Raw genomic sequence first — 268,786 nt, 5'->3', positions numbered from 1 at the left:
AACCCACCGATCAAGGCACAGACATCCGACTTTTTAGGTTAAGCAATAATTTCCCTAAAATGCCATTCTTTACTGAGACTCAGCCATACAAATTGTTAATATTTTTTTTCTAAAAAATTATTTACTTTACTGAAAAGACAGATGCACAGACAGGAGGAGAGACAGAGAGGAAGATATTCCGTCCGATGATTCACTCCCCAAGTGGCCGCAATGGCCGGTGTGCGCCGATCCGAAGCCAGGAGCCAGGAACTTCTTTCCGGGTCTCCCATGTGGGTGCAGGATCCCAAGGCTTTGGGCCATCCTCAACTGCGTTCCTAGGCCATAAGCAAGAAGCTGGATGGGAAGAGGGCTGCTGAGATTAGAGCCAGCGCCCATAAGGGATCCCAGTGCGTTCAAGACAAGGACCTTAACCATTATGCTATCGTGCCGGGCCATGTTAATATGTTTAATGTTGGGGATTTTGAACAAAGAACCGATTGATTAACATAATGTATCAAAAATAGTTGATCCATATTCTGAATTCATAGACTGTAATCAAACAGTTTTGGCTGTGTTGCTCAATGTCTTTATTGATGAGTCACCCGTGAGCTAGTTTTTTGAAAGGCATTTTTGAAGTTGAGAAGTATCATGAGAAGTGTTAGAGTTTACGTTTCATTCAAAGTTATGACTTCAAGCTAGTGTATGTATTAAGCAGTTTTATTTCCTAGTTGTTTAGGTGCATTTGTATTAAGTGAACATCAGAAAATTTCATCCTTAGATGTATGTAATTATTTGCTTTTCTTTAAACATCTTAAAGTTATTTAGATAAGGGATAAAAATGAGTTGGAACAGTAACCCAAGTCGTTAGGTCAGCACATCTAAATTACAGTGTCTGTAATGTGTGGTGGATGTATGGAAAGCTCAGGTACCTTGACTTTTTTTAAATCACAGAAGACTAACATGTTTATCCTGTTGATCATGAAGAGTAACATTTTGTAAAGGCTTTTCTGTGGGACTGTTGGAAATGATTTCACTGTATTCCTGTTGTAAAATAGTATTCCATAACAGCTCTTTTACATTTACTTCTGTGAATGTAATACTCCTTTTTTATGATTATGTTACTTAGTAAACAAACTTGCAATAAAAAATTCCAAGCAATTAAAGAATTCTGGTTTTTTCATTTTGCCTCAAAAATAGTCTACCTTTTGAATATCATGGTTTGAGTAAAAATGTGCGTATTTGTAAGATTCATCAATTTTGTTTGCATTTAAACTTTACAAAATGTCAGATATGACTCAACTGCATTGAAGATTTCCATTATTAAATTTGGTTTTAACTAATTTTATTACAGAAAAACATTAATTTTGGGGTTATATGGAATGTGGCACTTTAGCTTCATGGAATAGCTAACAGGTTCATGTCTTTTAAAGGTATTTGGGTTTGGGCTCGGCAGCGTGTCCTAGTGGCTAAGGTCCTCGCCTTGATCCCATATGGCCGCTGGTTCTAATCCTGGCAGCTCCACTTCCTCTCTGTCTCTCCTCCTCTCAGTATATCTGACTTTGTAATAAAAATAAAATAAATCTTTTTAAAAAAAAGGTATTTGGGTTACAAATTTTAAAAATAGTTGCTTTTCCTTTTGCAAAAGTAAGTGGCATTATTGTTAGAGGAAGTAAGAATCATAAAAAATTGCTGCCCATCTGGAATGCTTACAGTATCAGGCATTGTGCTAAGTGATTTGCAGATATCAACTAACTTGAACACTCAATGAAACATACCTATTTGTCCCTGGCTTAATTGAACAAAATTTAGAACCATCCCAGAGTCACACATTAAATATCAGAGTTTAGAATTAAACCAAATTTTGGACCTGGCACGATTGCCTAGTGGCTAAATTTTTGCCTTGCATGCACCAGAATCCCATATGAGCATCAGTTCATGTGCTAGCTACTCCACTTCCCATCCAGCTTCCTGCTTGTGGTCTGAGAAAGCAGTAGAGGATGGCCCAAAGTCTTGGGACCCTGTACCTGCCTGGGAGACCCAGAAGAAACTCTTGGCTCCTAGCTTTGGATTGGCTCAGCTCGGGCCATTGCAGCCACTTGGGGAGTGAACCAATGGACGGAAGATGTTTTTCTCTGTCTCTCTGCTGTAAATCTGACTTCTCAATATAAATAAGTGAATGTTTCAAAAAAATTAAGCCAAATTTCATATAACTCCAAAACTCATGTTTTTAACCACTAACATAAAGAAACTGCCATGTATTTCCCTATGTGTGGGTTCCAGATATCACATTTTTAACTTGAGAGAGAGTTCTGAGTGGTATTGAGATGGGGGAAAAGATTGGGTAACCACAGTCCAGAAAAGGCAGCACTCCTGAGCCCTGCTCCTGGTGGCCCGGGGTAGATTGGCTGAAGATGTCAAAATTCCCCTGTGATTAATCCAAAGAGTCTGAAAAACAAAAGTAAGATGAACTTTCAGATCCTTTCTTTCTTTCTTTCTTTCTTTTTTCTTTCTTTTTTTTTTTTTGTGGGCAGTGATGAAAAATGAATTCTGTCCTTCTTAGTGGCTCCTGCGCTGTGGTGGCCTTTAAGTCCCCTCTCCAGTCTCAGATGAGTATACCAGTGTGTTCAAGAAAGGGAACTTCGAAGGAACTGAGGACCAAGTCAGAACTGAAATACCCAGCATCATCCTTCAGGCTTCTATGGAATGACGTACTTGCTATTCTCCCTGCTTGCACGTTTCCCTTCCTGTTAATACCCAGCCTCGAAGGAAGCACGGTGATCAATCACAAAGCAGGCATTACTTCTCCAAGGGAGCTCTCTCAGAGTCCGCCCACTGGATTTGGATCAAATCAAAACTATTCAAGACAGCCTACAAAGTGTGTCTTGGCCTAGCTTCTACCCAGAGTCTGGATCTGGACCATAGGCAGCACCCCCTCCTGACCCTATCCCGACCTCAGGAAACTCCCAGCATCACAGCAGCTCTTTCCCTCACACCTACACTGGAACCCTTGCCAGCCTCTCGTCTTTGCACTGCCTTCTCCAGGCCAGAATAGTCTTCCCCAAGGATTTTCACTTGATTTTCTTCATTCAGTCTTTAAAAAACAAAACAAAAAAACAGCTTCATTGAGGTAGAATTCACATACATGCAATTCACCCACTTAAAGTGTGCTGTTCAGCAGTTTTTCATGGATTCACAGAGTTGGGTAACCAACACCACAATCTAATTCCAGAATATTCTCATCTCCATTCAGTTTTTTAAATCAAAGGTCACATCCCCATAGCCAAGTAGAGAGTCTCACTGTTTCTACAGATATCCTCAGTGCTTTAGCACTTAACTTCACCTGTAATTATTTATTGCTGCTACATTTATTGTCTGTAACCCCAGCACCAACTGAGAACTGGGTAGTTGATAAATGAATGAATTATGGTAACAAGGTGTTTTGCTTGTTGTACCTTTTCCAGTGTGTTAAGACTCAAGATAATCTTCTTAGCAAATTTCAAAATCTGGAATTACAATCTCTGAAACTCATCTCCACATTTAGGCTCAGAGGGTTTTATGTGTTATCGCTTGTGCAGCGTTACATAACTGGTGAGCACCAGGGCAGGAATTCAAACCCAAGGCTTTCTGGCTCTGAACGAGGATGCTTTCATTAGGCCAGTGTAACTTGAACCCATAAAATAACCAGAGAATTACGTGACAGGCTTTAAAATGCAGAGTCATGGAAACCAGATAATCTGAGAACCGGTTGGCCACAAAACCCCTCGCATGCTGAATATGGTAACAGAAACACATTTTGAAAATCTTAGATGAACCTGCAAGATACTCGGGGAAATCCCCCATGGCCACACATGAAAAGGGAACCACCAACCAGATATGAGCACAGCAAAGTTACCTTTGTCCTGTGGACGTTTTTCAACCTCGCTGACAAAGAAGCTTAGTATTTTGCAGCTAGAAGACAGAAGACAGGGTTTTCATAAGAAGTGGGATTTTAAATCAAGATTCCAGAGGGAAAAAAATGGACCTTAAAATGGCTACACTCTCAGAATGAACTGAAAAAAAAAAGTCTGTCTTTTGACTAAGAAAGACAATGAGGAAAATTTTCTGTCCTTGGATTTTAGGTTGGGTGGAAGCATTCCCAATAGTTGCTTTTTTTTTTCCCCCAATTATTTAAAATGTCTTGGAATTTCTTTTGCGGCCTAGCCAGAGTTCGTCTTGGTGGATGTGTGTACTTGGAAAGAATGTGGAAGGTTCTATTAATGTGAATTAGATCCGAATAGCAGTGCTAGGTGAGTGCTACATCCTTCCCTCTTGTCTTTTTGGGGTGGACCCGTCCATGATTGTTGAAAGGAAGTTATGACATCTGCAGCAAGAGTTGTGGTTTTACCAGCCGTGGGTTTTCTAATGCTCTGACATGGATACTCCCATCATCTCTGCTTTTTATATTCTCATGACAAATGGCCATTTAGTCATTTAAATGTCCCTCTTTCATCCTAGCACTGTATCTTACCCCATTATTAACAAGCTATTTTCTTATGACTCTTTCTGGATCCTTTTCATTTCAATCTCTACATCTTCATTTTTGATATATATCTGTAAAACAAATATTTTTATAGCCCATTTGCATCTTGCTTTTTAAAATCCCATGTGAAAAATCTATTTAATGCCTATTCCAATTAAATTTGGTGTAATGACCAATAGATTTGGTTGGGTTTGAGCCTAATGTCTTGTGTTTTGCTTTCTGTTTTTTCCATGCCTGAACTTCTTTTTGGATTTTTTGATAGATTAATTTCTAAAAAAAATGCTATTTATAATTTTCTTTTGCCGTATTTTTTTATTAGCAGCTATGATTATTTAGCTATTTTAATGACTTCTCTAGAACTTAGCATGTTTAACTTAACACAACTGACCTTCCAGTAATAGTGTACTTTTTCACTTATGACATGTGAATCTTACAATATGGTTCGGCTTTATCCCAACCCATCATTTTTGTTATTGTCATAATTGTTTTGAAACCTCGCAAGACATTACATCAATTTAACTTTAAGCAGTCATTTACCCTTAAGCGAAAGTAAGAGCTTTTGTGTCAGCTGCCATTGGAAAGCGGCAGCCACGGCTCTGCGCCACCCCGTGGCTGTGGGCCTCAACAGGGACCCACGTGGTGGGCTAGCCGAGAACGTGGGCTAGCCGAGGTCCACCTACCGCCGCAAGTGCTTGACCAAGCACACCAGGTTCATGCTGGGCATGATCCGGGAGGTGTGCAGGTTCGGCCCCGTGAGTGCCGCGCCATGGAGCTGCTCAAAGTCTCAAAGGACAAGTGGGCTTTCAGGTTCACCAGGAAGAGGGTGGGCAGGCTCACCTGGGTCCAGGGGAGGCAGGAGGAGCTAAGAGCATCCGCGTGCGAAAGGCAGCTGCCGAGAAGGACTGAGCGTCCTTGTTGTGCCCCCTTTGCAACAAACCTCTCTAGACCCTCAACAACAACAACAACAAAAGAAGAAGAAAAGAAATAAAAACTAAGAACTTAAGAAAGAAAAAGTCTTTTACATTTATCTACGTATTTACTGTTCCTAATACTCTCCTTGCATAATTCTTTTCCATTACTTTTCTTCCATTTAAAGAACTTAACAACTTTTATAGCACAAGTCCCCTGACAATACAGTCTCTCAACTTCTGCCTAAATATGACTTTCATTTTGTCTCCATTTTTGAAGAAAATTATTGCTGGATAAGAATCCTAGGTTACTTTTTTTTTTCTTTCTAGTGCTCTAAGCATTCCATTTTTTATTTTTTCTGATGAGAAGTCAGCAACAATTGTCTTCTGAAATATCTTATATATGTCACAAACTTTATCATTTATATTTTAACCGTTTTGCCTTTATTGTTCATTTTGAGAAACTGTTACAGTTTTCCTGGGTGTGATTTTTTTGTTTGTTTTTATCTTTTCAGGTTTTATGCAACTTTTCTTTTTTTAAGATAACTCTTTTTATTATTTATTTGTTTTTATCAGAAAGGCAGACACACAGAGAGAAGGAGACACACAGAGAAAGAGCTTCTGTCCACTAGTTCACTCCCCAAGTGGCTGCAATGGCCAGAGCTAAGCCAATCCAAAACCAGGAGTCAGGAGCCTCCTCTGGGTCTCCCATGTGCAGGGTCCTTCCCCGGTGCAGGGTCCCAAGGCTTCAGGCCATTTTCATCTGTCTAAAAAAAAGAACCTGAAGTACTTACTTTGAATAAAAAGAAAATGAACCAGGAGGATCACATTTCAAGAAAGAATAGTAAACTAATGAGAAGATTTCTTTTTAAACACTTGTTTTAAAAGATTTATTTATTTTTATTGGAAAGACAGATCTACAAAGAGGAGATACAGAAAGAAAGATCTTCCATCCACTGGTTCACTCTGCAGATGTCCACAGTGGCCAGAGATAAGCTGATCCTAAGCCAGGAGCCCTAGGCTTTGGGCCATCCTCGACTACTTTCCCAGGCCACAAGCAGGGAGCTAGACGAGAAGTAGAGCAGCCAGGACACAAACTAGCACCCATAAGGGATCCCAGTGCATGCAAAGCAAGGGCTTTAGCCACTAAGCGATTGTGCTGGGCCCTGAACATTAATTTTAAAGGAGGCAGAAGAAGTGAAGACAGTGACTGGACATTGGGAAAAAAATATAATTGAGATACTAAACAACCATGTCACAAAAGAGTGTAAGATCTCTAACTGTCTTTCAAAAATATATAAGTAACTGTTTATAACAGAGTAGAAGGATTTGGTCAGAAATAGAGTTGAGATATGGGTTTAGAATTTATTTATTGCTTTTCTTAAACATGTAAATGAAGCATCAAAAGAATAGAAATGGCTATGGAGATTTCTCTGCCCATAAGGAAAATAATAAGAAAGAAATCTTGAAACATGAAAATGGAAAGACAGTAAAAATAGGAGTGATTGTGGTAGATTTTTCTTTTCCTTTAGAGTTTTATAATTATGTTTTTCTGGTTGAACCAGAAATTGTAACAGAGTTCTATGTTGAGGAAGTATTTAAGACTCCCACAAATGCGAGAGGATAAAATATCACCCACAAAAGGAGACAAGCGTGTGTTAGCCCTGTCCCTAGCCACCAGTGCAGTGGAGGTCTTAGCAAGCTCAAGAAGGTAAGAATCCAGTGGTGACATGATGAAAGTAAGATGTCTAAAAAAATAACTTACAAGAACCTGCAGATAAATTATTGGAATTAGAGAATTCGCAAAAGTGCTATTTATAAATTGCATTCACACAATGTTATTGAGAAAGCCATGAAACATTAAAATGTGTTCCGTAAAGGCAAAGGAAGAATAGGAAGAAGTAATTAAATGCATATGATAAACATGTAAGTTTCCAGGCAATTATAATACCTCCTGTGATATAGGGTGGGGGTTTGGGTTTGTAGGGGTGAGGCAGGGACAGAACTGAGGTTCAGATTCTAAGAAACTGATCATCAGGGCTGTTGCTGTGACATAGCCCACCAAGTTAGGTCCAAGTGTTGTTTGTGACCCGAGAGTTCTGGCTCAAGGCTTGGCTCCTCTGTGTCCAATCCTCCTTCCTCCTAATGTGCCTGTGAGGGCAGCAGAAGAGGGCCCAAGAACTTGGGCCCTGCACACATGTGGAGGGCTAGGAAGGAGTTCCTGGCTACGGGTTTCAGCCTGGCCTCGCCTGGACTTCAGTGGCCATGCAGGAGGTGAGCCAGTGGATGGAAGATCTCTGTAGTTTCCTCTCTCTCTCTCTCTCTTTCTCTCTGTTGTTCTGCCTTTTAAATAAATAAATAAATCTTTCTTTTTTAAATTCAGAGGTTGGGGATATGAAAAGGAAATCAGACCTTGGGTGGAGTGAGGAAGTACCTCGTTGTAAAGAAACTGACCAGAAGACAAAAAAGGAGTCGAGGAAGGAGTATTCTTGAGGTGGAACAAAACATTCAAGAAAAATCAGCATGGAACTAGCAGGCTAATAGTTTGGTAAAATAATGAAGAGATGGGGAGATTCTTTAAAAATTCACCTGCCACGATTTCTCAATTCATGCTTCCTGTACTTTACAGGAGAAAGCACATTTCTTGGCTATTCTGAGTCTTGAGATCACGTCTGTGAGAAGTGACTAGAACGTTGGCCCTGGAGATTGATAAGACTTGGTGGATTGATGCACTTGGTGCCATCTTAAATATCTGCTTCCCTAAGGTCTTAAAGTTTACATCCTTCAGGTTCAAAATGTTGTGTGCCAATCTGCTGTAACCTCACAACCCTGTTCTCCACCAATCTGCTGTAACTTTGTAATCCTGCTTCCACCAATCCACTGTAACCTAATGGCACCACACCTGACGGCCTTATCCACCAATCCCCTGGAGCCCCTCCCCTTAGTACTCACCTACCACTTCATCTACCAATCCCTCTCGGCCCACCCACTGCCCTGTCCACCAATCCCTCAAGGCCCGTGATACCAGCCCTTGGCCATAAATGCACACTCCTGCATGCATGTCCCAACCCTTTTTGTTCTCTCTCTTCCTCCCTTGGGGCCCCTTCCTGACACTCTGGCAGGAGATCTTGCTCCCCCTCTCTTGCTGTCTTTTTCTGACTTTGTTCCCATCCCTGTGGCCATCTTCCCTGCTGAATTAAAACCTCCTACGTAAACAGCAAGAATCCAGGTTGGGCATGGGCCAGTTGGGCAAGGGCACTGTTCTTGCCAGAACAGGAGGTGAATTAAGTCAGCCCAGGCCCAGGAACCACTGGTGTGCACAAGATTTGCCGTTGAGGGGAGACAAAATAGAAGAGCTTGGGTAACTCCTTTGTCTGGGCAAAGTCCCTCCAGGTGAACGCAAAAACCAAAGCAAGGAGCAGCTCAGAGCAGACCAGGTTACAGTACCTGCTGGCATACATGTGGCTCAGCTATGGGGCAATCCAGGCTGGGCCAGTTCACAACACCCACAAGCAGATCTGAGAACCTGGATAGGGTATAGGACAGGCTGGGTCTGACCATGTCACCAGCCAGTTCACATTAGGTTTGGGACTGGGTGGTTGACTGCACCGGGTTGGGCGGCAGCCAGCCAGGGTGAGCTGGAAACGGGGCAGACTGGGCCAGGCCAGGCCACAGCACCTGCTAGCAAAAGCTGAAGTGAGATGGGCCACGCTAGACTGGACCGCTGTACCCACAAGCAGAGGGTGAGGTTGGTAGGGGAATAGTAGGGACTCCACTGCTGGGACCCTGCTCAGGGTGGCAAGCGTGAGAGCTAGAATTGGGGGCAGACCAGGCTGGGCAGGGCTACAACATCTGTTGACTACATGAGAACTGGGTTAGGGAGAGAGCCCAGCTAGGGTATTGGATTGTATCCACTGGTACAGGCATGAGCCACAATAAGGGCAGGCAGGTTGGGCTTTGCTGCGGCATCAGCTGGCAAGTGCTGGGACTAGTGGCAAGCCCTGTCGGGCTAGACTGAGGAACTACCTGAAGAGTGAGATCCGAGGTGAGGAGTGGGTCCATGGGAAGACTGTGGGATTCTCTCTGATGAGCTGCAACTCTCACTGGTGAGCATGAGAACCAGGGCTGGGAGTGGGCCTGGCTGGACGGGTGATGGCACCTGCTGGCATGAGTGTGGGCTGGAGGCTGGAGTCAGTTGGGTTGAGTTAAGATTCAATGCCCAATGATACATACAAGATCCCAATGGGATATGGGGTAGACTGCACCAGTCCACTGCACATGCTGGCACAAGAAACAGCTGGTTGGGTGCAGTCCTGTAGGGGTTATTGGGGGTCGCTCTGACTGGGCTGCAGCTCTCTCTGTGGTAATGAGGGCTGAGTGTGTGGTGGGCAGGGCTAGGCTGGGCTGTAGCACCCATTGGATTGCTGAGGATGGAAGGCAGGATAAATTGACCAACTATCCCAGTGAAGCTTGACAGTAAATATCTGGACCAATGGAGACTCAGAGGTGGACTATAACAGCCAATCGACCTTGGAAGGATTTTTTCATCTGTGGAGCAGTGATATCAGCAGCATCTCAGAACTATCGAAACCACATGAGTAGAACCCTCAGAAAATGTTCCACAATGGGGACCCTGGGATGACACCTGGTGGCAGTTCCCCCGGATAATGCAGCAGTTGGGAGGCTGGGCGTGGTTTCTCCTCTCGTACCCCCTCTCTCCCATAGACAGAAAGATGAAAAGGGAAACTTGTAAACGGTAAACTTGTAAATGGTCTCATCCATTATCCCCTGATCCTCAACCCTTCCCACCTGATCAACTATGTAAACATCATCAAGACACACACACACACACACACACACACACACACACTCTCCTGTGTGACTCACTGCGTCTGGTATTTCATGTTTGTGGCAACAAACTGAAAAGAACTAACACTGAAAAGAGCTAACAATGTCTTACCCCAGGGTGGAAGAATTTCCTGGGCATGGGGCAAAGGAACAATAGGAAATGCTGACATGTGTTAAGGAAATGTGTGGAGAAGTAATTGGGTCACGGATCCTTTAGCAAGTCAGATGGTTCAAATTATTCTCAACAAAACTGAAGGAAGAACAACCAACTTGTTAGATGGCAGATCATGACAATGGATCTTTAATAACAGATCACTGGTTGATTTTTTTTTTTTGGCAAACAATTTCAAAATAACTGAAATGATTTTCTGTAATAAATCCTTCCCTTTACATCTTTCAGATATGTAAATAATTTTGTCATGGCTTATATCTATAAAAATAAAAATAGGAATAGCCCTGGATGATAAATTCTAAATTATTTCAGCAATAAGAAATACTTATGAGCAGATACAGAACCAATTTTTAAAAATCCTATCTCACTAGGCCTGGTGCAGTAGCCTAGTGGCTAAAGTCCTTGCCTTGCATGTGCATTTGGGTGCCAGTTCTAATCCCAGCAGCCCCGCTTCCCATCTAGCTCCCTGCTTCTGGCCTGGGAAAGCAGTTGAGGATGGTCCAAAGCCTTGGGACCCTGAATCCACATGAGAGATCCAGAAGAGGCTCTGGGCTCCTAGCTTCAGATCAGCTCAGCTCCAGCCACTGTGACCCCTTGAGAAGTGAATCAGTGGATAGAAAACCTTCCTCTCTGTCTCTCCTCCTCTCTGTGTGTCTCACTTTCCAATAAAAAATAAATCTTTAAAAAAATCCTATCTCACTAAAAGATAAATTTCCATTGAAAGTTTGACATTACTGAAAATATATTATACTCCATTTAGCACATTCAATGTAGAAAACATTATGACATCTATAGCTTTGTCACACATATCAAAGCAAGGGTGATCAATAAAACAATTAGAGGTATAAACTTGTTCAATAGAATTAAAAAAGAACCAGAAAATTTCTGATTCCTCAAGAAAACTTTGTTCATACATTTTTCTCATTTTAATAATATTTAGCTTAATTATTCATTATTTAACACAGTGGATATGCACAAATGTGACTGGATACACGCATGCAAACCACGCTCCATCCAGAAAGTTCCCACAGATCCCTTTACAATCCTCCCCTACCACAGCTGTAATCAGAAGTTAGCTTTGCCTGTTTTAAAAACCCATATAGATGAAATTATATAGCATATGCTCTAAGTATATAAAGTTGGTGTTCTTCAGTGTTTGAGTTTTCTTCTGTGTATGATGGGCGTGGGATTCATTAGGTTGAGGCATACTGTGGCAGAGTAAGGATCCACTGAATATGCACCTCAGCTTGTTAACTCATTCTTCTGGTGAGAGATATTTGAGTTTTCCTGGTCTGGACAAAGATACTCTGCTCAAGGGCTGGCATTGTGATGTGCCAGATTAGGCCGGCACTTGTGATGCCAGCCTCCCATAGCCAAGCACCAGCTCAAGTCCCTGGTGCGTTGTGGCAGCAGATCACCAAGTGGTGGGTAAAGAGAGGCAGAAGGGGAAGATGCCTGACTCTCCCCTGTGGCTGAAAGTGGGCGTGGGAAGCAAACGGAAGATTCCCTGGGTCACGAAGATGGCTGGACCAAAGCACACAGGCAGTGCTGTCTCCTGTCTCTTAAAACCATGTGTTCCTCACATGCATGTCCCCAGATGCCAGCTTTGTTCATTGTTGTCTCCGCTTCTGCCATGTAGAAAGACACGGTGTATGTGTCTGATAGAGACGCATTGAGTGAGTGAATTGAATAAATTCACACCTTACCTCCCCACTCCTGCCAGGGAATTTCTGGAGAAATCACTAACTCAGGACTGTCAACGCCAAAGCTTCATGGTGAACAATCGAAATGCAGGAGATGTTGGAAGAGAATTGTTATCACTTTTCCCAAAGGCAACTTGCCTCTTTATTTTATCAGAAACCCAAGCTGTGGGGAAACTGCCTTCAGAAGTGCCAAGACTGCCCCTCCCCACCATCACCTGCCATGCATGGGCATCAGGGTCATTGCTAGCAAGGTCAGCAAGTGGACTTTCAACACAGCCCAGACATGTCTCCAAAGAGCAGGCACCAGACAGCTGGCCCTGCTGGATGGCTCCTTAGGCCTTGCAGGATATTCAGGAGAATGTTTTGTCTCTGTTTTCATTTATTTAAGAGAGAAGATAAAGCCCAGCATGGTAGCCTAGTGGCTTAAAGTCCTTGCCTTGCGTATGCCAGGATTCCATATGGGCACTGATTCTAATCCCGGCAGCTCCACTTCCCAACCAGCTCCCTGCTTGTGGCCTGGGAGAGCAGTAGAGGATGGTCCAAAGCCTTGGGACCCTGCACCCATGTGGGAGACCCAGAAGAGGCTCCTGGCTCCTGGCTTCAGATTAAAGCAGCTCCAGCCATCGTGGCTGCTTGGGGAATGAGTTAACGGATGGAAAATCTTCCTCTCTGTATCTCCTCATCTCTGTATATCTGGTTTTCCAATAAAAAGAAATCTTTTCAAAAAGAGAGAGAAGACATTCACTGGCTCACTCTGACCCGGACCTGACATGGCTGTCTAAGCCAGGCAGAAGCCAGAAGCTGGGAACTCAATGCAGGTCTTGTAAGTGGATGGCAGAGACCCAACTACCTCAGCCTTCTTCTTCCCAGGGTGTGCACTAGCAAAAGGCTGGAATCAGGAGCTGAGCTGAGACTCGAACCCAGATACTTACTCCCATGTAGAAGTTGGACATTGGGAGTGGGATCTTAAGTGCCATCCCTAGTTTTGTTTTTGTTTTTGTTTTGTTTTTTCAATAGTTCCCAAAGTGCCATCAAAAACAAGCTGCCTTTTTGGGCCTTGAAGTGTCTCCAAGTTCCAAAAACCATGTTTTGCTAATGAGAAAGGCCCTGGAAGGGCTTGTGAGACCCAGGGGCCACTGGGTTCCTGCTGCGGGGCAGAACTGGCTCAGGAGTCTAAGTGCCCTAGGGCCTGGGTCAGCGCTTATCCCCACATGTGTTCTCTAGGCTCAGCATTTCCATCTCTAAAGGAAATAGACCCCGAAGCTTTGTGGACTACCCTGGGGCTTGCAGAGATGAGAGGAGTCAGGAGAGAGTGCTGGAGTCACAGTGAGAGTGCAGGTTGGAAGGGACACTAGAACATTGGGTGGAACCTCCCACCCATGAGCCACATCAAAGACCAACACTTCCTGTGCCATTGTCTATGCATTTATGGATGAGTTCCTGGAGAGGTTACCCAGTCCCAGCACACTGGCAGCTCTGACGCAGAGCGCCCTGGGGTGGGGCTGGCACCAAGAGATGGAGACGGAACATGAAGTGTTCTAGGGATGGGAGGAAAAGCCTTGTTTATTTGCAGAGCGCTTCATCACCAGGTTTGGTGCCAGGAGGTCTGAATACTCTTTGCGGGGGCGGGAGGTGGGCGGCGGTTACACCCAGAAGAGGCTGCTGAGGACAGGAGCACCGGGAAGAATACAAGTGGCAGGGCCCCAGCTCAGTCATTTCCCCTCCCATGCCCTGTTTTGTCTTTGCTCACTCCATCCACCAAATGGGCCTGCAAAGCAGAGGAAAGAGTGGGATCTGGGATACTGTGAGTCCTATTCCAGTGGTTATTCAATATTGCTCCATTTCTTACCATTCCTGGACTCAATTTCCTCACCTCATCTAATAGATGGGAAAAAATACCTCCTCAACCTCTGCCACTGAAATTTTGTGAGGGTCACTTCAGACCTAAGTCTGTGTAAGTGTGTGTGCCAAGAGTGCACAAGACACAGAGATTGAGAGAATATAAATAAAAGAAAACCCTGGGAAGTGTCATGTTCTATACAAACACAGGCACTGGTAGCTGAGATTTAGCAATCCAGAGTTGTCAATAGAAGACCTTCTTCTCCCAAGCATCTCTGAGCTCAGTAGAGCTGTTGCCTGGATATGCTGGGATGATCGTTTTAGAGATGCGTAAAGACCAAGATAGGAGATGAAGAGAGACGTGTGCTCATCCACCTCCAAATAACTGCTTAGCAAATGGCTGATGCAGGGCACAGGTAGATGTGCAGTGTGAATGAGTGGCAGGTGAGGTGGAGCGAGGGACGTATGGAGTGCTTCCTGTGTGTGCTGGGTGCTGAGCATCCTATTGACAACACCTGCTGTGTATTCATGACCTGCTTCAGTGTGTCACATGGGATTTTTCAATGAAGTTTGTAAGAACTCCAAACTGGTGAGGTAGGAGTGGGGATGGGGTGTGGGAATTAAGCCTGTTTTCTAGAGCTGGAATCAAATTGGTTATTTTTATTTCCCCTTGAGTTATAAAGCAAAGTTAATCTGCAGCTTCTCACTTGTCCCCGGCATCTGCTCCTAAGTTCATTTCAATAAAAATTTACTATTTTCTTTTTTCTGTAATTAGCACACTAGAAAAAAAAATGGAATGTTACTCTGTTATCTGAACTGAGTGAACTGGGTCTTGGACTGGGGTTGGATCCCAGTAGAAATTATTACATTCAATTGTGGCACCACTATGGACTGGAAATCCTTCCTCAGAGCCAAGCAAGTCACCAGGAAACTTTGTGACCAAATCTGGAAAAGTTTATCACAGTTGCTCTTCTTTAGAGAATAAAGTAAACAGGACAGCTCTCTGGTCTGGGACTGATAAATACCCACTCGCCTGCGGATAGAATTGGAGTGTCTGGGGGCACTGGGCTTGCTAGTACAGCATTAGACAGGCCAGCAACCTGTTTCCTTCACATTTGTCTCTTATTGGGCCTCTGGGTGGAGCAGAGCAAGCCAAGGAGTCCTGTTTGACTTGGGCTATCCGTGATGGCATCTCCATGCATTTGGTCGCTGAGATCATTCCTCAGCCATCAGTGAGTAAACAGCAAGGGCTGGAAGTGGAAGAGATATTGGTACCTGTGGGTTGGGTTGAACTGTGTCTTCCTGCCTGATAAAAAAACATTGAATTCCTCACCCCCGGGACCTCAGAATGTGGCTCAATTTGGAAATAAGGTCCCTGTAATGACGTAATGAGTTAGTGTAAGACTAGATGGGCTTTCATACCACCTGACTGGTGTCCTTCTAAGAAGACAAGAATTAGGACGTACACATGCATAGGGAGAGGATGTGGTAAGGGAGGCAGAGAATAGAGCAAGGCCACAAGAAGCCACATAATTCCGGGGACTGAATCCAAACTAGAGATGGGAGAGGCGAGTAAGGACTCCCCAGCAGCTTTCAGAAGGGGCAGGGTCCTGCTGACATCTTGACCTCAAACTCCCGGCCTTGAGTACTGTGACAGAATATGTTCCAAGAGCTTTAAGCTACTGGTTTGTGGTCCTTTGTCACGCAGCCTCAGAAAGTAAGCACAGAGCTTTTTGCAAATGCACTGTTTCCTAAGTCAAAGATGAGCCAGTTTCAGCAACATCTCTGCAGAATCCCAGATCCTCACCACAGAAGTGGGTGTCATCACCCTCTCAGAGCACCTGGGTCAAGTACAGGGGATTCAAGGTAATACCAGGGATCTTCTCTGACTCCCTCCTGCCTATTGAGCTCATCCTCTGGTCAAATTCTAAAGGTCCAGACATAAAACAAGAGGCAGTGGTACTTGTGTTGTGTCAGGAGCTGGGGTTCAAGGACTGCCCCAGAACAACAGCAGCTTAGAGGCTAGTGGCAGGGAGCACAGGGACGCATGTATGATGTGTGGGATGGCCCGGGGACTAGAGTTCTTGCATGTACCAGGAATTCCTGCTAGGTCTGGAAGCTTAGCAATGTCAGGATTGAGACCTGAGCAAGCAAGATTCTCCAAGCAAAGAGGAAAAGAAAGAGCTTTGCGGGTAGAGGCCCTGCCCACGCATGAGAGGAATCAGGAGAAGCTGTGTGGCTGCAGCCTGGCCAGTGAGCAGATCATTGTTCAGGCAGGGTGACACCAGGGCCTTGAGCAGAAGGATCCCTGTGGGCCAGGCAGAGTATTCAAGACTTTCTCTTAGGAATGAGTAGCTGGTGAGACTTCCAATGTCAAGAACGCAGACCGCTTGTGAGTTTTGATCGTCAGCTAAGGTTTTGATCCAGAAGAACAAGGTGCATATTTCTGCCTCACTTTTCTTTGTCTAAAAAAATATTCATTTAGCTATTTGAAACTCTCAGAGAGAAGAACACACACAGAAAGAAACTTCATTGCTCGTCTCTTCCTGATTCACAAAGCTCAGGGTGGGCACAATACAGCACAATGGGGGAGAGGAGCCTCTATGGTCCCAAAGGTGCTGGTTGGTGGCATCCACAAGGCACCCTGCACTTCTGGCTGTGCAATGCCCCAGCTGCTCTAGTGACCCTCCGAATGTCACTAGTGAGAAAGAGAGTTCTCCTGGGTGCTGAAGGTTGAAAACATTGGTGTTTCTCAGGGATGTAATCAATACAAACCAGATCAAGAAAAAACTAAGAAAGTCAGAGCTGGGGCGGGGATGAAATGTGTCCCTGTGGCCTCTAAATCAATTGTTTTGATGTCCCAGGCATCTGTTGAATTCCAAAGGCAGTCACAGGAACTATGGTTTGGAGCCAGTGTCTTAAAGATACCCAGGACAAGGAAAGGCAAGATAGAGGGCAGTGGCTGGGTATGGAGATTAGGAGGAACTGTTAAACCTGTTTTCCAGTACCTGTAGAGTTGTTGTATAGAAGGGAGGGTGTCAAGTTCCTCTGTGTGGACCCAAGTGATAGTATCAGGGTGAGCAGGTGGAAGCTATAGGGATACAGAGAAAGAAGCGCCTGATTATTGGGGTTGTATAAAGCTGGAATCAGTGGCCTTTGGAAGTGGTGAATATTCTGATGTGAGGAATGTACAAGAACATGTTAAAGGTCACTGTGTAGTGAAGAGAAACGCTGCTTTGGATAAACTCTGAAGTTCTTTCCATCCTAGACGTTTTGTGACTCATCTTACTTGCAACAGCTTGAGATGTTCAACTGACCTGCTTTATTTCGAGTTCTATTTTTAAGCATAACTTTAATTTTTTAATAAAAGACTTATTTCACTTATTTGAAAGGAAGAATTACACAGACACAGAGAGAGTGACAGAGACACAGAGAGATCTTCCATTGCTATACCACTCTCCAAATGGCAGCAATGGCCAGGGTTAGACCAGGTTGAAGTCAGGAGCTTCTTCTGGGTCTCCTACTTGGGTGGAAGGGGCTCAAGTACTTGGGCCATCTTCTTCTGCTTTCCCAGGTGTGTTAGTAGAGAGCTGAATTGAAAGTGGAGCAAAAAAAAAAGTGGAGCAGATGGGACTTGAACTGGCACCATATGGGATTCTGGTATTATAGGTGGCAGGCCAGTTGTGCCACAATGCTGGCCACTCTATCTGGAGTTGTAAACTTGAAAGAAAATGCGTAGAGGCTGGTATTGTGACGCAGCCGGTTACTCTGCCACCTGTGATGATGGTGTCCCATCTTAGTACCTGCTTCATTCCCAGCTGCTCTGCTTCTGGTCCAGCTCTCTACTAATGCTTTTGGGAAAGCAGAGGAAGATGACCCAAGTGTCTGGGCTCCTGGACTCACATGGGAGAGCGGAAGGGAGTCTGTGGCAGCTATTTGAGCAGAGGACCATTGATAGAACAACATGTTCTCTGTTTCTCCCTCTCCCTAGTTCTCTTGTCACGTAAAAACATCTTTTAAAATGTGCAGAAACTTTAAAAGTTCTGCTCCCCTAGAGATGATACAGGGACACAACCAGCACAGGAGGTGATGGGAAGTAGCCATGCCCTTCAGGAGCACAGGTAACAGGCAGTGATAACCCAGGCCCTGCCTGGAAGGGCTCCAGGGTGAGCCAGGCTTCTGTGATGCAGGAAGGGAAATAGGCAGACATGCCATGAGGGCCTGGGATTAGCATGAAGTCAAGTGGTTGAGTCAAAGACTGAAGGTGCCAGAACAATTTTTTACTTTTTTTTTTTTTTTGCTTTTGCTTTTTTGTAAATTAGACAATTGGAAAGTAAGGAAGACTGTAAAGATCCCATGTGATGAAAACAGCAGAATGGGAAATGTATTCACACTTGTCTACATGAGTGCCATGTGGCCTCCAGACCACACTACCCTGGCACAACTCTTTCACTGGTTCTTGTTTGGGCACTAATGCCCCTCCCTTGTAAGACTCAGAATGACAGGGGTGCTGTCTCTGTTGCCCCAAGTTGTGGTGCCTATGTGCCTAGATTTTCCATCATTCTCTCTTGGTAAGAACACGATTTCAGAACAGAAGTGAAGTGCTGGAAGCCCTTTCACCTATTATGCAGATGGGAACACTGAGATCCAAAGAGCAGACCCCATGCAAGGTGCCAAGAAGAAGCCTGAGGATGGCAAGAGCCCATTCATGCTTTCTCCTGACTGTGTGGACGGTGAGCTGCTGATTGGAAGCCCGTGCTCTGCCTTCTGCTTCTGATCCAGCTCCAAGCTAATGAGCTTGGGAACACAGTGGACAACCATGTGAATACTTGGGCTCCTGACTTCTTGTGGGAGACCAGGTTGGAGTTCTTGGCTTCAGCCTGACCAAGACACAGCTGTTAAAACTATTGGGGAAGTGAAGCAGAGGATGAAAAACCTCTGTCACTATTTCAACTCAATAAATAAATCTTAAAAAAAAAAAAAGAATTAGGAAGAACGTGCTCATTTAGTCTTTGTGTATTTCTTTATATATATTTTTTCAAAATTGGAAAACGCCTGCAGTCTGTCCTGAGGCATGCTTTATGCTGGCCATTGCAAACCACCTCCTGCTTCCCCAGAGACTCCTAACCAGGCACCTGCTTCATCTCTGCCCTCACATATTATACACACAACCACTAGGCAGACCCTTGAAATGAAAACATTGAACTAACAGCCTGAGACGCTTACATCCCGCATCCAGGATCGGAGTCCTGGCTCCATTGCTGATTCTTTCTCTTGCCAGTGTGCTTCCTGGGAGGCAGGAGATATTGTTCCCCAGGTGCTGGCTTCCTGCTGGCTCAGGCCCGGCCTTTGAAGGCACTTGCAAAGTGAATTAGTAAAATGGCAATACTTGCCACTTGCGTGCTCTCTCTCTCTCTCTGCCTCTCAAATACATAAACACATTTTAAAATTAATACAAGCTTAATCATCTCAGAAGCTCTCAATGGCTCTCCCTGTGGTGAGAGGAACACCCATCTTGTTAAAGTGACTCAAGGACACTCCAAGATCAGACCACTGCCCACCTCTCCACCTCACATCCACTTCCCCTTGTCCACACCTGGGATGCCACCTCCCTCTTGCCATTACACCTCCTTCCAGCCCTCTCGGTGCCTCCAACTGTGCTTTTCCAGCCACAGTCACTCCATCCTGGCTCTTTGCAGCCCAGGTCCTCCCCATCATTGAGGGTTTCAGCTTAGAGTTTATGGAGGCAATGCCCTGAGCACGCAACTGACAGCCCTGCCAGGTGTTCTATGCCAAGTCCACTGATCTGGGGCTTCCTTCAGAACATTTATCACTGTTATCTCTATCTCACTTACTTGCATGCTTATTTGTTTCTAGACTCTTCTCCCTGCTTGAACCTAGGTAGTGACCTCATCTATCTAGTTTACCATTGCAGTGCTGGCTTAGAGAATTGTTCCAGCACATGGCAGTGAGTCTGGAACACAGAGAAGAAATGGAATGAGGGGGGAAGAGAAAGAAGTCTCTTACACACTCATATTCTAGTTGCTTGTAATTGGACATGGTAACATTTTATAAAAGTGTTGACCATGGGATTTAAGGTATTAAAACAACAATATTTAAGGTCCCTATAAGCATGGTTGTGGAGCCCTCAAGTCTCACCTTGCAGGCAGTCAGGTGTGGAACAGTCAGAGGTTGGGGGAGATTGAGGGAGCTGAAAATGGGGTAGAATGAGGTACATGGAGGAACTGAGAAGCACTTGCCATTTCTTGAGTGACATCAGGACTGATACTGTCCTCAGATGACCTAGAGTTAAGGAGAGAGTCGATGGAGTGCCAATGTTTGGGTTGGAGAAAGGCAGCTCCTCAGAGACAGGGCTCAGCCCTCCTGCAGCTGTGCAGATGTGGCGTCTTACTCAGTGCCTGGCCCGAGGCCCACAGTGTACACGCAGTTATGGGATGATAAACTTGTGTGTGTGTGTGTGTGTGTGATGATTAATGGAAGCAGTGATAAATGATGATGGGAGTTGGGGGAAGCCTTGCTCTGGGGAGGAGAGAATTGTCCTGAACTTGGGTGTCCCAGAGGCTAAGACTCTTTGAGGATACACAATTTGTACAAATCTGGGGGGTCTACCGCCAGTTGGGAGATCTCTCCCAACCCAAAGATCTGTGTGGACACTGAAGGGCTAGCCTCAGGGACCATGAGCCAACTGCAGCACTGGTACTGGGAGAAGAGGGTATGAAGATGGTTGTCAAATCTCAGACACTCTAACTCAGACCAGATCTCTTTCCTGCTGATGGCCAACTGGAGTCTTGGAAGCTGACCACTGGGACAGTGGTCAGCTCATCATGGAAAAAAGTTCCCTAGGGCTTGTCCTTATAACTTTGTTTGCAGAAGCAAGCCTTTTCTGTCCGCCTCTTTATCCCAAGCCTTTCTGCCTATAACAATCACATTATTTAATTTAGACAAGTGAAGTTACCTTGGATCAATTATACTTATTTTTCCTGTGTAATTTCCAAAGCTTAATATCTCCATTCAGGCCCAGCCCGGGGGACAGGTTGTCTAGCAGAGTCCCAAACGATTTTAGCCTTTAATTCAATTGGACTTTTACCATAGCCTGGGCAGCGAGCATAATTCTTTTATCCCTAAGATGTCTCATTAGCAATAATCTAATAGCACACATTAAAATATAGGTCATGGAGGTGGGCTGCCAAGTAGAAGACTTGTCACAACTTTGAAGGTTAGACAGCTGCCTTGGTGGGCCTGGGTCCTCCCAACACTGTGCCACCCCAACTCCAGGCTTAATTCTGAAACAATTGATTTAGCAAAAACAGTTTACTTTCTGCAGATCAAGGCCAAGAACTAACCCAGGCTAGGACATGGAATTGATATCTGTGGCTGCGGGTTGGGGTGAGGTGGAGATGTTCCTTGTTAACAGGACATTGCAGGAAACATTTCTGGCCTCAGGCATTTGCGGTCAGAGCCTGTCCCAGCTGTGCCAGGAGCATACGCTGTGACTTACAGTGCTGCCCTGACTCTTGTTGGTTTCCCCTTGCACACCTGCAAAAGGGAAAGGAGTGGGGCTTGGTCCCAGGTTTCCTGAACTCTGGCACACACCCTGCATGCCTGTCCTAGTGTGGACCTGATTGTTTTTCCATTAAATCAAGTCACTCTTCTTAATCCAATACATTTGTTTTAGAAAGGAAGCCCAAGTGTCAACATGGAAAAATCTCAAGAACATTTGTAGAAGGATTCATGCAGGATGGTAGCGTTTGTATAAACACAGCCAAATGGCACTCTCCATTGTTTGGACAGGCAAAAGGAATCTGTGAAACTAGGCGCCCATTGAGTGATCACCTTTGGGGAGGAGGAAGGAGATGTGGCCTTGGTGGGGACATGGGGGCAAACCTGGGGTGTTGCTCATTTTTATTGAATAATCTGGATGTGTGAATTGTATAGAGAAGCCCACTTATGATTAATTCAGTTTTCTGTGCATCTTAAACCTCATACACATAGGTACATCCATATAGATACACATGTAAAACACAGTTTTAATGCTGTGCATGCAACTTTAGGGATATTTATTAATATCTAAGTCTATATATCTAATTTGTGTATATATGCATGTATATAAGCATATTAAATATAAACTATATGTCTACATATATGCCATACTATATATTCATATGCTAAATACATATTATATTTTAATACAGAATATGTCAGAAGATTTGTGGGAAGAGTAAGACCAAAAGATGAGTTTGGGTGCACATTTTTTAAATCCACACATAGTGTTTTCCATAATACATATTTTACTTGAGTTTTTTGAAATCTCCTCATATATCCAAGTGTCTATATGTTTTCTTTAGCTTTCCCATGCTGTAACAAAAGATCTGAGCAGGTTGTTTATGAAGAAAAAGACATTTATAAAACTCAGCATTCTTGGAGCTCCAAGATCAAAAGGCAGGTAGAGGGGGTGGCTCACTGAACTGGCTTCTGGTGAGGGCCTAATGGAGGTTGGCCTCACGTCACAATGTGAAGTCTCCCAGGAGGAAGCAGCTTGATACCAGGAGCCAGAAAGCAGGATGGGACCAGCCAAGCCTCTAATAGCAACCTTCTTCGGAGAACCAATCAGGGTCCCACAAGAAATGCTTTTGTGTATTTTGATTAAGTTATTTCCAAGCCCCCTTTAATTTTTAAAACTTTTTTTATCTTCCTCTTAATTGAAAGACAGGGAGACAAATAGAGAGGGAGAAGATTGCCTGTTTCGTGGCTTACGCCCTAAATTCTTGCAACAGCTAGACTGGGGCAGGTCAAAGCCAAGAGCCTGGAATTCATCTGGGTCTCTCTTGTGGCAGGGACTTAAGTGCTTGTGCCACTATTCACTACTTCCCGAGAGGTGCACTAGTATGGATTGGATTATAAGTGAGGTAGCTGGGACTCAGACCAGGCATTTTGATGTATGATGCATTTGTCTCAAGGGATAACTTGGGCCACTGTGCCCAATGCCCACTGCCCAAAATCCTTTTTGATTAAGCTGTTTTTCATTAACCTGAGTCCTCCCAACCAGGCCCCACCTCTTCAAGGGCACACAGAACCTTTCAATATTACCACCTTGAAGACCAAGTTCCCAAAACAAAGCCTTAGTAGACAACCGTATACATGAGTACACATGCCTATTATTTATTTGTAAATGCTATTAGATACATGCTGCATATGCATATCATGTTGACTATTCCTGAGACTATTTAAGAGTATGGTTTTAGACACCTGTTTGGGAATAATTAAAACCCTACAAGGATAGTGGTTGATGAGGGGAGTGCAGAGAGAAGTTCCACTGGGGAAGGGTGAGCCAGATCTTCCATCAAATATCTTACATATTTGCTTTTTAACTGGTGGGTTGTCAGCTATATAACTTCCGTGGTTTTATATGTCAGTAATATTTCATGATTAAATTTTTATAGTAAAAGCAATAAGTCATGAAAGAAAGTTTATCTTGCCATCATAGATTAAAAACTACTAACACATGTCATGGTAAAATGGTAACTAAAAGTGACTGTATGAAAGTACCATTAAGAAATTTTGATTTGAATCTGATTCAGCCAGAAGATTCTGACTTGAAGTGTGGTTTGCCTCTGTTGGAAGAAGAATCCAGTAAAGGAGAGAGGATTGTCACAGAATGGCACGCTCCTTCCACAATCAGGTTTAACAGAGCACAGCTTGGCAGAGTGGCCAGGGTGCTTCTCGGAATGCCCACATCTCAGAGTGCGTGAGCTGGATTCCCAGCTTCATTCCCAACCCTAGGAACTAGCTTCTAGGTCCCACTAATCTCTGACTGTTTTGGCTTCTAAGTGGATGGAGACAAAGGAAAAAAATCTTTTAGGGATTGCAGGGTGGGGAATAGGAAGAAAAATGAGATGGAAATTACTGGAAAAACTTTGAAACCTTGGAAACAACGCCTGCTTCTTCCCTGAGGCCCCTTCTCCTGCTCCCTTCTCAGGGTGCTTGGGCTTAGCTCTTGGCCTACTATGGAAGCAGCTCCCCTACCGGGAAGCAATTCCTTTGGTACTTGTGTTCACCCTTGAGGACGAGTCTGGAAACAAGTGGAGGCTGAGGAAGGCAGGGCTTGCCATCGCAGACACAGCCTCTGGACTCCCTCCTCGGCAGAGAGCTCTAATGAGTGTGTTTGGGGGATGTGGTCATACCTTTGGACCTACTCCTGAGGATAGCAGCTCTATGTCTTTGTCTCTAAGACCCAAGTCCATTGCCCATACATGCATGTATAGAGACATGTGTTATATCCATAGTGATTGTGAGGCAGTGCACCAAACTTGACTTTGTCTCAGGGCCCACATTCACACACGGGCAATGCAGAACTGTATCTATACAGGGAAGTATGTGACGATCTGTGAGAGAGAGTGTGTATGTGTGTGTTTCAGAATAGGCAGGATGGCCTAATGATAATCTTTCCCAACAATGTCATGTCCAAGAAACTTGCCCAGCGTGGACATTCCTCTAACTACTGTCAGAGTCTCCACCTGGACCTGGGCCTCCAAAACAAACTCATATTTTAGTTACATTTTCTACAACTTTAAAAATGACTTTATTTGAAATCCAGAGAGACAGAGTAAAAGAAAGACACACACACACACACACACACACACACACACGATCTCTCACCCATTGGATCACATTTTAAATGCCTGTGAAAGCCAGCCCAGGCATAGGCCAAAGCCAGAAGCCAGAAGCCAGGTATTCAATCTGAGTATCTAATGTTAGGGACAAAGAGGGACCCAATTACTTGAGCTGTCACCTACTTTCTCCCATGGTGTGCCTTAGCTGGAAGCTAGTATCTGTGGCAGAGCTGGGACTTGAACAAAAGCGCTGATACAGGTTGTGGGCATCCCAAGCAGTGGCTTAAACTCAATACCACCATGTCTGCCATGTCTAGAAGGTTTTTGAAATCTCTTTCTATATACTACTGTGTATCTGAGCTATGCCAAACATGGCTGATGCACTTGGCAGTTAATGATGCTTTGAAGCCTTAGAACTACCCTCTGTGGTAGTTACTAGTGTGAACCCTTTTCAGAAATGAGAAAACAGAGGCATGCATCAGCTTGGCATGTCAGCAGGTAACTGAATGCCAGAATGTGAACCTCCAAGCATTAGTGGCAATGGGCCTCGTTGTCGCATTAAGGCTGGGGGTAAGTGACCTCTGAATAAACTAGGAGGAGAGGGTAATAGTGTTTACCCTAAGAGGGCCTGCATTTCAGTACCCCGAGTTCCCCTGTTGCTCCCTAAGAGCATCTGGCTTTCACCTCGGGGACTGAACATTCAAGAGGAGGGGGAGGCAGACTGTCATGAACATGCCCCAGGCAGGAGATGTTCTGGGTGTAATCCCCAGAGGGTGACCTGTTGGCCTGCACTACCATCACCAATTGAGACCTTAGGTTCAGGATCCTGGGCACAAGCAGAGAGCAAGAGCATCCCGGACTGGAAGCAGCATCCTTCAGTTCTTGGTCTCATTGTGAATCACTGTTCTGAGAGATCTCACAATCATCACATTCAAGAGGGTGCAGCTCATGCCTCCATCCTCCCTGTTCTGAGAGTTCCTTCTATGGATGCTTTGTACCTCCAGGATAGTTCCGAAGACACTGAACACATAGTAGCTTTTGTCTTAATTCCTGTCCCAAAGGGCACCTGTTCTGGGTTTCACTGGGAAAAGATAGCAAAACAAAGGGGTGTGTGTGTGTGTGTGTGTGTGTGTGTGTGTTTGTCAAATGTAGTCAGATCAAAAAGAGGACATACCAGTGCTAGGGAAAGAAAGCATTCAGGTTTGGCAAAGCAAATCAAATTGGATGGTAGTTATGAACCGTCTGTAACTGACACTGGAATTATTTCTTTTAAAAATAGGAATAGAGATTCCACAATGTACAGATTCCTGCCCACCTCACTACCCTGAAAACTCAATGAATTCACAAATCTGAGGCAAGGTCTAAGAACCGGCTCTTCAAACTGTCAGGTTCTCTAGAAAAACTGGCTGGCTGGATCTCATATTCAGGTACATGAAAGGAAAATTTATTAGGTAATTGGTTTATTACAATGACAGTCTGAGAAGTCCCATGACAGGTCATCTACAGACCCAGACCCTGGATGCCAGTAGCATTGTGTCCAAGTCTGAAGGGCTCAAAACCAGGGCAGCCAATGATGGAGTCATCTTCTTGAGGTCCAAAGCCCAAGTACCAGTTGGTGTTGGTCCTGGAGTCCAGGGATCAGTAACTGATTCCCAAGCCAACAGTCAAGTGAACCCCACTTTCCAAAGCCTGAGTCTAGTTTGCCTTCTGTATGAGTTCTTTCTTAGCCCCTAGCCAGTTGATGATACCTGCCCACGTCAAGGCCAAGTCTTCCCACCTAGTCCATTCTCACTCACATGTTGATCTGATTTGGAAACACCTGCCTACAGACACTCGAAAGAATGTTGTTCCAGGTTTCTAGGTATTCCCTAATCCAGTCAAGTAGACGCCATAAAATTAACCTTCAGACCTGGAAAAGTACCCAAGAGAAAGAATCTCTAGGAGGAAACAATGACCATGACTGTCGCTGACACCACAGAATCTTGATGAACATGACCCATGCTACTGTCACTGATTGTAAGAGCAGGTACTGTTGTCTCCATTTTATAGGCAGGGAAACTGAGACTCAGAAGCCTAATGTCTCTCAGCAGGCAAGTAATGAAGTCAGGCTTTGACTCAGCTTTGGTTTAAACTCCAAGGACTACATTCATCCTTGTGAGATCAAACCATGCTTCATTTCATCCCAGTCTTGTGCTTTGAAGTCAGCTCAATCTAACTGCAAGTCTTGGAGAAGAACCTTGTCTGCCACAGGCATGGAAAAATCAACTGTGTTGATAACACCAGCATCACCAAATAACACAAGTCCTACACAGCGTTCGAAAGGCTTTGCATGCCTTTCATCACTGAATCCCCTCAAGGATTCTAGAAGGTAAATGCTTCCCTTCTCATCGTTGTCATCATCATCATCATCATCATCATCATCATCATCATCATCATGCTAATGTCATAGATGAAGGGACTGAGACACAAAGAGGCCAGGGCACTTGACCAAGATTTTGCTGATGGTCAGTGAAGGGTCTGTAATGGAAATTTGGTCACTGGGCTTGCCAAAGCTGTGTTTTCAACTCTGCCCCATGCTGCCACTCCAGGCTGCAGCAAAAGCATAGTCTGGTAAATTTCTCAAGAACAGACATGGGTGGGCAAGTGAGACAAGTAAGGAGAGAATGGGAAAGTCACTTGGTCATTCCACGGGGTAGTGTTTCTTGGGGGAAAAAAGAGAGACCACTGACACAAATAGGTGGTCTTTTTAACAAATGTCAAGGGGGATTCAGGCAAGAGTCAGCCTATCCACCCCCCCAAATGAACTGTATTTTCAAAATACTGTTGATGGTGAAGAAGGCAAACATGTGGGGATATACTGTATCTTGGGATGAGAGGACTACATACTATCATGATGTCGCCTCACCCCACACTGATATGTAGATTCAAGGCAATCACAGATGACATCCCAGTTGGATTTTGCATGGAAAGCTATGAGCTGATTCTGACATTTGTAGAAAAAAAAAAACCACCATGGCACTTCCAAAGGAAAAGAACTGGGCAGTCCTGCTCCCCTAGACAGGAGAGCATATTGCAAATCAGAGGTCTTTAAGATAATGTAGGATTCCTGAGGCACAACAGACCATGAAGAGAAGAGACTTCAGAAAGTGCTCAGTTATATAAAGGAACATGGTTTAAGATAGAGAATTATCTGCTCATCTGCCGGAGTCCAGCTCCAGCCGAGAGTTCGGAGCTCGGGAAGGGTGCGTGGAGTCGGCGATAAAGAAAGACACAGACACTGACACTTGGTGCGTTCTCACAACAGCCCAAGAAAAAGCTGTCCTTTTTTTTTACTCAAAACCTCACAAGCTTCTGCACAAGCAACTAATTATTCTATTTTTACTTCAAGACTAAGGGGGCATGTACAGACATTCGGTCATTCCGTCTGCACTTCAGGGCTAAGCAGGTGTCCCCAGAGATAATTCTTTAAAACACTGTATTCATATTCTTCAAAGCAAGCCATTATTCATTCTTCAACAGTAGCCATGGAGCGGCAGCCAGGACTCCAAGGCCAAGGCACATGCGATTACCTGCTGCTAATCAGTAGTACATTCCTACCACATTTCTATTTCTACAACTTGCCCATTATTCAATGGGAAAATAATTTACAAGGGAAAAAATATAATTCTAAAAACAAAAATTACAAATATTAAATCCCTCTACAACTATAGACCCTGCAACCCCATAAATAAAACAATAATCAAAAACATTTTTCTTTAATAAAAGCATCCTTAATTCCTCTAGCTAAAAATTATAAAAGCGGCTAAAACAGCTATATTTTCTATGCTCCAAAAAATTGCAAAAACAGGCTAGCCTATAAAATAACAATAACTATACTTATTGCCATAGCAATTTCAGCTCTCACTCCCATCACTACATTCCCGTGGGTCCACTGGGTGCTACCTGACTGGCCAGGCCCTGGAAAGGAGGCAGATCCGCCTCACCTGTGACCTTCTGTCTTCCTGCTGCCTCCTGGCCTTGAACCAGTCATTATTTTAGAGCAGGGCACTCGTGCAGTGCTCCCAACACTCATCAAAGCAGAGAGAAAGTAATCACTTAATAAATGGGTCAGGACAATTAGGTACCTGTTATTAGTATGAAAAATAATGAAATGGAATCTGTATCTCACACGCTGCATAAAAATAAACTCCAGATGCATTCAAGACAAAAAATGTGAAGTGCAAAATTGTCATATGCCAAAATACAATTTGGGAAAATTTCCACCAGGAAAGAGTTGACAACACACAAAGGACTATTACACTGAATCACATTAGAACCTATAAGCTCTCTTTATCAAAATCAGTATAAATAAGACAAAAAGCTTCATAACCCAATCAAAGGAATATGTTCATGACACCACAACTAAAGGATCTGTACTCAGCAAATAGTTTGAATGAATCAATAAGGAAAAGGCAACTAAACCCAAGAAAAATGCATAAAAGGCATGCGTCATCACTTCACAGAAAAGAAATAACATGTGAGCTATGGGGACTATGAGAAGATATTCAATGTCATTAGGGAGTCAGGGAAACACAAATTAAAACCACATTGGGACAGCATTTCACACCCAAAAAACTGGTATAACTTAAAAGTCCAGATGATACAAAGGATTAGTAAGGAAGTGAAGAGTTGAGAAGTGAGAACTTGCCACTCTACTACAGGGAGTTCACTTGATGCAACCACTCTAGAAAATAATTAGAATGACTTAAAAAACATGAAAATGCCCTTCAAGCCAGAAATAAGAATGAGCCCCAGAGAAGCTCTGGCACGTGTGTGTCAGAAACATCTGAAAACTTTATGGACGGCATTGCCGTACATGAGAAATACAGCTGGAAGCAATCCAAAAGCCCTTCTCAGTAAACTGTGATTATTAACCCAGTAGAGTGAGTGAATCTGTATAGCAACAGCGATGAGTGAATTACAGCCAGTCTCTTCATCATGCATGGATGCATGGATGCAGCTCAGAAATATTATACTGAGCCAGAGAAGTCATAGAATAAGTGAAATTTTTACATGAAGTTCAACGAGGAATGAAAGTAAATATAGACTGTTTCAGAGTATATTCACATATGGTCATACTATATAAAAAGAAGGAAATAAAAGAAGGAAGGAAGAGAAGGAGAGAAAAAAGAAGGAAGGAAATAAAGGAGGAGGGAATAAAGAACAACAAAAAAGAGAGGAATTCTCACTGCTAAATTCAAGATAATAATTTTTTGAAAGGAGATGACAGGATATGGTGGGGAGGGGCCCATGGGGGGTTGGAGGGTAGAGAGACATTCTATTTCCTTAATCCAGAGTGAATTATTACATATTGTGATATTTGTTATTTAAAGTATGAATTGTGCATGCCTTTATATACCTTCTCCTATGTATGACAAATCTCGCACTGCATATGAATGCTGTGTGCATGTACACATTTCTAGAACAGAGGCCATACCTCCTCAGACTGGGGTGTTTGGGAGCCTGGTCTTCTGAGAGGGTGAAATTGAATGTGCAGTTCCAGAGTATCATGCTCTGGCGTTACCTGTGGACAGAGCCCTTGTACCAGGTTGGCTGTTCACTGCCCACAAGCCCTCTGCCATAGAGAGGAGCATGGTCCACCTGAGGGTCCTCTGTCCATGTGGCTCACCTGACCATCTTAAGGCCAAAGTATGGATGCATGGAATCACCTTGACTGCGAGAAGTCCCACTGTCTTCCCAGGAGACTAAGTTCTGTTTCCTGGAACACCTCCCTCTGTTCCCATTTCCCCTTCCCTTATTCTAATGTGTACTTTGCCTGTCTTTCCCCAGCTATTATCACAGAGCCCAAAAGCAGCAGATGCAAGTCATGACGCAACTCCCAGCCTGGGGCCCTACCTGCCACTTTGCTGGCCACTCCTGTTCTCTCCCTGCCAGCAACACCTCTATCCCTGACTGAGCTGACTTTCTAGAGGGGCTGCAGAGCTCATCAGACCTTGAGTTGCCGAAAGAATGTGTTTGCCCACCAATCCACAGAAGGACTGCACGGTTGATTGTGAATAAGAGGGGAGCTGTTAGAGAGTGGGGAGAGAAGGCGAGAGACAGAGGATTAAGACTCCTTTGTGAAAGGTGTTTCTGACAGCTGCATAGAGCTGAAGCTGCTGAAGGGTGAGGGGAGAAGCCTGAAAGCCATCTGGAGGCCCTCACAGTAATCCAGGACAGAGGGGAGGTGACCAAGAGCCAACAGTTACAGCAGGAGCGGATGTAGGAGAATGGAATCAGGGCTGCCTGCAGGTTTGTCTGAAGGACCTAGAAGGAAGAAGCTGTCATCATGTGGAATGCAGGGAAGAGCAGACAGACATGCAGGCCAGGCTGGGGAAGCCAAGGACTCTGTCAGACATGGTGAGTTTCAGGTGTTCAGATCACCCATGCACAAGTGTCCAGTCTATATGAAATTTAGGGGAGGGGTCCAGGCAGAGGATGTCAGTGTGAAGGTCACCACTGGGTAGACGCTCTGTGATGCCAATGCTTGGAGCAGGCAGTTGTGCTCAGCAGAGAAGGGTCCAAGCACAGGCTGTAGCTGGGTGGGAGGAAAGAGCTGTGACCCCATGGGGCTTTAGTGGGATATGTCCTGAGGGAGATTGCTGCTCCTGGGGGCGGGGGTCATCCCTGGAGGGGACTTTCATGTTGTTCACAAACGCAACACAACTTATGCCAACAGCTAAATGCTGCAGAGCTGGTGAGCTGCAATGAAACACAGATTAAAAAAAAGTAAGAGAAGAAGAAAGAGAGAGGAAAGGAGGGAGGGACGGAATGGGGAGAAAAAGAGGGAAGGGGCAAATATCCAAACAAACTTTTCTTCTTTTCTGAGTTTCCTTATGAATGCAATGGAAGGGAGTCCTCTGAGTGCATCTTCAAGAGCCAGCCCCTGGATTCCAAATGCTACCCCCTCCCAGCCTTTGTGCCTGTAAGGAGATGGCCAGAGCTGAGCTGACAGCCCTAGCTGTCAACCTGCATCCCATGGCCTGTGTCATCAAGGGGCATGGTAAGTGGAAGTGATGCCTTCCCAGAGATCACATTAGCCCTGATAATGCTCCAGCCTCCTGCCCACTGCTTGCCCTCAGGCTGGCTAGAGGGGCAGGATCAGGACACCGAGACAAGACACATGGCCCCATGGTTCTTGGAGCTATGAGCAAAGAGTCTGGGCTGGAAATGGTGGGAGACGCCTGCCCTTTTAGCCCAGCCCCAGACCGGTGTCCTCACTGCTGGCCCCTAGAGATGGAATGTACCCACAGGGCCTGCTGACTAGCTGGTTGCAATGGATGAAATGCCCACCTCTGCACCTGGAACCAGCACTTCCTGCTGGCCTTGCTCACATCCCTGATCACTCCTGCTCCTGCCAGTGCAGAGGTGCCATCCGACAGTCTGGTGAGGCTAGCACCTGGGACTCAGCTGGAAGGCTCGCTCTGGCTGTAGGGGCAGGCTCAGCCGGCTCATCAGGCTGGTGGGAAGTTCAGGGAAGTTAATGCACTGAGTGCCGGCTCCAAGGATGATCATGCCAACTTCTCGAGACAGCACAGTGGTGTGCCCTTTTCAGTCATCCCCAAGGTCCCAGTGGAATTGCATGCCAGTGGTCCACCCCAGCACCTGAGCCTAATCTCCTCTCTGCTGTTTCTTTCCCTTTCCTCTCTCTCTCCCCTACTCCCTGTCTGGGACTGCCTCCTGGACAAACTCTTGGCATCTGAGTTTTGTTTCAGGTTTGGCTCCTGGAGGAATCCAGTAACATATCCCCAACCGAAGACACCAAACCAACCAAAGCCCAAGATTTCCCCTAATGCTGTTCTATAACCTTTCTGGAGCAGCAGCCATGTAGAAGAATGTGCAGTCTTCTCCTAGTTTCAGGAAGTCTCACCCAGACACTGAACTAGACAAACATGCAAAGCACAGTAAGAGAGAGAAATTTTACTGCATTATGGGAGGAGGTTATCAGGGAGAGCTTCCCAGTGGAGGTGTTCTTGGAGCTTTTGGAAGGTGAACAGAAGTTGTTTAGGTAGACAAGCAAAGAGGGAATCAAAGTGTGTGAAAAAGCACAAAATGTTCAGGGAGCTACTAGCAGTTCCCACGCTGCTTACAAAGTAAGGGCTATGTGAGAGGTGGTAGGTTTGTAAGGAAGGTGAAGAGAGTGGTAATAGTGTGGTTAGACAGGCAGAATCTTGCTTGTACTGCTGAAGGTGTTTTGATATTATCTTGGAAAGCCTGGAGGATTTCTAAAGTATGGGTTATCTTTTTCAGATTGCGTAAGCATCTGATGCTCATTGCAGAAAAGCTGGCATATACTGAGAAGTACAAAGAAGAAAAGAAAATGACCTCCAAACCAGAGTTAACTAAACAGCATCCACATGTTGGTGTGTCTCAGTGGTCTAGGCAGAAAAGTGGGCTGGTCTGACTTGAGTTCTGCTTTCATGTAAGCACTTTTAACACTATTGCTTGGAGATGCAGGGAAACACAAAAGAGATGGCCAGAGAGGACTCCCCCTCACTGGCTGATTCTCCCAATGACTGCAGCCGTTGGGACCGGGTCAGGTGGAAGCTTATAGCTTGTTTTTTTTCAAGCAAGTGGCAGGCACACAATTATTTGCAGTCTGTGCTGGTGGAAGGCTAATCAAAAGCTGGAGCCCAGAGTGGACCGCAGGCCTTCTGATGCAGGATGCAGGCCTCTTACTGCCGGGCCAAAAGATTGCCCAGACCTGAGTGTTAGAAAGAACTCCAGCGGGGCTGACTGTGAGGTTGGGAGCATGCTGGATATGCGTGGCCAGTTAAGGAGTGTGACAAGGAGATGTGAGTGGGCTGCATTGGGAACGCAGAGGCTTCACTGGATGTTCAGGAGATGGGATCCTCAGGACCTGGTGGCCAGCCAGAGGGAATGTGAGTAGAGGGAAAGAGGTCCTGACTGCCATACAGAATCTGAGCGGCTTCTTATTTCTGCAGAAGGGAAGAGGCTGACAGCCAGGTTACCTGAGTTTTCATTTCAGCTCTGTGACTCCCAACCTGTCTTCCTTGAATCCTTGGAGTCATGTTTGCTGATCTGAAAGGCAGAAAAAGAGTAGGATCCCTTCTTTCTCACAGGCATGTCCTTAGGGTGCGTAGCTCAAAGGGATATGCACTCTGGATGGGTGGGAGCTTGCGGCTTCATGCTCAGGTCCTGGAACCTCTGCCCCTTGCTTTTCTGACCTTCGTCCTCCTGTCATGAACTGAGAGAGCACCAGGACAGACTCCAGGCTCTCCAAGCTTCCTTAGTTCCTCTCTGCCTCCTGCCCAGGGGACATTTGTCAGACAAGCCCCCTGCCCCATGCAACTACTCTCAGCACCCCATGTTCCCTCTTCTTTCACTCCTCCATTCCCACACTTACACCAGCAGGTGTCCAGGGCTGTGAACTCCAGGAGAGATATAGGTAGACAGGGTCTCTGGCTTTGTGAAACTCAGCTGTCTCTCAAAGGGAGGCAGAAAATCAAATACATTAATGAGAGAAAGGCACTGATGAACAAACAGGCAAGAATGAAGGGATTCCATCACAATGATGTGCCAGAGGGGGGATGTGCAGCTTAGATCCAAGTCGTTTAGAAAAGATCTGAGACTTAAGCCTGAACCACTCAAGCAGAGGCTCCAGGGAGTGCAAATGTCCTGGAATAGATTGGGATTGGGAAGGCTGAAAGAAAGGAAACCTGCTGGTGATTGGGCTTGCCTGATTCCTTCCCACCTCACCCAGAGACCTGCTGCATCCTTACCCTTATTTGGGGATTCTGCTTCATCCAATCCCCACACTGCTGCTGTCATGGTTGGACTCTACACATACAGGGCTGGGAGCAGGTGCAATGCAGAATGACTCCCGCCTCCCCTCTAGTCAATACTGCTCAACATCTGATGGCTGAATGAGTGAATTCATCAGTAAGTGCACCAGGGAATGACTACGATCCCCAGGGGGCTTTCTCAAATTCTCAACTTTCCCAAGCTGTAGCGCCCTTCCTCCCATTCCCCTATGGTGCTTTGCTTTTCTGCCATAGCATCACATTGTCACCCATGACCTCATTTGTTTATTTGCTGTATTTCCTGTTTTCTTCAAATCTCACCTGAGTATAATGTCCCCTAATGTCACCCAAGTGTCTACCCTGGCAAACAGCAACATATGGAAGAATGAAGCCATGAAGAAATGAATGCATGAGTAGATGAATGAAAGAAGGATCCTTCTCAGAATTACAGTCCAGAGGTCACAGCCTGGGAGGAGACTTTGGCATAAGTAGTCAGCAAACCAAACTGCTCAGTGGCCTTGGGCACTAAGTAGGACGCACTGGGCTGATGGAGAAGCTCTGATCAGGTAGTTTCAGGTACCACAGCACAGCGTGTCAGCAGGCACTACCCTCTCCTCTCCAGTGCTTTCCCGGACTCCTCTTTGCCTCCTCTTCGGACCCCGGTGTTAGGAGTGTGACATTCTCCCTGCTGCAGAAGCTCGAAGCCCCCGCAACTGCTAGTGGAACTCAGGCCAGGCGAGGTAACAAGGGAGTGCGTGCCGGGCTCCCGCCAGCCACCCCTGAGTGGCTCCCCCGCCCTTGACAGTCCCCACCGACCGTGCTGTCAGTCTCCATTAGCGCTAACAGCCTCCAGACTGGGCCGCCCGGGCGTTGGGTTAATGCAATCGGCGCGTTACCTGGGACGCAGGCTACATTACCAGCCTGGCCCTTGCCCTGCGCGGCCACAGCCAGCCAGCCAGCCTGAGCCCCGCCAAACGGCCCGCGCCTGCAGTGCTCCCCCGGCAGCGCCCGAGCGCCACGCGGCAGTACCCTGTCCGCTCCCGGGAGCCTGCCCAGTAGCGGCCCATCTGGGATTGGCAGGGCGTACACACCCGGGATCCCCTAGCTGCCGGACACGTGAGTGCGCTCTGTGCGCGGGACTGGGGAGGGTGTGCCGGGGTGGCCCCAGTCGAGCTGTGCGAACTTCAGAGTCCCAGAGTTTAAAATGTAGAAGTGTTTTGTGTCCGCCGAGGCTCCCTCCCGGGGCTACTGGAGGTGACAGAGTCCTGATCTGGAGAAGGGGGCAATTGGGGCGGTATGGAAACCCGTTGTGATTCTGGGAAAACTTCACCCAAGGTGGGACCGAAGACTGGGATTTGAAGGCGGGAGAGCGAGCCAGAGAAAGCTCTGCAGGGGTGGTGGAGGGGAAAAAAGCAGGGAGGGTTCCATCTTTGAGTCCCACGCGGGTCCGGTGCGCAACAGCCGCTTGTTTCCAAAAATTTCCAACAGACGCGCGCGTCTTTCCAGTAACCCTAAGTACACCCAGCTGAGCGCTTCCCGACCCTGGCGTCCTTGGCACTCCGGGAGGTCTGGGAACGCTCCTGCAGGCAAGAACGGCCCAGGTGACCACATCTGTTCCTTTTGCCCAAGCAGAGTATCAGCGCCACCCCAGTACCATTGAAGTCCCTTCCGCCAGCCGCACCCATGCTTCTGGCGCGAATGAACTCTCAGGTGCAGCCAGAGAACAGCGGGGCGGACCCGGGACCCCAGCATCCCCTGAAGGGGTGCAGAGCTGCGGATGTGGTAGTTGTGAAGGACAGTAACGGCGTTCAGTGCCTCCTGGCGCCCAGCGGCAGCGACTCGCAGCCCAGGGAGACGTGGGGCAAGAAGATGGACTTCCTGCTGTCAGTGGTGGGCTTCGCAGTGGACCTGGCCAACGTCTGGCGCTTCCCCTACCTCTGCTATAAGAACGGCGGTGGTGAGCACGAGCTTGCTGGGGGGCTGGCCTTGGGAACCTACCTGCAGGTCGTGGTGACCAGTCAAGGAGCTGGGACAGACACGGAAGGGGAATTAGGAGATTTTCAGGCAAGGCTAGGGGACAGAGAGGGACGGGAAAGGGTTTCAGGAAAAAGGATAGGCGTCTGCAAGTGGAAGAGGGAAATTAAGGTATGATGGCATGACCTTGGACAGCGACAGGTGCTGGTTACAGAACATAATCTGGGGTTCTCTGTTGGGCGAGGAATCTTTTCCTTTAGCTGGAAATTCAGGAGACTCAGGGAGCTCTTGAAGATTCCAGAAGTGTACCAAATGTGACAACCACAAGCAAGGTGACCCTAAACCCAGCATGCTGAGCCTTGGGGACAGGAAGCCCTGGGCAAGAGAGAAGAAAGGATTAAGATTCTCTGGGGGAAGATCTTGCACTCTTGGGGTGGGGACTCTGTGACAGAAGCCAAGGTCAGAGATGACACAGTTCCTAGATTGGCAATTGTTTTCACTCACAGTTTCCATGTGCCCAGACGAGGTGGGGTATGGCCAGCTGGGATGTGGCACCAGGTGCCCTGCACTGGCTTGGTCCTTGAGGTAGGCAACCTGGGTTATTGGGGCGATGCCACTTCCTCCTTAGGTCCCACTTACATCGTAGGGAGGAGTGGGAGAGGGCCTGGAGGGCTTAGCAGTGGAGTAGCCATACCCTCTCATTTTTTTTTACTCCTGGGTGGTCAGATTATCACCTGCCCTGGAAGGAGAGCCTAGAGCTCACCTACAATCCAAATCAGGAAGGGATAGGTGGGAACCTGGGGGAAGCAGTCTGGGATCAGGGTGGTACATCCTAAGACCCCCACCTAATTACCGAGGTCCTTTGCTCTTGGGTTGCTCAGGTCAACTCCAGTCCTGCTCCTGTCATTTGCTGCCTTGATCTCAGGTAAAAACAAACAAACAAAAAACCTCTCAATGGAGAAATGTCTCTGTTCTGGAGACCTCTATCTACCAGGCGCCCTGCCTGAGAGGGGTTCCAGCTCAGGCCTTGAGGGCAGGTCAGAGGAAAGAAGGGTACAGTTCACATTTGGGTGAGGGGAAAGTGCACGACCCTGTTCTGCGAATCTTGGACTCACAGCTCGCTGCTCCTATATGCATTCTAGACACTTGCTGAGGCATAGGCCATGCTCAGTGTTTGCCAAGAGAGAGTGGTCATCTCAGGGAGCAGGTGGCTCTGAGCAGAGAATACTCTGTCAGGAAGTGTGAAGTTCCCTCTCTCTCGCTCTGTCTCTGTCTCTCTGAAACCGAACCCGACGTTGGAGCCAATACAGGAAAGTTTGTGTCCATGATATCCTTGGGGGCATCTTGAGATAATACCCTCAAAGTGAGATCCTCTGAGATGAGGCATCCAGGACAGCAGTCCTGAGCATCAGGAATGTCTGAGTTGCCAGCCCTAACCCCAGATCCCTGATTTCAGGAGGTACTCACCGGTCTGCAGGCTCAACACTTGAGCCTAGTCCTAGGATGGCCATGGGCAGAGAGAGGGAGGAAGATAGGAAACATAATCCAGAGGTGAAATTTCTCTGCCTTTGACCACCATGGCATCGCAAGGGTTTGTACTCAGCATCGAATCTTCTGACCTTTTGAACCCAAGCAGGGAGAAGAGGCAGATTTTTCTGTATTTTTAGCAGGCAGATGATAAATGAATGACAGACTGAGACTTCAGGACAATGCCATCCTTGCTTGTCCTCGCTGACCATCCAAAACGGCTTATCCCTAGACAGTGGAAGACTCTGTCATCAATCAGTAATATTTGTCTGGGTCCTCTTGGTGTGAGGCCCAGTGCTCAGCCCCGCAGGGCTCACCTGGATGTATGAACCAACACCTGTGCCTGCTGGGAGCTTTAATCACCCAAGGTCTTCATTGTAATGCTGAAGCAAGTCCTTTCCATTATTGTCTGTGTTTGTTAAACTAGAAGCATGTGGAGGGCCAGTCTGGCAACCTCTTAACTGGATATTCCAGGGCCATCATCCACAAGGTGCTCGCTTGCCCACTATGCCACCCCAAACCCATGCAGATAACACCTGCTGTAAGCCTTGCGGTAAACCTGAAGTCACTCTATCTGACTTCTGACTTCTAAGGGAAGTTGACCAGGAGATGGCTTTTCTAGGCTTACTTCCCCTGAGCACAACATATCTTGGGTTTTCTGTGAATTATACCTTTACAGGTCCATTTCTTCCAAACAGGTTGGGGACACACTAAGGGTAGACACTGTGATGTTTTTATTCCCATTGTTCTAATGCCCAAGATAAGACCTAGATCCTTGTAATGTGGTAGAAGGTGCCCCAAAGTCCATTGAAGGAATAAATTAATGACATGGGCCAAGTTCCCATTATCCACTACTGAAACCAGAACCTTTCCAATAATATCGAACAAAGCTAAGCAAGTGAGCTGGGAGGGACTGGTGGCCTAGCTCTTAGCATCTCCAGAATCCTGGGTTCTTTTCCAGTTGCATGACATTGGGTGACCCTCCCAACCTCAGTTTCCTTACCTGCCAAATGAAAATAATGATGTTTAGCTGAGAGCCTGGTTGTGGGCACCGAATGCAGGGATAGAGAGCCATGAAGAGCCTAGCATGGAGGCGGGATGGCTACTGTTTTTATTAGCATTGCTGTGATGATGATGGGATGGATGGGAGACAGGATGGGCACTCTGAAGGTCTGATAAGGGGATGATTAGGGAAGACTCAGAGGATATGGGCTGGTATTGACGCTCATTGCTCTGGACACTGACAGAGAGTGCCCAGAAAGAATGCTGCCAAACTGCAGGAAAAGAGGAGATGTCACAGCTGTGACCTGGTCTGTGCATGGAGTCATCTCAGATAACGAGAGTGAGGCTGGCTCCAGGGCAAGCTGGGGAAGATAAGGATGTAGACACAACGCTGAGCTGGACTGCAGGGGCCTTGAATGCCAGGCTACGCTGGGGTGGGGGTGGAGGGTGTACGTTGGGCTGAATTTCCACTTCTGGTGAAGATTCACAGTTGAGGTTGGGGAGCAAGGATGCTCCTCATTTTTACAGCTCCTTTTGCTAAAGTCCCCTTCAACTCTTAAGGGGACTGTCTCCCCTGGGCTTTGTTTCTGCTGAGACTTCCTGCCTGCTCCTATGAATCCATTCTCACTTAGTGATTCTGAAGCCAGCCCTAATGAGGGTAAGCAGGCAGGCAAGTGGTATTCAAGTTTAACTCACAGCTCTGCCATTCACTGTGTGACCTTAGGCATTGCACAACCCTCTCTGAGTCTCAAGTTCTGCATGACAAGCTGGACATGAACTCAGATGAGACCAAGATCCATCCCTGACCAGTGCCTTGGTTCAACTTGCCCCCAAACCAGGACTCATTTTATTTAATAGCTGCAGGTTTGTGTACTCTTTTGGAGCCAGGATTCACATTGTCACATCTCCCAGTCCGGCTTTTCTTTCTGGCCCAGACTGGAGGACGTTTTGAAATGATCAAGATGCCAACAGTTTAGGTCCCTGGCCTGTGTGAGTGACTTACCAGGAGAGACCAACCTGTCTGAACAACATCCCAAAGGCCAGCTACTGGGAGGTGGTGAGAAAGGAAATCACTCTTGCAAATCCCAGGCCTTCACAAACAACTGGTGTCAGTAGGGAGGAAGTTTCAGGCAATGGGGCTGTGTCTAGGGTGCTACATGTCCCTTCCACACTGTGATCTTGGGCTGTGCTGGACCCCAGGGAGACATGGGCTGGGCTGACTGGCAACCCACATCTGCCACCCTACCATGGAGAGAGGACACTGTAGACTCTATTTTGCATGTGGTTGCTTCTGTTTGAGCTCCATCCCCCTGCCTGCTCTGCCCTCTGTCTCATGGGCACTTTGGGACTTTGAGTCACTGCAGACTTGAGCTTGCACTTGACATGCAGCCTTGGACAAGTCGTGCACCATCTTTGGTCTGAGCCTCAGCTACTCTTTCACCTTGCTGTAGGGTGAGATGACACCAGAAATTCACACATATGGTACTGCATAGAGGGGTTCACTAAGTGTAGCTGCCACCATTAACAGTGTTGCTCAGTGGTACCGACTCAGGGCCAGGTCCTGGAGTGGGGTAGGGTTTGATCTTGGAGGGAACAGAATTTGTCCTAAGAGGATGAGGGTGATGGAAGTCTGGCTGGAAGCAGTCCTGTTTGTGTCTGGTTTCCTAGCATGGTGCAGAGCTGCATGAGTCCTCAGTTGGGCTTTACTCCAAGCCTAGCCTAACCTCATCTCACTGTAAATCCCTCACCTAGGCAATGGGAATTAGCCTTCCTGCATGGAGTTCCATGAACTCCTGTGGTTCTGAAGTGCCCCTTCCTTTTCCATACAAGCTCAGAAAAGCCACAGGCCACTAGGATTCTCCTTGGCCAAATTATCTAGGGTTCCTGAAACCAGGGTTGAGACTGAAGGCTGGTGATAAGGTTGGGAGCTTCCAGACACAGTCCTTTCACACCACACCTGCCTGCAGGGGCCCTCATGGACTTGAGCTTACTGAGCTTGCTTCAAATCAGCCAGCTCAGTTATACAGTGAGCCAGTCTGCTACAGGGCATCCGGCTGAAAATCCTGGAGACACCTTTGGAGCAGTGGAGTGTTTTTCTGCACCCTGACTATGGGATCAAGGCAGTATTTGACCCACTACTCTGAGCTGGCCTAACTGATCTGCAGGGTCTCTTCCCAACAAGGTGGAATTTAACAAGGATCAATCTTTCATCTTGCCTTACAGTCTTAAAATCAACTGCCTAAGCTGGGATTAGGCCACAGCACAAGTAGAGAAAGGGCCTGGGACTTTCATTAGCTGTAGCTTCCGTGTGAGTCATTGCTGAGACCATTTATTTAACCTCAAAAATCCAGTTGCTAAATGACTATCATGTGGCAAGAACACAGAGATGAACAAAAGGCAATTGCTGCCTGTGGGGAGCCTGTGGTTGACTGTGGATAGCCGACAAGTCAATGTCAAATTTGGTTGCATCAGTGAACATGTTATATCCCCGGTGAGGGAGGTGAGGCCCTGTTCTGACTGTTCTGAACCTTATTTTTCTCTAGGATGTGGTCATAAACATCCCAACATGCTAGAATTTATGCCTCTCAGAGAGCCCAGGAAGGAGGAGATGGGAAGCCAGGATATTCCCGGAGTTTCTACTGAAGTCACAGTTTTTTAAGTCGAGACCAGATCCTCCAAAGTAGAGGGAGAACTTTTGGCTGCAGAGAGAAGGCCCTGGGATTGATTTTCCCCAGTTTCAACCCTTCCTTGCTCTCCTTGCAGGACCTGGGCTCAGCCTCTCAGGGTGTTTGGGGGAGTCTCCTCTGGGACTGTTTCCCAGGTCTTTGACTTCGAGTAAGGGGACAGCTGGAGGGATTTGAGGGGGAGAGGGAACCACTTCTTCTGCAGCCAAGAAAGGTGCTTTCATCTTGTGTACAATTCTCAGGAGAAGGGTTAGGGAGAGGCTCCTGGCTGGCTGAAGTGCAGAACTGGAGGGGAGCGGGACTCCTCTTAGGATGAGGTTTCAGGAGCTCCAAGGCCAGTGGCCAGGGCCCACTGGCCCTGAGTGGTCAGTGAGTCCCTGAGGCAAAGACAGGGCTTGGGGAGGAAGAGAAATGAGTTGGCACCTCGTGCGTCAAGCACTCCACCCCAGCAAGGGAGCCTGTTATCAACCTGTGTTATCAACCTGGAAGGATCTAGGGTTGGTTTACTATGGAAACAGAGTATTTGCCTACAGATATGGCCACAGGAAGCAGCTGTTTGGAGGCCTCCTCTGTCAGATAACAAATGCGTAAAGAATTGCCTTAGAAAAGTCTTCTTTGAACATAATATTTTCTGCTACATTTCCATAAGGTATCCCCTTGAGTACAATTCATAGGTGGAAACAGAAAGAAATAAGTCCTCATGCATACACTACAAGGATGGACTCACAACGAAATGCCTCATAATCTCCTACGGTGTTGGGAGACACCTCAGTGGCAGCATGATGGACTGTGAAAATTTACAAAAGACATCTATTGTCAGATTGAAGGGGAGGGAACTTGGAAGGAGGAAGAGAGACTCCAGGGCCTATTCAACTGAATCATAAAACAGTAAGAGGAAAAAACAAAAGAAACTCTGAAATATGACAAGGACATTTTAAGAAAGAATATTCTACACTCCTATTTAACCATTTTTATTTTCCTAGAAAAAAAAAGTAAGGTCTGCTTTGCTTTGAATAGAAGGATAGAATGAGGACTAGTGAGAGGGTGATGGTAGAGGCTACAGAGGGAAGAGTTCAGGGCAGGGCAGCAAGATACATTGGCCAGAGGCAGTAGCTGAGCAGCCAGATGGTCCTGGCCAGATCTCCATCAGACCTATCCAGTACTCTGGAGCTGGGATGGCATAGAACATGTTGTGATGATTTCCTGGGTGGCAGCTGCTGCGGAGAAGGAAGTGACCATGGACTGGGTGACTGTCTTCCCTGGAGATAATTCCCAAAGGACAGGCAGCCAAGAGCTGAGTGATTGTGGGAACACATCCTTCCCTCCTGCAGGAAAGGTGCAGCGGGGGCCGGGGTGGATTGTTTTGGCTATAGGGCTGACTTTGGCCTGAGAGCATCCTTATTCCCATCCTTGCACACAGGCTCCATGCTTGTTGGGATACAAAGAAGTGTCACTTCTCTGGGGTTGGGGTTCTGAGGAATCCCAGAGGCGAACTCTAGCCTGGGTCTGGTGTGGGAGAGGCTCCAGCAGATCCTCTATGAAGTGCCCTTGTCCCTCAGCCACTTGGTAAACTCTGCTGGCTATTGCCATTTGGCACAGGTGCTTTTACAGCTGTTCTTGTGTGATTGACAGAGAACCCACAAAGGGCCTGGAGCTGTACTCTGATACCTCAAAATCATCGTGGCAAACCATTGAATATGTGCTCTTATCCCATTGCAAAGGGGAAACTAAGGCTTTGGGGAGGCACATTTACCCAAGGTCTTGGAGCCGTGGACAGCAGGGGTAGGGTGCCAGGGTCACCTTTGGATTGGGCCTTGTGCTTTGGACATCCCAGCTCTGCCATTTTCATCCTCCCACAAGAAACAAGACCTGCCCAGCCAGAACATTGCCTGCCACCTGCTGCCACCATGCATCAGGTACCCAGGCTCTGAAATTTCCTGCCTAATTAGCCCTAACTCCTGTAAGTCTGTAAGTCTGCATGGGGTTCACACTCCGTCCTTCTTTTAGAGTGCATATGTGTGTCCAGTTTGTGTATCCCGAGGCCTGAGGGGATGCCAGGGATACATAGTCTGCAGGCAGCATGGACAGAGCTCAGACATGGGTACAATAGGCCTCTCATGTAATGGGATTGAGCTAGAGTATGAAAGAAGGGGAGGCAGGCAACAGAGTTCCTCACGGGTTGCCCACATACCCGCTTTGAGCTCTGAGAGCAAAGGATTCCAAACTTGAATTTCACCATAGAGCCCTTAGGAAGAAAGGCCCCATGTCAAAGTAGGGAGATAAGGACACGGTTGATGCAATAGTTGCGGCTCAATTTGTCATCTTTGATATGTCGGCACAAGGAAGCTGACCCTGTGTGCATTCTCGCACTCATCCTGCCAGTGGTCACTCTCCCTAGCACTTCATTTTCTGTACCCTTGGGCTATTGGGACAGGACAGAGACAAATCTAGCCACCCCAGACATTGCGGTTTTCCTGGGTCTCTGTGAAAGTCACAGGCAATAACAGCCTGTAGTAGAACTGCAGGCACCAAAGGAATACTTCTGTGGGTTTCACTTCTTGCATATAATTCTCCCTTTGCTGCAGCTCCCAGCCAGCGAAAATGGAGATAGATCCCAAAGTAGGCAACTTGCCAGCCCAGGCTTAGAGTTGAGGAAACCAGCCAGTGTGGGAAGCCTGGGCACCTGACTGCTCTTGCTCTTTCACATCCTTGGCTACTCCAAGTCACTACTGGCAAACCCCAGGGCCAAGATCTTAGCTGTGACTTTTCCTTTCACTGTGTTCCCGTGGGCCACTGAATCCAGTCTGCGGGCCTGTTAGGCTGTTGTGCTCATCTCCCACTTCCTCCCTTGGGCACCAGGTAGTATGAGACAAGGAAGGTGTTCAGAGATTCAGGTTTGTATAGGTCCTGGCTTGGACAAGCCGGTAACTTTTTTAATCCTCAGTCTCCTTGTAGAGATGGCATTAGTATCTGTTCTCTGTCTCACAGGGTGGTTTTGAATGGTTGTATAGAAACTTGTTCGTGGCCTGGCATATAGCAGGTCCTCAAGCATTACTTCTTGTTTTCAGCAGTTCTGTAGCCTGCTTTCCTCAGCAACAGTACACCGGCACTCTAGCCTAATGCCTCTCCCTGCTGATGCCAGCAGTGGAAGTGGGCATGGATTTCTATGAGAGAACAAGAGTGCTAGAGACTGAAAGGAAGAAATAAGAAAGGCAAGAGACAGGTTGGCATGCAATATTTCAGAGGTCCGGGGAGGGATGTTGCACTGGCCTGTGATCAACAGACCAGGAGACTCAGCTGAGCTCAGATCCCCACTTTCAGAACAAGCCTGCTTCCAAGGCCCATTCCCAAGTCCAGTCTTATTCAGATGTCTTCCTCGGCTAAGCTATAGTGTTCTGGAATCATAAAGTATGCTGAGAATGGCTCTGGGGTTCTGAAGCCAGGTAGGATTGCACCCAAATCCCTAACTCAAGAATCACCAGCTACATACACTTGGTCTGGTCACTTGGTTTCCACAAGTCTCAGGCTTCTTCTCTGAAAAATGGGTGTAATAGTTCCATCCCTAGAGGTTTCTGACATAGCAGGTATCCCACTGATCACCTCATAGAATAGGGGTGGCTAGAGCTCAGCACTTGATACATGAGAGGTGCTCATTTCCCAGTTGTTCTTCCTAATACCCACCTGCTGGTCCATCTCCTGCTCTGAGCAGACCCAGAAAGAACTGGGTCTTCAAGCGCTGAGGCCAAAGCTTCCTCTTTAAGAAGTCTAAGCTTCATAGTGAGGAATCTAATAAAAGCAAAGACTGACCCAGGACACCATGCGATTTTGTCACAGTTGTTAGCTAGCTGCAAGACTCATTTCCCAGTTCTGTGAAATGGAAACAGTGAGAACTATCCTTTGCAGATATTGTGAAGATGGGATGAGACTTTGCATAGGAAGTGCCTAGCATGCAGTGAGGAATCTCTGTGTGAGCTGCAGGCATCTGCTTTTAAGACTGCTGGTGTTCTAGTGTCACCATCTTGAAATACTTCCTGGTTTTCCTCTTTCTTGGTGTGGGCAAGTCAGAGAAAATGTTTGGTTACCAGGGTTACAGCATGGAAACCAAAAGTCAATGACAAAAGGAATTTTTGCACTTGACCTGGCCAGCCCCACTGCGTCAGGAGGAGTTGGTGTTTTGCTTTGCTCACGTTTGCAGTCTGGGCTAACCTGGCATGAATCCCAGTGAATCACCTGATAGTGACAGGTCCCGCTCAGCTCACCCTTGGCAGCCAGGTTGTCCCAGGAATGGTCCCCAGGTTTAGGACATTGCTGATTCCACTAGGGATTGTCTCCAGGATTTGCTGCTGCCCATTGCCTGGTCCAAGAATCAACCCCTTGGTTTCTGTGCTGTAACATTTACATTCAGCCAGCTGTAATAGGGTCAGGCTAATGGATCGGAACACTTGAGTGTGACACCTGTGTCTGCCACTCAGCAGCAGTGCCAACACGCCACAGGTCAGGTCTTCCTTCCTGCTCCTCAGCCTCCAGTGCCAAAGGGGACATCATGACCCCAAGTGCTTGTTACGTCTGCAGGCTCTCGTGTGACTCGGAAAAGAATCTAGTGAGTCGTTTTTGGGAAAGCCATGTGTGACCTTCAACTGATATTGATCTGAGCAAAATTAGCAGTGCAGTCATATGTAACTTAAGTGGCAACTGTCCGGCTCTGGTCTCAGCTTTCTTGTCTGTAAAAAGAAAGGTTGGGGTTAGACTGGCCTTCCCGGAGTGATGATTCATGGAAGAAAAGGTTTCTGTATCTACACAAATTTGATAAAGGATATACCTGCAACCCTCCTTGTGGCTTCACAGCATGCACTGTGCATCAAAGATTAGCAGATGTCTGAAGAATCTAGTCGGCTTTCCTCATTCCAGATCTTACTAATTGGACCACTGAACCTCATTACGATGGCTATGGTTACTGCCTCTCCTGTGAATATTTTGATTTGTTGCCTTGTGTAATCTATTCCCATTCCTTGGGAAATGGTCAGGTGAGTGGTTGACAGGGAACACTTGCGGATCATACAGGAATGTGAGCACTCTGAGGGTGGGGTCTTGGGGTCACACTCCGCCTCTGTGTCCTCCAGGTGCCTTCCTGATCCCGTACACCCTTTTCCTCATCATTGCTGGCATGCCCCTATTCTACATGGAGCTGGCTCTGGGACAGTACAACCGGGAAGGGGCAGCCACCGTTTGGAAGATCTGCCCACTCTTCAAAGGTAAAGAAAGACCCTAGAGGAGACCAAAGGTTGTTGCCTAAAGTGTCCATGTGTTTCTGGGGATCCGAAGGAGACCACTGCCAGTGGAGGGTTCACAGGGATCAATAAGGTCAAAAGAATCCACCATTCCAAATTATAGAGAGTGTCTGGTATGCCAAAGAGGGTACTAATACAGGTAGTCTAGATGGCCTAAGTCTATTTTCATGTACAGGAAATAATTATGGAAATCTCGAAAAGTTTTAGAACACACACTACTTTTCTCTCATGACAGACATGATCAGTAAAATATGGATATTTTCAAGCTTCAGCCATAACTAACTGAGAGCAGTTGGGATATGAGGAGCCTACTTGCACTTGGACTTAGAATACATCTGCACAAAGTAGCCATAAAGACATTCCCTGGCCTCTGGAAAGCAGGGAGAAGGGCCTGGAACAAGAACTGGTGTCTCACAAACACCCATTTTAGAACTCATGACAATGAAGGTCCTGCACCACTTCCCAGCTGGCATATGTCTCCAAGTACTTTGGTGCACTACGTCCTGTGCTGCATAAAGGCTGGTGTAAGAGTCTTAGGAAAAAAATGCACTATTCAGGGCCTTGTTTGTTTAATTGCCAGAAATCCAACTCAAATTGGGTTTACTGTAAAAGAGAATCTATTGAATTACATTTCCATAAAGCCAGGTGTCTGGACTAGAGCTAAAGTCCAGACATTTGAATAATGCCCAAAATTAATATCTTTCTCTTTTCCTCTATGTTAGCACCAGTCTCGGGTGCATTCTGCTGAAGCACAGCAAAGTGGCCATCAGCAGCTGCAGGCTCAAATCCTAACAACTTATGCAGTGACTCAAAGCAAAAAGAGAAACAGTAGTCCCTTATAAACATACAGTTCCAGTCAAGGACCTGGAGAAGACTCTCAGTGGTTTACCTTGAGTCCTGGGCCCATCTGTTAACCAATCATTGTGGCTATGTGGAAATAGGACTCTGATTGGCCATGCCTGCATCACATGACCTGAGTTGATTAAGAAAGCAGAGGATTAGCCTAAGCCAAACTGCACAGACTAATAATCACTTAGGGCTGATGGACTGGCAAAAATATTGTCTACTCTTAGGCCAAGAAAAAGCCAAAGAACTAGCGCCAAAAGACACAATCAGGAAGGTGAGGTTGGTGCTTGAACCAAGAAGTAGCAAGTTTGACCCAGAGAACACAATGGGCTGAAGTAGGTGTTGAGAGAGTTACCTGGGGGAAGATCCTAGGAAGCACCAACTGTGGTCAGAGAAGGAGAGGCATGCTATAGAGGGATTGCCATGAGGTCAGAGGCGAGGGACTCAGTTCCCTGGCAGTGAGGGTGAGACCTGGTTCTGTTTTACCCTGCCAAAGGGACAAGGGAGACTCGTGCTCTATTTCCTGGCCCAGCTGCTCCTGTCTGATGAGTGGACAGAGGAAACTTGAGTGGCAAGAGAAGCCATCCAATGAAAGGATGGTGGGTGCCTACAGGATAGGGGTGAGACTCTGGCAATCCACTGCAGATAATCAGATAATTAGGAGTTGGCGAGTGCAGTGGTTATAGCTGATTCCCCAAGAGAGGTGACCCTGGGCCTGGATCTGGGAAAGGCACTGCCTGATTCCTCTGTCCCCAACCAGGAGTCGGCTACGCTGTGATCCTCATCGCATTCTACGTTGGCTTCTACTACAATGTCATCATCGCCTGGTCGCTCTACTACCTCTTCTCTTCCTTTGCCTTCAACCTGCCCTGGACTGACTGTGGCCACGCCTGGAACAGCCCCAACTGCACTGACCCTAAGCTCCTCAATGGCTCTGTGCTGGGCAACCACACTAAGTACTCCAAGTACAAGTTCACGCCAGCAGCAGAGTTTTATGAGTAAGTCATGGATAGCTCAACCTGGCAGTGACTGGTGCATCCTGAGGCCTGTGCTAGGCAAGGTGGGAGCCAATCACTATAGGAAATGGTAAGAGAGGAAGGAACACAGCCATTAAGATGGTTATGCAGCTGAAGTAGCTGCAGTGGGAACCCAAGGCAGTCTGATCTTGATGCTTTTGGCAGATTCACCCTGTTCTGCCGTCTTCCTGGGATGTCCCTGGGGCAATGAAACTTGTGAGCAAAATTCAAGACAAGCTAAGCAAGCCAGATACATGCTTCTCAGGGAAATTATTTGGACCCTGTGAGCCCGAGGGACACTGACCTGTGGTGGAAGACAGAGCACCATTAAACTAGGCACTATGGTATGATGCAATGATTCTATACAAAGAGGAATTCTAAAAATAGTACGCAGACCCTGCCCTCCCTTCCCTGCAGGCTGGCCCCTTCTGTAACCAAGGTACCACATCTGAAACCAGAAAATGAACATGTAGTCACCATGAATGGCTACACTGTGCACTTTATTCAAATTCCACTTGTTTTCCTATCAATGTCATTATCTGGTTGTTGGTTGCTATGGCTCCTTAGTGTATGCTTTTTTTTTTTTTTTTTTTTTTTTTTTTTGGTGTTCCCTTGAGTTTCAGGACCTTGATCATTTTTGCGAAGTACTCGCTGGTCTTTCTGAGCACTAAGCCTCCAATGGATTTGCTTGTAGTGTCTTCAAAGTGAGATCAAAGGTACAGGTACATCTTTTTTGGAAAGATGACCAGGGAGATGATGCTATGTCTATCTCAATGCATATGCTCAGACGGATCTTGATGTCTTCAGTCTTACCACTGCGATATTAAGCTTGAATACTTGGCAAATGTGGGACCTCATGTACAGAGAAAATGTTTTTCTCTTGCAATTAATAAGTGTCCTTTGGGAAGATATTCTGAGATTGTGTAAAGATCTTGCTTCTCAACATACGTTTACCCATATTTCTTGGAGCCCGTTGACGATTCTGGTAAGCCAGGATGATTGTTGCAGTGTTTGTCTAATTGTGGTTTTCTAGTCCCACTGTTCCTTCTGGATGAATTACTTGGGATTCTTTGTCAAGAGTTATCCCTTCTTCCCTAATTCCATACTTACTCAATTATTGATTTACATCAGTGTGAGCCCACAGATGTTTATTTTGTTCTATGGTTGTAATCCATCCCTAACCTCTGCTATTTAATTTCTCACTCCCGTGGGTCCCCTTAGCTGCCACAGTATCTTTTTGATCTGGAGGAAAGTGATGGACAACTTGTTTTCAGTTGCTCATTTAAAGTGTTTGCATAATGCAATCTGCCTATATTATTCCAATATGAGTGAGTCTCATTTTAGCCATCCTTACATAACTGTTAGCATTTACACAGAAAGTGCATGTCTGTAACTATAGGATGGAAGAGATAAATCTCATAGGAACTCCATCCTTAGGGTACATAAAGTCTGAAGTAGAGAGCCACTCCCCATCCCCACTTTTTTGGTGGAAGTCCAGACAGTAGTGTGTTGGCCGCATATGGCTCTGTTTCATATTCTTTTAAAAAAATTTTTATTTTATTTTTTATTGAAAAGGCAGATATACAGAGAGGAGATACAGAGAGAAAGATCTTCCGTCCTCTGGTTCACTCCCTAAGTGGCCACAATGGTTGGAGCTGAGCCGATCCAAAGCCAGGATCCAGGAGTTTCTTCCAGGTCTCCCACAAAGGTGCAGGGTCCCAAGGTCTTGGGCCATCCTGTACTGCTTTCCTAGGCCACAGGTAGGGAGCTGGATGGGAAGTGCAGCAGCCAGGGTATGAACTAGTGCTCACATGGAATCCTGGCAATTGTAAGGCAGGGATTTAGCCACTAGGCTATTGTGCCGGGCTCTGTTTCATATTCTTCTTTGAAGCAGGTCAAATCTAGATGGACCACAGTCCAGATTTGGTCCAGGTATATTGATTTGATAATTGCAATTCTACAGCAAGATGTCTCATTAAAACTTTCCACAGTTTTGTGTCTGCATGCTTCAATGCAGTAGCCACTCATTATGTGTAGGAATAATTGAAATGTGGCATGGGATTTTAACACGCTTTAAGTTAATTCATTAATCAGTAGCTACATTAGATGGCACAGGTTTAGAACACCAGAGTCAATGTCGTTCAGGTCTATGGATTCCCTAAGTCAAGAACCTAAGAAGGAATTCTGCATAGGTACTGGGTTTAACCCAGAGTCAGTCCAGTTGGGCTATCTTGGTGCAATGGGACCAAGAAAATTCATTTTGGTTAAAAGTGACTTCTGGAAAATTCACCACCTGCTAGGAGCAGAGGAGGGAATGTTCCCAGGACCCAAGAGCATCCCCTGAATCGTTATGCATTGTAGAAGTTTTGCTAGGGGGCCTGTGCCTGCACGCTCACCTGTGTTCCAAGTATGACTGTTTTGGATTTCCAGAAGGCCTTGTCCTGTGCAAAATTATCTGCTGGGGATTTTTCTGGGGGAGGATCACAGCAGTCATCAAATTCTAGAAACCTCCACAGCCACTAAAGAGAGCATCTGCTGGAAGTAATAGCATCATTCAGTCTCCCTCACTGTTACCCGCTTATCTTGAATCCCTGATTTTCTGCTGCCTTCTCATATATACATGCACATACATAGAGATGCCTCGTCCTGACATGAGGAGTTTTCTGTAACCTTATTCTAATCACACACATGAGGAGGTGAGGATTAAAAGATGAGACAGCAAAGTTCACAGCCACATGCAGAGTCAAGGCTTAGACCCAGGAGACTTGCACTCCTAAGATTTTCTTGGAGTGAGCATTTCCTCACAGTGTGTACCCTTCGAGCCTGCCTCCTGTTTACTGTATCCCAGCCTTGCTAGGCAGAGAAGTTCCAGCACCTACCCCCAAAACCTCTGTACTATGTTGGTCAGAAAAGCATTCTAAGTGACTTCCTACTCAGAGATAAATTGTTAAACTCACAGCTCGACTTGATCTTGTTTAAATGGCATCCCAGTCATTGTGCAATATACTCTTTAGTCCTAGACACTGTGAGCTAAAATTATCCTTTTGCGTGAGGCAATAGACACAAAGGAGTCAGAGACTTGTGCAAGACTGAGGAGTCTAAAAGTGGGTTTGGACCCAGGTAACCTGTCTACAAAGGCCCAAGCTCTCAGAACAGTGGTTCTAGCCCTCGGTTGCACAAGGGCTGATATCATTCAGAGAGTTTAAACAGCACAGATGCCTGGGTCCTGCACCCAGAAGCTCAGGGTACAGTCAGCTTCTCCCTCAGTCCTAGTGTCCAGCGCAGGCTGGGGGCCCATCTTAACCCCTGAACTTGCCTGTCACAGAGTAAAGTCTCTACAGGCACAAGGCTGACACCTTCGTAACCTCTTGTCATGAGAACTCTAGATCCTGTCCACTTTTCTTCTGATAATCATGGCCTCAGGAAACCCCAGAACTTCTGGAGAGCTTGTGGGTGGAGGTTTTAAGTCTTTGTTTTTGTTGTTGTTTTGTGAGTGTGGTTTGGATGGGGAGACAGTGAAGTGGAGCAGGGCAGAGGCAGTGGCTGATCTGTGCTATTAGGTGCATGCTTCCATGTTATCCTCCCACGGAGGTCAAAGCATGATTTTCCGTTTTGCTCTTAGCAATCTTTGTCCTTATAAATTAAAATGGAAAATGATAGAATTATCCTCTCAAGGTGAGGTCATATTTGATTCCTCCTCTGCGTCTTAATGGCCAGCATGTCTGCTGCAGCAGCCATCCAGTGTAAGGTGAGTGGAGTTTGGAAACCTTGGATACTTTTCAGAAATTTATTTATTTATTTATTTGAAAGGCAGGATGACAAAGACAGAAGGATGTGTATAGGTGTGTATGGTGAGACTATGTATGTATACATACATATATCTCTCTATATCTATATCTAATATCTATATATTATATAGTTAAATATATGATTATATATTAGATATATAGATATAATATATCTATATCTATTAATATATCTATATCTATAGATACATAGATATATGATGTCTATATAGATATTAGATCTATTTGAGAGAGAGAGAGTGAAAGAGAGAGGGAGAGAGATCTTCCAACTCCTGACTTACTACCCAGATAGCCACAACAGCAGTGCTGAGCCAAGTTGAAGCTAGAAGGCAGGAGTTTCATCTAGTGTCCCACGTGGATGGCAGGGGCTCAAGCACTTCGGTCATTAGCATAGGGCTGGATATAAAGTAAAACATCCAGGACTCGAGCCAGCATCCATATGGGATGCTGTGCCAGAGATGGCAGCTATACCTGTTGTACCACAACACCATCCCCAAGCATTCACACTTTACAGATAAGAAAATAGAGGCTCAGGTTAGAGCAAATGGCAAGCTAGGATCTGAGACAAGTGGTTTAATTCGGTGTTCTCACTCTATGCATAAGCCCAACTCCCATCTTTCTCCTTTGTCCTGTTAGAGTTTTAGGTGGGATGCATTTGATGTAGGTGTCCCAGCACCTCTGCCGGTCGACAGGAGCCCATCTCATGCTCATCTCTTTGGAGTGTCCCTGTGGATTTTTAAAAATAGCACATGGCTCTTGGCTCCTGATGTTTCAGTTTTGAAACTGCCATCCTGACTCATTCTGGGAACCCATCAAGTGGCACTCCCGGTGCCAACCCTGAGGAAACTGGCTTGTTTTTCCCTCTTTCCCCAGACCTCCTGGCCAATTTGTTGCCATCTTGTACTCATTTAAGCTGATGGATTGAACCCATTGTTCCAGGGAATGACTGGCTCCCCTCCCCAAGCTCTGGCCCACAGCCAAGCAATCCCATGGCTAAACCACACCTTAAGGCCTGGAACTTAGTCTGTGAGGAGGCACCTTGGGTATTCATGTGTCTGGTACCAGAAAACTGCTACTGCACTTCAGTTCACAGTGAGGAACAGAGAGCTCCTCCAAGCCCAACACAAAGCTCCCCTGCCTATTGTCAAAGGGAGAAAATGAGTCTTTTTGGCCTGTAGACTTCAGAAAGCCTGGATGTTCCCTTTCATGATGATTCGTTTTCGTTAAACTTCTGGAAGGCAAAAGCAAACCGATGCATCCTCAGAGTTTGGAGAGAGGAGCTGGATTCGGTTTTATTTTCTTGGGAATTAGCTCTGGGGTCTGGTCTACCTCACTGGCAAGATGCACACGAACCACCTCAGCCCTGCAAGAGGCCCTCTCATGCATGAAGGGCTGTCTGGGCCTAGGGAAGGGGCATATCTGCCAGCAGTTTGTACACTAGACACATTTGAGCGAGTTCTAGGGCAAGCACAGTTGGTTCAGTGCCTTCTTTGCTTCTTTGTAAGATTTCACCAGTAAAATCAACTAAATGGTGATTGATACCATTCACCACTTGGCTCATTAAACCATGGAAGGAAGCAGAATTCAATGTTGGGTGAGGTCAGCACTTGATTATGGTTCTTATTGTTAGGAGATACCCAAACCCTGCCATATTTTATCTCACTTCTCTCTCTCTCTCTCTCTCTCTCTCTCTCTCTCTCTCTCTCTCTCTCTCCGTCTCCCTCTCCCTCTCTCTCTCTCTCTCTCTCTCTCTCCCTCTCTCTCTCTCTTTCCCACTCTCCCCATCCCCCACTCCCGCATGGGAGAGGGTCTAATCCAGAGCCTCACAGGCTCATTTTTGAGCTGAGTTGAGCAAGATGAGGAGCTTTCCAGGCTGAGCGTTCCAGCTGCAAGAACAGAAGGTCACAAGGCCCAGAGCCATGGGGCATCTTCTGATTGGAGAATGACACGTGGCTTCCCACTGCCAGAAGCCAGAGGCAGGGTGTGACAAAGAAAGTGATGGAGTTAGTCGGGGTGGGTTGCGAAAGACCTAGGACTCTGAAAGGCTTGCATTTATATCCTTCAGAATTTCACAACCCTGATGCTCTTGACATTTGGCATTGGTTCATTCCTTGGCAGGCAGGTGGGTTTTGCTCTGTACATTTTGGAGGTTTGACAGCACCCCTGACTCTACCTGTTGTGGGGGGAGGGATACCTCCTACCTTACAGATGTAGTAACCTCAATTATCCAGATCAGAAAGAGGGCAAAATCACCTCCAGTGATTTGGTGATAGGAACCTCTGAGGAGAGGATTTGGGCTCAGGGAAATGACAAGGTGGAGAAGACACTTCATGTAGGACCACAGATAATGCATTTAAGTGTGCCAGCAGGAGACAGAGAGGTAGAGGTTGGAGAAGGCTGAGGAATGGGGGTCTATTCATGGTGGGGGTCGAAGTGGGGGGACATGGATCTTCCTGGGCCTTGGCCACCCATAGCCACACGAGTCTGCTCATTCCTTCCCATGTGTTCACTTCTAAGTCTTCTCAATGCTCCCTCCTCCAGTCCTGTCATTCCTCCTATATTTCTTCTGGCCAGTGGAGAAGGCACCAGCTAACTCCTCAGGGCAGCCCGCCCAGCTGAGCTTTCTGGGTGAATATTCCTTAGCTCCTTTGCTGATGTCTACTGCTCCAGGACCTGGAACTCAGTCAGGATGGTAGTTGGGATAACCATGTGGGGAATGTTTCCTGGATTCAAGGCATTGCTTCATGTTCTGTAGTTTAGTTCTTATCAAAGCTATTTTACGGTAAAGGAAGATGGCTCAGAGGTGAGGGTACATGCATTGGCGAGTATCTCCTTGCCTGTGAACCTCACGTGGACTGCAGCCTGTCCATACTCCTGTGACCAGCCTGTAGCCTGCTGCCCCGCTAAGAGAAGAGGTGCAAGAAGGACCTGTGAAAACAGTGAAAGGATGCATATTACACAGCAGCTGGGTTGCAGAGTTGGACCTGTTGGAACCCAGAGTCTGTCTGATTGCTGGCCCACATTCTTCTCTCTCTCTCTCTCTCTCTCTCTCTCTCTCTCTCTCCTTGCAAAGAGTAGACCTCTGATTTGAGTAGGAGTGAGCGGTGACATCCATTCTTTCACATGCTCAGGGAAAAAAAAGTGACCCCTGACCAAGGAGAAGCTAATTCAGTTCCCAGTTTTGGAGGGGGCATTTGCCTTGCAATCCTTCCATCTTTCCTGTTGCTTCCAACAGAGGCATTCATCTGCCTCTTATGCTGTGGGCTCCTCTGACCAACCAAGCTTCAAGATTTCTGCCAGGCTACCTCTTCTGAGCCTCCTGAACTCTCTGTCCTCAGGCACAGAAAGCCAATTCTAGTTTCCTGTGGAGCTAAGCACAGTCTCCAGAATGCCTCCGCTGACCTTAAAGGAGTCATCAGGGCGTTGCTGCTTGCCTGTTCCTGAAAATTACCTAGGGAATGGAAAAGATGCCAGGTGCCCAAGTCCCATTCCCCAAAAGTTCTGACTTAATTGGCTGACAGCAGAGACTGAATATCAGTAATTCTATGCTATGGTACAAAGATTTATTAAAAAGTTAACTTTGAGATTATTTATTTTAAAAAAACTCCCCGGGTGAGTCTCACATACAGGTTGTGAACCCCATTCTTGTTGACAGGCCTCAAACTATCTTCCTTAAACCTTGATCTCCTTGGGATTTGGGGTGGGGCAGGAGATGAGGAAGAGATAAAGGAAAAGAGAGAAGCAAGTACATGTTGGTGTCCTTTTCAGGGGGTGATAATTTTGCTGCTCATGTGTTGCTCTTTCAGATTAAAGCACTACTACAGGGAAGGACAAAATATTAAGCTATGTTTGCCTATAACACTTCCGTATGAATTCATTAATCCACCACTTTCTGGATGGACCCCTCCCTGACTGAGAGTAAACACCTGTGGAGTGAACCACAGGGAAGTTTCTATATGGAGAAATGGGTGGTTTCCCTGGGAAAGTGCTAGAATAAAAGGCCAGGAATTTGCCCCAAGTGGGGGAGGAGCTTCCAAGAGAAGTCAGAGTGTGGGAATTTGGCTTTTCCTTTCTAGTTCCCCTTGAGGTGGTTCTGGGGTCTCCTTTTTCATAGATGTTAGAGTGGTGGGTTACTGAGAAATATTGGGAACAATTTTTACATTTCTAATCCAACAATTGGTTATGAGTTAATGGCTCCAGATGCCAAGCCTCAGCCGGAGCCCTGGGCCCCCAAGAATGGCAAATCCACCTGCTCATCCTCAGTGATGGTCAGCTCTGAGGTCCTTTCAGGAGCAGGTTTTGCTGACCAAAGAGCCTATAGCCACAGGAACCCAAAGGGTGAGACATTTCTTATCAGGGGTTATCAGGGAGCCCTCCCAGACGAAATGATGCAGTGGGTAGGTCTCACAGGGTGTTGACTGCAGCTGCTCACTGTGAGGCCAGAGGACTGGCAGGAGACCTGTTCTAGAGGTCTCTGCTGCAGCTCCTGGCACCTTCCTCATACCAGTTATATTTGTTGTGAGTTCACATTTGGTGTTGCCTGCTGTGTAGGGGTGTAAGTTCATCAGGCATCATGTGCAAGTAGTTCCCCCTGTGTTTAAGGCACCAAAAGACTGGCTCATAGAAAGCCTTCCATGATTTGGGTGCATAGTAAATATCGCACTAGGCTCTTTCCAGCTCTGATTGCTTCATGAGAGAAAGGGAGAGAGAGAGCTCCCATCCACTGATTCACTTTCCTCAGATGGCACAATGGCCAGAAGTGGGCCAGTCCAAAGCTAAGGAGCCCAGAAATTTCTTTCAGGTCTCCCAGGTGGGTGCAGGGTCCTGCTACTTGGGCCATCTTCGGTTTCCTTCCCAGGCCATTAACAGGGAGCCTCCAAAACTTGAAATGGCACATATGAGATGCTGACACTGCACATGAAAACTTAGTGTGTTATGTCATGGCACTGGGCCCCAAGATGTTTACTTTTGTGTCAGTTTTTAGATTAGAAATTCTCAACTTTGATCATATGAACATTTAGACCAGGTCGAGAAGTCAGTGTTTTGAGACTATCCTATGCATTGCAGTGTGTTTAGCAGCACATAGGTTTCTATCCACAGATGCCAGTAACAATACTTCCACCCAAGGTATGACGATAGAAAGCACCTTAGACATTGTCGAACACCCTCTGGTGTGTAAATTGCTCCCGTCTGTTGAGAACTGCTGGTTTAGAACAATGAACTTTGTGAGGGTAGGGACCTTCCCTGTTTGATTTGTCATCTTGTCCCCAGAGCTGTACATGCAGTAGGCATTTAAAATCTTTTTTTGTCCTTGAGCAGCAGCTTTGAGCTTGAACTCTGCTTGGACAGTTTGCTTTGATGGGATATAGCCATCCTGGAGACAGGCCATGGTTGACCAGAGCAGGCCCACATGGTATCTGTAAGAGAGGTCTCTTAAAAGCTCACACAAAAGGCATATTATGAATAAAAATCTATGCAGTTTGTAAAATTTTTTGTACTAAAATTAACAAACTTTTCAAGGTACTCTTGTATGTTGTTGGCCAAGGCCCCAGAGTCAGGGGAGAATGGCCGAGCTCCATGTCCTTCAATGTGCACTTGCCTGGGGTCACAGTCTTGGTTGTCCTCTCTGACACCATCTTCCCTGGTTCCTTCCCTTTCCCCTGGGCAGGCGTGGCGTCCTGCACCTTCATGAGAGCAGCGGGATTCACGATATTGGCTTGCCCCAGTGGCAGCTCTTGCTCTGTCTGATGGTTGTTGTCATCGTCCTGTATTTTAGCCTCTGGAAAGGAGTGAAGACATCAGGAAAGGTAATGTCTCTTTGCTTCTCTTTCAGTCGGGAGGTATAGCCATGCCATTGCTGAAAAGCAAAGGTGGAACTGGGAAATACAAAGCCTGGTTACCAGCCCCAGTTTTTGCCACTGGCTTGAACAAAGTCTGCGCTTTGTTCCTGAAGCCTAAGTATCCTCAGTAGCAGGGTGAGGGGGTTCAAGTAGATCATGACTCCTTGTGCTTTATCACCAGAGAGCTCTTGCACCAGCAGACAGCAGGACCTGGGGGTCTTAGGGCCAAGCCTAAAGCAACTATCCACGTGTCTGCGATAAAGGATTAATTCTTTTGTACAGTGTTGACCCCTGCTCTGGAACATAATCATTTGCTTCACTATGAAGCGAGTTGATCCCTCATTGGAATTTTTGAATCCAAGAGGGTTCTCTAGATGTTTAGATGTATTCTGGGGCTGTGAGCTTCTTCTGATGTGATGCTGAGCAGCCCTTAGGTTCGAGGTGACTTGGAGAGAAGAGTCTGAGATGAGATGGCCGATGAGGACAATCCACAGCTGGCATTCTGGATGTGGGTGACACTGGGTGCAACACCAGTCTCTCAGGGTTCAGAAAATGGCCTTAGTAGGTCATTAGCCTGAAGAGCATCGTAAGAACAAAACAATTCCTCTGGAGTCTTATGGAGAATGCTATCTGGGAAAGCTTATTTCTGGTGCTTTGATTTGCTTATTGGTCTGTAACACATCACCTCACTTAAAGTAATGATTTTTATTAGTTTTCACAGTTCTGTGAGTTGACTGGGATCAGCTGGGTGGTTCTTCTGCTCCATGTGATAAAGCTTAGGCTGCATATCTGGGGGCTTGACAATATTGGAATATCCTACATGGTACACACACATTGTTGATGCTTGACACTGATTAGGAGTTAGGCAAAGCTGTCAGCCATTTGTGTCACTTCCACAAGGCCTGTATATCTGTATTACTCTATGTCTTAATTTTTAAAAGCCTCACTTTACTGGGGAAAGGTGTCATGGCATGGAAGGTTAAGCTGTTGATTGAGATGCCCCCACCTTGTGTTGGAATGCCTGGGATTGAGTCCCATCTCAGTTTCTAATCCAGTTGGCTGCTAATATGCACTCTGGGAGGCAGAAAATGACAGATCATGTACTTGGGTCTCTGCCACTCATTAACAAAACCTGGGCTGAGTTGTTGGTTCTTGTTGGTCTGGACCAACCACAGCTGTTGTGCTGTTTCAACATTTGAGGAGTGGACTGGTGAATGAAAGATCCTCTCTCGTCACTCTTTCAAATAAGTAAACTTTGAAAAAAAATAACTTTACCAGGGGGTTAATTCCACACTTAGGTTATTCCTTCATAGAAATATGAACTGTGAAATTTGAAATTGTCATGAGATTGATTCAATGGGATACCACAATTTTTACAAATGGAATAGACTAGATAAGAGAAGGATGTTGCACATAGTATGTAAGAGCTTAATGTAAGGGCTGTCCTGGGCAGTCTTTATGTGTAAGTATTTGTTTAAATGCAGATGGAATTTCCACAGTGGAAGTTTTCTTGGGTGAGAACCTCCACTTAGGTCATAGAGAAGGTTATAGAGATGGTATTTGAGCTGAATCAGTAAGGACAGGCACAGGTAGAGTCAAGACAGAGAGAAGAGACTGCCAAGGGAAGAAACCACCGAGCGAAGACATGCATAGAGGTGCAGAAGCCCCAGTTTGGCTTTGTTTAGTCCCCTCTGTGGAGCCAGGAGTCAGGCCCTCCTCTCTGAGATCCCCACTAGAGTCACAGTCTATCCCTGGGAACTGCCGAAGATGAATGAGCTACTGGACTAAGTGTGGGTTTCATTTATATTTTTAATCTTAAAAATATTCATTTTCATTTTTATTTGAAAGGCAGAGAGATAGATCTATCTCCTGTTTCACTCTCTAAATACCCACTAGAGCCAAAGAGAGGCAGGCTGAAGCCAGAAACCAGGACCTCGGTCCAGATCTCCAACTTCAGTGGCAGGAATCCAAGTCCTTGAGCCATCACTTGCTGCCTCCCTGCACATCAACAGGAAATGGAACTGAGAGCAGAGACTCTGGGTCTCTGATAAAGAAGGAGAGCACCCGCAACAGCTTCTCAACGTCTGTGTCAAACACCCACCCAGGGCTGTCACCGCCAGATTAAGATCCCCCAGGCAGCATTGCCACAGGGGCCCAGTCTACCCTACCTGGCTTAGTATTTGGTCAGAGCATAGCAGAAGCTGTCTTCAGGCAGACTGGGGATTAAAAGAGACCAGGAGCAGAGCTGAGCAAGCTCAGTTTCTATTTGCAAATGTACCCTGAGAGGTGAGGAGTGCAATGAGGGTTGGAACAGGAGCATTACACTGGGAAAGTCCCTCCATGTGGATACACGAAGACTGAGGAATATGCGTACCCCTTGCCTGCGTCAATAAAGCCACAGCCCACATTTTGCGTCAGTCCCCCCGTTTTCTGGCAGGGAGGTGCTCCAGACAGCCTGTGTGAAGGGAATTTCTAGAATGAGGAGATTCACTTAGGACATGCCTATGCCATGTCTCTAACTGATTTTATAAACTTGCTTATGAGGAAATCCAGAATGTTGCTTATTGATTCCCAGATGGTGTCTGGAACAGGGCACCGTGCTCTCCCTGGCCAGCATCCACAGCCACAGCGTCGGCCTGAAATGCATTGCAAATGTTCACACTTCCCAGCTTGGCAAATTAAGGCAATGCCTGGGAGATGAGTGACGCCACGGCTCTGGGTTGGTGAGGGGCAGGGAATGGGCAGAGCCAGACCACACTCTCTGTGTGGTCTGTATTGGCCCATGGAGCATTTCCAGGACAGTTGACCAGCTCCCAAGGGGTCTGCAACTATAGGTGCATCAGCACTTGCTCTCCTGGAGTTCTGCATGCCTCCCTGCCTCTTCAGCTCTTGCGGGAGCTGGCATTCAGCAGCCACATATAACTGAAGAGCTTGGTGTCAGAACTGGGAGATGATGCCAAGCTCCTCACACAGGGTCTCACACCAGTCCCTGAGCAGAGTGAGTTGCTAAGAACATGAGTTTTTGGTGATACCACCTGGGGCAAAGGGGCTCATGACCCCCCCCCCCCGCATAATTTTAGTTTCCTCACTTAGACACTTAAGGTGATTCATATCAAAGGCTGGCCGCACAGCTGCAGCCAAGGCAGGGTGAAAGAGTCTGTGTGCAGGGCTGACAGGTGGCGACTGCATAATAAATGGTCCCTATATTTGTCCCTTCGTCAGCATCTGTACTCTACCAAGTTTCAAACAGTGCATTTCTGATGCAACCTACTCTGTTTGGTACTGGAATATATACTTTCAGAAATTTTGGACTTCTCTGGCAGAGAGAAGTCACCACTCTCCACCAGTTCCCCAGTTGGTATGGGAGATGGGAGTAGCCAGAACACCTCCTGCTTTTTGCTGAAGTCTGTAAGATTGGAAAGAGAGAGAGTAACCCAGATAAGATCGGACATTTTCAGGGTGGTATAGCCATAGATGAGAAAGAGTAATTCAAAGAAAATTTGAATTCTGGAACATTTAAATAGGTAAATAATTTGTCTTTTTCTATGTACTAGTCAAAATTCTAGCCAAATCCTCCCAGTAATGTGCCAGTATGGGTTAGTTGTGCTTTGTTTAGTGACTTGGATGGGCACAATTGTAATGAATAGCACCATTTGCCAATGAGCAATGCATGTAGTAAAATATTTGCAGATTGGTGTTTTTTTAAGCACTATCAATGCATACCCCACAGCTCACAGTCTTTTTGTTTTTATTTGAAAGCCATTAGAGTTGATGAAAATATCTCCAAAACCCACTTTAGAAGATGACACATCTAGACCAGTGAAGATTGGCTGCATGTAGTTTTACAGTGATGGCATGCAGGCATTCATAACCTGAGTGCTAGAGTATGCTTTAGTCAAGCACTAACCATATTATGACACACATAAGAATCAACTTGTTACAGCAAGTTTTAAACTTGTTAAAGTTTGGACCCATGGGATTCTCCTTGATAGGGTCCGATTTATTGGAAATGGTTGAGAATTTGCGTATCTGACAATCCCTGGCTGATACTATTGTTGCTACACTGGAGGCCTCACCTGGATCTAGGCAATCCTTAGCCTGATGCTTGAATTCCTATGAAGGCTTGAAGACCTTCAGTGACAATTACTGCGTCACCTCCCTGAGCAGCTCATTCCCATTAAAATTTCAGTTCATTCAAAAATTCTTCCTGTTATGAAGCCAACATATTCTTTATTCTGATTTCCTGCCTTTGGCTTGAGCTGGTCCCCTGGGAACTGTGCAAATCATCCACAAAAACATCATGTGAGCAAGAATTTGGGTTCAAGGTGACATTAAGCAGTGATTTGCCATGGAGGCTGAGAACACATGGTCAGGCATCAAGAAAGGGATCTTGATCTGGTAGACGTAAGCTCAGATGTGAGCTGTGAGGTCAGATCTTATGTTGAGAAGGAGGTTCCTGGATCTTTGGCCAACACTGGAGCTCATGTGGGCTGTGTATACACACAGGGCAAAGAGAAGGGGCACATGGGCTCTGTCCTCTCCATCTCGGGCCTCTCTGAGCTCAGAATCTCAACTTGCAGTGCAGCTCTCAACCTGAGAAGATGGACTGGGTGCAACCCTGAGCATGAGGTGAAGAAATCCATGAGCATTCCAATGGTCTTGGCAGCAGCCATCAATTCTGGGAACCTTCGTAAGTCCCAGATGGCTTAGTTTGGAACACATGTGCCTGGACAGAATAAGCACCCTTTGTCAGTGTCTGACTGTAGCCAGAATCAGCCCAGTCATATCCTGATGTGTTCCCTGGGGGAGGGGAGGTGGAAATTGAATCCAGGTTGGAGCCTCAGGCATAGTTAATGCAGAACCACCTCCAGGCCCTGTGGGAGATTGTCTGAAGTCAGAGCACAGGGTGTTGTCTGTCAATGGGAGGAATGGGTCACACCCGTTGTGTTGGACTGGGCAGGGCAGCTGGGCTGCAGTTGTGACATGCATTATAGGGCATCCTGACATTTAGCACCCATCACAGGAGTACGTGAGGGCTCCTTTGTGTGCCTGTTGTTAAGGACTCCGATCCATTTTGTTCCAGTTTAGGAGAATGAATTCAAGAGCGATGTGAGGCCACCCACATGCAATGACTTCACTTTCTAGGGCATGTTTCTGCTCTCATTTATGGGAAATTTGTCTTTCTTGTTCCTGCCCTGCTGAAAGAAAGAAAAAGCCAAAACCCCACATCTATTGGGACCTTCCAGAGAACAAGGGCTGATAGAAGCACAAGTGGATAATGTGAAACTAAGATGCTTTCCCTGACACCCTCAAGTCCAGAAGATGTGCCTTTATTCATTGCACATTCACTCACTTGCTCATGTTTTCATGCATGCCTTGGTTAAATTAGCCATATGTTAACCCTTTGATTTGTCACTCACTCATCCTTTTATCCAACTGTCCACTAAACTTCCCATCTACCTAGTCATCCATCAATTTAATGATCTGAACTACTCACCCAGCTTTCCAATCACCTGTTCATCCATTCATCCACCTAGCTGTCCAACCATTCATTCTTGCAACTGTCCAATCACTTGGCCAAGTAATCTGTTTGTTTTTGAAATTCATTTTTGTTTTGAGACAGCAAGAGGGAGAGGGAGATATCTTCCATCTGTTGGTTCACTCCCCAAATGCTGGTAATATCCAGGGCTTGGTCAGGATGAAGTCAGGAGCCAGGAGTTCCATTCCTATCTCCTGTGTGAGTGGCAAAGACTCAAGACTTCCAGTGTGTACATTACCAACAGATCTGAAACTGGAAGTGGAGTAGCCAGGACTCAAACCAGGTGCATCTCTGTGGGATACAGACCTCCCAAGTGGCAATGTAGGCATTATGCCAATTACCACCCACAGCAAATATGTGTGCAGGCCACTTTATGCCAGGTGCTGGGGATCCAGGTCTGAAAATACAAGATTTTGATTTCAAGTGACTCATGACCAAGTGGGACAGACAAGCAAGTAAACAAGGAGGATACACTCCAGTATTCTAAACACTGATAGGGAACATCCCATTTTATGTTCTGTATTTCAACTTTTGTGTTGAGACTGTATCTTTCTAGGCTGGCAAAGAACTTTGTCCTCAGTCAAGTTTCAAGGTTTTTGTTTTCTTCCTAGGAATGTGCAAAGGTTCTCAGGGGTGGATGCTGCCAGGGTTTGGGGGAGGAACATTCTGGCCCATAAGTTATGTGTCCACTTCTCTTGCAGCTGAGGCTCTGTGGCTCTTACTGCACTTTCTGCATCTGCTTATAGCAGTGACCTCCACCCTTGGCTTCACATTGACGGCATCTTAACAACTTTAAAATATGAAAGTGCAGCATTGCCCTCCTCCCACCCCCAGTCCCTGCACCACACCAGACCAGGGAAATCAGAATGGAGTCCGAGCTTGAACATTGTTGTCTGTAACTCCCCCAGAATATTCTAATGCATAGCCAAGAGTGAGAAGGAACTGCAAGGAAGACCACATCAATCTTCCCTGCACCTACTTTTCTTCCGGGTCTCTCCAGCCTCAACAAGGAAGCAAGGCATCTTTCTAGTGGGGTAGATGACCTCTTCCCCTTGTTTTGGAACAAGACTCCTGGGATGTATCTCAGGAGAAGGCCGTCTATAGATTCAGCTTTCTGCCCAGTTACATGGCTTCTTGGGCAGTGCCCTTAGACAAGGAGAGATGAGAAAAGGAGCAGCAAAGAGAGACGGTATAAGAAAGGCAAGGAGAGAGTGAGATTTTTGAATATCCCACCATCGAACACATGGCAACATTTATTTTTTTCATAATTCTCCAGGGTGTTTCCATGCTTTATTGGAATGCATGATAATCCTGGCAGAAGCAACACAGGATTAGGAGGAAGGCTTTCCCAGGATGCTTTCCTTTGTAGTTACAATGTCCCTTAGTGGAGTGCAACTACCAACACCAGTGAGTGAAGGATACAGGACTGGTGTAGCGTGGGAATGGGAGGAGCGCAAAGGCAGGTGTGCACCTGAGGCAGCCTGTAGGGGTGGAAGGAGGCAACTTTGTAGAAGACAAGACATCAGGTGCTAGGAGCACCTGAGCTCTGCCCTTGGTGCCTCCACTTCCACTGTAGTACTGCCCCAGTGTGACCCACCATCCCCCTGGTTCTGAGCCTCTCTCTGGTGCATCTGTGTCTGTTGACTCTTCCTGGAGTTTGGTCTGGCCTTGGGAGTCAGCTCATGGCATGCTCATGGGGTGAGGGAATGTGGGGGAGGGGGAGGCTGACTCTCTGGTAGAGGACTCTGTGTCCAGAGCTGGGGACAAAACGATACTCTCACACATGTTTGTCTGTTGTCTAGGTCGTGTGGATCACAGCCACGCTGCCTTACCTCGTGCTGTTTGTGCTCCTGATCCATGGCATCACGCTGCCCGGTGCTTCCAATGGCATTAATGCCTACCTGCACATCGATTTCTACCGCCTCAAAGAGGCCACGGTCAGGGCCTGGTGACCACCCAGCTTTGGGTGGGGTTATGGATGGGCTCCTGGGGGCAGGTGGTGGTGGGAAATCTCATCTGTCTCAGCTCTGCCACAAGGTGGCAGTGTAGCCTTGGAAAGGACCCTTGCCCTGAGCTGTAATGTCTCCCTCTCACCAGCTCTGATTTGTGCCCCTCTAGTTCTTCTGGTATGGATTATGCAGCTCCATTTCCTGGTCCCTTTAGACCACTCTGTACATTAGAACCACACTCAGCGAAGAAGATTGGAAACTCTGAGTCTTTACTCCTACTCTGTGTTCAGGTCTCCTATTCATCCCCCAGCCATCTGTGCCCTATTTCTGCTCTCTGGTTCCCAACCCTGGCATCCAGAGTGATCAATACAAGGAACAACCTCAGCCACCAGAGAGGTCTGTTCCTCACCAACGGTCCACTCCAGCTGTCTATCCTGGCCAGAGACCCAAATGACAATAAAGGGAATGGAAGGAAGTTGACAGTGGAATCCAAAGAATAGGGTGAGGAAGATCTGGAGACTTGCAGGTGCCTTGAGCATCTTGAAATAATGGCTGAGATTATACACAACCTCTTTCCCCAGCCCTTTCTGCCAGCAAGAACACCTCAATATTCTCAAGGGCTTTGGGGTGCTCAGTGTGTGATAATCCTGGCAGAAGCTACACAGGATTAGGAAGAAGACATCCAGTATGCTTTCTCATGATTCTGATGTCCCAACAGGCCACAGTACTGCACACCAGTGGCCAAGTGAAAGTTATTTCCTTACTAGCTGTCAAGAATGTAATGTAGCCTATGGGGGGAGTCAGCCTTGTGAATTGTTAAAAAAAAAAAGTCAAATTTCCATTCATTCTGCAATTTTTACTCCCTTCTCTGCCCTCCCATTCCTCTCCCCCCCCCCCACACACAGGAACTGTGACCTTTAGCGTGGTCTTCTGGAGCAGGTCTGCCTTCCCCTACCAGGGTGCTCCTCTGGTATGCCCTCTGTCAGCAAAGTTGGAAGAACTTAGAACAGGATTACACTGAGCCAATGAGTCCTCCCATGGTGAAGTCCCCTAGGACTTCTGTGACCAGGAACTTCTAGACACCCCACTCCTTCTCTGGGGTAGAGTGGTTCAGTCCCTGTTTCCTTAGCTGTAAGAGCATCCCGGGGACACCCCAGCTGCTCTGGGACAGTGAGGTGGAAGCTGAGGGTGGTGGCTTTTGCCTGCTGGTTTCAGGTGTGGATTGATGCTGCAACCCAGATCTTTTTTTCCCTGGGGGCTGGATTTGGTGTCCTGATTGCATTTGCAAGTTACAACAAATTTGACAACAACTGCTACAGGTAAGCTCCATTTCAGAGTCCTGGAAAGTTCTGCTAAGTGCTGGGGATGGGAGTCAGGAAGGGGTCAGTTTTCCTTGAGTGAAACGGGTTTTGTTTGTTTGTTTTTGTTTCTGTTTTTGATGTGCATGCAATATCCTGGGTGTTCTGTGAAACCTGACATGGACCATGGGGTCCTGATGAACACAATTCATTTCTGGATCCCTCTGAAATAGATGTAAAGGATGGAGTGGGGAATGCTGAAGTTGTTGGTGCTGGGAATCATAGTGATAAGTGGCTGGGACAGAGAAGGACTGTGTGGCTTTCAGAGCAGGCAATGCTACCTGGCTCTGTTCTTCACATGTACAGGTAGATAGAGTAGTAAGGACCTGCAGAAGTAAGACAACATGACAGGTTGGAAGTTGGAAGACTCCACGGTGATCTGAATGTGTACACATTCATCCTGACTCCTGATGGCTTAGTGCTATGACAACTGCAGATCTGATATACCTCTATCACTGTCCATCAATGGCTTAAGGCAGAAACTTGGGACATTTAGGACAAGGTAAAATAGTGTGAATGCCTGCTGGTGGGACAGGCTGTATGGAGGCAAGACACCCTAGGAGGAGACCAACATAAGCATGGTAATAAGTTTGAGGTGATCCTGAGAGAAAAGTTGGGATTATGAGAGAGACATGGAGTGGATGGCATACGTGGCGTGGGATAATAGGAGGCAGTGCATGGAAATTGGACAGGTTTGATTAGTTCAAAGAGTGCATGGGTGGAAGTCACAGAAAATGATCCCAAAAGGAAGGCTGAGTCATCTTAGCAAAGCTCCGAGATGCTGGCGTCAGGGATTTGGAGGTATTGGGGTGCAATGTAAAGTTTGTTGAAGGAGGCTAGTGATTCAGCTGTCTAGGAGTTTGATGCAGCACTCTGCTATCGAGCTAGTCCATCTGCAAACTGCTAACCTATTGGCTGCACTAGCAGGTGCCAATCCGGTGATGATGGGTGCTGAGATCCATGTGAGCAGGGTGACTAAAGGACGGGATGGCATTTAAGGCTGGATCCAGGCTGCAGTCCCCATGGATGGTCAGTGGCTCATGGGAAAGTCAGGTGACTTGAACTAACGAATAAGGCTTCCTTCCCCAGGGACGCCCTCCTGACCAGCACCATCAACTGTGTGACCAGCTTTGTCTCTGGATTTGCTATCTTCTCCATCCTTGGCTACATGGCCCACGAGCACAAGGTCAACATTGAAGATGTTGCCACTGAAGGTGGGTGGTGGGCAGACCACTTTGGGCCCAGCCTACCATGGAAGGGACCGAGAAAGCCATCTCATTCTTGGCTGTGCAGCTGTCCTGTGACTAGGGAACTGTAAGGGACTTTTCCAAACCATTCCTTTTATGGAGTCTGTCCTTGGAGACTGTTGTAAATAGAAATTCCAGGAAATTCTTGTCTCTGAGTGTGTAACAGAACCTGCCTCAGGGTCAGGCTAGAAGGGAGAGACTTTGAAATGTCCACTCTGTTTCAGTCTCTATGCTAAGAATTTAATAGACTAAGGAGTCTATTTCCTGTTGCCATAGCAGAATATCTAAGACTACAGGATTTGTCAAGAAATTTAGGTCATGGCCATAGAGGTTCGAGAACAGGGTGCCAACATCTGGTTAGCTCGTGCTGAAGGAATGTGCAGTCCAGCTCATGGCAGAGAGGCAGAAGAGGAGTGGCTGCCTCTTCTGGGCTATGGAGGACTTCATGTATTAGAGAATAAGATGTAGGAGATAAGGCGAGGTTCACAGCAAGGAGCCTGTAACTGTTCAGGCAAGACACTGTTCCCTAGCATGGCTCACTGATGCTCAGGAAAACTCATCTTACATCCTTGACCTGTGCTGCCCACACATGACCAATCACGTAGCACAGGGTTGGGCTGTAGCTGACTGAGCTTCACAATGTTCTCCAATCTGCAGCTCAGGTAGAAGGTCCTAGCCATTGATGAGGTCCTTGATGTTTCTTCCAGGAGCTGGCCTAGTGTTCATCCTGTATCCAGAAGCCATTTCTACCCTGTCGGGGTCGACGTTCTGGGCTGTCGTGTTTTTCATCATGCTCCTGGCGTTGGGCTTCGACAGCTCAGTGAGTGACCTTGATCTTACTCAGGCAGCCCCAACACCATCCTCAAACACACACAGTTCTCAGTCAGACGTCCTCTCATGGGTACCCAAGATGAGTAGCTGTTTCCAGAAGGCCCTACTGAGATGCAAACAAAGAAGTGAGTCCTCATGTGCAAAAATATAAGACCAAGGTCAAAGTCAAGACCTCATAGAGACCTCTGGGTATGGAAAGATTCCTGATAGATGGGATTTCAGACAAACTCGCCTTACACTCTCCTGTTGGAGATGAGAAGACTAGATTTGGAAGGGACACAGTCTTGGTCTCTAAGCAAGTACGTTCCCTGTGTATTTTGTCATCAACAACCAACACAGAGCTTCTAAGAGCCTTTTATTTTACCCCATGTGGGATCAGACTTACTGACATTTTTCTCAATCGGTGCCATCCTTAGCAGTACACTGTACCAAGAAGTTGGCAGAAAGTGGCAAGGTGGGGCTGACAAATAGGTTTCCTCTCATTGCCTCTACCTTTCAGCTGCTAGCCCTGCTGGGAGGAGTGCGGTGAGAGAGCTGCTGAGACCACCTCCAGGCTGTTAGGGAAGAGTATCAGTTTTGATGAATGTAATATCTTCCAAGAGGAGAAGAGGGAGCATGATGACATGCCTGTTTTTTATGTGCCACAGCAGGAGCCTCACGCAGAGTGCACTTTCTCAAAGCATTGGGGTATGAGACCCTCTTGGGCTCTCAGAGTCCCGAGTTTGAGATGCCCACTGGCCTGATAGCCAGAAAGGCATCAACAGTCCTCATCCCAGATGGTTACCTTGAGTTTCCACCACTAGAAGCTCTTTATGCAACTATGATACAAGAGTGTTGTCTGCTTTACCAGCTCCCCTTCCAGTCAGCTTCTCAGCATGCAGGCAGGCAAGACAGATGAACCTGTTGAGTAGGAGTAGCCCAGAGCTCACCATACACCCTCTTCCATGTGCTTTCTAAGTTTGGTTGGGAGCAGGGCACATATGCATGGGAGGATGGGGAGAAAGACAGGAGGTGAGGCAGCAGCCAAGTTGCCTGAGTCCCCAGCTGCAGATCACCCCAGTTTGAGGTCCAGGGAGACCCACAGACCTGCAACCCCTCCCTGCCTGCTTCTCCCCAGATGGGAGGCATGGAGGCTGTCATCACTGGTCTGGCCGATGACTTTCAGATCTTGAAGCGACACCGGAAACTCTTCACACTTGCTGTCACCATTAGTACTTTCCTTCTGGCCCTGTTTTGTATAACCAAGGTAAGGAGGGGCTGTGACCTGGTCGCCTGGAGCTCCCGAGGCTGCCTTTCACTAAAGACAGACATTCATAGCTATAGACCTGGGGGTGGTAGGGCCAGGCTGGGGGCAGTGGCCACCACTGTCAGAACCAGCATCATCCCATCCCCACCTAGTGGCCCGTTTCCCTAAGATTAACCCTCCACTACTGCCTCTCACCTCAGGCCTGGGGATTTCCAGGCAACTTTGCTAACTGCATCTTGATTTGGAAACCCAACTCCACCCTTCAGTGGATGACACACTCACCCCAGACCTTGTGTCTCTCAAAGGCCCTGGATAGAATGCAAATGAGTAAGGTCTGGTGGCTTCTCAGAGAAGTCCAAAAGAGATGGGCCAGCCACAGGTGGGACCTGGTGGATGGATGCTGCAGGGGGTGCCCATTTCCAGTCACAGATGGCCTCAGCTTTTCCCCTCTGCGCCTCAGGGTGGCATCTATGTGGTGACTCTGCTGGACACCTTTGTGGCGGGCACCTCCATCTTGTTTGCTGTGCTCATGGAGGCCATCGGAGTGTCCTGGTTCTATGGTATGTGGGTGTGCAGCCAAGCGTGGAAGCCCTTGTTCCTGGAGGAGGCAGGGGACTGCCTCTGTCCAATCAGCCCCCTACAATTCCAGTTGAGCCACTGGATCCTCAGGGGCAAGTGTTCCCAGCCCTCAGCTGCTCTTTGGGTGAGTGCCCTTGAACAGGAAGCTGCTGAGGCTCCCGCAGGCATCCTAATAGCAGCTTCTAAAGAACCCATGATGGGACTGACCTCATATCACGGAAATTGGTTTTTGTTTGTTGTTTTTTTGTTTTTGTTTTGTTTTGTTTTCTGCTGGATTCCCAGATGTAGCAAAGCGCAGGACTCCCAGCTGACCTTAATCTTCAGATAAACAATGAGCAATATTTTCAGTGTAAGCATGTTCCAAATATTTCAAACTTACCTGGGTTTCCTGAGTTGTATGCAGTCGTCTTATGCTAAAGCTTCATTTGTATTTGGTCCTAACACATTGCAATTATTCCCTGTGGCGTAGAAGACCAGACTCACTGGTCTTACTCTGCTCTATTACCCACAAAAAGATCACAGCGTAAGTGTGAGAGTTCTCTCAGATAGGCATCAGGGATGTACAAGTGTGTACACATGTGCACATGCGCAGTTCAAGGTATGTATAGAGGGGAGTGAGCCAGACAAAAGAGCCAGGCTTTGCAATCAGGCCAGTCTGGCTCTCTCTGAGCCCTTGCTTTCCTCAGATAAATGTGCTGGGGTGCTACTGGCCCGAAGTTGTCCTCTGAACTGTTCCGCGTCAGCAAAACACCTGTTCCAAGGTCTCCAAAGTCCCAGGGTATCATTCTCTTGCCCTGCTGCCCTATTGCCCACTGGGGGCAGCATCTCATGGAGAACAGGGAGTCTGAGGCTCTCTGCCAGGCCCACGTGTGGGAGCCACTGTCTCAGTGTCCTCTGTGTGTCCAGGTGTGGACAGGTTCAGCAACGACATCCAGCAGATGATGGGGTTTAAGCCAGGCCTGTACTGGAGACTATGCTGGAAGTTCGTCAGCCCTGCCTTTCTCCTGGTGCGTTGTATGCCAGCCAGGGGCCCTGGGGCAGGAGGGGGAGGCTGTGCCTAGGGTGGTGTGGGTGGCAGAGTTGTTTCTTAGGGGAGGGGACGCTGGGATCTGCAAGCCCTGCCCAGCCCTGGGAGTCTTCCACCTTAGCAGGGGGTCTCAAGCCTTAGGCCAGGTCTCTGGGGACCGTGTGCCAACTCCATGTATCCTTCTGGTCCTTCTCTTCTTTGGTCCCTGATATCTTTACCTCCTTCCATTATCCTTTGCTTTCTTGAATTCTCTCTCCTCTCTTTTTTTCGCCTCCCTCCTTGTTTTCTTCTTCTCTCCTAAACCCATATCACTCACTGCTGTGTATTTCTCGCTCATCTTTCTCGGAGTCTGTTCCTTTCCACTTCCCTCTTGCCTCCCTGGGCAACCGCCCCCCTCCGCCCCGCACCCTGTGTCCTGCAGTTTGTGGTCGTGGTCAGCATCATCAACTTCAAACCACTCACCTACGACGACTACGTCTTCCCACCCTGGGCCAACTGGGTGGGCTGGGGCATTGCCGTCTCTTCCATGGTCCTGGTCCCTGCCTACGTGGTCTACAAGTTCCTCAGCATTCGGGGTTCCCTTTGGGAGGTGAGCTCTGGGTCAGGTTAAGGGGGTGGGATAAGGGTGGCATTTCAAGCCATTTCTGCCGGGGTGTGAGGGCTGAAGCAGGAAGACAGAAGTTGTGGCCAGCCAGAGCCATATCATTGGCCAAGTTCTGTATTTCCCTGGACCTCCTGAATCCATTTGTGGGCCTAGGACAATGCTATCTCCCATGGAAGGGAAAGGGAGTGTTCAGCATGCATTCTCTACTGTGGCAAGGTACATCTCTACTTGCGTCCCCTGGGGTTGAGGAGACGCTCTTTCTCCATGGTCTGTTTTAACTCTTCCCATTCAATCCCACAAGGAACTATTCTCTGGGTGTTTTACCTGAAAAATAGGATTTAAAGATAAGGTTCTTTTGGTCTAAAACATTTTTTTTTTGAAAATCATGCATATGAAGGAAATCCAAAAAGTTCTTAGAAAATGTATGTATCAAAATACTATGCATATCTTTTTAAAAGTTTTCACGGATATAACATGAGTTCTTCATTCCATTCGCATGAACTTTTTAAAGTACTTTTACATATACAGGTGTGATGATCGATACATGTAAATATCTTACCAGCAATGGCGCCCTGTTCTCTGATAAGTGGCTCCTAGTATTTGATTGTTAAATACATTCTCTTTTACAGATTCCTGGAGGTGGCCTTTTCCCCACACCCTCACATGCAAAGCAAACACTTGGTTCCCTCATTCCTCTGTGGAGTCCCCTATGGGACTTCACTGAGGATCCAGGATGCACAGCGCAGTGTCCTAGGCACAAGGCAAAAGTCCTGCCTCCCCTCCCTCCCCACTAATGCCTGAAGCTCTTGCTGAGGTACCCAATGAGAACTCAGGGAAAGGAGGGAGAATGTCCCAGGCACGTGGAATTGCCCATTTCTGGCTGGCCCTGATTCCTTGTCCTGGGTCTCCTGCCCCCAGCTGCTCTTCCCCATCCCCATCCCTCCAGAGGACCTGTGCTCCAGGAGCTCACCCTGGATGTAGGAAGCAGGGCCTGAGCTTGTTTCCTCCTCACACTTTGGCAGTGATGAGGGCTTCCATGACCTTGTGAGCTGCCCTTGACTCCCAACACCTGCATTCTGTGCCTGCACCCCAGGAGGTCTTCCTTGCCCCCCACTGAGGGCCAGGGGCTGCCTGGGGTCTCTGGCTGCAGCTTCTCCTGTGATGTCTATGAGTGTCGGTTCAGTGCCAGGCCCTCGTGTGGGATCTTGCCTCCCCCAGCTCCAGGTTCAATGCTCTGGTCCAGTGTCCCACTACAGAGGCAGCTTGATGAATGTTCTCAGGACGGAAGACGCAGAGCCAATGGGCCAGCTCCATAAACAAGGCAGTATCTGTGTGGGATTTGTCGGCAGGTGGCTCTCATCTGGGAGTGTCAGCGGGTGCCTGGGGAGGTGGCCCTGGCCCAGCTGAGGCCTCCTACTCCCTTTTTTTCCTCCTCGCAGAGACTGGCTTACGGCATCACGCCAGAGAATGAGCACCACCTGGTGGCCCAGAGAGATGTCAAACAGTTCCAGGTAGATGCATCCTGCACAGCTGGGATGGGGCTGGGGTGGGCCCTGGCTGCTCCCTGATGTGCACAACCCCAGGCAGGACCACACAGACAGCAAAGTCACAGCAGCTGCAGGTAGAGAGATGCCCATGGATGTGGTGTTGGAGTGGAGGAGGAGAGGGGCCTGCCCTCCATCTCCAGCCTCACAGGCCTTGGAATGCCCAATGCCCAGATGTCACTACAACTCCATGTTCACCCCCTCCCTGTGAGCTGTCACCAATGAGCCCGAAAATTTGTCTTGACAGAAGAGCTGCAGCTCTATCAGTGGCAAATGGACACATGTCCTACTCTTAAACAGATCAGGATTTGGGGGTGGACAGGCTCCACTCCAATTGCCCTGAGATGCGACTTGGGGTGGCCTCCTTTGCCCCCGATGAGGCTCAGTGGCAAGGGCTGCGCAGCCTCTGAGCTGTAGAAAGGGAGCAAGACACTCCTTTCCTACCTCCTATGTGCTTCCTGTCGCATTTGGTTCCCTGCTCCCCAGTCTGCCCCAGCCCTGTCTGAAAACCTTCATTGTCTCTCCACAGCTGCAGCACTGGTTGGCCATCTGAACCTGGCCCTGAGGAGGCGGAGGTGGAGCCCCGCCAGGCCAGTGTCCAGCTCAGCTGCATCGGCTCCGCTCCTGCCCCAGACACTCTCTGTCTGGGGCTCGTCCTCCTGAACCCCTCTCCAGTTCCAAATGACTTAGTGACTCTGATTTGTGTTCATCTTCCGTTTATCTGGCCTCTGGACTGTGACTTGGAGGACTGCCAGCCTTGAGAGAGAGGAGAAGAGATTGTGTAGGGGAGATAACTCCTGGCGAAGCCCTTGGTTTGGGAGAGTCCCAGCACCGTGGAGAGCCTGTCTGAGCAAAAGGTAGAACCTCCAAGTACGCGGGCTTGTCCTCTGGGACACCAAGTCAGACAGAGGAGGGGCTTCAGTGAGAAAATGAAAACGAAAATGAAAAGCAAGCAAGCAACAGATATAAAGCCCGTTTGGCTTCTGGGGAAAGTACCACTCATCCTCCATCTCTCTGGCCCATCCTGGTCTGTGCTCTGGCCCTGTGAGCCTCAGTCTGGAAGTCTGGGTCTGGTTGTCCCTCAAGTGAAGGCAGGGACCAGAGGCTTTGCAGGGTCCTGAGCAGACATCTTCATGGCTCGTGTCTACCCCGACTAATCTGAGTTTGGGTTGAGCGTGTTCCAGAACCTTCCTCTGACTTCTGGACACCAGAGGGTTCAATACCACCATGGTGTCAGGAGAAGAATGCAGATGAAGCACCGTGAGCAGATGCTACACCAGACCAGCTGGCAGAGACCATGGTGTGAGCCACGTCCACCAAGGCCAGGAACTGGACTTGCACTGCCACACACATGAGGCCCAGAAGCCCTTCTGTGTTCCCCAAGACCTTAGCAGGGACACTCCGATGCTGGATGGATGTCTCTCCTTGCTCCAGGGATTCTCTTCTGTCCTCATGATGCCAGGTGGGTGCCCACGGGCAGCCTGTTGTCATGTTTATTGATTATTCAGTCTTCTGGGAATCCTGCCCAGCACACAGTCTCCAGCAAACTTCCCTTTGTCCCTCTTCATGGACTGGAGTTGGTACCCTGGAGAGGAGGGTGGGACCAAGCACAAAGAAACCGCATCACTCAAGTGGAGGGGCAAATTCTCAGTGGGTGGAGCAGGTTTCACAGAATTGCTGGGTTCATTCTGTTACAACCTTGCGGGTGCTTCCCTCTAGTGGCAGTTGGTTTCAGCTCAGTCATTGAAATTGGGATTTAGTAGTGGGTGGCATCTTCATGGGCTTTCTGTCTATGGCTGGAATTCTCTTGGGTCCTCACTCAAGACTGAGGCAGCCTGAGTGGTAAGCATCTCGGTTCTTTGTGAAAAGCAAGGCTGGAGAGCATCCAACAGAGCGGAGCAAGCGGGTGGGGATCCAGGCCCCCTTAGTGACGTTGAGTCCTCCCACGAGTGCTGATGCCTTCACGGCTGTTAATACATTTCTTCTTCCTTTTTGTCCAGCAAAGCAGCTTTACCCACATGGCCTCCTTTCTGCCCAGTGAGCATGGCAGAACTGGTTTCCATCTCCCCATTTTCCAGATGAGAAGACCAATGCCCAGTGTTGCTAGCTCCGTCTCGCTCAAGGTCTCCCAGCTCCTAAGAGATCCAATCTGACTCACAGTGAGCCTTCTGCAGTCTTCAGCCCTGTGCACAGTGGGGCTCACCCCGTTCAGGGCTGATGTTCAAAGAGAATGCTCTCAAGTGCCAGAGGATTGGCTCTCAGCAAAGAGTCATGTACTGCAAGAAGGCAAGTGGGGGAAAGGATGTAGCTTTTTTTTTTTTCAGGAAGGAAGTAGGTTAGCTGCACTGGATAGCTCCTAGAAGCAGGGGATCTGAAAAGGTGAGTTGGAAAGGGAACCCGTGTCACAGGGAGCTGCCATTCCCTCTTGGCCAGCTTCCGATGGTCCTTCTGGCTGCAGAATCCTTGCCTCGGGGTGCATAGGAAAAGTGGTGCTAGCTGACCCAACACCAACCAATGTCATGGTGCTTCCTGGAGACTGGGGTAGGAGGGGTCACCCAGAAACCCCTTGGGAGTTCTGGGGTCTGGTGCACCTTCTGCTCGGGCTGAATGAAGAGGGATTCTGTGCTCTGTCCTAGCTAAAGCCCCACTTCTGCTGTGTGCCCTGCTTCTGTCCTCATTCCACCCCCACCTGTTTTTAACAGAAGAGATCACCCAGGACAAGGGTGCTCCTGTGTACTGTCTGGGACACTTGGAACTTTGGCTATGTTACCAAGCTTTGAAGGAATTGCTATTTGTGCAAAATGTAAAATATCTGCATGAGACCATCCCGTGAGCATCTACTCCCCGTCTAGGTGTCTGCCGTCCACTTATTCACCTTCATGCTAGATGCAAATGAGACCAAGGAGAGGGGAGCTACCTATTCTTGCCAAATACCGTGCTTGCCAACAGCGCCCAAAGCTGCCTTAATGCTCAGGAGGGAACCCATCTCTTGCCCTATGTCTGCACTCTGGTCTTGGCTATGTGAGCCTGAAGCATTTTTGCCAAAGAAGTCATTTCTTAGTGGAAAAAAAGCCAACCCACTGTGTTTACCTTGCTGGTTTCCCTTAAATGTCCTGGGATGGGCAAGAGCAGAGTGTGTGTGGTGTGCCGGCACCTGTGCAGCTTTGAGAGTTGCGCAGCTCTGTCTGTAGCTGGTGGCCTGGGGACTGCGGCTGCATCTCTTGGAACTTCCCAGGTTTCTATCTGCACAATCAAAAGTGGATCAGATCATCCAAGCTCCGTTTCTTGTTTCACCAAGCGCACGTCTTCACGTCTTGTGTGGATTCTTGGTGAAACAGGTGCATTGTTTCCTGCAGAACTTGCCCAATTGCCTCAGTGGTCCATGAGCAGAGAGCGCCAGGTTCCCGCCTCCAGAACTCTGCTTTTGTTCTGATCATCCAGTCCTCCACCTTTTACAGATATTTCTTATAGCTGGTGCCAGAAGCACTGAATGTATTTTTTTTTTTAAATTCCAAACACTGTGTTTTGAGGTTTGTTTGGAGGAGTTGCAGGGCGACTCCATGCCAGGTCCCTATAAGGTCCAGGATCACTCTTGGTAGGCAAACAGAGTTAATGTTGCCACCAAAGCAGCCACTCACTCTCCCATCCCGCAATGATGTGACGTCACATCCTGCTGCGCAGCCTCGCCCGTCCACCTCTCTGCCTCTGTGTCAAGCAGGGATGCTTCAGCCATGATCTCTCTGTGCCAGAGACTGTCCCAGTGTCATGACAATTGCTATGTCTGGTTTGGATTTATTTACAAGTTGTTCTCCTCTCGGAAAAATAGATGTACAGAGTAATAAAGGCTATCTCTCGTGCCGTGTTTCTGCTGATGGAGTTGTGACTGCTTTGTGCTGCAACCACAAAGCGCTGCGGGTTATGCAAGGCGAAGGGGGTTGGGCTATCACCAGCTGCCTGTGCACAGAAAAGAGGCTTCTGGTCACCCACATGACTTCTTTTATACCATTTTTATCTCCTAATTACACAGGAGACTGGAAAAGTTTCATCTCTGAAACTGGCATGTATTTTTTTATTTTCCTACAAGACACTAAAAGGTTACAGCAGGTTTAGGTATCTCATTTCTTTTTGCTATTTTCCCTCTTTTCTAGGGCTGGATTTCCAAGGGGGTTGGGCTGCTGTTTTGGTTGAATTGGATGTGCAGGTTAGTGTGGGTACAGCTTCCTCATGGAAGAGCCCTTCCACACTGAGGCCCTGAGAGTGGAGTCCTGTCATTGTTTGTGGAAAGTTGTAAACTTGCCTATAGTTATTCTTTTTGTGATTTAAAAAATGTCTTTGAGAGAACAATCCTATCCACGATTTTACTGCCTGACTACTACGGGCCAAAGCCAGGAGCCTAGAGGTCAGTTCAGGTTTCTCATGTGTATGTTAGGGACCCAGCTACTCGAACCTTCACCACTGTCTCCCAGGCATTGGTGCAGTAAGCTCCAGTCAGAGTCAGAAGTGGGGGTTGTGGAGGACGGAGCTGGACACCCACCCCAGATGCTCCATTTGGGACACAGGCATCCTAGCCAATAGCTTATTCACCAGGTGAAATGTCCACCCTCAGGTACACATTCTGGGTGGCATCCATATGCAGGAGGCATTACCACGTTACATTTCCATTCATGTCTTTGTATATTTTAAGGCTATCAGGGGTGGGTGAGCCCAAGAGCCAATGATGAGAAGTCAAAGGTTTCGAGAAATGTAGACCAGAATGAAGGAGGGACTATCGTGGATACACTCAGCTCTTGGCACTGGTGATATGCAAGCACATGGCAGGCCATGTCTCTTGGTATAACCTCTAAGGTTTCCTTGTAGAGCTCCTGGGGTCTACATGGTGAACCACAAGCCTAACCTTAGCCAGCAGCTGTGGGGGCTGCCAAGGATCTGTGTGTGTGTGTGTGTGTGTGTACACATACACATGTGAGTTGCCTGTCAAACTAGACGTGGGAAGACATATCCATGAGGATATTGTCATCCTGATCATTTTGCTTCCACCCGCAATTGGACTTAGAATTCGTTACAGTGAATCTCACGAAAGGCAGCCCCATTTGCTGCTTCCGCACTGTGTATGCTCAAGGGTGGGGAGTGGTCCAGCTGCCAGGGTGATGAAGGGTGGTGGAGGAGGGAGGCTGGGCCAGAAGCGGGAAGGGCAGCTCTTTTGGGTTTTCTGGGAGCCCAGGCTTCCTTGTGCACCCTGAACTGATAAGTGTGTCAGAAGCAGCCAGAGAAACATGTGAACCATGAATGCCATATCCTCAGTTAGATCGACCTTGGCTTGAATTCCAGCTCTGCCACCTACTGCTGTAGAGTCTTGGGTGAACAACATCACATTTCTGGGGCTTTCTCACTTCTAAAAGGTGGAAATCAGATCCCTGGCAGGGGTCTTCTAGAAGATGAGATACAATGATGGATATACAAGCCTAACTTCTTCAGGACTGCTGTGTGTATATCCTAGCCCAGGTTGCTCTGCCCCGTGGATGGAAGCCCTGGGCAATTTGCTCCTTCTCCTGGCCTCGGTGCATTGTCTGTGAGTGGGAATTGTGAGAGTGACCCCCCTGGTTAACTTAAGGTGGGCAGAGTGTTAGAATTGTAGCAGTCAGAACAGTGCCTGTTGTCACATATCTGGCCTCTATCATCTACATACTGAACTTCAATACCCTTTCCTGCACACTCCATTGCTCATTTCAAAAGCAGCCCAGCTTTCTTGCAGTTGAAACAGTATCCTGCCCTCCCTAATTTGTAGCTAGGCAGACAACCTGGGGGTCCCTTGGTGTGAGAGTAGGTGGCAGGCTGGGCAGGAAATCCAAGCTTCAGGAAACCTTCACAAGCCTTGCCCTCCATGGGGCTCACCTGCTCCCAACATCCTCTGGCAGCAGAGAGAATCCTTTAGGCTGCCCGTGACATTTGCAGTGACCCAAAAGAGACAGAGACAGAAGCATGGTGGCAGAAACTCACCAAGAGTTGGCAACCAACTGGGTCCTGGCATGGTGCTTATTCACCTCTTGCTCTGTCAGCCTGAGGTCTGCAGAGGCTGAGCTGTGCCAGACAAAGCAGCATGTTAAGGTCAGAGTAGATTTCAAGGAGGGCCACCCTGTCCTTCCCAATAACACCTGTTGCTCTCTTCCATCGAGTTCCGGAACTGGAAGGAAAGCACTGCCAAATAGAGCTGGTTTTGTTAAAAATTCAGTTGGGACATGGGGCATGTCCCAGCTGTGCAAACAAGACATGAATTCCCAGGGGGACTGAAGCCTCAGGGACATCAGCACCTTGGACAAGGCCAACGGCCAGAGTGGACATCTCATTAGCAAGCAGGTTGGTTTCTTCTATACCCATTGCCTTTCTTAGTGTTTTACATTTGCTCTGTGCCCCACGTATGAGTGGTGGGAGAGAGACACAAAGAACAGCTTATAGCTGTTGGGATTGGGATTCAAACCTAGGAAGTGTGGTTTCTGTCTGTGCCTTTAATCATTGGCAACCCACTTCTCTGGTCCGCTCAGCACCAGGGGTCTTCCAGAAGCTCATGAAAAATAGATGACATGAAGAAACACCCACAGGTTTTAAAGCATTTTGAACTATAATAAGCTTACCCTTTTTCTCTTTTCTGCAAAATTATTTATTTATTTATGCATTTATTTATTTATATTAGAAAGGCAGATTCAGAGAGATGGAGAGACAGAGAGAAAGACCTTCCATTTGCTGGCTCACTCGCCAAGTAGCAGCACAGCCACAGTTGAGCTGATCCAAAGCCAAGAGCTTTCTCCTGGTCTCTCATGTGGGTGCAGGGTCCCAAGGCCTTGGATCATCCTCCACTGTTTTCCCAGGCCAAAAGCAGGGAGCTGGATGGGAAGCAGAGCATCTGGGACACGAACCGGCACCCACATGGGATCTCAGCATGTACAAGGTGAGGACCCAGCCAGTAGGCCACCACGCCAGGCTCAAACTTAACCTTTTTTTAAAAAGGATTTTTATCTTTTTTTTATTTTATTTTTTATTTTATTTTATTTTGAGACAAAGAACTCTTCCATCCACTGATTCACCTTCTCTATGCCCACAACAGCCAGGCTTGCTCCTGACCAAAGTTGGAAGGCAGAACTCACCCGAGTCTTCCACTTGGGTGGCAGGAATCCAAGGATTGAGGCATCTCCACCTGCTGCCTTCTGGGTGCATGAACAGGGAGCAAGCTGGATCAGAAACGCAGAGTAGCAGAGACCTGAACCAGGCATGTGTCCTAAGCCACAGCTTATCTCATTGCACCACAATGTTTGTCCCATAAATTAATATTTTTTAAAATTTGTGCAATGTGGATGAATTTTACCTGCACTGCAGTACAGATGTAGGGGCTCAGTGATGCTTTCCACACTGTGTTTCTTCCTTCCTGCTTCTCTAACCCACACTCCTCTTTCTTCTTTTCTTTTCCCCTGGGTTTTACAATAGCACACTTCCATTTCACTTCATGATCACAGGCTTAACACTCCACTGGGTAAAGCTATCAGAGCATGGCAAGTAGAAAACAATAATAACAAAGAACAAAAAAACCCAATTGAACAAAAAAGAAAAAAAAGGCTATATACAACAATCAAATCCCAGAATGTCACTCTCACCCCCAGAAACTGCATTTTATATACTTTGTATATCAGTTATCACAGAGTCAGGAAAATATGTATGACCTGATACCATCAAATTGCCAGAAGAAAATTCGTCTTGCGAAAGGGACACTCTGAAAGACATGGCATAGACAAAGACTTCCTAGAAAAGACCCGACATGGGGCCCAGCGTGGTGGCCTAGCGGCTCAAGTCCTCGCCTTGAATGCACTGGGATCCCATATGGGTGCCAGCTCCCTGCTTGTGGCCTGGGAAAGCAGTCGAGGACGGCCCAAAGCCTTGGGACCCTGCACCCATGTGGGAACCTGGAGGAGGTTCCTGGCTCCTGGTTTTGGATTGGCGCAGCACCAGCTGTTGCGGTCACTCGGGGAGTGAATCATTGGATGGAAGATCTTCCTCTCTGTCTCTCCTCCTCTCTGTATATCTTACTTTGCAAAAAAAATAAACAAATCTTTTTTTTAAGAAAAAGACCCCATATGCACAGGCAATCAAAACAAAAAGTAGCAAATGGAATTACATCAACTAAGAAGCTTCTGCACTACCAAAGAGACTGTCCACAAAGTGAATCCACAGCTAGCAGTATGGGAGAGTATATTCACAAACTAGGCTACTGGTAGAGGATTAATATCCAAAATCTATAACGAGCCCAAGAAACTCAACATCTATTAAATTAACAGTCCAGTTAACACGTGAACAGGGAAAATTTGTCTTTTAATTCCATTTTCCACAAATGTTTGGCAATACTTTATATAGGCACATATAGTCCAGTTGGAATCGACATAGGTCCTCATCTCTTTCCAAGAATTTAAGTACAAAGACATATTTCATAATAAATAAATATGTGAATAAGCATAACATATGTAATTCTGCACATGTATATAACCCACATTTATTAACTAAGGCATGTAACTATATGTACATCTCAGTGCCTACAATGTGCTGAGAGGCGTTCTTAAATATGCGGGTCTCCCCAGAAGGCAATGGCAAACCACTGAATGTTTAAAGGGACCAAGCACTATAATGGACTTTGGCTATTAACTAGTGTATCAGTGAGCAATGGCCTCAGTTACCCTGGGTTGTCCTGCCATCATCAAGCCCAGAGTGGCAGGATGTCCCAGGGTGCAAACCCAGCATGAACTGTATCCTGGGATACTCTTGAGTGGTACACGTGAGGTACATGAAGGTGAGCTGTCCTGAGCAGCTTTCCCAAGCTTTGGGGGATGGGCTCATAACAAATCCTGGGTCTCTGTTGTTGCTGGCTGGCTTTGCCACTTGTTGTACCTTGCTACATGTGAGTGTCCAGCACACAATCTGTTACTGTCTAGGACTTGTCTTGCGGGATCTGATGCCATCGCTGGGTGGATAAGAGAGGCAGCAAGTTGCAGGGTCTTCTGTTGGTATCTACTGGGAAATGGATACCTGAGCAAAGAACCCCGAGCCAGAGTGAGGAGGTGAGTGTGAGGTCACAGAGGAGAACAGTTGGGTGTCTTATTCAGGAGTCTTAGACCAGTGTGCTGGGGAGACCCAGCACACACTGTTTGTAGAGAAGTGCTGTGTGGAAGGAGTTTCCTGAATGTCCAAAGTGAGATCGGTTCAGTCTTGGGAGGCCACCAGGCTAGCCTCATTTGATCTCCTCCGGTGGACAGAGGATTGAGATATGGGAGCCTCCACCCAAACAGTTCCTGAGTCATTAAGATTCCAGTGTGAAGGAGCCGAGGAGTCAGTGGATGAGTCAGTGCAGGCCGTCTCCTCTGCAGAGCAGGCCTGTCCACATGGACACTGCACAGCAGAGGGCAGCAGAGATCCATCAGTCAAATGGGTGTTCCCGGAAAAACCAGACATTAGAGCTCAAGGAAACCCAAGGGATGGTGGGTGGCTCATGCCAGGCTCAGGGCAGCTGGCAGGGCAGACAGTGGAACCCATGCTACCCTACTTTCTGCAAAGTACCTCTTGCTCACTATACACTGCACACTGCTTGCAGCTGCTACAAAACAGGGGTGTGGCTGACAACGCGCCCTCTGCTGGCCTTTTCTCACGCTGCACTTACTCCCTGCTGCCGCCTTTTCAGCAGGGCCTCTCCCTGTGTGCCTCAGAGCTTCCATTCCCTTTGACCAGGAAAACCAACGGGAGGGAGGAAGACTTCCGGGTTTCAGGCCAATGATCCACAAGGTTGCAAAGAATCCCCAGATCTGGGAGTGACTGGGCTTTGAATCCGGCAGCATCATAGCCTGGAATAGGATGGGCTGCCCCCTCTCCCCCATGCTAAATCAAGTGTTTGTCAGAAGCACCTTTGCATGATGTGCCAAAAGCACACATTGTGACTCGTCCATTCCCAGCTCAGACTTTCAAGTGCAGCTCACTCTAGGGCTGCCTAACTCCGGGCCAGTCTCTGGGTTAGGAAGAGTTGGCTGCTTGTCCCTGAGTCCCCTTGCTCTGCACACAATTCAGGCTGGGTGTTGGGGAGAAAAAGCAGGGCTCACTTTCTGGGCTCAGTATGTCAGCTACTCAGTAGTTTTACATTCTATTGCAAACACAGCCTTTGGATAAAGACAATCTCCATGAGCGGTTAGCACTTTATTTCATTTGTCTCATGTAAAACTAAAATCCAGGACTTCAGATAGGCCCGAATGGTTCAGCTGCCCAGTGGACACTCATGCGTTTTGCCGTGCTTCTCTGACCCACTGGGCTATGCAAAAAGGGCATAAAGGAAATTGCAGGACAAATGGGGCACACAAGATTGTGCAGGGCACACACAGCACTGAGTAAATGACAAATTTACAGAAACACAACCAATAAATGGCACAGTATTACAGTGAAATGGATAAAATACTAAAAGCCACCATTTGTGTGAAACTTCACTCAGAAAGGCAGGCATTGGCTGGCGGATGGGCACAGCCATGTCACCTGTAACCACATGGTGGGCAGCGAACTCTTTGGCATCTCCAGGGTGTGTGGTAGTGGCTCACAGGCAGGAGGACTGCCTTGCTCCCATGCTCAGTGAATTCCTGCGCACCTTCGGACAGACAGGCTGTCTTTTCTCATCCATTCCTGGTTCTTGTCATAAAAACCATGCACAAGAAATTCTCAAATTTCTGGTGCACTCCTATTGTTCCCTACTTGGTCATTTGCTGGGAAAAGGAACATCTTCTAGTCCAGCACCCGGTGGTTGGAAACTGAAAAGTTGGAAACAGGACAGGAACAGCCCACACAAGGCGGTAGATTTCTGGAAGCAGCCGCAGGTTGTGGCAGGACGAAAGTCTGGGTGGGCCGCGTGCTGCTGAGCAGGCCTGGGGACAGGCCATTTGTCATGTGCAGAAAAGTGTTTCTCAGACTTCCCCTGGCCACAGAGCAAGTTGGGGCTGGAGCTGATTTCCTGGCCATGCCTGAGGGGATCATCCCAACAAGAGGCCATGAATTAACCCAGTATGGCAGGCAGAGCATCCACTATGTGTTCCATCTGCCATGGAGGAAGAAACCCCTTGTATTAAGAACCCAGGGGTTGGACATGAAGGGATTGGGCAGGGACTGACTGCAGAAAGCCTACATCCCAGGGCACGGGGTGGCATAGAGCTGGTCCTCGCTCAGGAGTTCTACAGGGGCAGAGGATCCTGTGGGGCTATGGGACCTGCTTGAATGCATGGATAATGATGGCCAGGGCAAATGGATTCAGTCCAATGGGACTGGGCAAAGCTTGTTGCTGCATACCAGATCCTCTCAGAGCAACCAATAAACCATGAATGACCTGTCCATCTCTTGTTGTAGCCTTGCAGAACAGGACCTCAAGACTTGGATGGAGCTGGGAGGTTGGTATGCCTAGAAATGACTCCCCCTGCCCTCTCTGCCCACCCTGAGTCACCAGATAGGGTGCAGATGAAATATAGGTAGGGTTGCAGAATACGCTGTGGGGGAGCAGGGGCAGTGTGGCCAGGGCACAAGGATCGCAGACTAGTCTTACCTCTTTGTGGCATACACTATGTGGGGACACCCAACTGGTGTAGACAGGAGCCGTCTTCCCACAGACAGCTGTGCTGGCCTCTGCTTCCCACTCCAGAGAGCACTGCTGGATCTCCTGTGATCAGGAGCCCTCTGTAGAACTCCCACTAACATAAGCCCCAGCAGGATCTGGAGCTGCACACAAGTCAGGCTCTGAGCCAGAGCTGGAATCCTGGAAGTCCCTGAGCCTCCAGATCTGTAGGGCAGCTGCTGAGGCATGACTCTGACCCACATGGGAGCTCTGGATACTTCAGAAGAGCAGGGTACAGCTCCGTTTTGGAGGCTGTGGGTTGAGACAGGAGTCGTTGGAATCTGAGAGATCAAGGCCGGTGTGCAGTCAGAGCCCAGGCAGAAAACCTCATATGGTATGCAGATCTCAAGGCTTTTTCCTAGCGTGGCCTGAAGGCTCTGTCTCCCAATTCTATACTCCTTCACTCTAAGCAAGAGATCGATGTGTGGCCTGGGCTTACTCTTCTGACTCCAACTGGAGAGGAATGCCTTGGGGCCAATGAAGTCTCCCTTAAGCCCTTCCAAATTCAGCACCACATGCAGTGACAGGGTGTGCAGGCAGGGGGCACTGTGTTAGGCACAAGGAGATCAGACTCCCTGCTCCATTTCAACTACATGTATATGCAGTGTGCAGTGAGCAGTGTGCAATGAGTAAGATGCACTGTGCAGGGGAGTGTTGCAGAAATTAACCTCACTTTCTTTCCTGCAGCAAAGCAGCTCCAATCCCTGGTTGGATCTGCTGAGCCCAGAAACCTGTGGTGCCACAAATCCTGAGCTGCCTACTGACCTCAGGAAGGACAGGGACCCCTGAGAACTCACTGATTGGGGTCACAGAGGCCTGAACAGTTCGCTATCTCATGAACTCCCAGAGTGGGTTGAGAGGCGACACCATACCTCACTCTCTGTGCCATGAACCGTGCTGTGAACCGTGCCAAAGGCCACGAGCAACAGCTCTGGGCAGCCGTGTCAGCCTTCTCCTGGCTCCCTGGGGGCCAGGGCCCCATCAGGAGGATGTGGGGTGGTTGGAGTCCAGACTCTGGGGCCTGTGGCCTCACACAAGGGTCTAAGAGCACCTGCAGGATTTAGTCTTCTACGGGCCAGTTGTCTGTACCCAGCATAAGGACAACCAAGAAGGGGAGGAAACTTCCAGCATTCCATCCCAGGCTGGGGCTGGTGTCCTCCTTGGGGCAAGAGAACTCTGCTAGCCCAGGTGTTCTGAGGAGCCCAGGGGGAGGTCAGAGGCCCAGGCATCACAGGAGGCTTCATCAGCTCCCCCAGTCATTTTCCAAGCTCTTCTGTAGCATGGAGAATCTAACAGCTCCATCACGTGAGAGCAGTGAGGCTGTGTTGGCTCCCAGGTGCCTGTAGCTTGGGACCTCCATGGAGGCTGAGGCAGGTGTGTTGGGGTCCAGGAGCACCTGGAGGAGGTGGTCCTCATGAAGATAGCGGTCAGCAGACAGCATGTACTGCACCAGGGCAGGGAGGGATGTGTCCCTTGCCAATTCCTGCTGGTCCCCAGGGATGTCCTCCAGCTGCAGGATAAAGGCCAGGCCTGGAGTATCCTGGGCAAGTGGGAGGCCTGGAGTGCCAGGCTCTAAGGAAGCCTCCTCAGCCCTCCATGTCTCCCAGCCTATCAGGGCCTCAGGGATCCATGGCTTAGCCCTGCCCAGGTCTCAAGAGCATGGAGCTACACTCCAGTGCTACTCAGGATGGCCAGTAGCAGTAAAAAACAAATAAACAAAAAGCCAAAAATCAACACACACACACACACACACACACACACACACACACACACACACATTCAGTCCTGGTCACACAGCATCTCTGGCCTCCCTGGAGCTGGGATGGGCCTGGGCTCTGGGGCCTGCAGCTCCAGGTTGAGGGGAATGCCAGGCAGCTCTTCTGGTATTGGTTGAAAGGCAGAGAAAGTTGGTCAACATCCAACAAGCTAGGCTGATGTGCTCTGCACCTGTAGGAACTATGTCTGTGGTGCTCTCTGTGTGCTGGGTGGGTACCTGGTCCATGTCAGGACATATTCGTGCCCTGTGGGAAAGGTGTGGCATCTGGGAAGAGGCAGTTCTAGGGGATCCCAGGTTCCTGGAGTGGTCCAGGCCCTGGCTTACTCTCACCTTCCCGGAAGACACGCTCAAGTCAGAGATTTGGGTCTCTAAGCACTCAGGTGATGGCCCAGCTGAACCACTTGTCACCTAGCCGCCTTGCCTACCATACAGCTACCGTGGCCTAGCTGGGGAAATGTATCCACCAGGGGCCTAGCTCCCCGGGTTTGTGCTCGGACCAGAGTCTGGCTAAGCCAGAATGCATAAAAGCATCTCAGAATAGAAGAGGCAGGTACATGCCCTCTCCCGACTGCCCAGAGGGAAAGGGAGGGCCTGCAGTGGGGCCGACAGCAGGCAGTGGAGTTTGCGGAGCCTGTGGTGGGAGGACTGGTGCCTCCTCACCACTTGGTCCTGTCCCAGGGCCTAGGTGGTTGCCTGTGGACTCTGTGTGTGGACCATCAGAGCACAGGGAGGGCAGTACAAAGCAGGGGTTCTGCCTTGGGATATCCCACATGTGAATGCCCACAAATGCTGCTGGGAATTCACAGTGTGAGAAGGGAAGGCCGCCTGGACATGAAGAACTGGGGTCCATGGAGTAGAGGACAAGCAGTGACAATGCCATCCATTAGACCGGAGGGACCTGGCCTGAGATCCTCCCGAGCTGGATGATCATGATGCTGGGGCCTGGCCCCTCAACTGCCACTCCTGTGGGATGCACCTCAGCCACATGCCCATCCTGCTTCCAAGTTACTCACCTCCCTCTACGTAAACTCATTATTTTCCTGTCGCTATTGTACTGTGTGCCAAAACCAAGGCTCCAGGCTGAGTCTCAATTCCCACCCTCAAACCCTCACACACCAGCTATACCTCAGGACCTCTGCCAAGAGGCTGCTCTCCGGGTCCCTGGAATGAAAGCCACCTGGTGGCCTACTGCCCTCAGCAGACCCCGGAAGCTCCTATTGTGTCCACACCTTGCCTGCTGCTGCTGTTGCCCAGGGCAGGCCCTGCTATAGCAGTGATGGGAATTTAAGTGGGCACCCAATCCTAGCAAGATGGGCAGGATCCTACCCTGGGCAGAGGGCCAGGAGCTGCTGTGTGTGTGAGGGGAGGGGAGGGGGTCACAGCACCCTAAAGTCTACCAGAGTCTTCCACAGGTCATGCAGGTCAGCACAGAGCTCTCACACAGGGCAGGGGCACCTGCTGTGGGCTTACCTGACTTGGGGTCCTGAATTGGGAGCTGTTAAAATCTAATTCTCACTTACCAGAGCTTCTTCCATTCCCGTACAACACAGAAAGTCCCCCTCAGATTCTGAAAGAGACGTATTCAGAGCACCACTCTAGGGGCTTACTCCAAGGAAGTACCTGCCTGATTCCGAGGTTGGGGTGACCTTGGATGCTAACTTCATGTGTTGAGGAAGATATATCAGACAGGTGCAAGGGTTACTAAAGGTGACATCACTTTGCCATAGTATCACCACAGCCCCTTTCTCTTCTGCTTCTCTGTCTCGACCTAACAGTGTTCATCTTCACAGGCAGCTCTGAATTGAGAAGTAGTATGTCCTCTACTCGGAAGATCCTGCTGTTGTAAATTCTCAGTAACTAAGAGCCTAGCTCAGTTTGAGAGTCTCCCCATTACCTCCCTGAGGTTGTGCTTGCACTATGCAGGCCAAGTGATCAAGTCAGCCCCAGCAAAGTCACTTACCTACTATTGGCTGCTCTTTCTTCATCAACATTCTGTATGGATGATGGACCAAACACCAAGACAAAGACAGTGATATGGTCCCCGAAAGAACTTTTATTCCCTCCCTTGATGTCACAAGTACAATTTTTTCCTGGCCTCTGCCTCTCACAAGACAAGTCTTCAGGATGTTTCCTTGACCTGCAAACTGCTGTGCAATGTCCCAGTCTGGATTCCTTTAGATTTGTGAGTTTGGCTTGGCCTCCCATTCATCACTCAATATGTTTGGTCTAGGGTAACTTCTCCAGCACCTGCTGGGTCAGAAGCTCAGTCCAGAAAGTTACTTCCTTGTCTTTGAGTCTCTGGGCTGCCTGAGAGATGGCACCAATTTGCAGATACCCTTCCTTCTGGTCATATTCTGGCCAATGGGGCAGCCCGTCCCCATTGGGATTCCTGAAACAAAATCAAAGAAAAATTATTCAAGGCTGATAAGCAACACCACAACCCCTTTGAGGCATGCAAGGGTACCCCTGCTCTCATATCAAGATAAGAGGTGCCCTTCCTCTTATAGAGTAACCTCTATCATTTTGGAGGTAATTTCTTGAAGTAGAATTGGGAATTTGGTCCTCAAAAATCTTAGAAGCTACCCTTTCACACTAGATTTATGTTCCCAATCGTCTAACCCTGCTCCATCTTTGCCATCAGCCTCACCCATTCCGAGCAAAGTTGGCCCAGAACTTCATCACCATCTTGCTGAGTTGGATCTCTTCTCCTGAAGCACCTTCTGTTGGGGCAAAGAAGAAAATTCTTTGTTACTGAATGTGTGATCTAGGAGGCAGCGGGTATCAGCATTAGCATCACTAGGGAGCTTGTAGAAATGGAGTCTTGGCTCTTACTCCACACCTGTTGAGCAACACCTTTATGTTGCTAAGGTTCTCAATAATTGGTCTTAGAAAGAGTGACCTAGCACTTACAATGGGCATACAGTCATACAACTGTCTTGGTCTTCTGAATGCACTTGTCCAGGAATTCAATGTCAAACCTTATTATTTCCTCCACAGCACAGATGGACAAAGTTTTGCCACCCAGGGCCATTCAGATGTTTATACCCTCACTTGTGGGCCACACAAAAAGGCTGCTTTCAATTTATTGAATTTCCAGTCTCACCTGCAGCTGCATTGGCAAGACCACACCAAATGACTTCATGAGATTATATAGCCCAGAGGCTGGTCATTTCCACCCCTGCTCTACCGTAACTCACATTCCAGCATTGCTTTGCCTTGGGATTTTTCTCCATCTACTTTACCCACTCATATTTTCAGTCTGAAAAATAGCAGAGCTACAACCATCCTGAATAGTCTGTCTCTTGGGAAATGCTTAGAGACGTTGGTGGGCTGAGCCCAGTGCAGTAGCCTAGTTAAAGTCCTTTCCTTTCACACTCTGGGATTCCATATGGGCACCGGTTCTAATCTTGGCAGCCCCGCTTCCCATCAGCTCCCTGCTTGTGGCCTGGGAAAGCAGTTGAGGACGGCCTAAAACCTTGACACCCTGCACCCATGTGGGAACCCGGATGAAGTTCCTGGCTCCTGGCTTCAGATTGGTTCAGCTCCAGCCGCTGCGGCCACTTGGGGAGTGAATCAGCAGATGGAAGATCTTCTCTATCTCTCTTCCTCTCTGTATATCTGACTTTGCAATAAAAATAAAATAAATCTTAAAAAAAGAAAGAGTCACAGTGTAATTGCTGAAAGTTAAGGTTTTAAAGGCGTTTGGGAGAAGTTTGCTTTTGACTATTTAACAATTAAATATATTCTAGATTAAATTTGAGCTTGAGATAGATGCAAAAGGAGCTGATTAGACGATAAATAGATGATAGATAGATAGATACATGAAGACTGTATAACTGATTGAGATAAAACTTGAATTTGAGCCATATATGGACTGAATGAATTAATGGAAGAGGGAGGGAGGGAATAAGGGAGGAAGGGAGACAAAGGGATATATTATAGACAGAAAGACAGATACACATTGGATGTGATGCAAAATTTATCTGAATTCTCACCATCCCTTCACTCACATTTGCTCTTTTCCTAAGTGGGACATAGTGGAGGTGGTCTCACCCCAGAGTAGATATGATTCTGAGGTTGGCTATGGCTGAGGGTCCATGAACACTTATTTTCCTTCCTTCAGGTTAGATGAGCAGCATGTTGAAGGCTACCACATCAAGGCGGTGATGCAGATTTCCTAATGCCACCTTCATAGGTATCCAAGAGATTTACCTTTCAAGAATGGAGTTCCCAAAACAGAATAAACCTCATCGCCATGGTCTGCTGTCATGTCTTGGGCTTCATGGCCGATGAGAAGCTTGGGCGATACTGAAATTCATACATGTAGGTGGGGGCCCCTGCATCTGAAAGACACAGACTCATGCATGGTTCATGCTAGCAGACATATACCTGGACGTTATCAACACCTGTGTCATCTCAGGAACCCTCTGGCTGTAAGAACAGGGCAGTGACATCAAGATGTGGTTCTAGGAAGACAAAAGTTGCTTAAGGGAAGCCATGGACATCCTAGCTGGTTGTGGTGGTCCTGGGATTTGAACCTGTTATTGGTGGAATAAATGAATGACTATTGAATGAATTAGTATTGAACCCTCAGTTCACTCCATCTAAAATAACTAATATTAAAGGGACACTAAATGAATTCTCATAAACCCCTTTCACTAGCATGAATGCATAAGCCAGAAACTATATTCATACTATTTACACATGGGTGTACTTCATTGTATTCATTTTGAGAATAACCACAACATAATAGATTTCTCTTGTGAACTGTTGCTGAACGTTTTCAGAATTTTTCTCATGTATTCTGCGAGAAGGGAAGCAATGCTCATTTTTTAAAGTGAAGCACCAGATCTGTAAATACAAACTCGGGCAGAGAAGAAGCAATTCGTCCCATATCTCAGGAAATCACAAGATTAGGCTTTTCCTATTTCTGTCACCTCACGTGTTTTACATCCTTCTGGTCCAGGAGAAAGTTATGACATTAAGGCTATAAGATGGTGGCAAAAAAGAGAGAGGTCAGGAGGAGCTGAGCTTGTCTCTCCTATCTCTCTTTCTCTAGTCTGTGTTTTCCTCTCACGCCACCAAAGCCTTCCTGTCCATGTCCAAAGATATCAGCTGTCCCAGTTGTTGGGATCCTCAGAGCCAGCATGCTCCTTCATGGACCACCCCAACAGGATGACTCAGAACTTGGCATAGTTCGTGATGCTCACAGAGGAGACATTGGAAGAGGGAAGAGTCAGCATCCATCAAGCTGGTGGTGAAAGTTTATATAAACTTGAAATGCAGCAAAAAAAGAGAACATTCATAATTTCATTACTCAAAGAACATGAAAAAAAAGCCTGATGAAACTTGTATTCTGGAAATTAAAAATCAAATTCAGGAACAGACACTCACACCTCCCCACTTCACCCGCATCTCACTACTCCCTCATCTGCACCTACTTCGTCCTGGAGAATCCCAGGTTTGGCACTCACTCCTCCATCATCCCTCCTTCTTTCTAACAAACTAGGTTTCAGCTGGCTGTGACCGTAGAAATCTGTGATGATTGCAGCTGTCAACTCAACCAGATGAAGGAATTCCTAAGAGTTGGTGGTACCCTAGTTCTGCACTGTCTGTGAGGATATTCCCAAAGGAAATCAGCATGGGAGCAAATGGATTGAGTGGAAGACGACTGGCTGTCAACATGGCAGAAACCAATCAAAAAGTGCAAAAAGGCAAATAACAGAGCCAGGACACTCTTTTCATGCCCTTGGACATCAAGTCTCCAGGATCCCTGGCCAACTGAATTCAACATGTACACCAGTGACCCCCAATAGTTTGAAGTTTTTGGCCTCAGAATTCCAGTTTCATCATTGACCTCCTTAGTTCTGAGACCTCTGGACTTTGAACTGAACCATGTCAGTGGGATCCCAGAGTCTCCAACCTGTGGAGTGCTTTCATGGGATTTCTCAATCTCCACAAACCCACATATCAGTACTCCTAGGAGGGACTAGTGTTGTAGCTCATGAGGTTAAGCCACCGCCTGCAATATCAGCATTCCGTATGAGCTGAGTCAAGATTCAGCTGCTCCACCTCTGATCCATCTCCCAGCTAATGCACTGAGGAAAGTATTGGATGGTGGCCCAAATACTTGGGCCCTCAACAGCACATGTGGTAGACCTGGGTGAAGCTCCTGGCTCCTGGCTTTGGTCTGGCTCACCCTTGGTTGTTGAGGTAAATTGGGGAGTAAACCAGCAGCTGGAAGACTTACGTCCAACTCTTTTCTGTCTATAAATCTTTCAAATAAACACATATTTTAAAAATACTCCTGGAATGTTTCTTCATTAGTATCTATGTTCTATATATCTATGTCTTCCTCTATACCATCATCCATATTGTTGTATCCATTTGACTGAGTCTTTCTCTGGGCACCCTGACTAGTACGTCTTTGAAGACTCATAATTTGGTGTTTGCTCTCCACACACTAGTATCATCATCACTTCTGATAAGGAACTCCTTCAATGGATCCTGTGGGTACCTCACTCGTATCCCCTATTTCTGGGCATGCCAGCCTGAGATTTGCTTCCAGAACCTATAGCTACTTGCCTCAGGAGTTTCATAGGTCACTAGAGTCTATTCTGTCTACATGTGTGCAGGTAAAAAAAATAAAAAGCAGAGAGTCAACTTCCTGGAACAGCTTTCAGTCAGTGACAGTTGGGGGTCAGTTGATAACTACTCCTGCTCTTTTCTGATGAGAAAGCCCTCAGGTGTGTCTTTTGCTCATTCCCCAGAGCTTCTCAGTTCCAGCTGCCCACAGTTGTCACTTGCTTGGCAGTGCATCTCTGATTGGCTTCTGTTTCTTCCATGTCTCCCTGCTGCTGTTTTCTGGGATGTATCAGACACATCATTTGCATTTGGATTCTTTTTAGAGTCTTCTGCTGGAAAGGGAATCAGTCATAAGACTGCCTTCAACCCGCTTAACAAGTGCCTGTACTTGAGGTTAGAGAACACAGAAACTGAAGCCAATAGTGTCATTGTCCCTCTCCTTTCCACCCCCCAGCACTTACCTCTGTGGCGACGAGCCACGATCACAGATGGGACACCAAACAGCACATCTGAAACCAAGGCCAGGAACTTGTCTAACTTTCTGGCATGGCACTTTGTCTCTCCTAAGTACTTCTCAGTGGCCACGGAAGTCAGTTCCTTAGAGATGTTCTGAAATGGATGAAGAAATGAATCCCGTTCTCTGGATGAGTGAGATGGCTGCCCTAGTCAGTGAGGAATGCTTGGGTTATCAGTGAGTCTCTTGATCCGTGAAAGAATCCCCACCATGGGATAGGGAAGCGTGGGAATAGTAGAAAATGGGGGCAGAAACTTGGGTCCCCATCTTTCTTACTTCATTTAATTAGGCCATAATCTGGGGAAACCTCTAGTCTTTTCTTGGGTCTCAAGCAATTCCTATGATTCCCTAGACTTACGACAACAGGGTAAGATTTCCACAAGATTTCTGTGGCCGTCTCCTGGTCCAGCATCCCTTCAGAGAATGGATATCCCATAGCCTGTTTAAAAAAAGGGGAGGTGGGATTAAGCATTTGTGAATCAACAGGAGTTAATAGAGAAAAAAACACATTGACTAGTGCACCAAGCCAATGCAGAGTGAAGGTCCTTTTAGGTCTTCCTTATGGATGATGAATTGGACAGAACCAGTACAATACAGATAAAAAATGTCCAGCAGAAGCTATTGGGGACCTTTGTTACATAAATATAGACTTGCCTATTTATCAGGCAAGAACATTCACAATGGTCAGCTGGGCACAGAGGGAAGGTGTAGGATAGTCAGTATTGAAGTTGAGGACTCTGGGACAGAGTGCATAGATCCCACCGTCCCAGATGGCTGAGAAAACACCAAATCCTGCCATGAGAGGTTCAATCCTTTAGGGATGTCTTTCTGGAGTGAGAACTAATGTCCAAACTTATATGTGCAAAGGCTTGACCCAACTCTAACTTAGCTTCTAGATGCTAATGGTTATGGCTGTAGGATGACCCTAGCCTCCCTTAAAATGCCTGCCTGAGAAAGCTCAATTCAGCCAGGAGAATTTATTATTTAATCTAATCCTTTCTTATCTCAAAAAGTTTTCAATTACACCCATTTTCTATCTTTTGAGATGTTCATCTATCATCCAAACTGTTTCCTGCAGGACGTGAGAGAACATTTTTACTTAACCTTTTTGAAGACTCTGGAAATGTGAACACATGAAGTTAACTGTGGGTGCTCTCCCTAGTCTTTGTCAGAGGATAATGCTCTGGCTCAGCTGGTTCCTTAGTTAAACCTATACCAGTGCTTCTCATAATCAATGCGAGAGAAGCTTGCTTCTCCTGAAGACTTGCATGCACACATACATGCTCAAGGACTATCCCCTTCATACACATCCACAAGTGCCTTCCCTTTACACTCCACACATTTAAATACCTCCAGCATCTTGTTTCTGGATTTGAGTTAAGCTAATGCTTCATTTTTATCCCAAGTATAACAATTGCACTCCACAAAATCATCTCAGTGCTTCAGCTATGGTATAACTTTGCTTATGCTTGGCAGGGAAGGCACTCTTCACTTCTAGAAATCGATTTTAATTGAGGAGGAGGCAGCTTACTCTAAGTTCTCCCACAGAGGTGACCAATATGGAGAGGCATGAGTTTTGTAAAGGTTTACAGGCACTCATGCTTGGCAGCCTATGTAATAACCTGTTGGGTCACAGGCTTGCCTCTCCTTAACTCCCAGTTCCTTTTCATAAATCTAACCATTCTTTTTTTTCCCATGTGGACAGTCGTTTTCTTTCTAGGCTTTCCAGCCTTGCTGTGTCAGGATCTTTAATGAAGAATGACCAAAGAGTGTTTTGTGAGAAGTGTTTGCAGGAATAAGCCATCCAGTGTGAGTGCTGATCCATCCCAGAGAAGGTTTCTAAGACAGTGTCACTTCATGTCGTTAGGGACAGCTCCTTTGAGAAAGAAGAACTCTGGGGACAAGAGGTTAGATGGGTCTAAAAGGCCTACACATTCTCACCGTTGGAATATACCAGCCAAACTCTTGCTTGTTGATTCCCACAATGTAAGGAACCCTGTTGAATTTCTTTTCTGCCAGAATCTCTTCAGGTGCCTTGGGAAGTAGCACTCCATCAATCACAGTGGGCAGGAATGGGTAGCTCTAAGGTAGAAAGGATATTAGATTTGTGACCCTTACCTCATGTAACTTTCACAGTACGCTGTCTGTGATTTGAGGACAAGGCTAGCAATATACTTAGGGACCATGAACAGTGTTCAAACTTAGAGTCCTGAATAAAGGGGTGTGTCTGTGTGACTCCAGGAGGCAGAACTTCAACCATTGCTAGCAGGAGGAAGACAGCAATGCAGGTGGAGGAGAGGATGCGAACCTCCACTCATATAGATAGAATATATAGAATTCTATCTATCTTCCTTACCTATCACCGAATCTCATTCTTCCTGGTGTTTCTGTCTCATAGCAGTGGTAAGGACACAGAACCCATAAATACAGCCCTTACTGCAAGGGAAAACACAGCTTCTGGCTGCTGATAGCCTCTGTTCACATTTTATCAACCTTCATGTGTAGGTCTATCTTTAAACACCATACATAATACAAAGTTCTAATAAAGAGTCCAACACCAGCCAGAGTGTCATTTTCAAGACCCTGGGCAATGTGCCTGTGCATTCCATTGGTTTTCAATCTCACAACACTATCCGCTAAGATTTTTGGATATTCCTACCATCTCATGAATCCACAAATTATGGTCTTTTCCCTTCCGTTACACATTGAAGATGCCACTCTAGCAGTATCCAGAAAGATCTAATGCACATATTGACAAGTCTCCTTTTCCTGGTTTTCCTTTTGGGATGCCCTGTGCTGTCAGCTTCTCGACACTGCACTCACAGCCAACATGCTGTGACTCCAGCCAAATGCTGTGTGGGACACATCAACAGTTACCTGGGTATAGAACACTAGACAGTACATCACTAGACTTGAGCATGTCACACAGGAGTCACATTAAATAGATAAAACAGTTTAAGAACTGGACAAAAATACAAAAATGTGGCACTAAATAACCCACAAAGAGGGCACTTCTCAGCATGGAAGATGAGCAAAAGGTAAAGCATCACGCCATCTGACCTCACATGGGAACATGAGCATCACATGACTCCAACGTCTGCTCTGTCCATGCCTGTGAATTACCTCCTCAGAACTACTCATTTCATTCAAGATAATAAATACATTTGAACGAGTAATTAGCAAGCACAGAGTCCATAATTAATGAGGACTAATCTTATCTGCCTCCAACAGGGGTTTCTGGTGAGAGAGGGTTTGTTCCAACTAAGTGCATAGCTAGCTCCTTACTATTCAAGGTACCTACACTGAGACTTGATTCCCCATTAGACATTGGACCCTGAGTTAATCCTCTCTAGACGGAGTTGTTAGAAGAGCAAGCCTAAGCTGTGGATTGATCTCAGGCTTCTTGTCATCAACATGATTCCTGTCATTGCAGTGCCCTCCTCAGGTCTCACCAGAGCTGAACTGATGACAGTGACACGCCCCTAAATGTCCAAGACTGAGAGCTGATTAAACTTCATTTCTTCATAAAATTGCAAGACTTGATGATTTTCTTACAGTAATGAAAATGGACTAATACAATAGTTGGGGAGACTAAATGACTCAATAAATTGTGAATGTTCAGCATAGTACCTGGTCCTGAGAAGGGGCTAGAGAAGGTGAGATGTCATTTATTGGTAGTGTTAGGGCAGAGGCCTCATGTAAGCACCATCCTTATAATCCATGGCCTCTGTGGGCCTTATTTTCATATCTGGGTAGTGTATGGAAGCAGACAACGATTCGAACCTTTTGGTTTTTCTACCTGTCTCTGTTCTGCAAAGACTGATAAAAACCCATTCTGGCTGTTTACGTAAGTTCTGTAAAGAGAACCAGATCAAGGACATGCAAAGCCCTAATCCAGTTTAACTGGGCTGACAACAGAGAGTGGGAGCAGGAGGCAGTAGCTGCTGCCCCAGATAGGCCTATGCCGGCAGAAAGGAGAGCCATGGAGAGTTGGCAAAGGATGCTCTTACCTGCAAGAAAGACACATTGCTGGCCATGTGGAGCAGGTGCTTACCTGTTTGGGGTCTCCAAGTAAGTTGAGAGTGAAAAACTTCTGCAAAAACAATGATAGAAGATGTGGTGAGAAGGCTACCTGGGGGAAAGCTGATGATGTGAGCTAGACACTTGAGAGTCCATTGCTTCTCATTGCTTTGCAGACTCCTTTGACAAAGGCTTTACTGGACAAAGGTGAGGGTCGAGAGATGGGTAGGCATCAGTAAGTGCAGGACAGCCATTAGGAGCGAACACAAGGGACACTGGAGCTCTGGAGAGGTTGTTTATTGCTTTATCTTCCCTCCCAGAAGGGGATACTCTTGTGCCATATGTAGAACAGTTAAAACAGTTGAATGTTTCCAGGCATTGAAATCAATTGTAGTTGCCTCATTGGAGCCCAGTCAACAGTATCTTTATCTGACAGCAATTATATCTGCTACAACCTTCATATAGACAGGCAGAGTCCAGGGCTAGCCACTACTGACAGTGGTTTCCATTGGCCTGGATTTTGTGTGTTCGCTGGGTGTTTGTCTTGCTTAACAACACTCTTCAAATGTCACTTTCCCTTGGAAGCTGCACAGCTGGCCATAGTTGATGTGTCCCTTGCCCTCCACTTTCTACTCCCAGCTCAGTCCAGTGGGTATGAGTGTATTTCTCACTGAACAGTTCTTTGTGAGTAAAGACTATGTTCTACTGAAGCCTTCCTCACCATCCCTGATAACAACCCCATTAGAAAATTTGTATGGATGGATGGATCAATGGATGGGAGTTTTCAACAGAGTTTGGGTGAATCATATGTGTACATGGATAGATGGAGGATAACCAGCAGTTAGGACATGTATAGATCATTGCTTTTAGACAAATGTACGATGGATTAAAGATATTTTATGACTTAATGATATTTAGATGATTATTACATTATTAGACTAGAGAATGATGTCAATGGATTGGATTGGTTCATCAATGGGTGGATGAATCACAAGATGGTTGGACAGATGGATGCACACATGCATATAAGGAGGAATGGGTAGATGATAAAGAAGGAATGGGTGGTTGGCCAAGCGACCTAGAGTCATAATTGAGGCAAAGTCTCAGAAAATCTAGAGAATGGGCTATTACACTGCATAATTTATGTATTTATAAACCAGCAAAGATAATCTGTGACACATTTCAGAAGCTCTCTATGATTAATATCTCCAAATGCAACATTCAGGATGACGCTTGCTTTGGACATGTTTACTTGTTATTTTTGGACTTCAGACATTTGAAATAGTTCACAATGGAAAAGAAAAGAAAATTAAATTATACATTGACATCCAGGTGCTGACATTGTACCAGGTAATTTTTGAGCAGTGAAGCCTGAGACCCATTTCCCAGGATCACCTGAATGGGCAAGCTTACCATTTTCCATGTTGCCTCCAAGAGCTCATTCTCTGTCTTCTGACGCAGGCAGTGAACCAAGGCATCTGAGGTTGTACTGTTACAACCTGCAGCGATAGCAACTTGCTGCAGAGATCAAGGGCAATGACACAGTTCAACTGTGATGTCCCTTCCATCCATTCATAGCAAAGAGGTATCATATTCAATGTCCAACTTTCGAAGGCTGTGAAAATACACTAGACAAGCAGTTGTGGGCTCTTGGGTTTCACAGAATATTGCTTCTGTTACTAATTTGAATTGTGACACGAGCCAATTACAATCTCCAGGTCTCCATTATCTGGTCTCTATTAAATGAGAATAAATATCTCAAAGATGAATCAGAGACAATGCAGAGTGAATTAAGAGCATGGAATCCTGAATGCCACAGTCCAACTTCAAGTCTTGCCTCCTGTACTTCATTAGCTATTACACTTCAGGCAAACCACTACATTTCTCTGCCTTAGTTTCTCTACCATAAATGTTGAGATATTGATTGCATTTCTCTTTTGAGATAAACTAATATGTGTGTAATACTTAAGAGAACACTGTGTAACTAGCATACTAAATTGCAGGATTATAGCACCCTAGAAAAGAAGGTTAATGAAAAGAAACTTAGGAAAGCATAGAATGTCACCGAAATACGAGTGCCAAGAAACTAGCATATTGGCAATCTCAACGCATACTTGAGGTTCAGTCATAGGGGAGGTACTGACAGCTAGTGGCAGCTTTATGGTGGTGGGGTCAGGGTGAGCATGCAGGCTGTTCCAGGGTACAATCTAGAATCAATGCGTAGAGGGGAAAAAGTGATAATGAGCAAAACACAAAGAGTCTGGATTCCCTTAATCTTGCTAATTTTGGCTCCTAGTTATTTACAAAGTTCAATCTTGCTCCTATCACTTTTGTTTCCTTAAAAATATTCTCTCTCCTTGACTTACTCTTGGTCACATGGACATCTGCTGGCATGAGGAAAGGATTCTTAAAGCATTCTCGTAAGTTTTAAACATTTCCCATCCTACTTTATCTGTCCCTGGGGTATAGATGCTGTACCCAACATCCCGCCAACCCTAGATTTCACAGCAGTACCAACATTCTCCACGTCATTGGCTCCAACAGGTGCTTCTCAGCAAAGCCAATGCTGTTGATCACCCATTTCTTGGGCTTGCTCTTACTCTCCAGATAAAAGTGATAAGATCCTTTCCATGGATCCCTGACAGGCCTCTACCCTCAGATGACTCTGGTTTCTACTTGCTTTCTCATCTCTGGCCAAACCAACCTTCTCTCACTCTCTTACACTCAAAATACTTCGTTCTGCCACAGGACACATTTGTAATCTTGATGCATTGGTTACTTTGACAAGAAGACTTCACTGATGCTCTCTCGCTATACCTGACCTAGATGCTCTTTAAGACTCTGTTGTTACACCGGACTTTACTTCAATCTTTCCTTTATTGTTCTTGTTACAATTGACATTTACTAATTCATGTGCTGTTGAAGTCATTAGTCAGTCTCATCCAATAGAGTAGAATTGTACGAGGTCATTACATGTGTAACAAAACTATGTATTGGATGAATAAATGAATCAGTAAAATAAATTCCCCCAACAAAGGCCCCCAGTGAAGATCTCCAGATCCAAATCAACATCCAGTGAGATTCAGACTTTGAGACTATCACGAAATACACACCATGGTCCAGCCACACATCTTGGCTCACCGAGACAAGTGCAGTTCATGGACAGTGCATTGCTCTGGGAGTTCAGTCATGCATGAAGCTCAACACACCCTTCACAGCAAATCACATCTACATTCTGCAGACTTTGTTTTGTTGTAGAATTAGAAGCTAGGGCATGTGCTTCCTTATCCTGCTTCTTCAGTCATTCTTCCCTCAGAAAGACTCCTGAGACTTGTTGAGAACAGAGCATAACAGACAGGTGCTCTCTGGGGAGAGATCTACCTTAGCAGCCAGTCTAGTGTCCTTTCTGAATAGACAGGGAGTGAGGACCACGCCACTCTCAGATATGGCCTGGTGGAAGAGGTTCTTGGCCAACGAAGTTAGAACCTGGGAAGGGGAGAATTCATACCCGACTCATGGAGTGGTTCGGGGCTGTGCTTGTACTTCAAGTCTTCCTTCATCTACAGCTCTGTGCTAGGCCATTCCCTTGAGATACAGGGATCTAAACCAACTTACCAAGCCTAGCCTACTTCTTAACTCCCTTGGGCCAAGTTTCTCCAAGAGAAGTTTAGCAGGACAGAATCAGAAAAGACAGCAAGGGACAGGTAACAATGTGTAGTACCTGTTCATTGTGACAATCAGAAGTATGCAAATGACAACCTGGAAATTCCTAGCCACAGATTCTGATTCAACACTTCCGTAAGTAAGAACTTATCTTAAATTGAAATCCTATAAAATCATAAAATTATCCATAAGCTTTTATGTTGGAGGACATATTTATATTATATTGTGGTATTGAGAAAAGATTTTTGTATAAGAAGATAGATGGTAGATGGAGAGGTAAACAGATAAATGCTAATAAGCAAACATTGGTAGAGAGAACACAGACAATAGATGATAAATATAGGATAGACATAAAGATAACAGGTGGTAGGTGATTAAACATTAAACAGATTATATATAATAGGTGGTTGATGATTAGATACATAACAATAATGAAATAAAGACTAGGAAAATACATGTCAAATATTTACAGTCTCTCCTTGGGTAGTAGGATGGTGTGTGCTTTTTTTCTTTTTAGGGTTTACTCATTCTGTTTATTTCCCTATATTGTATAAACAATTTCCCTCGGAGTATGTAGCTATGAAACCAATACGCATTCAAAAAATCACAGTAGTAGGACTAGTCCTCTTATGGAGGGAATTAGAAGCAGTTAGAGGGTTTCCTGTAGTTCCCAGCACTTCTCTAACTTCCCCCAGTGTCTCTCCAGCGTCATTACCACAAACCTCACACCCCAGTCTGTGTTTATCCCATATCGCCTGTCTTATTTCCCTCTTTCCTGTAAGTATCCCTCTCACCTCTTTTTCCCCTTCCTGGACACCTCATCGTCCAGTCCCAGAGCTGGCTATGTTCTCCTTTGGGTGTGGACAAGCCACCTGATCACTTTGGAGGAAGCTCCCTGCCTGCTTCTAAAAGCTGCAATCCTTAACACGTAGCTCTGCTTCCAGCCAAACAATAAGCTGCCCATCAAAAGCTCTTGACTCATCTTACTCAAACTTTATGCCAACTCTTCTGCCTACAAGAAGTGAGATGATTCTTAGCATTGAAAAGATTAGGAATGAGAGAGTGACCTGAGCCAATTTGTAAGAGGACTATCACCACGGAGGCCCTCAAGTGGAGCTTCTAACAGCTCCAGCACTTTAAAGTGAGTCCTGAGCCTCCTTTCAAAGGACGATTTGGTCCTTAGCACTTCAGCTTTTGATGCTGTGCAGTGAGCAGAGTCTGGTGCGAGTGCAAATCTTGAAGGTAAAGGTAGCTATAAATAAATTTTTTGGTCTTTAAGAAAGTCCATAAGTAGCTGCATCAAACCTGGTGCCAAGGATACTTACAAGAACAGAGACACTTTCAGCTCCTGCTGACTCTCCAAAGATGGTCACAGAGCCTGGGTCCCCTCCAAAGTTGACAATGTTGTCCTGGACCCAGCGCAGTGCAGCCACCTGGTCCCAGTGACCCCAGTTCCCTCGGCTGTGTTCATCTCCTGTGCTGCAAGTGAAGAGAGTGGGAATGGAGATAAAAGTTGTCATGGCCAGATACTAGATCACATGTCAGATAGGGCTTGCCACGGCTTGGATATGCTTATTTCTTCCAATGATTATTGTACTAGAGGCTTGGTCTTCAAAATGGCAATTATGGGAAATAGTAAAACCTTTAATAAGTGGAACCAACTGAATGGGTTGTTGATATTTTGTCCTTGGAAGTAACCAATGTGGTTCCTTCAGGGCCCTTGCTTGTTGCCATCACAGAGTTTTTATGAAAGAGAAGGTAGTCCCTTATCCTCTCTCTAGCTTTGTATCTCATCTTGTGATCCTGCCATGCTGCCATTTTTCATGATGTAGTTTAGCCAAGGGAGCCCTCACCAGAGCCAATGCAATGCGCCCTGAAATGTCACACTCCAAAGCTATGAGTTACAGAAGCTGTTATACATAAAGTACCTCATCTTGGGTATCTTGTTAGAACTACAGAAAAAAGGCTATCGTAGAAAATTGGTACCAAGGAGTGGAATCATTGTGGCAACTACTTGTGGAAATATAGCAGAGCATTTTCAAGTGAGGGCAGAATTCAGAAGAGTTGGGGATGACAGTAAGGATACAAGAAGTTTAGAATGCTGTAAGGGGAGGAAGAGGGGCAGTTCTGGTGAGGGCTCAGAAGACAAGGACATTTGGGGAACTTGACTCTGATGGAATTGAATATTTAATTGGGGTTGGAAGTACATGTGACCCTGTTACACCATCACAAAGAACTTGCCTGACACCATGCTCTAGGATTTTACTGAAGATCAAAATTTCAAATAGAGAGTTTTCAAAAGAACGGTGAGATCACCTGGTGATTCACAGAGAGGGAGTGGGGGCATGCAGAGACCTGAAGAAGAGGGTGGAGGAAGAGGCAGGACCAGCAAAGGGGCTGAGAAAGAACAGCCTATGACTGGCAGGCTTGAGCCCTTCCTCCTGCTCAGCAGATCTGAATTCTTCCCCTTGGTGCATGGAACTCATGTACCTGTCCACCCATCAGCCATCAAATTCAGGTCCCTGATTGTGGCCTGGGAAGGCAGTGGAAGATGGTCCAAAGCCATGGGACCCTGCACCCACATGGGAGACCTGGAAGAATCTCCTGGCTTCTGGTTTCAGACCGGCTCAGCTTCAGCCACGGCAGCCACTTGGGGAGTGAACCAGGAGATGGAAGATTATTCCTTTTTGTCTTTCCTTCTCTCTGTAAATATGCCTTTCCAATGGAAATAATTAAATCTTTTTTAAAAAGACACTTAACAAAGGTCTGGTTGAAGGTTGACATGACTAGAAATAGGTCCTGGCATCTTCACCGTGGGACCACTGCACAGGAGACTCCAGCACCTTACCTGAGGAATCCCCAGATGCCCAAGCGATACTGAATGATCACCACCACCACATTTTCATGGGCAGAAAGAGCCAGACCATCATAGATCGATGCACCACCTGACAATAACCCACCTCCATGGATCCACACCATGACCTGGATGAGAGGGAAGAAGCCATACAGGTTATAAGAAACAGAGCTGAGAAGGATCTCAGAAGTTGTCAGTTTGACTACCAAACTCTGGGTCTTAACTCAGCTGGTTGTTACCTCATGCCCACCAGTGTTCAACAAAGTTTCAAAGATCAGTCTCTCTCTTCTCCCCAGCTCTCCCTGTTGGGGCCAAGACCATAAAGCCACCCAGCGTCCCTTGGCAACCTCTGGCTTCCCTTGGCAACCTCTGGCTTCCCCTTCATCACTAATGGCCACCTCCTTCCAAGGCTTTCCAGGTTGTCAGTGTAATTATGGGAATAGAAAAGTCCAAATCGTCATGTTCTACTCAACACTTCTGTCATCCATCTGCCTGGACCATTCTTCCAGCTTAACACACACTGGGTCATATCATTGAACTCGTTTCGGAGTGAATTAAGTTTTCTCTGTGCATCAAAGGAGCACACAGATCTCTGAGTTTCTTTTCCTCTTGTGTCTGTCTTCTGCCTCCCCTGTATCTCCTAAGCCCCATCCACCTTCCAGTGCCCTATCCTAAATCTACCTGCTGAGGAATTGCTCAGTTGTTTAACTCCCATCACTTGAGATATTACTTTGTGCCAGAGACTGCAAGATTCAATCATGAGAATGAACACTGTATATAATTCGTGATTTCTACATTAACCAGCTCACATGTAAGCGTAGAAGAAGAGTGGCTAGAATAATATCATTGTAGTAATAATAACATTGCAATAATATTGTTAGTGAAAAAATGCACAACATGACTTCTGTCACATGAATTGTTGCAAACATCTTGACAAAACAAACCTTCCATGAGATAGGTGCTGCTATTGTTCCATGTCACAGACAGAGAGCTGCCCAAGCTCTCACAGCTAACAGGTGGCTCAAGAGTGATTGAGTAGTGTGGCTGCAGTTCCACACATGGAAATTTCCTCCTGCCCAGAGCCCATGTCCACTGCCCATGCCTACAGCAAGTCAGTTGACTATAAGAGTAGGAGTGTGAGCATCTCCCTTCAACTCTGTTGTATCATCAGTCCCTGCTTCATGTCCTCAGCCAGGATCCAGCTAAACCTGATGGTCATCCTCAAACACTCCTAGGCAATGATCCCCATGCTGAGGAAGGAAAAGCTTAGTTACAGAAGCTAAGAAAGGGTTCAGCTCCCAGTCAGTCTGAGGCAGAGCCCAGAGTTAAATCCCGACCCTGCCTGCCTCCCCAGAGGGACTGTGTCCCAGTCATCCTGAGTGAAGGCTGTGCCAGGGCTGGTGAGCAACAGTGAACTGTTTGTTGGTATAGCCGAAGGGGCAAGGTCCTTAAAACACAGATGAGGGTGCTGTGTTTTTCCTTCTCCCCTAACCAGCAAAGCCATCCATGAATGTAGAAGAATAAAAGCTGGCTGCACAATAAAAGAATAAATGATTGAAGAGATGTGTGGACATTTGTTCCCACCTTGCTGTGCTTTACAAAGCATGTACAGGGACAACTTTCAATGCCAAGTTCAAAACCTCATTTCTCACTCTGGACAGAAATCAGGGTGTGCTCCTGGGAACCTGGCTGGGTGTTAACACCCCACCCTCCTCCAGCAGACCTGAGCTCGTACTCTGGCATCCTGCTCCAGCAGTCTGCCTTATCTCTGCTCCTTTGTTGATCTGGGCAATGCTGACTCACTGGTTCACCAGCTTGTGCCAAAGACAATTACAGGGCAAAGTGAGCCCATTGCAATCTCAAAAGCAAAGACCTTCTAATCTAGCCCTACACTTCTGTCACTGGACAGAGAAAGTTGTCACAGGTGCAACTTGGGGGACAGCGAGGAAGCCACACACATGCTGCCTTCTCTAGTCCATGTCAGAGATTTCTGATTTGATCATGATAAGATATCTTGTCCTGACAGCCCTACTGTGTGAACTCCCTTTTTCTGCCCAGGCCTTAGTTTCTCTCCTTGTAAATAAAGCTTTCACTTTATTGTAAACTGGGTCTGAGTTGCCCTGGATATCAGAATTTTAATGTGGGAAGTAAAAGTAAGCTTTTTTGGTCCTTCCTTTAGCATGAGAGACTTAGAGAAATTAAGTTGTGCATGACATATGCGCCACAAACAGGCTCAGATCACACTGTGTCACTGAAGAAAACTGAACTATGAAAAATTTGTTTCTTGTGGTCAAAGGAAAACCTGGAATACTTGAAAGAACTTTGGCCTGTGACCGCCACCTCCCCTCAACCTCAAATGTCCTCGTTCCCTTTCTAGTCCTCAGCAGAAAGAAGCGTAAAACCTGAACATCACACACTTAGCCAGATAGTCCCATGCTTACTGGCAGCCTGGTTTTCTTCATCAAGTCTGTAGGAGTGTAAATATTCAGGTAAAGGCAGTCTTCTGAGTATACGAGAGAAACGTTCTCCAGTCTGTTGGCAAACACCTCTGAGAGTACTGGCCCTGCCCCTGTGATCTGGGAGCACCTGTGAAGGAAGGAAGATCTGAGATTCAATCAGATCCAGGAAAGGTGTTCTTGGGTTTAGGCTAGGCCTGGCTTGCGAGATTTAAGATTGTAAATGATGTTTCTGTGTGCAGATTCAAGATAAGGGCATAAGTAGGAGATTCTTTGGGGGCATTCAGGTAGGGTCTTTGTAACTCACAGGGGTCTCCAAAGACCCTGCAACATGAGAAAGCCTTGGCATCACTCCCTCCCAGACCATTATGGATGCCCTGGGCAAAGAAGAGAAGGTGGCCCCTACACTGACCATCCTGAGAGATAACACTCCCAGAATCTTCTCTCTCCTTTCAGCTTCTTACTGTGGACTGCAGTGTTACCAGGATTCCCACCTTTAATATGAATTCTAGTCTATGCTCCATACTAACTTCCACAAACCAGGAGAGGACACCCAAGTGGCAGGCACTTACATCCTATAAGAACAGGTTCAGTGGCATCCTCGTGTGACAACCTCAGGAGAGTTACTACGTTCCAGGCCTACCTCTGCCATCCAAATTTCTGGGCAACTTGGACAAGGTTCTTTCCTACATTCAGCTCCAGCTGGGAAGATCTTTATGAGAGAAGGGATTTCTGTAAGAGTCTTACGTCCATGACATGCCAAGCTTCTGTCTTAAAAGCCTGGTAGAAGCAGGAGGGTAACTGAAAGACTGCAGTTCACACTCAGTGAGCAGAGCTACTGATTGTGTTACTATGTACAAGCCCAGAAATGGCCTTATTTCCCAAGGGACTTAATTCCAGCTCTGAATGGCCTTGAGGCAGCAAGAAAACCATCTTCCTGTGAATCTAGGAGGAAATGCACACACTCGTGCCTCAGCAGTGGCGATTGGCTGCCCACTGACAAAGGCCTTCACCACGAACTTGAGGTTGCCCCATAACTCAGCTCCATCCCCCAAACTAAGGAGCCATCCGTGAACTCCTCCAACAGTGATCCAGAGAGAGATTCATCTGTATTGTGCACCCACCTTGAGTCTAAATCTCCATAACAGACTCACCAGGCTCCAGCCCAGGGCAGATCCAAGGGTTCCCAGGTTGAATTTGGGCTCTACTCATTGCAGTCTGGGAACTGTCTGTTCTGTGCAAAAACCTTATGGGAGACACATTGCTTACTTGTGTTACACCAAGGACTATATAACGCTAGAAGGATTCTGGAATGTTCTTGGGGATTCTAGTACAGACAATCAGAGTATTATCTTGGTGTGTGTGTGTATTACGCTGAGATCACTTCTGCCACTGAGCAATGCATGCCAGTGCCAGTCCTATGCATGGCTTACATGGGTGGGTAGGAGGTGGTGTTCTTCACGTAGCTCCATGGTTCTGCAGGCTCTGGTGGTGCAAACCTCAGGAGTCCCAGCGGGGGCTTGGCAAAGGGGATTCCCAGGAAGACAGCCACAGGCTGTGCCACTCCTTCTATGCTGACAAACTTCCCCAGGACTTTGCCCTGCCTGGTGTTCACCACAGGTGGTCCAGACGGCTGCCCTATGGGATGTGGAAAGGAAGAGAAGAGATATCAGAGCAGAAAGGTTTGCCCTGCATTCCAGGTGGGTTTTCCCGCGCCACATGAACAGGTGATTTGACTAAGTCAGCCAAATCTTCCAGACTCAGTTTATCCTTGAGTAATAGAGAAAGGAGGGCTGCTTAAAAGAGCCAACTGGAATTGAGTGTGTAAAGAGCCAACTAGAATTGAACATGTAGCCTAAACAACATGCCAGAAAGAACTGTTGGCAAGCAACATTTGGTCTCCTTGCTAGAAGCTTCTGGAAATATTGACCCCTTAGGACCCTAGTTCTGAACAGAATAATGGGAGAGAAGTTGAACATGAATGTCAAACTTTGAAGGGAGAATGAGTTACAGATTACCTCACCCTGCTACTGGGAAGAAAGTTCTCCTGTCCCAGTAAGGTGTAAGCAAAGGAAGGGAGGCCTCAGGACTGGGTCCCCTGGAGGATCTGGTATTTCAGTGGGTGTGTGTGCGTGTGTGTGTGTGTGGCAGGGTGCACACTGAGTAATGGGGAGACATATGCCATAGAGAAGAGAATGTGTGGAAGCTTGGAGCCAGCACAGGGCCTGCCCTGGGAAGGGCGAGTGGCCTGAATGCACCAGAGTCCCTGGGGAACAGGAAGGAATCCTGAATCAAGCACATCTCAGGGAGGTCCAGGAAGGCCAGACTTGGGGCTTGGGCTTTCTAGAATGGACAAATAGCAGCTGCTCTTCTGGAATAAGATATGAGGGTTCCTAGAAAAAGTTATTCTGGTGTCTAAGCAGGATCATCCACAAGACAGTCCACCACTCAGTTCCTCTGCATTGAATTCATTTCCCCAGTGTCTCCCACATCAGTCCTGCCTGAACTTAGTATGGGACCATAGGGAGTCCACCTGATCTCTCTTTCCATACACAGGTGCCTATTCTCCATGGACCAAGCCAGCCCCTCAAGACCTCTTGTTCTGATTTCAACAACCTCAGCTTGTTTCAGCATCCCTGACAGGAAATTAGTTCCAGCCTCTTGTTTTCCCTCTTATTGAATACAGACCATATGCCAACACCCAAAAGCGTATGGCCAGAATGCAAAGGAATGATCTGGATTTTGTTTTATAGAAGACTATCCAAGGACGTGGGAAATGGCTTAAAATCAGGTTATCAACAGTCTCTGCACCACTGGTTATTAAGAACCAACCCCATAAACATTGATACATAGATTATTTTCCATTGTTCTTGCAGTAACGTGACACCAAGATGAACTTCCTGGGCAGCACATGAGTCAGTCACCAACTTACCATGTCCTGATTCTTGAACTTTGGGCTTCATGACCGTGAGTTTATCAGTTTCAATCTCGCCTGTAAATTGAGATGTCCGTTGCAGCACTGAAAATGACTTTGTTCTATGAGACACTTATGGCCACAGGAGATTTTGAAATCCGTGAGCAGGAAAGAGACTACAAGAGAACTGGCTGGGAGTACTGGGCTCCATGTGGATATGCTTGGTGGGGAGTCAGCAAGTTGTCCAGATAGGATGATGCCAGGGGAGGAGGGCTTTTCAAGACTGGAAGGGGACACGGGAGAATCAGTCACTTGGAGGTGAGGCTGCACACCCTGGGTGTGTGTTTGACCTCATGGCGGATGCCAGTGTGAGAGCAGGGAGAGACTTGAGGACAGTGGTAGTGAGGCTAGTCAACCCCCAAGATGGATAGGAGGAGGGTGTCACTACATCGTGGAGGCCCAGACAGGACAGTGGTGGTGAGCCAGAGGGCTGAGTGCATCGAAGAGGTGAAGGAACCTGGCATCCAAGCTGAAACTCCTGGGCCTGGCCTGTGTAAGCCCAGTGTTCACTTTTGACAGAGACAAAGTGGGCAGAAGCCAGCCTGTTTAGGGTTAAGGGTGGGCAGATGGTGTAGGAGGCAGAGCTTAGCCTGGATGTCACACAGAACACGCATCTGCTGAACAAGCACCACGTGTTTGAAGTGCATTCTTATTCATTACATGGTGCCGCCGAAAGCCATGCCAGCTAAGCAATAGCAAGCCCATTTTACAGATGAGGAAACTGAGGAAAAGGAGACAGACTTTATGAAGACAGGATCAAGAAGGCAGTATCTGTGGACCAAGAAGAATTGTTTCTGGTTAGAAGCAAAGAAGCAAAGGAAAGTTCCTCTCCAAATCTGGGTCCTTTCCTGCTGTATCTTCAGAGACTCTTCCAGAGTCCCACCACCTAAGAAAAGATAGAAATCCAGCTTGGGTCAGAGCCCCAGATCTGCATTCGGGTGTCAGAGAAAAAGCAGGGCATGATGTGCGTGGGGACCTTGGGCAGGTTCATTTTCCTCTTCCAGTCTTAGCTTCTCTGGCTGTAAAAGGGCACAGGTGAGGCTGGTACCATGGCATCATAGGCTGAGCCTCCGTCTGCAGCACCAGCACCCTATATGGGTGCCAGTTCAAACTCTGGCTGCTGCACTTCCCATCCAGCTCCCTGCTTATGGCCTGGGAAAGTATAAAATACATCTTTAAAAAATAGATGAGTAAATAAGGCACAGGTGTGTGATGAGGAGCCATATTACACTTGCTGTCTAAACCATGAATCTATTTCCTTTTTTGGAGGCTGAAATCTTGTTGCCCCTTGGGGAAGTGTGTCCTCCAGCATCCAACTAGTCCAGGACTCCTGCCTCACCAAGTGCTCATGCCCAGAGACTCCATTCCCTGCCCTAATCACCCCGGAGCCAGGTACAGGACAACCGAGGGCAAACTCTGGGCCCCAGAGTCTCCAGAAACAACTCCCCTTGGTCAATCAGCCTGGTTGCATGCCCTCCTTTTCCTCTATGTGGAAATTCATGATGGAGGCTCCTGCCCACCTCCCAAATGACTGGAGCTGAACTGCCTGGGCCTTGCTCCTCCCTCTTCCCTTCTGCCACCCTACTCTGCAAGGACACAAACGATCTTCCAGCGACTCTGCTGGCCTGACCGCTTCTCCAGTTTTCTCTGCAGGCATTGCATGCTACATCATTTTGAACCCTTCTCCACACCTTCTCTGCATCTTCTACCAGGCCCCATTCTACCCAGTTGCGAATCAGCACCCTCTTCCTTCCTCACAGCCTTACAAGGGTGACCCATGCGAGAGGCAGGGTCAGGAGGCACAAGAAGTCTGAGGGTGCACAGCTAGCAAGTGTTGAATCATGCTGCCTCCTGAGTCACTCTATAATGCAGCTGTGAAGTGGACTGACAGTGGAGAAGGAAACACCCTGAGCTCTCTCCTTCCTGGTGCATGCTGGAGGAGGCCAGCTCACTGCCCACCCTGCTCTTTAGTCATGGGGTGTCTATGCTTCATGGCTCTCTGCAGAGTGGCCAGGCTGGCTGACTCGGTAGCCCCAAGTCCTGAGGGAAAAATTTCCACACGTGCCCCTGATGTCTGTATTTCAAACTCACCCCATGCCATAGAAGCAGCCAGAGAAGTCAAGACCAGAACCTGAAGTCCCATTCTGGAAGGACCCGGGAGTTCTCGGGGTGCCTTTGAGAGGCTTTGCAGATCTTTTCTTGGAGCCCTTGTCCTTGCTTCTGCATCCTCACCCCTACAGCCCCATGGTCCACCCATGGGATGTCAGAAAAACACTCTTCGTTCCCAAAATCTCAGAGGGATTTGCTGAGAATCAAAGTTATGTTCACCCAGTTTACCCTCTTTTATCTCAGGCAAACTCTGAGATTACAGATACCAGAAACCGGTCCTACAGCTTGTTGCATAAGGCTTCCTCTTGGCAGAGTGCAGGGCTGTTCCCAGCTCACAGGGCTCTACTGCATCAGGGAGTTCACAGACCACAGGGCTCTGCTGCATTGCTCAGGGCTAAGAATCCTCTCTGGGCTGACCCTGCACCTGCCTTTTCACAGAACTACACTGCAGAGTTGGAAGCAATATTAAATTTCCTCCAGTGGCTGACATGTGGGTCAGCTTTGTGTTGAAGACTTCCATGGCCAGTGAGCTCACTAGCTTTTCAAAGCAGGCAGATTTGCGAGGAGAGCCTTGCTGGCAATGAACTCTGCAGCTGCATTGTTCCCAGGATTCATCATTCACCCATACGCCCATTTGTTATTCAGACATTGAACAAAGTCCCTGGCCCCCTGGCAGGTGAGTGCAAAAACAAGAAAAACACTGTAGTCTTCCGCTGCCTGCTTCTTGGCCTGTGAGTTTAGTCTTTTCAGATAACCTTTGCAGAGATAGGTTATACCTCTTGTCCTTTAAAAATAGTGAAGTGATCCAGTCCCTAAAGGACAAATATTGTGTATTTTCTCTGATATAAGACACCCTTTTCACAAAGTACAAAATAAATATAGAAAATCAATATGTATCTATATTCTCACAGATGGACTGTACAATGAAGACTAGCATACCAGGAAGTAATGATACATTGCAATACGTGTCTCTACTCCAGAATCAAAGTAGGAATCCCAACGAAGCATTTAGATACAGCTTTGGAGTATGGTTCTGGATGTTCTACCTTTGCCTATACCTACCAAGCCATGACACACTTAAATAGCAGAAAGTTAAACTTTGTAACCATGGCTAAGGGACTATACTACTGTGATAATAGGGGAAAAACAGTGGAAAGGAGAATAAAGAAGGAGGGAGAAGGGGAACCCCCATATCCACACAATTGTATCGTAGTAAATAATTTTAATAAGTGACACAGGAATGAACAGAAGCATATGGTATATGTCTCCAACTATAAACTATCTTGTGGTTTTCTTTTCCAATGAAGTTGTGCACTGTCACATTGCCAGCTACCCATGGGTCTGTGATGAAGGAAGTGTTTTGCCCCTATTGTAATGCTTTCCTCTTCTGGACAGTGCAAGAATCACAGATAAAAGTGGATCCAGTTTGTCTTTAAAAGTTATTCTTTGGTTTGGTCTATTCAATCAGCTCCATGATTGTTGGAGAAAGAGAAGAAAACATACAAAATATTGCCTGTAAGAAAAAAGTAAATTGTTGATATGTTCACAGTGATAGCAAAACAGAGGTAATCCTGAAATATGTGGTAGTCTCTAATTGCTAATACTAGCTGACACACACAGAGCTTTAGGACATTGAAGTAAGGAATGTAAGGGGAGTAATTTCAAAAGACCTGGACTTAGCCCTCTTTCATCTTCTGCAAATCTGCATGTCAAAAATAGCATTTAAACAGCGAAAGTGCTCATTTTACTAATTGCTCATCAAATCCTACTCACAAACATTCAGCATCAGTGAAGAAACTGAGACAGTCACATCAGGCTGGTAGAAAAGCAGGTGTTCTGGGGCACTCCCAGCATCCTGGAGTACACGTAAGCCTTGCTGTTCACACCCAGGGCACTTACAGAGCTGTGGCAGAGCAGCTGGGGACTTGTGGAAATGCTGCAGCCGGGCTTGGGGAAATGTGGGGAAGTCCTTCATGTGCTGCGTGTTACATCACTGCCAGAAACCACTGACGGAAGTGAAAGGAAAATGATTGTGTGTGGACAGAGAGAGGATCTTACGTCTGGGGAATCTGGAAATGTGTCCTCCACGGATAGACACCGGCCCAAACTGGAGCTATATTTGAGAATATGTGGATCATGAGTGGTATGAAAATATGTGTGATGTCATTTTGTCATTTGTCATTTCATCTGAGTATTTCTTTATTGTAAATGTATGTTGTGCTGCTTATCTCCCCAAAGCCATGAAGAAATTCACCTTCAGATGCCACTGGATCTCCAATTGGCTTTCATATGGCGTGGTCCTTCTTTGCCCAGTCGTAAAGCATCCCTGGGCCAATCACAGATGGAGTTGGTGTGTAAATACCTAGGCTTCTTTGCCTCTTTTCAGGAACCACCCTGGGTTTGTTTGATGTCCTCTGCGTTGGTCCCCAGTGGGACTGAATGCCATTGTGCATAGGGAAACTGCCATAGAGCACCTCTGCATTTGCTGCCTGTGTCTCCTTGCTGCTCTTCCATCCTTGTGCCCACAGGTCACCATCCAAAGGAATGATCGCTGTCAAATCCTGGTCTCAAGAGCCACTTGGAGAGGCACAAAGCCCAGTAAACTGTAACGTCTCTGTGATTCTGTCGCCAGGTGCACGCACACTGACCCTCATTTTCTTGATGAATTGGCCCTTTGCAGTAGTATTCACAGTCTCTCTTTAAATACAGCCACACATTTTTTTATTATTATCCAGTGTGGTATATTTTCTTGCCTTCTGTTTACTTTTATGTCTATTATTCCATGTCCTTATGTTTAAAATTGCATTTTTGCCCAAGTTTGGTTTGGAAGTCAAGGCTAATCATTATACACACACACACACACACACACACACACTTACATATGTGCAATTACACACATAGATGGCATGCATAACTGAGATCACTGGGCGAGCCAGGAGGGTGTCCCAAGCAGTTTCAATGTGGCTTGAGACAGCACAGACTGGGGGCTAGCTGGGAGTTCTCCCTGGGCCTAGGGGCGGGCCATGGTCAGCTCTCTCCACATTCTACCCACCACAGGTACTAAAGAAGGAAGCCCTCAAGCATTCTAATCTGCTTTTCCAGATAAGGGACAAGAGTGGACGGAAGGGACAAGGATTAGAGTCTTGCTTTTATTTCACAAAATCTGAAAATCTCATTTAACTGGTACATTTAAGCTATGTTTATCTCATGTAATTATTGATATGGTTGGCTTAAATTCGGTTATTTTAGGAGGACTTTTCATGGGTCCATGTGTTCTTTGTTATCTTCATCCTGTTGGTCTGCTTGCTTTGGGACTTAAGATCTTATTATGACTCACTTATCTCCACTACTAGGGTTTTATTTAAATCTCTAGTGGCTGCTTGGGGTGTTCAATATACATTTTTGATTAAGGTACACATTGTACCTTAAAACCATATGTACCTATTGAATAAGTGCCACAATGGGCTCTAAATGGCTGCTTTCCATCTTTTGGTCAATATTTTGTCGCATATTTTCTCATATTTGTGCTCTAACCCACAGTTCATTGCTACTCCTTTCATTTTAGACAGTGATTTTAAAATTTTATGCTTACCTTTGTTTTAAAGATTCATGTAGAGTTCCATTTCTTCTTTCCCAGAAATTAATGTTTTCTTTGTGCCATTTTCCTTCTTCATTAAGGATTTTCATGGGGACAGCGTGGTGGTACGGTAGGCTAAGCCTGCATCTGTGGTGCTGGCATCATATATGGACACCAGTTCATGTTCTGCTTGCTTCTGATCAAGCTCCCTGTATATGGCCTGGGAAAGCAGTGAAAGATGGCCCAAGTGCTTGGGCCCCTGCATCCATGTGAGAGACTTGGAGGAGGTACCTGGATCCTGGCTTCTATTTGGCCCAACTTTAGCCATTGCAGCCATTTGGGAAGTGAGCCAGAGCATGGAAGATCTCTCTCTCTCTCTCTCTCTCTCTCTCTCTCTCTCTCTCAATATGGCCCCCTAAATTAACAAAAAATGTAAAAAGACTTTCTCAAGTTCTTCCTTGAAAGTTCTTCTTCGCTTTTGGTGATGAAAGTCCCAGCCTGCAGTGTGCCTATTTCACAGCCAGCTGCCATGCACCTGTGTCTGTCTGTACCTAGCAGCAGCCTGGGTCGAGCATAAACAGGTCATAGCATCTTGTTCAGAACCCCAGCAACCTATTCCACTAATGCAACACAGATTTCACTGATGATGGTTGCAGCTGAAGATATTTCCCAGAGACCACATTATTGAGTCCACCCAGAATCCAAAACCCCACGACCAACACACACATTCGCACTCAGTTCACATCAAATAGATCTAGCTTTAAGTAAAAACTTATGAAAACAGACAAAGCAGGTCATTAGCTATGGGTAAGAGGTAGATTCAGCTAGCGGGTATGACAGCTGTAAACATACACCCAAAATCTGATCACTCGAATATATATATTATTAGTTCTAAAGGGAGAGCTACACCTCAATAGAGCAAGAGACAGGGACTCCCACATCTAACTGGTCAATGGCAAGATCATCTCTAAAGAAAACAAACCAAGATGTACCAGAGTTGGGGAGCACCCTCTGGAGCAGATGGAACTAATTGCCACTTTCAAAGCTGCTCACCCTACAGGGCTGCTCACCCAGGAAGTGCAGAATACACACTCTGCTTACCAGGGCGTGAAGCATTCTCCAGGAGACACAAAGCACTTGTCAACCAATTGTAAAAACCGAAATCATATCAGCTGTCTTTGTTCACTGGAATAGAACATCATAAGAAGCCAACAAAGCAAACTGTGGAAGTAGCACATATATACAATGACGAATCAACATGTTCCTAAAATATTAACTGGTTGATGAAGAAATTAAAAGGGAAATAAATATTAAAAGAAGTAAAAATGAAAAAACAAAATGCCCAAACCTAAGGGTGACAGTATAAATAGTCTACAGAGGGAAGTTTATAGCAATAAATGCCTACAACAACAACAAAAAAAAAATTTCAAATTAGCAACCTAATGGTCCAACTCAAAGAAACAAAAAGCAAGGACAAGCCAGAACCAAAATAAGCAGAATTGATGAGTTATTGTACCCCATATTTATTGCAGGCCACTTCACAGTAGCTAATACATGGAATCAACCCAGATGTCCAACGTGGATGGCTGGATAAAGAAAATATGATATGTGTATAATATGGAATACTTCTTTGCCAGAAAGAGTGGAATCCTGTCTTTTTCAACGGAATGGATGCTGCTAGAAACCATTCATTGTGTTTAGTGAAATAAGCCAGTTCCAAAAAAATAAATATGTTTTCTCTGATCTATGGTACCTAAAATGGAGTTTAAAAAAAAAAAACCTATATGAACAAACAGGACAGTTTGAGATTTGGCTATTGTCTTAGCATGTACTCTTGAGGAACAGTGTTTTTATGTCTGCTTACTATGTGCTGAATTCTTTACCAAATGGAGGGGTAAACCTGACTGGTGAGGGAACTGAACACATGCCATTCTTAAAATTTAAAAAAAAAAAAGCAATAAGGAGGGAGCAAGATAACTGGAAAGTTATCACTTTGCTCCTAAATCTGTACTGTGAAGTACATGAAATCTGCTCATCTTATGCAAGTAAATTATAAAGAACGAATATATTTGCTCACCTTACTTTTTAATATTTTTAATCCTTTTAATTGTTTATTCTTATTTGAAAAGCAGAACCACCAAGAGAAAGAGAGTCAGAGAGATAAAATCTATCTGCTGGCTCACTTTCCAGATGGCTTCCTCAGCTGGAGCTGAGCAGATCTGAAGCCAGGAGCTTGTTCTGGGTCTCCCATGCAGGTGCAGGGTCCCAAGGACTTGAACCATCCTTTGTTTTCCAGGCTATAAACAGGCTGTTGGATTGGAAGTAGTGCAGCCAAACAGGCACTCAAGTGGGTTGCCAGGACTAAAGGTAGACACCTAGCCTACTATGCCACAGTGGAAGTCCCAATAAATAATTGAAAATAAAAATGTAAGTAAATAAAGTACTAAGGGACAATGGCAAAACTTAGCAAGAGGAAGATATAAAGATCAGAGAATAAATAGATACAATTAAGACTAAGAATACAAGAGATCAATGAAAACTAGTTGGTTTGCTTCTTTTTTGAGAGAGAACAGTAGCATCCATATATTCCACGGATGCTGGATCAGAAACACAGCAGCAATGATTCAAAAATAGACCCACTGTGGGATATCAACAGCTCAAGCAGCAGAATGATCCACAACACCAAAACACCAGGCCCCTGCCAACTGAGTTTTGATTGTGGTAGCTAGAACACACATTGGAGAAATGACATTTTCTTTAATAAATGCTGCTGAGCAAACTGGATATGTGCATGGGACAGAATGTAAATAGACCACTATCTCTCATCAACAACAAAAAAAAGTCAAACTAGACCAAACACTTAAAGTGCAGCCAGACACCAGCTGATACCCGCACAGGATGCTGGTATTGTGGCTTTCCAAGTTATGTTACAACACTTGCCCTGGAAGTATATTTTTAGTGTCTTATTACACCCTCAGCTACAGGTATGTCCTGTGCACCTGCCACTCAGAGATGCTCTTCACACTTTCATCTTCTCCCAGTGGTATGTGTCTGGTACGTGGTACTGGGTAATTTCTGACTTAATGATGGCATCTGGGAATGAATCATCCTGTCAATCCTCAAACCCATAGAGGCTTAATATTCCCTAGTCTTGTGCTGCTCTTGCTCATCTTGATCCAGGATAGTGTGTTATCCCACAGCCTAGGGCACAGAGTTTTAGTCTTCTGTCAGTAGTACCCTGTGGGAGACATCTACTGCTCTTTCTCCCATATTCAAAGGACTTTGATAGCTGGAACATAGAAGCTGAGTAGCATCGCATCTACATCTCCGAGTCAGGCTTCCTCTGATCTTACTACTTGTTTCTAATCTTTCTCGTGAGCACCTAGTAAATATTCATGGAGAAGACTGTATGAATTGCCATGATACCTTTGTGGTTTCCAGGGAGTTTGTGTTCTTATACTACCCCACACCTGGCTCTGAGTAGTTCTGCTCAAATTCATACTTTGCTGGTTTCCCCACATAGCAGAAAGGTGATCCAATAGGCACATCTGCCTCTCCTCCAAAATGCCTATCTTCCCTTGGATTTCAGGTAACCATTTTCAACTGATACTCAAGGAAAGAGAGTTAAACTGATGTTTTTCTCTCTATTCCTCTCTGGTCTGAATAGGTTTGGATCAATCTGCAGCCCAAGATATAGACATTGATTTGGTCTCCAAAAGAACCTTTATTCCCGAAATTGAGGCCACAAGTACAAAAGTACCCCCCACCCCACCCCACCATGACCTCTGACCATCCCCATTAGATGGTTCTTTGGCCTCCACGATAAGATGCCTCTTTGGTCTACAAATACTTCTTTTGTAACACTCCTGGATAGAAATCTCCAGGTGCCAAAGCTGATTGGTCCCTCCATTCACAGTTCAGTGTGCTCTGAGCCATGTGACTTTGCTGCTTCTCTGGCCCAGAACTCGGTCCAGAAAGCCACTTCCTCATGTTTCAACTTCTGTGCTGCCTGGGTAGAGGCTCCAATCTGCAAGTATCCTTCCTTGTGGTCGTATTCTGGCCAGTGAGGAAGCCCTTTCCCATTGGGGTTCCTGGAAACAGAATCAAAGAGAAATGCCCCCAAAGCTGATGTGTGGTCCCAGAAGTTTCACAGATTTACAGGGACACACAGGTTCCCTCCACTGAGAGGCTCAGATAGCATCTGCTAAAAGGAACTTAGCATCTTTTGGGGCATCCTGTCCCTGTCACAGAGCTCTCATTGTCAGAACACTCTGGCAACAGAGCACAGAGTTTCATCATTCAAGCATTACAACCTTTCCTTTCCCAATAGACACACTCCACCCACTACCAAGCCTGCTCCACCTTTGCTAATTTGCCAGCGTCTTACCCATTCCTAGCAAAGTTGGCCCAGTACTTCATCGCCATCTTGCTGAGTTGGATCTCCTCTTCTGAGGCACCCCCTGTGGGGAAGAGGAAAATCCTTGGTTACCCAAAATGTGACCCATGGCTAGAAACATCAGCACTACTTATTTGAAACATAGTACCTTGGCCCTAACCGCACACATTTTAAGTCAACACCTACATTTTCATTAGAACTTGGTTAACTGGCATGCATTTGTGTTTGAGACTGGATGACCTATGACTCAGCAGTAAGCATGCAGCTAATGTTCCACCTAGCTGTCCTTGTCTTTAGTGCCTAACTAACTGCCCCTCCACTGGCATAGCATCACAAACCAAGGGCACCTCCCCAAGCTACTCTATCTTGGGTATTTTCTCCCAAACCTACATACACCTAAATTTGCTTCAACTCTGAAAAATCATAGAGCTGCAACTGTGCTAAGAAGTCACCTAACAGGGAGAGGTAGATGCATCACAAACAGCTGTGAGATGGTCACATGTAACTGCTGAGACTTCAGATATTGAAGACAATTGTGAAAAGTTTTTCTTTTACATACTATATCATCAAATACAGTTAAAATGTCTATGTTAGATAAACAGAGACATATATTCTAACCTTATCCTGATTCATATTCTAACATGTTCCTAGGATTGAGGAAGCAAGTGATGGCACTGGCATCCTAGAGCAGGATCCTTCAAAGCCCAATCACCTGTCATATTCATGTTGAGGGCCAGGACTGAGTGACTCTCTCTGAGGGAACATGGTTACACAGTCTATTTCATGCAGTTTAGAGTAGGGAAAATATTGGGGACTGGCCATTGTAGGTTAACCCTGTTATCTGAAGTTTAGAGCCAGTCAAGAGTCATTACCTTTCAAAAATGGGGCCCCAAAGACGGAGAAGATCTCATCTCCATGGTCACCTATCACCGTCTTGGGTCTCAAGTCTGATGCGCTGCTTGGGCGATATTGATACTTATACATATAGGTGGCAGCACCAGCATCTGGAAGATATAGATTCATGAACAGTTCATTGTTATTAAATATTTTATGCATCCCTAATTGATATCCAGATCTCTGGCTCTGCAGATAATCTCTGGTTATCTGTAGAATGCAATTACATCAAGGTATGTCCTACAGAAACCCCTGGTTAGCAACACCGGTGAGAAACAGTTTCAGGAAGAGATTATCCAGATGAAGTCCAACTGTGTTTGAGTTTGATAAAAGCTGAATAAATGAATGAGTCAATATGTTTAAGATAACATCACATGACAAAGATACTGAGTCGGTTTGTCTCCTGATACAATCATATGCCAGAATACAATCATATTCCATCTCATGTTGGATGTATGTCATTGATTATAGACAAGTGTTCAACAACCTGATTGGGCTTTTCTATTCTTCCTAGTTTTGAACATTTCCAGTGTTTCTCTCACCTTTTCTGAGAGAAGCAGTACAACTTCCTTGCCTGAATGGCAGGATACTTAAAACAAACATAGTAATGGGAAAAAGTGTCTCTTGCCTCTCAAGAAACTACAATATTTAGCATTTCATACTTCTGTCACTTTACACCTCTTTATGCTTGCTGTTTGGTCTCTGACTGTGGTATGAAGGTTATCAGCATAATGGCAGAAGAGAGAAGTGGGCCAGTGACAGTGAACATGCCTTTCAAGCTTTCTCTCCACGCTTCTTGTCTTCCTCCCTCATTGCCAAAGCTCTACCGTCCAAGGCCCAGGAAGACCCCAGTATTCCCACCAAATGGGTCATTGCAGGTGGTATTCCCTGTTTTTTCAGGGCTAACTCATGGAGTCCCTCATTTTGCAGCTCAGTGCTCCACATTGCTTCCAATGCACGCAGAAACATGATGTGAAAAGGGAAAGATCAATCTCAAGTCATGCTAGTGGAGAAATTTAACAACATTTTAGTTGAAGAAAAAAGACACTTGTAATTTTGCCGCTCTGAGAATGAGGGTGTATAATGATTTATTTGAACACACCCTTCACCTGCACTGCTACACCCTTGATTTAGCAAGAAGTGTCATTTAGAACAAAAACCCTTTTATGGCTTCCTAATCCACCTGTTAAAGTAATTTCAAGGTCAAGCAGAAATTGCTAAAAGGTGGAACATGTCCCTGCCAATCAGTCATTTTATAAGTGAGCTCAGAACCCAATCATGGAGGAAGGCTCCTTTGGGAATCAGTGAATCATGCTGCCCCCCAAACACACTTCTTGAACTTTTTGTCTAAAGGAACTGAGATGTATTAAATATGTACAATACAACATGAGTCTTCAAAGGACAGAAAAGCATAGACGTGAGTAGTAACAATAAAGGACTCAGGGAGAGAAGGGGGAGAGAGAGAAGTGGTGCAAATTGTGTCAATTTTATGATAATCCTATGGAGGAAGGCATGACAGTGGCAGCATTGTTTTTACATTTTAATCTCAATGTCCCAAGTGAAAAATAAAGTTAAAAAATCCATACTTTTAAAAACTGGAAGGTTAGGCCCGGCGGCGTGGCCTAGCAGCTAAAGTCCTCGCCTTGAACGCCCCGGGATCCCATGTGGGTGCCGGTTCTAGTCCCAGCAGCTCCACTTCCCATCCGGCTCCCTGCTTGTGGCCTGGGAAAGCAGTTGAGGACAGCCCAAGGCTTTGGGACCCTGCACCCGCATGGGAGACCCGGAAGAGGTTCCAGGTTCCCGGCATCGGATCGGCGCGCACCGGCCCGTTGTGGCTCACTTGGGGAGTGAAACATCGGATGGAGGATCTTCCTCTCTTTCTCTCCTCCTCTCTATATATCCAGCTTTCCAATAATAAATCTTAAAAAAAAAAAAACTGGAAGGCAATTCTGCATCATTGGCCAAGAGCTTTTAGGTAAAATTATGACTCAGTCTAGCAATGACTCTAAAAAAACACATTTTAAGAAAATTAAATTAAAAAACCTTTTTTTTCTCTGAATCTGAAACATGCCAAGAAAGTGTCGTCTCAGCATTTTCATTCAAAAGAGCACCAGAAGCCGTCGCCAGAGTAAGAAAGAAATAAAGGACTTCCAAACCGGAAAGGAGGGAGTTTAATTCTTGTTCACAGATGACCCCAAGTGTTACTAAAACTGCTAGATCAATAAATTAATTCAGTATGGTTGCAGGATATAAAATCAACATACAACAATGTAGCACCTTTCTGAGCTACTAATCAAGAGGCTATTCCACTCACAGTAGCTATTAAAATCCCATGGGTAAATCTAATCAAGAAGGGAGAAGATTCAACACTGAAAACTGAAACGTTAATGCATAAAACTCAAGAGAATTCAAATACCAGATAGACGTTTCTACCATATGTGTCAGATGTATGTCATATCATATAAATATTACTCAACCACAAGAGGATGAAATGCTGTCAATTGTGACAACATGAATGAATCTAGAAGACACTGTGATTAATGAAGCAAGCCAATAGAATGACAAACACAAAATGATCTCAGTTATATTTGTAATCTGAAAAAGGTGACCCTATAGCAGCAGAGATGCAATCGTTGCTATTAGAAACTAGGGAGGGAAGAAGTGGGAGGCTGGGGAGAAGTTGGCCAACACCATTAAGTTTTAGTTATTTGTTCAGTTGTTCTATCACACCACAGACTGACTATAACACAAAATGTACAGGTGGTCTTCAAAAAAGTTTACAGAAGTTCATATTACAAAAATGGTCTAGATTTAGAAATGTTTTATACCAAAATAAACTTACACCTTTTAAGTCCATTTCCCTATAGTGTTGCATATTCCAAAATATCAATAAGAAAGATATCTGAATTGTCACATGAGAAAGGAATAGTTGATTTATGAGGGGATGGATATATTAATTATCTTGATTTACTCTATGGATTTGTGAACCAAAACATCATATTGGGGTAGACTTTGTGGTGTAGTAACTGAAGTCACTGCTTGGGGCAACTGTACTCCACACTGAGGGGCCTGGGATTGAGTTCTGTCCTTGTTTTTTGCCCAGCTTTCCACTATAAATGACTTGGGAGAAAAGAGATGGTGCCTCAAATACTTGGGTACCTGGCACCCATGTGGGGGACCCAAATGGAGATCCTGACTTCTGGCTTCAGCCTGGGTCAACCCTGGCCATTGCAGGCATTTAGGGAATGAAAAAGCAAGTGGAAATTTCCTATCTCTCTACCAACTTTTCTTACATTGTACCAAATACTAAATAAAAGTTGGAAAAAATAAACTCACACTTCATAAATATATCATTTAAAGTGACTTTCAAAAATAAAATTTTTAATTTATTAGAAATGTGATTAAAGATTTTAGCAAATAAGGTAGAGTAATGCTATTATTAGCATTATGAGCAGCTACCATAAGTCACCAAGATAATATTGTAGTAAATTTCAATGTGCATGGGACAGTGGAAATCTTTGATGGATTCTTTCCTCACATTGAGGAAATTGTCACAATTCAATATTATGATCATAACATAATGTAAAGTTATACATCACCATGAGACATGAAAAATATTAGAAGAAAATAAAGGAAAAATATTGCTAAAACCTCCAGATGAAAGAATTATGAGTGACACGGTGTTTCTTCTGTGAGGAGTTCTATGTTTTCATAACATTCTACAATTACAACCTATTAGTTTTATATTCAGAAATGTCCTTGGCATCAAAAAGGTGACAGACATAAAAAAGGAGAGTTTATTTTTAAAATTCGTTTTTACACATTTTTCTGTAATGTTAATATATTAATTTATATTCAGAAAGGTCTTCTTATAAAAAAGAGACAAATATGAAATATTGAGAGTTGATAAAATCTGGAACAGTCCAGTCCCTGGAGCTCTTTGTTGAGAGGCCTGTCCAGTCGCTGGACACTGGTCTGTTCATGTGCAGTGAGTTAAAGCACTATGGAATTAACAGTCTTTTGGAGCGGTCTCCAACTGATGGCATGTGAAGGCTGGTGAATCAGTATGCCAGTCCCCCTTGTCATCCAGATGGAGAGTCCTTAGATGTTTCAGTTAATTCCCCAGGCCTCCCAGGAGCAGGGAGCACGTGGATGCTTGTCCACCCGTGTGTTTCTGGCTAGCTTTCAGCTGTTTTCTGTGTCATCACTTTATCTCCCTCATGATGTTCTCTGGGATCATCTCTCAATTACCTCCCTTACACACAAACCTCTCGTTCAGTCTGCTATTGAGAGAAAAACAGGTGGAACATCTCACCCCTCCAGGCCAAATGGCATCAGCTTTTGACACCTGATTTTCAACAGTTTTCACTTTTGTCTGTGTCCAAGGTAGGGCAACGGGCACTAGCAGGATGGAGTTGCTGTCTCCTCCCACCCAACCTCTGGGACTCACCTCTGTGGTAACGAGCCGTAGTCACTGATGGGACGCTAAAGACCAAATCTGCAAGCATATCCAGGAACAAATCTTTCTTTTTGGCAAGGTCATTTGTCCCTCCTAAATATTTCTCAGTGGCCACTGGAGTCAGCTGCTTAGAGACACCCTGAAATGGACCAAGAATGTCACCACCATGTCTGGCGAGTGAGGAGGCAGCCCCAGTCCGTGAGCAAGTTTTGGGCCAGCGGTGAACTTCCTGAAGCCAGTGCAACACTCCCCTCCACCCCCCGCAGGTGTGGTGAAGTGGGAAAAGCAGAAAAATGGAGGCAGAGCCCCAGGTTCCATATGTCATTTAATATGCCTGGGACTTGGGGGAATTCCCGCCCCCATCCCCCACTGCTCTGCAAGATTCAACCAATCGCTTGATTCCCCTGAACTCTTACAACAATGGGGTAGGACTTCCACAAGAGTTCTGTGGCTGTCTTCTGGTCCAGTTTGTCATCTGAGAGTGGGTAGCCCAGCAATTGCTAAAACATAAGTTAAGCATTTGTAAATCACCAATAATTAAGTAGAAAAAAAAATCAAACCAATACAGACTGAAGGCCCTTTTGATTTGTCCCTTATGGATATGGATATTTGATGATTTGGATAAAAACAATGACCCAAGTGTACTTACATATTCAGAAATTTAAAGCATCCCAAAAAAACCGGCTTTAAGAAAAAAGTTTAGCTGAAGCTATGACAGACCTTTGACCAGGAAGGAAGGTTTAGGTCAGGCCAGTGTAGGAATACAGAAATACCTGCACCTACCTCAGATGACTGAGAAAGCCCCAAACCCTGCATTTGCACCTTGGTGCTTTAGAATAACCTATGTAGTTCTGAAGTGAGGATTACAAAACTCAGGACACGATAATTCTACTCAAAGTTCTACACTCAGACCCTTCACCCACCTGCAGCAAAGCTTCTGGTAAGAAAGAGCCAGGGTCCCTAACATGAGAGCTCAGCTCGGGCCATTGCGACCACTTGGAGACTGAACCAGTGGATGAAAGATCTTTCTCTCTGTATATCCTTCTGTCTATGATCTACCTTTTAATAAAGAAATAAATATTTTATTTTAAAAAAAGAAAGAAAGAAATAGCCAGGGTGCTATGGTGAGCTTAGCTTCCTGGCAGGTGGCTGCCTGGAAATGTGAGTATTGACACATGAATTTACTTTTTACCTCAGAAAAAAATCTAGTGGTGATGTGCAGAGATGCTCCTAAAGCTCTCAGAGCAATTCCTTGAAAAACTGTGCAACAATAAATCTTTTCTGCTCTTTGAGATGTAAAGGTACCTATGGCCTTAAGGTTTTGATAGCACTTTTTTTAAATTTATCAAAATGAAAACAAGAGATGAGGCTTGATGATATTCCTCCTGGTGGAAAGTGAAGGCTTAACTTCAGCAGAGTGCTTACTCTAATTTATGCCACTGCTTCCTGTCATCCCTATAGGAGAACCATTTCTTTTGGAGGTATGCATGGATTCACAAATCCAGGCAGTTCAGTGACAGGGACTAAGTCCCATCCTTCCAACACTCTACTCTTCCTTCCCCAGCACACTCCATCCTTTAAATATGTCCAGCTGTTGGTTCCAGAAATTTCATGCAGGTATTGCTAACATCTTTTCCATACTTGAGTTCATATTAATCAGCCAACATGTCCAGTGCCTTAGCTAGTATCTATCTTTCTTTATCTTCAGTGGGAAAAAAAGTTGTTCTTCACATTGAAGAACTAAGCTTAATTCATGAAGCAAAATCTTTTCTGGATCATTCCAACAAAATGAATAAGAGCCTTAGCGTAGATCTATGGGAACAGATGGACAACAGTCTACATAGGAAGGCCTTGGGTCCCAAACTAAATTCTTGCCATTCCCAAGCTCCTTCTTCCTTCTGTGTGCACAGTTTTTCCCATGTGCATGGTTGCTCTCAGCACAGGCCCTCCCAGACCTGCTCTTTCAGTGTTCTATAACTAGAAGACAACCCAAGTGTTAGGAGGAGACGTTGCTGGGGCTGAGAAATCTAAGGGGTAGTTGAGTCACCCCAGAGAATGTTTCAATGGAAATGTCAACTCCTACAGTGAGAGGACATTGCTCTAGACTCAAGTGTGGGGTCTGAGAAGGAAAAGGCTCCTGCAACCAGAAGTGGGAGGGTCAGCAGGTGCAAGGACTCAAGTGGCCTGCACATTCTCACCATCGGGATAATCCAGCCAAACTCTTGCTGGTTGATCCCCACCATGTAGGGCACCATGTTGTGTTTCTTTTCTGCCAGAATCTCTTCAGGTAACTTGGGCATCAGCACTCCATCCATCACAGTGGTCATGAAGAGGTGGCTCTGGGGAAGAGAGAGCAACACAATGGTTGGGATTCCCCTCCCCAGGTAACATCCACGTCATTCCCTCTTCCTGAGATTGAGACCTGCACCAAGAACCAGCATGGACCTAGGTGAGGACTGCAGCAGCTCAGAATCACAGCAAAGGAAACTATAACACCAGAGGTAGAACTTCAACCTTCATGGTAAGGCAGGGTGGGCAGCAGATGTTTACTCAAAGGAATAAATGTGAAGACTATACAGGTCTGTCTTTTTCTCTAATGTCAGTTTTGATTATGTTATATTCTGTGAAGTTACAGTGAATGCTGAATTAGAAAATAGGTAAGCTAAGCTGTCGCTTCAAGGACAAATACGGGGTTAGGTTGCTATGTGTCTCCAGTCACATTTTGCCAATCTTCTTTTAATGTGTGGGTTCTTGCTGAGTGATATTCTATGTAATACAGGTCTAGTTGAAATAAGTCAATGTAGCTTTTATTTATAGTACAACTTGGGAAGGAACTATCATTTTCCTGACCCTGGTCACAAAAGAAATTGTAAATGTCTCTGACTTCCAGTTTCACAATAATGCTGTCCACACTTTTTTTAAAAATATTTTTATCATCTCCTAAGTCCACATGTTAGCTGCTTTTCCATCCTTTCTGCAACTTCATCACACACTTTCCAGAAGGGTCTCATTGTCAGATAAGCAAATTCCCTCTTTCTGTTTTGAATGGACTGAATAGTTGATTCATTAGCACTGAGTTCACTGCCCAGGCAGGATGACTAGTGCCTGAACACAGCATTTCTTTGTGAGGCATAGCATGGCCTTCTTGTATTCAGAAACCCTGACAATACTTGAGCAAGGCCCTGGTGGGCCACTTTATACAGTGAAATTACTGAACATGCACTCAAAATGCAAAACTGTGACACGAAGTGACCATGTGACAGACACTTGTTGTTAGTGAAGATGAAACGAGAACACAGTATAACCACTTATGTCAAGAAGGAAATATATGCATCCTGTGTGACAAACTTGAGACCATTCCATTCATGTCTCTAAGTGGCCACCACAGAGTCACAGTGTGAATTTGGGAATTGCAAGTACATTTTCATGAGTGAGTGACTTTGCACAGTCCAACACGAATGAATGTTGACTGTACCCATCTGTCTGCATTTAAACAGGAGCTCCCAGTGATAAAGGCTGTTCTGCCAGCAGGCACTGAGCTCTATACATTCTAAGTGCTCCAGTACATGCTTGATTCCCCATGAAAGAGAAATACCTTGGTGACAAGATTAGCACACATTCAAACCCTAATCTAACAGGCCAACAGTGGAGAACAGAATCTGTGTGCAGTGGCTATTACCTTACATAGGCTGTCAGGTCAGAAAGGGCACCTGTGGGAGTCAACAAGAGAACCACTCATCTGGAAAGAAGACACAACGCAGCCCAGGAGCAGCAGATGCTTCCTGTATGTGCTGGGCCCTGGGGATGGGCAGGAACTGACAGGTGAATAAGGGGGTGCGACTGCCCAAGCAGTAGGAATAGCAGGAGCCAAGGGACAGGGGTGTCACCATGCAGAGCTGATCAAAGTGTCCTGGGCCTAGAAGAGTAACACAGGGCAGGGCCTGACTAGGGTCTGAGGGTGGGGTGTTTTTTCTGCACTGTACCTGGTATGTACCCAGACATGGGTGAAAGAATTAACTCAAAGGGGGGAACAAGGACATTTGTGTTGACCTTTTCAAGAAGCAAGCATTGTTGGTTTTAAAGCATATGCCTGCATTAAGAGAGCAAGTTAGGCATTCAGTTGGGGACAGGAAAGTGTGGGAGAAGATGGTGGAAGGCACGAGACAATGAGGGTTGAGAAGGTGACATCAGCGGGGTCGTAGCGACCTCAGCAACAGTGAGAACCACGGTCATGACTGCTACCCACTGCAGGCTTGCAGGGGCTGTCCCAAGGAGGTCACAGGCATAGGCTTGGGGAAGTAGAGTGTCCCTATTTCTTTTGTCTCACACCTCACATCCTGTTCCCCAGCCAATCTCAGCAGCACTTCCTTTCCTGCCCTGACTCCAACCCTGCTCACCAGCAGCCTAAACTAGCAGTGGTCTGTTAGCTAATTAATGAATTGGTGCAGGGCAGGGACCTCCCACTACTCCAGCTGTGTGATGCAGGCAAGTCCCTGTCCCTCTCTGGACCTCAGCAGTATGGACACAAGGCATGACAGATTCAGCAAAGGAGAATGTGCCATTCATAGGAATGGCAAAATATTGCTTTTATAGCTCTGTATGGTTGGAATGTACCCTAAGGTTCACAATATGAAGTAAAGAAACCAGAAATTTCTTACCTCTTGGGGGTCGCCAACTAAATCAAGAGTGAAGAATTTCTGTGAAGACAAACACAGAGGATGTGGTGAAGAGGCTTCCTGGGAAAAGCTGATCTTGTGAATGGGACACTGAGCTATCAGGTACTCCCTCCCACTGCCTCCCTGTCCAGTTGAGAGGAAGTGGGCAGGAGGCATGCTGTGCTTGGCACTGAGACCTGAGCTGGGTGAAACACGGGCATCAGTAAGGAAAGGACAGGCCCTGGGACCAGCTCCAGTGTCACTGGGGCTCTAGAAGGACATCTGCTAGTGCCTGCCTCCTTGCATTCATTCCTTGCTTGTTCTCTGGCAACAATGTCTTGTTTGTCCTTTAGGGAACTTCCTCTTCCCACTCTGAATTGGTAAGTTCAATATCTACATCACAGAGAGGTACTCCATGTCTGGGATGCAGAGATCACCTTTTCAAAGATGGGAACACAACTCTGTCATTTAAACCTCAGAGCTTCTGCTAGAATTACTGACAAGGAGAGTAGATACTTCTAAGCAGAGCCAGAGATTGATATTACATTAAATTATATTGGTAGATTAAATGGATTAGTGGATATTTGAGTGATGATGAACAGATAGATAACATATGAAAGAATGCATGGATACATTGCTATCTTAGAATAACACTGGAGGTAGAATTTCTGAAAACTTATAATATGGAGCTACTAAAAGGTTATAATTTTGATAGCTTCTAAATCAGCCAAGACAAATGGTGACACTCTTCTGAAACTATCTGGGCTTAACATTGTCCTTCCTCAAAGACAGGAAGGTGGTTACTTATGGAATACAGAACACAAATTTTCTGTAAAATACATGGGAAAACAGTAATGGCAAAATATTGCTTTTATAGCTCTGTATGGTTGGAATGTACTTATTTGTGGACTTCTCTTAATATTTGACATATTTAATAGTAAAAATGAAAATTAAAGTTTCCTTTCAGATATGGAGGCTGACGCTGCTCCTGTAAGATGAGGAACTGTTCCAGGATTTCCCCCTCATCAAGTATAAAAAGAATAGTCAAAAGGATGAAACCTGGGCCCAAGGCTGTGTAAGTCTGGGGATACTTGAACAGGTAGGCTTACCATTTTCAGTGTCACCTCCATGAGTTCTTCCTCTGTCTTTTGGCGCAGGCAGTGAACCATGACAGCTGAGCTGGTGGTTTTACACCCAGCTGCAATAGCAATTTTCTGTAAAGATCAAAGACACAAGCAAAGATCAAGAGCAATGTTCCTCTGCTCTATCCATATGGAGACATCTGTTCTAGGCCACACCAACTTCTGAAGGGGACAGGGAGTGGCTGGTAACACTCTAGACCTGGAGGTGTGGACTCTGGGTCTCAGAGGAGACTGCTGCTGCTTTTATTATTTGGATTGCAACAGGAGCTAACTGCACAATCTCCATGCCTCTATTATCTGATCTCTGTAAAAATGGGTATAATGGTCTCAACACTTAGTGTCTCAACAGAAGCAATGTGGAGTGAAATGACGAGCTCTGTATCACAGCATGCACTGTCTGGATTCAACTTTTGCCTCCTCCTCTTACTAGCTATTTGGCCTTGGGGATGCCACTCAATTTCTAAAGTCTTAGTGTTATCATTCTAGATGGGAATGCTAGTAGTTGCACCTGTCTTGTATGGTGGATTAGGCTGTGTACCTATCACACACTCACACTACATGTGTAGATATGCAGCAGCCTGGGTAGCACAATGCCACAAAGGCACTTGAAAAAGTATAGAAGGTGCTTCACACCTGAGCCCCATGGGATTGAGCAGAGCAGGGCAAAGGGTGTGGGAGCTATTCAGAGTGAGACCTACCTCAGCCAAAGGTTTGACGTCCTTCTTGAAAAGACAAGAAGTGAGGGCCACACCACTCTCAGAAATTGCACGGTGGAAGAGGTTCTTGGCCAGGGGAGATACCACCTAGGAAAGGGATGAAGAAGAAGAGGAGAAGCCATGGTCACAGGGAGAGAATCAGTGACATATGAGCTTTTCAAGACTTCCTCCTCCGCCCTGGATGATTCTCCTGAAGACACTGTAGGGAGGGGTCAGAAGAAAATCTCAAAGAAAAAGAAATCCTTCTTTGAGATGATTAGTACTTTTGTTTGTTAAGTAATTTAAAAATATGAAAATATTTTCATTGGCAAATGTAACTGAAAACAATACATGCATGAAGACCACAGTGACAGGGCTGCCCTCCTGTCTGTGAGGCATCACCTGTAGCTTCCCTCAGTGCCTTCCCAGCCCTATTGCCCACACCAGCAAGACGTCACCTACACATGGTACATGCTGCATGTCCCCTGGACCCTCCCTCTCTGTACTACCTTCCTTACCTGCCCCCACCAGCATCCTTCCTCAGCCCCACAGACTGCTTCCCTCCCTCTGGGACACAGAAGCCCTCATACCCCTTCCGAGGAAGCTCTAGCCTGCTCTTTTTGCTCACATTCCTTTGTTTCGTAGCTCTGTCTTCAAGCAAAGCAATGACATTTCATCCAGCTGGAGCCTCACCTCTGTCTATATGTACTTTATACTCAGCCTTACTTCCCTCACATTAAAATGATTAGGATGGAGAGACAGAACTCAACCAAGGGAGGCAAGGTGGGGAGGGAAGAGGAGAAACATCACTGCTGCAGGAAGATTCTGATGGTCTCAGGATAAGAAGATGAGCCCTGAGCTTTCTGGGGGCCAAGGACACTAGGATCCATAACTTGCTACCTTATAAAACTGCACAGGGAATAGGATACCCGAGGCTAGGTTGGTCGGTCTCTAAGACATCCCATCAGTAGCCATCATACCCAGGAGCAGGGGAAACTTACAAGAATAGAGACACTTTGACCTCCTGCTGACTCTCCAAAGATAGTTACAGAGTCGGGGTTCCCTCCAAAGTTGGCAATGTTGTCCTGTACCCAGCGCAGTGCAGCCACCTGGTCCAAGTGACCCCAGTTGCCTCGGCTGTGCTCATCTCCTGTGCTGTGAATAAGAGAGCAGGGTAGTGTGGGGATGTCATGTCAGGACTCCCAGTGGCCTGGGGACTAGAGTTAGGCTTCCAGAATAAGGCTACCTTCCACATTCCCAACACAGGTGCCTTCATCTGCCTTCCATTACTATAGCATAGCTCCACGTTAAGCCTTCCCTGTCTTTACCTGACAGCTATAACCTGAGCATCTGCTATGTGCCCAGTCATGCTTTAAGCTACAGTGAATTTAAGAACAACACAATCAAAATCTTGAAGTACCCTGAGCTCACACGACAGAACACAGATGAATTCAGAGTATAATGACAAGTAGTGAAAGTACTTAAAGAACACATAAAGCTAGACAAATGAAAAGTCTGGGTGGGTGGTGCTTCAGGTCATGTGACTGACTGAGGAAGGTGTCTGAGGCAGTAGAACTTGACAATGGACAAGCAAATTTCCGAAGAAAGGACCTGCAGGCAGAAGAACAAAAAGAAGAAAGGGCCTGGGACATTGTGAGCAGAAATGTGTAAGCAGCCGATGCAATCTGGTATGGACCTTGGGAAGGACTTGGAGCCATTGCAGGTGACATGGGAACTCACTGCAGAGGCATGACCTGACTCTTTGTATGCCTTCAATGATTCCTCTGGCTACTAGGTGGATAGCCACAGGATAAAAGTAGCAAGGTTATAAATGTGTGTTCTTATAACAATATCCAGACTAGAGATACAGGGTTCAGAATATGGGGCAACAAAGAAATTATAAGAGATTTAGTTCTGAATGTATTTGAAAGGTGGAATCAAAAGGGTTTGTAGGCTGAACAGATGTGGTTGTGAGAAGAAAGCAGGCTGCCGCAGCTGGTTTATTAAGAAAGCACAGAAGAGGGAGCATCCACGCAAGAGGCCCCAGAGAGAAGTGAGGGGCTTTTAGAGCCTGGTGACATGACTGGCAGGGAGTCTGCATGTCTTAAGATCATGAGGAGGCATTGGCCATGGCAGTTACAGCAGCTTCGCTCCCTGGGAGCAGAGACCCAGTCACGGCTGGACAGCATGTGGAGCTGACCATAAAACGGAAAACTCTTTGAATGTTGAATCATTGTCATATAGGAAGATTTTACAACTATACTCACACGACAGGTTCCTATTGAAACACAAGTGCACCAAAAACCTTGTATAGAATTATGTAAGTTGTATGTTAAATAAAAACAAATTTTCTACTTAGAAACAGGTTTGCACCTATCTTATTATCTATATACAAATGTCTCCAAATCTGAAATCTAAAACTCATTGGGCCCAAAGCACACAAAATAAGCATAATCAGCCTGGGTTTTCTGGGACATGATTGGGCTGGGGAAGCCCTCAAGTAAACCTGAACTCTCTTCTAGCTCCTTAGCCTTCTCCTTGGTGAGCAGAAATCCCCACCCTAGAACATATACCAGTCATTGGGGCAGGTGTTCTGTATCAGTCACATTAAAAAAAAAAGACAAATAGTAACTGAGTCTCTAGGGAAAATAACTTCCTGTCCCCATGGAGGCATGCAGAACAGGCTCCAGCCTTGACCTACACACATCCAGTTCTTAGAATTGAAATGAGTGGTCCCCAACACTCCTCTGGAAAGTAGTTTTCACTTAGAAGCAGGTAACACAAGCGCTTCCTAGGGAGGGAGGATAGGTGTGAATAGATGTGAAGGGGTTTGGATTCCATACTAAGAAATTTAGCAAAGGTCCCCTTGCTAACATGGCCAGAGCTAGATCCTAGCAACCTCATGGCAGGTGTGGTCACTGTGCAGACTTTGCAGTAAGAAGAGTTCTGTATCTTACCTGAAGAATCCCCAGATACCCAAGCGGTACTGAATAGTCACCACCACCACATTTTCGTGGGCAGAAAGAGCCAGGCCATCATAGGTCGATGCTCCACCTACCATTAGACCACCTCCATGGATCCACACCATGACCTGCCCAGGGAGGAGGCAAACAGACAAGTTGTTGAATAACCTCAACACTTTTCTAGTTTGATCATTTACCTCTTGAGCATGACTCAGACAGACACTGACCAAAGTCCATCACAGCCTAGCAATTTTGCAAACGGCAGTCTCTCTACTGCCTAACTCTTCCACATGGTGCCAAAGTCACAGCCCCACTCTATGTACCATGGCGACACCAGCTGTTATGCTCAGGCCTAAGTGCCCTCTACCCCAAGGACCCTCAAATAAATAAAAAATGCTATTGTGGGAATAGAAAAGGTCAAGAGTGTGTGTCCTTCCCACCATTCCTGCCATCCACCCAGCTCAACCTACACATGGGACACATGGGAAATCAGGCTCACCTTGTTTTAGATTTTTGAAGTTAAGTAAACTTCACAGTGCATGAATGACTATCTGAAAGTGCACACAGATGGTATCCCTCCAAGCCTATGAATCCCGATTCCATCCTCCTACCCTTCCATGCCAGCCCCAATTCCACCTCCTAAAAGAGTTCTTCAATCTTTTGACTAATGTTTTCTGAAAAGCAGTGTACCAGGACTGTGCTAAGTAAGGTTAAGATGAGATAAACAACCCTTAATTCAATCACAGACTTCAGATTTAAAAAATATTAAGGACCAAACAGCAGGGGAGATGTGAACAGCTAAAGTAACAATGCCATAATAATTTTAAAAATCTGATAACATAAATTTTGCACCAAGTATTTATTCAAAAACTTTGAGATTGCTAATCCATGAACTAGGTATTAATATTGCCCCTTTTGACAAATAGAAAAACTGAGGCACTTTACCGGTCCATGTACTATAGTGACCAGGTGGTTAAAGTAGAACTCAGACAAGTTTGTCTGGCTCCCAAATCCATATGTTGAGTTCCTGGCTGCCTGTAGCACATGTCCACTGGTCATGCCCACAGCAAGTCAGCTGGCTGTTAGAGCAGGCGTGAGCATCTCCCTTCAACTCTGTTGTATCATCAGTCCCTGCTTCATGTCCTCAGCCAGGATCCAGCTAAACCTGATGGTCATCCTCAAACACTTCTAGGCAATGATCCCCATGATAAGGAAGGAAAAGCTTAGAAAAGCTAAGAAAGGGTTCAGCTCCCAGTCAGTCCGAGGCAGAGCCCAGAGTTAAATCCAGACCTTGCAGTTTGAAGCCAGTGTCCTTAGCTAGAGGTTCTTTTGTCTCCAGGTTCCAACAGCCCTGTTTTCTGACACCCCTGACCCATGCCTGTCTCCCCAGAGGGACATCCTGAGTGAAGGCTGTGCCAGGGCTGGTCAGCAACAATGAGCTGTTTGTTGGTATAACCAAGGGGGCAAGGTCCTTGGAGGCAGGGCCTGTCAGGTGAAGGTGCTGATTCTCCTTCTCCCCTAACCAGCAAGGTCATCCATGCTTGAGGACACTGAGCACATAATAGTAGAATGAAATAATGAATAAGCAAATGAGTGAGTTAACAAGACCATGAGCAGATGAATGAAACTTCACCTCATTTCGCTGGAACATCTTCAAATCCCAATTTTATATACTTTCTCCTCACATGCCAGCAAGCAGGGCATGCTTCTGGGAGACCAACTGGATGCTGACACCCCTCCCTCTTCTATCCTGGGAACACCTCCTGTTCCAAAGACCTTATCCTCACCCCTGTCTCTACAGTGTAACACAGCCTGCTCATGTCTGGCCTTTGTTCATTTGGGAAATGTTGACTCACTGACTGGTCAGCTTCTGCCAAGACTGCTAGGTTTGGGGGGAAAGGGGCAAAAAATGAACTATAATAAATGCCAGATAATTGACGAGGTTCTGCCCCCACATCTCAGTCACAGGTGATCTTGGTGTGTGTGTGGGGGGGCGTGGGGGGGATGTGCACACACACACTGCCTTCCTTTGTTTGTGTTGGAGATCCCTGGTTTGAAGATTAGAAGATCTCTTGACCTGACAATCCTCCTGAGTGAGTTCTCTCTCCTGCCTGTGCCTCAACTTCCCTGTTTGTAATGGAACAGTTGAGTTGTTGGCTTTCCTTTAATGTTTCTTCCAACTCTGTCTTTATTGGAAACAGCGTCTTAGCAGACCTGGATATCAGATTGGTAATAAAGCAACACAGAGTTAGCATCCTTGCCTTTATTTTAACAGGCAAGAGTTAAAGGAATTCACTCTGCTAGGCAAGTGTATTACAAACTCCCCCAGCTGGCTCTGGATCACTAGGTGAAACTGAGCTGTGGGAATCTGGGGTTAAAACTTGTGCCAAAAGGAACTCCTGCAGCTCCTGACACAAGCCCGGTCCATAGTGCCCTCACTCCAAGCCATTTCCCACCGCTCTCCAGCCTCGACCAGGTGCTTCCTGTACTCACAGGCAGCCTGCTTCTCTTCGTCAGGTCAGCAGGGGTGTAAATATTCAGGTAAAGGCAATCTTCAGAGAATGTTAGAGGGATGTTCTCCTTCCTGTTGGTGAAGAGCTCTGAGAGCAAACTCCCTCCCAGAGGATCCTGGGAGCACCTGGGGAGGCAAAGGAAAAACCCTGAGGTCCAGCCAGATGGAAACAAGAGTCACCTGTGGCCAGGCCCTGCGGTGGCGGGGGCAGGGGAGTTGGGAGGAGAGTTTATATCTGTCCAAAGAGCTGCTGTTTGTCGACTGCAGGCACTGAAACAGGTGGAAATCTCTGTGAAGTGGTGGTTGGGATCCTGGGGTCACTCAGGTCTCTGAGACCACATAGAGTGAGGAGCCCTCGGCACCTCCTCCCTTCCTTGAGCCATTGTCTGTGGCATTCCTTGAGTAAAGAGGAGGAGGTGGTCCATGGGCTGACCCCCGCCCCTGGGAGGTAACATTCCCTGCACTCCCAAGATACATCTCTTCCCTCTGCCAGGCTCCCACATTGACGGCCTGGTCTGCAATATCTTATGTGAGAGATACTAAGAGGTTAGAAGCTTCATCTGATTATGGTATCTGAGGGTAGCACCTTTGGGAAAGGATTAGAAGGGGTTAGGTTGTCAGGGTGGGGCCTGCATGCGGAAATCCTGGTTGCTTTTTTAGCAGGGACAGAAAAAGGCACTCCCCTTTGCCATGTGTCACTCTGCGTCATCATTGGGACTGTGCCAGCTAGAACACCCTCACCAAATGCCCAACCCATGAGCCACTCAAGTTTTTGACTTTTGCTCTCTAGAGCCATGAGCCAGGGTAAACCTTCTCTCTTTATGAGTGAGTTTTATATAATGTTTCAGTAGAGTTCAAAATAGTCACGAATTCGATGACCATGTTCCTTCACCACATAGGTGTGTTCCAATGCCTGGAAAACATTCATAACCCATAAGAAGCCCCTAAAATGGCAGATCAGGGTTGAAATCTTTGTGAAACAATTGTGCCCCACTACTACCCCTGCCTCTGTCTGGCAGGGTGATGGTGGGTGCGTTCCTTTCCTGCTCTGAGATGGCATCTCCATGTCTGGGAGAGGAGAGTGGCATTTTAAGGGTTGTAGGCCTGACAAGCTAAGGCCCTATCATTGCAGGCAAGTGTGGTGATTGTTCTGATGAGAGCCAATTGCCTGAGATCTGATCTAGGTTAGCACTTATAAGTGCATGGAGGCTCTGAGCCGGTCACTCATCTAAGAGCTCTCTGTGAGAAAACTTACCTAAGCCTCAGATCGGTCCCATGACTGAGGGTCTATAGCTATTCCCATTTTATCATTGAGAAAACCGAGGAACAAAGAGTTTATAAACCATGTCTGAGGTTGCTTATCCAGCAAGATTCATGCTGTGAGACCTTTGCATGTTCAAATACATAAAAAATACCAATCCCAGATCTCAGGGTGACCGTAAGAGAGGCAGAGCTACCCTGAGATGCAACTGAACTGATGGAAACTTCAGAAACCAAGAGGACATAGCCGTGTCAAACAGCTGAATCCCAAAGATGACTTAAGTTTTCGTTACTGGCCTCTAAGGGCGTAATATCCAGACCAAACCAAATTGAGACCACAAAAAGGGAAACGGAGCCAAAGTCACAGTCCAAAATGCTCAAAAAATGTTAAAGAGTGCTAATGAACGGACTTCAGAATGGGTGAACATTATGGAATGTTTTCAAGGTTCTGTTCTTGGGGAATCCTAGGAAAATGTATAGGCTACTCAGAAAGTTACCTTGACCCCTTCCAGAATAACCCCAAGGTCCCCACTGAAAGAGGTGGACACTGGCCCCATGCGCGGCTTACATGTGAGGGTAGGAGGTGGTGTTCTTCACGTAGCTCCATGGCTCTGCAGGCTCTGGCGGAGCAAACCTCAGGGATCCCAGCGGGGGCTTGGCAAAGGGGATTCCCAGGAAGACGGCCACGGGCTGTGCCACTCCTTCCAAGCTGACGAACTTTCCCAGGACTTTGCCCTGTTTGGTATCCACCACAGGTGGTGCAGATGGGTGCCCTTTGGGTATGGACAGAAGTGAGAATCTATTAGAGGGAGAAAGTTTGACCTGCACTCCAGAAGTGGACAAGTGACCTTGATTAGTAACCTAAGCCCTCAAGGCCTCTGCTTCTGCTTATGTCATAGTGGGATCCAGGGAGCTGTCCTCCAGAATCATAGGGCTACTTGAAGGAGCAAATTTAGCTGCACAAGTAAGGCAGTTATACAAAAGCGAAAGCAGGAAGTAGAACTTCTGGGGATTAATATGACTTTTGGTTTCCCTTTCGGTCTCCGGAGACTTTTACCCACTGGTACTCGGGCACTGAACTGCAGACTTGATGAGCAGTATGCTCAGCACTGTGGGGAGTACTGGCCCCAATGCCGGGAAGAAAGTGCTGCTGTCCCAGGAGTGGCACCAGCAGACTGCTACAGGAAGAGGAGAGGGTGTGCCTCCCTAGCAGTGTGGCCTTGTGGAGGATCTGGGATTGTGGCAGAGGAAGGCTGTGTAATGGGAGATGGAAGGAGAGATATACAGTATCAGGAAGAGAAGGTCCTGAGATGTGGGGACAGCAGACTCAAGGTGTGCCCCAGAGAAGGGATGGGGTTCATGGGAAGGAATCTGGAATGATAGGATTTTTGCATGTCAAGCTGAAAGTTGGTTTTTATTAGGAGAAAGGCAACAGCAGGAAAAATTCTAAGTAAAAAATAGGAGGAGCTTGAAGAAGAGTCTTGGGGTATCTCTAAACAAGGTCATTCAGACGAGAAAGCCTGGGGCTCAGGCTCCTGGGTGCTCCATTCCTGTGTGCTACACAGTTGTTCCCCACTGAGATGAGTTTGTTTGCTGGTAATGTGCACATCAGTGCTGCTTGCACCTGCCCTGGTACCCACTGCACTCATCTGATGGTCTGCAGGAGGCAGGTGCACATCCAGAAACTTGACCATGCTTGTTTCTTGTTTCTTCTCATCTGTCCTCTTATCCCTCTGAGGATATAATTTCAAACTGCTTTTCTCCCTGGTTTCCCTCTTTTGGATGCAAATGCCAGCATCTCTAAGTGTGGGGCCAGTAAACAAAATAATAATCCTGGTTTGCAAAGCCAGGTTAAAAGCAATATCCCTGTCTCATGTTATTAATGGCCAATCCCCTACCATGGATGGACATACATGGTCTTCTTTTTTCTTTGCTTGGAGTTGCTGATTATTACAAGTAAGGCAGAGATAAACTGCCTGGGATGTATGCGAATCACGTAAATCAATGTGCCAGAGCTGGATCAGTGACAACTCTCAGTAGAGTTGCGAGAAACAGTGGCTAAGTTGCCAAGTGTGAAAAAGAGACAAACAAGTAGGTGACATTAGTAGGCATGTGGGAAGTGCACTGGTTCTGCTATGCATGCTTTTTCCCAGCCATTTTATAGAGGAGAAAACAGAGATGAAAACAGCTGGTTTGCATTTCTAAAATGGGAATGTGGAGGTACTACCAGGGCCTAGCCAGTAAGAAAGGAAAGTTCCTCTCCACATTTGGGTCTTCCTGGCTCTGCCCCTACACTCAGGCTCAGTTCTCTCAGTATCACCTTACCTGAAGGCAGATAAAATACTGACAGAGCCTGGGTTGACAGGGCACTGACGGTCCAAACACTGGCCCACGGTTCAGGAACCAGTTAGACCAGGGCATAATATTACAAGTGGCCTGGGCCAGGTCTATTTCCTGCTCTGAGCCTGTTTGTCCATCTGTAGCAGGGCATGTGGACAGGGCGAAGACCTCACTGCTACCCTGTTTTAACCATGTTTTCATTTTCTATTTGATGTTTTGACCTTGCCAACTTTTGACAAACTGTCTGAGAGACCAACCAATCAGGGTCCATACCCCAACAGGCTTTAACACTCCAAGCCGCTATCCTCCCTCCCTTCCCTAATCTCCCCTTGGACAGCCACCAGCTGTAGGGGTGGATCTGCTGCCTCAGGGTTCCCTGAAATGATCCATGCTGGCTGACCTGGCATTTCCTCTACCTTCCATAATCACCCAATTCACTTACACTCACTGCCCTCTCCCCACCTTAATTGTCCTGGATCCTTCCCTATATCCCTGATCCCACCGCACTGATGTACCTCCTCTCAGGACAACTGGGAAAGACAAATGCTCCTTTTCACAGCAGTCGGCTCCTGAAGAGTTAACGTTGCCATACCTGGAGTTTTCTAATTATCACCCCTTTTAAATCATCCCCTTGTAAATCAGCCCCTTCATCCAGTCTCTCCACACTTCTCCTAGCCAGGAACTTTCCTGTATACAGCCATTTGAGATGGGCACAGCTATCATTCCTGTTTTAGGAATGGGATAACCAAGGCTCAGAAACATTAAGCACATGACTAGGAAGTGCTGAACTGGACCCACACCCATACCCTCTGGCCTCAGGCTTGATGCCCTGGGCTATATCTGACTCAAAGAGGAAAATAAATAGAAATCTCTCAATTCTTCATGAGTGGAGCTTGCATTCAGCTCATCACACTCCTGCAGTTGTGGGCTTGGAGAGTTAATCCTGCCATGCACCTGTGTGCAGAATAGCCAGAGCCAGCAGGGCTCCGTTGCTACAAGTCTGAGAGCAGAGTGTGCCACTGCTGCGGACTTAGACCTGGCGGAGCAAGGCCTTCTCTGCTTCTCCACCCGTCTCAGACCAGGGTAAGATTCCAAATGTATCCCCCAATAGTTGTCCTTCAGAAAGACTCACCCCAAGCCATGCATGTGGTGAGAGAGGCCAGGGCCAATGCACAGAGCCACATGGTTGAAGGACAGCCTTGTCGGAGGTCTGGAGCTCAGCTACATCTGATGCTGTTCCTCTGTGTTGTGCCTGTCCAGCTCCAGAGGCAGAGCCCCGCCCCAGCCTCCACCCCCCTCAACTCAGGTTGCATAATTGAGGTGCCTGAGAAGCTCTTCCTAGTTTGGTAGTGGCCTCTAAGCCACACCCATTGCAGGCAGCACCCTCTGGCTTGGTAGTGGCCTCTAAGCCACACCAATTGTCTTTTATCTTTACAATTTAGAACAAATTCTTAGATTACAGACAGCCAAATACTGGTGGAACAACTCGTTACGTAAGATTTTCTCCTTCATAGGGTTTTAGGTCTTGAGTTTGGAAGTGATCTTAAATTCCACCCACTCCCCTGTCTGATGCCTCCATTAACTTACAATATCCCTGCCAAGTGACCCAGATCCCTGAGCAATTTGGCCAGGGACAAGGAACTCTCTACCTAAAAAGAGAGATTTGGGGACAGAATGTTCTTACAGTTGGTGAACCTCATCTCTCTAATGTCCTCAGTCCTATTCACCCAAGCATGCATTTATCTATTCCTTCTTCGGACATTTGCCAAAATGCCTGGCACTTGACAGATGTTATGACGGAACGGGTGGAATTCCTCTTCTCACGGAGCTCATCATACAGTACACAGGGCAGGTATGGGGTGAGAGGAGGAATCAATGCAATGTGAATGCTCCAAATCAGGGGGGTGCCAAGTGATCTGGAAACCTACAAACTCTGACAATGCTAGGACGATGAGGAGAGCCTCTTGGACAGAATCGTTGAAAGTCCAACAAGTGGGAGTTTGTTCAAGACACTCTGAGATAGCTGGTTACAGAATTACTAGGGAACTCCAAGTAGTAATGTCCCTGTGTATTCACTGACATGGAAAGAAGGCCTTGATCGATTCTGAAGAGGCAAATAGGGTATAACCTCATCATGACTGCTTCAGGAAACAGTCAATTTCTTGGAAATGTAAACCAAGCCATTGTGTAGCCTTAAGTATAGATCATTGAACATTTGTCAGTTAAAAAATTACACACCATTAGCAATGTTATTCAACAAAATTGGAAATATCCCAAATGTCCATCAACTGACAAGTGAATAAATCAAATGTGGTCTATCCATACAATGAGATATTATTTAGGCATAAGGAAAACATGCTACATTGTGGATAAACTTGAAACCATTATGTTAAATGAGTGGAGCCGGTACAAAAGACCTCCTACTGTATGACTATATTTATATGAGATTTCCCAAATAGGAAACTTCAGAGGGACAAAGAATACATTTGTGATTACTAGGGGCTGAGGAAGAGATGAATTAGGGGCAAATGAGGTAAAGATGCTAATGGATATGAGGTTTCTTTGGGGGTGAATTCAATGTCCTAGGATTAGATGGGTGGTGATGTTTGCACATCTTTGTGATCATAACAACCACTGCATTGTACATGTTTTTTTTTTGTTTGTTTTAAACATATTTTTATTGCATTTCATTTTTTCAATTAATTACATTGCATTATGTGATACATTTTTTATGCACTGGGATTCCCCCCGCCCCTCCCCACACCCTCCCCTCACGGCGGATTGCTCCACCTTGTTGCATTTCCATAGTTCAAATTCAGTTGACATTCTTTCATTGGAGGTATTTACCAAGCATGAACTCCAGCATCTTATTGTCCTGGTAAGTTCAATGGTTTCTTGGTGAGACCATCTCTGGTCTGAAGGTAGAGCCGGCAGAGTATCATCCCAATCAATTAAAAGCCCCAACATAATATTTCCAAACATTTACAACATTGTGGCATTAATTGACATGGTATTGATTAACCAATATATTAATAGGAAAATGCAGGTTCTCAACCACAACCTGTGACTTCTTCATAGACATTTCAATTTTGGTTTATATTCAACCGTGTTCTATACACCTTAAAATGGCTTAGATTGCTATTCAGCTGTCTCATGCCTATTTTAATTTTAGTATTTAGCAGTTTATAGCATTGAAGCACGTTTTTGCTGAACCTGGCTGTTTTTCAGGTGGTCTAACTCTATAATTCTAACAGGATATATGTCAACAGTTTAGGTGTGCATGTTTAGGAGGGGTGTGCAGAGAAATCTTCCATACCCCAGTGAGGAGTAACTAATCTTTGTGTCCCACCCAGTGAGGTATAAGTGCATCCCCGCTGACCGTTTCCTGTCTGTTTCTAAGCTTTTCTTTTTGTTCTCTGTCTGTCTATTCTAGTTTTATTTGTTTGTTTGTTTGTTTGTTTTGAGGGGTTTCTGGAGCGCTCCTGAGACAGAAGAACAGTAAACTTCCTTCAGCACTTGGGAGAGGAGCTTTCTCTGGTCCTTGTCTGCTTCCAATTTTGGGTCCCCAACCCCTCTCGTAATAACCATCAGGAGCGCATTGTACATGTTTTTAAATAAATGTGTGAATCACACCTTTAAAAATAAGGAATACATTTTGCATCTACATACAAATAAAAACTTTGTGTAAAGTGATCTCATTTTGGTAATAATCTGTGTGTTTAGTTGCATGAGAAAAACTCTGGAATATTAAGCACCTCATTACAGCATCCTGGCAGTGGCTTTAGATACTTGCTTTTGCCACTTTCATTCCTTTGCATGTACTTCTCATGTACTATTGAGTGCTTAGTGTGTGGCTAACACTGTGCTCAGTGTGTTGTGCACAGGCTCTAAACAACCTGTGAGAAAGGGGCAGATGGCTCAGGTGCTAAGGACCCCATCCAAGGTGACATCAAAGTAAGAGGAAGGACTGAGGAAAATAGCAAGTCTTAAGGCCCCTATTCTTCCTATTTAAAGTGAAAGTATTTATATGTTTCAGAGAGAGAGGGAGAGATAAAAAGAAAGATCATCCATTTTCTGATGATCTTAGGTTCACTCTCCTGATGTCTGCAATGGCCAGGACTTGGCCAAGACAAAGCCAGGAGTCAAGTGTGTCATCTGGGTCTCTCCCACATGGGCTTAGGTGCCCAAGTACTTGGACCATCTTCCTCTGATTTTCCCAGGTCATTAGCAGGGAGCTGGTTCAAAAGTGGAGCAGCCAGGAGGTGAACTGATGCTCAAAGGGAATGCCAGGGTCCCAGACGGTGGATTTATTCACTATGCCACATCACCAGCCCCCACCCATACTCTTCCTGAACCACAGCTGTGACGCCAGAATGTTTGACAATCAATTTTGTTGGCATGGTAGGTGCATGCCTGATTGGCCTATGGGTGATCTCATGTGGCTTCTCTATTCTGGGATCTCTTCTTTTTCCATTCCTTCAACATTTCCAAGCCTTCCCAGAAAGCTTGTCCATGGATCCCTTCTGAAGCCTGCAGGCTGCATGAAGGATGCAGAGCTGGTTTGGCTGGGTGGAGCTATTCAAGAAGGACCCATGGATAGAAGCATGAATGTTCAGGTTCGTGGCAGAGACAGTGGGCAGGTGATCAGTTAGTAACCATTATGACTTCATGCTCTCCCTTTCCTAGGGGGAATCACTGAAGAAGCACTGTCCAGGGAGAAAGCATGTGACCTAGCTCTCTGGAATGTGACTGGAGACATCAAATTAGGTCTGCTGCCAACGGGGCAAGGGGCAGGGTTGACCCCAGGCCAGTGCCGTGAAGAGGCAGCTGGATCTTCTCCACGTTCACTCTTTCCCTACAGCCAGCTGGAGACAGAGGCGCTGACATCTAAGGGATTTTGAAATTACAGAGTGGCAGGAGTGTGCTTCTCCAGTCTGTACATGAATGAAGGCTGCTTTCCATTTTACATTTTGGGTTTGATGTGAACAAGAAAATAAATGCCTATATGTGAAAGCCATTGTATAGGTTTTGGTAACTTGGTCCTGGTGAAGACGGACAGATTGCAAATACTTTTTTTTGAAAGAATTATTGTTTTATTTTTATTGGAAAGGCAGTTATACAGAGAGGAGGAGAGAGAGAATAATATCTTCCATCCAAAGTTCACTCCCCAAGTGGCCGCAATGGCCAGAGCTGAGCCAATCTGAAGCCAGGAGCCAGAAGCTTCTTACGAGTCTCCCACTTGGGTGCAGGGTCCCAAGGCCTTGGGCCATCCCTGACTGTTTTCCCAGGCCACAAGCAGGGAGCTGGATGGGAAGCAGGGCTGCCGGGATTAGAACCCATATGGGATCCCGGCATGTTCAAGGTGAGGACTTTAGCCACTATGCTATCGTGCCGGGCCCTTGGAAATACTTTTTAAAGTGCTGTAAGGGATGTCAGTTGGGTCCCTATTCCCTTCCCTGTGCATGTGTGCACATTCACTCACACAGCTTTTTTCATGGAGTTCAGCACCAGAACGCAGTGCTGGTTATGCAGGAGGCTGACCATTCTCCCTGAGGCCTGCCATTTCAGTACTCCCTAATGACTTTCAATTTCCAGAAGAACCTCTCTGAGGGGCTTTCCTGGTGTCAGCTAAGACTATGCAGTGCACTGTATGCTGGAAGTCGAAGGAATCTGCTGGTCCTCCTGCCCCCACTGTAGTACATGTCAAGCAAAGACAGGAAGGAGTAGGTGTATCTATCTATCCTGACTGCTCTCACCCCTCTGGTGGGAGAAATGTGAAACTTCAATTCCTTCCCACAGTTTCCTCCCAGGTCCAAGCTCCAGTCATTCAAAGCATAACTGGCTTCACAGTGGACTTTGTCAGTTGCTTTCTCTTCACTACACCCATTCTCCTTCCTGGCACCATTTCCTGAGCTTTCCAGGAAACTGTTGGCACTTGAGTCCTTGTTTCAGGTCCACTTCTGGGCAAACACACAATAAGACAAAAATCCCTAACACCTTAGGCAAATGATCCATCTAATTTACTGTATTCAATCAAAATTCAGAGGTTGAGGTACAAACTCCTAGGACCGCAGCATGTTGGGTATATTTGGAGATAAAAATCCATGACATAGTAATGACATTGAAATGAGGCCATCTGGGTGTTGGCACTATAGCCGACAAAAACAACCCGTGTAACACCAGCATCCCATATGAGCATTGCTCCCTGTCCCAGTTGCTCCATCTTGGATTCAGCTCCCTGCTAGTGACCTAGGAAGTGCAGCAGATGAAGGCCCACACTGGAGATCCTGCTGAAACACTTGGTTCTTGACCTTGGCTTGTCCTTGCCTTGGCCATTGTGGCTATGTAGGGGAGAGAATTAACAGGTGGAAGATCCCTGTCTGTGTGTCTTCTTCTTCCTCTCTCTGTAACTCTGAATTAAAAAAAAAAAAAAAACGGATAAATGTATCTTTAAAAATATTAAACGAGGCCATTCATGGTGAACCCTAAGCCAGTATGACTGGTATCTTCGCTAGAAGTGGGTGTTTGAATGCAGAGAGACTGGAGGACACATACACAGCAGGATGACCATACACAGCGGCAGCAAGTGCAATCTCCTTCCAAGTTCAGAATAGAGTAAACCTGGGCAACACCTTCCTTTCAGACTCCCAAGCTACAAGCACCAGAGAAAAGAAATTTCTGCTTAAGTCCCCCGATCTGTGATATTTTGCTAGGATAACTTAAATAGACTAACTCAGAGTTCTAACATAATGCAAAGAAATGCATCCAGAGGGAATCAAGGCTTGGGAATAGGCAGAACTTACGGGTTTTGACTTCCAACATTTTTTGGGGGGAGTATTATTTTTTCTGGTTTTAATACATCAGGGAAACATTCTATCTGTTGGCCTTGTCATCTGGTAAAAATATACTTGGATTTTGTACATGCTTGAGTTGTCTGTTCCTTAATCCATGAGTAGGAGATTGGGGTGAAGGACTGGAAAAGGCCAGAGGAGGAGGAGGTTGGCATCTGGAGAGATGAGCTCTGTTTCCCAGTGTGGCCTGTCATGCCCGTTCGTGCCCAGGCCAGATCAATATTGGTATCAGTAAGGATTGGGCAATTGGCAGATAAAGCACAAAATTAAAAATCCCAGAGTGGCCCATGTATCCTAGTCCAAGGTCGTAGGCTTTTAAATGGAAGGAGGCTTCTACAGACACATATTTAAAAGCAAATGCTTGTGTGCACTCATTCTGGTCACAGTTGAAGGTTGGGGTGTGAAAGCCCTGTGCTAGAGGTAAAGACGTCATGACAGTATTAGAACCAGTGCCCAGAAAAGATGGACTCAGGGTACACCGATCTGGGCTGGGAATGCTCCCTCGCTTTTATCTAGAAGAGAAACACAGGTCATAAAGTGTTTCCCACTGCTATCCACATGGGGCAGTCTGGACAGCCCCCATATGGAGACAACAAGGCTATTTTTAATCGCATAGCACAGCACACATATATACACCTGTTAAGGCATAACCAACCTGCCTGTTGCCCCAGCCAGCTGGCCTTTGCAAACTGGCCAACAACCGCCCCCCCTCTTTGCCAAAGGAGATTTTACAGTGCTGCCTTAGCAAAAGGTAAAAGGTAGCAATGAATTACTCTCTCAACTCAATGTTCAATCACAGGTTTGCTTGAGACACCAGCTAGTTCTGCCAAAGGGGCAACAACTACTGCCTCTGCTTATTTTGATGGAGATTACTTGTGAAGCTGGAGTCCATCAGACTTGTACTAGATTTCAGTTTTGCTTAACATGTATTATTTCCCTACGTTACCTTATCCCTAAGTAAGAGATGCATCTTTTGTTTAACTAGAAGTGATTGGAATTCTTGCTTTTTCCATAAAGGACTTCCTGGGATTTCCCAAGTGAAACTATATGATCTAGAGAATGAAACCCTAGGAATTAATCTTAATTCTGAAACAGTTGGGTAATACCTTTCTCTGGGGGTCCAAATGAACACGTCAGCCTCTCTACATTCTTGTACCTACTCATCAAATACTGAAAGCATAAATTACAACAGTCATTGGACAAGAGCAAGTGTATGCCCCATCATCAGTCCACCAGTTAGCTTTACCTGCTAGTCATGGAATTAATTAGGTGTGGATTGTGGTAGACACTGCATGGGAGACCAGAAGTCTTATGAATACACTAGGTGATATTTGGGGGATCTTTTCTGGAAAGCCAGGGGATAAGAGTGGGGAGTCTTCTCTAGATTAGAGGCTGTCCCGGGAACCATGTGCTGTGGCTCCACACTCTGAGTCTAAAATTCTATGATATTTTTCAAGCAGAATGGACACATGCAGTATTTCTGAAACCTTAGTTATTCTCCTACCAGTTTCACGGTTTTTGCCATTGTGAATAATGCCAGAATCAAAGCGGAATTGCTAGTGTCGAGTCCTCACAGAAATACAAGAAAGGTTATGAGGAGAGGATCTCTTGTGCACACACCTGATATCACTAACTGTTACCAAGGACTCATTCCAAACTACAACCATGCACAAAAAACAGCACAACTTGTTGGCACTCATGCTGTTCACCTTTGAAACCTCTGTTATTAATCCTGTGGCCAAGGATTATTGTTTCAAAATAACTTACATAATCCTCTTCCTTTTGCCTTATGTAAGGTTTCCATTTCACCCTGCCACCTTCAAACTGCCAAGAATGTTCATGCTATGCATGTTCTACTTTGAAGGGCTTCCTGACTATTTCTAAGTAAATATTACTGTTTACAAGATTTCTCTTTCTGTTTTGTACTTAAATACTGACATCATATCAAGATATCCCCCTGTATTCTGGTTAAATGGGTTAACTTTTAAAAATTTCAACACATGGATTCATTAAGGAGATTTGACATCATTTCCATAAATAGAAAATGTATATTACTTGTCAAAACTTATGAAAAGTATGCCACTTCACTTACTTTTTTTAAGATTACATAATGATAAAAACAAAAGTAAATAAAAAATAATTTTACAGTGCTGATTTGTAAAAAATAATTTTACATCTGATTTGCAAGTGCATGCCCCCAAATGAGTTGCTCATTGGGAAAAGTGAACCATTGACAGATATTGAATAACGAAAGGCCTTCACAGCCTTGGCTACCCACATGACAGGTGAGAACACATCGGGTTGCTTTGTTCCTACAGCCGCTTCATGCAGCTTCAGGCAAGGCCTTCTTTTTGACATTCAGGTTATGGGGCTGACAGTTCTATCTTCCAAGGCCCATGATGTTGTACTGTAATTAAGGGTCAATCTGGTCATCAACCCGACCAAGTCAGAACATTTGAGGAAAGTTCTGGCCTATGTGTGGGTCCCCAGGTACAAAATAGGAATGGTAATCATTCTAAAAGGCATTAAGCAACTAGCACTCAAGCCACTCACATTAGGCCATCACTCTGGGACTTCTGAATAATAATAACGTATGGGAACACCAGGGTCAACCATGAGAGCAGGGAGGCCCAGAATTGCCGTGGGTTATTTGCTGCTAATGGGAGAACTAAGACAGGGAGTAGCAATAGACCTCTGTAAGGGGTGATGGTGCTAATACTTCAGGCTTTGCAGGCAACTCTCTCCACAGCAACTGCTCCATTGCTGTTATAGTTAAAGCAGTCACAGGCCATATGTGAATTAATGGGCATGATTATATGTCAATAAGACTTCTTAATTTTAATTGCTAATTATTTTCTAACAATGTCACCTGTATATATAATTTTAAGAGCATAATATGATCTTCCCTTCCTCCTTCTATCCTGTTTTCTTTTTTTATTGAGATAACATATTTTAAATTTACCTTACAGTGAAAGGTTAAAATACTCCACCAAACAAGAAGTTTAACAATTAAAAATAAAAAATATCCTAGTTTAGTGGGAATATAGGCAAAAATCTATAAACAATAGTCGAATGACAAAAAATGACCATTCCACTCATGTACAATAAATTTTGAAGTAATTATAGATCATTGAATCTATAGTAGTCTAGCATTCTCAACCATTAGTTGGACAAAAGTATATAACAAAGTTTTATAGATTATATTTGTGGTAACACTGATATACACAGACATTTCTTTTTTTTCTTTTTTTCTTTTCTAACTTTAGCTCCTACGTGTAAGGGAGAACACTTGTATTTGCCTTTCTGGGTCTGGCTAATTTCACTCAACATGGTGTCCTCTAGTTGGGTCTATTTTGCTGCAAATGGAAGAATTTCATTCTTTTTATGGCTGAATAACATTCCATTGTGTATATACACTGAATTTTCTTTATCTACTCACTTGATGATGGTCATCAGGGAGATGGACTGAAAATGGAGTATCCCAGGGCCCGGTGTGATAACCTAGTGGCTATATCCTTGCCATGCATGTACTGGGATTTCATATGGGATCCAGTTCATGTCCTGGCTGCTCCATTTCCCATCCAGTTCCCTGCTTGGGACCTGGGAAAGCAGTAGAGGATTGCCCGTGGCATTGGGACCATGTATGCACATGAGAGACCTATAACAAGCTCCTAGCTTTAGATTGGCTTATCTCTAGCCATTGTGGCCACTTGGGGATGCACCAGCGGATGGTGCATCTCTCTGTCTCTCCTTCTCTCTGTAAATCTACCTTTCCAATAAAAATAAATAAGTCTTTAAATAAAGAAGGAGAAGGAGAAGGAGAAGGAGAAGAAGAAGAAGAAGAAGAAGAAGAGGAGGAGAAAGAAAATGGAGCAGCTAAGATGGGCACCCATATGGTATGCCTGGACAGCAGGCAGCAGCTTTACTTGCCATGCCATGATCCCAACTCCACCATGAGAGGTTTTTAGAGACCAGGTTTGACTGCAACCCTTCTCACCTCATTTCATGCACTACTGGTGAGAATGTAGTCATAGGGCTAATCTTTTACTAAAAAAAAAAAGCTAGCAAATATGGTCTGCATGTAAGCCAAAGTAAGGGAGTTGGAATTCAGCAAACATCTCTCAATCCATGCTGCAAGTAATACCCATTCAATCATAAGTTTTATATAAGATATTGCTTTTCTGATACAAATAAATTCATAACCATTACATAACTGCTTTTAAGTTTGCCTTTGCATCATCTCAAGTGATCTTGCATAACTCCAGGAATGAGTACACAATGCTTCTTTGATTCAGAAACCAAGAGTTTAATTGTAAGAGTCCCTGTTTGCTAGGGCTGCTCTTGAAAGGTTTCCTTCAGCCTTTCAAGTACAAAAAGAAGAAAAAGAGCAGTTCAGAACAACCTGTAAACTCTTCCACTCAGCATTGAAGACTGAATTATAATCCAAAAGCGTTCAGAACATTCAAACTTTAGATTATGTCACACAAACACTGGGGGGATAGAGGGGCCTCAATATGGAGAATGGTTTCATCTCTTTCCTCTGAAAATTGCCGATTTTTATATTTGCTGTTGCCTCAAACCTGTTGGCTGTGCTGTCTCCTAATGGAACTGGGCACTAAAAGATGAGTAGGGCTTGGAGGTGCAGAGAAGAGAGGACAATAATAGTGATTCAAAACAGGTTTGAGCGATCTTGGGAAGGCAAGTTGAACTAGAAAGGTGAATGGAGGAAGGAGGGTTTGAATGCCAAGCTAAGAACTCACTTTATCTCCAGAGAGTGGACAGTCATTGAAAGCCTTTAAGTGTGTGTGTGAATGGCAAGTTGAAAAGGGTGTTTTCAAAAATAAAATCTGGCCAAAGCAGGCCAGCCATGGGAGGGACCTGCAGGGTTACTCTAAAAGAAAACCTGCTACAGGCTTAGCCAGAGGGTACAAGACAAACTTTTCTTTTAGAGGTGAGAAAATCCTGTGTGTGAAAGCGTGGCCTTTAGGGTTCACACAACACTCCATGAGAACACATGGCAGGAGCTTCTCCAAACAGCAGGGCTGCGCTTAACTTCATCTGAATTCCAGAGCTTTGATGTTGGCCTCCAGCCTTCATGTCAGAAGGTCATGGTGGTATAAAATAGCTAGCATGTTCCCTGGGCTGCTCAGCAGCCCTTTTGAGATCTCCACATTCACCATCGGTTCTGTTTATATATGACCTACCATGTAAGGAGGCCAGGAACACACCAGGCATGGTACAGGTATGGGTGGGATGAGTCGTTTCATGGCCTCCCTAAACCCATCAACCAGATTCCCAGGACCTCAAGCTGTACACAGACACAATGCAATTTTAGAAGTTCTGTAACCTACACAGAGGGATATGCAGATGCAGATACTCATGTTGTACCCATGGATTTGGCAGAAATTTTTACCACAATGCCTTGAGAGGCAGTGCCAAGTCTTCTTGGGAATATGGAAGATGAGAAACATACCCTATCAAGAACAGAGTTGAATTACTAAAAGTCTTCTTAGGAGCAATTTGGAAAAAGAAAATCTACCCCAACACAACATTTCACTACTCTGGCTATTTGTATGATTACATTCTTTATTTTCTCCATTTAAAAAAAACATATTATTAAGATAAAAAGGAGAGATTTTATGCATTCTGTAGGTACAATTCCAAGGAGACCACTACACTTTACCTTACAATAGAAAAATAGAGAAAATAATTCTCTATTCTGACCCATTGACTTCTGGGACTTTGCTGGCCCTGGAAGGACTGCCCCATCCAGGATGAGCCGATTCCTAGAGATGATAAGCCACTGACTGTGAACCTGTTTGTCACATACAGCCTAGTCAATCCGGAGCCCATACTCCAATCACCTCTCAGAGGGTTTTCAACTCCCTGGACCATGAACCACCTGCCCTCATCACCCCACAGTCGGGTTCCACTTGTAGAAGCCTCATAGCCCCAGAACCAACTGAAGTTATGCAGATTTTGCCAGCCTAAGCTGACTTACCCTGCTTGTTATTCCTTCCTGCAAAAACCTCAGTGAAGACTCTCCCTCATTCCCCCATGCCCTCTCTGACTGAACCCGGTGCTGTTCTGTACAATCCTTTCCCTCCTTGGCCTGGAGTGCCACTTGCTCTTAGAATCAACAGTCTGCTGATCTGTTGAGCTTGCGGTACCAAAATGCTAATAACACGTGTTATTTTGAAACAGTTTGCTAGGAATAATTCTGAAAGATACTGAAGCTATCTACAATCAGAATTTAATTTCAATGAAGCTGGCAATAGTAAAAATATGAAATAAGTCAAATAACTGACAACAGTAAAAGGCTAAATAATTCATTGCATATTCAAACCATGGGATGCAGTAGAGCTATCAGCAATGTAGAAAAACACCATTTTAAGACATTTATGTAATAATGGCTTCACCACTTTTGTGAGTAAACAGGGACCATTTCTCTTCTCAAATACTTTTGAAAGGACTAAAGCGAAGCTTTTAAAGTTACAAATCTGGACACACAGATATAGAGGTCAAGGTCACTTTTTGGAAGCTGGGAGTCAACAGAACAAAGAGAACTGCTGTGGAGCAGAGAAGCTGAAAGTCGCTTAAATGAAAAGTCCAGGCAGTAAACAGAACGTCAATTATATAGAGGCAGAGAGGGAAAGAAGAGAAACAACCCCTCTTTTTCTTTTTTTTTTTTCATAGCATCCCTATTTTGCATGTGTTTTGAGTGACCCCCTCCCCCCAGCCAAGACCTGGTGTGGATGTTGACACCTGGAGAAACCTATAAGTAATGGGATCTTGTAAGAGGTCATCAGGCCCTGGGGAGTATCATCTGGGGAATAAACTAATAGTTTTCCTGAGAGCAGATTATTTGTTAGTTATAAAAACAGTGAGCCCAGAGCCTGGCTGGTCTGTGGCTTCCTGTCTCCCCATGTGATCTCATGTGCACACACTCTCACCTTGGGAGGGCCATCTGTCACAAATGCCTTCCTCATCTCTCTGCTGAACTGTGAGCTAAGTGAACTTCAACCTCAAGTAATTTCTTATAACAACAGAAAACAGGCTAATATTGGCATCCTGAAAATAAGAAAGTCTCTCGCCTGCAGGGTAAGTTACAACAGCCATCCCCAGCAACCTGGCGCCAGCATTGCCCACCAAGCAGCCCCTCATCCTCACTGCACATTCACGGGCATAATTCCAGCACATCCGTGGAGGCTGTTCCCCTTCCTACCCACTCTTCACGTCTAGACTTGAGCTCCAGTCCATCCTGGAGCATGGTAGCTCTTCCCCAGTGAATGTCTTTGATTTATATTTTGACATGATCACAAATCAAGGTAAACTTTATCGTCCCCCACCCTTCCCTTTACAGGAAATAAAATTGAGCATTCTCTTTACACAAATTTTAGTAGAGCACAGGATTATGGCTAAATGGCATCTGTCCCAGCTATGGGAAGGGTGTTTACTTAGGGTAGGGTTACCAGAGCAGCACAACACAGGGCAGTGTTCTAGCTGCAATGTTTGATTATACCGCCCACTCTCATCTCAGTTTCTACTGAAGGGGTGCTGCACAGAGGTGAATAATGTGTGGTTCAGACCAGAGGCTGAGAGGGGAACTCTGGACTTAAGGACCGGACAAAAGTGCTAGAATTCAAAGGGCCCACTAAGGAGGAGCAGGAACAGGTGGTTCTAGGGGAAGGTGGACACACTCCTGCATTCATATACTAGGCAATTCCCAGGGACAAATAGCAAAAACAAAACTAGAGTAAGAAAACTACTGCAGGCCCAACCTCTGTCCCATCTGAGTTGAATCATCTCAGTAATCCTCTTCAGGCAGTGAATTATAATCCCCTCCGCTTTCCAAATATTACAGAAAAAAGGGATAACAATATATGGTGCTAGTTTCTAATTTAACTGTTTTGTTTAAGTTGTACAATATTTTGTCACCTGCCTTGAGGGGGCCTCAGCATGGCATGTTTTTCTCTTATTATGATGCTGCCCTCTGTTGGACATTAGGAAACTCACAGGTGAAGGATGATACTTGTTCTTCAAAGGTCACTTCCTAGCAGCTAAAGTCCTCACCTTGCCTACACCAGGATCCCATATGGGTGCGTGTCCCGAAAGACTGGCTTCCCATCCACGGCAGTCCAAAGCTTTGGGAACCTGCACCCACGTGTGAGACCCGGAAGAGGACCAGCAGAGCAGCAGACAGATCTTCCTCTGTCTCTCTTCCTCTCTGTATATCTGACTTTCCAATAAAAATAAATAAATCTTTAAATTTTTTTTTAAAGTTTCCTTTGGATTTGATTTAATGAAACAAGTTCAAGATTAAGTGGAGGGGGAGGAGACAGGGGAGGGGATTGCATATATATTCTGTTTAAAAAGGCAAACCAGCACACCTCCCATTGGTTTAAGTGAAGCATGAGTGTGTGATGGCCAGAACCAGGATGGGCTGCAGTACTCATTGGTTCCAGTGGAGTTCGGGGCTGAGAATAGAACCAACCCAGCAGTTGCAACCACCAGCCGATCAGGGTGATGGACTGTGGTGGGCACTGTGCTTACTAGTAGTGCATGTAGGAGCCTGGACTGGGAACACCTCAGAGTTTCTTTGGGGATTCCCCTGAACAAAATGGAGGAATCAAAACATTAACCAAGAAAAGATGGAAGATGGAGTAGATCAATCAACCACCTCAGCTATATGTTTGCAGCGGAAAACTGGACAAGGGAAACTCTAAGATGGACTATGTCAATCAGTGGACTCTGCACCAGTCTCATCGTACCTGGATTGTTGCTGATGATATGTTAGAGCTTCTAATTGATCGAGGTGATGCTCTGCTGGCTCTGCCCTCGGACCTGAGAGGGCCTCCCTAAGAGGTCGTTGAATTTGGTCAATGGGACGCTGGACTCTATGTATGGTGTATGCTTGCAATGAGGGAATCCCAGAACAACTTGAGCTGTGGCTATGCAACAGGATGGAGGAATCCACCGGGGCGGGGGAGGGTTTCGGGTGAAGGGGGGAGAATCCCAGTACCTATGAATTGTGTCACGTAATACATTGTAATTAATGGAGAAAAAATAATAAAATTAAAAGAAAAGAAAAAAAAAGGCAAATTAGCTACTTTGCAATGATAAAGTGATTGGATTTGTATTATCTTACAACTTAGGGAAAGCAAAGGTGATTCTGAAACGTGAGATGCACTTGCATTGCTGATGAGGGCGAATGATGCAGTTTTATAAGAAAGTGAATTGTGGAACCTATAGAAAAGCAATCAAAAAGCCCTGGACTTTTACTTAATTCAGCTTCTGCAGATGTAGATACCAAAGACAAAGTTTAAAAAATTCTCACCCCAGGCCTGGGGCAACAGCTTAGAGGCTAAATCCTTGCTATGGATGCATCGGGACCCCATATGGGTGCTGGTTCATGTCCCCACTGCTCCACTTCCCATCCAGCTCCCTGGTTGTGGGCTGAGCCAAAAATAGAGGATGGCCCAGGGCGTTGGGATCCTACATCCATGTGGGATGCCCAGAAGTTGTTCCTGGCTCCTGGCTTTGGGTTGGCTCAGCTCCAACCATTGTGGCCACTTGGAGAGTAAATCAGAACATAGAAGATCTTTCTGTCTCTCCTCTCTGTAAATCTGCCTTTAAAAAATGAATTAAAAATACTCATTCCAAATTTACTCATCAAATAATGCCTTTCGATGTCCAGGATCAAACTGATGACCGCAGGGACAGGCACACTCACACTGGGCAGATGTTTTGGGAGGGCTGTAGGTCACAGTGTTCAGATTCAGCACATGGGTGATGGGGACCAAATCATTGGAATAATCACCCACTGACTGCCTTATGAGGTGCATATCACCAGGTAGGTGGAACTGGGAGTACAGCCGGGACTTGAACCCAGGCACTCTAAGATGGAATGTGGACATCCCAGGTGGCACCTTAAGCATTAGGCCAACTAGTGACCCCCCTCTTGTTTTCATTTTTGTGTTACATAGTGATTTTAAACAGAAAGTTAGTTTTTGTATTACGTACATTCTGTATTAAGAAATTCCTTTAGCAAATACCTGTATTAGGCATGCTTATTTTAAATTCCTGGTTGGTCCTCACAAACATCTTTTTTGTCTTGTGAAAGCTACATTTTTTTCCTTCTTTTTTAAATATAGCTTTCTGCTTAAAAGGCTTTTTCTTTCAGTGAAGACCCCACCATCATGTTGTAGCCAGCACAAAATCTGCTATGATTCTTTCGTCTCTGTGTGTGGTATTATTTTCCTCTCACTGCTTTCATATTTTCTCATTACACACGTACAAAAATGTTATTGCTTGCTTTGGCGTGGGTTTCTCTGAGCTTCTTGAATTACCTTGGGAAGATCATTAGTCATTGTTTTGGCAATTTTTTTTCTCCCCTTTCTGTCTTCCTCTTCTGAGAATCATGTTGTATAAGCTCTTGGATCCTCTCTCTCTCTTTTTCTTCTACTACTCCTTTTTCACTTTTAATTAAGTTGAGTAATTTATGTGGCTCGACCTTCAACTTAACTCATTTTTTCTTAGATATGTAAAATCTACTGAACCCATTTGAGAGCTTTTTCTTTTGTCATCACATTAAAAAAAATACCAATACATGCTTCTTAGTTCTTGTCTCTGCTGAAATTAGCCACCTGTTCATGGAGGTTTATGCATAGCTTTGAAATTTCCAATATGTTAATTCTAAAAGTTATATTATCTCCCTGAATCTATGTTTAATGCCTTCTCTCTTACTAACTAGCTTTTCCATGCTTTTCTTGTGTGCTTGTAATTTTCAATTCAATATTTAATCTCATGTGTAAAAGAGTAAAAATCTAAGAAAATCGTATTTATGGTATTTATAACTGAAAATTCTTGCCTTATCTTCTGCCAGAATGACAGTGCCCGTGCGTGTGTGTGTGTTGCAGGGGTTGTACTGTTGCTAAGGTTATCTTAAGAGAAACACCTGCTTCACCTTCTGTTACCTTGTGCTTGTGCTTGGTCTAATGTGCTCTGCGAAGTTTGGTTTTCTGAAGATTTTTCCTAGTATCTTCATCTACTCTCTGCTTTAGGCCTACCTTGTGTACCTACCCTTCAAAGAGGGCCTCTCACCACACGTTCACCCCTCAGATTTCTTGGACGTGGCTTTTGCTAACTCGGTGTTGTCAGGCAGGCATGATTCCTCTTGCCCTAGTTCTGACTCTTGGGAGGTCCTTGAGTTGGTGAAAACTGGGCTTCCTTAGTGATTCTGCTGCTCCCAAGTGGTAAAACATCTGTAATGGTCTCAGCCCAGGGCAGTTGTCTGTCTCTCTTCCAAAGACGCAGAGCTGAAAGCAGCTCTCCTCCTAAGCTTCTGTGGGTGCTCAGCGGTATTTTGAAAGCAACAAGGCTCCTGCTGCTCCTTCTCCAGGGACTGAAGGTTTGTTTTGTTTCCTTTGGGAGACAGGTCAGAGGAACACTTCACTCCTGTCTTGGACACAGGCTTTCTCTGATCTTACTGCTATCCCTCAATATTTCCCAAGAGCATGTGATAAATACTTTTATCACGTGGAATAAAAGTATATATGTCATATACTTTTAGGAGTATAAACTCTACCTTGGGCCTACGGTTCACAGGGATTTTTAAACTCTTACAATAGCCCAGACATGGCCTTTTGCACTTGAATCAAGTTCTTAGAGTGATTCTACTCAAGTACACGATGCTTCCAATGGGTGAAAGGTGGGTGCCAGACTTTCCTTGGATTTCAAAACATAAAATTATGAAATTGAAGATCAGTAAATTTCTCTATGTGATTAAAATGAGAGTATCCCATTTTAAAGTATTTTACATCCAGCAGACTCCAGTAACCACAGTTGAGACTTTGAATGACGAAATTCTCAAATAATGCTTCGTGGATTCATTCCAGGAAGGTTACCACGTGAACCCAAGGTAGTCAAGTCCACAGAGGGAATTGAGAAGAGCTGTTGGAAGATACAACCCCATGGAGGCACCTGAAAAGCTGCTGTGCAGTTGAAGGTATTGAGGAACTGTAGCTGTGTCAGGAGAAGTTGCCACAGGATCATCTCCACCTTCCAGCTATGCTCTCAGCCTGTGTCACCTCCCTCAAAAGGTAACTCCAATCAAGGGGCTTGGCATCCCACTTTGTTCATGCAAGATCCTGTTGTTGGAAGTTTTGGGGCTCCCCAAATATGGAACAGGCCCAGAGTCCTCCTTAGGCCCTCCCAGAATCCAGCATGCTACACTCAGTTCATCCTCATGTTTAGCCATCCCCTGAAGAGGCATATTCTCATGGATGGTTCTTCTCTTTATCCCTATGTTGCTGAGGAAGATGGATTAATTTTCAGCCCAATACAAAAACACTGAGTTGACCTCTGAAAACAAGTTTATTCCACAAGCCAAGCACATTTCCCATCCTGAATTACGCTCACCTGCACCAGAAATCCTTCAGCCTTTATAACAGAAACCCTTTGTAGAGCACCCCTGAGTTCTCCCAGATTCTAAAGCAGGCTACTCCACCCATTCACAACTCAGCATGTTCTGTCTGGTGTGACTTTGCTGCCTCCTTGGCCTGGAGCTCAGTCCAGAAAGCTACTTCCTTGTCTTTCAGCTTCTGGGCTGCCTGGGTGGAGGCTCCAATCTGCAGGTATCCCTCCTTGTGGTCGTACTTTGGCCAGTGAGGAAGCCCTTCCCCATTGGGGTTCCTGGAAATGGAATCAAACAGAAGTCCCCCAAAGCTCATATCTGGACCAGTAAGCCTTGGAGATCTATAGGGACTCCCGGGTTCCCTTTGCTGAGAGGCTCAGATGGCACCAGAGAGAAAGAGCTCAGCATCTCCTGGGGTGGCCTGTCCCTGACACAGAGCTCTCATTGTCAGAAGGCTGGATCACAGGGTGTAGGGTTTCATCACCCAAGAAACTTTATAATCCTTCCCAACCCGAAAGATTCCACTGCACTCCCACTGAACCTGCTCCTCCTTTGCCACCAGTCTTACCCGTTCCTGGCAAAGTTGGCCCAGTATTTCATCATCATCCTGCTCAATTGGGTCTCCTCCTCTGAGACACCCTCTGTGGGGAAATAAAAGAAGGAAATTCTTAGTGAGAAATGCAGTATCTTGGGGTCTGGTGTTGTGGCCCATGCTTTGAACTGTTGCCTGTGATATTGGCACCAATTTTAATACCTACATGATCTACTTCCAGTCCAGCTCCCTGTTGATGCGCTAGGAAAGCAACAGAGGATGGCCTAGATGCTTGGCCAGTTGCAGTCATGTGGATAAACAGGATGATGTTCCAGGCACCTGATTTCTGCTTGTCCCATCCCCTAGCCAATGTAGCCATTTTTGGAATTGAAGCAGCAAATGGAAGATGAAGATTTTTACCTCTCTCTCCTACCTATCAATTTTCTCTCTCAGTAAATCTGCTTTTCAAATAAATGAGCAAATCTCCTTAAAAATACAGTATCTTGGCCCTTCATCCATGCCTGCTGAGTCAACAACCGTATTTTCTTTTTTAAAAAAATATTTATTTAGGGCCCGGCGGCATGGCCTAACGGCTAAAGTCCTCGTCTTGAAAGCCCCAGGATCCCATATGGGCGCCGGTTCTAATCTCGGCAGCTCCACTTCCCATCCAGCTCCCTGCTTGTGGCCTGGGAAAGCAGTCGAGGACGGCCCAATGCATTGGGACCCTGCACCCGCGTGGGAGACCTGGAAGAGGTTCCAGGTTCCCGGCTTCGGATCAGCGCAGCGCACCGGCTGTTGCGGCTCACTTGGGGAGTGAATCATCGGACGGAAGATCTTCCTCTCCCTCTCCTCCTCTCTGTATATCTGACTTTGTAATAAAAATAAATAAATCTTTAAAAAAATATATTTATTTACTTTTATTGGAAAGTCCAATTTACAGAGAGAAGAGAGATAGGAAGATCTTCCATCAGCTGTTTCATTCCCCATGTGGCCACAATGGCTGGAGCTGAGCTAATGTGAATCCAGGAGCCTGGAGTTTCTTCCTGGTCTCCCATGCAAGCTTTAGGCCATCCTCTACTTCTTTTCAAGGCCAGATGCAGGGAGCTGTATGAGAAGTGGTGCAGCCTTATGGGATCCCAGAGCATGCAAGGCAAGAACTTTAGCCACTAGGCTACTGTGCCAGGCCCCAAAACTGTATTTTCATCAGATCTTGGTTAATTGTGTGTACTTTAGGCTTGAAATGGTTGACTGCGGACTCAGCAGTGGGTGTGCGGTTAACTGTCACTTCACTGCCTTTATCTTCTGTGCCCACCTGTCTGTCCATCCACCTGTCTGTCTGTCCATCTACCTGTCTGTCCATCCAGCTTCACAATGGAACATTCAAAGTTTCCTCTATGTGAACTCTACTTCCAATAGTTTTTGTCTTTTCTTGGTTTTGTAGATACACACACATTGTCATAGACTCTAAAGAATAATAGAGTTATGACTGTGCTAAGTGGTCACCCAACAGGGAGATAAACAGAGTCACTGAGATGTCATGAACAGTTGTGAGGGGATCACAAGTCATTATAACTGCTGAGAGTTAAGGAATTGAAGACTCTTGCAAAGCATTTTTTTTTTAAATACTGTAATATGTAGTAGACTAAAAGTGAAAATCTTTGAGGAAGAGGGAGGGATAGAGACCGATAAATAATGTTAGACCTGATCAAGGTTATTGGCCAATTCTAATCTTGCCTTTATCCACGTTCTGATGGATTGTTGTGAGTGCAAAATCAAATCAAATCAATGTGAATCAGTCTACCCACAGAGCAAAGCTGTACAGGAAACTCACTATGTGTCTTACTGATATCACAGCTGGGATTCTGAGAGTTACTATGACTGAGGACATGTGAATACATATCCTCTGTCATGCATGTCAGAACAGGAGAAAGGTTGAGGGCTGCCCATTGGAGCTCAACTCTGTTAGAGTGAATTGGAAGAAGGAGAGCTTGCTCAAGGATATCAATTCAGTCAAGATTAGAAATCAGCCCCCATTACCTTTGGAAAATGGGATTCCAAAGACAGAGTAGAGTTCATCCCCATGGTCTCCTATCACCGTCAAAGGTCTTGTGTCTGATGAGAAGCTGGGGCGATATGTAAACTCATACATGTAGGTGGGGACTCCAGCATCTGACACGACACAGAGGCATGCATAATTCATGTTACCAAACACAGGTGAATAGTATCCAAAGTTTCCAGTTGCAAATGAAACCTCTGGTTATAAGCAAAGTATATAAACAGTATTTCAAGAAATTCCAGCAATTTGCAAACAGGCTGATAGGGTCAATTCCACCTGACTGAGGTGAAAGGGGAATTAGACAAATTCTGGAGGAATGAATGAATGAATGAATGAATGAATGAATGCTAAAGTCACAGGTCAATCCATTTGAAGTGACTTTTATCCTACGAACACTCTGTTGGTTCACATACAGTCCTTTGCCTCCTGACTCACTCACACTATTGCTTATTCTTAAGTGTCTCCAGTTCACCTTGGTTGTATTTGATTGTTGTTGTATTTATTCATTTTAAGAATGTACACTCTTTAGTTGTCTATGACTGGCTATTCTCAGTGTTTGTTCTACTCAATCTGAGAAGAGTGAAGAAATTAGACAAATTTTCTGTCTAAATTCCAGGAAATGTAAATACAAGTATGGGCAGAAACTACCTGACTCTTATATCTCAGGAAGCTATCAGACTCAGTGTTTCAATTTCCCAATGGTTAATAAACTAGTTTGTAGACAGCATGATCTTGACCATCTGCCAGGACTGAATGTACAACATTTACCCTCTTCTCCATTATACCACCATCATTTCAGACAAAGAAGCCTTGTAGCAGATGCTATTGGTGCTTCAGCCATGTTCCCTATTTCTAGGGGTACCATCATGACTTTCGTATCTAGCATCTGTACACACTTCTAAGACCTTTGTCTGTTCTCTAAAGAAAACTCCTTTGCTTATAAGTAGAATAGGCCAAAGAACCAGGAAACTAACAATCTCTAGGAACAGCAGTGTCAGTGGGTAGATAAATCCTCCAGATTCCTTGTCATTGACTTGGGATGACTCTAAGACAGGACCTCTATTGATTTCGATTTGTTATCATGGATACCTGATTGGCAATACAACATTGTTTGATTCTCAACTGTTTTCTGTGTCAAAATCCTCATTTCCTTACTGGTGTTTTCTGGGATGTCCCAAATAAATTGCACTTAGATCCTCTTCCTAAACTCGACATTGCAAAAACCAAAATAGGGCAGCATACCACTCCAGGCCATATGGAATCAACCTCTGAAGCCTTACCCTCAGCAGATTCCATGTCTGTCTATTTTGGCAAATGAACCAAACAGGCTGATAGGGTCAATTCCATCTCCCAGCATATCTCTGGAACTCACCTCTGTGGTGGCGAGCCACAATCACAGATGGGACACCAAACATCACATCTCCAATCATGCTCATGAACAAGCTTCTTTTTTTGGCAAGGTCATCTGTTGCTCCTAAATGCCTCTCAGTGGCCGCTGCAGTCAGTTCCTTAGAGATATTCTGATATATATGAAGACAATGATCACCCCACTCCCCATCAGAGAAGGTTTATGTAAACAGTAAATGTCGACAGCACTATGCAAATCTTTCACAGTGAGTCATGTAAGGAAGGTAAAAAAAAAAAAAAACAGGGGAAGAATCTTGAAGTTCTGATTGTTCTGCATTTAATTGATCAGTGATTTTGGGTAATTCCCTCCCCACACACACACCATGTGCTGTTCAGTTTAAACATTTTCCATTTTCCCCTGGACTCTTACAGTAATGGGGTAGGACCTCCACAAGAGGTCTGTGGCTGTCTTCTGGTCCAGTTCACCATCAGAGAGTGGATAGCCCACCAGCTGTTAAAAAAAATAATTACATATTTGTGACTCACAGTGAATGAAGAAACAAACTGACTGATGAACCAAACAAAAGCTCTGAAGAAGTTTTCTAATTTTGTTGGACCTTGAAGGACATGGGATTCTGAAAAATTGGGCAAAAATTCAATGACTCAATGTGACATATAACAAGAAACTCACATTTCATTTTTAAAGATTGTAAATAAGAGCAATGCCAGGTATACAAGTGCATCAGGTATGAATCACCACAGTGGTTAATAAGGTACAAGAGGAAGGTTAAGTGGCGCCCTTTTGGAAATAGAGGGCTCAGAAGCTACAGAACCTCTGTCGCACAGTGTCTCTGCCCAAAGCTTTGCATGCAGAGACTCAACCCAACTCTGGCATAACTTCTTGCAGTATAAGGTCATGTCCCTGGAATATTCTTAGTCTTTCTTAAGACACCTACCCAAGGAAGCTGTCACATGAATGTATTGCTCCTCCCATCAAAACCTGGTGACAGGTAGATAGTCCCCTGCATTAGTCCACACTTCTATTGCTATAAAAAAGTACATGAGGCTGGGTATCTTATGAAGAAAATATTCATTTAGCTCTTGATGCTGGAGGCTCAGGAGCATGGTGCCAGCCACTTCTGACCAATGAGGCCCTTTTGGCTACATTACCACATGGCAGATTGTATCACAGGGGTGCTCTGTGGGAGAATAGCCAGGAAGCCAGAGAGAACCAAGGCCAGGCTTTCTCTAACAGCCTGTGTCATGGGAGATTTCAGAATCCCATCAGACATGCATTAATGCCCTACAAGGACAGCACCCCAGCAGTGACCCAATCACCTCCCAAGTGCTGACATTTCCACGGGTTCTTGACATTATCCCTTGGAAGAGGATCTCACTTTATTTTTAATTTTTAAAATTATTTATATTTATTGCAAAGGTAGATTTACAGAGAGAAGGAGAGTCAAAGAATTTTCCATCTGTTGGTTCACTCCCCAAATGGCCCTAATAGCCAGAGTTGAGCTGACTTGAATCCAGGAGTCAAGAGCTTCTTTTGTATCTCCCATGTGGGATCGTCCAAAGCTTTCCAGGCCATTAGCAGGGAGCTGCACTAGAAATAGAACAACCAAGACAAGACCCGGTGCCCATATAGAATGCTGGCACCACAGGATGGAGGATTAGCCTGTTGAGCTATGGCACTGGCTCCAGGACTTGCAGCACAGGAATATACGTACGCAGGCTTAAACATCCAAGTCACAGCAACCCCTGGATCTCTCTGAGAGCAGCTACTTAGGAAGCTTTTAATTGTTTCCCCATCCTTTGAGCCTAAACTGCTTTCTCAGGGCCTTGAGAATTCTTTCTTTAAAATACAAGCTTGTCAGGGAGATAACTTATGATCTCCTAATGCTTGCTGAAGGATAAAGGACTGATATCCCTGAGGTTTTGATTCAACGTACACCACTGCATCCTGTCAAGATAAAAGAAGGTGCTTTCTCCTCCAGACAGCTGAATTAACAAACCAAAGTAAACTAGACACCCAAACTCTCCCTCACCCAACCTCCTACCCCCAAAGTGTCTATTGTAGCACAGCCCAATGTTGCTGATCTCTAGGCTTTTGCTTCAGGGATTTGAGTCTAGTTGACTCTGAGCGCTCCACTCTATTTCAATACTGTCATTGAGTAAAATCTGCTGTAATGCTATAACTGTTATTCAGACTTTAATAACTATTTCACAGGTGCCTGTTCAGTGGCTCATCAGGCTGATTATCTGCTCTGTGGTGTCAGAATCCCATATGGGAACCAATTCATGTCCAGGCTGTTCCACTTTCAATACAGCTCCCTTTTTATGGCCTGGGAAAGCATCAGAGGATGGCCAAAGTCCTTGGGACCCTGCACTCATATGGGAGACCCAAAAGAAATCTCCAGGCTCTCAGCTCAAGATCAGCTCTGCTCTGGAAGTTATAATCATTTGGGGAGTGAACCAGCTTATGGAAGATCCTTCTCTCTGTTTTTCCTTCTCTCTGTAAATCTGCCTTTCAAATAAAAATAAATTTGAACAAATAACAGAGGGGAAAACCTTCTTACCTTCTCCCCTTCTAGAAGTTAGCTCGACTCATGAAAAAGCACAATGAGTCTCCAATGAGGTGGGAAAAGCATTTTGTGGAGACTTTGGGGGCACCTGTGAGTACCAGTCCAGGTCAGAGGCACTGGGCCTCTCTCTACAGCTCCTTCTCTTTCTTTTTTTTTTTTTTTTTTTTTTTTTAATTTTATTTTAAATTCATTAATTACATTGTATTATGTGACACAGTTTCATAGGTACTGGGATTCTCCCCACCCCTCCCCAAACCCTCCCACCATGGTGGATTCCTCCACCTTGTTGCATAACCACAGTTCAAGTTCAGTTGAGATTCCCCCATTGCAAGCATATACCAAACATAGAGTCCAGCATCTTATTGTCCAGATAAGTTCAACGGCTTCTTAGGTATACACTCTCTGGTCTGAAGACAGAGCCAGCAGAGTATCATCCCAGTCAATTGAAAGCTCCAACATACCATCAGCAAAAATTTACATCATTATGGAATTAATTGACATAGTAACGAGTAACCAATATGGTAAAAGTGAATGCGATTTCTTATCCACCTTCTGTGACCACCTCATTGACATTTCAATTTAGGTTTATACACAACATATAACATTCATAACATAACTTGTTATACATAACATCGTGTCATCTTAAATTAAGGCAAACATGTGGTATTTAATCTTTTGGGATTGGCTCATTTCCCTTAGCATTATGGTTTCCAGTTTGGCCCATTTGGCCACAAAGAACTGCATTTTGTTTTGTTTAATAGCTGAGTAGTATTCCATGGAGTAGATGAACCATAGCTTTCTTATCCAATCCTCTGTTGATGGGCATTTTGGTTGCTTCCATGTCTTTGCAATTACTGATTGTGTACAGCTCCTTCTCTTTCCCAGGCATCCTCAGTTTGCCTGTCTGACATTGATTACCTCTGCAGGTCTCCCAGCCTCAATATTTCAACACCCTTCAACTGGATGACACTGAAAAAATGTTTTGACTGCAGGTTTCCCAGGATGATACCCCTAAGGGCACAGCTGAGCCACCCAAGAGATCTGCTTGTTTCAGAAAGGGACAGTTTCCCTGGACTCAAGGGGTGCTTAGAGCAGGGGCACTCTTGCGACAGGGGGTGGAAAGCGCAGTGGACGGAAGGTTCAGTCCATCTAAGTGGCCTGTGTGTTCTCACCTTTGGAAGGATCCAGCCAAACTCCTGCTTGTTGATTCCCACAATGTAGGGGACCTTGTTGTATTTCTTTTCTGCCAGAATCTCTAGCGGTGGCATTGGCAGTAGCACTCCATCTGTCACAGTGGGCACCAAGAGGTAACTCTGAGGAAAAGAGGGCACAGTGTGTGTGAAATTCAACCCCCACCCCCGGCTCATGCCCATCTCTGCCTCTCTGTGAGTGAGGCTGTCACCATGACCTACCAAAGGGGACTGTCTTCTCACAGAGGGTTGGAAGCTGACCAGCAGCGGCTAGTGATAAGGTGATAGACAGGCACATGCTTCATTCAAATAGATGTAAACACACATATGTTCTTATACACTTACATGTGCATAGTATATTTATTTACATAAATCAGTGGGGTAAGAGCGACTTCAATAACAATGAGACCCACAGTCACAGTTGCTGCCCACTCAGGGCTTGCAGGGACTGCCTTGAGTGGGCAATGGGCATGGCCTTGCTTGGGTAGAAGAACTCAGGCATCTTCTCGCCTCTGACACTGCTCCCTGATCAGTGCTATGGCCTGGTCTAGGTTGCCGACATCCCATCCCTGGATTAGTGCAGGCAGAGGCTTCCCACTGATCTTCCTGTGTCTGTCCTGCCCATTCCCTACAGTGTTTCCTCTGAGCAAGCAGAGACTTTGGAAACCCCCAATTCTATCACTCTTGTGCTCAAAATGATCTGAGGACTTCCCATCTGTTTCCGGATTGAAATCCAAAACTATGGATTATTTGCCCCCTCCCCCAACATCCCACATCTGCTTTATCAATCCCCTGGCTCTTCAGTGATTTTCTGCCCCAGGGCCTTTGCAGCTGCTGTTCCTTTAGCCTGAGATATTCCCTCAGCTGGCCTCCTCCCTTCCCCCAGTGCTTGCCCTTAATGACACCCTCTAGCTAGCTGGCCCTCTGAACTGAATTCAAACCACTGGCAAGTGCTATGTGCATTTTCTACTGTTTGCTTCTCCTTGATGCTGAGCATCATCAAACACACCGCACAGCTTATTTGTTTTTCTGTGAGGTATGAAGCAGGCAAGGGATCTCACTTTTTCCACTGCTGTTTCCCCAAGTCCTATATCAGATCCTGGCACACAGTGAATGCTTAGTTCATCTTTGCTGAATGAGCAGATGAATCATGTGAGATCCTGACAAGACCTTTTAAAAGAAGTGCTGTGAGGAGGATTTTAAGATCCTGCATGGTTAAGGTGACAGAACTCATCAGACTGCTGGGGGGATGGAGGAGTTCAGGGATGGGGTGAACATGAGGAAGATATTGGTGTTATCTCTGGTGTTAGAGGAGGGTGGTGTCCCCAGGACAATCCTTGGCTGTCCCACTGCACAGCTCATCAACCATGGGAGGTTTAATTCAGTCTCTTCCTACCAGGACATCTCAGGAGCAGAGAATGTAAATAAGCAGAGGTATATGCCAACCCCAGGAAACACTGGGTATTAACAATCAGGGGAACAGGCTCCAGTCATGCCTCTCTCTCTCTCAACCCCAGCAGTATATACACAAGGCACACTCAAACTCCATCAACAAGGCTCTCTCATCCCTAGTCAATGGGAGCTTACTTATGCCAAGACTCAAAACCTGAAATCAAGAAACCAAAGGTCTTTACCTGTCTGGGATCGCCGTTTACACTGAAGCTGAAAAAATTCTGTGAAGACAGAAACAGAGGATGCGATGAGAAGGCTTCCTGGGGAAAGCTGGTCATGTGGGCGTATCAGGTGCTCCCTCCCTAATCCTTCCTGTCTGGTTGAGAGGAAGTGGGCAGCACACAGGCTTCTCTGGGCATGTGTGTGGGATGGTGAACGGGGAGGTACAAGCAAGGAAAGGGCAGGCATTAGGACACACTGCCAGGGTCCTTAGAGCTATGGAGTATCTATTGTTTGTCTCTGTCCTTCCCTTCATCCTTTCACTTCGATGTCACCATTTTCCAGTTTCTTCTTCCCACTTCTCCTATGATTTTAGGCATCTGTGTGCACCTGAGGGGTCACTAATCCTAACTAATGGTCAGGGATAGGCACAGGGATGGGTCTAACAGAGTTTTCCTAAAAACATTCACCGGAGATAGTGGGAAATGGTTTCTACATAGATGGGACATGTCAAGAGTTCTTTAACCTCCCCAAAGGACAGCTCTGCTTACGAAGGAATATATTACACAGGAGAACAAAGCAGAAAAATAGAGATAGATTCTTAAAAATATCCCATGAGCATCAGGATCAAACAGTAGATGCACGAAGCATCTACTGTTTGACATTTCAGTTACCAGAAAACTGTATTAGAGAATTGTGCTTTCCTTATTTCTGGATTTTGGCCACTTTCCTAGAGTTTGATGATCTGTGAGGGCAGTCTACACTTGACACAACCCTTCGACTTAGAGGCCTGCATCCAGGAGTATTCTCAAGTACCCAGAGTTCAAATAGAGAATCCAAGATCTGAGCCCATAGTCACACCCTCTCCCACAGACAGAATGATCTCTATTGGTCTTGGATGCTGTTGTCTGGGAATTTGTCCTGCTGATCAGCCCTGAGATGACAGACCGTCAGGACCATTCATCAATCTTGAAACATCACTTTTCCTGGGAGCCATCTCAGAATGAGCACTCTTTGTAAACTTCCACTATATGTAACTCAGAAAATACAGGATTGTGTTTCTCCTTGGATAATGTTTTACGAGCACAGCCCATGTCCAATCCATTGCCAATACACACTCAAGCTTTTAAGATGGATGGATAGAAGGATGGATGGATGAATGGATGGATGTTAGAGTTGCTTGGTGCATGGAACATCACTGTTTCCAAAGCATATATTGGATACAGGGCCAATATTCAGCAGATAAGAGATGAATGAATCATTTCTTGTAGAAAAATGGATGATGGAGTGTACATACATGGTGGCTTGGTGATGACAGATTAAAAACAGATGAATAAGACATGAATGGATTGATACTAGAGTGATGGAAGAATTTCAATAGATGTATCAATAATGAGAACTGGTTGGTTGAACGAATGTTTGGACAAATAGGTGACAGAGCAGTGAATGGATGCTTGATAGTGGGTACAACAGTCTGTCAGCCTAAGGGAGGATAAATTATGGAGATAAGAGAGTTACTTATCTCACATATTTGGAGGCTGGAAGTCCAAAAACATGTCCTTGCTCTGTGAGGTCTGCATTGTAAATGGCAGGAGAGGGAAGTGATAGAGGAAACTAGAGAGCCATTCAGGCTCACTTGTGTGGCAACCTGCTCTTCAGAGAGCCCAGATGTCCCCAAGAGTTATCCTAACCCCTGTGAGGGCAGTTGTAGGGCAGTCACTTTAGGACTTCCCACTAGGTACCAACTCTCAAAGTTTCTTCATCAACTCCCAACACTACCACCCTGGGGGCAAATTTTCTAATGCATCAGCTCATGGGAATACGCTCAAATAGTATCCAAATCCAAATTCCAATCCAAGAATCATAATGGATACAGTTTCAAAATATCTAGAAAATTGAACCCCTACTCATTTATAATTTAGCTGTCTAATCAATCAAGATAAATTGTGATACCTTTTAGAAAATCTTTGTGTCTAATATTCCCATCACCACATTCAGGATGGTGCTTACTTCTGGAATAGAAAATTTTAATTTCATAAAAATGTATCTGGAAACAAGAGTTAACAAAATATTATGTTCTGACAATGCTCCGGGATTATTATGCAGTTTTCATCATGTTGTTTTTGCTTTTTTGACATTTGATATATTTCACAATAAAAAGGGGGAAATAAGACCCCTCCCTTCCCATTCAGATCCAGAAGCTGACACTAATCCTAGGAGGTGAGAAACAGTCCCTGTCTGATTTTCCAAGGCATGAGGACAGCTGAAAGGGTGGAAGGCCGCCAGGTGGGGCCCCTGGAGTGGGAGTCCTACCATTTTCAGTGTTGTCTCCAGGAGCTCATCTTCTGTCTTTTGGCGCAGGCAATGAACCATGACCGCTGAGGTGGTGGTCTTACACCCAGCTGCAATAGCAATTTGCTGCAGAGACCAGAGGCAATAGTAATGTTCCAGAGTGATGCTGTTGCTTTTCATCAGTATAGAAAGAAATTTTTTTTCAGACTCAAACACAACTTCTAAAGGCATCATGGGATAGCTGAAAATACACTAGCACATATGGGTTCTGTGGCTTCTCTAGGGTCCAATATAGCATGACACGTGCCAGTGCCCCAATGCTTAAATCAAAGAAATCAGGAGGTTTCTCTTTCAGCTCTGGCAACATAAACCTTTTCTCACAGTTCAGATACTCCCTGCTGCCATAGCACATTTACAAACTCTACAGCATCCCCCTAGTATGTTCTTTTTCACTAAGTAAATTTTTAATCAAGTTTATGATCCTGACTTACTGATGAATTTTCAGGAAAACTCTTCTAATAACAAATTCCTACTCCTGGACTACTGTTTTTGGGTTTTACTACATACATTGCTATTGACCTAGTTGATATTTTATGATTTGCATGATTATATATACTCATTGGCCTATCTTCTCCACTAAAAGGGAAGCTTCAAGTGGGAGGTAGGTGCATGGTTACATTAAAAATAATTGGCCATTGGCAAGAGCACCAACTAGAGATGCCTAGAAAACCAAAAGAAAAAACTAACGTTTCTATAGGAAATTTTTTTATTTCAAAACCAAATTCTGAAAGCAGTTTTCTAGAATATATGACATGCTAGGTTACAAAGCATGTCTTAAAAAATTCAAAATTGTGAAAATTATCTAATAAGCCGTCTTTAGCCACATTAGAATAAAACTGGAACTCAACAAATAGAAGATTAGAAATTGCACAAATGCACTAGTACTTGGAAATTTAAAATCATTGTTCTTGAATGCTGAATGAGACCATAAAGGAATCAAAGCAAATGAAAATTTAAATACAACATACCAAAACCTAAGTAATACAGGAAAAAAAAAACAATATTAAGGGGGCATTTATAGCAATAAGCACCTATGTTTTAAAACAGAAAGATTTCAAATAGACAATCTACTGATGCAACCCAAGGAACAAGAAATGTAATAGCAAACTAAATCTAGTATTAGTAGAAGGAAAGATATACAAAGGCCAAATAGAAATAAATGAAATAAAAATAAATAAAACAGGGACTGGAGCAGTGATATAACACATTGTTCCTCCTGCCTGTTGCACAGGCATCCCATAGCGGTGCTGTTTCATGTCCTGGCTATTCCACGTACAGTCCAGCTCTCTGCTTACGTCTGGGAATTCTCTGCTTACGTCTGGGAAAGCAGCAGAGGATAGCCCAAGTCCTTGGGTCTCTGCTGCCAAGTGGGAGCCCTGGAAAAAGTCCCTGACTCCTAGCTTTGGATTAGTTCAGCTCCAGCCAGTGTAGCCATTTTGGGAGTGAACAAATGGATGAAAAACCTTCTCTTTCTATCTCTCCAATTCTCTGTAAAATTGCCTTTCAACTGAAAATAAATGGATATTGTAAAACAAGTAATATAAAAGATCAATGGAAAGAAGATTTGTACATGTGAGAAGATAAATAAAACTGCCAAACCTTTAGTTTCACTGAAGAAGAAATAGACAGAAAATCCAAAATGAACAAAATCATAGATAAAAAGAAAGCATTATAGCTAAAATTACAGAAAGTAAAGGATAATTTTAAAAACTATCATAAACTGTACTTCAACAAATTGGAAAGCCTAGAAGTGGATAAAATTTCTGGATTCATAATACCTTCCAAAAGGTAACTACAAATATTAGAAAGCTAAACAGACCAATAAAGAGTGATATGATTGAACTAATAACAAAAAGTCTACCAATAAAGAAAAGGGCCAGAATGTTTTACTGAAATTTTCCCAAATATTTAAAGAATGAACATCAATTTGTTCAAAGTATCATGAAGAATTGGAATGATATAATTAAAAAGGAAGGAATTTTACAAGGTGGACTCACAATGAAACAACAGATAAGCCCCTACATTGTTGGGAGACACATCAATGGCAGTATGATGGACTTCTGAGGGCACTGGGAAGACACCTAGTGAAAGACTGGAGAGGAGAACAATGGGGGGAGGAAGGGGGAGGAAACACCAATGCCTATTAAACTGTGTCATAAAATAAAGAATTTTTTTGTGGGCCCAGCAGCCTGGCCTAGCGGCTGAAGTCCTCGCCTTGAATGCACCAGCCCCAGGATCCCATATGGGTGCTGGTTCTAATCCTGGCAGCTCCACTTCCCATCCAGCTCCCTGCTTGTGGCCTGGGAAAGCAGTCGAGGACAGCCCAAAGCTTTGGGACTCTGCACCCACGTGGGAGACCCGGAAAAGCTTCCAGGTTCCCAGCTTCAGATTGGCGCAGCACTGGCCATTGAGGTCACTTGGGGAGTGAATTATCGGACAGAAGATCTTCCTCTCTGTCTCTCCTCTCTGTATATCTGACTTTGTAATAAAAATAAATAAATCTTTAAAAAAAGATTTTTTTGTGTGAAGGGAAGGAATTAAAATAGAAATTTACTTTGGTGAAAAATATTTAGAACTCCTCAGAACATTTATGAAAAATGTTTATTGTAAATTATGAAAGAAGTCTGTGCCTAGATTTCTTGTTTTTGCACAAAAATAAGCTTATCTTTACTCAATTTTACACAGAATTTTAAAAAACTCTCTCATATATAGAAAACCTAAGGGATTCACCAGAAAACTGTTGGACCTAGTAAATTTAGTAAAGTTGAGGAATAGAAAAACCAATAGCAGGGTTAGTTACCAACAAGAAATTTCTCAGAAATAATTTCATTTAAAATAACTATAAAAATAAAATAACTACACATAAGCTTAATGAAGTAACTGATGGATGCTAATAATGAAAAAAGTGTACACCACTAACGAAAAAATGAAGAAAACATACATGCAGACACACAAATGGAAAAAATATCCTGGATACAAAAACTGGAATAATTAAAAGTACTAAAATATCTGTGTTATCCAAAATGATCTATTGACTTTACATAATTCCATAAAATTCTTCAAAGAACTACCCAAACTTGTATGAAATTACAATTGCCAAAGCAAATCTGAATAAAATCAACCAAATTGGAGACATCAAAATACCTGACTCCAGAACAAACTACAAAGTTACAGTAAACAAAATCACATTGTACTGGCATAAAAACAGACACACAGACCAAAGGAATAAACAAAGCAGAAATAAATACATGAATTCTAAATCAATCGGTTTTGAATAGAAGCAGCCAGAACAAACCATGGGAACAAAAATCAGCAAACAGTATTACTTCACATTAAAAAGCAAATCAAAAGTTAACAGAGTGAAAGTGTGACCTAAAGAATGGGAGAAAATACTTGTAAACTATTCACTCAATAAAGGGTTAGTAGCCAGAATATATAAATATATATAAAAGATGAACAAAAGAATAGAAAACCAAATAATCTGGTTTTAAAAATGGATACATTAGGGCTGGTACAGTGGCTCAACAGATTAATCCTCCACTTGCAAGTGTCAGCATCCCATATGTACCAGTTCATGTCCCAGCAGCTTCACTTCCAATCCAGCTCTCTGCTTGTGACCTGGGAAAGCAGCAGAGGATTGCCCAAGGGTTTGGGACCCTTCACCTATATGGGAGACCCAGAAGAAACGGCTCGCTTTGGATTGGCTTAGTTCCAGATGTTGAGGCCATTTGAGAAGTGAACCATTGAATGGAGGATCTCTCTCCATTCTTTCTGTAAGTCTACCTTCCCAACAATAAATAAATAAATAAATCTTTGAAAAAGTGGATATATGACACAGAAAGATATTTCTGGAAAGAAAAATATACAAATGACTAACAAGTACACAGCAAAATGTGCAGCATCACTAATCGTCACGAAGTGCAAACCAACATGAGGTAATCCAAAGCCAAAATCCAAATCCAAGTCAAGTTAGAATGGTGAGGGTGTGGAGAAAGGAAACTCATACACTTTTGTGGGAATGTGAGTTAGTAAACCCATTGTGGAAAACAGAATGGAGTGTCTCAAAACAGAGGAATTAGAGCTTTCAAATGATACAGCAATCCTACTAACGAGAAGACAGCCAAAGTCAAGTCAGTATATCAAAGATACACACGTATGCACTGACATATCCATTGCATCACTACTCACATTAGCCAAGATCTGGGGTCAATCCAGGTGTCCATTGACAGATGAACAAAGAATATGTGAGATACACACACACACACACACACACACACACACAGTTAAAGCATCAAGCCATAAAAAAGTAAAATGTTGGCATTGGCAGGAGCATAAACCAGAAGATACTCAGCTAAGTAAAATAAACAAATCAGCCATAGGAAGACAAACACAAGCATTCTCACTTAATATTGAAAGAAAAAAGTTGACTTCAAGGAATCAAGAGTGGGATAATCATTTCTGGAGACTAGGAAGAAGGAAGCAGAACACGGGTAGGCAGAGGGTTGGCAGCAGAACAGGGGTGCAGTTGGCCAGCAGGAATAACTTCTAATGTTCTATAGCAGAGGAAGATGGCTATGGTTTTTTTTTTTTTTTTTTTTTTTTTTTTTTTTTTTTTTTTAGTTTTAAAGTAAGATTTATTAGAAATAGTTGAGAAAGTAGACTCCCATCCTAGTGATGGGAGGGGGCCTCGAGATCCTCTGCCATAGTGGCAGGGGGAAAGGCAAGAGAGAAAAACCCATATTAATGGTGGAGAAAGCATCTTTTAAAGGTTCCCCTCAAAGATGTTTCTCCATAAACAAAGGAAATTCCTGGTTTCCATGGTACCTGGCCTTGGGACAAAAGGCCAGCAAGGTGTCACTGGCCAACTTCCTTGGTCCCTTTCTAATGATAAAGAGGCCAGTCTGAAGCCCTCCCCCTTGGCAATGGCTGGAGACAGAATTGGGTGGAGGCTTCAGGTGGGGAATAGATATGTTAATGTCACCCTTGTCTCCTGGGGGAAACACTCCTGATAAAATATGCATTTGTCTTGGGAGAGACGTGTTCTGGTGAATCCAAGACATGGTGGGGAAAATACCCCTTTATATTTGGGAAGAAAAATGACTTGGGGACCCAGAATACCCTAACTGCCTACCACCCAGTCTAACTCCTCTCACATTCCACCCCCCAGAAGAAGTGACCTTAACTGCTGTTAAGGGGGACAGGGACGTCGTTCGTTCTTAACTGCTTCCTGCTGACAGAGGCCGTAGTTCAAGGGCAGCAGCTAGGTACTCCTCTGGGGGTCGGTCTAAGGGTCCCCAGTAGAATACAGAAGTCATCGGAGGTGCCTGGTGGGTTGTCTGGGCTCCGAATGTTCCTTCTTGTTGAAGTCTAGATGACAAAATAAAGACAATTATAATCTTTCCCAACCTAGTGTGTAATGGGATCAGTTGGAAACACTAATTTGAATGTTTGCATTTTAGAATTTAGATATGAGAAACATTGTGTTGAACATTCGACTTGAGCAGTTTAGTTTAAGGTTATGGATTAGATTTTTTCAGTTTGAAATAATTCCTTTTAAGCTCAAGTTTGGAAACAAACTCAGTGAACACAACACATGAAGCTGAGCTATATGAAATTGTTATCTAGGTCCATTAGAACATAGAGACAATGACAAGACTAACATGTGGCAATAGGACATGAACCCATGCAGGGCACGTAAACGTTAAGTCTCCATGGAGTCATAATTTCGTCTAGTAATGACAATTCTGAATTAAGATTTAAACTTACTTGGCTTTTGAAAATATTACAGTTGCTTTAGATAGAAGTGGTGGACTTAAAAAAAAACAAAAACAATTGTACTTTACCAGTTGCTGGAAATTCTAAGAGTATTAGAAGACATTGAGCCTAGAACATAAAGCATGACACTTAAAGATTTTTTCAAAAAGCTGTTACAAAAGCTATTTGGTCTTATAATATATGTTATCTGGTATACATGTACATGTTTATGTGGCAAACTATGTACTCTATTTCAATTGACTTATAAAGTGTTCATAAATGAGAATTTCTAAGCTGGATCTATTGATTTAAATAAATCTCTGAGATTAAGAGCCACAGAGATCTCCCAGCTTCTTAACACGCTTGAGGAGTGACTTTCAGTATATTCCATTAGATTCTATATAGAACAGAATAGGTGACAGATTCTTAACTGAAGCTCAGAAAAGAAGCTTTTCTAGGGAAAAGTCAGCCTGTAACTGCTCAGTCTGCAGCATTGACCAGGCTCCCGACCGGCATGTTTGCCATCTCCCTCTTCAGTTTTTGCTAGACTTCACTGGATAGACACCCTCACTATTCTGAGGCAGGGTTCATGTCTTCCTCATTTACTAAATTATTGGATTTCTCTGTCCGTCTATTTAAGACTCTTGCGTTCTCCAATTGTCAACATATGGCTTGTAGCAACTATAGGACTAGTTCATTGCTTGCCTTTGCCCCCTAATGTGTGAAGTTTTGTGAATTCTTACTAGATTGCCATCAACTGCTGGGTTATTATAACTCACAACTAACTTAATCTCTTACCATCTATGCTATGATCCAGATAAGTCTTGTGATGGCTATGGTTGACAACAATTAATTACTTATTTCTAAATAGCTAGAAGACAGGATTTTTAAAAATGTTTTTATTTGAATGTCAGAACTACACACACACACACACACACACACACACACACACACACGGGGTGAGGAAAAGAAAGAGAGAGAGAGGGAGAGAGAGAAATAGAGATCTTCCATCTATTGGTTTACTCCCTAGATGACTGCAATAGTAGGACATTCTTCCAGGTCTCCCACATAGGCTCAGGGGCCCAAGTGCTTTAGCCATTTAACACTGCTCTCCCAGCTGTTAGCACTGGAGCTGGATGGGAAGTGAAGCAGCCAGAACACAAATCAGCACCTGTATGGGATGCCAACATTGCAGAAGGCAATTTAAATCCCTATGCCACAGTATTGACATCGTCAATTAATTTTTTAAATACATAAAACAGATTTGGAAACATACAAAATCTATCACCCAAGAAAATATTGCTTCATGCCAATCCTTTGTCATGAAGCTCTACTCTAACTCCTAACAGTGAGCAATCACTGGCGTGTTCTTCATCACTATCATTGTTATGCTTTACAGCAGGGTGGGAATGCCTTTTCTGTCAAGGGCCATTTACATACCTATAACACCACCCACAGGATATACAAATTAACAACTTAAAATTTAGCTTGCTAAACATTTATTTAATATCAAGTCCCACACGCAGTTGCCTTGTCAGGGCCCAACCAAATGACTTTATGGGCTCTTTAAGTCCTGCAGGGCATACATGCCCTATGCATTCTTAAAGTACAATGTCTTATGAATGGAATTATGTAATATTTACCTAAAGAAATTATATAGCATAATACAGTATTCAGACAAACTTTTTCTATGATCCTCTGTAATTTATACTAATGGGAGAGCAAAACCAAAATATGTCTTAAATGAATGAATCAGTGACCCAGCATGCAAAAAGACCTTCCAACAAGCCCCTAAGGGAGGAGCCAGTCTTGGTCTACATCTCACAAATGCATCCCCCAGAACCAAGATGATGAGACATAACCTTAGTCACTGTCCACTGTCCATGCATACCCTGCCCTGGAACACTGCGGGAGAGTGCACAGTGGGCAATGTACTGCACTGGTAGCTCAGGGTTGTGGTCTTAGGCCCCAGGCCTGTCCTTGGTCATTTAATGACCTTGGGAAATCAATTCTGCTCCCTGCTCTGGTTTGCTTGGTTGTAGAGATGGTAGTCTGGATAAGGTATCTCAATGTCCTTCTTGGTCAACCATTTTCACATGTGTGATGCTTCCAGGAGTTCAGCTGGATACCCCAGCAAGGAATAAGCCTGATGATTCAGGAAAGCAGAGAAAAGGATGAAAGAGTTTTCCAAACTGAGACCTACCTCAGCCAAGGGCTTGACATCCTTCCTGAAGAGACCAGGGGTGAGGGCCACGCCACTCTCTGAAATGGCTTGATGGAAGAGGTTCTTGGCCAGGGGTGATAAAACCTGGGTGGAGGGTGAAGAGGAGTGGAAGTCCTGTTAGAGGAAACAGGGTCTCTGACATGCTTCTCTTCCTCCACCTGTCACTGCCTCTAGCCCATTTCCTTGGAGGTCCTGGACACCATTGAACCTAAAGTTACTCATGTGGCCTGGTTTGTATCCTAATCTGCTCCTGGTCCTAAAATACTATGGAAGGATGTGAAAGTGTTTATTATTCAGGGAAATATAATATTTGATAATTTTTGGAATAAAATGAGTCATACAGATGAGTTCGCTTTGGAAAACAGAATATAGAAATTCATAAAAAAAAATCTACCTGACTAATTTGGGTGTTGGGATTTCGGGTGACTCTTTTTGTCTTTGGATTTACCTGTACTTATCCCTTTTTTTACACTATAACATATAAAAAATATTTCCCTATGAGTATTGAACTCTGAAATCTATAAGAAATGGCAGTGACAGGACTGACCAGCTCAAAGCTGAAGGAGTTGGAGGGTATCTTGTGGCTCTCATACCTTCTATATCTTCCCTCATTGTCTTCTCAGGCAGTTTCCACATAGCAGGACAGTTCACCAAGGCAGTGTTTGTGGCCCACATCTTGTCCCCTCCATATTGCCCTGAAATCTAATCTTTCTTCCCCACTGCCCCCAGATCATCTCATTCCTCAATTGCACACACTGCATCTCTCTTTCTGTAGCATGGTTAAAAATCATCATATTCCTCAAAGGAAGCTTCTTCCATTCATCCACCTTCAAGAAAAGCAACGATACTTAATCCAACTCGGGTCCTTGTATCCACATTTTTTAAATGAACACTCAACATTTCCTCCCAAGACTTTTAAGGTAATATCCTAATGTTGAGATGATAAAGAAACAGAGAACTCGACCAAGGGAGAAAAGGAGAAACATACAGCCAGTCTTCAGGAAAATTCTGAAGGGCATTATAATGAGCGCTAAGCTTCCTGGAAGACTAAGGACAGGATTTGACCTTCATCTCTCCAATGTTGAGTGGTGTGCAGTGAGTAGACTTGGGCCTGGATCCAGGACTTGAATGCAAAATTTCCCATGACTTAATTGCACTGTCTTTATCTAATAGGTCCCATCAGTAGCTACCAAGACTGGGGGTGGTGCCTGGTGCCAGGGACACTTACAAGAACAGAGACGCTTTCAGCTCCTGCTGACTCTCCAAAGATGGTCACAGAGCTTGGGTTCCCTCCAAAGTTGGCAATGTTGTCCTGGACCCAGCGCAGTGCAGCCACCTGGTCCAAGTGACCCCAGTTGCCTCGGCTGTGTTCATCTCCTGTGCTATAAGAGAGCAGGGCGGGGAGCACAGATGTCATGGCAGGGTTCCCAGGACCACAGTGGACCAGGCACTCAAATCAGGCTTCCAGAACAAGGCTGCCTTCCAAATCTCTGACACAGGCATTTTGCCTGCCTCCCATTTCCACAACATGGTTCTGTGTTGAGCTCTGCCTTCACATACCTGACAGCTCTGAAATGAACATCTGCTATGTGCCCTGCTATGCTCTACGAGTTAGAGAATACCAGAGAAAAACAATTCACAACCCCTCAGTACACTGAGCTCATGCCATATAGTACAAACAGATGATTCCAGAACTAATAACAGACAGTGAAAGTGCTTGGAGGACACATGAAATACAACAAACGGAAAATCTAGGGCAGACACTGGATGGTATTTCAGGTCACATGTCTAGGGATGACATCTCTGGGATAGTGGCTTTTGAATCAGGAACTGAATGCAATGAACACAAGGGTCACGCAAATATCCAAAGGAGTCTCCAGACAGGAGAACAACGAGACCTAAAGGTCTTAGGCTCCGTGAATGGACATGTGAGAGCAGCAGATGCAGCAGTAGAGGCTGTGAGCTTTGGCGAGGTCTGTGATGTCATAGCAAGCAATGAGGAATCCACCAAAGGATTTTGTGCAGAGGAGACAGGCACAACTCCATCTATGTCTCAAATGATCTCTCTGACTGTTGTGTGGGTCAGCAAGGGTATTGAAGAAGGAGGGTTGTGAAACAAAGTGGCTATACTAATAAGCGAGGGCAGAAACAGAGGGGTGAGAATGGGGGTTTCAAGGAGAAAGTGGGAAGAGGTTGGAGTCTTAATATATTTGAAAAATGAAGCAAGAGGGCTTGTAACAAATTTGGTGTGGCTGACATAGAGTGCAAGCTATCCACTGGCCTTTATCTTGAACAAATGAAGGAAGCACCATAGAAAAAGATGGCATTGTTGGTGAAGTGGCCCTGAAAGGTGGTTGTACTAGTGTCCCAATGATAGGGGAAGCTTTTAAGCATCAGTAGAGGAGGGAGGAATATCATGACAGATGTCTGGGTTTTTAAAGGGAGCCCTGTACTTGCCACTGTACTCAGAGCACCACTGGAGAGGGAGACAAAGACACCTGGAGGCTAAATGTGGAAAGGGCAGGAGCTGAGAGATCAATGAAGACACTGGGAATTAACAGCACAGAAGGTGCAGGTGGCCAACAGACCAGCAGATGAAGTAATGCAAAGAGGTTTGTGAGCTCAAGATTGTCTGTGTTGGAAGGGCACTAGTTTGTGCCCAGATCTGGTGAAGATCATTGCTGAAAATTATGCTAACATCCAGGTGACCAGGGCAATTGAGAACTTGCTGCAGCTAGGTAAGGGAAGGATAAGGAGGAAGGCTGTAGGCTGAGACCTTGCAGCACTTTTACCCCAGTAGGAAACATAGGCACAACCATGTTCACACATGGTTGTCAGCTGTCGGCCACAATGAAGAAGATGAATTTGAGCAATGACTGGTCTGTGGTTGCCAGTTACAGGCATACAGGAATCTACTGGTGATTAAATCTTCCAACCACCCTGTCAGCCATCTCAGGGCTGACCCCTGATGTTCTGAGCCAGGTACACTCAGAAAAGGTTCCCAGGATTTACAGTCTGCTGGTAACCAATACCATGTGCTTCTGGAGATCTAATGAAGAAATTTAGCATTGATTCCTATGTGCCATATTCCAAACAGGACATGGACAAAGTGGACCCCAGCTCTCCCACAGGGAGTATTACCCATGAGGTCAGGTGCTCCTTCCATCTCTTCAGGCAGCATCATGTGCTCCCTACATGAACCTGCACTTTCCTTCCTCTCCCACGAACAGACTGCAAATGTGTAACTGCTGTGCTGTGTGCTGACTGACACTGCAGAAGGATGCAGTGTGCCAGGGCAGCACAAATGGAAAGGAGTTGATCTTTCCAGAAGAGGTAATATGTGGGCTGGGCCTTGCAACGCCAATAAGAATAGGACAGGTGCAGAAAACATTCTAAGTCGGGGAAATAATACAAGGACAAGTGTGTCTAGGGAATGTGAAGGTAGGTGGAGGCCAATCAAGAAATCATAAAGGGATTTGCATTCCTCATTAAGGAACATAGGGCACGCAGGACTAGTGTTTGATCCAAGCCTTCCTACTCTGGGACCTATGCCAAGCAAGGAGAGTCTAACAACTTACCTGAAAAATCCCCAGATGCCCAAGCGGTACTGAATGGTCACCACCACCACATTTTCATGGGCAGACAGGGTCAGTCCATCATACTCTGATGCTGAACCAATCAATAGACCACCTCCATGGATCCACACCATCACCTGCAGAGGGAGCAGGCAAGCATATTTATGAGAAGCAGAGCAAACAAAGACTTGAGATGTTGTCTGGTTTGATCACTCACCTCTTGCTCAGGAAGATTGTTCACAACATGCAGTAGTGCTCAAGTTGCAAAAGGCACTTATTCTCCTCCTCCAACTCTCCCAGATTGACCAAGGCAAACACTTGACTCTCTATAGCTTGTTTACTTTTGCTATTGTCCTAGGTCCTGAATGCCATCTCCATCCAAGGCTCTTTAAACTGAGAACACCATCATGGGAATGGTAGAGGATAAGTTTATTCTTTGCCCCAACACTTCCATCATCTCTAGGCCATCACTGTTCCAGCTCAACATATTTATGAAAAAGAACTTGTTGGGTCCAGTGTAATAGCCTGGTGGTTAAAACTTCACCTTCCATCTACCAGGATGCCATGTGGGTGCCGGTTCATTTACTGGCTGCTCCACTTCCCATCCAGCTCTCTGCTTGTGGCCTGGGAAAGCAGTAGAGAATGGCCCAATTCTTTGGACTCCTACACCCATGTGGGACACCCAGAAGAAACTCCTGGCTTTTGGCTTCCGATTGGCTCAGTTCTAGCCATTGTGATCATTTGGGGAGTGAATCAGCAGATGGAAGATCTTTGTCTTTCTTCTCTGTAAATCTGCCTTTCCAATAAAAAATAAATCTTGTAACAAAACAAAACAAAACAAAAAAGAAAAAACCAAAAAGAAAAGAAAGAGAACTTGTCTTAAGAAGTTCATGGAAAATGCATATTATTATGATTTTAAAAAGACTCCAAGGATTTTATTTTGGGGTACCCAAATAAACAAATTTTAAAATCAATTTTCCAGGCCTGGCATGGGAGCCGAGCAGCTAAAGTCCTTGCCTTACAAATGCCAGGATCCCATATGGCCACTGGTTCGTGCCCCAGTTGCCCCAGCTTCCCATCCTGCTCCTTGCTGGTCACCTGGGAAAACAGTTGAGCACAACCCAAAGCCTTGGGACCCTGAACCCAAGTGGACGACCCAAAAGAAGCTCCTGGCTCCTGGCTTCAGACTGGCTTAGCTGTGGCTGTTGTGGTCACTTGGGGAGTGAATCATTGGACAGAAGATCTTCCTCTCTGTCTCTCATTCTCTCTATATATCTGACTTTCCAATAAAAAAAATTCCCTTTTGAAATCAAGTTTCCATGAATTTTTAAAGTATTTCCTTTTTTCAGCTTCATTTGAGAAAATTCTTTGAGGATACCAAAGAATTTATATATAGATAGTGTACATAAATAACTTCAAGAAACATGCATTTCCAATAAGATCTCCTCATATGCCTCCCTTCTACCTCCCTGACACTCCAAATCCTATTCACTCCAATGCCCAGAATAAAGGCACTTCCTCCAGAGTCTTCAATTATTTTTTTAACTTCCTTATTTTTATTGTAAAGTCAGATATATAGAGAGGAGGAGAGGCAGAGAGGAAGATCTTCTGTCCAGTGATTCACTCCCCAAGTGACTGCAACGGCCGGTGTTGCACCGATCCAAAGCCAGGAGCCAGGAACTTCTTCTAGACCTCCCACGCAGGTGCAGGGTCCCAAGGCTTTGGGCTCTCCGCCTCTGCTTTCCCAGGTCATAAGCAGGGAGCTGGAAGTGGAGCTGCCAGGATTAGAACTGGTGCCCATATGGGATCCCAGTGCGTTCAAGGCGAGGACTTTAGCCACTAGGCTATCACGCCGGGCCCCAGAGTCTTCAATTATTTACCTGATATATGAGAACCTCCCACATATAAGTCAGGGACCATGACAAATACAGGAAAATGGATACAAGCCATCACTCATGGAATGTGTATTTAAAAGGCTCACACAGCAGGAAAGAGTGAGACTGGTAAAAACAACCAACATTAAAACAATATTGTTTAAAATTAAGAATAATTCATCACATGAACTATATGTCAAGTACTGCTATAAGCACTACAAAATAAATGAGTCATGGGCTAAGCAATTGGACGTTACAACTGAGGGTTTTGCCTCCTGGAAGTTTCAGATCTGTTAAAGCAGAACATGGACTAGACTAATCCAGCTCCAAGGCCACATGTTGAGCTGTCCGTGACCATTTATTGCAACCCATGAACACAGCAGTCAGTGGGCTCTTTTAAGTCAGCAGTGAGATCCCTACTTTCAGTTACTACCTTGCACAAATGTTTGCTTTATGAACTTAGCCTGGCACTGAGACATAGCTTGTTAGTCTTCATTGAATGCTCACTTGTAATTATTCTATCATGAGGAAACAGGCTAATGGAAGCTAAGAAATGACTAAATATTCCAGCTTATTGAAGGCAAAACTAGGATGAACTCAGACAATTCAATTCTCAAGTCCTGCACACCCCAGATGCTTTGGGTGGAGATTTCCCAGCCTTGGGTTTCCTGAACACCTGTTTAATCTATACATCTAATTCCACCTGCCTCCAAAGCAGGGGCTGAGCTACAGGCTGTGCCCAGCTCCCATCATCAATTACAGGGTGAAGATATTACCATGTCTTTGTGTAGTGCAGTTGGCAAGGCCCATGAGGGTACAGGTTGTATCACATTGCTTTTTTTTTTTTTTTGCAGCATGCTGAATTTATTTAAAATAATTAAATAACAACATGCACCTTTGCATGAGTGACTTCAGGGGTCATGGCCAACATAGAACTTGGACAGGAAATCCTTCGGCTTCGGTGTTTCTGTTTCATGGAAGAACCGCATGATATGTGTGCGTTGCTTCCAGACATTAATGGTCTCCTCCAGTTCCATCTTTCCCTTAATGACCAGAAGATCAACCACCCTGGGGTCCGTAACATGTGCATTCTTCATAAACATTTCTAGGACTTTATGCCGTCCCTGCTGCACGGTGATGTCTAGCTGGAATAAGTGCACTGCGTTCGGTACCTCCCGATACCAGGCGCGATAGAGCTCGCGCACTCTCCGCTTGGCTTCGTTCAGGTCGCGACTGAAAATGGGCTTCACAAACGTACCGCCCACAGCCGCGGCCAGCTGAAGGCCGCTGGCCGCCATCTTGCCCCTCACCTCCTCCCGGTGCGGCCACATTGCTTTTATGTTTGCTCTTTATGCTAATCCCAAGTATCACACTCTCTCTAGGTATGTGCGAGGACACTGAGTACACAATAAATACAGAAATGAATGAATGACTGTCCACGGCTGCATGGTTCAAACTCTCATCTCAGGTGCTAATCTTTCTTATTTCAGGTACCAAGCAAGTGGAGAGGTTATAGTCAGATTTGCTTCTAAAGATCACGTCAAAGGTGACAGATTTAAGATCAAAATATCTGAGCGCTTGGTGCCTCTAAAAATAAAGTGCAAACTTCCTCTCCCATTTAAACCTCAGTTTTTCAATTTGTAAAGGGTACGGTCATTGACTTTTCTCTAACTTAATTGGGAATTAAGTCTTTGATGCTATGACTATCAGATTCTTACAATAACTACTAAGGACAATCATGTCATTCCTTTTTAGCATGAAAGAATTGGAAAAATTAAATGTGCATCAAAGATTTACCACCAACCAGATGCCTTGTGTCATGAGGACAACTGTAATGAGAAAAGTTTATGTTTCCCAAGCTTAGAGGAAGCCTTGGGAAGCCTGAATCAACTTGAACAATGACGCCACTGCTCTAACTACCTGCATCCTCTTGCATTCTGCAGCAGGTGATCCCAGACACTGTGACTTAAAGAAAAGGGGTCCCCATGCTTACCGGCAATCTGCTTTTCTTCGCCAAGTTGCTGGGAGTGTAAACATTTAGGTAAAGGCAATCTTCAGACATTTTAAGAGTAACATTCCTCATGTGGGGATTAAACAATGGCATCAGTAAACTCTCTGTTGTGATTTGAGGACACCTGGGGAGAAGAGCATCACTGAATTACAATATTTCACCAAGACGCTTCCTGGGACTGAACCTGGACTAGCTTAAAGTAGTAAGTGATGTAAATGTTTCAACAGTCAAGTCACTGCAATTGGTAGGAGGTGACCTGAGGTTTATGGGTGGGTACTGGGACACACTAAATTCTCCCAAGGCCATGTAGGATGAAAATCCTTTGGCACCACTGTTCTTCCAAGAGTGTCCAGACACTCTGAGACAAGGAAAAGAGGCTTCCTATACAATCAATCACCTGGAACATATTTACTACACTCCTCTATATGGCCTTACCTCTATATGGCATGCAGGATGAAAATGTTTCTCCATCAGGTAAACATGTTCTAGTCCATAGAAAACCTCTATTACACATGACAAGTTCCTAACACTGCTGGCATTACGTCTGCAATCGGTTAGAGTGACACTGTTGTGGAACAACTTCACAACAACACAGTTGTGTCAGCCACTCGTTTGCTGGGTAACTTGCTGTCCAATCTTATCTGAGAATGCATCTGTCATGTCCATGTGAGGGAAGAGGTTACTCTAAGAGCCTAAATGTCTGGTTTGCTAAAATTTCATCATCCCCTCATCTCAGGCCAGGACTATAGCGTGTCTGGTGACAGATATCACAGACCAGCACAGATTATACTTGGTTTAAATGACTGTTCCTCTCAATGATGCACAGGCTATTTTTAGAGATAATGGCCAAGGTCACCTACATGGCATGTATGGTTACAAGGTCAATATAAGCACCATTTGCTGATACTGAAGTACTCCGAGACAGGTAACCCTTAATGCCCACAGAATGCAGCTGGAGTAACAAAAGCACTCAGGAGTCAGGGGGCAGAATAGGAGCACCAAGATGATGTCTAGCTTCCATCCTGAGAAATCTTTCTCCAGGTAATCAAGAGTAAGGGACTTAACATTTCTTTAAAACATGAAAAATAAATAAATAATAAAAATTAAAAAAGAATTACGCTTAATATTGTTATTAATTCAATAAGATGATACTACACCTATCCAATATCCAAAATTCACTTCTTAGGACCTATAATTTTATTTTACATGGGAGGTTTTTACATATTAATGGTCAATAGGGGTTTTTGTGTAAATTCTTCATGGGAACAATTCACATAAAAATGACCACACTTGATCTTCCCAAAATTAGGTGTAGAGTGAATCATTGGATGGAAGATCTTCCTTTCTGTCTCTCATCCTCTCTGTATATCTGACTTTCCAATAAAAATAAATAAATCTACAGTACTCACACATCTACATATGTGAACTTATACAATAAACACTGACATAAGCCCACCTCCACAAAGACTCTCACACAACAGTACCCCAGCTATGCCAATGTCCAAGACAGGCAATTAGGTAAAATCATTACTTTTTATCTCTCTCACCTACTCAACTTATTACAAAGAATTATATGGTAGCATATTGCCTCATTCATATATGAATTTCCACTATGTTTATTGTTTTTCTCCCATCAATAGAAGGCAAACTCTATGAAGGTAAGGATCTTTGTTTTATTCACCAATGGATTCTGAGATTCCAGAACATGCCTGGCACACATCAGTTGCTTAATAAATGTATGTTGAGTAACATACTGTGAGTATGAGTAATTGACTGCTGTGAGAATGCTATAATGTTCTTGGAGACCTTAACAAATCATGGAAACCAATCAGAGGCTTTCCATGACTCTGCCTTGCATCATCCTGAAGCCACCTCTTCCACTGAAAGATGTCAGCACCAGCCCCATGTAAGACTTACCTGGGAGGGTAGGAGGTGGTGTTCTTCACGTAGCTCCATGGCTCTGCAGGCTCTGGTGGTGCAAACCTCAGGGATCCCAGCGGGGACTTGGCAAAGGGGATTCCCAGGAAGACAGCCACGGGCTGTGCCACTCCTTCTATACTGACAAACTTCCCCAGGACCTTGCCCTGCTTGGTGTTCACCACAGGTGGTGCAGTTGTCTGCCCTGTCGGATGTAGAATGATAAAGAGGATATATCAGATGTGAACAGTTTGACCCACACTCCAGATGGGCTTTTCACATTGCAGACATGTGTCCTTGAGCTGTGTAGGGTGTAGCCACAGGACATGAACTCTACAAGACTGAAAGGTGGCAAAGTGAGGAACAAAGAGAATCATCCACCTGAAGAGTAAGTGCACTCCCTGTGTGTTTGTAACTTGCAGGATGATTGTAGTGTGAGCATGAAGAGAAACAGTCAATGAAAAATTCAGGGAGAGTTACAGCAGGTTCAGGGTCTTGTGATCCTGAACTTCTTTTCCCCGTCCCATGCATCTCTTCTCCGAGTGGCCAGGTAAGGCTGGAATCCACTAAGGCCACAGGTGCACACTCCTGCAGAACCATAGCTATTAGACTTCGACCGCCCTTTGTATCTTCACTCAGCTTGTCCCAATCTAAGCATTTTTTAATGTGCCCCACAACCAGTACCCGTGTTTCGAAGGACTCACCCCAAGCTGTGGAGGCAGCAAGAGAAGCCAGGAACACAGCACAGAACCACATCATGGAAGGTTTGCACCTGCTGGGATCAGGAAGTTCTCCCTGCCTCTTATAGCAGCTGAGTCAGACAGCCAGGTTCCCAGCCCTTGAACCCTTCCCACCCCTAGATCCACATCTACTCATTTATTGAATAACTTGTTCCACAAGGTTTTCTTCCTTGTGGAACTCTGCTTTTGTGCTCTGTGACTTTCCCAGAGGCAGGTAAAAGGAAACTTGGTATTGGAGACCTCAAAAGCAGCTTAAGAATTTTTAGATCCATTCAGAGCAGACTTTTTTCATTTGCACCTTCTGTCTCTGTTTTTGTTTGTTTGTTTGTTTTTGGTTAGGGGCTAATGTTGTTATCTATTTGTTTCTTTAGTATTTCAAAATCACTGGTCTTATGTATCTTTTTTTGTTATTCTCTAATTTTACTCATTTCTTTCTAAGAACTTTGGGTTTGGTTTGTTGTTTTCTAGGTGCCTGACATGCAAGGACAGTTTATTTGATGCTTTGATGATTTCTTTTTTATGTGTATAAGAAACTGCTGTGGATCTATCCCATAAGTTTTGGGGGTTTTTTTTACTATTTATTTATTTGTTCTTTTAGATTTTCATTTTTTTAAATTTTTATTACAAAGTCAGATACACAGAGAGGAGGAGAGACAGAGAGGAAGCGGAGCCGCCAGGACCAGAACCGGCGACCACATGGGTTCCTGGCAAGGACCTTAGCCACCAGGCCACGCCGCCAGGCCCAATATCCCATAAGTTTTGATACATTGTGTTACCAACTTCATTTATTCCCAGCATTGTTTCTGGTTTCCCTTTTGAGTTCTTGTATGACTCACTGACCATTCACTAGTGTACTGCACAGCCTTCCTGTGTTTTCATAACTTACAGAATGTCTCCAGTTTTTGATTTCCAGCTTCATTCCTACTGATCTGAAAAATAAACCATATGATTTTGAATTTTTCAATTTTCTGAGGCTTGTTTTATGGTTTAGCATGTGACCTATCTAGAGCATTTCCCATGAACTGATGAAAAGATTGTATATTCTGCAACTGTGGGATGAAAGGTTCTGTACATATAATTTGCCCATTTGGTTCGTAGTTAGATTAGCTGGGTTATTTTGTTGTTTACAGTCTAGTTGATCTGTCAATTGATGACAGTGGGTGTCAATACCTCCTATTATTCTCACACTGGAATCTATATTCTTCCTAAAGGGAATAGCATTAAAAAATGTTTCAAATTAGATGCATATACATTTACCATAGTAATTTCTTCTTCTTCAACTGTTCCCTTGATCATTATTGGTATGCCCTTCTTCATCTCATCTCTTAATCCTTTGTTGTTGTTGCTATTATATATTTTTAAAAGATTTATTATTATTGGAAAGCCGGATATACAAAGAGGAGGAGAGACAGAGAGGAAGATCTTCCATCCGAAAATTCACTCCCCAAGTGAGCCGCAACGGGCTGGTGCTGTGCCAATCCGAAGCTGGGAACCTGGAACCTCTTCCAGGTCTCCCACGCGGGTGCAGGGTCCCAAAGCTTTGGGCCATCCTCGACTGCTTTCCCAGGCCATAAGCAGGGAGCTGGATGGGAAGTGGAGCTGCCGGGACTAGAACCGGCACCCATATGGGATCCCGGGGCATTCAAGGCGAGGACTTTAGCTGCTAGGTCATGCCGCCGGGCCCTGTTGCTATTATATTTTATTTAGTCTGATACTAGAATGCCTTCACATGCTCATTTTTCGTTTCCATTGGCATGGAGTATCTTTCTTCATCCTTTTGCTTTCAATCTGTTTGTTGTTTTTCATGATGTGTTTCTAGTAGGCAGGACATAGATGAGTCTAGATTTTTAATCCACTCAGTGTCTACATTTTGGAAAGATTAGGCCATTTGCTGTCTGGTTATTATTGAAAGGCAATGATTTGCTCCACCATTTTTTTCTTTCATACAAATACTCTGATTGTTTGCTTTGGATTTCCGATCTGTTTACCAGCAAAGTTTCTACCTTTGCGTTCTTTCATTTTGGTTCCTGGCTTTTTCTATTTCTCTGCTTAAGACATGATTTTTGCTTTTTAATTTTTAAGTAATTTTTATTTGTCATGACAGAATTCCTTAGGCTCTGGAATTTCCACTTCCACCTTCCCATTCTCTCGGCCTCTCACTCTTTTCTCCTATATTATTACAATGGTATAGTCCATCAACATCAGTAACAAGCCCATCATTCAGCTATTAAAGTATATCATGACACTGAAGTTATAGACAATGGTGTAAATTCTATTTTCAAGATACATTTAACAATTTAATTGGGATTCCATCTCTTAATCAGAAACAGAGATATGTACTTCTTCACTTCATGGTATATTTAACCTGATGAATCTGTACCTCTATATAAATATATGCACATACATGTTTAGATTATATCTCTTGATCTTGTATTTTCCATGAAGGTTGTCTTATATCATAAAGAATATATGATATCAATAATTTTCAATTGAGTTGTTTCACTGAGTATAATGATTTCTAGTCAGAACCATTTTATTGTAAAAGTGGATTTTCATCCTTTTTAATTGCTAAGTAGTATTCCACGGAGTAGATGTACCACACTTTCTTTATTCACTCCTCTTTTGACGAGCAACTTTGTTAATGTTCATGTCTTTGCTATTATACCTGCACTGCTATAAATATAAGATTGTAGATCACTTTCCCATATGCAGATATCATTTCCTTTGGATATATTCCTAGAAGTGGGATAGCTGGATCACACAGCACATCAGTTTTCAGCCATCTCAGCACTCTCCATACTGACTTCCGTAGTAGATGTGCTAGCCCACCCTCCCACCAACAGTGAAGGAGGGTAGCTTTCTCCTTACCTTTATGCCAGCAGGTGTTGTTAGTGGAGTTCTGAATGCAGGCCAATCTCACTGGAGTTTAGAACCTCAATGTGGTTGTTTTTTGTGTTTCCCTGATAGTTAGGGAGTCTGAGCATTTTTTCATGTGTCTATGAGCCATTTGAATTTGTTTTTCTGAAAAATGTCTGTTCATTTCATTCACCCATTTCTTTGCAGGCTTGTTTGTTTTGCTGTTACTGAGTTTCTGAAGTTCTTGTAAATCATAATGTTAGTTGTCAATCGATTGTATAGTGTGCAAAGATTTTTTCCCATTCTGTTGGTTGCTTCTTCACTTTGTAGATCATTTCCTTTGATGTACAGAAGTTTTTCAGTTTGATGTAGTCTCATTTGTTTATGTTGGCTTTGATTGCCTCTGCTTTTGGTGATTTTTTAACAAAATCTTCCCAATTCTTCAATCTTACAGAATGCTTCCTGTGTATTCCTCTAATAGTTTGATGGTAAGAAGAATTAATCTGAAAGCATAAGAGATCACAAATAGCACAAGCTATCCTGTTGATTAAAAATAAAATTGGGTATTCACAATTTCAAATCTCAAGACATACTACAGTGCTATAGTCATCAAAACAGTTAATATGGTAAAAAAAAAGAGAGAGAGAGAGAGAGAGAGAGAGAGAGAGAGAGAGAGAGAGAAGATGATCAACAGAACAGAATAGAAACCACAGAAGGGAGCTCAAACATGTACAGCCAACTAATCCTTGACAAGAGAACTGAAAGTAACTCAGGCAAAAATGTTGATCTCTTCAACAAACACTCTTGAGACAATTGGATAGCAGCCTGCAGAAGTAATAATCAAGATTTCTCCTTGTTTGGCAATGTCTTTCTTTCACATTTACATAAGGATGAGATCTTTAATGGGCATAACATTCTGAGGTGGGAGTTTCTCTTTTTTAGGATCTGGACTATGTCTCTACATTCTCTCCAAGCCTTACAGATTTTGATGAGAAATCAACTGTAAATCTGATTCATTAATTAACCATCTATAAGCGGCTGATTGTTTATAATCACCTGAGATGGTCAATGTACCTTTATCACTGTTATTGGTACTGCTCATAATAATGAAGATCTAATCCTCATTGTACCTACATTAGGGCCCTAATGTCCTTTGTTTTGGAGACACTCCAGCGGTAGCATGATGGACTTGGGAAAATTCACAAAAGACACACATTGTAAACTGGAGGGGAGAAGAGAGGGGTAATGAGAGAATTTGGGGGAGGGGAAAAGGAAAGCCCAGTGCCAACTAAATTATATGAAAAAACAACTAAAATGTAAATCAAATAATAATAGATGTTATTAGCAAAAAACAATCCAATTTTAGATGCTCTAATCTGTCCTTTCTCCCATGAATATTTATGTTTCACAGTGCAAAGTTTGGCTAAAACATGTCACATTGAAGATCTTTTCCCATCTTTCTTGTTAGAAGCTGAATATGCTTCCAGTACTTGCATATTCCTTATTCTCTCCATGTTGCAAAGTTTTCATTTCTGAATCACTGAATAAGCCTCCTATGCCACATCCCCTTTCCACACTCTCAGCAACCCCTAGGACATGTAAATACTCAGAATTGTATTTTGAGCATGACCCATTAATCCTGGAACTTTTTCTGATTATTTTCCTGTTTTCCCCCCAAAGAATAGTACACTATTTCAGAGATTCCTTTTATTGTGTCACCAGGTCTTTCCATTGTATTTTTCATTTGGCATATTAAATTGTTCCTTTCTAGTAGTTCAGTTTTGTTTCTCTTCAAAATTTTCATCTCATGGGAGTTTTTATTCATTTAATGAGTTAATTTTCTTAATTGCTTAGGAAAACCCTACCATCTTTTTTTCAAATTCATTTTTAGGCATTTCATCAGTAACTTCATCTTCACAATCTAATGATGAAGTGTTATTGTGCTATTCCTATTGGCCCCCTGTTTATGTTTCTTTGTGCTTCTTTATTTACAGTCAGTTCTATCTGCACATATTTATCTATTCTGATTTTTTTTAACCTTTGAACTATGCCTTTGTGACTTCCTAGATTGACTCTTCCCTCAAAGATTATCTGCAGGTGTGGGTGCTATTCTGTGTTCTGTGCTCTAGTGTGGGGTGAGAGTCCAGAGTGACGCTCTGGGTGGCATGGTGGATATGCTCTTGTCAGCAGGAGAGAGGCAATGATCACAACTGTCAGTGAGTCAGCACCTAATCTCCTCATGCCAGGTGACCCATGCAGCTTAGTCCATCTTGACTTCCACTGCCACCCACACCAGTCAAACAACAGATTTGTGCAATTCTGTGTGCCCCAAGACTAGCTACATGCCACATGTTACTGCTAAATTTCCAGTCTTTGTGTGAAAGATTCCCAGAGGCATAGGATGCTGAAGCTCACCTCAGCACCACCAGTCAGCCCCAACAGTGACAGCAGCAGCGTTCCCTGCCCAAGCTACCTCTGGGTGCTTTGCCTTAGTAGCTTGTGATGTCTTGCCTTCTCTCGGGGCTTATGGAGGAGTGCTGGTGGTAGAAGGTGGCTTAACATGCTACCTCCTGTCAGGCGACTAGGCCTGACTCAAGGTCAGTGAAGAACAAGGAATTATTCTTATGAGAGAACCATCTAATAATATGCATCCACTAAGCATTAGGATCATGCTACAGCCACCACGAACATAGGGCAGTAGATTAGCATTTCTAAAATGGGAAAGTGGGGGCCTAGACTGGGGCTAACCAGTAACACGAGAAAGGAAAGTTCCACTACACATTTGGATCCTTACTTGTTCTATCCTGACACTCAGCTGGCTCCTCTCCGTGTCTTCCTGCTGCAGAGAACACACACTGGGTCTGGGATTACAGGGGACTGAGGACTGAACAGTGGCCCAAGTTTCAGGAACCATAGCTAGACAATGGAATGATATTTCAGATTTCTGGACCAGGTTCATTTTCCCTTTTGACTTTCAATCCTTCCATCTGTAAAAGAGCACATGGATATTTTGATGACATATACTGCCTGACAATACTAGCCATGTTTTCATTTTTGTATTTGTTACATCAACCTTGATGACCCTAGAGAAACTATTGCCCCACTACCCAACCTACCCAGGACCACACGCCAAGCAGGTTCTGCTAATCCAGGCCATTGACCTCCCCAATCTAATCCAGAGCCATCTACCAGCTGAGTATGAGCAAAGCCTGTGGCCAAGAGGCCCCTGAATGACACAATGGCCAGGCTTGCCCTCCCACCTCTTCCAGGGGAAACCACAGTGAGGGCTCCTGACACCACGATTTGCTGCTGCCTCCTGACTACTCTGGGCCTCTCATAGACTCCGTACTACAACCCTAAATGATGAAACCCCAAAGTTCACAATCCCTCAAGACTTACATGCTAATGATCAAAATTCAGAAAATGCTTTTACACTTTAAGAATATATTAATTTTAACATAAGAACTTTCCAGAACACCACAGACTACCTCACAAAGCAGGCAAAGATAATGTACGTAGCAGTACAACCATGATCACTCATTGTTACTAACAAAAGTCAATGGCGCTGAGAGTCTTGACAAGATGTACTGTATTCTTAAAGATATACGTCAAAAACTGGAATGTATAAATGAGTATAGTTGATAATTTTGCACACCCAGGTTTATAAATGTGGTCGTTGGAAATACCTAACAGACAGCCTAAATCTTTTTAGCTGATCAACCAAAAACCAGCATGGTCAACGCTGGATGTGTAGTCACCATGGAGCTAAGGTCTTGAGAAATTTCATTTTTCAAAAATACAGGTAACTTAAAAGTTCAGTTTTTTCTATACTGAGGAACATTCAATTTTTAATGAAGGTGTACAATAGTAACACATGTGCTCAATGCTGAGAATTTTGTGGAGTCAAATTTGAAAAAAACGCACTAAATGAATTAGAACTCACTAAAAGTGAACGCACAATTTGTAACTATCTGAAATGATACAAAGAATATATACATATCACATTTCCATAGTGAATTGGAAATAAATAACTGAACATGTAAATAGTATGAAAAACCTTTTGAAATGAAACATACAAAAGGAAAACATATGACCCATGAAAAAGTGTGTTCGTGAAACATCCTATAATCACTACACAAAGGGAGTACCTGAGAGAGGGCCGACAGCAGCCATCACTACCTGTGTCTTCCATCTCCACATGATGGGCAACAGGTGTCTACTTTCTTTTGGCCAACACTAACTTGGATAACACAGCCACATTAATATTCTAGGCAGATTCCGGATTCTTGGGTGCATTGCCACAACCCTTTCTTATTTATTATTAACAGAAACCAGACTATCTCATTCCCCCTATTTTGGATAATAATGGATGCTAGTATGTGTTATAGCAGTGATGAAAGGGCAAAGATATTCTGAAAGGTGATATGCATTCACTATACTGATACAGTTCTTTTAGGAAAATAGTTACAAACCAAGAATAGTTACTTACAAAATATTGGGACATTTGTTGTAGAGCAGCACATTAAGCTGCCACATGCAACTCTTGCATCCCATATCAGAGAACCTGGAATACAGTCTTGGCCTCCGTTTCCGAGCCAACTTCCTGCTAATATGCCTGTTAGACTGCAGATAATGATACAAGTGTTTGAGCTCCAGCCTCCCATATAAAAGACCAGCATGGATTTCTAGGTCATGGTTTTGGTCTGGTGGAACCCAAACCTTTGCGGGCATTTGGGGAGTGAACCAGTAAATGGACAATATCCATCACTTTGACTTTCATATAAGTAAATAAGTAAATAAATAAATAAATAAATAAATAAATAAATAAAGCTTTTAAAAACAACAGACCTGGACATTAACCTAGTGCCTATAATGTAAAACTGTGTTACAAATAATACTTTGAAATTAAACTTCATTCTAATATTAAAATTATGCCCCAAAATATCCAGGACATATTTTGAAACACAAGCACAGCAGACACCTCTTAGAAGAGATTTTTGCAGAATGCTTCTAGCAAGTTGAAAGCTGCACAGGTCACACTGTTCTGCCTCACTGGTCCTTACCGAGGGTGTGTGCATAGTGTCTGAAGCCTGAGAATGTGGCCTCCTGGGTTCTGTTGAGGAAGATGCAGAGGATTGAGAAGCAACCTATCACTTCATCTAGCTTTTAGTTGGGCCTTCTTTTCATAACTCATCTGAAATCTCATCTGTGTGTGTGTATTGACATGGCTGAATTAAACTGTCATGTTAACAGTTCTTTGCTGCTTGCTTTTGTGTTCTTAATTCTTTCTATCTCCTTGATTTAGACTACCTTTTATGATTTCATTTTATCTTCGCTATTGGGATTTATTCATATCTCAGAATTCCTCTTAAAAATCTTAGTTTATGCTTGCAAAGAGGGAATCTCAACTGTACTTGATCAGTGGATATGCAACAAGGCGGAATATTCCACATGGGGGAAGGGCGGGGGGAGGGGTGGGGTGATTCCCAGTTCCAACGAAACTGTATCACATAATACAATGTAATCAATGAATTAAAAAAAAAATCTTTTGCGGTGTTCAAATTGTATAAATATTAACCACATCATAACTTCAAACATGAGATCTAATACAATTATAAGAACCTTAAAATTTCATACTTTTTTTAAAGATTTATTTTATTTTTATTGCAAAGTTAGATATACAGAGAGCATGAGAGACAGAAAGGAAGATCTTCCGTACGATGATTCACTCCCCAAGTGACTGCAATGGCCGGTGTTGCACCGATCCGAAGCCAGGAGCCAGGAACTTCTTCCAGGTCTCCCACGCGGGTGCAGGGTCCCAAGGCTTTGGGCCATCTTTGACTGCTTTCCCAGGCCACAAGCACGGAGCTGGATGGGAAGTGGGGCCCATATGGGATCCCGGCAATTTCAAGGCAAGGACTTTAGCTGCTAGGCCACTGCACCAGGCCCAAAATATCTTACTTTTAATTACTAATTTTATATTTTCCGTTATTTGATCATATATTCTTCACATGTCCTAAATCCAGTGAATCACTCATGATTTGTGATTTTCTTAACGGTTATTGTGAAGAAAATTTTAGGCTTAAATCTAATTTAAAATTACTGTAGGTCTTAATACAGATCCAGGATATTTAAAGATCTGTTTATTTTAATGTCATAGTTACAAAAAGAGATAATATGAAATGGAGAGAGAGACAAAGAAATCTCCTATCAGCTGATTCACTCCCCACCTGGCCACAATAAGCCAGGGCTCTTCCAGGCCGAAATCAGGAGCATGGAACTTCTTCCAGTTATCCCTCCTGTGAGGTAAATTCCCAAAGATCTTAACTTTGTTCCACTGCTCTTCCCATCCCATTTGCCAGAGAGCTGGACTGCAAGTGGAGCATCAGGGACATGAACTGGAACCCATATGAGATGCCAGAGTTGGAAGAGGCATCTTTAACTGCTACATCATTCAGATTCTAAATTCAAGTTTGGTCTCTTTTCATACACATTCTGTAGGAATGGTAAACGGATCACGAATTATCTCCTTTGCACAAACGTATTTTAATATTTTAAATGTTTACCTGAAAATGTATATCTGCAGTTCGGATTTTTCCTTTGAGCATTTTTAAGACACAACAAAATAATTATCTGTATTACATAATGTGAGTCTTCTATAGTTCATTCACCTCTTTGCAGACAATGTTTCCCTTGGCCATCTTCAGTACTTTCACATGAGGTAGTAAGTGCATGTGTTGTTTAAGCCTAGTTGGAATTCTGTGAGTTGGTTTGATCTTTGATATTCTCAGGCACTATCTCTCCAAATACTGCTACTTTCTTGATGTTCTTCCTATTTTCTTTTTCTGAGATTCCAGTAATATGCATAGTGGACCATTCGATAGTACCAACTGCTCTTGGTTCCTAGCCACTATTTCATTTTCCATTTCTTTTCCACCTTTGACTAAATTGAGAAATTCACTATTTCCTCAATTATGTAAAGTCTAGTGGTTAATCATATTTGTTACTCATTTTCAACAAAATTTTCTAACATTTACTTCATGCTTAGAGTTCCTATCATTTTGCTGAAATTAGACATCTGCTCATGTGAGGTTTCAAAGCAGGTTTTTTACATTCTTTCGCAATTTTGACAAGTAAATTCTCTTTCCATCTGCTTATAATGACTGCTTTCTTTTGTATTAATTGCTTTGCCCTGCTTTTCTGTGCTTGAGATTCAGGATTCAATGGTTGATTTCATATGTAAGAGATTAGAACCTGGAGAAATACTGTTTTTGACTGGAAATTCCTTTTTCTCCTTGAATGACAGTGGTGTGTGTGTGTGTGTGTGTGTGTGTAGTGAATTGGATCAATCTAGTAGGAGGTAAGCAGGAAGCAGGGCATGAATTTTTCCTGTAGTTGCAAATGTTATCTTAGGGGAATCACCTGCTACAGATTCTTCTAGTGCTAAGTAGTATATTTAGCCATGAAAAGTTTGATTTTCTTAAAGCTGACCTTATATCTTCCTCTCTCTGCTTCAGGCCTGCTCATGCATCTGCCCGTCAGCTGTTGCCCTGTTTACAACTCACCCTGCAGAGTACTGGTGCCCAGGACACTGTAAGCTTAGTGGTGTCATCCAAAAGTAGTTTTTCTTGTCCTTGGCCAGCCTCAACATTACAGAGATCTGTGCCTTACAGCTCTGGAGATTTGGATTTCTAAATGATGCTGAATCCACCAAACAACAGAATATCTCCATGATCTCAACCCAGGACAGTCTCACACCTATCACGCAGAAGAAGATTATTTTAAACAATCTTCTTTTAACTTTTCCTCAGCTTCAGCAAGTTTTCATCAGTGCCCTGAGGAAGAATAATTTAGGTGATCTTTCCACAATCATGGAAACACTATGTTTACTGGAGAAGGATGTGAGGAAGGCTTTTCCTCCAGGATAACTTATGCCTTACTATCTGTATATAGTCTTCCTTATGAACACAGGATAGGAGTCCATGCATAAGGGACTGTTATGCTATAAACTCCCATGGCTCTATGATTCCCAGGAACTTTTTATTTTCATACTAGCTCACATTTGGACCTTAGCACTTGATCTCTCTATTATAAAAATTCCACTAACATACATCATGGAAATGATTTCAACCTGTAGTTGAAAGATGAGCCAATGTCTCATACTTCCTCTCATCCAAATTGCCTGACTTCCCTTGTACTTCAGGTCCTCTTTTGCCTGGTAAAACAGGCTCTTGACAGGTAAAAGAAAAGTTATGATTTTGAAATAGTTTGCTTATTCTTTATTGCTTAGTTGGGAGTGATACCACCTAATATTTATATAACCAGAAGAATCCAGTAATCACACTTGAGAATCTGAATCACAGAATTTTCAAATAACACTTCACTTTTTCATTCCAGGAAGGTCACCACCTGGACCCAAGGTAGTCCAGGCCACAAAGGGATGCAGAAGTGCTGTTGGAAGACACAGCCCAATTTTGATACCTGAAAAACTACTATTTAGTTGAAAGTATTGAAGAGCTGTGATTGCATCAGCAGAAGTCATGCGGTCTTGCACCAGATCACCATGGAGCTGCTCCATCTTCATCTTTCACCTACTTTCTCAGCTTGTGTCACTTGCTTTTCTAAGAGAAGCTCCAAACTGAGGGGAGGGACACTGTACTCTGCCCACATTTGCTTCTGCCCTCCCACCAGAAAATTTCCCAGCTTCAAAGAGAAGACATCTCCATGGTCAGCAGACACCTCCAGTAGAATACATCTCTCTTGACTCTTCCTGGTCCTGGGTTGGATCTTGATCTCATTCACAGCTCAGTGTTTTCTGTCTTTGTGAAGTCACTGCCTCCTAGGCATGGAGCTCAATCCAGAAAGCCACTTCCTCATCTTTTGGCTTCTGGGCCTCCTGGGTGAAGTTTCCAATCTGCAGATATCCTTCCTTGCGGTCATATTTCGGCCACTGAGGAAGCCCTTCCCCATTGGGGTTCCTGGAAACAGAATCAAACAGAAATTCCCCAAGTGATGTGGTATCCCACTAAACATCTGAGAAAACAGAAACCCACTTGGGTTAACTCTAAGAAGAGGCTCTTAATCCTCAGAGGTAACTTGCTCACTATCCCCTTAGGCTGCTCTTTTAGAGAATTCTTGGTGTCAGACACTTTGGTCAACACCTCTGGAGTTAGTTCACTCAAACTTCCTAATAGATCTATTTCTACTCCATCAGCCTTACCCATTTCGAGCAAAGTTGGCCCAGAATTTCATCACCATCTTGCTCAGTTGGAGTTCCTCTTCTGACACACCCCCTGTGGAGGAGAAAATTGTTTGCAACACCAAGTGTGGTCCACAGATGGCAGCATCAGTATTACTTGAGAGCTTGTTAGAAATATAGGCTGTGTCCTATTTCATATCTATTGTATCATAATATACATTTTCTGAAGATTCTGGTCAATTGGTATGGAGTTTAATTTTGAGAATGGCTGAGCTAGGACTCAGAAGAGGGCATGTAGTTATCACATAACCTCACTGTCACTGTCATCATGACTGAACGCCTGTCCCTCCTCCTCAGGGTATGTGTGAACCCTTTGGTTCTACTTCAATAACTCTAAGTCCAGGATACACTCTTTCTTTGTTTCCTGTGAATTTCACACTCCTAAAATCTTAACATTGACTGGGCTGCAGGGTTCAAATGTAACTTGACAATCGATGCACAGAAGACACTTCCTAAAGGTTTTCCTTAAATATTATATTATTGCAAAGAGTGTTTTACATCAGTGAGACAGGAGGAGAGGAGTATGTGTGTACACTGATTAGACCTCTGTGACTGTATTGGATTACCCTCACTCCTATTTGAATATGCTCCTCTGGGTGGAAATCAGAGGCTTTCTCCCCAAAGAGCAAGGTTATACAAGAGGCACACCACACATCTTCCTCATGTCTCAAGCTGGGACTCTGAGAATGATGCTGACTGAAAGCAAATGAACACATGTTCCCTTCATGTGTGTTAGAGTAGGGGGAAGCTTGAGGACTCCCAAGAGTGGTTCATTTCTGTCATAATAAATTTAAAATGAGGACAGCAATTTTCTCAGAGTCATCAAAGATTGAAACCCAGGCCTCCTACTCCAAGTTCTAAGGAGAAAAAGAACATTACCTGTGAGAAGTGGAATCCCAAAGACAGAAAAAAGTTCATCTGCGTGATCCCCAATCACCGTCAAAGGTCTCAAATCTGGTGAGAAGCTCGGACGATACGCAAACTCATACATGTAGGTGGGTGCTCCAGCATCTGAGAACAGATTGAAGTGCAATTCATGTTATCAGATGCACACCTGGAAGGTGTCCTGGTTTCCATTTTTGTAGAAATCTGAAAATGGCCATATTAGAGAAAGTGGTTCATGAAATGGAGGTGACTCATTTAAATCTGTCTAGCTAGTTCACGCAGTATGGGAATATGAGGATAATATGGATTGAATGAAGAAATGAGTAGTGAAAACATGGGGCAATGCATTTATATGATTTTCATTACATGTGTTTCAAGTTCATATAAACCCCTCTGTCTGCTATTGTAGCTACACAATAGAAAAGGTCTTTATATTCAGTTCACATTGGCTTATCTCATTAATAACAGATTATTGTTATTCATTTTGAGAATATCTAGAACCTCAAAGATATCTGTGCAGCCTAAAATTGGGTATTTCTGGTGTTTCCATACCTATTTTGGGAATAGTGATGCAGTACAAGTTATACAAGCCAAGACATTTAAACACAAATACAGAGAATACAAAATCTTCCTTTTATATCTCAGGAAACCACCAAAATTAACATTTCAATATGTGTATGACCTTGTATATCTTGCTTTCTATTTGTATTGGGGAATCAACACAACACAGTGCTGGCAGAAAACAAAATAGTCTGGGGAAAAAAATCTTGGCTTTCTTCTCTTACTCACTCTCTTCCTCTCTCGTCACCAAATCTCTCCTCTCCAGTGTTCCTTCCATTGGAGCTGCCAACCCCTGCCTCTTCTGGAATAAGTCACAAACTGCCAATCCTTGGTTATTTGCACTGATTGTGACATCTACAGAGATGACAATCTGGAAGGCAGCTCCAGTGAGGCTGTCAGAGAAGTCCTACAATCCCTGCTACCCACCTGGACCCAACATAAAATTGGAAAGTGCTTCAAAAGTAATAACACAGATGTACATTGCTCATTGTTCCATCACATAAATCTGGTTATTATGTTATAGTAATGTAGCCTTTTCATGTATTTAAAATTTAGGTAGTATTATACAGCTTCTTTATCATAGACTATAACAATATTCCACATTAATAAATGGTCATCCATAAAAGAGATAACAATTATGAGTGTGATCTTCCCACATGAGGATGTAGAATAACTTAGCTAATTACTCTTAGTCTGTGCCATAGCAGCCTTGGTTTATCCATGAGTGTTGTTTGGAACAAGTGTGCTGAGTCTCTAGAAGGTTCTGGTTCAACAGTAAATTCAAGATGAAGCAGAACTTACTTTAACCTTGTCTCTGTCCTTCAGCTGTTTCAGCAAAGGAATTTAGAAACCAAGCAAAGACCTTGTGTGAATGTAAGAATTTACTATAGAATGTGTATTGGCCATAGAATGCCTTTTAAAACATTTGCAATTCATTGAGATTCATAAAATCATCCCTACAATAACTGCTTCTTGTGCTTCTCCCACCACCTCTTACTGCTTTACTCTTCTCTCCTTACCTCCCTCCCACATACCCTCCTGAGTTCTTCAGCCTCTTCCTCCTTCTACCACAAAACAAGATAGCTGAAAGCCCTCCCTAGATGATAGCTCCCTAATACTTAACTTTCTAGGCTTGAAACACAAAAGAATACATATACATTTCCATTGTTTGTGAATTACTGAGAATATACTCCTGTTATAAGCACACAAATGTACCATGATCTGCTCAAAGATTCATGCATATAAGGCTATGATGTTATTCATAGCGTCAAACTAGCCAGACAATATATTCAACAGGATAGAATTACTAAATTATAACTCATTGATCTGTGGAAACATAGATGCTTTTGATGGATTTCTATTGGTATTAAGAAAATCTCAACACTATCAACAAACCATAATCTAAAATTGATTTTAAATTATAAATGGCACAGAAAATGATAAAAAGAAAAACAAAATTATATGGCAAATATTTCTGAATACAAATAATACATAGTTTCTTCTTTGTAATCTCCAAATTTAGCAAATTTCTGAAGTGGTAAGTTATGAATACCATACTTTGAAAGGTTTTGATCAAAAAGAACAAAAAAAATTTAAAAGAATAAATCTATGTACTCTTGGCACAAAGGCTCTAAATCGAAAAGCAGAAGTTCAATATTGTTGAAATAGCAGAACATGCTGCTGGCATCATATAGGCAAGACATGCCACAGGAGATACAATACAGACCCAACTTTGCCACAGGCTGCTCTTGGCCACAGGGTTTCATAAGGGCCTTATAGTGGCAATGTACAGTTAGAACCTAGATTAATGCACCGAGGGAGTATTAATGGTACATGCTCCATCTGCTTTATTGAGGTTTTTTTAAAAATTTACATTTTATAAAGTCTTGAACGTAAAACCTTCCCAACATGGAGTAAAAAGAAAGTCCTGCAGGAGAGACCTATACTCTGCTGAAGAGAAAGGTGAAAGGTTCCAGTAGAAGAATCTTGTGACCTTAGACTACCCCCAAACACCACTCAGAATGTGAAACCTGACCTTCGGGGGAGCTCATGCACCGTTAAATTCCCACCTTGCCCACCAGCATGGGTCAATATGGGAAGGTAGCATAGCAGAGTTCGTCTTGTCATCAGCTTACCCACACTGGCTCACCTCAGGATGGACAAAAGCCAGCAACATGCACAGGCAATACCCAGCTGCTTCTTCCCTACACATGCTGCTGTCACTCTCTGTGGCCTTCTTGACCCCGTACAGCCTGCCTAGTCCTGGACTTGGCTTCCCCTCTTCCTCTACTTCCAGTCATTAGCAAACCAGTTTATAGCTAGCTATGATCTGGAAGATCTTGCCCAATCCGGATTCTACTATTTGCCTTGTATCATCTCTTTCCTTGCCACTTAAGACATGGTGCTGCTGGAGCAGATGCTGTTGGTGCTCCCTCCATCCACATCCTCTATTTCTGGGCACATCAGGCTGTCTTCTACTGCAACACCTGACTGAGGAATTTCTCTGATCACTCTGCTGACCATGGGTGTAAATAGGGAAAAGCGCCCAGGAATTCCAGACATTTAGAACAGTATTTAACCAAAATTAAGTGGAAGTTGGTGGGTGATACCCAGCTCCCTTGCCATGCAGATGGGGTAATCATGAAATGTGTTTTCAGTCTCTCCCAAGGATGTCAGATACAGTTGACTGACATTGGTTCCTTTCCATTTACTTCCTGCTGTGCCAGTTCCTTGTCTCACTACTGGTAGTTCTGGGATATCTAAAGCAAGCTAAATGCATTTGGATCCTTTCCTTAGAGTCAGCTACTCACAGAACCTATAAGGAACAATGCATCACCTCAGACGTTACAGAATCAGTCTTTCAAGCCTCACCCTCACCAGTTTACACATCTGTCTATGCTGACAGGTAGCCTATGGGTTAGCAACCCTCTCCCATCAAATCTCTGGGACTCACCTCTGTGATAACGAGCCACAACCACAGCAGGGACACAAAATAACAAGTCTCCCATCATGCCCTTAAACAAGGCTGTCTTTTGCACAGGATCATCTGTTCCTCCCAAGTATTTTTCAATGGCCATCGGAATCAGTTCTTTAGAGATGTTCTGAAATGAGTCAAAAGAGTGAACACCATACCCCATCCTTCTGATTAAGGCAGTAGATAAAGACAGTGGTGAATCTCTACAACTCTTTGCACATTCTCTGCAGGGGAAAGGCAATGATGTGGAGAAGGCAGAAAACAGAACGAATCTTTGAGTCCTTATGGGTTTTGTTTTGTTTTGTTGCCATTTAATTAACCTGTGATTCAGGGAAAGCTCACTGCTCTCGTTTGAATCAGAAATAATTCTCTTGATTTCCCAGACTCTTACCACAACAGAGTAGGATTTCCACAAGAGTTCTGTTGCTGTGTCTTGGTCCAGCCCCTCTTCAGAGAGTGGATAGCCCATTATCTATTAAAAAATAATTATACATTGTAATTGACTATGAAGTAATAAAAAATAACAAACTGCCCAACCCAAAGCAAGCCCAATGCACTCAGCATAACTGAGGAAATCCTAGAGAGTGAACTATAAGACTCTCAGTATCTTTTTTTTGGTGGGTGTGGGGGGGTCAGTATCAATGACCCTGCCCAGACCTCTGCAGTCAGAAACTTGGCATGATCTAACTCTAACAGTGCTTCTAGAAGCTAAAAGCTAAGGCTCCAGAGTAGCCTAGCCTCTTTTAACATAAATATCTGAGTGATGACAACTTGGCATATGGTGTCTGTAATACCAGAATCCTTTATTGCACACTGGTGGGTGGCCTGTTTGCTCTACTTCTGACCCAGCTCTATAAAACAAGCAGCTGAAGATGGTCCACATACTTGGATCACTGTGCCCATGTGGGATACCTGGAAGAAGCTCTAGCTTCTGGCCTCAGCCTAGCACAGTGATGGCTGTTGTGGCCATCTGCGGAGTAAACTAGCAGATGGAAAATTTCCCCATCTGTCCCTGTCGTCCTCTCTGTGTAACTGTAATGTACGCATAAATAAGGAAAAAAAATGGCGCCATCAGGTGAATTTACTATTTGTTCCTGACAAACCTTGTAAAAGGCTGACAGACTCCGCTAATTTTCTGTTCCTATAAATAGGCATCAATGGTGTATTTTTTAACACATTTATTTAGATTTATTTATTCTACTTGAAAGTCAGAATCACTGAGAAAGTGGGATGGACAAAGAGAGAAATGCTCCATCCACTGGCTTATTCTGTAAGTGGCTGCCAGAGTCAGATCTGGGCCAATTTGAAGCTGGGAGCCAGGAGCCTCCTCTGGTTATCCCACATGAGTTCATGGACTGGAGGACTTGAATCATTCTCCACTACTTTCCCAGGCCAGTGGCAGCAAGCTGAATCAGAAGTGGAGCAACTAGGATATGAATAGGTACCCCTACGGGATGCCAGCAATACAGACAGATGATTAGCTTGCTAGGCTACATCACCCAACTTGAGGCTACATATTTTATAAACAAAAAGACATTTACTGTATTAGCGTGTCTGCTAGGACATGCCCAGCTCTCATGTTGACTTTGGGCTGCATCACAACATGGCAGTTGATATCATGATGAAAGCATCTGAGACAGTGAGAGATCCCTTGATCAATAAGGACCAACTTTTTTTTTAATCACTGTCTCACAGAAACAAATCTCACAGAAGTGTGTTAACCCTTTCTTGGGCAGAACTTCTGTGACTCACACTTCAATCTACATTAAAGTTTCCACAACTTCTTTTAAAATTTTCCAAATGCAAACATTCTTCATCTCTTAAGACCTGGTCTCCAAGTCACTGTGGAAAAAAAAATGCACATCCTCAGTGGGTGCCTTAACTCAACTTACACCACTGCATCCTGTTCTCTTCTCCAGGGTAGAATGGATTAACAAACCCAAGTGGTCTAGACACACATGCAAACCACGCCTCACAACCCACACCACTGTGATTTCCTCTTAGTCCAGGCCAGGCTTGCCCTTCTCCAGCCTGTGGTTTCAGGAATTTGAGTTCAGTTCAACATGAATTCTTTTCCCTATTGCAGTGGTTTAATGAATAACATCTGTCTTTATGTTTTGGTGAGTATCTAACTTTCAAAAGTGTTAGACATAAAGGCCCTCTTTCTTCTTGAAGTCAACTTTAACTCAAGAGGAAGCACCATTCTGTAGTCTCCAATGAGGTGGGAAGAGCATGTTGTGGAGACCTTGGGACACCTGGGTATATCAATTCAGGTGAGAGGCCACTGGGCCTCAATCTGGAGCTTCTTCCTTCCCTCTCAGTTTACCCATCCCACAATGATTACCTCTGTAGATCTCCCAGCCTTAACATTTTGGGATTCCTCAACTGAATGACATTCAAAGAGTGTTTTGGCTGTGGAGTGACCAGGATGATACCCTCAAGGGAACAGTTGCTCCACCCCAGAGATTTCCACAGAAACACACTAATTCAGAATGGGACAGCTTCTCTAGATTGAAGTGTTGGAGAAGGGGTGGAGGAGCGATAAGTGGGAAGGTTCAGTCCTTCCAAGTGACCTGCATGAACTCACCAATGGAAGAAGCCAACCAAACTCTTGCTTGTTGAATCCCACGATGTAGGGGACCTTGTTGAATTTCTTTTCTGCCAGAATCTCTTCAGGAGCTTTTGGCAGCAGCACCCCATCAACAACTGTGGTCATGAAGATGTAGCTCTGAAAAGAGAGCAGCACAATGTCTTTGATTCTACCTTTCCATGTAACCCCCACGCCACTCTCTCTTCTGATCTGAAATTGAAGTCATCACAATGGATCTGAAGGAATGGGTTGAACCAAAGATGAAAAAGTCTCTAATAGCAATTGGTTTGCATCCCACATTCTGTGAACATACTTAGTCATTCTTGGTATAATCCAGTGTCTTCAGATCCATTGTGAAGGATGGGAGTGATCTTCATATATATATATATTTTTAATGAATATATATAAATATATATACATTTGCTTATACCTATAAATTCATTTGTTTATATTTTAAACATTTATTTGTATAAGTTTTACTTATCTTATTTGAAAGTCACAGTTACAAATAAGAGGCAATACAGAGACTGAGAGATATCGAGAGCAGAGAAAGAAACAAAGATATCCTTCATTCACTGTTTCACTTTCCAGATGGCAGCAATGTCCAGGGACAGTCAGGAACTAGAACTCCATCTGGGTATACCACATAAGTTACAGGGGTCCAGGTACTTGGGCCATCTCCTGCTGCTTTCACAGGTACATTGGTAGGCAGCTGGATCCAGGTGTAAGAGCCAGGACATAAACTGGGGCTCATACGGAATGCTGGCAGGGCAGGCAGTAGCTTAATAGTGTGTGCCACAATTTCAGTCCTGAGGTACACAGTTCAATCTAAAGCATGAATATATATTAATAGTAGCCACAACATTCATGAACATTTCATATATGTATTAGAAAATCTAGGCAAGTTATTTTAAATTTTTATATCAAAAACATATTTTCATTTTATTTTCCAAAAATTAAAAAATATTTTCATCCATTTTCATTTTATTTAAGGTTAGAAAGTCTGAGGAAGGAGATGGACCGAGAGAGATAAAGAGATCTTTTACCAAATAGATCATTACCAAAATGCTTACCACATACAGGGAAAGTTAGGTCAGGCCAAAATTGGGAGCCTGGACCTCAATCTAGGTCTTCAAAGTGGTGGTAGAGATCCCAAGTACTTGAACTATGACCTGCTGCCACCCAAGGTACACATTAGCAGGAAGCCAAAATCAGAAGCAAATCTAGGACCTGAAACCAGGCACTCTGATAGGGGATGCAGGGTCCAAAGTAACTTTTTAAACAATGCACCAAATAATTGCTTGGTTTAACCTTGCTGAATGATTGATTGAATCTTACTTAATCCTTATAAGACTATTCAGCAAACTGGTGTGATATACAGGTTGATATAAAACAGGACAAGATGGTAGAGGTGTTTCTGAGCCAATGTCACCAGAATCTGGCAAACCATGAGCATATAAGAGGGAATGAAATAAGGGTTCATCAGGATGCCATTGGAGCCCCCTGGGTGCTAGGAGGAAGGTGGTGTCTGCAGGACCAACATGATCTTAGGACTTTCAAAGACACCTTTGCTGCTCCAAGAAACAGACTATAGGGAAGGGGCAGATGACAAGAGATCACACGCATTGAGGTCTCTGCACTGCACTAATTCAAGCATTGGGTGCTGTCACCTTAGACTATGACTTAGCTCTGAAGTGACCGCCAGTGCTTGGAGTCTGAGCTCTTCTGGAGGCTGTCTCCTAGCATAATACATCAATCTCCATCCTACCCAATACAGACTCCTGAAGAAACATCTTAGCCAGCACCTCCTTCTCCTCAAAATGGAAGGTGCCATCTCAGCATCCAACATGGGACCATCATAGGAATCAGAAAGTGTGTGTGTTGGGTGGAGAGAATGGCTGAGCCCAGGGGACACAGAGTTAGTGCCTGGGAGCACTAGGGTGAGAATAAAGGGAGCAAGTTCCATTCTGACCATTGGTTTTCCTGCCTGTGTTGCCAGGCAAGTCACTACCCATCTCTGGGCCTCAGCAGCATGCACAAAAGACATGACTAATTCCATCAAGGTGGATTTTCATCAATGGGGATGAGATCAGAACTTAAAGATGGCAAGACCCACAACCTGAAACCTCCTACCTCTGTAGGATCTCCATCAAAATCCACAATGGCGAATTTCTGTGAAGACAAAGGCAGAGGATGTGGTAAGAAGGCTTCCTGGAGGAAAGATGACCATGTGCACTGCATACATGAGGAATCAAGTGCTCTGTCTCCATGCCTTTTTGTCTGGTTGAGAGCAATCGGACAGGATACAGGTTCTTCTACACCTGAGCATGGGATGTGTGAGAGGCAGGCACCAGAAAAGAAAGACAGGCTATGGTAATAGTTCTCAGTCACAGGTAACAGGGAGAGGTCATCACCTTGGTGTGCCTGCCTAACCTACATCCCTTCCCCCTATGATTCTCAACATCCTAGTTGTCTGGTCTTCAGATACTTACATGTGCCTTAAACACCTCTGATACTGAACAGAGCTTATTTCAAGGATGGGAACATGACTGTGTCAGTCCAAAAGTGCTTACCTCAGAATATTTACTATAATTATTGGGAACAGTACTTCTGCATAGCTAGCATGCACCTACACTGTTGTGTTTTATCTCCCCATGGGACAAATCTACCTAAATGGATGTCAAACATCAGGAGTGCAAAGATGAAGAATAGAACCTAATAATATTCTGATATTTAATAATAGACACATCTGGATCCAGCCATGCTCAAACATCAACAACTTGAATTTATACTACCTGTAGATTCTAACACGCTCCTTTTTCTGTTCATGTCACCTTGAGTTGATTTTTTTCATCTTGGATTAGAAAGTGCTGCACATGCAGCCCCTCTAAAGCACACACCACTAAAAACTTGTAATTGATTTGTGGTCAACACTATTTCCATGATGTCAAAGTTACACTACACCCAGCAGTCTTCCCTGAATGTAGGAAGTGACCAGTAAGTACTCTGTTTTGTGAATCATAGCCCCATTACCCAGGTGTGTGTGTGTATAAAATCATGAAAGTACTTCAATAAAAATTTAGAAAGAAAACCTCAGAAGATTGTCTTGGGATATCTGATTTCTCTGCTTTGTCATAAAGTCACCAAGATTTTCCTACAAATCTGTGTCCTCTTTTTACATTTAGACAACTGAGAAAATAGTTGCCTCTTTCAATGTATTAGAAAAGAGTATTTAATTCTTTTAGCATGTTAGTCACCTTATTGGAGTCCAATGAACCGTGTTCAAGCACAAGACTACACTGGACACAACCCAGAGACATAGCACCATGAGAGAGACCTATCCTGAGGGCTTTGGGAATCTGCAGATATCCAGAGACCAAATACAGATTTTAGGATCAGCCTGAGCCTAAATGAACACCTTCTTGTGCATACAGAATAGTTCCCATTGGCCCTGAATATTTTGTTCTCTGAGCATTAGCCCTGCTGAGTGCTTCAGTGTCAAACTGTACCTCAAATGATATGTTAGTCCAACCTGATGACCATTGCTCCATTGCCTTGGGACCTTCCATTGGGACTCTCCTCTAACAAAATTTACACTGTCTCTCAACACCATCACCTGCAACATGTGAACTTTTGGGGAAACTCAAACCATATCAGAAACACCAAATTTGTCCTAAAATCATAATTGAAGTAGTGTCAGAAAAGTCTAGAAAATTGAATCTCTATAGTGTTATAATTTAGATGTCTTCTAATCATTCAAGTTGAATGATAACATATTTCTAAAAATCTATGTAACCAACACAATCACCTAAATGCAAGATAGTGGTTACTTCTGGAATATGGAATAGATAATTCATTTAAAACATACCTGAATACAAGAAGAGCAAAATTTTAGGATTTTATAAAAATGAGGGAATATTATGCACTTTCTTATTATCAAGGTTACCTTAACTTTTTTGACACGTGAAGTATTTCATAATACTTTGAATCATGATTATTTAACAATTTTAATCATGATATCATATTGTGGACATTCTTACATTTGAATCATTTAACAATAAAAAAGGGAAACTGAAATTCCACTTTCAGATTGAGGGTCTGACACTCCTCCTGGGAGATGAGGAAATGTCCCAAGTAGTTTATCCAGGGCAAGAAAACCATTGAAATGATGACCTGTGAGGTCCGGTACATGGGGGTGGGGCCACTGGGAGAGAAAGACCTACCATTTGCTGTGTTACTTCCAGGAGTTCCTCCTCTGTCTTCTGGCGCAAGCAGTGAACCATGACAGCTGAGGTGGTGGTAGAACACCCAGCTGTGACAGCAATTTTCTGTAGAGATCAAAGACAAGAACAGAGCTCAGGACCAAACAGAGGTGTCTTAGCCTAATCCGAACCTCTGAAGGCAGCAGAAACTCTGTGGCGCAGCAGAGTTGGGTTCATGTTTCACATGGTGTTGCCTCTGTTACAAATTCGAATTGAGACAGGAACAAAATATACATTCTATGCATCTCAGTAATGCCTGGATCCTTTTAACACAAGAATAATGATCCCAGTGTTGAATATCTGAAGAGAAACAGTGTGGAAATGGAGTTAAAAATACAGAATCCTGAACTCCACTTTGTTTTCATGTCTTGCCTCCTGCATCTACTAGCTGTTGGCCTCACGCTACTACATTCCTTGTGTTTCGATTTCTCCACCATAGGTAGTAGCGGGGAGTGACTGTACTCCTCTTGTCAGATGGAATGGTACATGTGAAGTCAGCAGGAGGGCACTGGTGTTCTGCACACTGAAACGTGCAGAATTGCAGGAGGCCTAGGTACCATGACTGACACAAAGAAACCTGGGAAAGTACAGGTTATGATGGAGGTGTGATCCCTAAAGGAGAGGCCTGATGGGCATCTCAGTGCATCCTTGATGGTTTTCAGTTGAGTGAGGTGTTTGTGTCAAAGCTGAAAGTTTCCACCTTCAAATTCATGCCTGGGAGCCATAAGTTTAATATAACCTCTATTTAGGGTAAGAGTTAGCGAGTGGTATTGGTGGTTAGTAATAAATATTTGGTGTTTGTGGTCTCCATTATATTTACTCTCACTCTGCTGTGGTTATGAAAAGCAGTCATAAGCAACAAATAAATGAATGAGTATTTCTGTGTAAAGCTTCATTTAAGACATTGAAATTGGCATTCAGTGTCACTAATGCAGGTCATGAAAGACTATTATTATTTGCATTTATTAATTCAGTCATTTATAAATGAAAAATAACACATTATTAGAGCAAACATCATATAAATTGGGGCAGATTTAGTCATAGTTCTATGGCAAGACATCTAGGACCCTATTTATCCTTCTCCAGTCTCTTTTTCTCTCTTAAAAAAATGTACACAGGCCAATTTTGTAGTTAAACTGGTAAGCTACCACCTGCAATGGTTAGTCCTATATCAGAGTATCCAAGTCGCAGCTAATTGGCAGCCACCTGGCACCCCACCAGCCAATGCACCCAGGAAAGCAGCAGAGGATGACCAAGGACTTGGGCTCTTCCCAATCATGTATGGGAGAAAAATGGCTTTCGAGATCCTATTTGCAGCTTAGATCAGCCTTTTGGGAGTGAACGAACAGATCAAAGAGTTACACTCCCACTCCCCCACCCCCTCTGTCTCTCCATCTGGCCTTGAAGTGAATCTGCTCAGTTGCCTCCTGCCCTGACTTCTCTTACAGGCCACGCTTGTTAGAACAGGACAGTATCTAAGCAGCACTGTAACCCTGAGTCTCTGTCCTAAGTGGAACTGACTGAAGTGGAGAGCTGATCACATGAGCACTCTTGTTCCCTAAGCATAGAATGCTTAAGTTAATAGCCTGACTACTTTGTGGAGTTCACAAAAATGGAAAACACAGGGGATAATGGGGTGATCATCTGGATTGTTTTCTCCAAAGCACACTGCACTGAAACTGCCAAAGTACAAGACAAAGAGAGAATTCTAAATTTAAACATTCACATGTAAGCATTTTTTCAAAAACTTGCAACAGGCTTCTTGCAACAGGTCTCTCAAATAATTAGAGAATGAATATGTACCCAAAGGGTTCATGCAAAATGAGAAGATATTCTCATTTTGGTGAAAAAATACATGTGTATATTTTAAAATTCTAACATGACCATTTCATAATCTCCATTTCCAAGTATATTTAAAGATCCTTGCTCAACTACTTTGTTGCCTAAAAAATTTAAGTATGAAAGGAAAGTGAGTTAATAATGTACAAGTAGCAGTCACATCACTCCAGCACATTCATGTTACCCGTTGGTCATTAATTCCACACTATGACCCTGACACTGAACAAACACTGATCTGTTCTTCATCCTCAGAGTTGTACCTTTCCTATACTGTCTTTATGCTTTTATATGTAACGTCATAATATGGACTTTTTTAGCGCATAACCAAAGTCTGTGTGAAAAAAATAGTTAAAAAAAGCTATTCTGTGTTCCCTTGTAATTCATATATTTTATGGGAAAGTAAAAAAGAATACTTCGTAGATAAATGATCAATAAATGAATGAGCCAGGACCTAATCACAGTCACAGACACTCAGGGAGAAACTAGAATGTTCCTGCTCGTCCTAGAAGTGCATCCTCCAGGTCTCAGACTCTGAGCCACAATCACAGTCACTGTCCACCACCCACCCAGCACTCTGGCCTGGCACAATTGCAAAAAAGTACAGTGGGCAGTGCACAGCACTGCAGCTCAGAGTGGCAACCGTAAGTTGCAGGCTGCCCCTGCTCATTTGCTGACTTTGTGAAACTGCTTCTGTGCTCTGCTCAGGTTTGCTTGATTATGTAATTATTAGGCTGGGTAAGGTGTCTCCTTGTCCTTTTCTCTCAGCCATTCTTACATCAGTGATGCTTCCAGGATCTTAGGTGGATCCCCTAGTATGAAAGAACCCTGATGAATCAGGACAGCAGAGAAAAGGGGGCAGCAGCTGTCCAAGGTGAGACCTACCTCAGCCAAAGGTTTTGGGTTCCTAATGAAAAGGCCAGGCAAAAGGGCCACACCACTCTCTGAAATGGCTCGACGGAAGAGGTTCTTGGTCAGCGGTGATAAAACCTGGGGGGGAGGATAAGCAGGAGATGTCATGCTCCTGGGAAGAGGGTCACCAACATGCATCTCTTCAAGACTTCCTCATCACACTACTCTTCCCTAACCAACTTTCCTGCACACCCCAGGGATCTGTGGACCCAATGATCCTTGTCTGGCCTGACCCATGTCCCAAGCTTCCCCTGGACCTGGCTTCTCCAAAAGAACCCGAGCATAATAAAACCAGAACAAAGAGCAAGAGACAAAACAGGGCACAGCAGGGCAGTCAGAACACAGCCTGGCAATTCTAGCCACCTAGTCTGAACCACCACTCCTATTATGAGGAATTTTCTATGAAATACAAATCATAGAGGACCCAGCACAGTAGCCTAGTGGCTAAAGTCCTCACTCTATATGTGCCATGATCCTATATGGGCACCGTTTCCTGTCCCAGCTGCTCCACTTCCCATCCAGCTCCCTGCCTGTGGCCTGGGAAAGCACTGGAGGATGGCACCAAGTCTTGGAAACCTGCACCCATGTGGGAGACCTGGGAGAAGCTCCTGGCTCCTGGCTTTGGATCAGCTCATCTCCAGCCATTGACGCCATTTAGGGAGTGAACCAATGGATGGAAGATCTTTCTCTTTGCTTCTCCTTCTCTCTGTAAATATGACTTTCCAATAAAAATAAATAATTCTTTAAAAATATATAATCATAAAGACACACAAAGATCTCCAAAAAGGCTAATGTTGTTATTGAAAGTAAAAATTGGAGACAGCAATATTAGGAAATTGGGTGAATGAACAAGTTTTCATTTTGGCTTCAGAATATTGCCAATAACAAAGAAAATATAATGCATGTATATTTTAATGCCTGTAGAAATACATAATACTTTTTATAGTAACTAAATGTTAGAGATAGCTATAGATAGATAATGGGTAGATATAATAGATGGCAAGTATTATGGACAGATATAAATGACAGCCAAAATGATAGACAGTTGTTAGACATATAAAGGCACTGAAAATAGCTAGACAATCATGGAAAAAGTAGCAGAAAATATGTGCAAAATAGTGACATGACTATCCCTAGAATTGGTATTACTGGTGATATTTCTCTTCATTGGAATTATACAAGTTCTTCCCATCTTCAACATTTACATGTAAAAACATTTTCAAGCATTCAATTCTAAAATCAAGACATGTCTGAAAATTACACTAGCAGTTTGAACACTCTGTTCAAGTCTGGCTCAACTTGAGGGTTTCCTAAGGCTTAGCACTTTCTAAAACTTCCTTTAGAGTCTCCCCAACCACATTCTCTACACAAGAAGACCTGGCTTGCCCAGGTTACATCTGTGGCCCACCTCACCTGCCCTATTCCTCCCTGTCCACTTTCCATCTCTTCTCCTTCCCCTAACCTTTCCATTCAGCTCATTTTCACAGATAGCTGACCTCTGTCTCAAGCATGGAAACTTCAGAGCTGCTCAGAGGAAGCCCCAGTCTCCTCTTGTTGCTCACACCTTGTAGACAGGCTCCCAAGCTGGATAAGGGAATTTCATCCAATTCTGCACCCCACTTTCCTTTATTCATACCTGCTTTCCAAGAGGTCAGAAATAACATTATCAGAAAGAAGAGAGAACTCAGCTGAGAAAGGAAGGGAAGAATGAACCTGCCACAGGTTGAAAGATACTCTGTACCCTGAGACTGACACTGAACCCTGTACTTCCTGGTGGCTGTGAAACATTTGTTCTTTACTCTCCAGCATCTGATGCTGTGCAAGTAACAGGGTCATCCCTGAATGCAGGAATTGGAAATAAATTTGCCCATACCAATATAGTTGGTCTCCTAAATTTCCTACAGCAGACATTGTGCTTGGGGGTAGTGGGAGACTTACAAGAACAGACACACTTTGAGCACCTGCTGACTCTCCAAAAACAGTCACAGAGCTTGGGTTCCCTCCAAAGTTAGCAATGTTGTTCCGGACCCAGCGCAGTGCAGCCACCTGGTCCAAGTGACCCCAGTTCCCTCGGCTGTGCTCATCTCCTGTGCTGCAACACAGCAGGGTGGGGTGCACAGATGTCAAGGCAGGGTTCCCAGGACCACAGTGGACCAGACACTCAAGTCAGGCTTCCAGAACAAGGCTGTCTTCCATATCACTAACACAGGCATCTTCATCTGTCTCCTATTTCCACAGCATGGTTTTGTGTTGAGCTCTGCCTTCACACATCTGACAGCTCTGAACTGAGAATCTACTATGTGTGCCTCACAGTGCTCTGTAAGCTAGAGAACTCCTGAGAACCAAATAGGCAAAACTCAGCACACTGAGCTCACACCACAGAGCACAAATAGGTGAATCTAGAACTAATAACAGACTGTGAGAGAAAAATAGGAATTTGTCAGGCATTTTAAATGTTCCAGGTGGAGGAAATAACACAAGAACAAGTGTGTCTAGGGGAAGTGAAGGCAGATGGAGTCTAACCATGAAGGAATTTGCATTCCTCATTAAGGAGTGTAGACAGGGTCCTGTTGAGGACACCCATGACTAGGGCTTGCTCTAAGCTTTCTTGCTTTGGAGTCTATTCTGAAAAGGGAGCCTAATGACTTACCTGAAGAATCCCCAGATGCCCAGACGGTACTGAACAGTCACCACCACTACATTTTCATGTGCAGCCATGGCCAGCCCAGTGAACTCTGATGCTGCACCTACCAACAAAATACCTCCATGGATCCACACCATCACCTACAGAGGGAGCAGGCAAAAATGCTGTTTATAACAAGCAGAGCAAACAAAGAATTGAAATGTTTTCTGGCTTGATAATCTATCTCTTGGTCAGGAAGGTTATGCAACAAATTTCACTGGGACCTAACAAAGTTGTAAAGGCCATCTTTCTCCTCTTACACTATCCCAGATTGTCCAAAGGCAAACATGTGATATTGACTTTCTGCCGGTTCCCAAGTGCCATCTCTACCCAAAACTCTTTAAACTGAAAACATCATAAGAACAGCAAAGACCTAGGTCTCCTGTATTCCCCAACATTCCAATCATTTCTATGCATATATTTTTCCAGTTCAACGTATACATGAACAAAGACCTTTTATGAAGTTTTTAAGAAGCACATAGAATATGTATATTGTGAAAAACTATGACGATTTTAGTTTTAGTACCCCAATAAATATCTTTTAAAATAGATTTCCATGATTTATTGAAGTACTATTTTTTTTTCTTAATTTGAGGAAACTGTTTTGTGAGACCTAAATGTGTGTACAATAAAAGCTGACCTCAAGAAACATATAATCCAGGCCCAGTGCAGTAACCTAGAAGCCATTTGGGTACCTGTTGCTGATTGTGGCTTGGGAAAGCAGTCGAGGACTGCCCAAAACCTTGGGAACCTGCACCTGTGTGGGAGACCTGGAAGAAGCTCCTGGCTCCTGGTTTCAGATTAGCTCAGCTCCATCCATTGCAGTCACTTGGAGAGTGAACCAATGGGAGGAAGATCTGTCTCTCTGTCTTTTCTTCTCTCTGTAAATCTGACTTTCCAAGAAAAATAAATAAATAAATCTTTTTTAAAAAGCAGGACACATTCCCTAGTGAGGTCTCCTTCTAATATATCTTATGACACCAGATCATACCCACTCCAATTCCCAGGACAAAGGCACCTCCTCTAGTGTCTTCAATTATTTGCCTGATATGAGGACCCATCATGTGCTAGCCAGGATCTGTGACAAAAACTAAAAATGGGAATGGATACAGGACATCACTCATGGACTGTGCACTTAAAAGGCTCACACAGCAGGAAAGAGTAAGACTGGAAATGACCAACATTAAAGAAATATTTAACAAAATTGAACCATGTACAAGCACTGCTATAAGCACTTCAAAATAAGCTAACCAGGAGATAATTAGTAATACAGGACTGATAAGACAACTGGAGAACTTTGCCTGCTGGAATTTTCAGATCTAACATAAAGTTGAAACAGGACTTGGACCTGAATAGTCTGACTCCAAGACCACATGTTGAGTTGTCCAACGGTTAGCAGCCTATGACCACATCACAAAGGTTGACCATTTTAGGTTAAGAGTGAAATTCATGCTTCCATTCTAAGTGCTCTGTCACAAATGCTTGATTTATGGACTTTGCCTGACCTGAGACACAGCTCGTTAGTCATGATTGAATGTTCACATGTAATTGTTCCATTTTGAGGAAACAGGCTGAGTGAAGATAACAAATGGCCCAAAGCCTGAAGTGGTAGCCTGATGGCTAAAGTCCTTGCCTTGCATGTGACAAGTTCCCATATGGATACTGGTTCCTGTTATAGCTGCTCCACTTCCCTTCCAGCTCCTTATACTAGAAAGGTAGATACACAGAGAGGATGTGAAAGAGAGAGAGAGATCTTCCATCCACTGATTAACTCCCCAAGTGGCCGCAACAGCTGGAGCTGAGCCAATCCAAAGCCAGGAACCAGGAACTTCTTCCGGGTCATGCAGGTACAGGATCCCAAGGCTTTGAGCTATTCGCAACTGCTATACCAGGCCACAAGCAGGGAGCTGGATGGAAAGCCAGACGGGAGCAGGGGCCCATGTGGGATCCCAGTGCATGCAATGTGAGGAATTTAGGTGCTAGGGCCCATAAATAAAAAATAAGGAAGGAAGGAAGGAACGAAGGGAGGGAGGGAGGAAGGGAGGGGGGGAGGGAGGAAACAGGTCCAAAGCTTCCAAGTTATCAAAGGCAAATCCTGGATGAAATTCAGACAGTTCAGTACTCAAGGCCTGCATAGTCCATGACCCTGGGTGGAGGTTTCCCTGCCTTAGGTTCCCTTAGCACCTGTTTCTCTACTTCTAATCCCACCTGCTGTTACGGCAGGGACTGAGCTATAGGCTGTACCCAGGGCCCAACATCAATTATGGGGTGAAGACATTACCATGTCTTTGTGTAGAGCAGTTGGCAAGATCAATGAAGGCAGAGGTTGCATCAAAATGGTTTTGTTTTTGTCCTTCACAGTAACTCCAAATCTCATTCTCTAAGTATGAATAAGAACACTGAGTACATAATAAATGCATACATAAGTGAATGAAACTTTGTCCACAGCTCCATGATCCAACCTCTGCACTCTGGTATAGATCTCCTTTCTCGCTCCAGGCTCCAAGCTGGGTGTCCCTGAGACACTGACTAGGTGCCATAGTGTTTCCCCATAACTAACCAGCGAATGCCTCCTTTTCCCAGATAACTTGCTTCCATCTACTTCATTCTAACTACCTGACTGCATCATCTCTGACCCTTCACATTTCAGAAATTTTGACTCATTGTATAAATAGCCTTTTTTCCAAAGTTAATTAGAGAGTAAAATTAGCTTCAGTAAAACACTGGACTGGATCTGGCATGGTAGCATAAAGGCTAAAGTCCTCACTTTGCATGCACTGGGATCCCATATGGAAGCCAGTTCCTGTTCCAGCTGCTCTACTTCCCACCCAGCTCCCTGATTGTGGCCTGGGAAAGCAGTCGAGGATGTCCCAAAGCCTTGGGAACCTGCACCTGTGTGGGAGACCTGGAAGAAGCTCCTGGCTCCTGGCTTCAGATTAGCTCAGCTCCAGCCATTGCAGTCACTTGGGGAGTGAACCAATGGATAGAAGATCTGTCTCTCTGTCTTTTCTTCTCTCTGTAAATCTGACTTTCCAAGAAAACAAGCAAATCATAAACACTGGACCACCTACAAAATGTAAGAAAACAAAAAGCAAAAAAAAATCTGGTTCATAGATTGCTTCGATACTTTCCAACCTCTGTCAGGCAGCAAAGAAAGTTGTCATAGCTGGATTTTGTGTGCAGTGACCAGAAGGTAGATAGAATGTCATACAGGGTCTTGATTCTAAGACCATGACTAAGATGATGGGTTTGAAGTTCAGAGATCCTCAGCTCTTCTCCTGACAATGTTGCTGTGTAAACTATTTCTGGGACTCAGTTTCTAAGAGTTGAGTCATCAACTCTTCTCTATCATTCAACTCGAAATTAACTGGAAATTATGTCTGTGGCTCTGAACATCAGATTCTTAAATTATCAACTAAGAACAACAGCTCTTGTTCCTTTTATTGGCATGAAGGAATTGGGAATTTAAACATGCATCAAAGATATACTAACCAGAGGCCCTATGTTACTGGGGACAACCGTGATGGGAAAAGTGATATTTCTTCTGATTAAAGCAAGTACTGGGAACCCTGAATCAGTCCTGAACAATGATGCCACCGTCCAAGCTGCCACCGTCCAAGCATTCTGCAACAGGTGATCCCAGAAGTTGAGACCTAATGATTACGGGTCCCGATGCTTACCGGCAGCCTACTTTTCTTCACCAAGTTGCTGGGAGTGTAAACATTTAGGTAAAGGCAGTCTTCAGACATATTAAGAGTAGTATTTTTCATGTCTGGATTAAAATCTAAATTGACTGTTCCGATTTGAGAACACCTGAGGAGGACAAGATCATTGAGTTGTAACCGTATTTCAACAAGATGTTTGCTGAGGCAGACCCTGGCTAGGATGTTCGAATTCATATTTCAGCTCTATTTCCAGACTCAAATTAGTAGAATTGGTAGAAGGTGAAGATAACATCTTTGGAACCACTTTAGAACTGCACATCTGTCCAGGCCCAGCCACTTATTTGCTGTGTGATCTTAAGTGGGGCTCAATCTTGTCTGAGAATGCATCTGCCATGTTCATGTGAGGAAAGAGAGGTTCCCTTAAAGGGTCTAAATGTCTGATCTGCAGGGCTATAGCGTGTCTGATGTGAGATCTCAAAGATCAACACAGATTACACTTGGTTTAAATGATTGGTTCTGTCAGAGAACCACAGCCTATTTGCAGAGTTAATGACTACACCTAGGTAAACAGGCCCATGCTACATGGCATATGTGTTTCCAAAATCCTTATAAGCATCATTCACTGATACCAGAGGCAGGTACCCCATATTGCCCACAGAATGAGCTGGGGTAAGTGACGCACTCAGAGCCAGGGGACACAGTTATCAGAGGGCAGAATAACAGCAACAAGGTGATGTCTGCCTTCCATGATGGAAAAGGTACCTTTAGGAAGTAAATATACTTAGTCAAAAAAAAAAAAAAAACATGGGGAGAAAAATACTTCAATTCTACTAATATTAATACAAGAAAGGTTGAATTATCCTTAATATTGTTATTACCTTATTATTATTACACTATGCCTATTATATCGCAAAATCCATTTTTTAAGAATTGTAAAAATTGGTCTTTAATCTAATTACCCATAGAAATATTTCATATTCTCTATTTAAAATTAGATTCTAGACACACACCCAATCCTGCAATGTGTTAAGGTTCATTCAAGGCAGGCAATTAGATAGAATTAATATTTTTATCTTTCTCTCTCACTCAACTTTTTCCAAAGCATGACGTACTAACATATTACGTGACTCATGTATGACTTTGCACAATGTATGGTTATCTCTACCCCACTGGTGAGAGGAAAGCTATATGAAGGTAAAAATCTTTGTTTTTCACCAATGGATCCAAAGAATTCAGAATAAGTGTGGTACACATTAGGTGCTCAATAAATATATCATGAATAAAATACTCAGATTGACATGAAAATTAAATGATGTTCTTGGGACCTTATGAACCATGGAAACAAATCAGAGGGTTTCCCTCCCTACATCATCCTGAAGCCACTTCTTCCACTGAAAGATGCCATCACCAGCCCCTTGTAAGACTTACCTGGGTGGGTAGAAGGTGGTGTTCTTCACGTAGCTCCATGGCTCTGCAGGTTCTGGTGGTGCAAACCTCAGGGATCCCAGCGGGGGCTTGGCAAAGGGGATTCCCAGGAAGACAGCCACAGGCTGTGCCACTCCTTCTACACTGACAAACTTCCCCAGGACCTTGCCCTGCCTGGTGTTCACCACAGGTGGTGCAGTTGTCTGCCCTGATGATGGAGAGGAAACAGGATATATTAGAAGGGAAAAGGTTTGATGTGGACTCCAGGTGGGTTTTTCAACATTGAAAACATTATCTTTGAGTTGTGTAGGATGATGCCACAGGACAGGTTCCCTTGAAGACTGACAGGCAGTAAACTAAGGAGCAAGAAGAACCATCCACCTGAAGGTCAAGTACTCTCCCTGGATGTCAGTGACTTCTTGGAGGATTCTAGTGTGAATCAGAAAGGAAAGGTCAAACAAAAAACGCATCATCAGTAAGAGCAGGGATCGCAATGTCCACTGGAGAAATATGAGGAATGTGTCACTACATTAATGGAGGCACTGGAAGAATACACAGTCATGGCTAGAAGTCAGAGAGAAGCATAGAGGGGAGAGGATGGGCACGAGCTGCACTGATTCAGGATTACAAAGAGATCAGGAGTTACCATTCAAACTCCCAAGCATGACAAGGTGTGCAGGCAAGTTGTGACTTTAGCAGAAGCAGTGAAACTAGAAAAGGCAGCACTTCACACTCAGATACATGGAAGGCACACACTGCAAATACATTGTGCTATACATATATTCCATTTCTCTTGTAAAGTTATGATTTGGCCACAGCCAAACATAAAACTAATCATGTGTGAGTCTTCAGCTCATTGTCTTCCTGTATATGATCCAGGCTCCTGGGATCTCTTCTTGTCAATTCTTCTCCCTGCCCCATGTATCTCTTCTCAGAATAACCAAGTAAGGCTGGGATTACTCAAGTCCAGAGGTCCACACTGCTGCAAACCAGAACTGACAGGCATCACTCCCCTTTGTATCTCCACTCAGCTTGTCCTGGCCTAAGCATTCTGAATGTGTCCCGCCCCCAGCATTTGTATTTGAGAAGCACTCACCCCAAGCTGTGGAGGCAGCAAGAGAGGCCAGGACCAGAGCACAGAACCACATCATGGAAGGACCGCACCTGCTGGGACCAGCAAGTTCTCCCTGCCTCTTATAGGAGCTGAGTAAGGCAGCCCAGAGACCAACCCTTGATCACAAATCTCCACCCTAGATCCAGATGCTATATATATCAAATACTTGTTCAAGAAGCATTTTTCTCCCTCGTCAAACTCTGCTTTAGTACTCTTTGAATTTCTCAAAGGCAGGCAAAAGGAAGCTTCAATTTGGAGTCCTCAAAATCAGCTTGAAAATTTTTAAATTCACTCCCAGAACTGATGTCATGTATTTGGGTTTTCTCTCCCCTTTTTGGTTACTTTTGCTAATGATGTGTCAGTTTTTCATCTTTCAAAAAAGTTCTTTAATTCACTGATTTTACATATTTTTACTTAGAATTTTGTTGATTTCTAATCAAACCTTAATTACTTCATTCTATTAACTTTGGATTTGATTTCTTGCAGGTTTTCTAGGTTATGAGATGCATTAACACAGCATTTTTTATGTCTTTGATTTTTTGATGTTGCCACTAGTTACTGTGGACTTAATCCTTAACGCTGCTTTTGGAATGCCCATAAACTTTGCTATGATGTGCTGTCATCTTCATTTGTTTCCAGGAAACTCAGTGTTTCTTGATTTCTTCTATGACAGATTATTCACTCAGTAGCCTGACAACCAGTCTGCACGTGTTTCATATTTTCTGGGATTAATTTACTGATGATCAGAAAAGCTACATGCTACAGTATCAACTTTTTTTTAATATGTTAAGGCTTTCCTTATGGTCCAGCATGTGGTCAAACTTAGCGTGGGTTCCAAAACTCTTGAAAACACTGTGCATTCTGTGATGTGCAATGAAAGTTCCATATGTATAATCAATTAGGTCCAATTGATCTGCAATATATTAGTTCTGACATTTTTTGTTAATTTTCTGTTTAGTCACTGTATACTTTAATGAAAGTGGGGGTGCTGAACTTCCTTAATATTACTGTTTGGAGGGCCCAGCGTGATAGCGTAGCAGTTAAGGTCCTTGCCTTGAACACGCTGGGATCCCATATGGGCAGCTCCACTTCCCATCCAGCTCCCTGCCTGTGGCCTGGGAAAGCAGTCAAAGACGGCCCAAAGCCTTGGGACACTGCACCCACGTGGGAGACCCGGAAAGAAGTTCCTGGCTCCTGGCTCCGGATCGGCACAGCACCAGCTGTTGCAGTCACTTGGGGACTGAATCATCAGATGGAAGATCTTCCTCTCCATCTCTCCTCCTCTCTGTACATCTGCCTTTCCAATAAAAGTAAATCAATCTTTTTTAAAAATTACTGTTTGGAGTCTACGCTCTTCAACTTTCAGTCTATGTGTACCACTTTTTTCACATAGATTTTTTATAATGGGCAGAAAATAAACAGGTCTATTTCTTCAATGTATTCATAACATTTAATTGGAGTGTAGATACTTGCATCAAGATTATTATTGAAAGGTAATGAAGGGGCCCGGCGTGATAGCGTTGTGGTTAAAGTCCTTGCCTTGAACACACCGGATTCCATATGGGCGCGGTTCTAATCCTGGTGTCCCTACTTCCCATCCAGCTTCCTGCTTGTGGCCTGGGAAAGCAGTCAAGGACAGCCCAAAGCTTTGGGACCCTGCTCCAGGCTCCTGGCTTTGGATCGGCTCAGCTCCAGCCATTGCGGTCACTTGGGGAGTGAACCATCGATGGAAGATCATCTCTGTCTCTCCTCCTCTCTGTATATCCACTTTTCCAATAAAAATAAATAAAATCTATTTTTTTAAAAAAAGGAAAGCATAGATTAGATATTCTGGGCTCTTTTAAAAAAAGAAAGGTAATGAAATGGTCCTATGATTTTGTCATAAATATCCTCATTGTCTGCCTTGGGTTTTTTCTGTGCCTAGAGGTATTCTCCTTTTCCAACCTTTACTAGTGTGATTAACATTCTATAGTTCTGTGTGTAACATATTCAAGCATCATTTGTAGGGCTGGAAAGGTAGTGCCAAATTCTTTCAATTTATGCTTGTTTAGCAAAGTCTTTATTTGCCATCGTATAAAGATGGGAGCCTTGGTGGGGCAGGTACTCTGGTTGTCAGTTTCCCTCTTTTAGGACCTGGACTGTCTCTGCCCTCTCTCCCAGCATTACGGTTTCAGATGAGAAATCAGCTGTAAGTCTGTTTGGAGAGCCTCTATAGGTAATCTGTCTTCTGCCTCATCAACTCTGTTCATAAGGCTTCCCACTATATTTTTCATTGGCATTTTGAATAGTTGTTTCCAATATTTCAATTTGATTTCTCTTCATGTGTGTGTGGATTTTTGAATTTCTTTGCTTGTTTATGTGAATCACTCTTCAGGCATTCCAGCAATCTCTTCATCTTTGCTTTTAATACATCAGAGTTGTTTTGTTCCTTTATGGATGTCATATTGTCTCCCTTTTTTATGTTTCTTGTGCTTGTTTACATTTTGAGAAGAAAGTCATTTCTAGATATGCCTGTTTATTGACTCTAATGGTTTTTACCTTTGAACTATGCCCATATGGTTTACAGAATCAATGACCATGAGGTGGCTATCTGGTGGTATGGGTATCATACTCTGGGGTGAGAGTCCAGGTGACACCCAGGTCAGATAAGGTGAATTTCTTTTTGTTAGCACAAATGAGACAATGATCACAACTTCTTGCAAAGTCACTGCCTGCCATCATCTCTTCCCTATTTATTGACCCCAAATAAGTCCACAGTGGTTATAACAACTCCCACTGTCAGAACATGACCCACATAAAAGACTCCTGCAGCTGTCTGTGTGCCCAGGGATCCAGCTATACAGCACACACTATTGCCTAAATATTGAATCCCCAGTTTTTATGCAGAAAATTACTTCAGTCACAGGGTACTAAAGAACCCTTCAGTTCTGCGAGTCAGTCCCAACTATGCAGTGACAGCTCCCTGCTCCAGCCACCCTGGGTGCTCCATCTTAGTATCTTGAGCTCATTCTCCTCCCACCCCAGGATAATTAAAGGGTAGGGGTGAATGTGCTCCCCCTGTCAAGCCACCAGCCTCAACTCAATGTCAATGAAAAGCATGAATTTACTGTTTCAACAGAACTATCCTGTCATATGCCTCCACACAGGATCAGGTACATATTACAGACAACGCAGAATCAGGACAGTTGCTAAAATGGGAATATGGAGGCATTGCTTCTTAGTGGCAGGAGGCTGTTAACTCTAAGGGGAACCCAAAACCTAAAGCACCCTTCCACTGTTGACTTTCACTCACACAGCAGACACATTAGTCATGTTCTCAGGTGCTATGCAAAAAAATGACCCAGGTCCCCAGAGGACTTGGCTCAGACTCCACACATCCCCTACCTCCAGGGCCATCTGCTCAGATGTCTAGGAAGAAACACACAAACCAGTGCCTCCATGCAGAGGTTCCTCTGTTGGCCAACATCTCTCTTGGCAGTGAAGCTCAAAGTGGCCCTTTGGCTTAGCTCCAGCTTCTCTCAGCTCGCGTACCTGCTTAGGACCCAGAGGAGGCTTTCCTGCTCCCACAGTTCTGGAGTCTGAGCCTCTGCTCTGAGTCCACTAACCTTCATCTCACTGTGACTCCTGAGCCAATGCAGTTTCAGCTGAGCTCCCTCCTACTGCAGTCTGGGGCTACTCCACCTGGGCAGGGATCCGCTCGAAGATGCAAACTCATTTGATGCAACAGCACAGGCTTACCAGCCACAGGTCCACGGCTGATGCTCAGGGTGATCAGTCTCTGACCTCTCCTAGTGCAGTCAGGAAACTATCACACCTGTGCAGGGACCTGCTGGGAGGCATGTGCCCGCCTCTGCTGTGCTCAAGGAGTCCTTCCCTTACTGGAGGGAGTCCCTGGCCTGTGCCTCTCTAGGTCACTGGGACAGGTTTCCAGGCTTGATAAAGTTGCCAGATTTCCCACACAGTCCGCATTCCCTTCTGGGAGAGACCTCAGCTGCATCTTGGTGGGAGAGAAATACCAAAGTCAGAACTGGAATGGAACTCATGGGAATCAATGATGAGAGTCCTCTGGTGCTGGCATGAGCAAAGTGACGTGAGACTAGAATCACATTAGCCTATGTAAACACAACCAGAATATTCAAAGAAGACAGGTAAGGAGAACTTCATTATTTTTACACAAAGCACTAAATCAGGAGCTAATATAAGTGGCTAGAAACGAGCTCAGTTGCTCCCATTGTTGGTTGGTGGGCAGCAATGGAAAAGTGCACAAGTCTTCAAACTGAGCTCAAGTAGATTCTAAGGAGCCAGTAAATATTCTCACTCTCTTATTCTTGACATTGCTTAAGTAATTGCTACATGCTACTGAAACTACATAAAGATTCTGTGTATATATGTATATATATGTAATATGTATGTATGCATGTATAATTATACAAATTTTATGTTCAATGAAAATATAAACATTGCACAAGGCATTAAAATTCATTAGCTAATAGGATAGGTAAGTGTACAATAGGATAAGAAAAAACTAAACGATCGGTTACATAAACCAGAAATTCTATGCAAATTTTCACATAAACAAGCAATAAAAATTGCTGTAATCAGAAATCTATTGTATGCATAAACAGATATCCAACTTAAACTTGAAATCCAGGGATTTTATAAAATAAATTTAATTTAATTAATTAATTTAATTTAAATAATTATAGCAGGCAAATAGAGCTTTAACTATAGATAAGACAAATATGTAATATAGTGACCGACTAAAGGACACAAGGTCTCCCTTTGAACATCACACCTACTTTCGATTGTTCTGGATGTGGTGTGAATGTCCCCTCAGAGATCCTTGTGCTGGAGGCTTGATACCCAGCCCAGCAATGTTAAGAGGTAGGATTTCACGGGAAGCAATTAGATCTTTGGGAGTCTCACCCTGGAGACAGATTGATGCAGCTTTCTGGGTATCAGAACTGTTCCTTGGGGAGCCGGTAGATAGACTGAGCTCAGACCCTCCCTGCTCTCCATCTTACTGTCTGTTCTGCAAAAATGTCCATGAGAGGGCATCCTGTCATGCAGCCCTCACTGAGCTTATCATATTTTAGAATTCTGCCCTAGGATTTGCACAACTGCTAAATAATCTGCCCTCCTTTGAAAGGTTCTCAGTCTCAAATAAATTCCTTTTATAAGAAAACAGACTCTCACAGTCCCCGTTTGCTACAGGTGAGGTGATACAGCTGTCCCCTACATGTGCTCCACCAACCTTGCCAAGGCCAGCCTCCCCGCCACTGTGCACCCCCCAACCCCTGCATTCATGTCCCTCACTCCAACACACCAATCACAGCTCCTCCTCTTCTTACCCATCCTTAAGGCCCAGGATTGAGCTCCCACTCAGTCACAGGGCACAGTGAGCTCCTCACCAACAAATACCCTAATAGATACACAAGGTAGGTTTTGCTGTCCCTGCCCTTCCCATCCCAGGGACCGAGACGAGGCCGTCTCTGCACGTACTTGCAGCAAAACAGGAGTTGGAGACTCAGTGACATCTGTCCCACCCGGGGAAGGGAGGCTCATCCGTAGCAGGGACCTGTGGCAACGTGAGGGAGGCAGCTTCCCTGGTCAGTGCCTGAGCACAGCTCCCACCCCTCCCTGACTTCTGTCCTGAGAACTGGTGGAGGAAGTGGTGACCTGCAGCTCAGGCTAGAGGCTGAGGGAGAGGTGGGCTTCAAGACTGGGTGAAGATGTGTTGCCAACGGGACCTCAAGGGAAGAGAGAGGAGGCAGGAGGCCCAGGAATGGGGCTGGGTCAGTCCCATCTGAGACAGCTCCCAGGCAGATTAGAAAGTTCTAAATAGGTAGAAAAACACTTCAGCCCAAACTTCAATTCTTCCTGGGAACTTGGTATTTTAGTCATCCCTTATACAATGTGGTTTATGCTAACGCTATGTACAAATGCTAGAGAAAACGATTAATGGCACCTGCCGTCACTTTCACATTTATCTATTTTGTCCAAGTTGTACAGTATCAATCCCGTCACCCACTACTCCAAGGCCCTAGGCCCTTTCTCCTGTTGTAATGCTGCCCTCTGCTGGACATGAGGATACTCATGGATGAAGACTTGATTTATTCCTGAGGTTTTCCTCTATTTTACTTAATAAAGTCATCCAAGAAACAGATATATTTATATTCTGTCTTTAAAAATGGAAGGAACATTAAAAATGTTATAATGGAATGTACATATCATATAATTTATAGTATATGTTATAGTAATGATGGAGTTCATATCTGAAATATGATATACACTCCCTGCACCGATACAGCTTCTTACAAAAGTGAAGTTACAACAAAAGAAGAATAATTTACAAAAGGGTCAGGGGGCAAGTGTTGTGGTACATCAGATTAAGCAGCCACATGGAACTCCTGCGTTCAATATCAAAGAATCTGGGCTCCCCCGCTTCCTGCTAAAATGCCTGAGAGGCAGTAAATAATGACATCAATACTTCTTCCATATAGGAGACCAGAATGGAGTTTCTGGCTCAAGGCTTTGCTCTTGCACAACCCAAGCTATTGAGGGATTTGGGGTGTGAACTAGTAAATAGATAACATCTGTCTGTCCTGTTCTGTCACTCTTTCATATAAGTAAATAAGGGCCAACACAGTGGCTCAACAGACTAATCCTCCACTTGCAAACACCAGCATCCCATGAGGGCTCCAGTTGCTGTTCCAGCTGCACTGCTTCCCATCCACCTCTCTGCTTAGGGCCTTGAAAAGCAGTATAGGAGGGCATAAGGCACACAGATGAGAGACTAGGAGTAAGCTCTAGCTCCTGGCTCCCAGCTCTGGATCAACTCAGCTCCAGCCATTGTGACCACTTAGGGGAGCAAACCAGTGGATGGAGGATCTTTCTCTCTCTTCCTCCTCCTCTCTGTATCTGTCTTTCAAATAAAAATCAATCTTTATAAATACTTTTAGTCTTAGCCACTAAACTAGTATATATGTCTCAAAAGCATGTACTATTTTGAAACTAAAAAGTTCCTTCCAATATTTCTCATGTAATTATGCCATTAAGACAAGACTAAATAGACTGTGACACATGCACATCAGACATCTCTTAGAAGAGATTGTTGCGGATTACTCTAGCAGCCTGGAAGCTGCATACGCCACAGTTCTGTCTCAGGGTGTGCACGTAGTGTCTGAAGAGTGAGGGCGTGGGATGCTGGGGCCTGTTGAGATGCAGTAGACAGGCAAGCAGCCTGTCTCATCATCTAACCAAACACTAGGATCAGAGTCCTCACTACACAGCATTTAACTGTACCTTCCTTTTTAATTCCATAGGAAATCTGATCCTATCTGTGTGAATCATTTTCATTTTGCATAAATACTGTCATTGTTGGGTTAAACTTTCACCTTAGCAGTATTTCTATTTATGTGTTCTAATTTTTCCATCTATCTGTTTGATTTGGATTATCTTTTATGATTTTATTTTATCTTCACTCTAGGGATTTGTTCATATCTCTTAATAATCTTTAGTTGTATATACTTTGATTAGTCACATTACAAATCCATGCAATAGTCTAGCCTGTAAAAACTTTGTAACACCATACATTAAATTCTTCCTTCTTATTCTATTATTTTGTCAGACATTTTTATTTTTATATGTGCTCTACATCTGGTTACTTCCTTTCATGTGTGTTTTAACAGTGATTATAAAAAATAAAATCTTAACTCTAATTTATAATTTCTGAAGATCTTTAATATAGATCCAGGATTTTAAAAGATTTATTTGTTTGATTGAAATTCAGAGTTACAAAAGACTGGGGAAAGTCTGTGGTGAAATTTTGGGCCAGCTTTGCTCAGAATGGGTGAGGTTGGTGGAAGGGAGCCCTGGTCAGAGGATGGGGCATACTATGGGGAAGTTTGAGTGATCAAACTCCAGATGCTGTGACAGTGATGTTCTGGCAACAGTTCTGTAAAACAGCAGCCTCAGGGCAATAATGAGCATGCTCTCTGGAGAGATACAGGCCTCTTGTCAGAGACAAACCAGATGGGTCCCTGTCGATCTCAGATATTTATTGGTTTCACACATCATTTGGGGGCATTTGACTCCCAGGAACCCTGAAGGGAAGCGGCTTCCTCACTGGCCAAAGTTTGACCGCAAGGAAGGGTATCTGCAGATCGCAGCCTCCACCCAGGAGGCCCAGAAGCTGGAAGATGAGGCAGTGGCTTTCTAGATTGAGCTCCATGCCTAGGAGGCAGTGATATTAAACAAGTAAGAGAGTTCATGTTTTAGGGTATAGAAAGCACAGAAGCTGGAATAACTGACATGCATTGCTAGCTGTCAGGGGAGCGGCTGCCGCTGTTAAGCAGGTGGGTAAGTAGAGGGGTAATGCAGGGCCAGAAATTGAATTCAAGTGGCTTCTGGGCTTCTATTTCTCAATCTGGCTGCTGGCTAGACAAGTGTGATCCATGTGTGGAAGTTCACTAAGATTATATACAAATATGTAATTTATTGTATACATAATTGTGTGCACATGAATGCAATAGTCCATTTGCTGTTCCAGAAACAGAATGCCTGATTCTGAATAGTTTAGGAAGAAAATGGATTGATTTAGCTCCCTATTTTGGAGGCTAAAAGTCAACCTCTGGAATCCCTTTTGGTTTGGCATCTGGGGGTGGGGCTCCATTTTCTGTATTACAACACAGAAGGTGGCATTATGGTAGGAGTGTGTGAGAGGAAGAGATCATACGGCAACACAGGAAGCCAGAGACATTCAAGAACTACACTTGGTCTTTTCTCTAACAAGTCACTCTCATAAGGGCTAACTCCCTTCACAGAAACAGCATTAGTCGCTTTGAGGGAAGTACCCTATTACCTAATTACATTGTACTAGACCCATTTCTGAAAGGTTCGTTCACCTGCAAACATTACAGCATTGTGGATCAAGCTTCCAGCACATCAATCTTCAGAAGACTCACTCGCACCATACTCAAACTACACACATAAAGAGACAGTTTCTTCCAAGAATGCTGTACTTAACAGTTAACAGTTCATACCAGCCTTTAAGAAGTTATCCAATGGAGGAATCAAATTTAATGCAGGTAAAATTATTGAAGACCATAGAAATGATAGGGAGGAAGATAGTTGATCAAGTTTGGCAATTTTAGTAAGAACTCTATTGCATGAGCTAACAGAAATGCAACTTAAATTGACGTAAACCAGGCATTGAATGAATTGATCTCACACATGAAAATCCAGAAGATAGTTTCAAACATAATTATATAAAATCATGGATGGAGAACAGATTGTAGATACACAGACAGACAGAAAGACCTTTAGCCACGCCAAATGTCCTATAAAGAATGTCCAGGGACCAACATCCTTGTGGCACAGTGAATTAAGCGGTTTCCTATGATGCAAAATCTTATTTGAGCATTCCAGTTCAAGTTCTGGCTGTTTGGTTTCCCATCCTGCTTCCCACTAATGCATTTTGGAAGGTAAGCAAAAATGACCCAAGTTCTTAGGCTCCTGCTACCAATAGGAGAAACATGGATGGAATTCCAGGCTCCTGGTTTTTGACCTAGCCTGGCTCTGGCTGTTGATGACAGCTGAGAATTAAGCCAGCACACTGAGATCTCTTTGTCACTCCCTCTCTGTCATTCTTCCTTTCAAATAAACAAAAATAAGTCTTTAAAAAGCAGACACCTGTTTCTACAGGTGAAGGTATGAACTTTGTCTCCCAGGTTTCCAAGGTGTGCTGCAGCAAGCCTTCCCACACCAACCACACTACCCACTGGTGGCACCCTCTTACCACTGCACAATTATAGCCCTGACTCTAAAATGCTAATGGAAGCTATTGCTCTTCCTATCTATCCTTCAAGTCCATACTTGAGCTCCAGCCCATCCATGGAACACAGCAAGCTCTTTATCAATTCGTACCCTTACATTTGGGCACAAACAACAAGACACTGTTCTCCCCAGCCTTCCCTATCTAGGGAATAAAATGAGGCACACTCTCCACAGCCATCTCAGATATGGGAAGGGAAGGTGGTTCATCATAGAAGAATTACATGGGATAACACATGATAGGGAAATTTTCCAGATGAAGGGCCCAGGCATATCTCTCACTACGTCACCTTACTTCTATCCAAGTAAATGATCTATATCTCAGGGCAGAGGTTTAGAGAAGAGAATTGGGTTTTGGAAATGAGCAAAAATATCAGAGCCCAAGGGCACACAAAGGAAGAGAAGGAGAAGGCAGCTCAGGAGAGAGGAATTTTCTAATCCCACCTGAGGCAGCTTCTCTTGGGAAAACGAAGATAGAAAAGCACAAACATTGGGAAAGAAAAATACTTCAGACCCAACTGCGGTCCTGTCTGGGTTTAATCCTTACAGTCATCTTTACATGCAGAAGATTACACATCTGCCCTTTGCAAATGTTACAGAAAAGAACAGTTTATGGTGTTCTAATTTTATCTCTTGGTGTTTCTTTTTCATCCACGTTGTGCAATTTCACATCACTGGGACCCAAGGCCTGAGTGGAAGCAAGCATTTTTCCTGTTGTGATGCTGCCCTCTGCTGGACACTGAGGTGAAGACGGCTTAGGTTTGCCTCTAAAGTTGTCTTGATCTAATAACTGAGTCTAAAATTGAAGCGTGTGTTGTGTGCATGCATGATTTCTGTAAAGAAATATTTTACTTTTCAATTAAAGAGTAAATATGTTTTCAAATAAAAACGTTTCCCAAATATGATCTATATCTGTGTTGTTGCTGATAACCATGAAGAAGTGTGGTTCTTTAATAAAATACAAGAGGAGTCATTTTTAAAGGCCCAGCCTTTGACTGAATCCATTCTTCTATAAACCTGGAAGCCATAATCATTAAAACATAAAGACTTCCCAAAATTGCTCATCAAATTATGCCCATAAACACCTAGGATCAGACTAACAAATTATGACACATCCACACCAGGTATATCTAAGAGCAGTCTTTTGGGAAGTGTTCCCAGCACCTTAGCACATAGACCACACCACTGAAACTCAGGTGAGTATTTAAACAACTGGAGAGGGACGCTCGGGATTCCCAGTTCTCATCTAAGATGATTCTGCTTCAGCTGGGCTTGGCAGTGTCCCACTCCCCCCTTCCCAACAAGTGACTCTTCACACACCCTTGATATCAAAGCCTCAATTAACTGCAAAAATAAAGACACCAGGTGACCTACATACACCAGCTTTACCTCCATAAGACATTTGATGACATATGGACAGGAAGGAGAAAAAGAGCCCCATTTCTGGAAATGTGCTCCCCTTAAAAAGACACCTACCAAAACTAGATTCACATCCAAGGATGCTGGACAGCAAGCAGTACAAAATGAATATGATGTCATTTAAAACAGTTTTAAATTAATAGTGCTTAGGGGCCACGATTTTTCCAAGTGTTATTATACGAGTCAGCCTGCTGCAGTTATTATGGAAGCTTTCAAGTTCCTGGTTCACACACATGCGCCTTGGTTCTGCATAGTAGAGCTATCGAGTGGTCCAGAGATGTTTGATTTGCCCTTCCCACAACTTCCTAGGCCCGAGCGAACTGCACAGCCTTGAACCATCTGCTGAAAAAGGACATAATGCTACAGAGTCTTGCTCCAGAAAGACGAGACAGGAGATCTAGTTTTGACTGGTGGTTACCTTGCTGAGGGACCTTGGATGAATCCATTCATCTCTCTGGGGCTCACTGTAAAGTCGGTCGAGGGGCCAGGTGACATCTGAGTAAAATGGGCCACACACATGACCTGGACTGAGTTCTCAATTCCTGGCTCCTGTCCCAGCCCAGCTCTTTTTGAGAAGTGAATCAGAAGATGAGTGTGCAATCTCCCTCCCTCCTGCTCAGATTGATTTTTTTAAAAAAAACTATTTTTAAAATACATCACTTGAAGCATGCAAATTTTTATTCCTGAGGAAAATGTTTGAGAAACTATGCATTGGCTTCAACTTTTCCACTGAAACTTAATTCCACTTTCCTATGAACTTACATACTTAATACTAGTCCTTCATGAAGAGGCCCCTAAGACTTTCATCCAAGATAGAATCCTTCTGTCGCACTTTCTTAAAACTTACTTTTGCTTAGTAGTTACGGAGTTTGAGCCTTGAGACCCTGTGTGCTTAATACTTGTCTTCTATTTGCTATAGGCCATGGTTTGTTCACACCAGGTGCTCACGGGGTACCTGGCATCCAATGTTTATTTCTTGAATAGCATATTCATCTCAAGCCCCTTAAGGGAAGCCTCCTTTATCCCTGGAGCGCCCAATCAGCCTGGTTTCCTGGTATTTGACTTCTAGCTTCTTGACCCTGTATTATGTCTTGTCTCCATGGCTGAAGACACTCTCCAGCATATCCCTTACTATGGCTTGAATGCCCCCTCCAAAGCCCACGTTAAAACTTAATCCCATTAGATGTTAAGAGGTAAGATCAGGTGGGGCCTTCAGGAAGTGGTTCATAAGGGCTTTATTGTCACTTCAGGAAGTGGTTCATGAGGGCTTTACTGTCACAAATCGATTAATCCATTCATATATAAGCAGATTACTGGATTAATGGAACTCCAGCCATGGGCTTGGTCTCATGATGAAAGCAGGCTCTCTACCTTGTTTGTTGTCTTATCACATCATACTCATGTTGTGACCCACAGGAAGGCCATCAGATGCTCCACAGATGCTGGTGTCATGCTTTTGGATATTCAGAGACATAGGCTAAAAGAACCTCTTTATAAGTCACCTGCAGTGTGGAATTCACTTATATCAAATGGGGTATAGACATGGACAAAATAGACCTACTTTGCAGATCTACTGAACAATAAAAGACCCGGCTCTAACAGACATCATCTCTAACATTTTTTGTATTGGGTATTGGGCGTTGGAGTGTATCAGCACAGAATGATATTATATCACTGTATATATTTTATATTCAGATTGCATTGCATATGATAAGATACATTAGGCCAGTCCTCCAGATTTACTGAAGAAATCTTATCCAAGACAAACTGCATGTTTAATGTTGAAAAGAATTTCAAAAGGGTCATCCCAAGTCCATAACACATCAGCCAAAGCAGTCTATCCCACAAAGAATCACACACAAAGCAGTCAAATCCAGAATGGAGTTCATGGTTGTGGGAGAAATTACAATAGTAGAGAGGAAATAAAATCCTACAAAGATAACTAAATTCTCAAGAAGACAAGAAAAGGAAAGGCAAGATCAGGGAAGGGAAGATTAAGGAAGAAAGAGGGCTGGGGAGAGTTTCAGAAGCAGACATTATCAGGGGAAAGGTGTTGGTCCAAAACATCAGTCTCTGCTCCTTCAGTCTCTCTCCAACACTTATGTTCAAATCCAGCTGCAGGTACATTTCAGTCTTGTTGTAGGCCGGCCACAGAGGCAGGTGGTCCCCATTTGGATTCCTGAGAGTGAGAGCAGCACACAAGTGAGATTGTCATCCTCCAGCGTCCAGTGGTAGGAGACAGCAGGTTCATCACCCAGTGGAGATGACAAGGCAGCTTCACTCACCCAGTCCGAGCAAAGTTACTCCAGTATCTCATCATCTTCCTGCTCAGCAGCTTCTCTTCTCCAGTAGCTCCTTCTAAAGGAGACAATCACAAACTCCGGCTACTTAGTGACTGCTCATAGTCCACGGATCCCTTTCAAAACCTTCCCTCCTGTTGGATCCTTACAAGCCTAGCAACTCACTGTACCCATTCTGTCCATGTGAACATGGAGGCTCAGAGTAAATGTGACCTGCAACAAGATGCTGGTTTACAAATAGTACAGCTTCCCAGTCAACCATGCACTTCCAGCCATTCCTATGAGGCTGCAGTTTCCTTGAGGACAGACCCTCAAACACACACATACACACTTCACAAACAGTAAATCACAACCATCCTTCAATATCCACAGGGTACTGGCTCCACCGCCATGAATAAAAATCCTTACATACCAAATCCTTTGTCTATAACCTATGTACATTTTCTTACATATACTTGATCATTTCCAGATTACTTAGAAAATCTAATACAGTGGTAGGACTTGCAGTTAAGTCACCACTCAGAATGCCTGCATCCCACATTGGTGGACATGGAATCCAATCCTACCTCTGCCGCCTGATTTGCTGTCAATGTATGTCCTGGGAGAAGCAGGTGGTGGCCCAAGTACTTAGGTTTCTGCCATTCACATGAGAAATCAGCATAGAGTTTCGGGCTCCTGGCTTTGGCATAATCCAGCTCTGGTTATTTACAGGCATTTTAGGAATGAACCAACAAATAGAAGATCTGTCTTTCCCTTTGCCCCCTCTACTCTTCTTCCTTGCCTCTTTTCCTCCATTCACCCCACCCAGTTGCTCTGCCTTTCCGATAAATAAAAATAACATTTTAAAAATAAAGAATATCTCATACAATGTAAATTATGTGATTATTATACAGTATTGTATAGAAAATAATGTCAAGATAAAAGTCTAAAACTGTTTGATACAGAAAGTATTTTCCCCAAGCAGACAGAGAGCCAGCTGTATTGTATCTCTTCATTTGAAAAGGCAATACCTGATCAAATGACAAAATCTAAAATGCAGCATGCCTGTCTAACGGCTAATGAAAATCAGTTTCCTTCCTTTCTCTTCCCACCAAATCCCTAATTACTAATGTTAGAGGCAACTAGTTTTACCAAATTTTCCAAGTATTTGCAGGAAGCAGACTACACATGTATTGGGGTATAAGGAAATTCTTTCTCTTCACATATTTGGGATTCTATTTGCCACATATTCTAGATTTTGTTTTTACCAAAATTGTAGATAGGTTCTGTCACCTATAAAGCTCTCATTTATTTGGATCAAGGACCGAAATCTGCACCCAGAAACCATCAAGCTATTGGAGGAAATCCTCCATAAAATTTAGGCACAAGCAAAAATTTCTTAGAAAAGCCACCCACAGTCAAGACCAAAATAAACAAATGGGACTATATCAAGCTAAGAAGTTTGTGCACAGCAAAGGAAATGATAAAAAAGCAGAGAGGCAACTAACACAGTGGGAGAAAATCTTTATACCTACACGACATATAGGGCACTGATATCCAGAAACTTTAATATCCAGAAGCTTCAGAAACTCAACAAAAAATAAATTTAAAAAGAAAACTAATAACTGTTTAAGAAATGGATGAAGGAGATGAATAGGCATTTTTAAAAAGAATAAATTCAAGTTGCTAAAAGACATGAAAAAATGCTCAGACTCCTTAGTTATTAGGGAAATGCAAACAAAACAATATTACATCTAACTCCAGTGAGATTGGCCTACCTACAGAAATCTAACAAACCTGTTGAAAAGGCTATGGGGAAAAAGGTACCCTACTCCATTGTTGGGAGTATAGGCTAGTGCAGCCACTTTAGAAGTCAGTAGAGAGTGCTCAGACAACTGAAAATCCAGCTACCATATGACCCAGCTATTCGACTCCTGGGAATACATCCAAATGAAATGAAATCTACACACAAGGAAGCAACATGCATCTCTATATAGCAGCACAATCCACAATACTGAAGTCATGGAAACAATCCAGAGGCCCATCGAAAGAGGAATGGATGAAGAAACTGTGGTACATCTACTCCATCGAGTACTACACAGCTATGAACAAAATGGTGCAACCAAATGGTTCCAAATGGAGATCATTATGCTCAGAATAAGCCAGTCCCCAAAAGACAAATGCCATGTCACTTCTGATATAAGGCAAGCTCCATGTAAAATTACAGGTTAACAGATATATAGGTAAACAAGTATTGTACAATGAAGACTAACATATCCAGAGTTGAAAATATGTTGCAATGTGCATCTCTACTTTTGGATAAGACTCCCAGTGAAAGCTAGTATCATTGAAAATGCCTTGAAAATTTGGTACCAGACTTTTTTTTTTACCACTACCTGTACCTACAATACCACAATATATTTAAATAGCAGAATGTTAAACTTGTGATTGTTACTAATTGACTATACTGCAGTTTAGTGGAAAATAATTGGAGGGGAAAATGGAGAGGAAAGAAGGGAAGGAGGGAGTCCTTATACTTACAAAATTGTATCACGGAAATAAAAATTTAAGGCTTCTACTTATTTTTCTTAAGTACCTAGACACACATTACACAGAAGTTACATAAAACTTGTAAGTTATATATATAGTATTCTATTGATACACGTTCATTTCCAATCTTTCGCTTGAAAAATACTTTAGTGTGCACATATTTTGCATGTGTAGTACTACACAAAAATTCCTAGATCACCAAGATGAAAACATGGATTTTAAATATTGACAGAATCTTCTATTAATGTTTGCAATGGACTGCTTCCTATACCTGCTCAAACACATTGTTTAAAACAGTTGTTTCTAAGCTTGAATAAGAAGAAATGATTCCTCACCCAGGGTTAGTCTTCAGTTCTTTTGCTGGCAGATAATGTGGACTTTTGTATGTCTAGATGCTAGTTGGCATTCCTTTCCCATCAGCCATCAATTTATGTTATCCAGTTTTATTAGATTGTAAGACTGGCCAAGCCTAGCTGTCCAAGACTGCCAAAATCTTGGCCACACCTTCAAGTAGGTGGCACAAGAACTGCCCAGCCATTTCTTAACTGGTTGAGAGACCACCAATGGGGAATGTCTTCCCCAGATTCCTGCCCAGAAAAGGGTTAAGCAATGCTTGATATCCCAAGGCCCTTCCAAGAACTTTTGCTGTCTCTCCCTCTCCCCTTTCAAGAGGCACCCCTCTTTCCAGCCCACTCCTATGAGTTACTTTCCCATTCCCTCTTCCCACGTTCACCTAGTCACTTTGCAAATAAAACTGTCTGCAATCAATTCCCAGCTTCTTATTTCTGTTCTAAGTTGAGGAAAGAACCCACCATGCTTTTCTGGTAATAGGTTGTTCTCATTGATTTTAGAAGCTCTTTAGATATCAATGATACATTCAGTGTTCATTTTCTCCAGTTTGGGAAATCCCTGTGTCATCATATAGGATAAGCTCAGTAATAGTTCCTGAGTAATAACATCATTTATCAAGCACTCAACTGTGTGCTCTTTGGGAATTGTTGGTCTTTGATGACAACCTGTTAGTCTTGCTGTTACTGTAGGATGAATAAAGGAAATAAGCACAACTTATGGGCGGCTGCTCTCATTGTGTAGGGTCCATAAACGTGACATCACATACAATGCATTTAGCTAATGTTTAGTGATAAAAAAAAATCACATGTAATTTTTGCTTTCTACTGATAGCCTCATCTGAATTGATTTTTCAAGGCCCTGAACAAACCATCAATTCAGGCATAAGCAAGCCAATGTTGTTATTACCGGCTCACAAGTCATCTTGATCCAGATAATTTTGAGCTAGAATAATGAAAATTGTGGTCCCTGCCTTTTAAAGCCATGGGTGGTGGCCTCATTGGATTTCTGGGAAGGGCAAGACCAGGAACCAATAGTAAACATGAAGACAGTTCTTACTGCTTTTCAAAAACTTAAATTGCCCGAGTACCCCAAAATGCCTATCCCTACAGGCATTAGTACTAAGATCAATATTCATTGAGAATCTTGGCAGCGCTTTTTAACCTGGATTTCTTAATGTAAATGCAGGCATTTTCCTGGGGGAAAAAAAAGGTTATACTTGTCTTTAAGCCAAGGATGTCATTTTATCCCAACCTGTCAGTCCCCCTGGGCTCTTGCAGAGCAGTGGGATGAGCCGGGAGTTGTATACCTACAGTTCGGAGCCAAGCCTTCTCTTATGCAAAATCAAGAGCCAGAGGAGCCAAGGTGAGTTTGGACCCAGAGGCATGGTGGCTCCTGAGGGGAACCTGGGCCGGGTTGGGCTCAAGGCTTGGGGCCCTAACCCTGGCCACTGCTGCCATGCAGTGGACAAATCCTGGGCCTGTCTCGGCCTGACAGATTTCTCCCTCCGGAGGAAGAAGCTTTAGTGAGTTTGGACACAGGCATGGGTACTCGGCCCTCCCAGCCACATGGCTACTAAGGGAACCTGGACCGAACGGCCTATGCACCAACAGTGCCCAGGCACTGCCTGTGGGCCACCCAGCAATGTGCTCTAGGATCTTGGGGGTGTGGGCCTATGGGGAGTCAGAGATGGCACAGGTGGGCATTAGCAAGGACCTTAGGGTCAGGTCCAGATAAGAAATGACTTCTCTGGAACTTCCATGGACAAAGTCATTCTACTTGAAGGGCTACAACATGTATCCCATCAGAGTGTCAGAAAAGGGAACAGGCTCTGTGAGGCTGGCCATGAAGTTGATAAATGCATAAGTTAATCAGGTCTGGGGGTAGAATCTGCAGGGGAATACATGGGTTCACTCATGTGGGATAGCAATCTGTAGCTAGGAATAGGCCTGGTCAGGGAGCTAAGGGGATGCATTGGCTGGGCTAGAGTTCCCATCGGCAAATGCCAGTGCCAGAATCAGTGCATTGTTCTGGCCTGAACATGGCTGCAATCTCCCTTGGCAGGGGTGTGGGCTGGGTCTGGAGATGGCTGGGCTAGGCTAGACTCCAACACCAACTGCTACTCATAAGAGTCAGGGTGGGTGTACAATGGATTATGCTAGGTCTCAGCTCCCACTGAACCATGTAAGAGTTGTGTCTGGATATAGGCCAGGTGTGGATGGATGGGTTGCAACACCCAACAGTAAGAACCAGAAAAGGTATGGGCCATTGGGCAAGGACAACATTCCTGCCAGGACAACAAAGTCGACCTGGGCCAAAGACCCACCAGTATGTGCAAGATCTGCCACTGAGAGGAGACTGAAGAGTTTGGTGAACTCCTATGTCAGGATGCAATCCCTGCAGGTATGCGTAAGAACCAAGGCAAGGAGCAGCCCAAACTAGACCAGGTTACAGTATCTGCCAGCATACATGTGGGTCAGATCGGGCCAGTTCATAACCTCTACTGGCTGATTTGAGAACTAGGTTGAGTTGGGGTGCATCACCAGCCAGCTTACACTCGAGCCAGGACTGGGAGCTACCTGGGAAAGGCTAGCCTGCGGCACAAACCAGCACAAGCTGAAAGTGGGGTAGGTCGGATCAAACTAGGTTAAAGTATCCGCTGGTGGATGTCCAGAAAGATGAGCCATGTCAGTCTGGAGGTGGTGGATGTTGGGTTCTGGAGCCCAGAGGTGAGGGGTTCAGAAGGCACTGGGTCTCCAGGCCCAGGTTCCAGGGCCTACCTATGCAATGGATGCTGGATCATCTGTGAGCCCCGGGGAGTGGGGAGCTGGAGGGACCTGGGTCTCCTTGTACAAGTCACTGAATCCTCCTGCATGATGGGGGCTGGGTCTGTGAGCCCTGGGGGTGGAAGGTATGGCTTGGCCTTGGGCCTCCTGGTCCAGGGCCTAGAACTCAGCTACACAGTGGATGTTGTGTCTGTGAACCTTGGGGGTGGGAGGATCCAATAGGACCTGGGTCTCCTGGCTAGGTGCTGGATTTGTGAGCCCCAAGGGTGGCAGGGGTGGGGGGAGAGGGGCCTGGGTCTCCTGGTTGGTCCAGGTCACTGAGTCTGCCTGCATGGTAAGGGCTGGCTCCATGAGTCTCAGGGATTGAGGCTGGGGTCCCAGGTTGCATGGCCCAAGGCCCTGAGCCCACTTGCATGGTAGTGGCTGGATCCATGAGCCCCAAAGGTGGAGGATCCAGCATGGTCCAGGTCACCTGGCTTGGGTCCATGATACCAACTAGAAGAATCGGTCCTCCCCAGTATAGAGGATGGAGTGCTGGAGGACAGACCATGATGCACATGGTGGCTCATTGGGGCCTGCAGAGGACATCCGGTACCATAGCAGAAAATGGAGGACAGAACATATGGACAACTCCCTATCCAAATGATGACAGCAAATCTCTGAGCAAATGGAGACCATAAGGTTGATAGTGTCAGCCAATGGACATTGGAATGAATTCTTCATATAACGGTGAGATCAACAGCATTTCAAGATTATTGCATCTACCAGGACAGAACCTTCAGAACATGTGCCATTGTGACTCTCAGTTAATACTGGGTGGTCTTTTCCCAATTAAAGTACTGGGTACTGGGACAGTAGGGAGGCTGGGTATGTCCTTTCCCCTTGTCTCTCTCCTCTCCCCAGAAATGGGAAGAAATAGAAAGCTTGGACATGATCATACCCACTCCTCTCTAACCCTCGATCTTTCCCTGATAGACTATGTAAACATTACCGAAAAAAAGCCACCCTGCAGCCAGTTCCTTACCAAACATGACCACATCCCCCGTCAGGAAGGCACCTCCAAAGACGAAGCGGATTTCATCAGAGTGGTCAGCTTTGACAAACTCAGGCTTTGTGTCTTCAAAACATTGGGGTCGATGCTGAAACTCGTAGAAGTAGACAGGTGCACCACTATCTGACAAGAGGCCAGGGAAGATCAGGTGTTTACACAGGATGGAGGAGGGACACAGGCCTAGATCCCCAGCTCTAAAGTCCTGACTTTAGAGACCTATAGGTGGAACAGCTGAGTAGAAAAATGGGGCCCCAGATGAGTTACTTCTCATTTGAGGTCAGTATTTCCTGCTACAGCAGTCCTCAACGTCTAGCGATAAAGACCTCATTGCCCCTCAGAAGCTAAGACGGCAACAGATCTGAAATAGTCCTTTGGGGAGAGCATTGTGGCACAGCACATGAATGCTGCCGGTGGTGGTTGTTGTAATGCCTAAACCCCTTATAGGAGTGCTGGTTCAAGTCTCAGCTGATCCACTCTTTACTGATCTCCCAGTTAATGTACCTGAGAAAGCACATGAAGATGGCCCAAATGAGTGAGCACCTGCCACCAGTATTGGAGACCAGGATAGAACTCCAGGATCCTGACTTGGGTCTGGCCTAGGTCTGGCTGCTATGGCATTTTAGGGGTTAAATCAGCAAATCAAAGGCCGCTCTCTTGCTCTGTCTATCCCTCCCCCTCAGTGTCACTACCTTCCACATAGTATTTTAAATAGAGGAATAATTCTTCATATTGAGCCAAAGTATCTTGCTGTGATTTCCTCTCACCTACCCTGGTTTAATTGTCTGGAAATAAATGCAGCAAAGCTCATTTCTGCTCCCATGATAACCCATGCATGTGCACCATGTATTTTGTTCACTTTTCTTCTGAAAATCTTAAATTCTTTAACATTTAGTTATATAAGTGACAGAGCTCCCATCTACTAGTTTAGTTCCTAAACGTTTCCAACTGTGTGGCCTGGGTCAAGTCAAAGTCAGTATACCCAGATGGAAGTCCTGGCTCCTAAGTGACTGGCTTTTGTTATTTGCTGTTTCCAGGCACATTCGAAGAAAGTTGGATTGGAAGCTGAGGTGGGACTCCATCTTAGGTGTTCTGTGACAGAGGATGTGGGAGTTACAAGTGGTGGAACTTATTTCACAGTGCACACTTCTAATTGATTTTTTTTCAATCAAAGTAGATTACTGTATGACTAACAATTTGCTTGTTCATTCATCTGATCAGAAACTCAGGTTGTTTCCAGTTTGTAGAAACTGACTAAAGCAGCTATGACTGAGTTTGCAAGTCTTTTGTATGGACATATGCTTTCATCTCTCTTCAGTGAATATCCAGGAATACAACAGTTGGGTAATGAAGTAGGTAGATGTTTAGATTTGTACAAATCTGATTTTCTGCAGTGCCTATACCATTTTATATTCCCAGCAGAAAAGCCTGAGAATCTTGGACATTCTATATCCTTGGCAATATTTCCTGGTATGGCTCACATTTTTAATTATAGACACTCCAGTAGGTATAAATGGCTGCCTCATTTGACATTTTGTGTTTCCCTCATGACTAATGTTTAACACTTTTGTGGGTTTTGGAATTTAATTTTGTACAGCATCTTTTCAAGCTTCAAAATAAAGGATACTTCTTGAATAATGGTGGTGTAAGTTCAATTCTGGATATGGATTAGTAAAAATATTTTTCCAAAACCAATGCTAGTATTTTGATATTGGAATTCCATTGAGCCTAGGTCAGCTTACTCATTTCTCAATTTAGTAAAATTTTTACTCTATAATTTCATCACAATACTTAAACATGAACAGTGGTCTCCATGTTGCTAAACTCAGTCCCACTTCACCTGTCACAACTTTGGCAGAGCTTACTGACAGTGACCTTCCTATCACTGCTAACCTGTCCTGCTTAATTTTACTCCACAGCACTATCATCTAAGTGATAGTTTAAACTGTTCCACAGCACTATCATCTAAGTGATAGTTTAAACTGTTCCACAGTACCCCACCCTTGATTTTTCTTTAATCAAATACTACTGCATAAACGCTTTACAATTTGCTTGTTTATTCATCTGATATTTATAAATTAAATATTTATGGTTTCAGAAATATCAAATTTATCCTGTTATCAATCTCCTCCATTAGAATGTTTTGTCATAGCATAGTGTCTGGTTCACTGTTATATCTGTAGGACCTAGAGTAGTTCAACACAGTATACCTGATAAATGTGTTGAAAGAAAATGGAAAGGGGAAGTAGAGGTGAGGAAAGAGGGGACCAGTAAGGAAGGAACAGAAGAAAGAAAGATATGGAAAGAAACAGTTACATGTCTCTACAAATAATTTTTTAAATTGTTCCATAATCTTTATGGCTAGGATGTTTTGGAAGACGTTTCCAAAAACAAAATACATCTTGGGGAATGAGACCCAGAAGATGGTGGGGAGACAGATTTGCTAGCCAGAACCGATCAATATTCACTCTAAAAACCAAGGACCTTGCAAAGTCAAATGTTATACAGTTGTCTCGGGTATACTTGGGGATGCTTTCTCAGTGAGGGGGTAGAAGGCAAGAGCAGACAGCAGGCTAACAGACTAGTTAGATCCTGGCTGTTATCAGCCTCATCATGGCTCTGGAGGGGGCTGCACAGACTCACCTCTGTGGTAGCGAGCTGTGATCAGTGCTGGGACCACAAAGAACACATCTCCAAGCAAGTCCAAGAGACTATCTCGGATTTCAATAGAAGAGTGTTTGTCATGAAAGTATTCATCAGACACAACATACAAAAGCTGGGCAGGAATGTTCTGCAAGATACCACAATCACAGGAGACACAGGTCAATGCACTAGTCAACATGTTAGCCACTTGCATGTATAGGCATGATTCTCGACATTTTATGTGCATTGCTCTTGTTAATCCCATACAGCAATCTCACAGTGCAAGTATCAAAGTTAGCTCCACGTCACAGACCAGGAAAATGAGGCTTAGAAAGTTTAAGCGACTGGTCCAAATGGATCTGTTTGCTTCTAAATCTCATGCTCCTAACCATAGTGACATACCTCATTAACATGCTTCAAAAACAGAAATTCCTCGACAAAACTAGCTATACTATGTGTAGGGCTCAATGTAAAGAAAAAAATTGCCCCCCATTGAAAATTACTAACAAACAGAGCTCGTGTTATGATGCATCTGGTAAAGTCACTGCCTGTGACAGGGGTGGGTACCAGTTTGAGTCCAGACTGCATTACTTCTTATCCATCTCCCTGCTGGGAAAGCAAAGGATATAGACTAATTCCTTGGGTCTGAGTCCCTGCACCCACATGGGAGGTCCAGACAGTTTCAGGACCTGGCTTCAGCCTTGCCCAGCCCTGCCCTGGCTGTTGAACTCATTTGGGGAGTAAACCAGCAGATGGGAGATTCTCTATCATTGCTGAGTGCCTTAGTGGAGTGTCTGCAGCTTTAACTCAAAATGAGCCTGCCTTTCAATCTTCCTCCAGTAACTGCCCCAAGAACAAAAACCCAAAGAATGCAAGTTTAATTTCATGAGGATTCAAGGATCTTCCACACTAGTAATGTTTTGGAAATATCTGGTGCTCTGGAGCATGCTGGAAAAGTTGTAACTCAAACAATTGCCACATACAAGTCTTGGTACATTTCTTTGAAATTTCGAAGCAAGGCAGCACACTGTACTCTGAGTACTGCACAGATGCATTTATGGGATCTTCAGATGGCTGATGGTTTTCAATCTGGTCCAGAACAAGGGTAGGCTCTTCAGCAAGGTAAGGCTAGGGTGCGAGGGCCTGGAACTTGGAACGTTTAATCAGTAAACCCTCATAGAGTTAGAGATAACCAAGATAGGTAGGATAGGCTGTATGGAGCCACTGGTGACCTTTAATAGCCTGGTGACAGTGCAGGTTTTGAGCCAGGACTATGCCTTATGCATCAGATCTACTGAACATCTACAAAGCAGTTCCTGGCATGCTATGCTGCGAGACCTAGGAAAGACCGTATGTCCTCCCTTCTTGTATCTTCCACTGTGGCCTATTTCCCACACCTGGGACTTGGTTTGTCATACCTTTTTTTTTTTTAAAGATTTATTTTATTTTTATTACAAAGTCAGATATACTGAGAGGAGGAGAGATAGAGAGGAAGTGGAGCTGCCGGGATTAGAACCAGCGGCCATATGGGATCAAGGCGAGGACCTTAGCCACCAGGCCACGCCGCCGAGCCCCGGTTTGTCATACCTTTTAAAAAAAAACCTTTTGAAATGTCCTCCTGTTCAAGCATTCCCCTTCCCTAAGGTCTGGCTCTGTACCACCTCTTCCAGGCATCAGATATCTCCAATCTAGCCTGGAGGTCACTATCCTGCTTATATTTTGAATGTGTTTCAAACCTTGGTCCAGTCCCCAGAAGCCACAGTCACCCAACATCCCTCTATACGGTCTTAGGACTGAGGGAGTCCCTGCTCCCAGTATGGCCCATTTTATACCCACAGGGTTCCTTCTTAGATAAAGTCTATTTTTCCTATTTCTGATCCTTGGGATGACTCTTGCTATAGCTTGCAACACTGCAAGCATCTCTGGGTATAGTCAACCCCTTCAGCTAGTCTCTCCATATTCCTCTGCTCCCAATTGGTCCTCTTCATTTCTCCCTGTTCATCTTATCGTTTGTCCCACAATACTTTTCCCTCTGGAAAAAGTAGGCACCACAAGGCCTCACAGATGCCTATGCTCTTAGGCACTTACTGAAATACCTCGTCTTGTCCATCCATGCCACATTGCACCCCAGTGCCTATAGAAGTGCAGGGACATATGCACTTCAAGAAGCATCAATGAGTGTAATTACCTGGCACTGAGTACAGTCAATGTTTATGAAAATGAAGGAAAATGAGAGGAGGAGGAGAAAAAAGGAAAAGAATCCATCTATATCCCAACATCTAGGGTACTGCTAAGTTAAAGTATGAGTGCAATGAACAAACAATGGTTGATAATAAATGGGTGAATGACTAGTATTGCTAGAACTTAACACAATGCAGTGTTGGCATGCAGCAAATATGATGCCTTAGTCCCAGATGTATATTTCAGGATTCAGAACTCTTCAAATTGTCAGATACTTCCGTGCACATGTTTCACGCTGTGTAACATGCTTGGGGTTGGAAGTAAGCACCTCAGCATCTACCTACTGATTAACATCTGAACAGTTGGACAAGCAAGGAATAAGCATGCAGAAACAATAATTGCTAATAACCAATTAAGTCAAGGTCAGATTTGGCTTCCAGGTTGGCTACTAAAGTCCTTTAAATTTTAGGACTGTAGACGTGGGACTGCAGGCCTATGTTTACCAATGGATAAATGGATGAGAAATACCTATGCCCTCATGTTATTGCCAAGTACAGTGCTGCAAAGTTGAAGTTCATGACACTTGAGAATTCCAAGTTCACTTACCAGGATAGAGTGTAGCATACGCAGGGCAAAAGACTTGTTGGCTCCATCAATGATATCAGGAATTGTCTTCTGTGGAGAGAAATGGAGCATATGCTGTGAGTCTTCTGGCCAGAAACCCACTTGAGTTCCCAGTAATTTGACTTCCCAAGGGGAGGATGGGAAGAGCAGAAGCTCCTTCAGCACCAGGCAGCCAATGTAGGATCTAAGGTGGCCACTCTGTGGAATGATCCCATTGCCAGCTGACTTATGTCCCCATTGACGTCATTTCAAAGCATTAACCCCCATTACCTTTATATGAGATTGTATTTGGGGGAACATTGAAATGAAGAGGGGATGATCTTAAAAGGCCTTTGTGTGGATTCTCATCTAATCTAGTTAATGTTGTCCTTAAGACAAATTCAACACACAGAAACTAAAAATCAAGCACACAAAGGATAGAGCATGTGAGGACAGTGAGAAGATGTCCATCTTCCAGCCAATGAGAAACTAAACCTACTCACACCTTGATCTTGGACTTCCAGGCTCTAGAACAATAAGAAAATGTCTAGTGTTTAGGCCACCTAATCTACGACATTCTGTTGAAAGCCTGAGCTGCCTTAATCAGGCTTTGATACCAATGTAAAAGGGAAGTCAGAAAACATGGCAACATTTATTTTCCTTCCAAGGACCTTTACAATCGGGGTCTCTGAGAACCCAACAGTAGGGATCCCAGCAGTGAAGTGGTGAGGCTGGTGGTTGAGGCTACAAGCTCTGTAGCTGACTGACCTGAACTTGAATCTCCTCCCTGTCCTCACAAGCTGTAAACTTAGCAAGAGCCTTAACATTGCCTTTGTCCAATTCCTCTTCTGTAAAATGGAGATAAATAGTGCCCACCTGACACAGCTATAAGAACTGAGTTGATATTTGCAAAGCACTGATGATGGGACTGAGTTCGTAATAGGATCTTTATGTAATTTGTGAAATGATCATTTCCTGGAAGTTTTACAGTGGAAAAAACATAAAGCGGTAGAATATTTACTTGTAAAACCAGCATACTCTGGCACATTTTCTGCTAGAAACCTTGACCTAAATCACCAACATAGATGCTTGAACATTTCAGCTCCTGGAATGTGGGGGAAAATCATCTTATTCAAGTTAACAGGTAAAATTTAAGCACTGTGAGTCCTGTATCTACTAAGAAGTTAGCATTTATGTTTTTGGAGCATTTCTTGTGGCCTCCAACAGCCAGGAATGATGTTAACTCTAAGTTCTTATGGAATATTAGCACTGATACAGGCTCTGGGCACCAATTCCCATCACCATTCTGTAATTTTGAAAACTTTCAACACATGGCATCTGATGATATCCTATATTCCAGGATATTTCATGTGTCTGAAGTAGGTACTAAAAGAGACATTTCACAGATAAGAAAAGGTGATCAGTCAAGCACAGAACCAGAACATTGCTCTGGAGATTAAACTAACAATGGTACAGCATGCTCTGACAACCCAGGGAAGTTCACAGCCTGGCTGCAGACAGTTACCCAATAGCTTTATAATTTGGTCAATCTATTTCTTTGTCCCATTCTTCTGACTTAAAAAGCTGGTCTATATAAAACAGCTTTGAAGATGTTTGAATTTTTCAATCTTCTGAGGACACATGGAAAGGTTATTTCCAACAGAAAGAGTCCTCTTAAAGTACAGTGTCAGGAAGTTAAGGCTCCTTCTCCACCTCCAGGACTTAGTGCACTGATTCCTCAGAGAAGTCTCCCTTGACCTACAACCTTCTGACATCCGTGCAGAAGCTGTCTCTCCCCACTTCTGGCCTTCAGAACACTCGGCATTTTCTGAAATCTTTTTAAAATTTATTAATTACATTGTATTATGTGACACAGTTTTATAGGTACTGGGATTCCCCCCACCCCTCCCCAAACCCTCACCATGCATTTCATCTGTAATTTCCCTCAAGAAAGTAAGCATGGGACAGGCAATAGGTGCAACAGTGATGCTGCCACTTGGGATGCCCACATCTTGTACTGGAATATCTGGATTCCAGCACCAGCTCCATTTTTGAACCCAGCTTCCTGCTAATGTGTACCCCAGGAGGCAGCTGGTGATGGCACTCATTGAGGGAGACCCAAATTGACTTTCAAACTCCTAGTTCTAGCCTGGCCCAATTCCAACTGTTATGGGCATTTGAGAATTTTCCAAAAATGCTGGAAGAATGTGACTTGTTCTCTAGTGAATCTTCAATTTTTATAAGCATATAGTAAATGCTAAAATGTTTTCAAATTAAACATTTCAGAAAATTTTTAGAAGTCAAAATGGCAGAATCAGGGATGGACATGAAACATTAAAAGTACTAAATTTTTAAACAGTGCATTTCAGCTCTGAAGTGGTACATAATTATGTTACCATATTTTAGTAAAGATCCAATAAATCCAATTTGCTTATTTTTATATAATTGCTTTTACCATTATAAACTTGTATGAGGAACAAGGCAAAATCCTATAGTGACTCCATTGAGTCCTCCATGACTCCCTGCTACATCTGTATCTCCCCCTAGTGCTCATGGTCTGAAGGCTTGGTCACAGCGTATCAGCATTGAGAGGTGGTAGATCTTTCGGGGGTAAGGACTAGTAGAAGGTGATTAAACCATAGGACAAACACTTTTCAAGAGGACACAATCCTCTCAGGACTAGGTTAGTTTTGAGAGCGAGTTATTACCAGACAAGGCCACCTCACTTGCTTGGCCCCTTCAGCACACAGCAGTTCTCTTCACACCTGCACCAGGTTCAACCAAGGAAGTCCTTGCTATTTGGACTAGCCAGCCACCATAAAAATGAGCCAAATAAACTTTTCTTTATATATTAGCAAACATCAGGTGTTATAGGAGCACAAATAGGCCAAGATGCCTCTTTTAGAGAGGGGAAAGATTACCACTGGGTACTCAGCCAATGGGCTCCAGCCCTCAACACTTGGGGTCCTCTAGGGAAATGCCCAGTTGCCACATAACTGTTGGGAAATCACTGGGTAGGCAGGCTCAATTCTTACCATGGGGAGCAAGTAACCACACTCATGGTTATTGACACCAATGATAGAAGGGACTGTTTTGAAGGTTTGTTGAGTCAACAGTTCTAGAGGATCTTCAGGAAAGAAAAGGCCATCAACCACTCGAGTGAAAGACTTTGTTTTCTGCAATAAGGAAGAGAAGAAAACTCAATAGCTTCCTCTGTTGGCAAAATTGCTATTCCCAAATCTTATCCCAGCTAAGCTGACCCAGTGTGTCAGTGGTCAAAATGCATTAGAAAGATTCTGGTAGAGACTGGTAACATGGTATAACAGGCTAATCCTTCACCTGCAGTACTGGCATCCCATATTGGTGTTGATTTGTGGCCTAGCTGCTCTACTTCTGGTCCTGCTTCCTGCTTATGGCCTGGAAAAGCAGTATTAGATAGTTCAAGTCCTTGGGCCCCTAAACCCATCTGGAAGACCGAATGAAGCTCCTTCCTCCCAACTTTTGATCGGCTCCACTCTGGCCCCTGCAGCCATTTCAGGAGTAATGACTGCTTCCCAACCAGTGGATGGAAAGTCTATTTTCCCTGTAAAATTTGCATTTCAAATAAAAATGATCTTATAAAAAGAGAAAAAGGTTCCTGCAAGAGTACCATTAGTGTCATTTGGGAATTTATTAGAAACGCAGGTTCTTGGGCCCTACCCAAGGCCTACTGAATATGAAACTTTTAGGGCTTGCATCCCAGAAAATTTTAGCAAGTCTTCCAGGTATTTCTGATGCATACTTAAGTTTGAGAAACAGTGGCCAAAGCAATGGACAAACTGTGGAAGGAGCAGAACGACCAAGACAGAAGAAATTGGTTTGAGTATTTTCCTGAGATGTCTTCCTCAGAGTACTGTGCCCTGGACTTTTGCAGCATATTTGCTCTCATAAAGCAACCCGTCTCTAATCATGTTTTCTAAGATTCCTGTTATATGGGTTCAGTAAAAGGGAGCACCAAAAAGAGCAAAACACATATTGGGTCAAGAATTTATCCATTTCATGGAGTTCTACTTACACAAGCATTCAATATACAACCAGACAACTTCTTATTGTATTGCTGTATTTTTATACCTGATTATTTTTTAGAAGATTTATTTGAAAGGCTGACTTAAAGAGAGAAGGAAAGAAGCCTTCCACGCACTGGTTTACTCCCCAAATGGCTGCAACAGCTGGAGCTGAGCTAATTCAAATCCAGGAACAAGAAGTTTCCTCAAGGTTTCCCACCTTGATGCAGGGACCCAAGGACTTACAGAATTATCTGTTGCTTTTTCAAGCTATTCAGAGAGCTGAACAGGAAGTGAAGCAGCCAGGATACAAACAGGATGCTGCAGTGGGGAATTAGTGTGCTACACTACCACCCAGCCCCAACACACTTGATGATCTTGCTGTATCAAGGTATCAAAGGAAGGTGGGTTTGACACAGTAATTAAAGTCACTGCTTGGAGGCCTGTATCATGTCAGTCTTGGTTAATGACTGCTTCCAGGATTAGTTAATGCAGCTTCCTGCTCATGTGCATATTGAAGGCAACAGGTGAAAGCATAAGTACTTGAATCCTAGCCATTCACGCAGCAGACACAGATTGAGTTGTAGGGTCCTGGCTTCCATCTGGCCCAGCTTGGACTTCTGTAGACATTTGGGAAGATCTTTGTCCTCTCACACTCATTCTACCTTTCAGATAAAATGAATTATTCTTTAAAAGATAAAAATTTCAATTTCAATGACCCAACTAACCAGCTGTGAATAAACATTTGTCCTGAGTCAGATAAGCCTTCCTTGAATACCTGCAGAGGTGAATACCTCACTTGGCCTTTCCCTTGGCATTTGAAGTAGATTATCATTTTTTTACCAGCCCAAAATGACTTCACAGAATTTTCTTGGCCTTGACTCCAGTTTCTGGAGGTCTTTCAAGTAAGCATGGGCCTTTATCCCAGTTAGATTCTTTCACTGCCTTAGGGAGCAACTCATGCATTTTGCTGGATATTTTCCAGCTAAGAAACATTCCAGCCCCATAGAGTTTCTGAAATTATCTGCATTGGTTTTAGACTTGAAGAGTCTCTAACTCGTTTTTCAAATCATAAATGAGAAAGGGGGCAGAGGAAAGAAGAGAGGAAGGAAGTGAGAGAAGGAGGGAGGCGGAGGGAGAGAGCGAACGAGAGAGAGAGAGAGAGAGAGAGAGAGAGAGAATGAATTTGTTTACCACTGCACTCAAACAGCCCTGCCCCCAAAACTCTGCCTTCTCTCATCACCTGGCCAAGGCTCAGTAACTCTTTGGAGGATTTCTCTCTCAGGCACGTCAGCAGGGCCAGGGAGTCCGATGCATTGCAATCACAGGCTTCTGCAACAATCTGCAACTATTTCCAAAAAGACAAGGTCAGAGCATGATATTGAAAATATCTAGGAAAAATGAGTTTGGAAGGGTCCAAAAAGTCCTAGGCTGGTCCTTTCTACATGAAGCTCACATCTTCTCCCCAGTTTCATGTCCCCTAGGACACACTGATGAGGATGAAGCAATGACACCTTAGTTTCTTACCTGGTGCTCCTGGCATCATCAGCAGGTGCCAGAACTGGGTATGCAATTGTTGCATCCTTCAAATGTAGAAAGGCATCAAGAATCCTGCATGCTTAGCTACAATGGATCTAGGTCCCAGATTGCAGTGGTCCAATCTTGAGTGCCAAATGAAGCTAGGAGCCCTAACAGTGAGAAATCGTTTTGCAAGCTCCTAATCACCAGATGAGGCATGACTCAAGCAGATGCAGTTTTCCAGCTCGACCCAAGCCCTAGCCGCACCTACAGCCTAAACATGGCCGAGATAGTTTCAGCCTCGGTACCAATTCCACTCATTCTTCTTAAGGCCGAGATCCTGCCTCCCCTGAAATGTCCTTTTCATATCATTACAGCCCTCAAAAACCCCTTTCTCGTTTAATCTGTCATCTATCCTATCACCTCCCCCTACCTTCTTTATGTAGCCCATTGCTAAACACCTCCTTGCCCTATCAGCGACTTTCCAAATTTGTAGACTTTGTCCCTTGAAATTAACAGTTCTTAATTTCAGGACAGTTGCAGATGATCTGAAGATACAAGAAAAACTACAGACCCTCTGTCTTGGAAAATAAGCATATCATGTTTGCATACAATTAAGATCACTCAAGAACCCTTCCAAACCTATCCATGAATTCCAGGTCAAAATCTCTTGTAATAGGGCCTGGCGGTGTGGCCTAGCAACTAAAGTCCTCACCTTGAACATGCCAGGATCCCATATGGGCGCCGGTTCTAATCCCGGCAGCTCCACTTCCCATCCAGCTCCCTGCTTGTGGCCTGAGAAAGCAGTCGAGGACGGCCCAACGTTTTGGGACCCTGCACCCACATGGGAGACCTGGAGGAGGTTCCTGGTTCCTGGCATCGGATCAGCATAGCACCGGCCATAGCAGTCACTTGGGGAGTGAATCATCGGATGGAAGATCTTCCTCTCTGTCTCTCCTCCTCTCTGTATATCTGATTTTGTAATAAAAATAAGTAAGTCTTTAAAAAAATTCTCTTGTAATAGATTCTATCCCTCCAGATTCAGGTTATGCATTCTAAACACAAATCCTAATAGAGCCAAAGAAACAATGGAGCCTCTGAATTATCAGATTCAAAATAGCTACATCTTTAGTGATATCAAAAATAAACATTAAGTATATTTTTATAATTTCAGAATGCTGTTTCACCTTTTTTAGAATATTTTTATAATATATCTAAGAAAATTTTCCACTAAAGTAATTCCCAGATACTGCATCAGAGCTAAATCCCACAGCCTATTGAATCAGGTCTTCCATGGATATCAAGGCTCACTCTGGGCCAGTATCAAGTTCCTGGAGCATAATCCACAGGGAAAGCCTAGCACACGATACGAAGCCAATATTCTGGACTCCTGACCAAAGAGAAGAAAGTAGAGATATGTTAAGTAGATACCTACATCTTTACTCCTTTGATCATCAGCAGACTTCAGGTAGGGAATGATGGCTACCCCACTCTCCATGATGGCCCTGTGGAATAAACCAGTGGCCATGGGGGACAGTACCTGGAGAGAGAACAGAGCAAGAAGAAGTTGTTCAGGGGACATTTCTTCCCATATGTACCATCCACTCCTTCAAAGAAACCTTCCCAGAAAGCCTCCTTAAGAGCTCCAGTCTTAGAGAAAAGCAATGCCCTGGGGTTTAAAGACTAGCTGTGGAAAGCTTGCCAAGTTACTTAACCTTCTTAAGCACCTGTTTCCTCATAAACTTGGAAGTCAAACAGTTTAACATGTAGGTTCTAGCTCCTCCACTTCCTAGATGAGTTACCTCCAGCAAGTTGCTTGGTATTTCTCAACACCTATTCCCTCTCCTATAAAGGAAAAACTGAGTTCATATTACAAGACTGTCCTGAAGAGTAGCGGAAGCAATTAACATGAAGGGTAGATGTTAAACCAATGACTAGGTTACCAATTTGAAAAACAGCATACAATAAAGTGGCTCTTTATTGTAGGGCAAGCAAGAGCAAGGGCCAGACAACTTCCCTCTTGACCCAGCTTCCTGCTAACATGCATACTTGCAGGCAACAGTGATAAGTCAAGTGCTTGGGTCCCTGGCACTCATGTGGGAGACCTGGATTGAGTTTCAGGCTTCAGTGTCAGCCTGGGCCGGTTCTGGCTGTTGTGGATATTTAAGAAATAAGCCAGGGATGAAAAATCTCAATCTCTCATTCCTCAATTTCAAATAAAATAAAAGTATTTTTTTAAATCTAAAGGTCTTTGAGGACTGACTGGTCAAATTTTACTCATGCAATAATGGCTGTTATTACAAATGTAAAACTGAGTTAATTTGAAGACATAAAATACACCCTTAAGTAATCAAATGCAATCACAGAAGTTTTAACCTGCTGCCATGTGACTGACTTTTGTAATTAGCATGCTGAGTGATGCTGAGGAAATTCTGACTAGTTAGAAGCAGTGGGCCATTTTCTAGCACCTCTAACTTTTTGTATCTTGCTGAGAAAGGTATGTTTGCTTCCAAACTTGTTTCATTGGTGCACTTGTTATTTCAGTTACATAGTCAACAAAAATCATAGAAACTGATAAACTTCATGTAAAAAGAAAGCAGAATTATGTGAGAATTCAACAGAGCAGTTAAGATGCCACTAGAAATTTCGCATCTCAAACTGGAGTACCTGGATTCAAGTCCTGCCTCCACTCTCAATTCCAGCTTATGGCTAATGTGCATCCTGGCAGCATGTCGTGGTTCAACTTACATGCCTGCCACCAAGACACAAATTCACTTCCAAGCTCCTGGCTTCAGCCTGGATGGACTCTGCTGGGACTGAAGAATGAGCTAGATGGGTCTGTGTCTCTCGTTCTCTCTGTATCCATTTCTTCTGTCCTTCAAATAATTTTTGTAAACTTACAAAATCATGTCTCAGAAAAAGACAAATAGCTAAAAATATTGCTGCCAAAATAGGTGTGAACATTTGCAGAGTATATGGCAGGAGAAAGGAAAAAATGCTGAGGCATGCAATCAGGAGGTACTACAGTCCAACTATTTTTCAGGTGCCTTAAATTTCAGGCCATAAAGAAACCTGCAATTTGAGGGCAGTGAATTCTGAGGGTGATTTATGCAGAAGAACTCATGTTCATGGAACTCAGATCAACCTTGCAAATAAGAGGTCTTGCTGATTGGTGAGGGAATGAGCATGTCATGTGTTCTGTTAAAATATTTACATGCGTGTTTTTAGCTACTTTATGCTTCATTTGAATTTTTCCCTTACAAATAAGAAATCTTTCTCACATTGCTCATTAATTAAATAATTATTACTTATTAGATGATCCAATTAACCCTGTAAAACAGTTGTGTCAATTTGCAACGTATGAGATTTTTCAGAAGTCCATGGAAAACATACATTATGATTGAAACTCAATGCATGAATTTCCAGTGTTAGGCACCAAAATAAGTATCTTCATTCAGTGTTCATAGTTTTGTAAGTACTCAAACTTATAAGGCTCAAAGGAGGCCATGTATGTATTATAGTGTTCAACATGAAAGCACTGGTAAATTATGAGTGATTCGCCGTCTCCTCCCTTAACCCCACTGGGCCTCATGCAGGTCACAACACAGAGAACTCACAAGGCTGGAAACACTTATGCCTCCTGCTGACTCGCCAAAGATGGTCACACGGCCAGGATCCCCACCAAAGAAATTGATGTTCTTCTGCACCCAAGAAAGAGCAGCTAGCTGGTCCTTAAAGCCCCAGTTCCCAGAAGCATGCTGGTCCTGTGTGCTGAGGGGCAAGAGAAGGGGGAGAATTCATGGTCACCAAAAGGTCACCAATGGCTTCCTGCAACCCAAGGAGTTCTGAGAAGGGTTTGAGAGAGGCCTAGAAGAGCTGAGAAAATTAGCCTTAGGGATTGGAGAATCTGACAAAAGCTATGCACCTTAAAAACTAACAGACATGATTATATCTTCCTCCAGGATGACCCAGGGAAACCTCTCTTGTGTCCCATCTGCTGACCAAACACAGTGGATCTGTGGTCTAAAAGGATCCACATCAGAGCCACAAAATGAAAGATGCACAGGCCTCTGTTTGGCCATGTAGGATGAATGTCTGTCAGTAAGAAACATGCAACTACACTTTAAGTGAGAACAAGACTTACTTTTGACTTTACAGCTGCTAAATCTATTCAGTATGAAAAGCTCATTCTTTGGAGCTGATGAGCACTGCCTATGGCCATGTCACAGCTGTCTCTTGAAGCTCTGAAGTATAATCACTTGGGGAGACTCACGTGAAGAAGCCAAATATTCCAAGCCGGTATTGAGTAGTCACAACCAGCACATTCTCATAGGCAGCTAGTGCAGACCCATCGAAGATGGAAGCTGAGCCAGTCTCAAAAGCACCGCCTGGAAACCACACCATCACCTACAGGAGAAGAACACTCCACTCAGCTCACCTGGTGCTGAAATAAGGCAATAAGCCCCAATGTTGGCGTATTCTTCAGGGAAATTCAGCAGTAACACTTTCCTTTCTAAAAAGGATCAGAGGTTTTGTTTTGGGTGGAAGTCCAAGGTTAAGCAAGTGGTCTCTGGCACCTGAAAATGGGGGTTTAATTCTTAGCTCTGCCACTGAACGGCTGGGGAGATTATTCAACCCTCTGAGGTTCTTTTTTTCTTCATCTGTAAGATGTGGGAGGGGAAAGAAGCATCTCTGATGAGGCTCTGAGGTTTAAGATTCTCCATCTAAAAGTCAGAAATGCTGACCCATTCAAGTTTTTACAAAGCATGTATCTGATGTAATTGACACTGTGACCCAGAACACAGTGTAAGCATGTAAAGAGCCACAGCTAGCCATGACTGACCTTAGGGCCAGTGCCCTGGCACAGCAGGTTAGAATGTTGGTTGTGGTATCAGCATCCCATGTAAGTGCCAGTTCAAGTCCCAGATACTCCACTTCCAATTCCACTCACTGCTAGTGCACCTGGGAGGGCCCTTGTCAGACCCATATGGGAGGCCGATGGAGTGCTAGACTCCTGGGGTAGGCTTAATCCAACACATCTAGGAAGTAAAGCAGAAGGATGCTCTCACATACCACGCCTTTTCAAATGCATGTTTTAACAAATATGTTTGAATGTAAGGTTTCTTCTAACATCTGAAGCAAGAGAAAAAAATAGAAGTTTGCTAACATTATCTAGAAAACTAGGAGCAGGTAACATAGGTCATAATTAAAATAGCATCATAAGTATTTATATACTGAATAGTAAGTCCCTTCCATTCTCTTTTAAAGGTCCTATTAGAAACTACAATTCTTAAAGCTTAGAAAGAAAAATCACTGAGGAAAAAGGGGAGCTGGACACAGCATTGGCTAGGCACTAACCAGGCACAACTTAGGAGAAGTTACTCATGCCTTCCTCATGTCTTTTCTTCATCCATAGAGTAGGTCTAATCATCCTCAACCATTGGGTTACTGTGGAGCTTAAAAGTAATATTCTGGGCCCAGTGCAATAGCCTAGAAGCTAAATAATTGCCTTGCATGTGCCAAGATCCCATATAGGTGCTGGTTCATATCCCAGCTGCTCCACCACCCTTCCAGCTCTCTGCTTGTGGCCTGGGAAAGCAGTAGAGGATGGTCCAAAGCCTTGGAATGTTGCACCTATGTGGGAGACCTGAATGAAGCTTCTGCCTTTAGATTGGCTCAGCTCCAGCCTTTGAGGCAGCTTAGGGAGTGAACCAGCAGATGGAAGATCTTTGCCTCCTCTCTAAATCTGACTTTCCAATAAAAATAATTCTTAAAGTAATATCCTGTACATGGTGTACAGTAAGCAAATAGATACTGCTGTTGGAATACAGTAGAATGACATGACTATTGCAGAGGGCAAGAGAGGAAGATGGGAGGATGAGACAGAAAGATTATATAATGTATCATTCATACTTCTACAGGAATTTTGCATATTCATTTGCATTTTCTTAAATTTGAAACATAGAAAGCTAGAGGAAAATAAAACCTCCCTTCCACTAGTTCACGCCCAAAATGCTTCCAACAGCTAAACCTAGGTTGGGCTCAAATCCAGAAAATAAAATTACAATCTAGGTCTCCCATGTAAGTGGCAGAAATCCAGTTAGTTAACTACCTCACAGTGTCTGCTCTGGTGACGAAGTTAGGAGCTAAAGCTGGAAATCCAACCTAAGTAGCCCCAAAACAGGGTGTGGGCATCTTTGGTTTGGTTTGGAGTTTTTCCAGAATTAGTGATTTTTATTTGGTCGGGGTTTTGTTTTAATTATATTTTAATATTGCTTACATAGTTGAGCAGGATGCATGCCCATATGGGCCTCTGATTAGGGTGGGGAGGGTCAAGCATGGAGGAGAAAGGTAAGACACATGTTTCAGTCTTTCCTCCTGTGTCCACAAAGGTTGAGAGGAGGGTTGTCCCTTGTTATAAACCATATCAGCACCTGGGGATAGGGGACAGTCCTTTAAGGACACCTTAGAGCCTCCAATGTGAAAGTGTTCCAAGGATGCCGCTTGAGTAGTTTTTAGTTCTAGAAAGTTGTCAGTTCTGTTGCTCCAGGTTAAAAATCTTTCCAAGTTCTATTAGGTGACAAAGTCTACCCTAGTGCATCCAGAAACCCAGAAACATGCTGCAAAGCTTGGCCTGAAGATTTGTTTAACTTGTTCTGCTTTCCATTCTTTGATAAGCAGTTGACATACCTGCTGGCCTGCATGAGCTGGCTATCATGTCCCCTGTGTGATCCTGGACATGTTGTCCACCACACAAGGCATCAACAACTGAGGAAGCCCAGTCCTGATACATGCACCTCAAGGTCTGATCACACATCCTGGGATTTTTACCTGTGGCCAGGGTCTGAATCCAGCGATCTAGTTGGAGAGTTCAAGAAACTTTGACTTGACTTGTGCGTACTGAATAGTGCAGGAGCAGGTGTGGTCTGTCACCTGCACTAGCCAATGCACATACTGATAGATGCAGCTTGTTCAGCTTCATCTCATGCCCATCTCACATGAACCAATAGGTGCTGCAGCCCAGCCTGTTGTGGGGGCATTCAAACTGCTAGGCTGAACACCCACCTTTATATTCCTAATTGCAATATTTAACAGCATTAACTGCAAACTGTCTTAACTACAAACCGAAAGTTTGAAGGATGCAAATATCATTTTTAAAAAGGATTTTTTTAAAAAGCAGATACTTTAAGCAGTATCTTTTCTGACATTTTACAGGCCATTAAATGCTAAGTGAGCAAGGGTGTACAAGAAGATAAGCATTTTGCCTAGCATTTAAGATGCTTGTAACCCATGTCAAAGTACATAGTTTTAATTCTCATCTCCAGTTCTTGATACCAGCTTGGAATATGGGTGATCAGAACTGAATTTCCAGCTCCTGATTGACCCCAGCCCAGCTCTGACAAATGCAGGCTTTCGGTGAATGAACTAATTTAAGAATTTCCTTTCTCCTCTCCCTCACATTCATCTCTCCTTCCCAAGTAAACTTCATGAGGGAAAAACCAATCAAAATAAGAATTTAGAGTTATGAATGTGATAATATTCCTCTTTAACTCAACAGGAAGTGAGTGAATTCCAGACACCCTGCCACCCTGTTTGGATCCCAGGCCAAAACCCACTAGCTGGAGCCCCATGTGCAGCAGTCTTACAGGCAGTTTGGAGTTCTCATGAGCAGGAACTGGTGCGTAGATGTTAAGGTACAGGCAGTCTTCTGAGATTTCAAAGGTAGGATAATGCACCTTGAGTATGTGCTGATCTGAGAGCAGCCACTCCGAGTTCTGGAAGCACCTTGGAGAAGCAAAGACAATGTCCTCAGAACTGCTCTCAACCAAGTTGTCTGGGAGGGGCCAATTGCTGTGATGGTGGAGAGATCTGGCCATCTCTGCCTGAGCAGAAGAGGCATATGGGAAATGTGGCCATAAAGTTGAGCATGCTCAGCTCCTCGCAGTTTCCAAAAACAAATAGACTAAGTAAACTAACTTGATGCAATTCCTGAGCAGGAAAGCATGTTGTGCAGAATGATATTATCGTTAATTATATAGCATATTCCCATCATGATACTAGAGACTCAGACTCGTTTTGACCGAGTCCTCAGATGATAAAGAGCAGAGCACTGGGTTGAAGAACGATGCCTTTATCCCTGAAGCCTCTCTTCCACAGTCTAAGGAGAAAGGATATCCACACCTCCCCACTAGGAACAAGGTGAGGGTCACTTCTAGGGAATCTTCTGCATCCACATTCTGCTTAAACTAACCCCTTACTCTAGACTACTCCTCCACTTCTCCCTCATATTTGCTTACTCACATTATAACATTTCTTTCAGATTTAGTCCAGTATTACCTCCTCTATGAAGCTTTCTGAGAGTTCTCCAGCTAAACATAGCTCTTCTTTGGAAATGCCTGTAATGTACTGTGTTCTTGCCTAGAACTTGTCCTAATTATATACAAGAACATTATCACCTTCCCAACCCAACTGTGAGCAACTAAAAGCCAAGGACTCTCAACAACTTATTTAGCTCAGAGCTCCAATCCCCAGAGCCTGACACAGGAAAACGGACAGCTACTCATTTGTGTGGAGATGTCTACTGTGCTCATTGTTTTCCTAATAGAACAGTGAGTAGTAAGCAGTAGGGAGTCACTGATGCAAATCCACCCACTGACAGGTCTTTGATATCCTCTTACCCCTTCGTGTATCATTTAACAGAAAATTCGGTTTCGTTGCTTTCAGAAAAGCCATCTCTAACTTCCTCATGGTGCTGGACTAAGAGGTTCTTTGTGTTCCTCCAGCACCCTCTGACATCTTGCTTTTTCTATTGCTCTGATTCAATTTTCAGTTATTTGTCTTCCCCCTACATTAAGGGCATAGAACCAGCCTGGTGTCTCAGGGTCTTAACAGAAAACCATCTATTGAGCTGGTTCTCAGTTTTAACAGTGAATGAGCATATCAACCAACCAGTTTCAGCTGAATGTCTTCAGTCTCTGGGATATGTGGGCTATCTTCTGTAGCCTAGAGATCTGGGTACCAGGCTACTCTTTTTTAGGACCCCAATGCCAGAAGTCCATGTGGCCAACCTGAGAGCTATGTAGACCTTAAGTATCAGAAGATTGTTGGGGATTTGAAAGTCTTACCAACTACTCACACATCTACCTCACCCCTCTACTTTGTATTCAATTATTCATCTCATCTGCTAACCAGTTACCCACCAAAGCTTGAAAAATTTGCAGTGACTGGCAGTTTGACTTTCCAGGACACCTGTACATTGAATATTCACTCCAGGTGCCTTTGGAGTTCCCAATATGGAGCAGGGCTTCCCTAAGCCAGTCTGACCAGAGAGATAATGTCCAGGTGAGAGGTTATATGGAAACACCTGGATAATCCCTTGTGACACAAGGACTCCGAAAGCCCTTAACAAGCTTTCCAGTGCTGTGTGGTGCTCAGAATCCCTAGAAAACATTCAGACCACACTGTTTCCTGGACTCTGTTCAGCAGACAGATTTGAAAGGGAGCCAAGAGAAACTGGTTATTTCTAACACCTCCAGCCATACTGTTGATAAGCCGGTTTGGGAACACTGAGATGACTGCAGGACTTGCAAAATCTGCAGTGTCCTTTCCCTCTTTCCCCTACTCCTCTCTGTGGCCCCATGGCTGCATGACTTCACTTCCTCTCAGGGATCTCCCCAAGCTCTGAGTCTCAGGCCAACCATGGGGTCTTGCCTAACCTTACAGTTTTGGGTAGGAGGTAGCATCTCGCAAGTCATTCCAGGGCTTTGCAGGTTGTGGGTCTGCAAATCGCAGGGGTCCCAGAGGGGGTGTAGCAAAGGGAACTCCAAGGAACACGTTGACAGGCATGGGGCTCCCTTGCACGGCAACTTGCTTCCCCTGGACCCATCCCAGCTGGGTGTTTCTTTGTGGTGCTTCATTGTCAGGCCCTGGGGGAACACGTAGGAAGAATGAAGAAGTTACTGTAAAGCAGCAGACACTCCATCCAATGTAGAGCTTCCCAATGAGGATGCTCCACCCCACACATCCCCGTGTCTCAATTTCCTCTCCATAAATCTACCTCTATCAGGATGCTGTAGTCAACAAGCCATGCAATTTCCCAGTTCCTTTGGGATCCACTTCTATCCTGCTCTGTGGAAGCATTCTCTTTCTGAGGCAATCAATGTCCAGGATCCCAAGAAGTTCTCTACCCTGGGCTCCCCAGCTTCCATCACTTCCATACCCAACAGTATAATTGCTGTACATCACACATGCATTTACCAGTTCTTGGTTTTTTGAGAATTTAGACAAATGCCTTTTAAAGATCAACCTAGAGGATTCCTTAGCAATTACATCAAGGAACTTGTGACTTGATAAATCAAGTGTATGTTGTTCATACACAGGAAAATGTCAATAAAAATACTTAAAATTCTCATGCATATGACACCTATGTTGACTCGTCCACTTCCAGGGTCTTTTAGATGGCACCTGAGAAGACCTAGTGCAAGTAACTTGGTTTCCATGTAGAATATGAAGCCTTGAGAAGGAAATCATCCAGCTACTTATCCAGAAGGACCCAGGAATCTTAGTGCTACTGTTCTGATGTCATTTCATTTGTCAAAGTCCTATCTCTCCAGCCAGGATTTTGAGATGCACAGGCTCTGCCCATCCCATGTCCCTCCCTAGAACCCAGGACAAACTCCCCTTCCAAGTCCCTTGTAGCATGTGAGCAGCCCAAGGGCAGAAGCAGGGTTACTTATGTTCTATCCACACCCCCAGAAGGAAGGTCTGGCCCAATTCTCAGCAACTCCAGGACACTGGAACCCCAAGGTAATGTACAGCCACTCATGAGACCTCCAAGAACTCATAAGAAATACATTTACTCTTCCAGTGGAAAATCTTGTCCCCACCCCACATTTCAATACATCTCACCCTTGCTGGCAGCCACAATGACCCAAATTACACAGAGTAGAGCCTTGCTTGGGTGTACCCAATCCCCAGTCATCTGGCTGGACTGCTCGAGTTTCCTGGATATCCACAGATGCTGGTGGTCTCAGAACTTCAGTTGGTGACAAGAGCTTCCTCTTGGTAGAGACACAAGAGTTGAGCAGACAGATCCAGAATATGAAGTTAGTGAAGGATAGCACCAGACTAATACTTTCAGGGGAATTGATCAAGCAAGACTTTCCTGTTCTGATTTACATAAAAGGAAGCTGATGATTAACTTTTGAACTAGGGGAAGATCATTTGGTAGGCTGTGGCCTCATAGGATATAGAAAGAACATGCAGGAAATGTAAGCCAGGAATCTCAAACTCATTTTGTGGGGCCAGAAGACACCAAGCCAACTTGGTTTGATACTTGTGAGAAAAAATAGTGGTAGAGACTGGGAAAAACAGCACATGCTTTGTGTTGCTTACTTTTCACCTTTAGGAAGTATTTTGCTGGGACAATGTAGGCCAAAGACATTCAGAGTTTTGAATTTTAAACACTGTTTCAGTTTTACAAAGATTGCCGTGTGAGCCCAACACAGTACTTCGAATGGCTTGGGTTGTCATGGGCCAGCCCTTCTCCCAGTTGGATTCAGATCCAGGTTCTCCAGTGTAAATATGAGTAGACAGGATCAGGGAGGTACAATTAGAGTAAGCGACAGACTAGTCTTCAGTGTTCTAGGCTCTC

General features: G+C 44.5%; 6 protein-coding genes across 7 annotated transcripts; 1 reads left to right on the top strand and 5 right to left on the bottom strand.

Annotated features, from left to right (window-relative positions):
- The first annotated feature begins 35,848 nt into the window (after positions 1–35,848).
- Positions 35,849–74,965, top strand: SLC6A2 (solute carrier family 6 member 2). Its single transcript, XM_004583861.2, has 14 exons — positions 35,849–36,359; positions 46,710–46,841; positions 48,484–48,721; positions 58,214–58,352; positions 65,727–65,861; positions 67,089–67,192; positions 68,321–68,445; positions 69,186–69,298; positions 70,427–70,555; positions 71,016–71,115; positions 72,041–72,141; positions 72,583–72,750; positions 74,205–74,276; positions 74,839–74,965. The coding sequence occupies exons 1-14, from the start codon at positions 36,086–36,088 to the stop codon at positions 74,860–74,862; spliced, it is 1,854 nt and encodes a 617-aa protein (XP_004583918.2). The 5' UTR covers positions 35,849–36,085; the 3' UTR covers positions 74,863–74,965.
- A 14,978-nt stretch (positions 74,966–89,943) lies between these two features.
- On the bottom strand, positions 89,944–113,075 carry LOC101524000 (liver carboxylesterase 1). Its single transcript, XM_004599973.3, is given in 15 exon segments — positions 89,944–90,143; positions 90,402–90,474; positions 91,967–92,026; positions 92,029–92,097; positions 94,801–94,948; positions 95,212–95,292; positions 96,795–96,935; positions 98,908–98,946; positions 100,287–100,391; positions 102,255–102,359; positions 103,862–104,015; positions 105,385–105,518; positions 107,832–107,976; positions 109,280–109,484; positions 112,912–113,075. Coding segments are annotated over 15 exon segments (1,674 nt in total). The 5' UTR covers positions 112,964–113,075; the 3' UTR covers positions 89,944–89,980.
- A 7,184-nt stretch (positions 113,076–120,259) lies between these two features.
- On the bottom strand, positions 120,260–143,084 carry LOC101524234 (liver carboxylesterase 1). Its single transcript, XM_004583862.3, has 14 exons — positions 142,955–143,084; positions 140,051–140,255; positions 138,204–138,348; positions 135,705–135,838; positions 133,749–133,902; positions 132,751–132,855; positions 132,020–132,124; positions 130,914–130,952; positions 128,454–128,594; positions 126,672–126,755; positions 126,247–126,394; positions 121,775–121,906; positions 120,894–120,966; positions 120,260–120,597 (listed from the first exon to the last, which is right to left on the bottom strand). The coding sequence occupies exons 1-14, from the start codon at positions 143,004–143,006 to the stop codon at positions 120,417–120,419; spliced, it is 1,698 nt and encodes a 565-aa protein (XP_004583919.2). The 5' UTR covers positions 143,007–143,084; the 3' UTR covers positions 120,260–120,416.
- An 18,101-nt stretch (positions 143,085–161,185) lies between these two features.
- On the bottom strand, positions 161,186–190,875 carry LOC101524472 (liver carboxylesterase 1-like). Its single transcript, XM_004583863.3, has 14 exons — positions 190,824–190,875; positions 190,120–190,324; positions 188,185–188,326; positions 184,321–184,454; positions 181,971–182,124; positions 180,722–180,826; positions 172,726–172,830; positions 170,436–170,474; positions 168,784–168,924; positions 165,454–165,534; positions 165,049–165,196; positions 163,658–163,789; positions 161,657–161,729; positions 161,186–161,366 (listed from the first exon to the last, which is right to left on the bottom strand). Exons 1-14 carry the CDS (start codon positions 190,873–190,875, stop codon positions 161,186–161,188), a joined length of 1,692 nt encoding a protein of 563 aa, XP_004583920.3.
- LOC101535622 (NADH dehydrogenase [ubiquinone] 1 alpha subcomplex subunit 6) lies at positions 187,036–187,507 on the bottom strand. The gene has a single exon (XM_058674442.1). It carries the CDS (start codon positions 187,487–187,489, stop codon positions 187,103–187,105), a length of 387 nt encoding a protein of 128 aa, XP_058530425.1. The 5' UTR covers positions 187,490–187,507; the 3' UTR covers positions 187,036–187,102.
- An 11,664-nt stretch (positions 190,876–202,539) lies between the features above and the next one.
- LOC101521389 (carboxylesterase 5A-like) lies at positions 202,540–268,162 on the bottom strand. Of its 2 annotated transcripts, XM_058674441.1 has the most exons (24): positions 268,042–268,162; positions 266,855–267,059; positions 264,780–264,918; positions 261,407–261,540; positions 260,751–260,904; positions 258,569–258,673; positions 256,859–256,963; positions 254,608–254,748; positions 251,576–251,644; positions 248,789–248,936; positions 246,122–246,271; positions 224,771–224,975; positions 223,358–223,490; positions 219,645–219,778; positions 218,933–219,086; positions 216,968–217,072; positions 214,208–214,312; positions 212,118–212,156; positions 209,982–210,122; positions 207,786–207,866; positions 207,374–207,521; positions 203,854–203,985; positions 202,936–203,008; positions 202,540–202,693 (listed from the first exon to the last, which is right to left on the bottom strand). In XM_058674441.1, the coding sequence occupies exons 1-24, from the start codon at positions 268,112–268,114 to the stop codon at positions 202,555–202,557; spliced, it is 3,012 nt and encodes a 1,003-aa protein (XP_058530424.1). In that variant the 5' UTR covers positions 268,115–268,162; the 3' UTR covers positions 202,540–202,554. The 2 variants fall into 2 exon arrangements, with proteins under 2 accessions (XP_058530424.1, XP_004583921.2); XM_004583864.2 differs by lacking the exons at positions 202,540–202,693; positions 202,936–203,008; positions 203,854–203,985; ... (8 more) ...; positions 223,358–223,490; positions 224,771–224,975 and adding exons at positions 239,002–239,313; positions 239,420–239,492.
- Positions 268,163–268,786: the final 624 nt, after the last annotated feature.

Source organism: Ochotona princeps, chromosome 16 (genome assembly GCF_030435755.1).
Source record: "Ochotona princeps isolate mOchPri1 chromosome 16, mOchPri1.hap1, whole genome shotgun sequence".
In the NCBI taxonomy this organism is placed as follows: Eukaryota; Metazoa; Chordata; class Mammalia; order Lagomorpha; family Ochotonidae; genus Ochotona; species Ochotona princeps.
The sequence above is the reverse complement of the archived record's forward strand: the minus strand, read 5'-3'. Positions and strand labels throughout refer to the sequence as shown.

What these genes read in the sequence shown, in the direction of transcription:
- LOC101521389 (XM_058674441.1), bottom strand. Translation starts at nt 268,114, where the DNA reads ATGACTGGGGATTGGGTACACCCAAGCAAGGCTCTACTCTGTGTAATT. An exon ending in GTATGCTACACTCTATCCTG is followed by an intron (nt 248,937 to 251,575) that starts GTAAGTGAACTT and finishes GGTATCTTGCAG; the next exon opens with AACATTCCTGCCCAGCTTTT. An exon ending in CTCAAAGTGTGTCTGTTCTT is followed by an intron (nt 217,073 to 218,932) that starts GTAAGTCTCCCA and finishes CCTCCCCCCCAG; the next exon opens with GTTTTATCACCGCTGACCAA.
- LOC101524234 (XM_004583862.3), bottom strand. Translation starts at nt 143,006, where the DNA reads ATGTGGCTCTGTGCATTGGCCCTGGCCTCTCTCACCACATGCATGGCT. An exon ending in CACCACATGCATGGCTTGGG is followed by an intron (nt 140,256 to 142,954) that starts GTGAGTCTTTCT and finishes CCATACCCAAAG; the next exon opens with GGCACCCATCTGCACCACCT. An exon ending in ACGTCAAACCTTTGGCTGAG is followed by an intron (nt 132,125 to 132,750) that starts GTAGGTCTCACT and finishes TGATCTTTACAG; the next exon opens with AAAATTGCTATTGCAGCTGG.
- LOC101535622 (XM_058674442.1), bottom strand. Translation starts at nt 187,489, where the DNA reads ATGGCGGCCAGCGGCCTTCAGCTGGCCGCGGCTGTGGGCGGTACGTTT.
- LOC101524472 (XM_004583863.3), bottom strand. Translation starts at nt 190,875, where the DNA reads ATGTGGTTCTGTGCTGTGTTCCTGGCTTCTCTTGCTGCCTCCACAGCT. An exon ending in TGGAGACAACACTGAAAATG is followed by an intron (nt 170,475 to 172,725) that starts GTAGGACTCCCA and finishes CTGTCTTCACAG; the next exon opens with AATTTTTTCAGCTTCAGTGT. An exon ending in TAAACGGCGATCCCAGACAG is followed by an intron (nt 168,925 to 170,435) that starts GTAAAGACCTTT and finishes TCTTTTCCTCAG; the next exon opens with AGTTACCTCTTGGTGCCCAC.
- SLC6A2 (XM_004583861.2), top strand. Translation starts at nt 36,086, where the DNA reads ATGCTTCTGGCGCGAATGAACTCTCAGGTGCAGCCAGAGAACAGCGGG. An exon ending in TCAGCCCTGCCTTTCTCCTG is followed by an intron (nt 72,142 to 72,582) that starts GTGCGTTGTATG and finishes TGTGTCCTGCAG; the next exon opens with TTTGTGGTCGTGGTCAGCAT. An exon ending in GAGATGTCAAACAGTTCCAG is followed by an intron (nt 74,277 to 74,838) that starts GTAGATGCATCC and finishes GTCTCTCCACAG; the next exon opens with CTGCAGCACTGGTTGGCCAT.